Here is a 288,358-nt window from a genome sequence, read left to right as displayed (position 1 = left end):
TAAAATATGTTAATTTATGTGTCTGAATATAAAGTTTATCTGGCTCTGTGCCTTCACCAGATTTCCTTATACACATGTAATCCTTTTTATTACTCAGAGCCAGAAAAATGTGTTGTTTTTTCCCCATTGTCCACCTGTAAGAAAGGAGACTTAATCCTGCTCCATGAAGCACAGCTGGAAGTTTTGGGATGCACTGCAGCCTTCCTTCTGGTCCCTAATGTTAATGCAAGTGTAAGTCCCCTGGCGAAGATTACTATGTTTTTCAACTTGCTGTGAAAATGAACACAAAGAAGACATGTATTAGACTCCGGAGAGTTTGGAAATGAACACTGTTCTGTAAGTCATGATTCGAATAGAGTGCAGAGTGTGAAAATATACAGCTTTAAGAGTAACACTAGACTATTGTCCCGTGTGATTCAAAACATCTTAGTTTTGAGAGGTCATTTATAAATAATAATACGCTTAATCTTAAAGACAGACTGCATAAGGAAGATCTTTGCAAGCATGATGTGCAAAGAAATAAACCTGGCCATAGGAAGCAAGGGTTGCTGAGAGAAGGTATTCCAACCTTTGAAATGACTTTTTTTTTACATTATATTCATGCCACAGGCTGTATTCTGGGTAATTCTGCTAAATGCATGCCTCCCCCACTCCTATTATTTGGAGCAATTCACACAGTGCTTGCTGTCCTGCACTTGGCTGCATTTAGAGTGCTTGTGAAACATTTTCTACTAACAGACACAAGCAAAACTGAACAATCACTGTATACAAGTAGAAAACAAAAAAGTGCAGAAATGCCTTCTTAAAGTACACCTGAACTGAGCGGGATATGGAAGCTTACATATTTTCTTTTAAACAATGCAGATTGCCCGGCTGTCCTGCTGAACCTTTTTTTTCTAATACTCAGCCAGAGAACCTGAACAAGCTTGCAGATCTGATGTTTCTGACTGAATTCTGACTGGATTGGCTGCACGCTTGTTTCAGGTGCATTACTGCAGCCAAACAGATCAGCAGGCCTGCCAGGCAACTGGTATTGTTTAAAATGAAATAAATATGACAGCCACCATATCCCTCTCAGTTTAGGTGTACTTTAAAAGTGAAGGTCAACACTTCCAGCATTCATTCAAATGTGAGACTACATGCAGCACTTCAAGTTAGTGGAAAGAGTTCCTCAAAACCAGGGATGTCAAACCGGTCCTTCGAGGGCCGAGGTCCTCACACATTTTTGACACAGTTCAAATTAATTGATGGGCCGGAATCATGAAAGGTGTGGTCCATCAGGTAGAACACATGCCTCTCTTTCTCAGTCCATCCTAAACACTGGCATGGATCTGGCCCTCCAGGTCTGGAGTTTGACACCTGTGCTCTAAGCAAAGCATGCATCCAGAATTTGAGTTTATAAACCATCTATAGCCATTCATTTTACAGTCAATTGAATTTTAGTCTGCACACATACACTTAATTTTCCCCTGCCAAAACGACCGTTCCGGATCATCTCAACGAGCAATCGAAAATGTGTACATATGTCCAGAGGCATAACTAGGGGGGAGCTGCCCCTGTAACTTCAGGGGGCCTCGGAGGTGGGGGGGAAAGAGACTTCAACTACTAATCTACTCCAGATCAGGTGTTTTTGTGGCTACACATGTTATGGATGGGAAGATCCTAATGGCCACACTTGTCTGATGACCCTTGTATGATGGACCTCCATGTTGTGAGGGTCACCAAGGGGAGGCAAGGGAGGGTTGTGAACATTTGGGGGCCCCATCAAAGTTTTGCTGAGGGGCCCCATGATTTGTAGTTACATCCCTACATACTGCCTACTGCCTACTGATTGCGCTCTAGTGGCTGCCTCGCAAGCGCTTTGAGTCCGACAGGAGAAAGGCGCTATACAAATACTGCCATTATTATTATTATTATTACTGTATATCACTGGCCTCCACCTAGCAATTTTGAGAGACAAATCACTTGAATATATTCATGTATATAAACAGTATACAGAAACAAAATTTTGTACAGAATACCTGTTGGTCCACATAAGTTTCCTAAACTACACAACTGACTTCCTCTACTCTGGATTGCAACTCATGGGGATGTTGATGAGGCGTGACCTTAAACACAAAGTAGGAAGAACATTTCCCAGGGGACCTGCGTTAGAAACATGTCCTCAGTGTGAGGATGCAGACTTCGTTCACAGGAAGGAGGTGCTGAAGAATTGTAAGATTATCATGTTCTAACAGAAAACTACTCCTACTGTATACACCTTAAGTCTGTATGAATGGGTGCACAGTTATGAAATTCTGTCATCCCCTTCCTTCACACACATGCATCCCAGGCCCATTAAAAAACCCATCACCCCAACACATCAAACTCACAAAGTGCATTAATAATATCATGGGAGGAGCTTCTGCTGGACATCCTGATGTCTTCAGAAAAGAAGAGATCTGTGGGGGTAGGGTCTAGAGATGTCGCGAACCTCCGATTTTCGGTTCGCAAACCGGGTTCGCGAACTTCCGCGGAAGGTTCGGTTCGCGGAGAAGTTCGCGAACCGCAATAGACTTCAATGGGGAGGCGAACTGTGAAAAATAGAAAAAATTATGCTGGTCTCAAAAGTGATGGAAAAGATGTTTCAAGGGGTCTAACACCTGGACGGGGGCATGGCGGAGTGGGATACATGCCAAAAGTCCCGGGGAAAAATCTGGATGTGACGCAAAGCAGCGTTTTAAGGTCAGAAATCACATTGAATGCTAAATTGCAGGCCTAACGTGCTTTAACCACTTGCCGACCGCCCACAGCCCATGGGCGGCGGCAAAGTGGATACTTTAAGGACCGCAATACGCCTTAGGGCGTTGCGCCCTTTTCCTATGCCGGGGGAGCGATCGCGTCATTGATGACGCACGCTTCCCCCGGCAACTGGCTCCGCCCACCCGCCGCAACATCCCGCCGGCCATACGGAAGCGCCGGTGGGATGTTAACCCCGCGATCGCCGCTACAAAGTGTATAATACACTTTGTAATGTATACAAAGTGTATTATACAGGCTGCCTCCTGCCCTGGTGGTCCCAGTGTCCGAGGGACCACCAGGGCAGGCTGCAGCCACCCTAGTCTGCACACAAACACACTGATCTGGCCCCCCCCGCCCACTGATCGCCCACAGCACCCCTCAGACCCCCCCCTGCCCACCCCCCAGACCCCTGTTTGCACCCAATCACCCCCCTAATAACCCATCAATCACTCCCTGTCACTATCTGTCAACGCTATTTTTTTTTTATCCCCCCCCCTGCCCCCTGCCCCCTCCTGATCACCCCCCCACCCCTCAGATTCTCCCCAGGACCCTCCCCCCCAGAGTACTGTATGCATCTATCCCCCCTGATAACCTGTCAATCACCTGTCAATCACCCATCAATCACCCCCTGTCACTGCCACCTAACAATCAGCCCCTAACCTGCCCCTTGCGGGCAATCTGATCACCCACCCACACCAATAGATCGCCCGCAGATCCGACATCAGATCACCTCCCAAATCCATTGTTTACATCTATTCTCTCCTCTAAACACCCACTAATTACCCATCAATCACCCCCTATCACCACCTGTCACTGTTACCTATCAGATCAGACCCGAATCTGCCCCTTGCGGGCACCCAATCACCCGCCCACACGCTCAGATTGCCCTCAGACCCCCCCTTATCAATTCGCCAGTGCATTAATTACATCTGTTCTTCCCTGTAATAACCCACTGATCACCTGTCAATCACCTGCCAATCACCTATCACCCATCAATCACCCCCTGTCACTGCCACCCATCAATCAGCCCCTGTCACTGCCACCCATCAATCACCCCCTGTCACTGCCACCCATCAATCAGTCCCTAACCTGCCCCTTGCGGGCAATCTGATCACCCACCCACACCATCCGATCGCCTGCAGACCCGCAGTCAAATCACCTCCCAAGTGCATTGCATCTGTTCTCTCCTCTAAACACCCACTAATTACCCATCAATCACCCCGTCACTGCTACCCATCAGAATAGACCCCCATCTGCCCCTAGGGCACCCAATCACCCGCCCACACCCTCAGACCCCAGCCCTGATCACCTCGCCATTGCATTACTTGCATCTATTCCCCCCACTAATCACACCTTGAGACACCCATCAATCACCTCCTGTCACTACCTGTCACCCCCTAGCACACCTACCCATCAGATCAGGCCCTAATTTGCCCCGTGTGGGCTCCTGATCACTCGGCCAAACCCTCAGATCCCCCTTAGACCCCCTTCCGATCACCTCCCCAGTGCATTGAGTGCATCTATTCCCCCCACTAATCACACCCTGAGACACCCATCAATCACCTCCTGTCACCCCCCTAGCACTCCTATCCATCAGATCAGGCCCAATACAACCTGTCATCTAAAAGGCCAACCTGCTTATGACCGGTTCCACAAAATTCGGCCCCTCATAGACCACCTGTCATCAAAATTTGCAGATGCTTATACCCCTGAACAGTCATTTTGAGACATTTGGTTTCCAGACTACTCACGGTTTTGGGCCCGTAAAATGCCAGGGCGGTATAGGAACCCCACAAGTGACCCCATTTTAGAAAAAGGACACCCCAAGGTATTCTGTTAGGTGTATGACGAGTTCATAGAAGATTTTATTTTTTGTCAAAAGTTAGTGGAAATTGATTTTTATTGGGGGTTTTTCACAAAGTGTCATTTTTCACTAACTTGTGACTAAAAATAAAATCTTCTATGACCTCGCCATACACCTACTGGAATACCTTGGGGTGTCTTCTTTCTAAAATGGGGTCACTTGTGGGGTCCCTATACTGCCCTGGCATTTTAGGGGCCCTAAACCGTGAGGAGTAGTCTAGAAAACAAATGCCTCAAAATGACCTGTGAATAGGACGTTGGGCCCCTTAGCGCACCTAGGCTGCAAAAAAAGTGTCACACATGTGGTATTGCCGTACTCAGGAGAAGTAGTATAATGTGTTTTGGGGTGTATTTTTACAAATACCCATGCTGGGTGGGAGAAATCTCTCTGTAAATGGACAATTGTGTGTAAAAAAAAATCAAACAATTGTCATGTACAGAGATATTTCTACCACCCAGCATGGGTATGTGTAAAAATACACCACAAAACACATTATACTACTTCTCCTGAGTACGGCGGTACCACATGTGTGGCACTTTTTTACACCCTAAGTGCGCTAAGGGGCCCAAAGTCCAATGAGTACCTTTAGGATTTCACAGGTCATTTTGCGATATTTGGTTTCAAGACTACTCCTCACGGTTTAGGGCCCCTAAAATGCCAGGGCAGTATAGGAACCCCACAAATGACCCCATTCTAGAAAGGAGACACCCAAAGGTATTCCGTTAGGAGTATGGTGAGTTCATAGAAGATTTTATTTTTTGTCACAAGTTAGCGGAATATGACACTTTGTGAAGAAAAACAATTCAAATCAATTTCCGCTAACTTGTGGCAAAAATAAAATCTTCAATGAACTCACCATACTCCTAACGGAATACCTTGGGGTGTCTTCTTTGTAAAATGGGGTCATTAGTGGGGTTCCTATACTGCCCTGGCATTTTAGGGGCCCTAAACCGTGAGGAGTAGTCTTGAAACAAAAATGACCCTTGAAATCCTAAAGGTACTCATTGGACTTTGGGCCCCTTAGCGCAGTTAGGGTGCAAAAAAGTGCCACACATGTGGTATCGCCGTACTCAGGAGAAGTAGTATAATGTGTTTTGGGGTGTATTTTTACACATACCCATGCTGAGTGGGAGAAATATCTCTGTAAATGGACAATTGTGTGTAAAAAAAATAAAAAAATTGTCATTTACAGAGATATTTCTCCCACCCAGCATGGGTATGTGTAAAAATACACCCTAAAACACATTACACTACTTCTCCGGAGTACGGCAATACCACATGTGTGGCACTTTTTTGCAGCCTAACTGCGCTAAGAGGCCCAAAGTCCAATGAGCACCTTTAGGCTTTACAGGGGTGCTTACAATTAGGCACCCCCCAAAATGCCAGGACAGTAAACACACCCCACAAATGACCCCATTTTGAAAAGTAGACCCTTCAAGGTATTCAGAGAGGGGCATGGTGAGTCCGTGGCAGATTTCATTTTTTTTTGTCGCAAGTCAGAAGAAATGGAAACTTTTTTTTTTTTTTTGTCACAAAGTGTCATTTTCCGCTAACTTGTGACAAAAAATAAAATCTTCTATGAACTCACCATGCCTCTCAGTGAATACTTTGGGATGTCTTCTTTCCAAAATGGGGTCATTTGGGGGGTATTTATACTATCCTGGAATTTTAGCACCTCATGAAACCTGACAGGGGTTCAGAAAAGTCATAGATGCTTGAAAATGGGAAAATTCACTTTTGGCACCATAGTTTGTAAAAGCTATAACTTTTAGCCAATCCAATAAATATACACTGAATGGTTTTTTTTTATCAAAGACATGTAGCAGAATAACTTTCGCGCTCAAATGTATAGGAAATTTTACTTTATTTGAAAAATGTCAGCACAGAAAGTTAAAAAAGTCATTTTTTTGACAAAATTCATGTCTTTTTTGATGAATATAATAAAAAGTAAAACTCGCAGCAGCAATCAAATAGCGCCAAAAGAAAGCTGTATTAGTGAGAAGAAAAGGAGGTAAAATTCATTTAGGTGGTAGGTTGTATGAGCGAGCAATAAACCGTGAAAGCTGCAGTGGTCTGAATGGAGAAAAAGGCTCTGGTCCTTAAGGGGTAGAAAGACTGTGGTCCTTAAGTGGTTAAAACATCTTGCATGTGTATACATCAATCAGGGAGAGTAATTTGAGTACTGCTTCACACCGACACACCAAACTCACTGTGTAACGCACCGCAAACAGCTCTTTGTGTAGTGACGGCCATGCTGGACTACTGCGCAACATGGCGAGATTGCTCTTCCTCACTCAGTGATGTCAGGTAATGTGTGACTTCCTTCTCAACTTTCCATGGCATTGTTAAAAAGCTTATGTTTTGTTTTTAAATTACATTTTCTACTTGCTGTGTACTTGTTCAGTACCGCTACAATGAGAATCCTGTGGAGGCCGGCAAGTCTGCCATTGTGACCCGGGGTAATGGCCGGGGAATGATGGGTTTGAATCCGGTGTGGAGCCTGAGCAACGGCTACCACTACACATCCAAGGAGGGCAGCGGGCAGGCATGCACGCCCGCCCGCCCCGAGGTAGTAACCAAAAATAACAATACAGGAGGCGGACTTTGAGGCCCTGCTGTGTATTTGAAATGAATGTACTTTAAATCCTTGAACGAGAACCAGTTATGGCGGGCAAAGATGACACCACATTCCTTTCACGAGAATCATATGGAGGTGGGCAAGTCTGCCATTTGTGACCCCGGGTAATGGCCGGGGAATGAGGGATGGAATCCGGTGTGGAGCCTGAGAAACTGCTACCACTACACATCCAAGGAGGGCAGCAGGCAGGCATGCACGCCCGCCCCGAGGTAGTGACCAAAAATAACAATACAGGAGGCGGACTTTCGAGGCCCTGCTGTGTATTTGAAATGAATTAACTTTAAATCCTTTAACGGGAATCCGTTATGGAGGGCAAGTCTGCCATTGTCACCGCGGGGAATGAAGGTTGGATTCCGGCCCGAAGTGGGAGCCTGTTGAGACCCATGCTGTAGCTGCCCTGACCGTGCTTTGCAGACCAGGCATCTGTGGTCAGATGGACCCTTGAGCCAGCGGAAGACAAACCAAGTCGAAAGCATTTGCCAAGAATGTTTTACGGAGGGCAAGTTTTGTTGGCATTTTTGTAAATTGTTTGAAAATGTAGATGGTTGTATTTTTAAATAGTTTGAAAGTTTAGATGGTTGTATTTTTAAATTGTTTGAAAGTTTAGATGGTTGTATTTTTAAATTGGTTGAAAGTTTAGATGGTTGTATTTTTAAATTGTTTAAGTGTAGCCATTCTTCCTCCCCCCAGCCACGAACAATACCATGGGAACGTGGAGCAGCAGAAGCCCCCTGTGACGGCTGCCGCGGTTGTTCTCCACGGCTTGTCTTTTGAGGGGTGCTGCTTTTCCTCAGGTGTTCTTGCCATAGCTGTTTGTGCCTTCTCTCCAGGTGCCTTCGTAATGCACTTGTCCCTACGTGACAGTTGGCCTTTCCACGGCTCAATTTTTGCTGGCAGAGACACTAGATGGCTTTGCTCCGATCTGAGACACACACGTTTAAAAATTTCCAAACCGCTGAGCCCCCCCTGGGCTCATGGCGCTACGGTGGCATCAGCAGCTGACGTTGAAGGACATGTTGGCTGTCTGGCCATAGCGGGCGATACATGGCGCCGGACACTGCCCCCAGCTGTTTCTGAGGACGAGCTCCCTCTTGTATTGCGTTCCGGAGTTGGAGCCTGATCAATGGCTACCACCACACATCCAGGCAAGGAGGGAGGCAGGCAGGCAGGCATGCACGCCCGCCCCGAGGTAGTGACCAAAAATAACAATACAGGACTCAGGAGGACCTTTTGCGGCCCTAATTGAAATGCATTAACTTTAAATCCTTTAACGGGAATCCGTTATGGAGGGCAAGACTGCCATTGTCACCGCGGGGAATGAAGGTTGGATTGCGGCCCGAAGTGGGAGCCTGCTGAGACCCATGCTGTGGCTGCCCTGACCGTGCTTTGCAGACCAGGCATCTGTGGTCAGATGGACCCTTGAGCCAGCGGAAGACAAACCAAGTCGAAAGCATTTGCCAAGAATGTTTTACGGAGGGCACGTTTTTTTGCCCTTTTTTTAAATTGTTTGAAAATGATAGATGGTTGTATTTTTAAATTTTTTGAAAATTTAGATGGTTGTATTTTTAAATTGTTTGCAAGTTTAGATGGTTGTATTTTTAAATTGCTTAAAAGTGTATCCATGCAAGTGCAAGTTATGCACTGACTGCCAGGTATAATGTGCAGTCACAAATGCAGTGAAAGGTATGCAGTGACTGCAAACAGCCGTTTGTGTAGTGACGGCCGTGCTGGACTGGTGCGCACCATGACGAGAGTGCAGGTGATGGTGGCTTTTCAGCCCATATGCTCGCCCGGCTGATGTAGCTGAATGACAGAACAGTGACTGTCCAGCTGATCAAATTTGGTCTGACCACAATGAAGCAACGACCTTATTATCTTTTGTGTGCCACCCCCACCCGAGACACTCAAATAGCCGGCGGTCATTGCTTCATTGTGATGCGCAAGCCCCTTCACCGCGGCAAGGTAATGATCACGAAGGGGGATGGGCACATGTACACGCACCAGAAAAATTAGTGTAGCGGCCGCTGCTAGCAGTGGCCTTAAAAATTCAGGAATCCGCCTAGAGTCCTGGACCCTGGTGGTGGTGGCGGAGAAGGCAGTCAAACGGCCTGCAGGCAGAGATGCTGTGTGTGGGGACTGACTTAGTGTTCGGTCGTGCAGTAGCCCTCCGTGATCCATTCCTCATTCATTTTGATAAAGGTCAGGTACTGAACACTGTCGTGACTTAGGCGACTTCTCTTCTCAGTAACTATGCCTCCAGCTGCACTGAAGGTCCTTTCTGACAGGACGCTTGCGGCAGGGCAAGAGAAGTTGTATGGCAAATTGGGACAGCTCTGGCCACAGGTCAAGCCTGCGCAACCAGTAGTCCAAGGGTTCATCGTCGCTTTTCGCAGAGTCTACATCCACACTCAAGGCCAGGTAGTCGGCTACCTGCCGGTCCAGGCGTTGGTGGAGGGTGGATCCGGAAGGACTATGGCGAGGAGTTGGACTGAAGAACGTCCGCATGTCCGACATCACCCTGAGATCGCTGGAGCGTCCTGTTCTTGCCTGCGTGGACTTGGGAGGAGGAGAGTTACTGCCAGTGGTACCTTGATTGCGTTGTGCAGCCACATCACCCTTAAATGAATTGTAAAGCATCATCGACAGCTTGTTCTGAAAGTGCTGCATCCTTTCCGCCTTTTGTTGAGTTGGTAACAGGTCGGCCACTTTGTGCCTGTACCGAGGGTCTAGTAGCGTGGCCACCCAGTACAGGTCATTCGTCTTGGGTTTTTGATACGGGGATCCCTCAACAGGCTGGACAACATGAAAGAGGACATCTGCACAAAGCTGGATGCAGACGTACTCTCCATCTCCTCTTGCTCTTCCTCAGTGACGGGACGCAACTCCTCTTCCTCCCCCCAGCCACGAACAATACCACGGGAACGTGGAGCAGCAGAAGCCCTGTGATGGCTGCCGCGGTTGTTCTCCTTCCGCCGCCTCTTCCTCCTCCACAGAAACACCTTCCTCATCATCACCATCATCAGAGTCTGACTCCTCTCCTTCCCCACACGACTCCTCTTCTTCCTCCTCTTCCCCCCTCTGTGCTGCCGCCGGTGTTGTGGAAACATCGGGTTCGTGTGTAAATGGCTCCCACGACTCCTGCTGCCCTAACTCTTCTTGTTCACGCTCCTCTACAGCTGTATCCACCACTCTACGCACGGCACGCTCCAGGAAGTAGGCGTAGGGGATCAAGTCGCTGATGGTGCCCTCATCGCGACTCACCAGTTTGGTCACCTCCTCAAAGGGCTCCATGACCCTGCATGCATTTCGCATCAGTGTCCAGTTGTTGGGCCACAACATTCCCATCCTCCCAGATTGTGTCCTTGTACTGTAATGATACAGGTACTGGGTGACGGCTTTCTCCTGGTCTAGCAGGCGAGAGAACATCAGCAGGGTGGAATTCCAGCGAGTCGGGCTATTGCAAATCAGGCGTCTCACCGGCAAGTTGATTCTACGCTGAATCTCCGCAAAGCGTGCCATGGCCTTGTAAGAGTGCCTGAAATGCCCACACAACTTCCTGGCCTGCTTTAGGACGTCCTCTAAGCCTGGGTACTTGGACACAAATCTTTGCACGACCATATTAAGCACGTGCCATGCAGGGTATGTGTGTCAGCTTTCCCAAATTCAACGCAGCAATGAGATTGCTGCCGTTGTCACACACCACGTTGCCGATCTCAAGCTTGTGCGGGGTCAGCCATTGCTTCATCTGTTTGTTAAGAGCAGCCAGGAGAGCTGCTCCAGTGTGACTCTCCGCTTTCAGGCAAGACATGTCTAACACTGCATGACACCGTCGCACCTGGCATGCAGCATAGGCCCTGGGGTGCTGGGGCTGTGTAGCTGGAGAGGAGATGGCGGCACCAGCCAAGGAGGAGGAGGATGACGACAGCGAAGCGGTGATAGCAGGTGGAGAGGAGGCGGCTGGAGGCCTGCCTGCAAGCCGTGGAGGTGTGACAAGTCAGTCCTCTGCGCAGCCACGTACTTCCTGCTTGCTGCCATCGGTCACCAGGTTGACCCAATGGGCTGCGTATGTAATGTAGTTGCCCTGCCCGTGCTTGGCAGACCAGGCATCCGTGGTCAGGTGGACCCTTGACCCAACGCTGTGTGCCAGAGATGACACCACTTGCCTCTCAACTGCACGGAAGAGTTTGGGTATGGCCTTTTGTGAAAAATAATTGCGGCCTGGTATCTTCCACTGCGGTGTACCAATGGCCACAAACTTACGGAAAGCCTCCGAATGCACCAGCTTGTATGGTAATAGCTGGCGAGCTAATAGTTCCGCCACGCCAGCTGTCAGGCGCCGGGCAAGAGGGTGAGTGGCAGACATTTGCTTCTTCCGCTCAAATACTTCCTTCACGGACAGCTGGGTACTGCTGTGGGCAGAGAAGAAGGAACCGCTGAAGGGAAGAGGCGGTGTGGAGGAGGGTGGCTGTGAAGGTGCAAGGGAGAAAGTGGATGAAGACGATGCATCTGAAGGAGGAAGAGGAGAAGGAGGGTGGCTTGTCTTTTGAGGGGTGCTGCTTTTCCTCAGGTGTTCTTGCCATAGCTGTTTGTGCCTTTTCTCCAGGTGCCTTCGTAAGGCACTTGTCCCTACGTGAGAGTTGGCCTTTCCACGGCTCAATTTTTGCTGGCAGAGACAACAGATGGCTTTGCTCCGATCTGAGACACACGTTAAAAAATTTCCAAACCGCTGAGCCCCCCTGGGGTGATGGCGCTACGGTGGCATCAGCAGCTGACGTTGAAGGGCATGTTGGCTGTCTGGCCATAGCTGGCGATACATGGCGCCGGACACTGCCCCCAGCTGTTTCTGAGGACGAGCTCCCTCTGCTTCTATCATGGAGTCGTCTCCTCCTAGTCCTCTCTGACTCCTCCTCTGAACTGTCCCCCTGGTCATCTCCTCTACCGGGAACATATGTGGTATCCGTATAATTGTCATCATAATCCTCCTGGCCAGCTGCACTTTCCTCAGACACCTCCTCAACTGCACCAACTTCAGGTGTTTCATCAGCCCCCTCCACACACGTTACGTCCATACTATCGCCACCAAACTCAGACGTAGGAGGTGGTGTACTTGCGCCGCCTTCTTGTTGTTGCAGTAGTGGCTGTGAATCGGTGATTTCACCACCACCACCAAATAACTCCTGCGAAGTGTCAAATGCAGCGTATGTGGTGCTTGTTGTAGCGCTGGTGGCTGCGGGAGATGATGCGTTCTGTGTTAAATACTCAATCACCTCCTCACGATTTTGGGAAGTGATGGCACGTGCCTTCTTCTGAGCACTGTATTTTGGGGCAGGTCCGCATGAAATCACAGCAACACTACTTCGCACAGACCTGCCGGTGCCTGGTGGCCTTCCTCTGGGTCTGCCTCTACCTCTTCCTCTACCTGGTTTGTCCATTTTGTCCATCTCGGGGGGATGCTAGGTATATGCAGTGAGCTGGGTTCACTGAACAGTAAAGGTACTAGGATGCAGTGAGGTGGGTTCACTCAACACAACAGGTAGTAGGATGCAGTGAGCTGGGTTCACTGAACAGTAAAGGTACTAGGATGCGGTGAGGTGGGTTCACTCAACACAACAGGTAGTAGGTTTATGCAGTGAGCTGGGTTCACTCAACACTACAGGTAGTTATGTGCAGTGATGAGGTGGGTTAAGTAAACACAACAGGTAGTAGTAGGATGCAGTGAGCTGGGTTCACTCAACACAACAGGTAGTAGGTATATGCAGTGAGCTGGGTTCACTCAACACTACAGGTAGGTATGTGCAGTGATGAGGTGGGTTAAGTAAACACAACAGGTAGTAGTAGGATGCAGTGAAATGGGTTCACTCAACACAACAGGTAGTAGTTATATGCAGTGAGCTGGGTTCACTCAACACTACAGGTAGTTATGTGCAGTAATGAGGTGGGTTAAGTAAACACAACAGGTAGTAGTAAGATGCAGTGAGCTGGGTTCACTCAACACAACAGGTTGTAGGTATATGCAGTGAGCTGGGTTCACTCAACACTACAGGTAGTTATGTGCAGTGATGAGGTGGGTTAAGTAAACACAACAGGTATTAGGTGTATGCAGTGAGCTGGGTTCACTCAACACTACAGGTAGTTATGTGCAGTGATGAGGTGGGTTAAGTAAACACAACAGGTACTGGGGGTATATGCGGTACTGGGTAGTACAATGTGCAGCTCCCTGTCACACACACAGGCAGTCAGTCACTGAATGTGCTGGGCTGCTGGCAGTGGCACACACACACTATCAATTAGCAAGGCTGTGCATGCAACAAAAGTGTCAGTTTGACACACAGTAAAAAAAAAAAAAAAAAGTACAGGATGAGCTCTGACAAAAGTTAGGGTGCTATAAAGCAATAACAATCAGCCAAGGAGCAAACTAAGTAGCCAAGAACCTAACTAATCTGTCCCTTTCCTCTCACTAGCAGGCACACGAGTGAGTGTAATGGCCGCCGGAGCCTGCCTTATATAAGGGGGGGTGGGGCTCCAGGGCTTACTGTAGCCTGAATGGCTACAATGTGCCTGCTGACTGTGATGCAGAGGGTCAAAGTTGACCCTCATAGTGCATTATGGGGCGAATCGAACTTCCGTAAAAGTTCGCCTGGCGCAGGCGAACGCGAACCACCAATGTTCGCCTGGAACCGTTCGCCGGCGAACCGTTCGCTACACCTCTAGTAGGGTCATAGCTCACTTCTACTACAGGCTTTCCTGTTGCCTAACCCCACTTTTATTACACTAACCCCTCCTTACTAAGCAAATTGCTTTCCCTGGTGCCTCCATATCAGCATATTCCATGTGTTAGCTCTGCTACTTTAACCCCTATAGGACCCAATCAAAAGTTATAAAAGAAGGTCATGAAACATCCCCCCACCCCCCTTCTCTTTTTCGTCCTCAGACACTATAGGATCCTTCTTTCTTACCATCTATTTTTCAATACATGCTCTATTCCGGCTGTAATGGCAATCACTCTAAACACTCTTGTTTGAGAACGTTAGCCTGGAAAAGGCTTTTCCTTTAAAAAAAAAAATAAAAAAATGTATTTTTCTGCTGCTTATGGGAGTTTCTTCCTGGCTACTAAAGGTGCCCTATAAGGAACTCACCGCCCTACCCGTTCTAGTGATTTTGGGGTAGAGAACTGGGTATGACATATGCTCAGTTTTTTATTATTAGAGATGGCTTGAACGGTTCACCGGCGAACTTCGGTAGTTCATGTTCACGAACAAACGCAAACTTTATAGCGGTTCGACCCGCCCCCTATACTACATCATTAGGGTCAACTTTGACCCTATACATCACAGTCGGCAGGCACAGGGTAGCCAATCAGGCTATACTCCCTCCTGGAGCCTCACCCCCCCCCCCCCCCCTTATAAAAAGCAGGCAGCTTCAGCCATTTCACTCACTCGTGTGGCTGCAGTAATTAGATAAGGGAGATGTGCTGCAGATACATTAGGGAAAGCTTAGTTAGGCTACAGTTAGGTTGCTCTTTCATGCTGATACTTATTGCTAACTCCTCATCCTCAACAGCTCTTTTGAGAGCTAATGTTGTTCTTGTGATCTATTTTTTTTATTTGTGTGTGTGTGTGTGTCCCACAGACACTTGTGTTGCATATACAGCCCCGTCAGTCAGTCTTAGCTGCTGGACCTTGGCCCCTTGGTAATTCCTACTGTGCCACTGCCAGGCCCAGCACATTCAGTGACTACCTGTGTGTGTGACAGCTGCACATTTGTAATACCCATCACTGCATATACCTAGTACCTACCTGTTCAGTGCACACACCTACCTACGTTAGCACACGCAGTTTTAACCCTCCTGGCGGTATAAAAAAATACGCCAGGAGGCAGCGCGGCAGGTTTTTTTTTATTTTTTTTTTCTATATCATGTAGCGAGCCCAGGGCTCGCTACATGATAGCCGCTGCTCAGCGGCATCCCCCCGCCCTCTTCGATCGCCTTCGGCGATCTCCGATCAGGAAATCCCGTTCAAAGAACGGGATTTCCTGGAGGGCTTCCCCCGTCGCCATGGCGACGGGGCGGAATGACGTCACCGACGTCACTGACGTCGGGTCGTCATTGGGAGTCCCGGGCCACCCCTCGGCGCTGCCTGGCACTGATTGGCCAGGCAGCGCACGGGGTCTGGGGGGGGGGGGGGCGCGCGCCGCACCGTATAGCGGCGATCGGGCGCGCGGCAGCGGCGATCAGGGTGCTGGCGCAGCTAGCAAAGTGCTAGCTGCGTCCAGCAAAAAAAAATTAAACAAATCGGCCCAGCAGGGCCTGAGCGGCACCCTCCGGCGGCTTACCCCGAACTACGCCAAGAAGGTTAATACCACCAGTCACTGTACCTGTACCTGTTCACAGTACCTGTGTGTGTGTGCGTGCGTGACAGCTGCACATTTTTAATACCCATCACTGCATATACCTACCTGTTGTTCAGTGCACCCACCTACCTATGTGAGCGCACGCAGTGTGATATTTAAAGGAATACTTAAGTGAAAAAAAAATGACTTTTACTCACCCGGGGCATCCCTCAGCCCCCTGAAGCTGTATTGTGCCCTCGCAGCCCCGCTCTGATCGTCCTGTCCCCGTCGGCGGCTACTTCTGGAGTTCACAGTGTGATATTTAATACCACCAGTCACTGTACCTGTTCACGGTACGTGTGTGTATCTGTGACAGCTGCACATTTGTAATACCAGTCATTGCATAATTGTTTACAGTACCTGTGTGACCGCACACTGTGTAATATACCACTCCGTGCATACCTACCGGTTAACTGCACCTGTGTGACAGCTGCACATCGTCAGGGCCTGAGCTACCATAGGAAAAAATGGGCAATTGCCCCAGAGCCTGTAGGGGCCACCAAGGTGTCCCTCCCCATCTTGACTGTTGCTCCCCAGGGACTCTACAGAGTCTTTGGTAGAGTAGCGTCTCATCTGTGCTGGCAGACAGGTGAGACACTACACTGACATAGATACTGCAGAGGTCCTAGGGAGCACAGTTAAGTCGGGAGGTGATTGGGGGAGGGTCAGCAAACAGCTCAGGGGCCCAGGAGGGAAATTTGGCTGCAACAAAGGGCCCCTAATGCTGCTTTTTGGTCAAGAGGGTGTCTGTTGGGGGGGGCCCAGGCTAATTTAGCCCTAGGGCCCAATTGTTACTTGCACCGGCCCTGCACATTGTATTGTAATACCAGTCACTGCATACCTTTCACTGCACCTGTGTGACTGCACATTGTATTAGTCAAGTAAGTGCATACCTTTCACTTCATACCCCCCCCCCCCCCCCCGATATAGACAAAAGTAGAGGCAGAGGAAGGTCTGTTCGAGGTCGTGCTGATGTGACTTCATGCGGCCCTGGACCAAAGTACAGTGCTCAGAAGAAGGCACGCCCCATCAACTCCCAAGATAGTCAGGACGTGGCTGACTATTTAACACAGAACACCTCATCTTCCGCTGCCACCAGCGCTACTATAAACACCACATCCACTGCATTTGACACTTTGCATGAGTTATTTGGTGGGGAATTAACTGATTCACAGCCACTACTGTTACAACAAGATGAAGGCGCTAAGCAAGTTACACCACCTCATATGTCGGGGTTAGGCGACATTATGGACATAAGGTGTGAGGAGGAGGAGGAGGATGAAGTACCTGCTGTTGGTGCAGTTTATGAGGAGTCTGAGGCAAGCGAAGCTGGGGAGGATGATTATGATGATACGGATATCACGTGGGTTCCTAAGAGACCAGATGACCAAGGAGACAGTTGAGAGGGGGGAGTCAGAGAGGAGTAGGAGAAGACAAGTTCCTGAATGAAGCAGGGGGAGCTCGTCGTCAGAAACAGCTGGTGGCAGTGTCCGGCGCCTTGTATCGCCATCTATGGACAGCCAGCCAGCCCTACCCCAGTGGGGCTCAGCGGTTTGGACATTTTTTTTTTGTGTGTCTGGCTTAGATCTGAGCAATGCCATCTGTTCTCTCTGCCTCCAAAAATTGAGCCGTGGAAAGGCCAACAGCCGCGTAGGGACAACTGCCTTACCAAGGTACATATAATATACATATACAAAGCAGCACACAAAAGCAAAGCCACCCTCCTTCTCCTCTTCCTTCTCCTTCAGGTGAATCATCTTCAGCCACTTTTTCCCATGCACCTTCACAGCCTCCCTCCTCCACTTCGCCTCTCACCTTGAGCAGTTCCTGCTCCTCTGTCCACAGCAGCCAGGTGTCCGTGAAGGAAATCTTTGAGCGGAAGAAGCCAATGTCTGCCAGTCACCCCCTTGCCCGGCGACAGCTGGCTTGGCGGAACTGCTAGCTCGCCAGCTGTTACCATACAAGCTGGTGGACTAGTGGCCTTCCGTAATTTGTGGCCATTGGGACACCACAGTGGAAGATACCAGGCCGCAATTATTTCTCAAAAAAGGCGATACCCAAACTGTACCATGAAGTTGAGAGGCAAGTGGTGTCATCTCTGGCTGGCACACAGCGTTGGGTCAAGGGTTCATCTGACCACGGATGCCTAGTCTGCCAAGCACGGTCAGGGCAGGTACATTACTTACACAGCCCATTGGGTCAACCTGGTGACCGCTGGCAAGCAGGGAGTAGGTGGCTGTGCAGCGGACCAACTTGTGACACCTCCACGGCTTGCAGGCAGGCCTCCTGCCACCTCCTCATTAGTGTTGGGCGAACAGTGTTCGCCACTGTTCGGGTTCTGCAGAACATCACCCTGTTCGGGTGATGTTCGAGTTCGGCCGAACACCTGACGGTGCTCGGCCAAACCGTTCGGCCATATGGCCGAACTAAGAGCGCATGGCCGAACGTTCCCCGAACGTTCGGCTAGCGCTGTGATTGGCCGAACGGGTCACGTGGTTCGGACCCGAACGCGCTCTGATTGGCCGAACTGTCACGTGGTTCGGGTAAATAAATACCCGAACCACGTCATATCTCCGCCATTTGTCTGTGGGTTTAGCTTTGGGTAGGCAGGCAGGGTAGTTCGCGCTCCAGCCACGCTAGCCAGGGTCCCCCCCAGTCATTGTGTGTCGCTGCTGGGAACAGTAGTACACCGCTCGTTCAGCCACACTATATAGCATTCTGTGTACTGTTCTGTGTCTGCTGGGAACAGTAGTACACCGCTCGTTCAGCCACACTATATAGCATTCTGTGTACTGTTCTGTGTCTGCTGGGAACAGTAGTACACCGCTCGTTCAGCCACACTATATAGCATTCTGTGTACTGTTCTGTGTCTGCTGGGAACAGTGGTACACCGCTCGTTCAGCCACACTATATAGCATTCTGTGTACTGTTCTGTGTCTGCTGGGAATAGTGGTACACCGCTCACCCGTCACTGTATAGCATTGTGCTCTGTGTCGCTGCTGGGAATAGTGGTACTGTATAGCATTTCTGTACTGCCACTGTACTGCTGCCAGTCAGCGTGTACTGTAAGGATAAGTGAAATGAGGAAGAAATCCGGTGAAAGAGGGAGGGGCAAGGGAAGAGGTGTTTCCCCTGACGGTTCACGTACAGGCCACAGGGGAGCACCCAAGAAAACCCACTCAATACCGCCCATGTTGTCCAGGACAACAACCCTCACAAATCCAAAAGAACAGGACCAGATAATTACTTGGATGACCTCTCAAGCGTCCAGCAGTGGGTTAAGCAGCACCAGCACATCACGCACGAGGTCCGAGTCCTCAGCCAGTTACAAGGAGCCAGTGGGCACAAAGCTGACACAACCGGCAGCGACACCACGCACACAACTGCCAGATAACCAGTCCGATGAATTACCTCAGGACACAATGGGGTATTCGCAGGAGCTATTCCCAGCCCAACAAACTTCCACCTTTCAAAGGTCAATGGAGGAACAGCCAGAAATGTTGTGCCTGGATTCACAACCGTTAACTGTGGGAAATGCACCGCGCACTGAAATACGAGGCGAGTCCGAAGAGGACTCGGAAACCCAAATCCCAGAGCAATTTGGGCAGGAGGGGTTGCAATTGCAGGAGGTCGGCCGACAAGATCTGGAAGACGACGTTGGAGTGTGCTGCGCAGAGGTTGTTGTGGGGAGCTCTACTCCACGGCGGTGGCCCACAATGACATATGACGAGTTTGAGGAGATGGAAGAGGAGGGTATGGACAATGTGGACAGAGACCCAGATTTTGTTTGTGAACGAGAACATCGCCGTCGTAGCAGCAGCACAGATGAGTCTGTTGAAGAACACACTGCTGCACGAGTTCGCCTTGTGCCACAAGGTAGGCGGCGCGCAATTTCAGGCACCACAAGCGTGGAAGTTCAAGTGAGAGGCAAAAGAGGAGCAAACAGAAATCGCCAGCAAGGAGGCAGGTGCTCCAAAGTCTGGGCTTTCTTTGAAGACTGCACTGAGGATGTTACCATGGCGATTTGCAAGGTGTGCAAGACCCGCCTGAGCAGGGGGAAAAATATTAACAACCTCTCCACCACCAGCATGAGCCGTCACATGCTATCCAAACATCCCACTCTTTGGGCAAACGCGTCAGGACAGGGTACCAGAAACAACACTGCCTCCCTTGGGTTCACCAGACCCGCCTCAGCAGCAGCAGTAGCCCAGCCATTGCGTGGTTCACAACATTCACAAACATCAGACGACGCTGACACTGTCACTTTCCGGAGTAGTGCTCTTGAGGTCTCCCAGTGTTCATCAAACACAACAACCAACAGCCCTTCCGTGTGCAGCGCTACGGTTCAGTTGTCTGTGTCGGAGATGTTTGAGCGCAAGAGGAAATTGCCAGCAAATGACCCCCGGGCCGTGGCAGTAACAGCCAGCATAGCCAAGCTTCTGGCCTGCGAAATGCTGCCATATCGATTGGTGGAGACAAACAGCTTCAAGGGCATGATGTCAGTGGCCATCCCACGTTACGTGGTTCCCAGCCGCTACCACTTTGCACGCTCTGCAGTGCCTGAGTTGCATGAGCACGTGGTCAGCAAAATAACCCGAAGCTTGAAGAATGCCGTTGCCTGCAAGGTTCACCTCACCACTGACACCTGGACGAGTGCGTTCGGCCAGGGTCGATACATCTCCCTTACCGCGCACTGGGTGAACCTTGTGGAGCCTGGCAGCGATTCCTCACCTGCTACGGCACGGGTGTTGCCCACGCCACAAACAGCTGCACCGCCGTCCCTCCCACTGGATAACAGCAGCACCTACCTCTCTGACTCCTTCTCCTCCAACGCATCTCAAAGCTGTACCTCATCCGGAAACGCTAACCCAGCAGCAGTAGGATCGTGGAACGTGGAAGCAGTGCAGCACAGCTGTTGGCATGCGTCAGCAAGCGTTGCTGAAGCTAATCTGCCTTGGGGATAAGCAGCACACAGGGGAGGAAATTTGGAGGGGAATAAAGGAACAGACGGATTTGTGGCTGGCACCGCTGGACCTGAAACCGGGCATGGTTGTGTGTGATAATGGGAGTAATCTCATTCGCGCTTTAAGGTTGGCTAAGCTGACACACATCCCTTGCCTGGCGCACGTGATGAACCTAGTAGTTCAGCGGTTCCTGAGGACATACCCAGGCGTGCCCGATCTGCTGTTGAAGGTGCGTCGAGTGTCCAAACATTGTAGAAATTCCAGTACTGCTTCGGGGGCACTCGCCAAGATGCAGGAGCGCTTCAATCTCCCCCACCATCGCTTGCTGTGTGATGTCCCTACGCGCTGGAATTCTACGCTGCACATGCTAGCCCGCTTTTGCGAGCAGAAGAGTGCAGTGGTCCAGTACATGACGGCGCAGTACCGAGGCGCATCCGGCCAGCTGCCAAGCTTCTGTGGATCCGATTGGGCCAACATGTTGGACCTCTGCCAAGTCCTCCAAAATTTTGAGCAATCCACGTTGCTTGTGAGCAGTGACAACTCTTCAGTCAGCATTACCATACCACTGCTGTGTTTACTGAAGAGGTCGATGTTAAAAATCAAGGAAACAGCTGTCATGATGCAACTGGGGGAATCTGAAGGAGAAAACGATCAGCGTGATGGTACCAACATCAGGCCATCCGCCTCAGGGAACGCTGGCCCCAGCAGCTATGACGAAGAAGAGGAGGAGGAACAGCTGGAGTTGGAGCAGGAATTTCATGCCACCACTGACGAGGGCCAGAGCGGTGCACGTTGGACTTCCACAATTCAACGCGAATGGTCAGCAGAAGCAGACCAGGAGGAAGGTGACGACTATGATGCATCACAACAACTATCACAACGCTCACAAGAGGATGATGAGGATTCTGGTAGGACTCTGGCACACATGGCTCAATTCATGCTAGACTGCATTGAACGTGACCCACGCATTGTGCGCATTCTGGACAACACCAATTACTGGGTTTATACCCTTCTGGATCCACGGTACAAACACAATGTTCCAAAACTGCTTGAAGAAAGAGTCAGACAGGTCAAAATGGAAGAATACCAGCAGGCCCTTGTGGAGACTTTAGAGAGGAGATTGACATCCTCCCCCTCCTCTAGCCAGTTGTACGCAGACAGACTGACTTCCGCAAACCCAGGACGACCAGGAGGGCAGCAAACAACGCAAGCCGCAGCTAGTACCCAAAAGGGAATGGTATCGGCAGTGTCCTTGGAGTGGGAAAATTTTCTGACACCCATGCAGCCGCAGCCCACTGAACAGCAAGCGTGCAGATCCACCTCCAACACCGATCGCCTGGAGAAGATGGTCAAGGACTACATGTCAGATGGCGTAGCTGTGTCGAACCATCCATCTGCACCCTTCAACTATTGGGTATCGAAGCTAGACACCTGGCACGAACTGGCAATGTACGCAATAGAGGTGCTGGCTTGCCCGGCAGCCAGCGTTATGTCGGAACGCTGTTTCAGTGCTGCCGGAGGCATCGTCACAGATCGGCGTATCCGCCTCTCTACAGAAAATGCAGACCGTCTGACTCAAATTAAAATGAATCAATCCTGGATTGGAAATGACTACGCAACACTCCAGGACCCCAACCAAGTAACATGACCAATGAACATCTGGGATGGTGTTGCGTTTCCGGGCCCTGTTTATTGAACCTCTCATCTGTATTACATTTATGACTGCATGGCGGCAAAAAGCATTGCTGCTATATCCGCACGCTTTTTGTCCACATGCAAGGCCTGGGTTGTTGTGTCTCACAAAGCGTGGCCTTCTCCTCCTGCGCCTGCTCCTGTTCCATCACGTCTGCTGCTGCTGGGTTAGCGTTGCCGCGTGGTCCCTGTTTATTGAACCACTTATCTTTATTACATTTATGACTGCATGGCGGTACAAAGCCTGCTATCCGCACGCTTCTTGCCCTCATGCAAGGCCTGGGTTGTTGTGTCTCACAAAGCGTGGCCTTCTCCTCCTGCGCCTGCTCCTGTTCCATCACGTCTGCTGCTGCTGGGTTAGCGTTGCCGCGTGGTCCCTGTTTATTGAACCACTTATCTTTATTACATTTATGACTGCATGGCGGTACAAAGCATGCTATCCGCACGCTTCTTGCCCTCATGCAAGGCCTGGGTTGTTGTGTCTCACAAAGCGTGGCCTTCTCCTCCTGCGCCTCCTCCTGTTCCATCACGTCTGCTGCTGCTGGGTTAGCGTTGCCGCGTGGTCCCTGTTTATTGAACCACTTATCTTTATTACATTTATGACTGCATGGCGGTACAAAGCCTGCTATCCGCACGCTTCTTGCCCTCATGCAAGGCCGGGGTTGTTGTGTCTCACAAAGCGTGGCCTTCTTCTCCTCCTGCGCCACCCTCCTCCTGTTCCATCACGTGTGCTGCTGCTGGGTTAGCGTTACCGGTCCCTTTTCCTGGAACCTCTTATATGTATTACATTTATGACTGCATGCCGACAAAAAACATGTTACCTGTGCAAAGAAAACAGACATTTCCCGCATTTAAAAGACAGTTTTCCCTTTGAAACTTTAAAATCGATTTTCTCAAAAACTATAAGCTCTTTTTGCTAATTTTTTTTTCCTCTTGTACCCACTCCCAAGGTGCACATACCCTGCAAATTTGGGGTATGTAGCATGTAAGGAGGCTTTACAAACCACAAAAGTTCGGGTCCCCATTGACTTCCATTATGTTCGGAGTTCGGGTCGAACACCCGAACATCGCGGCCATGTTCGGCCTGTTCGGCCCGAACCCGAACATCTAGATGTTCGCCCAACACTACTCCTCATCTCCTGCTACATCCTCTTTGCGGTCGTCATCCTCCTCCTCCTCGGCTGAGTGGCAGTTCAACTCTACTGGTGCTGACATCAATGAGGAGGCTCCCCAAAGCATCTAAGACAGGATATGATGGCATGGCACAGTAAATTATCACGTGTCCTGTCATAAGCTAGAAATTCAGGTCCCCACCTTGTCTTTGATCAGTTATTCTTAAAGACATCTGGTAACATAAAAAACCAGCATGTCCACCATCTCACGTTAGCTTCAACCATTGCCTGTATTATCAGATAGGTAGATAGAGAATTTTTATAGAGACAATCCCGCTTTAGATTAGACGATGGAAGCATCGCCTAATTCCATTAACCACCCTGGCGTTTTGATTCCCCCATCCCTGCGCTCTCTCGCCCACCCTTCCGATCGCCGCTGGCGATCATACCTAACAGGAAATCCCACTCTGAACGGGCTTTCCTGTTAGGACTTCCCTCGTCGCCATGGCGTCGATCGGAATGATGTCATCGATGATTGGCCAGGCTGTGCTAAGGGTCTGGAGGGAGCCCTCTTTCGCGGCACGTAGCGGCGATCGTAATAAACACGCAGCTAGTAAAGTGCTAGCTGGATGTTTTTAAAAAAAAATTTTTTGTGAAAAAACGACCCACCAGGGGCTGAGATATCAAGCCTGGTGGTAATGGATGAGCTGAGCTCTTCATTACCGCCAAGGTGGTTAAATTTAACATCTCCCTGGGTGGTAAAGAAGTTACTTGGGGCGATATAATCACCCAGAGTTCTTTACGCACTATATCCAAATGCAGTTGCGATGCTTTCCATCAGACATGAGTGCTAGCTGGTTTAGACCTGTTCTTTGCTAACGCATGGGGGGTATCCTTTAACCCTCTTGGCGTTATGATTCTTTCCGGATTTTAGGGTCTAAAACCAGTGCAATTTTTTTGCACCCTTTGCGACCCTAAAACCTGGAAAAAAAAAATCATCCTTCCAGGGAGACCTGCAGCAGTTACAGAACTCACTCACGTGCCTGGCTCCAGTGCTGCAATTAGGCCTCCATCCTCCAGGTGGCACTGCAACTCTAAAGTCAAAGAGGTTAATAAGAATAAGAGCTCGGGCCATCCATACATTGCCAAAGCTCCCCGTAGCTGAGGTAGGCCCCCTAGCCAATTGACCAGCATCTCAGCCATTCATTGGTCCCGACAGTGGACTAATGGGGAGCCCTAGCGGGAGCTTTTAAGGTGCTTTGCCAGGGCTCTGTGAGAACTACAGCAATGGGACTTGTGGCGAGGAGCGGTGGATGTTCGGTAGATTGGCTGGGGGTACCTGCCTCAGGTACGGGGGGCTTGGGTGATTTGCAGATGGCTCAACAGGGAGCTCTGGGGGTCTACTTATTAAAGGAGACCCCCCACATGCAGCGGCGAATGTTCTGTAGGTGCGTGCACATCTCTTGGGGGAGCGAGTGAGCAGTGCTGTAGGACAGCTCCACAGCACAAAACCACGCTCCCCATCGAAGAGACATGGGAGTCATGCTCCCTAACAAATTGGCCATCGCATAAAGTGAAACCGGAATAGGATTTACCAGTAATCCTTATGAAATGGCAAGGTAACAAGTAGCTAGCATCTGACATGCCTTAGTATAACTTAGGCAGTTTTTATGTAAAAGCTCAATCCACCACTACCCAATTTTTTTTTTTTTAAAAAAGACTCTCTAACAATTTTCTCCAAGGTGATATTATCAAACCTCACCAATAAATTGCCAATGGACATGGCGGCAGCCCCAGAACCGCCTAACGCCAATTGGCGTCAAGTCCTGGGGCTCGGTTTTGCAGGAGATCGTGAGCAGGCTGCGCGCACATCTCCTGCTCGGGGCAGAGCTCCGCCCCACCTTCAGTCTCCGAGCAGCTATTGCGAAACCGCCGTCTTTACATATAGTACATCGCTGCGATTAGCAGCAGCGTTGTACTGGGGAGAGCCGTGTGACACTGCTGTGCCCCTGGGGGACAAGAGAGCAATCGTCTCTCATAGGCAGAAGCCTATGACAGCCGATCGCCGTGATTGGCCAGCTGTGGGGAGGGAGGGGAAATAAATAATAAAAAAAACTATTTTTTATTTAAAAAAAAACAATAATAATTGTTAAGAAAAATAAACACAAGGGGGTAATCAGACCCCACCAACAGAGAGCTGTTGGTGGGGGGGGGGGGGGGGAAATCACTCGTGTGGTGTGTTGTGCGGCCCTGCAGCTTGGCCTTAAAGCTGCAGTGGCCATTTCAAAAAAAGGCCTGGTCTTTAGGGGGGGTTTAACACTGCAGTCCTCAAGAGGTTAACCTCCTTAGCGGTATGCCCGACACTGTGTCGGGCATACTACTCCGGGCCCCATGAGTCCCCCATGCAGTGGAAATTTGATCCAATGGCTGAAAACTCTTTAGCTAGTACTAGGCTAGCTAGCACAAATGCCCGGCACCCTCCGATCTCCGTCGATCACCCTGTTTATACATTATCCCCCTGGATCCAGCGATTGCGCAGCCTCTCTGCATAGCTCCGGTCTCTCTATGGGGAGGATCGGGTTTGCGCATGATGTTGGCGACGTCACGTGCGATCCTCCCCATAGTGAAGACCGGAGCTGTACGGGGAGGCTGCACTGATCGTTGGATCCAGGCTGGGTAATGTATAAACGGGGGAGCGGCGGGGATCGGGGGGTGTCAGGCATTTGTGCTAAAGGGTTTTTAGCCATTGGATCTCTGGAGGGGGGGGGGCGGGGCTAGGGGCAAAACTGGCAAAACCTGCTGAGCAGCGTAATGCTGGAGGAGATTAAACTACCAGCAACCCAGGAAATCTTAATCATTTTGACAGTACTTTTTCCACCTACTTTTTCAACTGCAGAGTGCTAAAAAGTGATTAAACAGAAGATGAATAATTATCTCCTATGAGAAAAGGTGAATTGAATTAGGGGCCTAGGAGTGTAGAAAACCATTGACATATATTGGCATGCAGGTACATTTTTACAATCTCACCCAAGCACTAGGTCACAGGATTAAGAGCCAGGAATAGGAATGAGTCCTGCTCATTTTTCCCATTGGAAGACTAGACCCAGTGGAAAAGTAGTAAGCTGGACTGTATAGAACACACTATACAGATCTCTATACAGGTCTATCTACATTGACACATCTGGATTGAAATATGTTGAGCATAATGGATTAATTGCTATTCAAACTGAACTTTATGCACTTGTGATTAGGGTGCCGTGGTATACCGGTATGATTGTGCATGGTAATCATACCATGCACAATCCCGTTTTACCAATATTAGGGGGCTGCGCGAGAGCGGCGAATCGGCAGGGGGAGAACGGCCGCAACGGCGGGAAAGAGCATGCGGAAACTACTCACCTTCCTTTGGCTACAATCTACTTCCTCCCAGGCATCTTCGTGTTGGTAAAGGCGCCCCTGTGATGATGTAGCCACCCGTCATCACAGGGGTCGCTGTTATTAAAGTGACAATGCCTGGGAGGAACAAGATAGACGCTGTGTGTGGCTGGCCATATCCCACCGCTGCACTGGAGGCACCTATACTGGGGGAACTATACTAGCTACCAACACTGGAGGCACCTATACCCATACTGGGGGAACTAGCTACCTACACTGGTGGCACCTATAACTATACGGGGGGGTATATATACTAGCTACCTACACTGGAGACACCTATAATAGATATATTATATATACACCTATAGATACTGGGGCAACTATATTGGCTACCTATACTGGAGGCACCTACCTTGCTAACCTATACGGGGGGCAACAATAGCTGGCCAGTTTGGGTATTGGCCGGTCAGATCCCGAAGTTTTTGCTTTCTGGCCGTAACAAACTAACTTTAAAGTGTACCAGAGCCAAAGCTCAGGTACAAAATCAGATACTTACCTTAAGAGAGGGAAGCCTCAGGATCCTATTATTATTTTTTTTTATTTATATAGCGCCAACATATTCCGCAGCGCTTCACAAAGCACAATAAAACGACAAGGGGAACATAGATATACTAACAAATTGTAAAAAACAGAGTTCCAAGCAGCACAAATATTGTGACAAAAACAGTAAACATTAGGAGGAGGACCCTGCCCTTGCGAAATTACAATCTAGTGGGTAGTGGGGGACACACTAGGTAAGGGGGTGGAGGATGGATGAGGCAGTGACCCTTTGCCTCTGATTACATTGTGTCAAATAAGTAAATAAGGGCTATAGAATGTTATAAGCTTGTCTGAAAAGGTGTGTTTTAAGAGTGCGTTTGAAGATGTCCAGGTTTGGAGCATGACGTACAGGCTGTGGAAGAGAGTTCCAGATAAGAGATGATGCCCGTGTAAAGTCTTGAATGCGAGCATGAGAGGAGGTGATCAGCTTAGAGGCCAGGAGAATTTCTTGGGAGGAGCGGAGGTTGCGGGAGGGACAATATCTTGAGATATCCTATATCCAATATCCTATTGAGGCTTCCCTCACTACTCAGTTGTCCCCCTGTCGCTGAGCGCAGCCCACCAAAAGATTAGCGACAAGGAAATAATTGTATAATACCGTATACTGTCATACCATGATATTTTTTGAGATGTTATAATACCGTCATATTTCATACCATTGCAACCCTACTTGTGATCTATTTTCTATCTCACTATCATAGGCACTTATTACAACTAGTGTTGAATGTGCCTTTAGACCACTGATCCTCTTGATTCATTGCCCAGTGGATTAGCATCGTATTCAGAGTTTTTTTTTAATTAGCCTTTTGACTTTGTGGTTTATATTTTGCATTTAAAATATTGTAATTTTGTGTCTATCGTCTTTTTGATGCTGAGCATCTAAACCAATGTATTGATATCAATTTTCCACAATAAAATAAGATACTTGTTTATGTTCCTTTGTTAATGAGTGAGAAAAGAGATATACAGTGGGATGCAAAAGTTTGGGCAACCTTGTTAATTGTCATGATTTTCCTGTATAAATAGTTGGTTGTTATGATAAAAAAATGTCAGTTAAATATATCATATAGGAGACACACACAGTGATGTTTGAGAAGTGAAATTAAGTTTATTGGATTTACAGAAAGTGCACAATATTTGTTTAAATAAAATTAGGCAGGTGCATAAGTTTGGGCACCGTTGTCATTTTATGGATTCCAAAATCTTTAGAACTAATTATTGGAACTTAAATTGGTTTGGTAAGCTCAGTGACCCCTGGCCTACATATACAGGTGAATCCAATTATGAGAAAGCGTATTTAAGGGGGTCAATTGCAAGTTTCCCTCCTCTTAATTTTCTCTGAAGAGTAGCAACATGGGGGTCTCAATACAACTCTCAAATGACCTGAAGACAAAGATTGTTCACCATCAAGGTTTAGGGGAAGGATACAGAAGGCTGTCTCAGAGATTTCAGCTGTTTCCAAAGTTAGAAACATATTGAGGAAAGACCACAGGCTCAGTTCAAGTTAAGGCTCGAAGTGGCAGACCAAGAAACATCTCGGATAAACAGAAGCAACAAATGGTGAGAACAGTCAGAGTCAACCCACAGCCCAACACCAAAGACCTACAACATCATCTTGCTGCAGATGGAGTCACTGTGTATAGTTCAACCATTCGGGCACTTTACACAAGTAGATGCTGTATGCGAGAGTGATGCAGAGGAAGCATTTTCTCCGTCCACAGCACAAACAGTGCCACTTAAAGTATGCTAAAGTACATTTGGACAAGCCAGCTTCATTTTGGAATAAGGTGCTGTGGATTGAGTAAACTAAAATCTAGTTATTTGGGCATAACAAGGGGCGTTATGCATAGAGGAAAAACAACACAGCATTCCAAGAAAAACACCTGCTATCTACAGTAAAATATGGTGGTGGTTCCATCATGCTGTGAGGCTGTGTGGCTAGTGCAAGTACTGGGAATATTGTCAAAGTTGAGGGATGCATGGATTCCACTCATTATCAGCAGATTCTGAAGACCAATGTCCAGGAATCATTGACAAAGCTGAAGCTGTACTGGGGCTGGATCTTTCAACAAGACAACGACCCTAAACACTGCTCAAAATCCACTAAGGCATTCATGCAGAAGAAAAAGTACAACATTCTGGAATGGCCATCTCAGTCCCCAGACCTGAATATAATTGAAAAGCTGTGGTGAGAGTTAAAGAGAGCTGTCCATGCTCAGAAGCCATCAAACCTGAATGAACTAGAGATTGTAACGATCGGTGAAGCACAGAGAGGATCTGATTACCGGTGATCTGCAGTATCACTGGGCATACAGATGTATACCAGATTATAAGTGATCTGCAGTATCACCGATAATCCGATATACCAACTAACCTCTGTTCACCTGAGTAGAGTGTAGTGTTTAGGTGTAACTGTAACACTTAGAGCAGTGTTTCTCAACATTTTATTGGTATGTACCCCTTTTAAAACCCTGTACTCACCAAGTACCCCCTAGCATAGTAAACATTATCACAAGTACCCCTTGACAAATATATATTTAATCGTAGTACATGATAATTGGTTCTAAACAATTTCCAAGCATTTACTATTGCTTTTAACTAGCTAAAATACTAATTTGATGTTGTTTAGAATTTTAGAAAATGATAAATCATATTTAAATTGGTTATTTTTGGTGAAGTATATCAAGCCTGAGTACCCCCTGGAACCATCAGAAGTACCCCCTGGGGTACGCGTACCGCACGTTGAGAACCTAGGACTTAGAGGACTAGGCCTCAGCGTAGTAAGGAGTACTACACAGCTTCCTTCCGAAGACCTGAGCTCTCCAAGGCGGGAGGAATCAGGCTGCCAAAAGTAGGAAGGTTTGTCTGAAAGTGACACTCTGGAGGAAGTGTCACTAACAGGACGGGGAACTGCCTCTAACAATAAGGTCGGTTCTCGAGGTCGGGCAAGCTAGGTCGTAACACACGGACAGATAAAGTACAGATACAGTAGGCAGAGGCGGAGTCTAAGGCACAAGCAGGGTTCGGCAACAGGGTATCAGAAATATCGAGGTACAAGATCAGGAGGCAGGAGCAGAGTCAAAGGACGAGCCGGGGTTCGGCAACAGAGTATCAGAAATATCGAGGTACAAGATCAGAGTTCAGGAGGATAGTCAGGCAGGCAAAGAGTCATAACAGATAATCACAATCAAACTAGTACTTTAGCTATCAAACAGAATCTAGCTAAGTGTAGGATTACAGCTCCAGCTGGTCCCGGCACACTTGCGGATCTGACTACGGATCTGGGTGCTTCCACATAAGTGATCGCAACGCCAGACACCAGAGAAGTGACCGGCTAGCAGTATATATACACTGGTATCCTTCCAGCACCACCCTAAGTGCTGGACCAATGAGGAGTGGAGCCAGCCCTGGTCAGCTGACTCACTTCTGCCTGCCATAAAATCCCTGTCTGAGTGCGCGCGCGTCACTCTAAAGCCAGAGGGACTACGAGTCCCAGCCACAGCAGCCCCGCTTTGCGGTGTATCCGCAGCGGGACCATGTGCGCTAACCGCTGCGTCCAACGCGGCGGTTTCTCCGCGCTCCACTGAACTCTGCACGGAGACAGCCGCCTCACACTGAGAGGAGGCGGCTGCCTCTCCGTGTGCATCCCCACTATGCGCGGAAAGAGGCGCCTGCCGCTGGCTCATGGCGGCGGCTCTTCCGTGCTTTCTCACAGAGATGTTTTGTAAAGAGGAATGGTCCGAAAAATACCTTCAACCAAACTCTCATTGGAACCTACAGAAAGCGTTTAGAGGCTGTAATTTCTGCAAAAGGAGGATCTATTAAATATTGATTTTGTTTATTTGTTGTGATGCCCAAATTTATGCACCTGCCTAACTTTGTTTAACCAGCTGGGCGGTATGGACGAGCTCAGCTCGTCCAGTACCGCCGGAGCCTGCCGCTCAGGCCCTGCTGGGCCGATTTGCCCCAAATAAAGTGCAGCACACGCACCCGGCACTTTGCCAGCCGCGTGTGCTGCCCGATCGCCGCCGCTCTGCGGCGATTCGCCGCGAGCAGCGGCGAAAGAGGGTCCCCCCAGCCGCCTGAGCCCTGCGCAGCCGGAACAAAAAAGTTCCGGCCAGCGCTAAGGGCTGGATCGGATGCGTCTGACGTCAGGACGTCCCTCCGCTCGTCGCTATGGCGACGGTGTAAGCAAAACAAGGAAGGCCGCTCATTGCGGCCTTCCTTGTTTATTCTGGGCGCCGGAGGCGATCGGAAGAACGCCTCCGGAGCGCCATCTAGTGGGCTTTCATGCAGCCAACTTTCAGTTGGCTGCATGAAATAGTTTTTTTTTAATTTAAAAAAAACCCTCCCGCAGCCTCCCTGGCGATCTTATCAGAACGCCAGGGTGGTTAAACAACTATTGCACACTCTGTAAATCCAATAAACTTCATTTCACTTCTCAAATATCACTGTGTGTCTCCTATATGATAGATTTAACTGACTTTTTTTATCGTAACAACCAACGATTTATACAGGAAAATCATGACAATTGCCCAAACTTTCGCATCCCACTGTAGAAAACCCAAAAGTTTTGTTACTGTTCTCAGAGGTCATCCTTAATGGTATGTGTATACACATTCACATCAAAATGCTGCTAACATGAGTTCATGTTTTTGAAAATGCCATAATGTGAGATAACAATTTAAAAATAAACATTTAGTCAAATTAACTTCACAGCAAGATTTATTAATACATCCAAAAAGAAAAAAAATCATTTTGTCACACTATATACAGATAATACATAGTTTTATACACATATTACATCAGGGATTTTTTTTTACCCATTTTCTTTTTTCTTACACAAGAAAATATACATAAAAATGTAAACTTCTGTATACAAAACCCTTGAACGAACTAAACAAAGACCAGATAACAAAAGATTTTGCTGCTATTTTTGGAGTTAAAATGGCAAGATGGTACATTCATTGCCAGACTAGTTGAGAATGCTAGCTGACGTGCATTAAAAAGCTCCCTGCAGGAAGAATTACTTCCTTTCTGAACAATTTACCAAGAAGGTGTCTTTTTACATTAACCCCAGTCAATGCCTGTGTCTTTATATTGCAAAGCATTTTTCAGCATACAGCATTTTTTTTCTTTTTGCTGTAGAATAGTTGAACCACTGTGCACCATTTTGACTTTAAGGTGATGTGTTTACATTTATTCAAATGTCAGTCACCTCTTAATTTTGACAACATCTGGAATTACAAGGTTACATTAAAATCGATTGTTATCCATTTCTGAGCAATCTAAGTTGTCCTTCCACGATTTGGATTCTAACCATTCATAGTATGCACACAACCAAGTTTTGACAATATCAAACAAATCAGTTTTAGCACCAATTTTTCTAAACGTGCTACATAGTAACATTACCATACTGAGAAGTGTTGCTTGACAGATATAGCATTTCTCATGCAAGTGAGTGATGCTACATAAAGTACCCCAATGATTTTTGCTGCATTTTTCAAAATCTATGCAATAGGATATATTGAGTAAGAGCAATCACCTGTGAAATGCTGTTTAAGTTTACAATAATGTTCATCTTAACTACTTAACACACACTTAGAAGAAGTCCTTCGCCGTAAAGGCAAACTTACTTCCTTATGGTGACGCATAAATCCCAAGTAAAAAAAAGATTATTTTTTTTAAATGCATCACTCTTATTGGAAATGAAAAAAGTGCAACAGGCAGAAACTATGTGCTAAGTGCAGTTCACGTTTCAGTTTACCACAATAACAATGTAAAATGACTAAGTTGCATGCCATATGTTACTGCACTTTTCTCTATTCTGCTTCTTAAAATAAGTCGGAAAATGTGTGAACTATTGCTAGATAGGTTGCCTGGATGCAGAACAAGCATAGATTTAAAATTTTTAAACTTATTTTTTGCAATTTACTGCGTACTCCATTACCTTTTCTCTTTACCAATATACTATATGTAAATCAATGGATATACTTTGATCTGCACAGTAAACACTTGCAGTGAAGGGGTTAAGTAAAATACTAGGATTCCTGTTGTCAATCTTCACACAGGTTTGTTTTTGTTTTTTGCAAGAGATCAGATTTTAGCATACAAGTCGAAATATCCTAAGCACTTGTTCCCAGAGATCATTTGTACACATCACAGTCCGGTGTGGTGAAGCCTAGATCTTGCAATTGAAGGGCTAACAAACAGCAGAAGTGTAACATGAAACATAAATGCATTTTAAACTGAATAAATACTTGCTACCATGCAGGTACACTGCAAAATAAAATTAATCAAACCAACATATGCTTTTTATTTAATTTTTTTATACAATATTTTTTTATGAAAACTTGTCTAAATTGTTTACCAGACTAAACAGAGCTTCAAAATGTTTGAATTCAAAACGGACCTCCATGCGGAACACTAAAAACACAACTGAATAATTATGAGCCATCATTTGTACAGCTAGCCCTGCAATACTGACAACTGTGTTAAACTGAAAGCACTCTGTACTTGAGTACGATTAGCCCACATTGCAGGCTCTCCCTTCTGCAGTCTAATGCTACTTACACACTTGCGATAACGATCGTTCACTAGGAACGATAATTGAAAGACGAACGATACGGCAATGATAGGAATGCAACGATGGGATGCAGCGATCATCATACACATTTTAACGATCGTTCTCGCAGAAAAGAACGATCATAAGGAAATGTTGCGTACATATTTCTATAAAATTAAATAAAACACACTAACATGGAGTTACAATAGATACAAATATATGATTGTTAACTTGAAAACAAAGTTTAATTGAAATGAGCAATGTAACAATCTTTACCTCCGCGCTACAAAGGAAGTACTGAAGCTGGGCAGAATTCCACGCAGGCGCATTGGCCCTTGTAACGATCGTTCTCGGCCGATGTCTGTACACACTATAGTTTTGTAACGATTGTCGGTAGATACGATCCGTCAGGTCGGATATTTCCATCTTCCCGATGTCGTTCTTTTGTCGTTCGTGTTAATGATCGTTGGGTAAAGTTTTTTCCCCGATTGTCGGCAGAACGATCGTTAATTAGCTGTTTCAAACGACCATAGTCGCCAGTGTGTACGCAGCATTAGTCATAGGCAGGAGGATTATAGGAAAATGTGACCTGGACTACTGGAACAAGGTTGATCAGTTAAAGAACACCTGAGATAAAAAGAATGTTTATGTACCTGGAGCTGCCTCCAGCCCTCTTCAGGTCGATGGCTACCCTATCCATCCTTCCAGGCCGCCTCAATCTTTCTCTTTCTGTCCCGGCAAAGTCTTCAGTCGCTGTGCACCCCATCGCACTTCCATCATCGGGAGAGTTTAGGAACAGAATGCTCCCGTCAATGGGAGTGCAATGGGGACAAGTTCACGTCCGGGCTGCACATACGCTGTACACGCCAACTGGCTGTGATTTCATTGGCCTGAAGTGGACTGAAAGAAGCCCCAGGTGCATACAAATTCTTTTTGTCTCAGGTACTTTAAGATAAAAAAAAATAAAAATACTCCCTTAAAAGAATTTGCTCCATGTGTACTATGCAGATTGTAAATAATGCATTTGTTAAACATAAAACTGAATATTTTTATCGCATGCAAGTAATCTTGGTCATGTAGCCTTCAGCCTAACTGTGTTAAGAAAATTTTTTGCTTAGTATGTAAATCTCGGCTCACACAGAAAAGAAAATCATGGCAGGCAAATTAAAATATACTAACAGCTGATACATTCACACAGCTGCCAACAGAATCAGCTACTGTCTGTTTTGCTTGCTATGGTTTCCTTTTACAATTCATACAATGGAGCAAAGATTCTGCACACAAGATACAATAAGATATCTTCCTTCAGAGGGTACCGGATGCATTTAATAATTTAAATTTAATGAAGTGGCTTTATTTCTATATGCCTGGAGATCCGTTTTAAAGTACCATATTAAAACTAATAATTATGTCTGGGTTGACGGTGAACATTTTCAGGGATGAAAGAAAAAACTTAAGCCATTTAGTAAATGTATACTTTTAGCTAGGTGAATCTCAGTAGGACCAGAGTTAAAACTCCAGCTGAAATAACAAAACCATAAATGGAAAGATACAGAAGATCCATTCTGGAAAACAAAGTGTCTGAAAAAATAGCAGGTTTTGATAATCTGCTTGTTTTATGTTCCTGCTCAAAAGATTGACAATTGTATTTGGGGATAGTTGCATAAGGAGCGATTGAACTCTATCAGCAATTAATTTTAAATATTGGAAGTAGAGTTCATTAGTGAACTACAAATCAAATTCCAATGCTCAGTTTATATGTTAAGAGTGACCTTCAGAATTCCAGTCTATCCCAACACAAGGGGGTATATAGGAATTATTTGACAGCCAAAGATGTTACGGTATTGCATTTGGATTAAGAATAAAATTAATGTAATCTACACGACTATCCCAATGACATACACATCCCTCCTGATAGTAAGGACCTGAGTAGAAATGTGTATTAACATTAGGGGTAATAACTATATTATGCACAAAAGTTCCAAGTGCACCATGTGTGGCACTGTAATATATATCTGCCTATACTTTCCCAGCCAGACTAGCACCTAGACATATTGCAGGTAAAAATAATATCAGGGACTACAATACTTTTACCAGCACACGGCTTTTCTTGCATCACATTTGACTTTTGAGTGGAGGGAAAAACAAGAGACCCAAGAGTAAATTACTTTTAAGTGAATACTGCAGTGTTAATGTGGAATGCATCAGGTTTTGCACATCTATTTAAAAAGGCATCGCAGAAATATTATGTAGAAATATTAACATTAATTCACACAAACTCTTCGCTAAAACATTCACCACTTTACACACTCACTAAAACATCATTTAGCATTTCCAATACCTGTTGCTTTACCAAAACATTTTACATACATGTTTTAAGGATAGGATACATATACCATAATACTAAATTGGGTCCATAAATGAATAAAATTGTTTTTCTTCTGAGAAGTAAACTTTTTAATATTCTCAGATTTCTCATTAATATCAAGGTTTTGTTTTTTACTATAGTTCAACATTTATTTCACACATTTTAATATATTAAACTTTATCTTTGTATACAAACTTACTAAAACTTGCAGATGTGCTAAAACCGATACACACCACATAATGGTTTGCATTTGCATCTGACAGTCATACATTGGGTCTCATTAAAAAAAAAGTGTCTGTAAGACGATAGACTGTTCTGCCCATCAGAACAATTTAAATTGTAATCTTTATCTTCAAATATTTACTGGAAAATAACAGTTGGAAACCATTATGGGCACCACACACACACTGCTATTCTTTCAGACATTTTACAAATAATGGGCAGTGTTACAAGTTCAAATTCCAATATACAACTGCATGGTAGCAAGGAGGAAAGAGTGTTTACACCTTGACACGGTATACCGTAATTCCAGTGTAAAAAAGTATTTTTTTTATATCTCATAGTAAAATAAAAAGCTTGTATATAGATATTTTAATATAGCTATCAAATACACATATGCAACATAATTCAATACACTCAATACAGCTTTAGTATAAAATGTATAATTTAAGAGGCAATGTTAGCATAAATTAATATAACTTTCTCTTAAAATCTAATTTAGGGTTCGGAAAGTGTGAGACAGGGTAAAGGGGAGATCCTTAAATAAAAGATTAAAGCTGAAAAAAATATAGCAAGTTTTGCTTACATATTACCTGGAAAAAGAGCATGGATAAGAACACAGACAATCTTTACAGACACTCATATTAAGGGATTTTAAATATTTTGTTGTTGTAGTAACTGCCCTTGTTTCCACCAAGGGAATCCCTGAGACTTACTATATTGTATGGCAGCTACTGGGCACACAAATTGTACCTTTGACACCCTAGGAAAATGCAGATCACCAGTAAAAACAGAATTAAAAGCACTTCAGCCATATGTAGGCAACGTTTGGCTTGAGAATTGAAAAGAATTGGAACTGTTCTAACAACTTGATATTGAAAATAAAACTGGCATAAACTGAATTTAAAAATAATTTAAGAAGCAGCCTGGGAAAATAAAATTATATTTTAAAGTCCTTGCACATTCTCCAGTTGGCATTTAAACTTCATATTTTAAAAATATTAATCTTAAATCTAGAATATGGCTACGTTAACGTAAGAGTAATGACCATGTTTGTCTCATTTTGCAAAGTTATTAGTATTTGCTCTCATTCTACTCGTTTTATTTTTAATTTTTTTTATTATGGAACGGTCAAATATTCAACAATAGTCATTTCACAAAAATAATGTACTGCAAACAATTCAGAAGTGGAGTTCTTTTTGGACCTTTAAAAACGTGTAAGTTAGGGCAGCAGAATCTGATAAAATATGTAAGAGTTTAAAACGAAAACTGTACTTTGGCTTTAAAAGGGGAGAATAAAAAAAAAAAAAAAAAAAAAAAAAAAAGCTGGCACACAATCCATCATGCGGTAAAATGCTATTACAATTTACCTTTCAATTTCAAACTCAACAAGGCAGTCAAGATTTCCTACAGCTGCCAAATTCAAATGTATTTAATTTGCAATTATTTCAATAGAAGAGTGTAGAACTGAATTTTCCACTATTTGCAACTCCTATTCTGATATTCCCGAAAGTCTACAAAAAAAACCTATAGGTCAAATTTCAGGCAACATGTATCACTGTAGAGGTTTTTGCAGGGGCAATTCTAAACACCCATACACATCTAATAAGATGCTGAGGTTGTCACAAGTCTAATTACTGCAAAGGGATTGATCTGTTGTACTCAGCAGTCACTCTCACCATTCACTTTCAAAAAACACTAGACTGTGTATCTCCCAATCAACAAAATAAAAGTAGATAAGGATTTTATGTATGATCAGAGAGCATGGTAACATGATGATTCTACACTCACCTAAAGGATTATTAGGAACACCTGTTCAATTTCTCATTAATGCAATTATCTAATCAACCAATCACATGTCCGTTGCTTCAATACATTTAGGGGTGTGGTCCTGGTCAAGAAAATCTCCTGAACTCCAAACTGAATGTCAGAATGGGAAAGAAAGGTGATTTAAGCAATTTTGAGCGTGGCATGGTTATACAGTGGATTGCAAAAGTATTCGGCCCCCTTGAAGTTTTCCACATTTTGTCACAGTACTGCCACAAACATGCATCAATTTTATAGGAATTCCACGTGAAAGACCAATACAAAGTGGTGTACATGTGAGAAGTGGATCGAAAATCATACATCATTCCACACATTTTCTACAAATAAATAACTGCAAAGTGGGGTGTGCGTAATTATTCGCCCCCCTGAGTCAATACTTTGTAGAACTAGCTTTTGCTGCAATTACAGCTGCCAGTCTTTTAAGGTATGTCTCTACCAGCTTTGCACATCTAGAGACTGAAATCCTTGCCCATTCTTCTTTGCAAAAGTGCTCCAGCTCAGTTAGATTAGATGGACAGCGTTTGTAAACAGCAGTTTTCAGATCTTGCCACAGATTCTCGATTGGATTTAGATCTGGACTTTGACTGGGCCATTCTTACACATAGATATGTTTTGTTTTAAACCATTCCATTGTTGCCCTGGCTTTATGTTTAGGGCCATTGTCCTGCTGGAAGGTGAACCTCCGCCCCAGTCTCAAGTCTTTTGCAGTCTCCAAGAGGTTTTCTTCCAAGTTTGCCCTGTATTTGGCTCCATCCATCTTCCCATCAACTCTGACCAGCTTCCCTGTCCCTGCGGAAGAGCTGCACCCCCTGAGCATGATGCTGCCACCACCATATTTGACAGTGGGGATGGTGTGTTCAGAGTGATGTGCAGTGTTAGTTTTCCGCCACACATAGCGTTTTGCATTTTGGCCAAAAAGTTCAATTTTTCGTCTCATCTGACCAGAGCACCTTCTTCCACATGGTTGCTGTGTCCCCCACATGGCTTGTGGCAAACTGCAAACAGGACTTCTTATGCTTTCTGTTAACAATGCCTTTCTTCTTGTCACTCTTCCATAAAGGCCAACTTTGTACAGTGCATGACTAATAGTTGTCCTATGGACAGAGTCTCCCACCTGAGCTGTAGATCTCTGCAGCTCATCCAGAGTCACCATGGGCCTCGACTGCATTTCTGATCAGCGTTCTCCTTGTTCGGCCTGTGAGTTTAGGTGGATGGCCTTGTCTTGGTAGGTTTACAGTTGTGCCATACTCCCTCCATTTCTGAATGATCGCTTGAACAGTGCTCTGTGGGATGTTCAAGGCTTTGGAAATCTTTTTATAGCCTAAGCCCGCTTTAAATTTCTCAATAACTTGATCCCTGACCTGTCTTGTGTGTTCTTTGGACTTCACTGTGTTGTTGCTCCCAATATTCTCTTAGACAACCTCTGAGGCCCTCACAGAGCAGCTGTTTTTGTACTGACATCAGATTACACACAGGTGCACGCTATTTAGTCATTAGCACTCATCAGGCAATGTCTATAGGCAACTGACTGCACTCAGATCAAAGGGGGCCGAATAATTATGCACACACCACTTTGCAGTTATTTGTAAAAAATGTTTGGAATTATGTATGATTTTCGTTCCACTTCTCATGTGTACACCACTTTGTGTTGGTCTTTCATGTGGAATTCCAGTAAAATTGATTCATGTTTGTGGCAGTAATATGACAAAATGTGGAAAACTTCAAGGGGGCCGAATACTTTTGCAACCCACTGTAGGTGCCAGATGGGCCGGTCTGAGTATTCCACAATCTGCTCAGTTACTGGGATGTTCACGCACAACCATTTCTAGGGTTTACAAAGAAAGGTGTGAAAAGGGAAAAACATCCAGTATGCGGCAGTCCGGTGGGCAAAAAAAGCCTTGTTGATGCTAGAGGTCAGAGGAGAATGGGCTGACTAATTCAAGCTGATAGAAGAGCAACATTGACGGAAATAACCACTCGTTACAACCAAGGTATGCAGCAAAGCATTTGTGAAGCCACAACACACAACCTTGAGGCGGATGGGCTACAAAATTATTATTTAGTAATTATATAGCGCCGACATCTTGCGCAGCACTGTACAGAGTATATTGCCTTGTCACTAACTGTCCCTCAGTGGAGCTCCCAATCTAATCCCTACTATAGTCATATGTTTATGTATGTATCGTAGTCTAGAGCCAATTTAGGGGGAAGCCAATTAACTTATCAGTATGTTTTTGGGATGTAGGAGGAAACCAGAGTATCCAGAGGAAATCCACGCAGACGCTGGGAGAACATACAAACTCCTTGCAGATATTGACTTTGCTGGGATTCGAACTAGAGACCCAGCGCTGCAAGTCAAGAGCGCTAACCACTACGCCACAACAGCAGAAGACCTCACCAGGTACCACTCATCTCCCCTACAAATAGGAAAAAGAGGCTACAATTTGCACAAGCTTACCAAAATTGGCCAGGTGAAGACTGGAAAAATGTTGCCTGGTCTGAGGAGTCTCAGAGTCAGAATTTGGCGTAAACAGAATGAAAACATGGATCCCTCATGCCTTAGTAGTGGTGGTGTAATGGTGGTGGTTTAATGGTGTGGGAGATATTTTCTTGGCACACTTTAGGCCCCTTAGTGCCAATTGGGCATCATTTAAATGCCACGGGCCACCTGAGCATGGTTTCTGACCATGTCCATCCTTCATGACCACCATGTATCCATCCTCTGATGGCTACTTCCAACAGGAAAATGCACCATGTCACAAAGCTCGAATCATTTCAAATTGGTTTCTTGAACATGACATGGAGTTCACTGTACTAAAATGGCCTCCACACAGTCACCAGATCTCAACCCAATGGAGCATCTTTGGGATGTGATGGAACGGGAGCTTTGTGCCCTGGATGTGCATCCCACAAATCTCCACCAACTGCAAGATGCTAACCTATCAATATGGGCCAACATTTTTAAAGAATGCTTTTAGCATCTTGTTGAATCAATGCCACATACAATTAAGGCAGTTCTGAAGGCGAAAGGGGGTCCAACACTGTATAAGTATGGCATTCCTAATAATCCTTTAGGTGAGTATGGATTTTCTTGATTTTATTTAACCGGCAACCTTCCAGGTGTTTTTGCAGTTAATCAGCAAAAACTTCACAGAATACTACAACCAGAGATTTCACTAGTTTCTGAAATTTAGTGTCATGGTTTGCCTTTCCAGGTGAAACAGCAATTGATGCAGTTTAACCAGAATAAAGTCTGCTAAAATGGTAAGAACGAATGATAACAAAAAGGAAATAGGAAATTTAAATTATAGTTTCATAAGACTTTTTTTTTTAAATGAGTCACTGGTTCTCAAACCAAAATAATTACCCCATGATATCAAAATATTGCATTGGGACTCAACCAAAACTGTACCCTGTAACTACTATGCTATTTAACCCTGTATGCAGCTTACTGGCATAGACAAGTCTATTAAATAAAACTATAAAAAAAATTGCAATGACAGCTGTTATAACATTATGGTATAAGTCCTTGTTAATGAAATGAGTTGAAGATAAAGGTGTTTGTTTTTTTTAATCTTAAGAGAGAACACCAAGTACTTTCAGTGACTTTTACTGCTATCTGTATCCCCACTGGATAGGATTTTGTTAATTTCCTAACGATTCACATATTCCTTGGTGTCATTTTTAAGTATAGTATTTGCAACAACAACTTGTAAATTTCCGTCATGCCTGTTTTAGAGTAGAGAGAGCCCTTCTCAATGGAGATGCATAAAGAAGTCAAATTTCATTTAAATCCTTCATCTGAAACTATGGTTGATATCCTATTAACATTTTTTCCCCAAGTTTTCTCCAAGAAGATATTTTCAAACGTTACCAATAAAACCCCTTTAAAGCGTCACCAAGCTAGAAAATTACTCAGCTTAAGTTTAATATTACTTTTTGTTACTAAGTGCTGAAAAGTTATTTTTTAGATAAGATAAAAAATTATCTCCTGGGAGAAAACCCAGGAGAAAGTTACTTGTAGGACCTATATTTCATACCTAATTGATCTTAAATACAGTCTTGCAACACATACCAACCAGCAGTACTTGGGAAGATTGCAAGAAAATTGAAGAGCAGTCCATACAGTGAGCAAAAGTACAAAATCCCAAAGACAAAAAAACATGCAGTTTCAAAGAAAGAAACTGAACTTTGACTCATTAAGGAAATGTATAGCATTTGGTCCATTTCCATTACCAAGTTAAATCTTAAAAAGTATTTGATGTATCTGCAATCAAAAAATAATTTTACAGCACTGCTTTAGTAAACAAATCTCCAACATTGCAGAAGCAGATTCTCCTGATGACATTTTATATCTATGTGTTGATTTCCAAAATAATATGCTACTACTAAAGAAGTTAGTCTACAGAAATTGCACATAATCCCATTAAAAGTACTCTACATTTAAATGCCTGAATAGCAGTGCCACTGTCTAAGTTATACCGAATGGAAAGGACACCTACTTTCTTTAGCAGTGATTTCTGAACTTAGATAAAACCATAACAAAATCACAGCAAATAAAAAAACAAACACCAAATCTGCCATGACCAAAAAAAAACAAAAAACAACAACAACAAAAAAAACACTGATGGTGTGACTTTTAAATATGTGCCAACAGAATAAAGGTGGGCATACACATACATTTTCTCATTTGATTCATCTGCTAGGGATTGATTCCTCAAAATGTCAGACCGATCGATTTTTGATTGATTCAGACTAAAAATCGACAGGATGAAAAATTTAAAACAATTGGGGGCAGGCAGATCGATGGCTTATAGCTTTGCACTGCACCAAACAGTGCAACTCAGAAGTTTGATCGATATTCAATAGATTTCCTGCGCGAACCTATTGGAAATTAATGTGCAGTGTATGGTAGGAATCTGTTCCTTCTGAATCTATTCTATTGGAATGTTTTGGAACATTAGATGGAAATCTATAAGTGTATGGCCAGCTTAAGGGTAACCTTTTGCAAAGTGGTAAAGATCTACATTATTATTATCAGTTTTTTTTTTTCTTACAAACAAGAGAACATTATATGATTGATACTAATCTGATCAGTAAGCATTCACAGTTACACAGTTACAGTAAGCATACACAGCTTCCTGGTTAGAAATACTGCACATGGATTGTGCATTATAATTTCTGTCTAGGCAACTCTAATCCTCTATATATCCCCTGGGAGAAAACTCAGGAGAAAAAGTTAATTGTAGGACCTATATTTCATAACTAATTGATCTTAAATACAGTCTTGCAACACATGCCAACTAGCAGTACTTGGGAAGATTACAGGAAAAGAAGAGCAGTCCATACAGTGAGCAAAAGTACAGAATCCCAAATACAAAAAAAAAAAGACCCTGCAGTTTCAAATAAGGAAACTAAGCTTCGACTCATTAAGGAAATGTATAGCATTTGGTCGATTTCCTTTACCAAGTTGAATCTTAAAAAGTATTTGATGTATTACAGACATATGAAATATTACAAATTAATTCCTTTTATCCTCTTTACGAAGATCCAGCTGCTCGTATGGCTAGTTCTGCAATCAAAAAATAATTTTACAGCACTGCTTTAGTAAACAAATCTCCAACATTGCAGAAGCGGATTCTCCTGAACTGGTGATTTTTCTTATCGTTTACGATAAAAATATCTTTAGGCCTGGTACAGACCATGCAAATGTTCACTTCAGACCTAATTTGACAGATACAAATCAGTATTAAGGCTCCCTGCACACTGCAAATCCGTATTCCGATTCAGTTTCCGATTCGCAATTCAGATTTTCCCTGAATGCAATTAACAGAAAAACGGAGAAAAAACGCAGCATACAGTAACGATTAAAAATCGGAATCGGATGTAAAAAACGATTAAAAATCGGAATCGCATGCAGTGTGCAGGGAGCCTAAAATCTGATATTGAAAGCCAACATATATACGTATGCTTTTTTTGTTCAAATTGCAATCATTTTTCCAACTGGATATATCAATCGAAAATGAATTGCGGGGAAAAAGGTTACCAAAATCGGACATACACATAAGATAATGATGGTCGGTATGTCAACCAATTTTTTCCAGCCTGCCCGATTTGCCTCCATGGTGAAAGAGATTGATTTTAAGCTTGGGATTAGTTGTTGACTCGATCGGAAGTAAGAATGGAAGCTAAAACTGAATATTATGTACCAGGTCTTACTACACAGCAGTGAAATAAGAACTTTTTGTACCAATTTTGACTATTGATGGCTGCATTAATTGTCAGTATTATTATGTACCTCATGTTTTTTTTTTCTGCACAGCGCGCCATAGAATACGTTGACACTTTATAAAATCAGTAACTTTTCTATACTTAAAATGCCTGCCAGTTAAACGAGCACGTGGAGTTCCAAAACTGAAGGTTAATTCATAATATTTCACTTTCCATAAAGAAATAGGTAAAATAGCTATATGCTATTAAACTCAATTAATACATCAAATATAAATACAAGAAATGCACATTCCTTTTAATTGTAATAGGTTTTTTTATATTGTGACCAATCACATCAGAAATGTCTACTGGAGATCATCAATGAGATGCAAATAATTTTGGCATGTATGCAGATTCCATCTAAAGTGTACGCAGCTTGAAATTGAACCAACCAATATTTACTTGGCTGTCTCTGATGCCTACAAGCTCAAATGCTTTTCGTGCTACTCGACTATTCTGGATTATAGTCGATCTGTGCAATCACGCAAGGGTCACTTATATTAATGGCATTTGAGAATTACAAAATTCGGATAAAGTACAATTTTGCAGATGTGAAATAAAGAAAATATGGTCTTCAGAATTATTTCTGTGCTAATAGTTATATTATCTGATCTCCTGCAATACCCCCCAACTCCGAATATTTAACATTCATCCATAGGTGTTTCATGTCCTATTCTAGTTTTCCTTTATAGACTGTACATTTATAATTAAGTTATCCAAGGAGATATTTACACTAATGCTTAGTGCAAGGAATAATTATTTTAACATAGAATATGTTTATATGCTCAAAAACAAAGAGTAGGCCACTTTGACTTGAATCAAAAACAGATATTTCAATTTCTACAACTGTTGCAGTGACTCACCCATCAACTTCTTACAAGTCAAGAATAACATTTCATTAGACCCATGTGGCTTTTTCTTCCTCAAGAATTAAATGTATGCTCCAAACATTTTAGGAATAGTGTGTTCAGCAGTTAGAGGAGGCATATACTGAGTGTACATCATGGAAAATAGTTGAATAATGGGTATGCATTTGTAAACAATTGCATACAATTGGCATTTCAATGATACCAGAAGGTTTTAAAAAGGTATCCATAAACCAGCATTTTCTGTATAAGAATGTTGGAAAATGCTCAGTATTGGGAAAATAAATAAATAAACCTTCTAAAGATGGTAAAATAGATGCAAGTAACATCTTGTAATCTAATGTATATCAAATTAACTTGCTGCTTGATTGCAAGCTGCATTTAATTTGCATAAAATCTGCAAGCAAAATGAATTTGCATACAATTGACCATCTCTATATAATACCCTATTTTTCAGCTGCTATTACCGGTAATTATATAAACTATAATATTAGGAAGCTGTGAATTTCTCTATAGTGGAAAAGTGTAGTCAAATACAGTCATCTACAGAGGCATAAGTAAAGTAAATGTTGTGAAAGGCTACTAAAAGCAACTAGAAATAAAAAAAATCAATGTAGATATTCCTAGCTGTATGAGGCCTAGTTCAGAGTGCTCAGCTGCGTTGCAGAATAATTATGCATTACAAGTTACTGCCCATACAATTCTATGGGCCTGTTCACAATAATAAGTGGTAACAAATTGAATTATTCTAACTCGCTGCATGCAGAATTTGTATTGAAGTGCCAAGTCTCTATTGCAGTTCACACCAAGCCTTAGGCTACATTCACATTAGCAAACGCAGACGGCCGTGCGTTCGGAACGCAACGCATACGAACGCACGCCATCCGCGTTTGCATGCGTTGCGTGGCTGATCCCATTCACAAAAGTGAATAGGTTAGCCGCGCGTTTCTGCAAAAAATGCGTGCAGCATGCGTTCCCAGACCGCACTGGTCCGGAACGCATGCAGTGTGACCATCAGACAGTGCAGTCTATGCACTGTCTGATGTCGTGCGTGTCTGCCTCCTGCACACATTCCCGAAACGTGGATGGGAACGCATGCAGTGTGAATGGGGCCTTAGAAGTCTTTTCAATAAATTTCCAAAGTAGAAAGTATAGCCCACTTGCAGCTGCATATACATGGTAAACTGTTCTCTATCTTTCACAGCTTGGACTAAATAGGTGGACAGATACTGCTACAAAATGTAATTTATAAACAGTTACAGACTATCAGATGTTTTGAAAATCCCCAATTAAAGTCTATCATGATCTCCTCAGGCTATGGTAAGCCAACTATACACTATTCCAATACTGAAAACATTAATTCTTGAAAATCAGAATCATTTATATAAAAGAGTAAAAGCAGTCATAGCCATAACCGGAATTATCAGCCATTTTGAACAAATCCTCCTGTTCTCTTGCATTAGTCATCCACCCTTGGTGTAGGGTTGTCGCCTTCTTGCCCTACCTGTAAACTTGTTCTACAAATGATATCAACCAGCAATGCCGGATCAGGTTTGAGAAATATATTAAATCTGAATAGTGACTGGAAAATTAGGGTAGTTTTGCATTGCAGCAGGCAGTCACAGCGACAGCATAGAGCAGACATCAGAATGCATGGGGCAAACAAATACATGCGCAGTATAACCTACTTAGAGGAATGTGGTTACAGGAACTTCCTTGGGCTTGTCCTCATTCCATGTAGGCCTATCTTCAGAGTCCTTAACCCAGACTCTGCTTAATTTTCTTCTAGGGGTCACCATGCGTTCTTACATGAGATGAAGGTTTTCTTAAAATTGGCAAGTTACTAAACATTTATGGAGGTTGATAAATCTACAGACCTTTCACCTGGTCTGTGTACATAATAGTTTGGAAATGAACTAGCAATATGTGGATATTCAGGGAAATGGGCACACATAAATTAATGGAATTCTGTTATATATGTCTGAGAAAGAAGATGGTGCTCCTTACTCCGATATGCTTCTTAACTTAAAGGCATTTGTTGTCTTAGATACATTCTCAGAGTCCTATTCAGGGCTACCTGGCAAAAACATACAAAAAAGGTTTTTACACCAAAAACGTCTGCAATTCCAGTTTGTTGGAAACCCTAGTTTCACTCTAAATTCCACACCACTGTACCATTTATTAAATACATTCAAAAAGTTTAAATGGCCTAACCATCAAACAATTCTAGATTTCAAACATATAGCAAGAACTTCATGCAATTTCTAAATCTTTTAGCATACAGAAATGGCCAATTTATTGGCCAAAATGGTGGAACAGGTGTGTTGATTTAACTTTAAAATGTGCATGACACCTCTAAAGCCAAGATTACATTTTATATCTAGTGTTGTAATCAATCAATTGGTGCTAGGTGTTGATTTCCAAAATAATATGCAACTACTAAAGAAGTTAGTCTACAGAAATTGCACATAATCCCATTAAAAGTACTCTACATTTAAATGCCTGAATAGCAGTGCCACTGTATAAGTTATACCGAATGGAAAAGTACACCTACTGTCTTTTAACAGTGATTTCTAAACTTCGATAATACCATACCAAAATCACGCCAAATCAAAAAACAAACATCAAACCTGCCAAGACAAAACAAAAACAAAAAAACACTGATGGTGTGACTTTTAAATATGTGCCAAACAGAATAAAGGTGGTCATACACATACATTTTGTCATTTGATTCATCTGCTAGGAATTGATTCACCAAAATGTCAGACCGATTCGATTTTTGATTGATTCAGACTAAAAATCGACAGGATGAAAAATTTAAAACAATTGGGGCAGGCAGATCGATGGCGTATAGCTTTGCACTGCATCAAACAGTGCAACTCAGTAGTTTGATCAATTTTCAATAGATTCCCTGCTGAAACCTATTGGAAATTAATGTGCAGTGTATGGTAGGAATCTATTCCTTCTGAATCGATTCTTTTGGAATGTTTTGGAACATTAGATAGAAATCTATAAGTGTATGGCCAGCTTAAGTGTAACCCTTTGCAAAGTGGTAAAGATCTACATTATTATTATTATTTTTTTTTTTTTTTACAAACAAGAGCACATTATATGATTTATTCTGATCTGATCAGTAAGCATTCACAGTTACAGTAAGCATACACAGCTTCCTGGTTAGAAATACTGCACATGGACTGTGCATTATAATTCCTCTCTAGGCAAATCTAATCCTCTATATATAAAACTGAGATTTTACCATTTGTGGTAATTAAAGATGGTTTGGTGGCCCTAGTAATAGGAGCTGATTAGAACTGCACTCAATATATGATTGCACTCTCAAACCTTTCAGTGAAATTCCTGCATTAAATAGACCTTGAAACTCGATGGATTGATAAAACCAAGCCCTTTACTGTGCCCAAGAAAGAAAAAAAAAAAACAAAACATTTCCATAGAAAATGTTAAACTAAGTGAAGGAGCACCTATGCAAAAAGGAAAAAAGGTGTGCCCAAGCCTATGATCCCAGTACCGGAGATCCGCTCATGAATAATCCGATGATGCTGGCACCACAATCTATAAAATGTCTCCTTATTTAAACATCATTAAAATTACATTATGTCAAAAATAATGGCCATGGCGACAGCCTGCTGTTTCAAGCTTGTTGCCCTTTATCAAGCCATATAGCAAAGCTAAAGCCATGGCTACATGGCTTGATCTTTGAATATATGGCTTGTCAAGCTTGAAACAGCAGGCTGTCACCATGGCCATTATTTTTCACTTTTATATCTGACATGTTGTCATTTTAATGACGTTTAAAGAGCTATTTTTTACTTATTTGTGGTGCCAGCCTCATTGGATTGTCCATAGAAATGCTCTAGTAAATAAACAGAGCAATTAACCATAAGCCTAGCTTCACAGCAGGAGCTGTTTGCGAAAAAGTTGCACCACACGTTGAGGGATTTTTGCACTGTATCCAGTAAAACACACAGTGAATGAAAAGTATGCTTCACTGCCACTGAAAACACACGTTATGCCGTAACACAATGCATGCACTGTGTTGTTATACTGTTGTCCATTGGAACGTATCACACCGGATGCAACATCCCATAACTTACTATTGCAGTGCGACTTACTGCATTAGGATTACTCCAACGTACCACTATGAACGACACTTAAAACTCATGGCAGCTACCATAATAAACAGTAAATGCTCTATGCAGTACTGTTTATTTAATGCTGCCCAACTGCATCATCACAACACTAGGAGACTCATTGTGGAGATTTTTAATGTTTCATTCAGTTGAAACACCCATTTCCTTTGTATGATTATGACTTTGTTCACTACTCTAAAGTATTGATGGCTAATGAAGTTACTTAGTTTTGCACTGGAAAACAGATTGTTTCATGCCCAAAACTTTAAAGAGAACCCGAGGTGGGATTTTATTATGCTAGTGGGGCACAGAGGCTGGTTGTGTACAGTAACACCAGCCCCTCTGTTGCCCCATGGTGTGCCTCAAAGCCCCCCCCTGCGCGCCGCTATACCCCCGCAGACAAGCTGCGTGTCGCCAGCACAATTCTTATCTAAGCGTTGTCTGTCAGCGCCGCTCCCCCGCCTCCTCCGTATCGGCACTACCCGCCGCGTCACTTCCCTCCAATCAGCGGGAGGGAAGGGACACAGGCGGGTAGCGCCGATAAGGAGGAGGCGGGGGAGCAGCGCTGACAGACATCGCTTAGGTAAACATTGTCGCCAGCACTGTGGGGGTATAGCGGCGCGCAGGGGGGGGGTCTTTGAGGCACACCATGGGGCAACAGAGGCTGGTGATAGTGTGCACAACTAGCCTCTGTGCCCCACTAGCATAATAAAATCCCCTTCCGGGTTCTCTTTAAAGCTAGGTTCACAGTGGAAGCCAGGTTGTGTTCCTCGAGACAGTGGAAACACAACGGAATAGGAAAGCGGCACTATCCACACACAGCATTGCATATAGTAAAGCATATAGTCAATGAAAAGTATGCTTTACTGAACCATTAAAGCAGGCGGTATGCTGGAAATGCACTGCATGCAAAAGGCTGGGATTGTGCAACGTGAAGGCAACCTTCGGAACTACTTGCATCCTCGATTATTTCCAAAGATGAGCACATTTATCCTATGCAAGTCCTGGCTTCTGTATGAACAGATGCACAATACAGATGTGCTTCAAAACTACTCAGGTACTTCCAAAGGCTGCCCGAGGAGTACAGAAGATCTAACAGGTGAAATGACAACCAGGCACAGCTCAGGAAGGGCAGGATGGCCCGAGGACTGGGAAGGCTCTATAGCAGTGATGGCTAACCTTGGGACTCCAGCTGTGGTGGAACTACAAGTCCCATGAGGCATTGCAATACTCTGACAGCTCTAAGCATAACTCAGGGAGGCTGAGGCATGATGGGATTTGTAGTTTTGTCACAGCTGGAGTGCCAAGGTTAGCTATAACTGCTCTATGGTCTCCAGAGCCTCTCTCTACTAAGTATGTATCAAAGTGAGTTTCCACGCTTTAGAGGTTTGCTTCTAAATGCATTTTAAAGGCAGCGTTTTCCTTTTGAATGCGATTCTATGGAACATGGTTTACTTGCATTTAAAATTCATTCACTGCCATGTGGCCTTGGGTGAAGTTGGTTTGTGGTCTGTTGCCGATTACTTTGAGCTCAGTGAGTGGCTGGTGATACCAAATGTGTCCTGAATGTGTGTGCCTTACAATAAATGCTAGAGCAGAAATATTTCAAACAAAAATACAAGATTGAAGTGTTCTGGCTGAAATACAAAAAAAAAAAAAAAAAAAAGTGATGCAGTAAACTAATTAAACTCATATTTTGTCTTTCTCAGAACTGCTCTACAATTTCTTAATGAAGAACTTCCTGAAATTTCATTCAATTAGGATCCAATAAAAATAAGTCAGTTGGCTGATCACCTATTTGAAGGAGACGAGACAAAGGCATAAAAACAAGTTTAGATTATATTTTCAAGGGAAACTGTGAGATCTTAAAACACAATACAATGGCCTCGATTCATAAAGTATATTCGCATGCGGTAATGCAGAAAACAGCTGACTTTACCGAGCACTTAGGAAAACGTCAATTCATAAAGGCTGTTACCGCATGGCAACCTGAAATTACTGAGCACCGAGGTAAATTACCGATTTGTGCGGTAAATACCTCAATTGTCAGAAAATGTCAATTCATAAAGATTAGAAGATGCGGTTAAGCCCAGAAACATGTGCAGTTATTATCGGCCGCTCTGATGTAGCAGAAATTATGTGGGAGCCAGTTACTTACAAAAGCAGAGAGGGATAAACTATGAATGATAGGAGCAGAGAGCCAATAGAAACAGCCCCTGTCTCCTGCAAGTCCAGCTGATAGGCTGCGACACCTCCTTGTGAGGAAGGAGCGTCTTTACAGTCCCCAGGCAAAGAAGAGGAGAGAGCGGAACAAAAGAGGTTTCCCCTGCAGCCCTTCAGACGTTTAACCCTTTAGGTTCCTGTTTGAAGTTGCGGAGGAGCAAGTGGGGAAATCACCTTAGCATGACATGTTTAATGTTTCTAGGACATTCATCTAAACTGTGGAAATAAAATACAATGTTAAGAAAGACTAATGGACAGATTCAGAGGGAGTATAACAAACGTACATTTTAAAGGGATGTCAACTCCACACTCTTCTGATGTTAGGGCTCGCTCAGCCACACTACAAGCGCTTTTCTGAGCGCTTGTGATTGATTAGCGCTCTGAGCGCTTTAAGAAAAAAAAAATCGCTCCCATCCACTTTCATTAAAATTGCGGTAAAAATCACGTAAAAAAAAAAAATTAAATAAATAAATCACAGCAATTTTTCACGTAAGCGAAAGTGCAATCGCAACGATTTTTACCGCGATTTTAATGAAAGTGAATGGGAGTGATTTTTAAAAAGCGCCCAGAAAGTGCTAATCACAAAGCACTCAGAAAAGCGCTTATAGTGTGGCTGAGCCCTAACCGAACCGGTTTTTGTGAATTGAAGTCCATTTTTTTCAAAAACTTAGCAAACTTCTACTGCATCTGTGAAAATCTTTATGAAATAGCAAACAAAAGTCTAAAATACCAAATGCGGTATTTTACCGACATTTTTTTTTCCGTACAGCCCTTTATGAATCAAGGTCAATGCGTGGGAGGATTTAGTCATCACTGTGAAAACAGTAGGGAACATTAAAATTCTGAAAGTCAGTATAAACTAATTACATGAAACAAAGGGGTGTGTTTATAAAGCTACAAATAACAGATCAGCAGTTCTTCCCTCTCTATTTCTGAAAAATGTCGATTTAAGTTTGTGTATAAGACAGCATTCTGATTAAATATGCCTGCAGTTACTACTTTGATCATCTACCATAGTTATCCTAATGCCTTGATTGGAAGCTCTATTCATTTGAATAGAGTAACTGACTGGCAGCCAAATAAGCATCAGTGCATGATCCAAAGCCATGCACTGTACCTGCATACCACTACTTCTCAATTGGCAAAAGCTACAACTGTGTGTGAGTCAAAACCACGATCCTGTGCTTAGGAAGATTGTTTAGAACATCATTCAGTTCTTCTTTAAGGCCAGGATATATTGTATAGACTTCCAAGTTACTAAAAAGCTGAAGTACCCCTCCAGGAGTTGCTAAATAAAAGTCTATCTAGTCATGTCAACCACTGCAAAACATTTTGAATACTGATTTCCCTGGTTTATCATCTGCTTAGAAAGACTGATGTCAATGGCCTATTCTGTACCCCAAAAAAGAAAAAAAAAAAGACTACTGTGGAGTGAACACAAAAGGACTACCAAAAGGTGTTTTATAGGACTATAAACCTTGCTGTTCGTCCCATTTTGAGCTATATCATTTTATAATTATCATCATTATCTTTGGTGTGGTTAACCAAGCAAGGTTTGTCTCTAATGTATTTGTCAAATTCAAATAGTACAAATTAGTTGTCCAGGAGTGTTTGATTAATCTTAAAACTTTTGCAGCCGATATCTACAGAAAGACAAAATAAATAAAAAAAATGTACATTTAAGTTAATCCAGTGAATATTCATAAAGTTCTGTGAGTGGAAAGGACAGAGAAGCTGGCCCCCCAATTCGAATTCCAGCCTGGGCATTATCTGCAAGGGCACTCCGGTTTCATCCCCTATCTATCTGACAAACCTACAAATGAGTTAACTGGCTTCCCCCTAAATTTGCCCTAAACTATGATAGTTATAGTCCAGGGCCAATTTAGGGGGAAGCCAATGGGAGCTCTTCTGTATTCTGCTGTATCCCAAAGATCTTAATTGAACATGGAAAAACGCATGCTGGGAACCGCGAACGCAGAGTGAATGCAAACTGGCAGAAACCCAGGAATCGCTGGGAAAATGAAAATTGTAGGTCATGTTTTGCTTTTATTATTTGCCAAACAAATACTTGATATCAAGCTCGCTTCCAAAGTTTGTTCTACAAATAGGAGTTCACTGAACCAGGTCTTACCTACGAAACTATGTTAATTACTATATAAAATGTGATCAACTGCAGTCTTCAACAACTAAAAGGTGTCCTAAGCAGACTGGCTAATCATGCTGGCAGCGGGTTCCACCAGGCTGGGTTTCCTGTCAAATAATATGCACATGTATTGCAAATTAATGTGGCTAAACAATCTGCTTAGAACATAACTCCAAAGTTCTAAAATACAGTAACTATACTATGTAGGAGACAAACATTAGGAGATATCTTGCTACCAGGGTTTATTTGGCTTTAACATTTTCCACTTACATGGTATGATATAAATACCAGTACTAATTATTAAGAAATGAAGAATACGGCATAGGAGAAAAATTCCTAATACATATATTTTAACTGGTTTGTGAAGCCTTAAAGCCTATATAAACATAATATGTAATGCTAAGTGTTAACACGTAGCAGTGATTATGATTTTAGATACATAGGAGCATTCATGTGAAAGCCAAAAAACAGCAAAGATAGTCTTCTGCTTCTGGACAAGGAATACAAAGGCTAGACATTTATAGTAAGGCTAATGCTGCTGTTGGTGAAATTGCCTAGATCAGTCAAATTTTCAATGCATTTGATGGGAGGAGGAACCTAGAGACAACCACTTTAGATGAAAAGTTCAAACTGACCTTGTTTATATTTAAATAAAAAAAAAAACAAAAAAAAAAAAACTTACTACTGCTGTTGGTACCAAGTGCTTAAACAGATAAAAACCGTTACATTTCAAGCCACCTGAGAAGGCATAGCCAGAGGGATCTTAAATCATTAGAGAAGGCCTGCTTGTATTGGTCTTATGTGACCTGGTAACTGGAAAATCCCAACTTTGTTACTTTTTTCATTAAAAGGGTATCAAAAGCAGACGTGCTGATCAACGAGAACAGTGTCATTGTTCAAGCAATGCAAACATGACTTTTTTTAAGGGTTTTTTTTTGGGGGGGGGGGGGGGGGGGTTATACTTCTCTGTGGATATGGTGTGGTAACACCTCTATGTCTGTCAGGTGACAGTGTTTTAAGACAAGGGCAAAGGTAAAGCTCAAAGAGAGCAAAATATGGGTTCCCTATATATTGTACAGCATTTTACAATATGTTAGCGCTTTAAAAAAATTATAATTATAAAAAGCATTTATTAAAGAATACCTGAGGTGGTTCTTGGGGGGGGGGGGGGGGGGGTTGGGGAAGATGGTGCACAGAGACATGTTCTCTGCCTCATCACATGCCTCTGTGTCCATTCCCCACACCGTGCTATAGCACCCCCTCCCACCCCAGAGATTGGCGACATCATTTGACGCCAGATGTCACCACCTCGGAGGTAAAAACAGGGGAGAGGGATTCCCTGTTCAAAACGCCCGCCAGGGACGTTCCTACAGAGTTTCCAGAGCTGCAATTGGGCAGCTCTCCCTGGCCACACCCCCTGCCACTCCCCCACCTCCCTGCAAGCTGTGAATGAGAATGAATCTCTCATTCCAGCGTCGTGACCCAGAGGTGGGTTCACGAAAGTGAACGTGGGCCATTGAACAAGGCCTAAGTAAGTTTGCTTGTTTAATTACACAAATCCTGGATACCCTTTGGTTATATTCAGTTCTTCAACAGAATAAGTCATATGCTACCCTTCATTACTACCTCTAATAAAGCAATGATCTCTCACAAACCTTACATTAGGTAGTAGTGTTTGAAGTTACTTAACATTTATTTCTTAAGCATTGTATATTTTGTGAATATTCCACCGGCACTATAACAGGTGCATCCACTGATAAGAACTTCACCTAAAAAAAAAAAGTGCACAGTTTTATATGACGACATTTCCCACAGCAGGTGAAGTACAATGACATGCGTTCAAGTGTACAGGTATGGGAGCGGGGACCACCACCTCAACACTCCACACTCTACCCTCCTGTAATCACTCCTCCCTGCTCACCATAAAACTAGCTTGGGGTAGTGTGTGGAGTGTTCAGTTGGTGGTCCCCGCTCCGAAACCCGCACACTTGATCGCATGTCAATGTACTTCACCTGCAGTGGGCAATGTGCATATAAAACAATCTGTACTATTATTGGTTTGTATCTGTTTTTTGAGGTGAAGTTTTTATCAGTGGACTCCTTGAGTTTCAAGAGAATTGCAATCTATATGACCTGTGCGCTACTATTCTTTGAAAATTGTGACTATAACAGGTAAAAGGCACAAAAAATTGCTGCCAAATAGTGCTTTAACCACAGACTAATTCTTGTTGCAACACAATGTATACTCATTTATTAATTATAGTATTTTATTCATTAGGAAAACAAGGATTTTTTTAAGTCTAATTTATAGTGCGAAATTACTACTTTATTTTATATCGGATAACAGGGAAACCACAAGAGTCCATCTTTTTCTCTCGCTGAGGTATCTTCTGGCCCTTGTCTTAATATGGTTTTTGAGTATGTTCTCAAATTATAGTGTAGTCCATCACTCTATTCAGGAGACTTCTCCTGCACTTTGTTCTCGGCGACACCAGTTGACAGGTTGAGAAGATTTGAGATTCAAGTCAGTAATCACAACAGCAGTAAAAGTGTATAAAAAAAACAAAACAAAAAAACAAACAAAAAACACACCTGGCAGATGTTCTAAGCTTCACCCTCTCCACAATTAAAAAATAAAATGGACTGGATTTTCTATATGTGCTCCATGCGATACATGTACAAAAATTTGGTTGGCAAAATCCTGATATTTTAGGAATATCATAGTCTTATTCAAAAGCTTGCTGAAATTCTTAATCTGACTGCAGAAAAATAGACATCAAATGCACTGAAATAGTAGACTTTCTAATTTCAGCATAGTGGTCTTGTTCAAATACACATATATATATATATATATATATATATATATATATATATATATATATATTATATATATATATATATATATATATATATATATATATATATATATATATATATGTGGACTGGAGCCCCCGTTTACATTTCCACATGGGTGATGTAAGCACAGCAACCTAAAGTAAAATGAAATCACTCTAAATTCCTGGGTGAACCAACTGTTCAGTTAAACAGACAAAATGCATTTTTCCAAAGCAAATGGAAACATGCGTCTGATCACCAAATGTACACGGATGTGGCTTATGTGGACCTATGAGACAGAAAAAGGGAAAGCGTCACGTGCACTGGGCCATGGATAGAGCCTATAACAAGCATTTTACCATGCTGCAATAAAAAAGGATTTTTTTTATTCAGTTTGTCCTTAGATGGTTTAGACTATTAAACAAAAAAACTGTTGCAGAGAAAATCTTAAATAGGTTTAAATAAAGCAACAGCTTTGAGCAAAACAGTCCTGGAAAGGGAACGTTAAAGTTCTGTATTTTAAACAGAACCAGTTTTTAACAGGATCAGTATACCAGTTTAAAGTGAACCTGTGATGACAGAAATATGGAAGCTGCCCCCTAAAATAAAAGCGTCAAGCTGATAGGAGGTAATGCTGATACTCATGGGTCACTCACCTGCAGGAAGTATGCAGATCAGGAATTCTGACTATTCTCTCACTTCACTCACCCAGAAGCTTGTTCAAGTTTAGTGACTGTAAATATACAACAGTAGTCCACCCAAACAACTAGCATTTTTAGAAGGCGTTAAAGGGACTCCGAGCAGTGCGGAAACTATGGAAAGATGCATATCATTTTAAAGCTCTCTTTCTCCTCTTTGAAATTGCCGCTGCTAGAGAAAACTAAAAGGCGTAGGGTGACGATTTAAGGGTCGTCAGAAAGAGGAGAAATAGAGCTTTAAAATGATATCCATCTTTCCATAGTTACATTGTATTACACAGGGCGACTTTTTCTGCTGAATGGAGCTGCTGACTTTGAGAAAAAGTCATCCTGTGTAATACAATGTAACTATGGAAAGATGGATATCATTTTAAAGCTCTCTTTCTCCTCTTTCTGACGACCCCTAAATCGTCACCCTACGCCTTTTAGTTTTCTCTATTTTCGCGATTGAAATATTGAAATCGCGGCCGCGGCAATTTCAATCGCGAAAATAGTGAAAACTAAAAGGCGTACGGCGGTGGTTTATATATCATTGGAAAGAGGAGAAAGCTTTAAAATGATATGCATCTTTCCATAGTTTCCGCACTGCTCGGAGTCCCTTTAAGTAGAGCTGTTCAATGAGATGCTAATCATTCTGGCTTACATGCAAATTTAACGCAAGTTGCATGTTGCTTGAAATGGGGCTAATCAAAATTGACAGGAAGTGCATCTGATTGGCTCATTTCCAAGCTGCATGCAATCTGCGTTACATTTGCATGCATGTCCCTCCTTTTGACTATCGCTAGTGGTAGACAATGGCAGCTTTCATATTACACTTAATCAGGTATGCTTAACTATGCAAAACTAGTGCCCTTAACCATTTGAAAGATGGCAACTTTTTCTCTATAATTGTAAAGATTTAGGTGCACGCCAATAAATATGAAACAGACACCCTATAATGATCTACCAGGATGAAGTTCTTGCAAATATGAGGGTGAAACAAAATGTTATTAGCATTTGTTTTGTGTCTTAAAGAACCAAACGACTACAAGTTAGCTCAGTCTACGTGTAAATTTAAATATTCTCTGGCATCTTTTAAGTCATAATTACCCGTTCAAGATTATAGTCCATGCATTCTGTTCAGCAGAACATGAATAGTGGATGCTACTCAAAACAAAAGTGCTAGTTTTTCTCATTCCTAACCCTCCCCCCCCTCCCCCTCTTCAATGTTTGGGACATTGATTTCTAAAGCACACTCACACCATCACACATACAGGGAACATCAGTATAGCTTAGCTTCTATAGAAACGGACATTAGGTTCACACTAGGATTAACACAAAAAAAAAAGTGTGAAAAGGCAGCATTACCCAATTACTGCCCTTTCACATCAAGCTCACTCATTCTGAATAGCTTAAGTTACTTGCTGTCACTGCTTTACAACTCTGCTTTAATTACATATAGGCCAACATCAGGCAGTAAAAGACATGAGGCATGTTTCCTGTAGTCAGGACCAAAGCAGGAAACGAAGACCCCAGAAACAAACATCTGGGAATAAAAATGGAAAAGCAGACAAACAAGGGTAACAGGAGCACCAGTGCTATTACAGCACAAGAAGGATATTGTAATAAATACACTCCTCCTTTGAGTAATGTGAAAAATATGTTCCAGGGGAAATGTGGTAAAAAGGGCTGAAAGCAATAATCACTTCCAATACTACTTGTTCTTTAAGCAGGCAAGAGCTTCAGTTAGATTTTGTGATAGAAGAGGTGGTGTTGTTGGTACTTGTAGCTGTGGCACCTGTTACAGTAAATCCTGTAGGAGGAGCAATGGCGCTATGGCTGGGTTGTAGGTCTTTGGGGATGCCACTATGAGAAGTCAGCTGATGACCAAAGGCTGCAATGAACTGAGGGAGCTGCTGTTTTGAGGATGTGGAATCCATAAGTTCCGTGGGAGGGGGGCTTAGTCCGCTGAAACCTGTTTGCGGTAACCCCGGAAGCAGGTTGGAGCTATTGGGGGTCACAGTGGAGAAAGTAGGCTGTGTAAGCTCTGAATGAGAAACAGCCTGAGGTGTGGACAAAGATGTAGAGAGAAGGTGCCCATCAGAACTGAGAAAGGTGCTGAATGTTGATGGATCACCAAGGTTCACAGGAAGGTTTCCCCAGTGGGTTTGGGCATTTACCACCCCACTTAGAGGCACCTCCATCTGAGTGGTGAGCAAGTGCTGTGTAATAATGGGCACCTCTGAGGAAAATGTATCTGATAAGCCATCACCAGAAAAGGAGGCAGCATGTGGAGATGTAATTTGGTCACTATATGGAGATGGAACAGGCTCACTGTCATAATGACTATCATGCGGAGAAGAATGTGGATGGTTACTGCTGTATTGCTGTTGTGAGGTGATTACATTTTCCGTTTTGCTCAAAATTTCTGTTGGGAGAGGCCTTTGTGAAGAATGGCTACCTGCATGAAGTCCATGGTATGTACCAGTGAAAGACCTCTCTTCAAGTGAGCTGTGGCTGATTAAAGTGGCAGAGCTAAGGCCAACACTGGCAGAAGATGAAAACTGCCCCCGAATATGCCCACTCAGAGGTGTAGAAGGACTAGTCAATGCAGCACGGCTGAGGAGATTTTCATCCAGTTCCAGACTATTAAAATTTTCATGAACCACTCGCCCATTGAGTAATTTTCCAAGGTCTGCATGATGAACTCGACTTAATGAATGCATTTCTGTGGTTCCGGAACTCGAAGAGAATGAGGTCATTCCACGATCAGAAAGCTCCTGGCCAGTAACACCATCAGCCTGGGTCAGCACCGCAATGGAACTAAGACACTCCAGAGACGTAACGGCCTGAAGTGCTCGTTCCAACTCTTCTGCCTCCTCTGTTGTTGGGAGCAGCTCTCCATTCTTACCTGAAATACATATATATTTTAAATCCACTTTAATAGTATGAAAGTCATCAATAAAAATATATTTTATGACCGGTTTTAGTTGTGTTGTTTATCACAAAGAACATCAGGTTGCACTTGAAACAAAAGCAAAAATTACAATGGAAAAAATAAATTAAAACCAAGTTCTATAAATACCCAAATCTAAACTCGTGTAGAAACCAAGGCCCCTATTTCTAGTCGAGAAAACAGATGGGGGGGGGGGGGGGGGGAGGCATGTTCCCTACTCTCTGATCCTGCTGCATTCAGAGTGTACATAGCAAGATAGCATACTGGTTAAGGGTGTTTCCTTTAAAGTAGGTTTTGAGCCTTTGACCAGGGTTGGAATCCCAGCTCAAGCAAGTATGTAAACCAGTAAGGAGTCTTTGAGCAAGGTTTCCTCATTAACCTGGTCGCCCATGGAGTGCACCCAAAGTAGCTACAGCCCTTAAAGCGGAATGAAACCCAGCATTTCTTCTTTGCTCTAATAGATTATTTACAGCATATTATATACAACCAGCTTTATTATTTTTTACTAGAACAGCATTCAAAGGGTTACACACAGGACTTAGGTCCAGTGCACACCAAAAACCTCTAGCAAATCCGCAAAATGCTAGAAGTTTTTGAAGCAGATTTCAGAGTGATTCTAGACATGTTTTCTAAACATGCTTAGCGTTTTCTGGAGCATTTTTGTGTAGCACATTTCAAATATTACAGTAAAGCTGTTACTGAACAGCTTCTGTAACAAAAACGCCTGGAAAACCGCTCTGATCTAGCATTTTTCAGAGCAGTTTTCCACTTTCCTATACTTTAACAATGAGGCAGAAACGCTTCAGAAAACAAAACAAAAAAAACAAACAAAAAAACAAACAAAAAAAAAATGCTGCAGCCCCCAAGTTTGAGATTGTGGAAAAAAAAAAAAAAATGACCCGCTCTGGTGTGCACCAGCCCATTCACTTTCATTAGCCAAGCAGTTTTCCCCCTGTAAGCATTTTAAAAAACGCTCCAGAACCACTCTGGTGTGCACGAGCACTTAGAAGTTCCCTGCCAGCAAAGCTGGACACATCTGAAGTGCAGATAATGTCATCTTGTATTTAATTGTATCAAGTGAGGAATGTAAATAAACACTTCTCTGACACTGCAGGCTCTGCTGAACAAAGTCAGACAATCAGAAAGCATTTCTGCTTACGTTAGAACATGAATAAAGCAGTTATAAATAAAATGCAAAGTCAGCTCTCAGAGAAAAAAAAAAAGTACTTTGGGAACGTATAATTTCTAAATGAATAATAATACTTATGCACAAAAGCAAATATGATAACCGTATGGCATATAAAAAGTAGGAAAACATGTTTTTATTTCAGGGTTTTATACTGGTTTAACATCTTGAGGATCGTGGTCTTAAACCCCCCTAGTGACCAGGCCATTTTTTACAATATAGGCCACTGCAGCTTTAAGGACTTGCTGCAGGGCGCCCACCAACAGAGTTTCTGTTGGTGGGCTATGATCGCTGCCAGGAGGTTTATAAATAATTACCGTATTTTTTCGGACTATAAGACGCTCCGGACCATAAGACGCACCCAAGTTTAGAGGACGAAAACAGGGTAAAAAAAATAATAATACTAAACTTGGTGCATCCATGGTGCAGGGGCATCTAGTGGATCTTCTCTCACCCAAGCTGTCTATCTAAGCTATAGTAACACCCATTTACACTAATCCCACTGCCCCCAAGCTGCAATAACCCCCACTTACACTAATCCCACTGCCCCCCAAGCTGCAATAACCCCCCACTTACACTAATCCCACTGCCCCTAAAATGCAATAATAACCCCCACTTACTCTAATCCCACTGCCCCCAAGCTGCAATAAACCCACCTATACTAATCCCACTGCCCCCCAAGATGCAATTACCCCACCTATACTAATCCCACTGCCCCCCAAGATGCAATAACTCCACCTATGCTAATCCCCAATCCCCCCAACAATCATTTAGCATGCATATACTGTGATGCAAAAGGGCAGAGCAGAGAGTGGAAGCTGCAGCTAGCACTGTGACAGTAGTATGGTCTCTGTTGATCGTCCTGCCAAGCAGATAAGGGACGCAGTGGGAAGTGCCTGCTGTGAACACCCGCCACCTCTTTGTTACTTACTATACATTTACTCTGTACTGGAAGCCGAAATGAGGCATGCCCGCAGTTTCTGGAATCTATACCCACGGCATTCAGGACACAGGATAAAGGCATGCAGCCGGCGCTGACACTAGTTGCTTCGGGGGGACACTGCACCAAAGCCGCCGATCCCCCAATCAAAGGCCGCTCAGCTCCAGTATGTGTGCCGATCCAATTGCCGGTAAACACTTCTGCATATCATTCTTTAAAGGGATACTGTAGGGGGGTCGGGGGAAAATGAGCTGAACTTACCCGGGGCTTCTAATGGTCCCCCGCAGACATCCTGTGTTGGCGCAGCCGCTCACCGATGCTCCGGCCCCGCCTCCGGTTCACTTCTGGAATTTCTGACTTTAAAGTCAGAAAACCACTGCGCCTGCGTTGCCTTGTCCTCGCTCCCGCTGATGTCACCAGGAGTGTACTGCGCAGACACAGACCATACTGGGCCTGCGCTGTGCGCTCTTGATGACATCAGCGGGATCGAGGACACGGCAACGCGGGCGCAGTGGTTTTCTGACTTTAAAGTCAGAAATTCCAGAAGTGAACCGGAGGCGGGGCCGGAGCATCGGTGAGCGGCTGCGCCAACACAGGATGTCTGCGGGGGACCATTAGAAGCCCCGGGTAAGTTCAGCTCATTTTCCCCCGACCCCCCTACAGTATCCCTTTAAGCGGCCGATCCAACGGTACACACTTCCGCATATGCCATTCTCTAAGTGGGCTGGTCAAACCCACGTACAGCAGGGGAGAACGAGAACACGGACCTTCTGCAGACTGGAAGCTGCAGAAGGTCCGTGTTCTCGTTCTCCCCTGCTGTACGTGGGTTTGACCAGCCCGCTTAGAGAATGGCATATGCGGAAGTGTTTACCGGTAATTGGATTGGCCGCTTAGAGAATGATATGCGGAAGTGTTTACCGGTAATTGGATCGGCACACACACACTGGAGCTGAGCGGCGTTTGATTGGGGGATCGGGGGCTTTGGTGCAGTGTCCCCCCGAAGCAACTAGTGTCAGCGCCGGCTGCATGCCTTTATCCTGTGTCCTGAGTGCGGGGAGTCAGACGCGCTGGGCTGCAGTAAGTCCTGAAAGTGTCCTCCATTCAGCTGCAAGAACTTTCAGGCACATGCGCCGGGGTTAAAGAAAGGGGGAGGATTCACTGATTGCTGTTGCCGCGGGGACACATAGGGGGACACTGGCGCCGGTCCAAATGTATTATTCGGACTATAAGACGCAGTGATTTTTTCACCCCACTTTTGGGGGAGAAAAAGTGTGTCTTATAGTCCGAAAAATACGGTAGTTTTATTTTTAAATAAATTTGCTCTTTTTTATTTTTATAGAACTCGCTCCCCCGCCAGCCAATCAGCGTGATTGTCTGTCACAGGCTTCAGCCTATTACAGTGGATCACTTTTCTTTCGCCAAGGGGGACAGCCATGTCACATGGCTGTCCCCAGTACAGCGCTGCCTTACATCACAGCTCTGTACAGTGTAATTAGACGACGGTTTTGCCGTCTAACAGTGCCTAGCAGCGATCGCCGCCGGGAGGCTGATGACGGAGCAGAGCTCCGTCATTCAAGCAGGGATGCGCACGAATTGGAGTGCGCGATCCTTTGCAATCTCCGCCCCTAGCACTTCACTCCAATCAGTGTGGAGTGGTCCTGGGGCTGCCGCTGCGCTCACGCCAAGCATCGTGAAGCGGTCATTTAGCTGTTAAAGAGAACCGAGGTGGGCAGATGAGATACTGAGGAATGTTCTCTGCCTTATGACAGGACTCTGTCCCCCCCACCATCGCGCTATAGCCCCACAGATATTAGTGACAATATTTGTTGCTATCTTGGAGGTAAAACACAGGGAGAGGGATTCCCTGTTTAAAATGCCCGCCAGGGGCGTTCCTGCAGGGTTTCCAGAGCTGCCAGTGGGCAGCTCTCTCTCCCTGGCCGCTTCCCCACCTCCCTGCATGCTGAGAGACGCACACTGTCTTATGGACCTATCTGTAAATGTTATGAGTCTTGTCTATAATACAGAGTCTGCTAGAGAGGGTCTGATATAGCTACCTTTTCCTAATTCCAGCCATTGGGTTGCTGTCTACCCATGTGTCTTCCCCATTCAGCCTCATACTAGGTTCTGCTGTCCACCAACATTAGTCAGCTTCTTTGTGGATCATAGCCCACAATGGCCTCAATTCACTAAGCTTATCTCCTGTCTTTAATAACTCTTCTAGAGTTGTTACCATGGTGATAAGGCATGTAGTATTCAGGAAACATTTTACCTCAGGCAAACCTAAAGTCTTTAAATTAACTCTTTAATCCTTAAAATAACTCCAGAGTTAAAGACAGGCTGTTCATTAACTGCGTGTGAAAATAACTACAGAGGAGGTAACTGAACTACAGAGGAGGTAACGTAAGGAATGAAGAGATAAGATAACTCTCTTACTGTGTGGAGGTAAGTTTGCTCTTGCCTTATCTCCAGCATGATCTTAGTGAATTGAGGCCATTGAGACTAAATGACAGCGGCAAGTAGCAGAACCCAAAACAAAGCTAAAGGATTATGCTGCAGCAAACATGTTCTCCCAGCATCCACACATGCACAGAGGGGGACCACTGACCAGAGTATAAGTTGGGTTTTGGAAATCAATGTCAAAAGCAGAGCTTGCCTAAATGGATCAACACAATATGTTTCCCTTTTATGCTAAACAAAATTAAGACCACTATGACTGTTGGGAGAAAAAAAAAATGTCTTATACAATACAAGGTTACCCTCAAAAAAGTCAAAGTCTTGTAAGTCATCAGGCAAACGTGGTAGAACATCAGAGAAATCTTCCTGATTCAGCTCCAGATCATGAGGAATGTCAGTGATCTCGCTAGTGATGTCATCTGGAAGCTCTTCTGTGCTCAAGTCTGGTGTGGATGGACTTCTACAATAAAGGTAAATACATGATATGTCTTTGTAGTTAAGTATATGTACGTAAGAATGTTACCAAAGCATTGAAAAACTGTAAATTAAGCTTACAAAAGGTCACAGACATCAGGCATCACTTAAACACTTTAAGATGTTGTTACAAGAATATTTAAATCAAATATTAAGGCAGTGTACCAAAAAAAAAAAAAAAAAAAAAAAACAGTCAAAATCCCTCCATTGGATCAGGTGGTATGCTTTTTATAAAATGGTATGCTTTTATAAAATGGTATGCCACTGGCTCGGTTTCTCTTTGAACACTTCTGCACCTTTTGAGCTGGAACACCTTGGCCAGCACTGCCAGATATCAGCAATCGGGATCCTCAGCAGTGTCAGCCATCACCGCAGGTTTCTTTCATGAAGAACTGGGTCATCACTGCTGAACCTTCACCTCCCTCTGTCCCCTTAGGGATGACAGATAATTGCCAAATGCGACTGGTGGCGCCATAGTATAGCAGCCTCGACTCTAGACTTTCGGACATAATCTCTCACCCGCACCCTTCCAGAACCAGTATGAGCCCAAAACCAATTCCGAGTACAACCTCCCATTTGAACTTGGCAAAATAAATTATCCTGATTCCAAATATTTAAAAAGGGTATTCTAATTCAAGCAATATACTTTACTATACAAGAGTGACATATAGAAAAAGTTGGGTTTGAACATATGACGCATCACTGCACCACGGAAGAAGTAGGTATATATATATATATATATATATATATATATATATATATATATATATATATATATATATATATATATATATATATATATATATATACATATATATACATATATACACACATACAGTATATTTATTGGAAGAGGTGATTACATGTACTGTATATGCTCGAGTATAAGCAAAGGTTTTTGTTTCAAAAAAGCAGCCCAAAAGTGGTGGTCTCGGCCCATACTCTAGTCACACACAAAAGCAAACCCCCGCCCCCACGGTTCACCAGTTCCTCCCCGCGGTATGATGCATGTGGGCAATATTTATCCTCCTCAGGACATATGTTCACTAAAAGAAAACACACAAGGCATTCACTAAAATTCCTCCCGAAATTACACCTGCGCTGCAACATGTTCTACTCTCGACTTCTACTCAGTCAAAAAACAAGTTTAGAAATTAACGCCCAGTACTGGAAGGGTTAAGCCCAGAACAGATTAACATGATTCAGCAGGGAGGAGGAGCACTTCCCAAATCATGCCTAGGCTTACGCTGCACAATTTGTAGAAGTGCTATTAAGCACTTCTTAATCTGCACATTTTAGGGATGGATTCACACTTTAACTTTGGTGCAGTACTAGAAATTTACGCTAAACTGCCTCTTAAGTAGGATTTAAAGTGAACAAGAGACGAAGCACCCTCATGTATTTTACCATATATATCAGTGGAAACATTAGAGAAAACACCTACCCTGCTCTCTGCTTCATTCTTCACTGTTCAGCTTGCTTCTTATCAGCCCTGATAAAATCCCTGACTGAGCATTCAGTCTGTCTTTGCTCAGGAATCTTTATAGCTGATTCATTATAGCAGAGCCAGACGGGGGCAGGCTTGGGCTTGAAAACACAGACTCAGCTATAATGATTCCTGAGCAAAGCCAGACTGAATGCTCAGTCAGGGATTTTATCAGGGCTGATAAGAAGCAGGCTAAAAATGAAACAGAGAACAAGGTAGGTATTTTCTCTAATGTTCCCACTGATATATATGGTAAAATACAGGAGGGTGCTTTGTCTCTTGCTCCCTTTAAGAAGTTTCTTATCATCATGCAAAACATATCCCCCTGCAGTTAGAGACACTAAAAAAAATGATATGATTTCTATGTGTAGTACAGCTAAGAAATAAAACATTAGCAGCAGAGACATAAGTTATTATTGTTTCCAGTACAGGAAGAGTTAAACTCCAGTTATCTCTTCAAAAGAGCTATTGAGCTCCACAACTTTCAAAGTCCCAGAGAGCTCTGTCTTCTGAAGCTTATTATGTCAACTGTCAGTCACTGTATTTTCTTTTTCTGTGCAGAAGACAGTTCAATAGTTCACTAGCCTGCTCTGTAAAATCATTTAGAATGCTGAGTAGTGTGTAAACTGCAATTATTAGAGAATGATGCAATGTTATAAAAAACACTATATAACTGAAAATAAAAATGAGAATATTTTCTTTGCTACTAATGTTCTAGTAATTATCCGTACTACACAACCAATTCATTATACCATACATTTTTTTTTTTGCTTCAGTGTCTCTTTAATGTACTGATAAAATAATAATTATCTACCCCAATGAGAGAAGGTGATAATTATCTGCTTTCTAACCACAAACAGGTTTTTTTCTGTTTTGTTTTACAAAATTAAACACGCCTGATTATTACTCACTAATATAGCAGTGACAAGTATAAAAATGTGCATACCATGTTTTGTATTATCAAGCACCCTGGAAAATGTTAGACACTAAATAAGAAATGACTGATGTCTGAAAAGTTAGGGACCTAATCCCTTCCCAAGCTATACGTTGAAACGCCAGAGCCAGAAAAACTCAACACAATGAGAAAAGAGAAATACATTCTGAATACTGGGGCTTCATGTTACTCATAGGGTGGGTTCCAGGACACCTTGGGGCCTCAGAGCTAAGACATTAAGTCATGATTGATACCATTGAAAACAAATATAGGTTTGTCCCAGCACATGTGTGACATCAGGGATACTACCAAAGAATGCTGGCTGAAAACCTCTTTAAAGAACAATTACTATTCCTGTCAACTGGACACATTATTTGATGAACCGGTAATTATTATTGGAGAATGACAATAAAAACAAAAAGAATGTGATGTCAGATAAGGAGCATGCTGAATAGTATAGTCAAACAAAATAAGAACCGAGGAAACGCCAACACAGTCTGGTCCTATTATATATAGTACTTACATCAAAATCGAATACAGACCTTATACTTGATGCTTCAACTGGCAGTGAGAGACTGCTGGGCATACACAGGTTTCCTTGTGGCACTGCAGGTGGAATGGGTTTCTGTGGCCGCTTAGGACCTCGTCTCCTCTTTTTCTTATGTTTTTTGGTTAGTGCAGGGGGCTTGGTCTTTTTCCTAGGTTTCCTTTGTTGCTGGTGTTGAACTTTACGTGAACTGTCTCCTCGCAGAAAATTATCCTGTCAATGACATGTCGAGACAAGTAAGTTAGATGCAAACAGAAACACATACAGAGTGTATGTATGTATGTATGTATGTATGTATGTATGTATGTCAGTCAAACACATACACAATAGGGATGGTCAAGGATATGTCATTTGTTCCGAGCTCATACAGAATCATACAGCTCCTGCATACAGCTTGAAAATGCACCAATCTAATTCTGCCAATGTGGTCCATTTTCATGCTGCATTAATATACATTCAATATTTGCATAGCTATTTATCAACTCAATTTGCATCTCACTGACCATCTTACTAGTGGCTGGATAGTGTAATGGTTAAGGGCTCTGCCTCTGACACAGGAGACCTGGGTTCAAATCTTGTCTCTTCCTGTTCAGTAAGCCGGCACTTTTTCAGTAGGAGAGCTGCCTATAGAGCCTGTCCTAGTTGCTGCAGCTCTGGCGTTTGGAGTCCACCAGGAGAAAAATGCAATGCAAATGTTATTTATCTTGTTGCCTCTACTGAGCAACAAGAACTGAATCTATGATAAAAATGCATTCTTTTCAATACTTCTAGAGATATCAATTGGGCAGCTCTGTTGTTGGAGGGTCTTAAATCTAAGTCCAATTGTTTTTTTTTTTTCTGTAAGGAGATTTTAATTAATAGCCCTCTGACAGTGGCTGTCAGATGGCTATTAATTAAAATCTCCTTATAGAAATAAAAAGCCTTTAGACTTAGATTTAAGACCCTCCAACAACAGATTAGAGATCTAGAAACGCAGCTCGCTAATTCTGGTGGGCAGGAACTTCTGGACCAACTTCTGGTTTTGCGCCAAGAACTGCATGCTGAACACTCCATCAGACTCACAAACCAAACATTTTATAAAGCGGCTAATAAGCCTGATACTTTATTGGCCCGTAAACTACCCCAGAGGCAGGCCCAGAATAGACTCCATCCCATTATGGACAGACATGGGAAAATGTCTTATGATCCCGCCCACATAGTGGACCTTTTTTTCACAATATTATACAAATTTATATAATGGTACCACTACAGACAAGTCCTCGATGACTGCCCCACTTATTCTTCAATACTTAGATAAAATCCAGATACCTACCTTTTCTCAAGAGGATAAATCCAAATTGAATGCCCCTACTTCCCCCAAAGAAGTTAAGTCTATCTCATCTTTAAAGAACGGCAAAGCCCCTGGGCCTGATGGCTATACAGCTCTGTCTTTACAAAACATTTAAACCTCACCTTATACCAGTATTAACTTCCTGGCTTAACAAATTGCTGATGGGTTCGGAAGACCTCGTCTGAATTTCTTCAGGCTTCAGTGGTTGTCATACCCAAACCTGGAAGGGACTGCGCTGAAATACCTAACTACTGGCCAATTTCTCTGATAAACTCAGATATTAAAAAAATGTTTAAAAGATTTTGGCCGATAGATTGAACGCCTTATTGCCAAAGGTCATACATCCGGATCAGACCGGGTTTGCTATGGGAAAACAGACTACTGATAATGTTAGGAGAATGGTGAGCACGATTGAGGTCATGAATCATGCTAGAGGGCCTTCTCTGCTTCTGTAACTGGATGCAGAGAAGGCCTTCAATAGAGTTGATTGTTGATCTTTACGCCTGGTCCTGCAGAAATTTGGGATTGCTGGTGATTTTCTTAATGGAGTCCGTTGCCTGTATACACTCCCGACAGCGTCGGTCTGCAATATGGGTCTGCGTTCAAAGTCATTCCTGATCAAAAATGGCACTGGACAGGGATGCCCTCTCTCCCCTTCTCTTCGCCCTATGCATTGAACCTCTGGCACTTTTGGTTAGGGCTTCTGTTGATATTAGGGGTGTGGGGGTTGGGAAGGAGGGATTCAAAATTGCACTGTTTGCAGATGATACGGTGTTCACCCTTTGCAACCCCCACACCTCCCTTCCAGCTCTGTTCCATTTAAATGACGAGTTCTGCTCAGTATCTGGCTTTAAAATTAACCGCACTAAAATCGGAGGCTCTGACCTTTGGGCTAATGCACACACAGCAGGCAGCACTTGCTGCTACTTTTAAAGCTACTGTAACCCCATTCAAAAAAAAAAAAGTCAGATACTCACCTAAGGAGAGGGAAGGCTCTGAGTCTTAATAAGCCTCCCCTCTCCCGGTGCCCGGTGGATCCTCCGTGCAAATCCGCCGCCGCGGGGACTTCGGAAGTCTTCGGGAGCACTCGGGCTCCCGAAGGCCGGCGGCTCCATACTGCGCACGCGCAAGCGCATCATACACACACGCGAGCGCGTCATAGAGGGTAATCGCGCATGCGAAGTATGCAGCGGCCCGAGTGCTCCCGAAGACTTCAGAAACCTCTCTTCGGCAGCGGAAGTGGAAGTATTTGACAGAAACTGTTGAATACTGCTACGGAGGATCCTGCACGGGACCGGCACCGGGAGAGGCGAGAGAGGGCTCATTAGGACCAAGCCTTCCCTCTCCTTAGGTGAGTATCTGGCTAATTACACACCCACTGTAGCAAAACTACACAGTTTGCTAAGCAACATAAAAGCTCTTTGACTGGTCGTATCAACGCACTTAAGATGACCGCATTGCCAAAGATTCTCTATCTCTTCCGGGCCCTCCCTATTAGGATCTGACTTTCAGATATTAAAAACTTGCAGTCACACTTTATGAAATTCCTTTTGGCTGGTAAAGTCCCTAGGATAAGTTATCAATATCTAGCTAGAAACAAAGCTCAGGGTGGATTGGGAGCCCCTAAGTTACTTAAATATTTTTATGCCTCTCGACTAGTGCAAATAGCTTAATGGTCTGCTGCACCAGGCACAATTAGATGGATTGATCTTGAGGCCCCTTACCTTTGCCGTCTCTACTTTGAACTAGTCACCCTCTATTAAATAAATACAGGCCTTTGGCAATTTTTATGGAATCTTTATTTGGAAAACACAACAACCCAGGCTGGGACTTCTTAATAGATGCTCTCAGGAGGAATCTATCCTCATGAACTCAGACTTTCCACCTGGAGTTGAGATCCAGCTTTGGTCGAATTGGTTGCGTTTGGGTCCCTTTACACTTAAAGACATTGCTCCTGGGGGTAATATTTTATAATGGTCAAAATTACAGTCCAAATATAATCTTCAAACACAAGATTTCTTTAGATATCTGCAGGTCAGGCATTTTCCCCAGAGTTGCGCAGTGGAGGGCTTTGAGACTTCCCAACCATCTATTGCTAGGGAATTCCACTCTTACAGACATACCCAAGGTACGATATCACTGTTCTATCATGAGATATGGTACCAACACCTTGAAGAAATCTCCCCTACTATGATTAAGAGGCAAGAGAGATTACAGAAGGTATGGTCTTTGGAAGATTGGGAAGCTTTATTCTTGGATCTTGCAAAATCTTCTAGAAACAGTCTAATCAGGAAAAGAGGATACAAAATTCTTTATGACTGGCACAGGTCCCCCTTATTCCTCTTTAAAAGTGGCCTCTCTTCCACGCACCTTTGCTTCAGGGGTTGTAACATGCGGGCTGACCAAGCCCACTTCTTGTGGTTCAGTACTGTGGTCCTCGATTTTTGGAAAGTATGATTCCGTTTGGCTTCTTCAGTCCTGGGTACAGAGGTTGTTCTTGACCCATGGGTCACCCTGTTTGCTAAATCTGATTCTCTCCACTCTAAATTCAACAATAAATTACTTGTACATTTTTAAGGCTATTAAAGTAAAGGAGTGGAAATCTCCCACTATACCAAAAGCCGCATTGAAGCATAAAATTAATGATTATTATTGGATGGAGAAGATTACGGCCTCTCTATATGACGACGATCAGTTTGACAAGATATGGTCAACCTGGGCCAACAGATTCCCCCCAGATATGACTTCCTTCTTCTGTTGGTATAACTTACCGGCTCATTCTTTCCCTTCCCTTGCTCTCATGGGCTGTTAGATGGTCCTTTTCTCCTGATTTAGCATATTATGTTCTGTTAAACTTCTGAGACACCATGGAATTTAGAATTCAAGATTTAAAATTTAAATTTTATCTCTTTACCTGTCATTGATGACGGATACCAATGACTCTGTATATTACTATATTTTGTATGTACACTTTGTTCTTTAACCACTTCGCATCCCACATACAGTATAATCACGTCATTGTAAGTGGCTCTTGAAAGCCACATGACGTCAGTTCCCTTTAAGGAGCACAGTACACGTGCTAGCATGCGTCTGAGCTCATTAACCCCCCTCCCTCTAACTACACTAATTAAGGGTGCCCACCCAGGGGTCCGATCCTCCAACCCCCTGCCCGATCCCCTGTAATTTTTCTAACAACCTGCCCCCCCCCCCTTCTCCTCCCACGCTGCGATCGGGCAAGCAGCATGGAGGATTAGCATGTAAACATACCTCACCTCGTTCCAGCGCGATCAGCCTCCCCTCCATGCATCACCGCTGCCTGTGTCTTAATGCCGAACGGATCGGGTCCCGGCTTGATGACGTCATCAAGCCGTGACCCGATCCGTTCGGCATAATGACACAGGCAGCGGTGATGCACGGAGGGGAGGCTGATCGCGCTGGAACGAGGTGAGGTATGTTTACATGCTAATCCTCCATGCTGCTTGCCCGATCGCAGCATGGAGGTGAGAGGGGCATAATTGCTATCTGGGGACTATCTAAGGGGGAGAGGGGGCAGTACACACCTGGCCATCTATGGGGAGGTGGGCAAAGGGGCACACTCTGCTATCTATGGGGGCAAAGAGGCTATATATACAGTGGCTGGATAGTGTACTGGTTAAGGGCTCTGCCTTTGACATGGGAGGCCAGGGTTCGAATCCTGGCTAGGTCAAGTACCTATTCAGTAAGGAGTTCAAGGCAAGACTCCCTAATACTGCAGGGTGGCCTCTTGAGCGCGTCCCAGTGGCTGCAGCTCTTGAGCGCTTTGAGTCCGACAGGAGAAAAGCGCTATACAAATGTTTGCATTGCATTATATATATGGGGGGGGGGGGGGCAATGACAAAACGACAGATCTAATTATCTATGGGGAGGGGGGGGAGAATACAGCAGCACACGTGGCAATCTATGGGGGGGTCAAGGGGGCACATCTATATTTTTTATACTGGGGGAGGAGCTGATAAGGGGCACATCTGGCTATACTGGGGGGATAAAGGGGGGCACCTGGCTATCCATGGGGGGGGGGGGTGGAATAGAGGGTACATCTGATTACCTATTGGAGGAGAAGAACAAAGGGGCAAACCTGGCTATCAATGGGGATAGGGGGACAAAGGGGCGAATCTGGCTAATAAAGGGTCACATCTGGTATTTTTATGGTGGAGGGGCTAATAAGGGGCACATCTGGCAATCTATAATGGGGGAAGATAAAGGGGCACACCGGGCTATCTATGAGGGGTGGGGGGGAATAAAGGTGCACACCTGGCTATCTATAAGGGGGGTGGAGGGTAATAAAGGGGCACATCTTGCTAACTACGGGGGTGGGGCTAATAAATGGACTTAGCAGTTTAGATATGTATGCCGTGAGGGTATATTACTGTTATTTTGGCGAATACGGCTTGTAATTGCTTGTAAAGTACAAAGCAAAAAAATGGGAAAAATACACCTTTATTGACAAATATTATATTGTCGCCATACATTGTACTAGGAAGATAATTTAAATGTTGAAATAAACAGGACATATGGACTAATAAAATATGTGGGCTTGATCTACAGTAATACTTTTTATTTTTAAACGGTAATGCCTGAAAACTGAGAAATAATGACTTTTTCTCTTTTTTCTCCTTATTCCCTTTAAAATGCATTAAAAGTAAAATAATACTTAGCAAAAAGTACCACCCAGAGAAAGCCTAATTGGTGGCAAAAAAAACAAGGTATAGATCATTTATTTGTGATAAGTACTGCTAAAGTTATTGGCTAATAAATGGGAGACCTGTGAAATGTAGAAAATTGCTTGGGTTTTTTAGGGGTAAAACCCCAGGGTAGGGAACTGGTTAATAAAAGTTCTAATGTTGAAAAAAATGCATTCTTTTCATTGAGAACTAAATGAAAAAACTAAAGCTGCAGTATGAGGTGAAAGTGAACAGAGAACTTCTTTCGTAGAAATGGAGACGCTACTAAATCTAACTTGATGCTAATTTTATGTACATTTATGCAGCCAGGAAATGGGCCAACCAAATGCGGCAGAAGCATGCAAGAGTATCCAAAAACAACTGCTGATGTGCTAAAAACAAAGGGTGGTCACACTATATAATATTTTTGTTTGTTTTAATTCTCCTTACTGCACTTTCTAAATTCAATGAACTATTTACAAGCATTTTTTTTAATGATTATCTATCTCTATTTAATCTGTTGTGAACCGAGCCAAAGACTCTTCCCGTTTCAATTACTCACCATCTTCTTAGCATGTTCTTCACATAGAGGTGTCTGATGGGTGATGTCAAACACAGGAACAGAACACTGCTGTCCATCAGCAAATTTTGCAGTGCAGCTACTAAAAAGCTGCTGAGAACTGTTTGAAAGGATATCTACCATGCTGTTAAGAAAAAGCAGAGAAAGGATGGACAAAGGCCTTCATCATTAAAGGGGAACTGAAGTAAGAGGTATACAGAGGCTGCCATATTTATTTCCTTTTAATCAATACCAGTTGCCTGGCAGCCCTGCTGGTCTATTTCTCTGCAGTAGTATCTGAATAACACCAGAAACAAGCATGCAGCTAGTCTTGTCAGATCTGACTTTAACCACTTTCCCCTCCACTACAGTATATCTACGTCAGCTGTGGCACCCTCCAAGCCACAGCGACGTAGATATACTGACCTGGCTGCAGCCCTGCTGTGCACGGTCGGGTGCTCTTTAGAGTGCACCCTCCGGCACTGTCAGCTGCAATACTAATTGGTGGAAGGGAACATGTTCCCTTTTGGCCAATTAGTATACCCTCCTCCCATGAACAATCGCTGCAGTAGTGAACTGCAGCGATCCTTCACTTGTCCCCCTCGGCGCACAAATAGTTTAAAAAATGCACAAGCAAGCAGCCACACTCACCTACCTCGGTCCTGCGACTATCCTGAAGCCTGATCCTCCGATCACCGCTCTGCAGTCAGCCGCATATTGCCGGAAACCCGGGTCCCGGCTTGATGACGTCATCAAGCCGGGATCCGGGTTACCGGCAATATGTGGCTGACTGCAGAGCGGTGACCGGAGGATCAGGCTTCAGGATAGTCGCAGGACCGAGGTAGGTGAGTGTGGCTGCTTGCTTGTGCATTTTTTTAAAACTATCTCTGCATGGAGGGGGCTGCCTGATGGGGGGGGACGGACATCTTGCTATAGATTCTTGGGGGGAGGGGGATATGCAAAGGGGGGCATACATGTTTACTGGGGAACATATGAGTAACCAAGGGGAGGGGGGGGGGTTTACAAATTTTGCGCATCTGGGCACCTGGGGGGGCATGCCTTAATACTGGGGCACATTTGGCTATAATGGAGGGGCAGCGCTAATTCTGGGGGTACATCTGGCCATAATGGGGGTAATCCTGATCTGGGGACACATCTGGCTATAAAGAGGGGCACTATTCCTGGGGGTGCATCTGTCAATCTATTCTGGGGGTGGCAAACACAGGGCACTCATCTGGCTATGCTGGGGGGCTGATATTGGGGACACATCTGGATATCTATACTGGGGCGAATAACTGGTGGCACAGTTTTTATGTCAATCGCACTTTTAATTTTTAAACAGAAATTGGTCAAAATTGAGAAATAGTGAATTTTTTTTATTTTCCCCTCCTTTTCCCCATTAACATGCATAGAGAGGAACATTTTACTTGGGACCAAATACCCCCCAATGAAAGCTTAGTTTGTCTTGAAAAAAAAAGATATATAGATCATTTATGTGGCACGAGTACAAATGAAGTTATTGGTGATTAAATAGGGACACCGCTAACGTGCCAAAACTGCTCTGGTCAATAAGGGGAAAACAAGGTCTGGATGCGAAGTGGTTAAAGTCAGGAACACCTGATCTGCTGCATGCTTGTTCAGGGGCTATGGATAATAGTATTAGAGGCAGAGGATCAGTAGGGCTGCCAGGCAACTGGTATTGGTTAAAAGGAAATAAACATGGCAGCCTCCATATACCTCTCTCTTCAGTTCCCCTTTAAGGATTCCCCAACAGCAGCAAATTAAAATAGTTTCTTTTCTGAAAGCAGGAAAAAAAAAAAAAAAAAAACACACATTCCAGCATATAGCAACATCACAATGGAACAAGCTTTAGGTCGCCAGGATGGGGACAAGTCCTAGCAGATCTAGTATGGTTCTGCATTAAAGGGACTCAGAGCTGGGAAAAATAAAAAGGATTTTATACATACCAGGGGCTTCCTCCAGCCCTATCCGCCTGAATCGCTCCCACGCCGACGTCCTCTGCTTCCCGCGGCTACGAGAACAGGGTCCCCGCACTTGCGTCAGTCTGAGCCAGTCTAGCGTAAGAGAAGTGCGCTGTTGGCGAATCTCTCCAGCAGCCGCTGGAGAGATACATGGAGGGCGCACTTCTCCTGTGTAGGCTGGCTCTGATGACGTCAGTGACGGGACCCAGTTCTCGTAGCTGCGGGCAGCGGCGTGGGAGCGATCCAGGCGGATGGGGCTTGGGGAAGCTTCAGGTATGTATAAAATCTTTATTTTCCCCAGCTCTGAGTCCCTTTAATGCAGAACTATACTAGATCTGCTAGGACTTGTCCCCATCCTGCCGACCTAAAGCTAGTTGTTCCATTGTGATGTTGCTATATTCTGGAATGTGTTTTTTTTTTTTTCCTACTTTCAGAAAAGAAACTGTATTTTAATTTGCTGCTGTTATGGAATCCTTAAAGGGATACTTAAGTCAAAAATAAAAAATTATTTTTACTCACCTGGGGCAACCCTTAGCCCCCTGAAGCTGTATGGTGCCCTCGCAGTCTCGCACCGATCCTCCTGTCCCCGCCGGCGGCTACTTCCGGCTTCGGCGACAGCCGCCGACAGGCTGGGAACGCAAGTGATTCTCCGCGTTCCCAGCCGCTGCTATCACCCTCTATGCTGCTATAGTGTATAACATATACGCTATAGCAGCATAGAGGGTGATATAGCGGCTGGGAGCGCAGAGAATCACTCGCGTTCCCAGCCTGTCGGCGGCTGTCGCCGAAGCCGGAAGTAGCCGCCGGCGGGGACAGGAGGATCGGAGCGGGGCTGCGAGGGCACCATCCAGCTTCAGGGGGCTGAGGGATGCCCCAGGTAAGTAAATATTTTTTATTATTGACTTAAGTATCCATTTAATGATGAAGGCCTCTGTCCATCCTTTCTCTGCTTTTTCTTAACAGCATGGTAGATATCCTTTCAGAGGCCTTCATCATTAAGGATTCCCCAACAACAGCAAATTAAAATAGTTATTTTTCTGAAAGCAGGAAAAAAAAAAAAAAAAAAAAAAAAACACATTCTAGCATATAGCAACATCACAATGGAACAACTAGCTTTAGGTCGGCAGGAGGGGGACAAGTTCTAGCAGATCTAGTATGGTTCTGCATTAAAGGAACTCAGAGCTGGGGAAAATAAAAAGACATACCTGGGGCTTCCCGCCTGGATCGCTCCCACGCCGACGTCCTCTGCTTCCCGCAGCTACGAGAACCGGGTTCCATCACCGACGTCATCAGAGCCAGCCTACACAGGAGAAGTGAGCTCTCTACGTATCTCTCCAGCAGCTGCTGGAGAGATTCGCCAACAGCGTCACTTCTCTTACTCTAGACTGGCTCCGACTGACGCAAGTGCAGGGACCCGGTTCTCGTACCCGCGGGAAGCAGAGGACGACGGCATGGGAGCGATCCAGGCGGATAGGGCTGGAGGAAGCCCCAGGTATGTATAAAATCTTGTTAATTTTCAGCTCTGGTACACTTTAAGCATGGCTACTCCCTGAGGGAATAAGCTGTACTTGTGCCTAGGAGTACATGAAATGGGCAGGGTGAGAGGGGTCTGAGGCAATATTGGTAGCTCTCTTTCTGCACCTGCCAGAGTAAAGATCCTGCAGGGAAGGTAAGCTACAGCCAATAATCCTTTCCGTTGTTCGGATTATGCGCTGCAGTTTCACCTTTTCTGGTACTGAACAGGAGCTGAACCGCATACAGGATGTCATGATGGATTCAATGATCGCAGTGAAGAACTGCACCATTAATTTTTGTGGTAAGCCAAATCTTTTCAGCTGCTGTAGGTGGTACATCCTCTATTGTGCTTTCTTGATGATAGTGATAGTATTGCTGTCCCATTTTAGGTTAATGGAGATTGTGGACCCAAGAAATTTAAATGACTTCTTAGGTCACTGTAGATCCATTAATCGTCAAGGGGAGGTACTGGAAGGAGGGGGGAGAAGAGATCTCCCTCCTAAAGTCTATTGTCTCCATGGTCTTAAAGCGGACCCAAACCAAACATTTTCGTAACAATTTCATTGCACCACTCTGACACATACAAAGAAATAAAACACTCCTTCAGGCCTATGAGCATTCCAGTGCATGCTTTTCACCCTTCTCTTTTCATAACTAGGTGGCAGCCATTACTTCTGAGCTTAGTATCAGGTTTTGTATCAGTTTTAGATCATGGGTTTGTTTGTCATCAGAGGCTGGGTCTGCATGTAATGCCCAGCCTCTGTTGGTATACGGTTTCCCCCAGTCTCCCCCTTGCGCTCTGCTGCCATGAATCAAACGCCTTGCTAGCGACACGCAGCTTGTCGTCAGCAGGCTATTTGCCTCTGAAGTGACACTCTCACCGCTCCCCCGCCTCCTCCATAGCGCCGCTCGCGTCCCTTCCGTCTAATCAGCGGGGAGGGAAAGGATGCAGCGCTATGGAGGAGGCAGGGAGCGACGAGAGTGTCACTTCAGAGGTAAATAGCCTGCTGGCGACAAGCTGCGTGTCGCTAGCAAGGCATTTGAATTATGGGGGCACAGCAGAGCGCAGGGGGGAGACTGGGGGAAACAGTATAGCAACAGAGGCTGGGTATTATATGCAGACCCAGCCTCTGTGTGCTAATTGGATTCTTAGAAACCACCTCGGGTTCTCTTTAATAAACTTAGCAAAAATTACTAGACATTTGCCTTACTAAAGGATAGAAATGGCTGATTGGAAGGATACGCTGAAAACAATGCCTTGTGTATGGGAGGGCCCGATTTGAGCAAGCTTGACTCTTCACAGTTACACTGCACAATGAAGGTTCTGTTCCTCTGAGTTCCGGTTGAACAGGTCTAGAACAAAAAAACAAAAACAAAACCCGCAAGTATACATTAAAAAAGCATTATTTATAAAATGCTAATGTGTTACACAGCAATGTAAAGAAAACAACTGTAAACATGAAGCAATTTGCACAGAACTTACAATGAAATAGTAAATGTTTCAGTGACTTTCCATATTTACCAATTTACAAACGGTACTGCACAAAACTGTACCCTCTTCAGTGGAGGGTTTGTGTGCATCTGGTAGTGTTAAGAATCTCCCAAGAATTTGGCAGGATTTTTCAATGTATCTAAAGTTGTTTTATGTAAAGTATCAATTAAATAGAAAAACAAAACACAAAACTACATAGGCAGTCAAATCCCTACCTAAACATTCAAAAGGCAAAAATAAATAAATAAATAAAAAATCTTTATTTCAACTCAAGTTATCAAGGGTGCCAAGCCAATACAGTAAGGTCTTAAAGTATACCAAATCTGAGGCAAAGCTACTAAAGGTAAGCACAGAGTGAGACAGGGAAGTGCTAGCACTATTGTTTTATTGTAACACTGAGTGAATAAATCTTAAATTTACAAACAAGAAAAAAAAGGTTTACACCATCTGTGCTCCTTTGGGAGTTTTTGTAGGCATCAAAAACGGTACTTTGAGGAGACGATACTCAGGGCTGTGGAGTCGGTCCACAAATCCACCCACCGACTCAGACTCCAATTTGATTATTACAATTTTGTTGATTAACAGTATGTAACGTGAAATTCGTCTCTTAACTGCCAACGCTTAGGAATTTTACAAGACAACTGAAGTGAGAAGGATATGTAGACTACTATATTTATTCCCTTTAGACTAAAACTAGTCCTTGGTAAGAGTACTTGTAGAAGGTACAAACCGGAACAAAGAACATCTATCAGGCCCTAGGCAATGTAACTCTGGGTACATGTAAGAATGATGTGCAGGTACTCTGCAGGGAAATGAGGAGATTCTTCCTCTATTACACATTCTTCATGCACAATCTGAACCAGGTTTATGGGTGATAGACAACACCTCTGTTCAATGTTCACAACATTCTCAGTGGATTCCCTGCAGCTCTGTGGGGAGTGCATATGTAGAGTATAGTACTACTGTGTAACAAAGTAAACCTGAGACAGATGAAATTAAAGTTTTATACATACCTGGGGCTTCCTCCAGCCCCCTTCAGGCTAATCAGTCCCTCGCTGTCCTCCTCCTCCGCCACCTGGATCTTCTGCTATGAGTCCAGGTACTGGAGCCAGTCTGGTGTAGTGTGCATGCACACACTCCGCCGCCGGGAGCGTACTACACCTGCGCAGCACTGTTGCTCAAGTGCAGAATGCTCCTGGCTGTGGAAGCGGCACGTAGCCAGACTGTGCTGACTGGCTGAATTACCAGGACTCATAGCAGAAGATCCAGTTGGTGGAGGTGGACAGCGAGGGACTGAGTAGCCTGAAGGGGGCTGGAAAAAGCCCCAGGTATGTATAACTTTTCTTTTCATCCGTCTCAGGTACCCTTTAATTTGTAGTCACCAAGGCAAATTTTAACAACATATCAAATTATTTGATTTCATGAGCAAAGAGAGTGCATACATTTGCATAAACCAGCATCAATGCAGAATTATTTCCATCTCATTGACCATCTCTATTAGTGACACGGCTACACATCAGGCTTTATTCTTACAGCATAGACGTTATTTAGTATATATTAGAGATTCCGGTGTACACATCATATATACTGTACAGTCACAATCAGATATGTATATCTGACTTTAAAAATACGGGACTGCTTTATTGAAGCAGCACAAGTAACTAATTTTGATTGGTTTATTTAATTTTTGTGGACTGAGCACAGCTATCACTGTATATATACTGTATGCATACATTATTTTTAATGACTATTATCTGAGAAATAGAACATTTTATTATATTTTCTATTTTAATTACAGTTACAAATTCATTAGGAGTCGGAGCATTTTTTCCCAACTCCGACTCCAGGCACCCAAAATTGCCCGACTCCGACTCCACAGCCCTGACGATACTACTGATCTTCAGATTGGAATACATTTATGCAAAGTAGGACATGCTATGTGCATTACAGGTTTCTCTTTTTGAAGTAAAGTCAAGATTGTCCTTCTGAGGGTACAAGGCTTTGCTATGTTGAAACTGCCAGCAACAAGACTGTTAAAGAGAAATCGTGATCAAGAATTGCACTTCATCCCAATCATTAGCTGATACCCCCTTTCCCATGAGAAATCTTTACCTCTTCACAAACGGATCATCAGGGTGCTCTGTACGGCTGATATTGTGGTAAAACCCCTCCCACAAAAAACTCTGAGGACCGTGGTACTCCTGGCAGTTTCCTGTCTGTGAACCTTGTACACTGTGAGAAATAGCTGTTTACAGCCGTTTCCAACTGCCAAAAAAGCAAGCAACAGCTACATCACCTGCCAGCAGTAAAAATGTCACCATGTGATTAATGTCAGAATGTAAACCAGGGACTTAAAATTTTTTACAATGGGAAAACACTGACAAAATCATTTATACATAATTATTGTAAAAATGAAGCACTTTTTTAATGGTACATTATTTTCACTGGAGTTCTACTTTAAGCACCTCATATATTATGCTTTCCGGCAATCTAAAGAGGGAAATATAACTCCTGTGGAGTGCAACAGTCTATGTTGACTATTGTTCTATCCAATTAATATTTTGTTTCATAGCATTTTTCCTCCTATTTTTAAACAGGTAAGTAGTGGGGAAGCACAGAGAACAATGACTACTGTAGCATCCTTTCTCTAATTAAGTGGCACAAGGTGGACTGCAGGCAGGAGTAATATGCAGTGGAGAGTTGCATAGCTTTGTACTGTGTCAGGCAGTGCACACCTACTGGCAGCAATGGTGATCTGATTCCTGATGGGATTTGATCCAATATCAAATGGTGCAATGCGGTAAGCAGGTAAACCATCAAAATCAGGTAGTAATTCATTGTTCCCCTGACAATGGCGTTAGGGTTGCAACGGTATGAAATTCCATGGTATTCCATGCACAATGAAGGTTGCAACGGTCTTAAAAAAAAAAAAAAAAAAAACAGACAGTATACGGTATTATACAATTATTTGGGCCCGCCACCCCTCCCCCCCTTACATTAAATAATGTGCCCACCCCAGTGTGGGCTGCCTCACTCCCTCAGCATACATATGATTAAGAAGCCAAGAGATTTGGGGTGCTGGGTAAAGCATTAAAAAGGCTCACCCTGCTCCTGCAAAAGTCCTGGTGACGTTAGAGATAGATGTAGTAGATCGTAGTAGGTGGCCGCAGCATAGGTAGCCAGGGATAGGTGTAGCCAGCAGTAGGTGGCCGCAGCATAGGTAGCCAGGGATAGGTGTAGCGAGCAGTAGGTGGCCGCAGCATAGGTAGCCAGGGATAGGTGTAGCGAGCAGTAGGTGGCCGCAGGATAGGTAGCCAGGAATATGTGTAGCCAGCAGTAGGTGGCCGCAGCATAGGTAGCCAGGGATGGGCGTAGGTGGCCGCAGCATAGGTAGCCAGGGATAGGTGTAGCCAGTGGTAGGTGGCCGCAGCATAAGTAGCCAGGGATAGGTGTAGCCAGTAGTAAATGGCTGCAGGATAGGTAGCCAGGGATATATGTAGCCAGTAGTAGGTGGCCGCAGCATAGGTAGCCAGGGATAGGTGTAACCAGTAGTAGGTGGCCGCAGCATAGGTAGCCAGGGATAGGTTTAGCCAGTAGTAGGTGGCCGCAGAACTGGTAGCCAGGGATAGGTGTAGCCAGTAGTAGGTGGCCGCAGGATAGGTAGCCAGGGATATATGTAGCCAGTAGTACAGGGGTCTCAAACTCGCGGCCCGCGGACCATTTGCAGCCCTCGATACAATATTTTGTGGCCCTCACCGGCAAAAGCTTCCTTATAGTTCGCTTCAGTGCTCCCAAGTAATCCGATGCATCCCCGCCGCTAAACGAGGGCTGCAGAGCCCCCAAATCGCCCGGGGGGCAATATGCCGGCATTTCCTGGAAGGGGCAGAGCTGACGTCAATCGCCGCCTCTCCCCACCCCTCTCTGTGAAGAAAGAGTGAGAGGGGCGGGCAGAGGCGGCGATGCGCCGCGATTGTGAAATTCCTTATGCGGCCATGCCTCATCCTGACTTTGCCTCCTGCGGGCCCCCAGATAAATTGAGTTTGAGACCCCTGCAGTAGTAGGTGGCCGCAGCATAGGTAGCCAGGGATAGGTGTAGCCAGTAGTAAATTGCTGCAGGATAGGTAGCCAGGGATATATGTAGCCAGTAGTAGGTTGCCGCAGCATAGGTAGCCAAGGATAGGTGTAGCTAGTAGTAGGTGGCCACAGCATAGGTAGCCAGGGATAGGTGTAGCCAGTAGTAGGTGGCTGCAGCATGTGTAGCTAGGATAGGTGCCCACAGTATAGACAGCCAGGGGGGATGCAGCGGCGGGGGTACATATACAGGAAGTAGAATGGAGCCAGTAAAGCGTGCAGGACCTGCCGGCGAGTATTTATTTATCCCCGCTGTTTAAAGGACCAGTACCGCAAAAAAAAAAAATGTAAAATACATGTAAACATGTACAGATAAGAAGTAAGTTTCTTCCAGAGGAAAATAAGGTCTAAATTACTTCTCTCCTATGTTGCTGTCACCTACAGTAGGTAATCTGACAGAACCGACAGGTTTTGGGCTAGTAGTCTATCTCTTGATAGGGGATTCTCAGCATGACCTTTATTCTTTATAAACATACTATAAACTATATACTATAAACTTGGGTGAGAGATACTCTTGCTCCTTTTCGGATATCCATCTGCTTGGGATCACCAGATTAAGCAAGCTGCGTAGTTTCCTCAGAGTGCCTGGAGTTGGGTCAGACTGTATATGTGTATAGCTTGTGCTGTCAGCAAGCATAGTTCTAATTCCTGTACTGTAATCCTGGTAATTCATGATCACCACTGCTCCGCCTTTGTTTTTGTGTTTTTTTTTTCCCCTTTCTCCTTATTTCTCCTCTCCTCTTGCCTATGCCCATTGTAGTGCACTTGTTTGTAGGGACTTTTGGCATTGTCCAGATTTATATGCTAGTTTAGCTGAGCTCAAGTATGCTTAGACCAGAATTGTATGTTAGTTGTGCTTCAGTGTACTTATGCTGTTTCGATTAGTGCCTATGGGGTAGTGTTCTCCCTTTTTTACATGTGCCGGGGCAATGTCGGCGCATTTTGTGCGCTGTATTGGTCCAGGCACTTAGATGCCAGCACTGCGCCAATGTGTGTAGCACTTTGCCAATTTTTTGCGGCCGCATCGTATGTTGTTTTTGCTGGGAGCATCACACACGGTTGCTAGGACAACCGTGTGATGCGACAGCATTAACGGCGCAGGAGAGCCATGATTAGCCAGTGGTGCCTTAGCCCATGCCCACTGCATGATGTCGTTATGACAGTGGGATGGACCAGGCAGTTCACAATTACGTCACAGGTGACGTATACGGCGCAACCACGCATGTTGAATGGTTGGCATGGCGACGCTTGAGGGAAGCACCCGGTGGATAGCGGAAGTGACGTTACGGGACCCTCCATGTGGCGGAAGTGATGTGGTTGCTGTGACAACCTGGACACAAAGCGCACGGCAACGGCTGGATTAGCCGTGGCGCGAATTCACAGACCTATCAGGTTTGAACAGGGCGGTTCTCCGCCCCCGCCAGCATTGACTGACATAGGAAGTAAGCAAGCACTACCTGGATGGGCACCACTGATCGGCATTACTGACGTAAGTGGCACAGACGCCAAGCAGATATGATACTAAGGGTTGCATGTGTTATAAACTGTTCTAATCACCTTTTTCCGGCACCAGCAACTCATCAGCAAGAGTTGCACACACGACTCATCACAGCAAGCAGGAGATAGACTTTCTCAGGCTTCTTCAATATTCATGTTATTTATTCAGGAAACAGAAATACAGATAGATACAGTTCATCATATCCTAGCCACGCCAATCTTCATGTTGCGTTACAAGCTTCTTGATTAAACTTCCTGCTGAAGTCAATCAGGTACCTTCTTTCTAAACTACGTTACACTAGACTACCTATGTACAGCATACATTATGACAGATTACATATAGAATGAAAATACTTAGAGGTTCCAGTCAGCATTAAAGTAGGAAGCATAGCAGGAATCAGAGAGAGAGAGAGAGAGAGAGCCCTCTGTCCGCCCGTCCCGCATCTTTAATAGCGGATAGGAAAGAGTTAAATGTGACATCATCTTCGCCACGACTATTGGCTTAGCCCCTTGTGGTGTCATAATACACACCTACTCGATTAATATCCAATGTCACATTTCCTTTACTTACTGGAATTTGGTATTTTGGTAAACACGGCCTGTGTTTACTGTTCCTGTGGTGTACGTGTTGAGGTCAGTGTAGGCCTGTGACCTTCTTTCAGGAACATGTTCTCCGATGTTCTCAGTATCTGCTTGTTTATTCAAGCAGACACTGAGATGCCTCTGTCTGCATCACAAGACACTCTATTTATGTTAAAGACATACTCTGCGGACAAGCCTTTTATCTAAACTCAGGCCAAGTAACTGAGGCCTACTTAAATTCTAACAGCATGCACATCCATGAAGTGCAGTATGGTATGCATGATGGCTTGTACTATTAAGTCCAGCAGCAATGTTGGCACATGGAGCAGGGGGCGGTGGGGGGAGTTTCCTTTTTGATTGTCATGGGTGGCTTCCCACCCCATAGAGTATAAAGTTATTGTGCACTAGTAGGTGTGTTTGTTTGCACTATCTGAGGAAGGGGACCCGCTGTGGCCCCGAAACAATTGTCATGTTCATTGTGCTGATGAAGCAATAAAGTGAAGTATCCTGCATTTGAATCGGTGTGCCAACCTGGACTCTCTGCTTTATTATTTATAAAAGGCACTCCCTAAAAATGATTTATGCAGATACTGGCTAGCCTCCCTGCTTGCTGCACGCTGTTTTGGCAGTTGGCCTGAGCAACAGCCATTTATTAAAGGATACCCGAAGTGACATGTGACATGTGACATGATGAGATAGACATGTGTATGTACAGTGCCAAATGCACAAATAACTAGGTTGTGTTCCTTTTTTTCCTTTCGCTTTCTGAAATAATTAAATATCAGGTATGTAAGTGGCTGACTCAGTCCTGACTCAGACAGGAAGTGACTACAGTGTGACCCTCACTGATAAGAAATTACAACTATAAAACCCTTTCCTAGCAGAAAATGGCTTCTGAGAGCAAGAAAGAGATAAAAAGGGGATTATTTTTTTTATTAGTGAGGGTCACACTGTAGTCACTTCCTGTCTGAGTCAGGACTGAGTCAGCCACTTACATACCTGATATTTAACTACTTCAGGCAGAGAGAAAAAAAAAAAAAAAGGAACACAGCATAGTTATTTGTGTGCTAGGCACGGTACATACACATGTCTATCTTATGTCACTTCGGGTATCCTTTAAGTTCTTTTAAAAATAATGAAAACCCTGAGAATCCCCCATGAAGAAATGGACTAGTCCAAAACCTGTTGGTTCTGTCAGATTTCTGTTACCTACTGTAAGTGACAGCAACATAGGAGAAGGTCGGAGTATAAGACGCTCCGGAATAGAAGTCGCTCCGGCATATAAGACCCACCTCGATTTATAGGGCAAAAATTGGGGGGGGGGGGGGGCTGGGGACTAAACCTAGGTGCGTCTATGGTGCAGGGGCGTCTTATGGACCTCTAACCCACCCAAAAACGGTCATTAAGCTACACTACCCATCTATACTAACTACTGCTACACTACACTTCACTTACCCCTGCTGCCCCCACCAACTACACCTTACTTCACTATCCCCTACTATCACCACCAACTAAACTACACTACACTACCCTCACTAACACCTGCAGCCAACTCAAACTACACTACGCTTCACCCCTGCTGCATCTCACCTGATCCTTACACTGTGATCCACCCCTCCTCCATCTGACTGTCATCATCCGAGGGTCGCAGCAGCTATCATCTGAGGGTCCCATTAGCTGTCATCAGAGGTTCCAGCAATCCCATCCAGTATCCCCGCTCTCAACCACTTAAGGACCGGGCTTGTTTGAGCTGATCTGTGCAGCGGGGGGTGGGGGGGGGCTCCTCAAAGCCCCCCTCCGCAGTGATTTTCTGCCTCCTTCCCCTTCCCTCCCTCTCCTATTTCACCTGGGCGGTGCAGGATGGAGATCCGTCCTACACCGCCTCGAATAGGCTTCAGCCTATCAGCTGCCGGTGATCCCCTTTATGGCGATGCTGCGCAACAGCGCCGTATGATGTAAACAGCGGGGATAACTTCCCCGCGTGTTTACATTTCGCCTGCGAGCTGCGATCGGCTGCTCGCAGGTTGTTCACTGAGACACCCTCCGTGAACTGACATGGAAAGCCCATGTAAAACCACTTAACACCTAGGTCCGCCGATCGGCTGACGGTGGTCGTTAAGTGTCACAGCCGCCGGCTCCTCTTCACTGCAGTCTTGTATGCAGACTGCAGCCTCGCTGTGATCACGCGCTGCCACCCCGCCGACTTCCTCCATAGTTACGGCGTCCTCTTCTTAGTTACATTGCCCCCTTCTGTATGACGAGCGGCGCACGTGCGCTGGGGTCACGCATGAAGTCAGACGCACGTGCGCTGCTCATAACACAGAAGGGGGCACTGAAACTAAGAAGAGGACGCCGTAACTATGGAAGAAGTCAGCGGGGCGGCAGCGCGTGATCACCACGAGGCTGCAGTCTGCAAACAAGAATGCAGTGAAGAGGAGCCGGCGGCTGGGACACTTAACGACCACCGTCAGCCGATCGGTGGACCTAGGTGTTAAGTGGTTTTACATGGGCTTTCCATGTCAGTTCACGGAGGGTGTCTCAGTGAACAACCTGCGAGCAGCCGATCGCGGCTCGCAGGCGAAATGTAAACACGCGGGGAAGATATCCCCGCTGTTTACATCATACGGCACTGTTGCGCAGCATCGCCATAAAGGGGATCGCCGGCAGCTGATAGGCTGAAGCCTATAAGAGGCGGTGTAGGACGGATCTCCGTCCTGCGCCGCCCAGGTGAAATAGGAGAGGGAGGGAAGGAGGCAGAAAATCGCTGCGGAGGGGGGCTTTGAGGAGCCCCTCTCCCCCCCCCCCGCTGCACAGATCAGCTCAAACAAGCCCGGTCCTTAAGTGGTTAAGAGCGGGGATACTGGATGGAATTGCTGGATCCTCTCATGACAGCTAATGGGAGCCTCAGATGAGAGTTGCTGCGACCGTTGGATGATGGCAGTCAGGCGAAGGAGGAGAGGATCGCGGCGGCAGGATCCGGTAAGTATGTTTTGGGGCCTAAAATACTGTACCTTCAGAATATAAGACGCACCCACTCCCTCCCCCCCCCCCCCAGTTTTGGGAAAGAAAAAGTGCATCTTATATTCCGAAAAATACGGTAATTCAGGTATCAGTTTACTCTGGAACAAAAGTACTTCGTATTTATGTGTTTACATGTATCTAAAGTTTTATGATTTTCGCTATGGTGGTCCTTCTTGCAAAGGAAGAATGCATGAAGTGTGAATTAGCCCATTGATTAACAGGAGTTCTCCATTTAAATCAGTTTTTCTGCATGCATGTATGAGAACATTCAAGCGTGTCCCCTGCTTAAATGAACTTGACCAACTACTGGGGCCCATTTATGATTGATATTACCGTATATACTCGAATACAAGTCGTGTATAAGTCGACTCCAATATCTGACACTCAAGCTGGATTTTTTTTTATTGATTCAAGTACAAGTCTACCCAGCAAAGTTAATGGCTGCACTGCTGGACCAGGAGGGGTTATTGACTGCACTGCATACAGTATTGCAGCCATTAACTGCTCCTGTCCCCCAATTGCAGCAATTAACTCCCCCTCCTGCAGCCCAGTATTTTTCCTCGCCCCTTTCCTTGTTAATTGTTGTGGCCAGGACTTGTGCTTTCTTGGCATTTCCTTTCCTCAAAGTGTCACTTGCCACTTGGCAAATTGCTACAAATAGGAATGACACTAATAGTACACACATTACTCAGTGTGCTCAGTGTTGCCTGTGACTCGTGTATAAGTCGACCCTTATACTTTTTTTTAGTGAATCGAACCTAAATTTCTATACTTATACTTGAGTATATAGGGTATTATAAATGTGACAATCAAATAAAAGTGTTATTACTGCATCAATAACAGCTGCTTGCAACACGACAGATAATTTGTGTCTCTCACTTATTTTACCTGCAATTAAGTGTACACATGAGGTAGGCTCTATTGAAAGGTTTTGCAAGAAGTAGGTTTTATGCAAATAGTCAATGTAAAAATATGCTGGCGTTAGAGAGATCTGCAGACAAACCATAAAGTGTTAATCTACAATCAACTACAATTACTTTTTGAACTTGCCCAAATTAGTGCAGTGTGATTAAGGCTGGGTAAGAAATATTCTCACAAGCCGCAATGTATTCTGGGTACTACAATGGTGAATTGAGTGTTCCTTTTGTCTAACTCTAGGTGCCCAGAACATGAAAAAAATTCTCCTGATTTAACTCCACATTTAATTTTGATACTGGTAAAAGCTGTGTCATAACTTCAGAAGACCTATTTACAAAGGTTTATAATTGTTTTAACAGCTGAAAAACGATCTATGTTGGAAAAAGGGTGTAGGTCAGTCCACAGTGATTCCTTTCCTTACCTGGCTCTCAAGCGTGCAGCCCTGCGCAGTTCTTGCATTAGCTGCCCCGCTGACTCAGGATCTGTCATGGCCGCTTTCTGCAAAGCTTTCTGGAATGTGTGGCGATATCTCTTCTGACACGATTCTGCTCGCTCCAGGCGACAGAGGTGCTTGTATTTTTGTTGAAAATAAGTGCAAAGTTGGGCAACCCTGGAGCTCCTGCTGTGTGCTTCTTCCATGACAAGCCTACATTTATAACATGACAAATAGGAAAAATTAACACAGAGCCTTAAATTAATTTTGAAAGATTAATATATTGATACTCTACCAAATGTATGCTGCTAGAGAAAAAATACAGGTCAGAAATAATTAGTGAGAAAAGTACAGAGAAGACTTAGGAAAAACAGCAGTGAAGTACAGAAAAACACTGTGGTAGACTGAGACATGGCAATTGTATAGCTATGCAAAAAGCATAAAAAGTATGCTTATTAAAACCTATTTACTCCATGGCTCATCAATTCCTTTGGCACACCCTAGTGCAGCACACATTGCGCTGCTTGAGCAGCCATGACGATCTGCCACTTCCACTTTCCTCACAAACAAATGAAAAGCAGAGTCATTGCATTGCTAGGGTCCAGACGTATGTCAGTAAAGATGGAAAAAGTTACAGGCGCATGCCAAGAACTTCTATCATAGTGGCTATGAAGAAGAGAGGCTTAAGTCTACAAGAAATGGTTTTGGCAGATAAGTATGCATTTTCTTTTTAATCCAAACAATGTAATTTACTGTTGTAGCTGTTTCTGTTATTACTGCAATGCGGTGTGCATTCTTTGTGGTAAAAGAAGCCCTTTTGTTGTATTACTTTATACCGTAAAATAATTCACTAGTAACCAGTGTACAGCTTTTCAGAACCAGCATATATAACGGTGACAAACCCAGTCTTATTATGCCACAGTTGCCATACAGGCCTCATCCACTAGAGGCAAATCCACTGTAAGCACAGCTAATGTTTAAGATTGGCCGGTGTATCCAAACATGATACAATCTGGATTGTATGTACAACTGGTAAAATAAAGTTATCAATTTCACACTGGAAATTTTGCTACCACCACTCTACGGATTGAAACAAGGTGAAAAGAACTCTGGCAGCTATTCCTAAAAAGAAGAACTGGTTATTTGCAATGTAACTAATAAATCAACAATTTATAAAAATAATGCGGTAGTGTCTCTCGAGTACAGAGAGTTTTAGCTTGGATCAAAATAGTCAGGTACCATGGGCAAAACTGGGACGATGAAATCATTTGTTTTATTATAAATATATACACATAAATACACATTGAAGCCGGCAAATAAATATATCTGAAAGCTGAAACAGGATTATTAGACTGCAGTGTTACGGAGAACCTGTATTTCCCAGGTTCTGGAGGTCCAATCTTCCTGGGAACTTACCAGAAGGTTTGTCAGATTGGCCTTACTCTACTTGTTAAAAAAGGATTTCATGGGGTATGGCCAAGATGGCGACAGGATAACACGCTTGTGAAGGAGCTCCGCCGCCTCGCACTAAGATATAAGGCTTCTGTTGCAGAGCTGCTCAAACTATCAGCAAACAGGTGATATACTGCTGCAGACACCCAGGACGTCAATCTCGAGTGGTACAATCCTCCCTTCGTTGACAACCCTGAGCTCAGTGCCCCGCTGCAGAGTGCATTAGAGGCGGGAGGCCCTGCTAAAGGCCAATGAACAACTAATCGCTTTGCCCCCTATTCCACTGCAAGCATGTCGAAGAGGGCAAATAAAGCTGACAAGCTGGAGAAAACTCGCCCTACAGACAAACAGATGACCCCTGTTTCACAACGCGGGCAGCCCAAAAATAAAACACAGACTGAGCCTGACATTGAAGTGGAACCAGAGGAGGATCAACCCCAGCCACCAAGCCCATTTGAAATAATGGATGCCATAAAGCTATGTCAAACAACGCTTACTATCAAGATGGATAGCTACGAAGCTGGTCTAAGTCTATTAAGACAAGATGTCTCTAACCTGAGAGACCGCACGAGTGAGTCTGAAAGAAGGCTTTCAGATGTGGAAGATACAAGTAACTGCTCCTCCCGTGCCATTCCAGCCATGGAGAAACGGATTTCAGCCTTAAGAGACACGTGTCATTGATGGTAGGTGTAATTTACGTCTGCTGACATTGCCTGAGGAGGGTGTGGAGGGAGATAAAATCCCAGAATTTATGGAGTCTCTACTTAAAAAGCTCCTGCCAGATGCCGACTTCTCTCCTCACTTAGTCATTGAAAGGGTCCATAGAATTCCGGCTAAAAGGGGCCCCCCTGGATCGCTCCCCCGTCCGCTCATCTTAAAGCTATTGAATTATAGGGACAGGGACACAATTCTTTCAGCAGCCAGAACGACCAGAGAGCTTCACTACGGAAATGCTCGCTTGATGTTTTTTGCTGATTTTACTACAGAACCTCTCAAACAACGCAAGTCTTTTATTCAGGTAAAAGCAAATTTGAGAGAAAAGAAAATTCCATACGCAATGCTCTTTCCGGGCCAAACTACGTGTTCAAGATGGTGAGTCCTTTCAATTTGATAGTGCGGAGGACGCAATGACTTGGTTCGAGACTTTGAAGTAACGTGCTCTTTCTTCTTGCTCGGTTTATGATAGCACATTAACTCTCAATATGGCATCCCTTTTTGCTCTTAATACTACTTGCTGCTTCCCTAATTTGAGCAACTTTTATGCTTCACCTGCAAACTGACCGTTAATGGTGTCTCAGCCTGCCCTGCATTGCGGCCACCATTTTGGCCTTCACCACATGTTGTGCTATGTCGTCCTTTACTGTAGTATATATGCATACCTAAAAACTATATTTTTTAGTGTGTGCGTGCGTGCGTCAAAAGTATTCGCCCCCCTTGAAGTTTTCCACATTTTGTCACATTACTGCCACAAACATGCATCAGTTTTATTGGAATTCCACATGAAAAACCAATACAAAGTGGTGTACATGTGAGAAGTGGATAGAAAGTCATAAATCATTCCAAACATTTTTACAAATAAATAACTACAAAGTGGGGTGTGCGTAATTATTTGGCCCCATGAGTCAATACTTTGTAGAACCACCTTTTGCTGCAATTACAGCTGCCAGTCTTTTAGGGTATGTATCTACCAGCTTTGCACATCTAGAGACTGAAATCCTTGCCCATTCTTCTTTGCAAAACAGCTCAAGCTCAGCCAGATTAGATGGACAGCGTTTGTGAACAGCAGTTTTCAGATCTTGCCACAGATTCTCAATTGTATTTAGATCTGGACTTTGACTGGGCCATTCTAACACTTAGATATTTTTTGTTTTTAAACCATTCCATTGTTGCTCTGGCTTTATGTTTAGGGTCATTGTCCTGCTGGAAGGTGAACCTCCGCCCCAGTCTCATGTCTTTTGCAGTCTCCAAGAGGTTTTCTTCCAAGTTTGCCCTGTATTTGGCTCCATCCATCTTACCATCAATTTTGACCAGCTTCCCTGTCCCTGCTGAAGAGATGCACCCCCCGAGCATGATGCTGCCACCACCATATTTGACAGTGGGGATGGTGTGTTCAGAGTGATGTGCAGTGTTAGTTTTGTGCCACACATAGCGTTTTGCATTTTGGCCAAAAAGTTCCATTTTGGTCTCATCTGACCAGAGCACCTTCTTCCACATGGTTGCTGTGTCCCCCACATGGCTTGTGGCAAACTGCAAACGGGACTTCTTATGCTTTCTGTTAACAATGGATTTCTTCTTGCCACTCTTCCATAAAGGCCAACTTTGTACAATGCATGACTAATAGTTGTCCTATGGACAGAGTCTTCCACCTGAGCTGTAGATCTCTGCAGCTCGTCCAGAGTCACCATGGGCCTCTTGACTGCATTTCTGATCAGTGCTCTCCTTGTTCGGCCTGTGAGTTTAGGTGGATGGCCTTGACTTGGTAGGTTTACAGTTGTGCCATACTCCTTCCATTTCTGAATGATCGCTTGAACAGTGCTCTGTGGGATGTTCAAGGCTTTGGAAATATTTTGTAGCCTAAGCCCGCTTTAAAATTTCTCAATAACTTGATCCCTGACCTGTCTTGTGTGTTCTTTGGACTTCACGGTGTTGTTGCTCCCAATATTCTCTTAGACAACCTCTGAGGCCCTCACAGAGCAGCTGTATTTGTACTGACATTAGATTACACACAGGTGCACTCCATTTAGTCATTAGCACTCATCAGGCAATGTCTATAGGCAACTGACTGCACTCAGATCAAAGGGGGCCGAATAATTATGCACACACCACTTTGCAGTTATTTGTAAAAAATGTTCGGAATCATGTATGATTTTTGTTCCACTTCTCATGTGTATACCACTTTGTGTTGGTCTTTCATGTGGAATTCCAATAAAATTGATTCATGTTTGTGGCAGTAATATGACAAAATGTGGAAACCGTCAAGGGGGCCGAATACTTTTGCAACCCACTGTATAGTTTAATATATATATATATATATATATATATTTAACATATATATATATATATATATTTAACATATATATATATATATATATATTTAACATATATATATATATATATATTTAACATATATATATATATATATTTAACATATATATATATATATATATATTTAACATATATATATATATATATATATATATTTAACATATATATATATATATATTTAACATATATATATATATATATATTTAACATATATATATATATATTTAACATATATATATATATATTTAACATATATATATATATTTAACATATATATATATATTTAACATATATATATATATATATATATATATATATATAAGTTTAATACACGTATACATACATACATACATACATACATATGTTTCTTAATTACAGGCATGTACAAGACACAGAACTTGAACGCAGCCCCATTATCATCATAACTTAGATTCAATCAGTTTGTTGCTCTATTATCTGGGTGTTCGTATATAGTTTGTGTTGTGAACCTTTTGCTTGGATGCAAATAGTCTATATCCGTTGAGGTTTTATGCTGATTGGGTATGATACTGTACTGTCTTAAATGTCAATGGCTAATGTAATACGCTTTATTATCTTGGGCATTGTGAACCTGGTGCTCGCTGACGTCCTGACGCTGACGTCCTGTACGGGTTAAACATATCTTACGGTTCGCGATATGCGAGGGAGGGCATGCCCGTTACTAGAGATTCGCGGGTTTCCTACCAGTGAATTCAAATTCAAACTTTCAATTTTGGCGCCCTGGCTGACGTGGCTGCGGTGGGATTCTGTGGACGCTAGTGAGCACTGGGTTTACTGTTTGGGGTCGTTGTGCAAGTGCTGGGTGTGTGGCGCACATGTGATAATACAGATTTGCTGTCCGGTGTGGCCTTATATGCTACAGATTTTACAACCAGAATACGCCAGCTTTATGATAAAGAAGTTTATTGTCCATTGCTCTTACATGTGACTATACTATGAAAATGTAACCTCTTGATGATTACAGTTAGCTTGTCTCTTGCAGTATAAATGGTATTTGCTCTGGGCCGCTCCGGACATTGGATCCGGAGGTTTATTTATCTATATTAGATACTTCAACTTACACTCTATGAGGGGTACTTTATAAATTCACTGGATGGATGTACCAATCTTGTTTGGTTACCACAATCTAAACCTGTACACATTGACTCAGTGCCACATTTATATACCGTTCATAATAAGATTACGTAGTGCACCTTGTTTCAGGTAAAATGTCCAGAGTCTCCTGTTATATATGGTAAATAAAATATTTTGGGACTACCCTTACATACTGCTTAGCTTAAAGTACTCATATGTAATAATTCAATCCTACACTAGATGGCAATGTCCCCCTATAAGGATATGGTTATCATCTGCCTTCAGTAACCATTGCTCTACACGTATGTAACAAAATACTAGCAATGCATGCTTTTCTGCTATAGACCAACTCTGTACCTTGCCATCTAGGTCGAAGATTGTTATCCATAGAGGATACGGACTAAAGGAACCTAATCTATAGTGACAGGAAATAGGCCCCCCCCCCCCCCCCCATTCAGCACATGATTAAATTATCTTTTTGTGCCTTGGCATACCCATTATTAGCATACACCATAACAGAATTTATCAGCAGGATGAGGATACAGGGGAAGTAGCTAGCACAATGCTTACTGTTTATTGTTCAATTAGTCAGGACTTTAACGATAAATTGTAAATTGTACCCCCCGTTTATCTGGGAGATGCTGAGCGGCGGACCTAGTTCTTGGTCTGCACTCCTTTTGGTAATCAAGGATCTGCCGTTAACAAGTTGTGCAGGTCATTGGTTACGTTTCACTTCAATCCGGGTGTTTGGGGGACTAATTTTTGTTTTTCTTGTTAGGGATAAAGCTGTGGTATTGTGGTTTTGTTTATGCTACAGAAGGGTATTATGTTAATTTGGTTCTCCTTACTAAGTAATCTATCTGGATTATTATGGCTCCTGGTTCAAGTTTGCTCTGTGGTCCTGGCCGCCCTCTGTCTCTCCCCCCCCCCTCCCCCCCCCCTTTAACAATGGAGATAAAGATATCTTAGGTGATGCCAACAGGTTTCCAGCTTTCTCAAATATGCAATGGAAACCCCCTTAAAGAAAACCTGAACTGAAAATTAAAAGTCAAAATAAGCATACACAAGTCATACTTACCTTCCATGTAGTCTACTCCTCGGTGTCTTTCTCCTGTCCCGCGTCCTGTTTGTTCACTGTCATCAAGGGAATTTTCCGTCCTCCATTTTGAAAATGGCCATTACCCATAACAGCTTCCTGGTCAGCACACAGTTAAACTGTAACATCGCCCACTTGAGCCATAGGGAAACATGGACATTTCCTAGTACATCAGTTTTCCTCTCAGCTATAACTGACAGCAACTGATATTTTACTGACAGCAACTGATATATTTCAGATATGACAAAATATTGTCAGAACTGGAAGGGATTATTGTCAGAAGAAAATGGTGAGCTTCTGAAAGGAACTGATGGCAAGGTAACTATGTAATGTTCATTTGAAGTTACCTCATGTGTTTATTTTAAATATTTTTACTCAGTACAGGTTCTCTTTAAGGATAATTTCTTGGAATATTAGAGGACTAGGCTCACCCTTTAAGAGGTCTCTTATGTTCCAATATATACAAAAGGTACAAACCTCATATACTTATTTAACAGGAAACACATGTAGATGGTTCTACAGTTAAAGTGCTTAAAAAGCCATGGGTGCAGAGAGCGTTTCACTCGACATACTCTTCCTTCTCACGAGATGTCTCAATCCTAATCAAAAAATAACTTACATATAAATATCTTAACTCCTATATAGACAGCGAAGGTAGATGCATCATATTGCATTGTTCTACTGTATTTTGCAGGGCTGTGGAGTCGGTACAAATATCCACCGACTCCGACTCCTCAGTTTAGGATTCCACCGACTCCGACTCCTCCTCCTCTAATTTGCATATTACAATCTTGTTGATTAAAAGTATGTAACATGAAATTTGGCTCTTGACTGCCAACGCTTAGGAAATTTAAAAGACGACTGAAGTGAGAAGGATATGGAGACTGCCAAATTTATTCCCTTTAGTCATAGACTAAAACTAGTCCTTGGTAAGAGTACTTGTGAAAGGTACAGACCGGAACAAAGAACATCTATCAGGCCCTAGGCAATGTAACTGTGGGTACATGCAAGAGTGATGTGCAGGTACTCTCCAGGGGAATAAGAGATTCTTCCTCTATTACACATTCTTCATGTACAATCTTAACCAGGTTTATGGGTGATAGACAAAACCGCTGTGTTCAATGTGCACAACATTCTCAGTGGATTCCCTGCAGCTCTGTGGAGAGTGCATATGTAGAGTATAGTACTACTGTGTAACAAAGCAAACCTGAGACAGATGAAATTAAAGTTTTATACATACCTGGGGCTTCCTCCAGCCCCCTTCAGGCTAATCAGTCCCTCGCTGTCCTCCTCCGCCACCTGGATCTTGTGCTATGAGTCCAGGTACTTGAGCCAGTCTGGCGTAGTGCGGATGCACACACTCCGCCGCCGGGAGCGTACTACACCTGCGCAGCACTATTGCGCAGGTGCACAACGCTCCTGGCTGTGGAAGTGGCATGCGGCCAGACTGCGCTGACTGGCTGAATTACCAGGACTCAGGAGAAGATCCAGGTGGTGGAGGTGGACAGCGAGGGACTGATTAGCCTGAAGGGGGCTGGAAGAAGCCCCAGGTATGTATAAAACTTTTCTTTTCATCCTTTCCAGGTACCATTTAAGTCGTAGTCACCAAACCAAATTTTAACAACATATCAAATTATTTGATTTCATGAGCAAAGAGAGTGCATACATTTGCATAAATCAGAATCAAAGCAGAATTATTTCCCATCTCATTGACCATCTCTATTAGTGACACGGCTACACATCAGGCTTTATTCTTACAGCATAGATGTTATTTAGTATATATAAGAAATTCCTGTGTACACATCATATATACAGTCACAATCAGAGGTGTATATCTGACTTTAAAAATACGGGGACTGCTTTATTGAAGCAGCACAAGTAACTAATTTTGATTGGTTTATTTCATTTTTGTGGACTAAGCACAGCTATTACTGTATGTATACATGATTTATGATGACTATTATCTGAGAAATAGAACATTTTATCATATTTTCTATTTTACAGTTTAAATTCATTAGGAGTCGGAGTCGGTGCATTTTTTCCCCGACTCCGAGCACCCAAAATTGCCCCGACTCCGACTCCACAGCCCTGGTATTTTGCATTGTTGGCATATGCACCTCCCCCTCTGCAACAATCTCTTCTTCTTAGCCTGTCTCAAAAACTACAAAACTTCCTTCCAGCAAAATTACAAATTATTGGGGACTTTAACGACATACTAGAGGTCAAAAGAGACTCCACAAATCCTTCCCGTGCTTCGAACATTGACCTCTGTAACTGGGCTGACATATATTCTTTAACCGAGCTGTGGAGATGGAAAAACTCCCATAAATTGGCCTACTCCCACTTCTCAGCTGTTCATAAAACTGCCGCTAGAATTGATTTGGCCTTTGCCAACAATGACTTATTAAACATACTACAAGCTATACATCTCCCTAGTGGACTATCAGATCACGCTCCACTTGAAATCACATGTAAAAAAGGCTTACAGACAAGTAAAGAACTATGGAAGTTGAATCCTAAATGGATACACGATACTAAAATAGCAGGAAAAATCACATTAGCTATACAACAATATTGGGAACTCAATACTGGGTCAGCTTCAGAGGCAATTGTATGGGATGCATTCAAAGCCACTATCAGGGAGGGACTATATTTCCCAAATTAGCGCACTTAAAAAAAGAATTTAATATCAAACTTGAATCCCTTGTCTCTGATGAGGCAGATGCGTCTGATACCTTCGATAATTCACCAGATGCGAATACATACGATTCCTTAATGCAATGTAAACATTTGTTAAACCCCCATATGACTGATATAACTAAAACTTCACTCCTAGAATGGCAACAAACAATATTTGAACAAGGAGACAAAAATGGTAAGTTGTTGGAAAACATTTCTCGCTGCTCCAACTCCAATATTCCTGAAATTAGACTTGAAAATGGTACGCTAACGTCTTCTGCATCAGAAATACTTAACAGATTCTATGAATACTACATTAATATATACAAATCCAAGTTTAATGGAAATAAGCTTGATATGTTAAATAGCCTGATGGAGCTTGATTTACCGGTCCTAGATGTTGACACTGCTACTGCACTTGAAACCGACATTACTGAGGAAGAGATTCTTGACGCAATTGCCTCATTTCCCCCTAATAAGTCACCAGGCCCAGATGGGATCCCTATTGAATTTTATAAACGATACTCACAAATAATTGCCCCCCATTTGAAACTTATATTCAATCATGGTTTGGTGGTCGGAATGCTGCCCGATTCCTTCTATCAAGCACATGTAATTTTAATTCCCAAACCTGACAAAGACCCCCTTGATTGTCAGTCATACAGACCAATTTCATTACTAAATAACGACCTCAAAATTTTAAACTAACATAACTACTACAATAAATACTTGTATTACAGAAAATATAGATCCTGATCAGACTGGCTTTATGCCTCTAAAAACCACAGATATCAATCTATGACGTATCTTTACTCATATACAACTAACAGCTGACATGCAAGATCCAAGAGCATTGTCATTCCTTGATATTCAGAGGGCATTTGACTCTGGAGTGGGAGTATTTATGGGCTAGCCTTACTAGGTTCGGCTATGGTAATAAACTGATCACATGGCTTAAAACAATCTAAGTTCCCTATCACTCGAATTAAGATAGGCTCCTCCTTATCCGCCTCTGTTGCTTTACACAGAGGTACCAGGGAGAGATGCCCTTTGTCAACTGCCCTAATTGCGATAGCAATGGAACCAATTGCAGCTGCACTTAGACAATCTAAAGAGAGATAATGGGTTTCCAGGTACATGAGCTGGAAGAAAGTTTCCCTCTATGCAGACGATTTAGTTATATACCGTAGAGATCCAAATAATTCTATTAAGGGAGTACTAAAATAGCTCTTTATTCAAACGTCATTAAAATGACATTCAGTCAATGATCAAAAATGTAGCAATGGCGACAGCCCGCTGTTTCGAACTTGACGTCCTTTGTCAAGCCATACTGCTATCACTAAACATAAAACACACCTCCTTTAAATAGTGGTCAGTTACACAATCAACCAATGAGTTTGAAATCGCAACATCCAATGAGAATGCCTGACAGGGGGTGAGGACCTGATGGGGAACTGCTCTAAATCATGTGATCCATGGTAGACCAATAGGAACGCTGGTCGCGTAACCGAAATACGCATGCGGACAAAAATACGCATGAAAATACGCATAAAAGCTTCCGGAACGCAAAAATGACGTCAACGCGTGTCGTACGCGTAAAAATTTACGCATGCGTCACCGGATGCGTAAATTTACCAAAAAAGTATCCTAGGCCTCTCCCCAGTGTGGCCAGCTTAAAAAGTCCTAAAGCCTCACAAAGGAAGCATGTGATTAATCATAAAGACAAGCCCAGTTAAGGCCACATCAAAGAGGAAACAGTCGGCCCACACTGTGGAGAGCACCAAATTTGGTGCTCTCCACAGTGTGGGCCGACTGTTTCCTCTTTGATGTGGCCTTAACTGGGCTTGTCTTTATGATTAATCACATGCTTCCTTTGTGAGGCTTTAGGACTTTTTAAGCTGGCCACACTGGGGAGAGGCCTAGGATACTTTTTTGGTAAATTTACGCATCCGGTGACGCATGCGTAAATTTTTACGCGTACGACACGCGTTGACGTCATTTTTGCGTTCCGGAAGCTTTTATGCGTATTTTCATGCGTATTTTTGTCCGCATGCGTATTTCGGTTACGCGACCAGCGTTCCTATTGGTCTACCATGGATCACATGATTTAGAGCAGTTCCCCATCAGGTCCTCACCCCCTGTCAGGCATTCTCATTGGATGTTGCGATTTCAAACTCATTGGTTGATTGTGTAACTGACCACTATTTAAAGGAGGTGTGTTTTATGTTTAGTGATAGCAGTATGGCTTGACAAAGGACGTCAAGTTCGAAACAGCGGGCTGTCGCCATTGCTACATTTTTGATCATTGACTGAATGTCATTTTAATGACGTTTGAATAAAGAGCTATTTTACTACATTTGGTGGTGCCAGCTTCGTGGAATTTTTTGTTACTGGGTCACCTGGTACTGTGACCATGAGCTAAGGCACACAGAGGTCTTCTTGCATGGGTGCTTCTCCATTTTTGTGAATTGTGCATCTAAAGTACCGTGGAAGTGACTGCACCATGGAAGACAATTTTAATGAGACTGTCTCTGCGACTTTCTCTTATACTGTTGAACAAGCCAGCAGGATCTTTGCCAACTCAGACGGTGGAGCAACTTTTTTACAAGAACCTGATGTGAAGTCGGTTAAACGTGAATTGGAAGCCTTACGTAAACGGCGAGTAGACCTGGATCTACATGCCAAAACCCTGGTTGAGTATTGTCGCAATAAGAAGATCCCTCGAGCTGTACGCTCTCCAATCTATCCGATGTTGTTTCCTAATGATGCGGACTTTTGTTCCACGTGGGAGCGCATATGGAATAAAGCATCTTTTGATGCCATGACGTGTACAGTAGCTCGGATACAGAAAGAATTGCCTTCTATTGACGACAAGATTAACATCACTGGTGAGCAATTGAGAAACATCTTACCCCCTGATGAATTTCAGGCTTACGTTGGTGACCTAAATAAGAGGATGGAGACCTACAGAAAAACCGGTGAAGACCTTAAGAGATCCAAATTTCATAGGGATCTGGCTGATTATGCCACAGGATATGTGTATGCCTGGCAGAGACCGGTGGTTCCAGTTAGGAACAGACGTCCTGGTAAACCCTTAAAACCTAGACCTAAGGGTTCTCGCCCAGTCACCTCTGAAGTTAACTCCTCCTCTAGTGATTTTTTACAGTCATCCCGGGAGGCGTCTCCGATGGCCCGGGAGGGCGGAGACGCAGGGGCGGCAGAAGGTACCAGCGTAGGAAGCGCCAGAGGACAAATGACTTTACGGCAGAGGAGAGATCCGAAGGTCCGACATTAGTCGTTAATATCTCAAGTCATCCTTTGACGGCTGTGGAAGAACGGGTCCTTAATTATGGACTATCCTTCAGCCCAACCAACTCACCTGATTTTTTTCTGATCGATCAGGAACTGTTTCGTTTTTTTAGGAACATCAAGCTTAAGTATTTTTTCGATTCTAACCCCTTTATAGGTGTAAACTCAGGGACTACTGAAGATACTAATACACTTTCTCTTTCAGGGACTGGCTTACGTAATAAGAGTAGTTTCTTACCCCCGAGTCATCCTGTCATTGACACCTTTATTGACAGGGTTAAGGAAGAAGTGAATCTTATTGAATCTCAATATGACTCTAGAACGGTTAATTTCAATCTAACTAAAGTTGAACATCAGGCGTTGCTCCAATTAGGACAACGCACAGAAATAACCATCCGCCCCGCTGATAAAGGCGGGGCAGTTGTCGTATTGGACACTGAATATTACGAACAAGAGATACTTTCACAGTTATCCCAGCAGGATGTTTATAGGCGAATTGATGAGGATCCATTGAGTCAGATACAGTCTCGTATTAAATGCATATTAGAAAAAGCTAAAACTAATGGTCTTATTGATGATGCTTTATATGCTTTTCTCCAACAGGACAGGCCAAAGACTCCCTCATTTTATACCCTTCCCAAGATACATAAGAACCCACGCCGGCCACCGGGGCGACCCATTGTGGCCGGCGTGGGTTCTGTGTTTGTGCCGTTAGCACAATATGTTGATCGTATCCTGCAGCCTATTGTGGTTTCTGTTGATTCATACATCAGGGACACCAGCATGTTCCTCGACAGGCTTCACTCTATTGGTGAGCTTGGTGAGGGAGCATTGCTTGTCACCCTGGATGTGGAGAGCCTCTACACCTCCATCCCCCATGATGGAGGTGTAGAGGCGGTCGATTGGTACTTGATGCAACAGTCAGATTTATCCAGTGCACAACGTAATTTCATTATTGAATTATTGAATGTTATTTTGAGATTTAACTATTTTTCCTTTCAGGGTTCCTTCTACATACAACAACGGGGGACAGCCATGGGGTCGAATGTGGCCCCTTCCTATGCTGGTTTATTTATGGGTTTATACGAAGTAAGTTTTGTTTATACCCACCCACTCTTCCACCAGCACGCTAAGTGCTGGTGGCGTTATATAGATGATATTTTTTGTTTGTGGGAGGGGCCACATTCGACCCTAATTGAATTTATTGGTTCTCTTCATTCTAAATGTCCAACCATTAAATTTACTGAGCATAGCAGTAAGGAGGAGGCTGTGTTCCTTGATACCCGGATTACCTGTACATCGGGTAAGGTAGAGTCAACACTTTATGTAAAACCTACTGATAGAAACTCTCTTTTACACTTTAATAGCTTTCATCCAATTGGCATCAAGAATGCTATTCCTTCTGGCCAGATGACCCGTGTTTCGAGGATTGTATCCGACCCTATCAAACGAGAGGAACAACAAGAGGCCCTTAGATCTAAATTTAGAGCAAGAGGATACCCCTCCAGTGTTCTCCCTAGGATCAATCAGCCGGGCGGAGCGCCCGGGTAAATGTAATTACCGCCCGGCTGGTGAGATTGCTTGCCCCGCTGTCACCATGCTGAAGTAAAATAAATTACTCCTGCGCGGCTGATGATGCTGTGTCACCGTGAGCAGTGCTCGTCTCTAACGAGTGCTCGGCTGTCAGGATGCGCTGCTTCTCCCCTGCTTACGAGATCTCGCGCTTCCCGGTGAGCTGGTGCTTTGATTGGCTCAGCGCATAAGAGGCGTGACGCCTCTTATGCGCTGAGCCAATCAAAGCACTAGCTCGCCGGGAAGCGCGAGATCTCGCGCTGGCCGCCGACTGCAGAGCCGTGTGTCCGTGAGCTGTGTGCAGAGCCGTGTAGGGAGACAGGTATGCACACAACTCACTGACTGCTGAAGCTGAATCAAATTCTGTATGCAGGCTGTTATGTTCAATGACCATGGATATAGGTTGATGTGCGTGATATGGGGGGGGGGGGGGCTGCTGGGAGGGCAAATGGGGCATCCTGTTGTATTGCATTGCATTGCATTATAGTGTGCAAGGGCCACATATGATTATAATATATTAAAGGAAGTGTCCTAGGAGTTAAAAAACAAAGGTTTACCTCCTCCAATCCTTGGCAGCCGTCCTGTGCCCTCGCCTGAGCTCTGGTGTCCCGGGATCCTCCCTGTTGGAGATGCCGACTTTGCCAGGTCGGCATCTACTGCGCCTGGTGTCCGCTTTCTGCGCAGGAGCAGAAGATGCCAGACGGGCAGGGTCGCCATCTGAAACGGAGGAGATACCGGGACACCGGAGTTGCGGCAAGGGCACAGGACGGCTGCTAGGGGCTGGAGAATGCCCGGGTAAGTAGATCTTTGTTTAACTCCTTGGACATTTCCTATAATAAATTGATTATATGTACACTATCTGCAATACCCCACAACCAATGCAACTGGAAACTAAACGGTAAAAGTGGACAGAGATAGAGAGACGGGCGTACGCTAGGCTGCGGTAGTGCAGCCTAGCGTGCTCTGGTAAGTTACGCACGCCACCAAATTTCCCCGTGCCGACCCACCCGGCTACTTTTTCATGCCACCCGGCTGAAAAAAAATTCTGGGGAGAACACTGCCCTCTGATACTCTTTCTGATCAGCGTAGACGTGGTAAGAGACAACTAAAACAACATCGTATGCCATTTGTGTCTACCTTTAATACTTGTAGTGAAGCTATAGGTAAGGCCATTCGTAAACATTGGCATCTCTTACAAGGGGCCTTCCCACGTATTCCCGAGTTCCGTTACCCTCCTCTCTTGTCTTTTAAGAGAGCCCCCACTGTTAGGGATAAGGTTTTTCATCACCGGGTGTCAAGGGACAGGCTTCCTGATAATGCTAAGAAAGGTACCTATCCCTGCCTTAGTTGTCATTTATGCAGTCATATCACTAGAGGTGGTACTTTTACTCACCCTTCTAGAGGTACAAGATTTGTTGTTAGGGGACGGTACTCTTGTGACTCGAGTTATGTAGTTTACTTGATTGTATGCCCATGTGGTCTTGGGTATGTTGGGATGACGACCAAACCTCTTAAAGTTAGGATGTCGGGTCACAAGACTGCCATCCGTAACAAGGATTCTACCCAGACAGTGTCCAGTCATTTTACAGAGGCACGGCATAACATTTCACAAATGAGAGTCCAAGTAATCGATAGTGTTCCCCTGGATTGGCGAGGTAAATTGAGCCGCAAACAAGAACTAGCACGTAGAGAAGCTTGGTGGATTAAACGCCTGGGGCTCATGGGTCGAGGGGGTTTGAATCGAGATTATGATTTGAGTTTTTGTGTTTAATTTTTGTGTTTAATTTTGATGCTTCAAGGGTGTTGGCCGTGATCTTGTTAGCCTATGCTTCTGTCTTTGTAAACCATTGGCGATGCCGTCAGGGGTTGTTATTTTTACCTGATGTTTTTATTTATTTTGGTTTTTTATGATCTATGGTGAGACCAGTTCCTTCCCTTCCCTGCCTTTCCGTCTCCCTCCCTTCTCCTTCCCCTTCCTCTCCTTCCCCCCCCCCCCCCTCCCTCTTCCCCCCCCCTCCCTCCCCCTCCCTCTCCCTTTTTCCTTGCCTTCCATCCTTTTCTTTCCTTCCCCCTCTTTTGCCAAAATTTGGTGCTCTCCACAGTGTGGGCCGACTGTTTCCTCTTTGATGTGGCCTTAACTGGGCTTGTCTTTATGATTAATCACATGCTTCCTTTGTGAGGCTTTAGGACTTTTTAAGCTGGCCACACTGGGGAGAGGCCTAGGATACTTTTTTGGTAAATTTACGCATCCGGTGACGCATGCGTAAATTGTTACGCGTACGACACGCGTTGACGTCGTTTTTGCGTTCCGGAAGCTTTTATGCGTATTTTCATGCGTATTTTTGTCCGCATGCGTATTTCGGTTACGCGACCAGCGTTCCTATTGGTCTACCATGGATCACATGATTTAGAGCAGTTCCCCATCAGGTCCTCACCCCCTGTCAGGCATTCTCATTGGATGTTGCGATTTCAAACTCATTGGTTGATTGTGTAACTGACCACTATTTAAAGGAGGTGTGTTTTATGTTTAGTGATAGCAGTATGGCTTGACAAAGGACGTCAAGTTCGAAACAGCGGGCTGTCGCCATTGCTACATTTTTGATCATTGACTGAATGTCATTTTAATGACGTTTGAATAAAGAGCTATTTTACTACATTTGGTGGTGCCAGCTTCGTGGAATTTTTTGTTACTGGGTCACCTGGTACTGTGACCATGAGCTAAGGCACACAGAGGTCTTCTTGCATGGGTGCTTCTCCATTTTTGTGAATTATTAAGGGAGTACTACATATCTTCGAAAGCTACGCACAATTTACTGGTCTGGAGATCAACTGGGGGAAATCTAAAATATTACCTTTAAATAATATGCTTGTCTTGAATACCCCTCTTGAATCAGTATTCAAGGTTAAAGAGTAACTGTCAGGCTGCAGAAGCTAATTTAAACCTCTATTCTCCTGTGTTAAACAGTTTAGAAGGAAGCCCAAAAGCCATTAGTGAAGATAAAAATCTCAGTTACCTTTGATGTGTGCTTATCAGTAAGGCTGTTAAAACCCAAGAGGACGCAAGCCGCATACTATACTGCAAAGCATTCTGGGGCCCTCCCCTCGGCTGCTAATGAGACGTTACAGCAGCTTGTAATCAGTCCAGCGCGTAGCACTGATAAATCTCCGGGCAGAGTACACTGCAGGAGTCAGCTATTGTTCCTAGCCACATGGCTCATTAATATTCACTGCACACTGTGTTGTTCAAGTACGAGCTTATCTGTGATCAGGAAGCAGGCAGGACATGACGACACATTTGACAGAAAAACATGGAGCCTGCCATGAGCTGTCAGGAGCATCTATCTCTGCATATACTATATACATATTCTGTGAAATCCAAACGTGGACAGTGAAATGCATATGTAATGTAAGTACAGCCAATCTTTAGCTACTGATATATGTGTTTATTTTCTCTGAGACCTTATACCTAACAGCTCCTCTTTAAGAACCTTGGAATTTTGAATTCTAGTAATGTGGCTGATTTCCTAGACAATAACTTGCAACCTCTGCTCCAATTTACTAAAAACAAACTAGCTGCTTGGCAGAACTTACCTCTTTCCCTTGCTGGACGTATCAATCTAGTCAAGATCAAACTACTTCACAAATATTAATATACTTTCAGGAACTGCCCAGTATGGGTCCATAAATGATTCTTTACACAATTAAACTCTATACGGTTAACCTTTGTATGGTATAATAAAACACTGAGACTTAATTTTAAAACACTGCAAAGACCATGGACAGAAGGTGGACTAGCCATTCCACATGTATTTAAATATTACCTAGCAAGTCAACTGGTCACAGCCCATTGGTGGCTGAGACAGGATAAATCCAATGCTGCTATGATGTTGGAGGCGGCTCATCTTGGCTCTTTTGAGCCACTATCCCAGTTATTGTACAGAGGAAGTAAAGCCCCATACCCGTTAACTATCTCAATGAAGGTTGTAGTTAAGGCCTGAGAAACAGTGCAAAACTGGAACTCCCCTCCCAAAAGAAACTATCTCCACATACCCCTCACTGGAACAACCCAATACTTAGGGAATTCTACACTATACCAGACCCAATTATTTGGATCTCCAAGGGTATTACAAACATTACCCATATAGTACAAGCTGGTTCCCTTGTTACTTTTGACTATCTCAAAAAAAAAAAAAAAACTCCTGATACCAAACCATTATTTCTTTAGAGATCTTCAATTATGACATGCATTCAGGGCCGGCCTTTAGGATTCACAGTGCCCTGAGCGTAACCAGATTTTGGAGATTTTGGAGCCCCCCCCCCCCCCCATTCATCCTCTTCGCACGCACACCCCTTTGTGTATAGGCAGATTCCCCCCTTTAGTGTATATAGGCAAACCCCTCCCCCTGCCCTTTGGTGTATATAGGCAGAACCCTTCCTTAAGTGTATATAGGCAGATTACCTCCCCCCCCCCTTAGTGTATTATAGGCAGATCCCCCCTTTAGTTTATATAAACAGATCCCCCTTTAGTGTATATAGGCACCCCGCCACTCCACTTCCCCAACCAGGAGGCAGTTGGGGAATCTTACTTTTCTGCTTGTAGCTGGGGACAGAAGATTGCCAGGAGTCAGGAGTGACGGGCAGGTCTCTTTCAGAATAGTGCGCAGCGCAGACAGCGCCTGTGAGCGAGGGGCGGGGCTACTGGCACGTACGGCTCACGCAGACTCAGCAAGAGGCAGCAGCAGGTTCCTGGAGTCTACGGCCCCATCACACCTAGCGGCACCAGGGGGTAGAGCTACCACTCGCAACAGCCACAGACGGGCCCGCAGGCAGAAATGAGGCCAGTGGCCCTGGCCTCATTTCTGCCTGCGGGCCCGTCTGTGCGGGCCCATCTGTGGGGGGGGGTATTACACCTCCAGCAAACATTGGTTTTAGAAGGATCCATCTTTGACAACCTAACTAATATCAAATAGGCTTTATGCATAATCTTAAATTGGATTAAGCTATCTCGCGTTGCAATAAGATATGCAAATGGTTTAATCCACATATCCTCCCATTTCTCATCGTCTAGATCTGGAAGGAGCGCAAGCCACTTATTTTTAAATACAGTTACACGTGGTTCCGTGACCAGAATAATATCTTGGTATATAGCAGAGAGGGCTTTGACCAAATCGTCTTTATTCAAAATATTTTCAGTTTCAGAGGACATTATTCGAACCGGATCCTTCTCAAATTGTGTTTTGAATGCATGCATGGCCGGCCTTTGACCGGAGTGGTCGCTCAGGGTGCCGGCTTCAAGGGGGGGCGCACATGATGTGTATTCAACTGGCCGTTGAATGCACATCACGTGTGCCCCCCCCCCCCCCCCCCCTGGAAGCCGGCGCCCTGAGCGACCGCTCCGGTCGCTCAGGTCAAAGGCTGGCCATGGTTGTGAGCTCTTCTAAGGGACAGCCAGCGATTTAACTACATACACGTGTTCATAATTATTATTGAGTTGTAAAGCGCCAACATATTCCATGGCATATAATAGTGATAATGAACAACCTCCTCTTCTTTTGATACCTTTAATACATCTACCCATCATGCACTTCCCTATATAAATCATAAAGTGGCATTGAGCAAGACAGTGAATAAGAATATGTCATTTATACTTTTTTTTTTTTTCCTTTAAAGCTTGCATGAGAACTTCCACAGTTGAGCCTTAATGCTCATTTTTAATATTATTTCAATTGATGAACCTTTTACTTCACCCAGGAAAAGTTTGAGCCCGTTAAACACAAAATTGTATGGTTTCTAAATGATAATGACAGTCATTGAGCAGATTTTAGAACATGTGGAAGAGATGATAAGATCTCCAGATATGATGACAGATATCCCAGCATGGATCTGCACAGATGATCCGGCAGATAACCAGGAGCCCCGCTTGAATATTTTATTATTATTTTTTTTTTTTAGCAATATATATCCACTTGAACATGGTTAATTGCACTGTAAATGTAGTTACCCTTTGACGATCTTTAGCAAAGGTAAGTCATACATGCACTGTTTTATCAAAAAATGGTAAGCCATTAACTTGTGTTTATAACCGACCAAGGGTCAAAGATACTCAAGTACAAAAGCATACCAAAAAAAAAAAAAAGTTGATTCTGCTTTGCTATTGGTTATCGAACACTGTACACCAGTATTCTCTGATTAAATTAACAAGCACCACAAATTTCTCTGCAATTTTCAAAAAAACAACATACTTTTTGCAGTCATGTTGGAGACTCTCTTGGAATGACCATGCAACCTGGTATGGAGACCCTCGATCTAAATCATCTTGTTCCTCTCCACTATCTTCTGACCAATCCAGTCCTGTAGAGTAAAATAGGACACAAAGAATGCTGAAATTATGTAGTGAAAAGATTTTTCCAACAAACTGGAAGTCTCATTCTAAAAAAGTTGCAGACTAGCCTATGAGCTTGGTTTGGGCATTTTCTAATCTCCAAGAAGCCAATCTGTATGGCATTATAAACATATGCCTTACGTACCAAGATGTACCCTCTTCAATGGGATCTTTCAGTCAAAGACTTTTTAACCCAGGCTGCGCCACTGAAGAACCACACAGGCACAGTTCTCGAATTGGGAGAGCGCTATGGGAGAAAGCACTTTCTTTCCCTACGCAGGCGCAGAACTGAACTCACATCTGTGCAATTCAGAATTGCTCTGCACCGCTCAGAGTAACTTAAAATCCTGACATCTCCTCCCTTACTCTGTCTTTGTATCATTGCCCGTCGTCCTCCCAGTCTTCAGACACTCCCACCCAGGCTCTGCAGTAGAAAGTGCATTGACTTAGCATGAGAAATATTGGCCAATCAGAGAGGAACAGAGGTGTGGAAGGGGAAAAACCGAGAGCCGCTACTGCGCCTGCGCTGGAGCAGGGGGAAGGTAAATATTTACATAGCCGCCGTTCGGAGGGGTCCAGCGAGACCACTGTGGGACAGAGAACGATGGGGGAAGCCTTGATAGGATTCATAGGCTTCCCCCTCCCGAGGTAAGTACCACCCAGGGGTACTGGTTTCTGTTACATGCTTTCTTTATGCTTTAGTTGCACAGTCCTAACAATGCCCACTCCTACTACCCCTTTTTGACAATTATTTTTCTGCCATTTGCCCTGAACCGTGCCAATTCTATAGCAATTTTCCAACTTCTGGGTCCTACTGCAGTCAGATACAGCTTAATATATGCAAACCACGTGAGTGATACAGAGATTCCATGTGCTCACCTTGTCTGACTGTGAATTCATCATCATACAGTTGTTTCTCATAAAAATATATATTATTTACAGCTCAAAAAAAAAAATGCTGCCGACACAAAAACTTGTTTCAGCATTTCCTGGTATTTTCCCATTATATTATAGCTAACCCAGTAATCACTTGTAAGCAACATATGGTGTGAGCAGTAAATAATTTCACTTATTTACAATTTTACTGGGTACCATTAATACTGACAATTTTATTTTCATGCCCACAGTCCATGGCTTCCTAAGTTTTAGGTTTTTCCCCTACTGGAATATTGTTTGGGTGCATATAGTGGCACCTCGCCTCAGGTAGCTGAGGTGACTTGTGGACACAAGTCTTATAAAAAAGATTTTTTAATTGTACAAATGTAAGTGCATTGCTTTTAATTCTGTTACATTATTTTACACAATGTTGAAGTTTTTAGAGAGGAGAGTGTGACAAGAGACATTTAGGAGGCAACATCGAGAGTACAGAGTTACCCCACTGGGATAGGCTGGCATTGCTGGTCTGTGGCAGTCTGACTACATAGGATGGTCAGCACATTGTGCATGCTGTTGGTGATGGAAGCACAGTGTGGTTCATGCTGTGAAATGAGGACATGTGTTTCCAGCCAGATGTCTGCTTTTTTTAAATTGGATTATGCTAGGTTGTCTAAAGCCCAATCTACACGATACGATTCTTTGTATGATTCGATTATGATTCTATTTACGATCTGATTAAATCCGACATGTCCGATAGGGATTCGATTTGCCATTGTTTTGCAATGGCAAATCGAATCCTGATCGGACGTGTTGGATTTAATCGGATCTTAAATAGAATCATAATCGAATCGTACAAAGAATATCGTGTAGATTGGGCTTTAGGGGTCTCCTTCTCTGAGGTGATTTGAACTTCGATTGGATGTACTGGATTTGGAGGCAAGTAGAGAGTGACCTAATCAAGAAGCTGTTAAGTGCCATACTGAATCATACTATAGGCCACTATACTGTATAAAGGTATTGTGTTACCACTGTAGTGGCCAAATCAGCCTAGGACAACTTTTTGGTATACAGATTCATGCTGACACATAAACTGGGAACACACTGTGTAATACCATAAGAAGATAAAATCTTATTTTTTTACTCAATTCTAATTAGCTTGGAATTTTTAGATGGCAGTCACTTCCACACTATTTGTAAATCTAGCGCGAGGGAAAATAGTAACTGTTGATTACATTACAGCACATAGTACATGTGCCGTCTTAGTTTTTAAAAAAGTTGAAAATAAAGATCTTGAGTACAAAAATGTTGATTTAAAAAAAAAAATTATATTACCGATATCTCATTATATGCATACTTCTCTAATTCCAGAAGCACTCTCGTGTGCACAGAGAATGAGCAACATTGCTTCATCTACAAGATAAAATTGATACCACATATCTCCAGTTTTGATTTATCATAAGGAGTCTCATATTTTAGGAAATATGTTTTTTGTGGTCATGGATGAAATCTCAAAAAATATATTTTTTATTTTCTGTTTTAGCCCATGCTAAAAATAGTTACATCCTGGCTCTCTGGTGAAAACTAGAACTTTGACATCACATTTAAATAATACCAAACAAACAGATTTGGTCTGTCTACCATTCTCAATTTAACAGAACTTACCTGGGTAACAAAAGGAGTTCAAAGAAAGATGGCAAAAAATATTATGAAAACTATGATTCTGTACATCCATACAGCAAATAGGTCTGCCCTTATTTTGACATATGCCCTGTTAGTTAATAGATTTCATAGTTTTCAATGTACTATCAAATTACACTTTACACTAACTATCAAGGGTCAGGTTGATAATGTTGAAACTCTAAACAGCATCACCATAATTAGGAAATATACAGTATATTACCGTGGACTGCGGGATTATTAAAATACCAATAAGAAAGCCTACAAAGATCAGAATACAAAATTATGTGCAAATTTACCCAAATGCGGGAACAAATCGGTGTCTAGCTGCTGCTTCTGTGTACAGAGTTTCATCAGCCTCTGTAACCGACTGACACAGGAGGAATACGTTGTTAAGGCTGTGGCAGTCACCTGAATCCTATCAGATTGTGGTGGATCAACGGGAACTAGTGGGGTAGGAGGAGGTCTCTTGATAGACAAATTCCTTGTTTGTGCTAATGTGTGTGTTACGGGTGATGTTCCCTGTACTGGTAAGCTGGTATTCTGAGGTTGAGGAGATGTACAAGCCATGCTTTGCGTTTGCCCAGTGGATTTCAGGGATGTTGGTACTGGCTGTACCAATGTCTGCTGCTCTTGAAGAGGCAGAGGTTGCAGCTGTGAAGGTGCAGGGTGAGGGTTAAAGTGCTCTTGATGAACTCTTAAAATTTCAGTTTCTTTCTGTCTCTGTCGATTCAGTGCCAACTTGCTCTGCAGCTTCTTCTTTACGGATGTTCCTTTCCTTAGCTCCTCTTCCTCCTCCTCCAAAGGGAAAGAGTCATCCAAATCTGTTTCCAGGTAGTGGAGGGGAAGTCTGGCCCCAGGAGGTGAAAGGGTCATTCCATCCAGTCCATTGGGCATCTTCAAGGCCAGGGTGGGCACTGTTAAGCTGAAGGCCACGGTTTCCATTTGAGTCCTAGCCTTTACTTCTTCCAGTGCTTCATTCTTTTTCTTCCTTTCTTTTTTGGGAATAAAGCCAAGTACCTGTAGGTGACTGTTGCAGTACCTTGTAAATAATAACAGAATAACCAACATTACCAACAAAGAAGCCAAATTTTGACCTAAGAACAGGAAAAAAAATTATCGTATATACCAAGCATAAACCAAGATTTTTTTTTCTCTCCTAAAATGCCCCTTCCCCAGCAAAATCTCTGTTCATTCGAGTATGTTCCCTGGTAGACACCCATCCACCCTCCCTCCTCACATCTTTCGGCAGAGTAATGGCAGCAGTAGTGTTGAAAGAGCATGGGACCAGACACACTGAACTGGACCTCCATATCTTAAGTTGCATCGTATTAAGGCTCATGCTCTACTTCCTGGTAACCCGGGAAGTAAAACATGAGCTACAAACACTAGAGGGAATCTGAAGCGCCGGAAGACACAAAGACTTGCAGTGCAGTGTGTAAGGTCCGGGATCAGGTAAAATGCTCTTCCACGCCTCCACTGCCATTGCTCTGCAAAAGGGCACAAGGAGGGAGTGCAGACAGGCAACTACTAGACTAGATTAATAGACACTGAGGGACACTGTGTTGGGGACAGACCACTAGATACCTGGTAACACTGTATGGGGGAGGGAAGGGAAACCGCCAGACATGAGGTAAGCAGGAGGGAGAGGAGAGACTTCAGTACAAAGTATGGGGAGGGGGAAACCATTAGACATCAGGTACACTGTATGCCAGGGTTTCCATCAGGGTCAAACAATTTTTCTAGAGTCTACAGGGTTTATAATCAAATAACGTTTGCATCCCAAATATAAAACGTTAGTGGTTTCAGCATCTGTTGAACACTGGGCAAGCATACATCTATCACTGGCATTCAATGTCTGATAATAAAATAAAAGGTGTTTAAAAATAAATAAATAATGTGTGGTGATAACTATGCATCACAAATGAAGTAGAGTGGGTCTAATTTTCAAAGGTTGTCTTTGGCTGGAAAACAATAGATCATATAAGTGTTCCTGGCAACCTGACTATCAAAAATAGCCACGAGGTGGCAAAGCTTTTACATCCCTCACCTGGGTCACCTCTGACGATATCCAGTGTTACTAAAAAAGCTGAAGAATTAGCAGAGATGTCCATGAGATACAAATAATTCTTGCTTGCATGTAAATTTTATGCAAACTGAAAACTGATCAAATGTACATCAAAATACTAACAGTATGTATAACCAAGCCAAAGCACAAATTTACACAAAAAAAAGCACTCAAAAAAGCATAGTGTTCAAAGGATAAGATCTCTACCCGCTTTCATGTGCCTGACAGAGTTACCCGATCCGTATTACAATTGTACGATTGACATCCACTTAAAAGGGAAGGTCGGAGGTGAATAAAAATCAAAAATCTACCGTACTTACCTGGGGCTTTCTCTATCCCCTGGCAGCCGTCCTGTGACCTCGACGCAGCTCCGGTGGTTAATGGTCTCCTCTGGTGTAGATGCCAACCTCGCCAGATCGGCATCTTACTGCAATCCAGCGCGCGGCTTACGGAGTCACACTGACGTCATCCGGATTGTACTGCGCTGGCGCAGTAGTTATGGGCCTGTGCAGTACAGTCCGGACGACGTCAGTGCGACTCCGTGAGCTGCACGCTGTAGTGCAGTAAAATGCCAACCTGGCGAGGTTGGCATCTGCAACGGAAGGGACCGGGAGCCACCGGAGCTGCGGCGAGAACACAGGACAGCAGCCAGGGGTTGGAGGAAGCGCTAGGTAAGTAAATTTTTTATTTCTATTCACCTTGGACCTTCCCTTTAAGTTACCGATAAAGCTAGAGATTTTGGCAGCAGATCAACCAAGACAGATCTCTCTCTGAAGAGGCAATGTATGGGCACCTTTAAATTAGCATGACATTAAAGGACACCTGAAGCGAGAGGGATATAAAGGCTGCCATATTCATTTTCTATTAAACAATGTAGATTACCTGGCTGTCTTGCTGATACTCAAGCTCTAATTCTTTTAGACATAGACCCTGAAAAAGCATGTCTGACCAGATTTTCTGCATGCTTGATTTCAGGTGTGCGAGTCAGACAATACTGATGCATGAAAAATCAGCAAGAAGCCAGGCAACCAGTATTTTTTTAAAAGGAAATAAATACGACAGCCTCAATATCCCTCTTGCACCAGGTGTCCATTAAGCAATCACCCCAAAAGCAGGGGGCATAAAGCTGTACTCACAAAATATAAACTTGGCATGCTCTGTCTGCACACATTAAAGCTGATCCGAGATGAAAAAGTAACTATAACAAGTAACTTGTCTATATATATCTGATCTAAAGTTTAGATAGTTTACACAGAAAATCTAGCTGCAAACAGCTTAAACCGTTTATGATTATTTATTGCTGTGATACAATGAGGGCAGCCATGTTCTGTTTGTCACACTACACTGAGGCAAGCTGATAAAATCTCCAGCCCTCAGCTCAACCCCCTCTCCTCCCCTCTGCCTCTGAAATCTCTGGCTAGTAACCTCCTCCTCCTGCCCAGACTGAGCTCCCATAAGCCCTTGCTACCTGGGACAGAGTGCCAAGGCTCTCTGAAAAGCTGTGGGCTAAGCTTGTTTAGTTTATAGGGAATTAAGAGTATTAAAACAAACAAACAAAAAAGTATCTGGCTTGAGGAATGCCCTATAAACTATATGAAAGGAACACAATTATGCAATGAGTAAAAGTTTATCTCGGATCCACTTTAAGTTTTTGCAATCTACGCATATAGCGCAACTCACTTAATACATGTAACACTTATTTTGCTTATAACAAGCTCAGCAGGTACTGTTTTCACAAGTACCTCAAACCAGTTAAACAAATCCCGATACAGTAATAATTTTTAACTTTATAGCTGTGGAAAATAAACAGATGTTCCCAGGCTGCATTCTCACTATTCAGTTCTGGTCATCATTTATATGGTACCTACTGCACCGCCATCTTGTGGATGGCTTGTAGGCGTTTACAAACTGAGGTACTTCATGAAGTATGTCTGAGGTACGTCATGAAAAAAGCCCCCCCCCCCCCCCCCCCCCATCTATTAGGTTATATTCTCACTTGACTTCAACGGCCAGCGTGAATCCGCTTCCAGAAAAAAAAAAATAATTTGCAGACAGCACAAGAATGCGTTCCACCTCCGCAACAGATCCAACAGTAAAATAGGGATCCACACAGTACAAGTGAGAATTTTGGAGTACATCCTAAAGAGCACCTCCAGCCAAAAAAAAAGGTTTCAATGGCAATACATACATTTAGTCTATGCACTGTATACAGTCAGATGAACAGATAAAGTTTACATATGGTACATCGTAGTGGATAGAACCAACTCAAATTTATATCTGTAGTAGCACTTCCTTATTTCTAAAGTACAGAATCAATTTTTTATTTTTATCTGGTAAACAAGTAATAAGGATGCTAACCAGGCAATCCAAAAGTTAAAATCACTATTAATTTTCTTGTTGATAAATTATCATTCCCCAGTTTACATGACTCTAATTTGGTACACAGAAAATTTGGTATACAAAAGAGAAGTTGCAGGGCATGCTGGGTTGTCTTTTTTTTGCTTCTCTACTTCCCCTCAGACTTAACTAATGCAGCCTGATTGGCTGAAGCCTCTTTCCCTCCTGTTTTCCCCTCCCACACCTCTGTTCCTCTCTGATTGGCCAAAATTTCTCAGGCTGAAACAATGCACTTTCTATAGTGAAGGGCAGGCAAATCAGGCAGAGGAGACTAAGGGCGGATATTACATCAGGGATGGCTTCAAAATAGCCACAGTAAATATGGAAACTGTCTAGAATAGGATTCTCTACTTTTCCTTTATAAAATTTACAGGAATCACGTGGACAGTACAATACATGTGTTATATAAGTAGAGCAAGTATTTATCTACTTATATATTTGTTTTTATTCCCTGAGATAGTATGGCTGACAGCTCCTCTTTAACTATACTTGGAGTTATCTTTAAAGGGAACCTAAACTGAGAAGGATGTGGATTTTTCCTTTTAAAATAATGCCAGTTGCCTGACTCACCTGCTGATCCTGTGTTTCTAATACTTTCAGCCACAGCCCCTGAACAAGCATGCAGATCAGGTGCTCCGACTGAAGTCAGACTGGATTCGCTGCATGCTTGTTTCAGGTCTGTGATTCAGCCACTACTGCATCCAAAGAGATTGGCAGGACTGCCAGGCAACTGGTATTGTTTAAAAGGAAACATCCATATCACTCTCAGTTTAGGATCCCTTTAAGTTAACTTACAATTTGTGAATATAGCTGATAAGGAGAGGCTTTAGGCCCCGTTCACATTACAAACGCGGACGGGCACGCACGCGAAACGCAACGCGTACGAACGCACGCCATCCGCGTTTGTATGCATTGCATGGCTGATCCCATCACTGAAAAGTGAATGGGACAGCCACGCGTTTTTGCAAAAAATGCGTGCAGCATGCGTTCCCGGACCGCACAGGTCCGGAACGCATGCAGTGTGAACATCAGACATTGCACTCTATGCAATGTCTGATGTCGTGCGTATCGGCCACCTGCACGCGTTTCCAAAACGCGGCTGGAAACGCGTGCAGTGTGAACGGGGCCTAAATGTTGAAGAAATAACTGCACACTGCACTAAAACAATCTGCTTGAGGGCTCTTTTACACTACATGCCGTTACGATTTTTTATGCGATTTTACATGCGCTTCCGATTACTGATGCAATAATAAAAAATTTAAAAAGTCCTGCATGCTGCCTTTTTCTTCATGTGTTGCTAGCATCCAGTAAAAATCTGAATTGCAGATCAAAAATCGCAAATCGGAATCATACTGTGGTTTGCAGGGTAATCCTTATAAGGAACTGAAAAGGGGGAAACATGAGAGCAGAAGATTACAAGTCTCTAGGTTGTGCCTCTCAGTTTTATTGTACAGACAACTTCAGAGTATATACACGGTTTATGTTAGGGCCTGTTTACACTACACGCAGATTGGATGCAGAAAAACTGACTCCAATGAGTGCCTATGGGCCCGTTTCCACTAAACGCAATTTTTCTGATGCAGATTTTCCAATAGGATTTGGAGTCAGTTTTTCTGCATCCATTGTGCACATAATCTGCATGTAGTGGAAGCAGGCCCTTATGCAGGTGATTGATCAGAGCAAAATATCTCTTCTTTCCAAAGCAGTTGAGTAATGACAAAGCAACGGAAAGTTACACAATGTGCAACTTTGCATATCTGTACTTCATTTTCTACAATTGAGCTCAAACTATCCCAGTGGGTACCAAAAATATGGCTACAACAAGCATTTGACTGCCTGGCTCATCCTGCCCCTAACAGGCCAATGATCCACCTGTGCACAAGGCAGAAAGCTGACTGGATGAAGTGTGAACCCACTGGAACCCTAGAAAAGCAGGTAGAGCTGCACATAACAAAACCTTACAGTGAAATTGTATTTCATACCTAATCAGGCTGCAGGTTAACTCATACATTTCCACGAATGCTGGAATTTCAGTTAAAGTTATGATGTAATTTCTCGGTTGCTAGCCAGTACAAGGCTTTTTAGGGCGTTCATTTGGTGCAGTTTTATAGAAGAAGTTTTGTACAAGAATTTCAGTGCAATAGGTTTATTTTGTAGAAAAAGCAATGGGCTATTTATCAAGGATTTACTAATAAATACTATATTTTTCGGAATACAACGACACTCCAGACTATAAGCCACTCCCAAGTTTAGAGGACAAAAGCAAGGGGGAACTATACTAAATCTGGTCTATACTGCAGGAGCTTATGTCACTGTTTTTGTCCCCTGTGTGTCAGCCTCTGTCCCTGTATCTTCCTTGTCCACATTTGCTCCCACGTGTCTCCAGTTTGACCTCCAGTGTCTTCCGCTCCCCCGTGCAATGTAATTACAAGCAGCACGTCTCTCACTTGATTAGAGGGAGTCCATGGGAATCTGCTGCACACAGGGGAGCAAACAAGAGACATTACAGGGAGAACAAGTGCATATATTCTATTCTGAAAAATATGATATTTCAAAACAGAGACCCTTTTTTTCATAAGCCAGACTTAACATTTTAGAAAATGGGTCCTTTCAAACAACCAGCATCTCTTTTTGAAATCAAGACAAATCATAGCCAATGAATTCCATATTAGCCAAATAAGGAGGCTTACCTACGGTCTTCTGATTTGGGGATAGGGTTGGTGCAGCGTTGGCTGTTGTACTTGGCCACATATTCACATTGTTTGAAGGGGGCTGTCTTGTCTTCTAGAACGTGGCGGATACAGAAGGCATACCCGTTGAGTCTTCTCTGCTTGCAGAGTTTGGGACTGTAGGAGCATAGAGGCTTATTGTCAACTTCAGAAAAGTGTATGTGTTTGCCTTCATACATCACGTGACTCTGTTCCTTGTGAACATCAGCTGGAGGAACAAGAAGGGAAAAAAAATCAAGGTTCTAAGTAACACTATTCTTACTGTCAGGCAGGAGAATGGAAGTTTATATAAAGCAAACCTGTGTCTAAAGTTAACTTAGCAAGCTGAATGTATGTACAGATATAATGGTAAAGACATGCTGCTTTCTTATCTGTGGTCAGAAGCTTTACATATTTGTTTTCAATCTCAAAAAACAGAAGTTTACATGTACTCGAGATGAATTCTTCAAACTGACTTTATGATCCCTTCACAGATTGTATATTAAAACTATGAATTTGGAATATTGATTCAGATATCTACTTTTTAAGGGCTAAAACTGGCATATGTACCATAGATTGCTTTTAATACACCTACTACTTTGGATAAGTCAGATCAGAAACCAAATTTACCGTACATACTTAATGGATCAGAGAGATTGTCTTATTCCCTTTTGTGTGCTTCATTTTTGTGTCACTTTGACCATGGTTGGTCCTTTTATGAGACCAAGATTGCAAGTGTAGTACAGTATTTTCTTATTTCAGCATATTGTTTATGAACTTTTTTTTTTAGCCCACTTGTTCATTGTTTAATTTAGGTTTCCAATTGTTTCTTACTCCGGTTTTATTGTATACATGTGCCTCGTTCTCCACTGCATTGTGGCACAATAGGCTCTGCCTGGCTCTATGATTGACCTACAGTATTCTGTTTACTATTCTTTTTTCAAACAATCCGTTTTTGGTATCAAAAGAGCATAGATAATAACAGGGGTCCAGAACAGAACATTTTTCAAAAAGCTGGCAAGATAATTATAATCTGCACAAATGTGAAACCACAGTTCTAAAGCATCCCATTAAAAAAGTCGCCAGGACTACTGTTGCTTATCAATTCAGTATAAAAATTATACTCTATTCCGAATAGTCTATATAAGATAAAGTAATATATCAACATGCATAACTATTCATTGCTGCCTCATACACAGCTCAGTTCTCAGATTTTGGATACCCAGTGTATGACCAACATTGCTTCTATCAGCTAAATGCAAAGATCAACCATTGCTTATGCAAAACCTACTATTAAATTATACAGGAGGTTTACGTGCAAGTTACACCAAACATATTGAGGCTGTTAAGAAGCAACATATCAAGCCCATAAGCCACCAGTTCAACCTCACATTTCATGCAATATCCACTTCCTGAGAGGGACATATACATTGATAAGATGACTGAGCCAGGGGAACTCGAGGCAGGGAGATTATGGAACGATGGCTATCACTCTCCTTAAAGGACGTACCGCTTGAAGAAAATATGTAACAAAAAAAAAAAAAAAAAAACCCTTACCTAGGGAAGGGGAAGCCTCTCGTTCCTAACGAGGAATCCCCAGTCCACTTCACCACCCGGGATCCAGCGCTGGCAGCCTTCCCCCCCCCCCCCCCCCCCCCCCAAAAAAAAAAAAAAAAAAAAAAAGAAAAACAGCTGTGCTGGAGCTGGGAAGGCAAATATTGCAGGCGCAACAGCAGCAGACAGGCAGAAAGCAATGGATCTTGGGAGGTGAAGAGGACGCGAGAAGCCTCATTAGAATCCAGAGGGTTCCCCTTCCCCAGGTAAGTATCCCATTACAGATTATCTTTAAGCCTAGTACACACTTTTAATTATTAGCCAATCATTGACCAATGTACCAGTCAACAGATATTGAATACTATGAGCAGATTGTGTAGGTAAGTTCTTGCTACATGGAAGTGGTAAAATTGGCCAGTGATAGGGCAATCATAATTGAAAGTGTGTACCAGGCTTCAGAGTGAAATAGCACTTCTATTCAAGCTATCTGTTCTATCTTTTAGAACCATAAACTTAAAATAGGGGGGTTTGGAAAATTTTACTTCAGTGGGATACGTTTTTGCAATGTTCAAAAGATGTTTTACCAATGATTTCTTGTAGGATCGGATGTTATCTTTAGTTAAGTGCAGGAGAAGAAGCCCAGGCTTTGTCTCCAGTAGGGTATTATTTTAATACAGTGCCACCAGATATGGAGTTGGTCACCTCACTCCAACCCACATCTACAGCATACGTCAGGGACAGAGTGAAATAACCTGTGAAGCCGCGTCAGGGCTCTATACCAATGATAAACCAATTTGAAGTTCATCTCCAGCACCAAAACACTGAGTGAACTCTTATGCATCAGAATACAAACTTTATCCAGTTCCTCCTACTCAAACGGTTTTTGCAAGCGTCCCTTCCAAGCTTCCTTAAAAAATAGTTGGTTTCTGGGCTAAGCCCAGTTGCAATTGATGCAGCCTTAATGTGAACCTCCAGACTAAAAAATCTACTCAGCAGCACTGAAAAGGCTTGGTGTTTCTTTAATAGTTTCACAGCATCAGAACTTTGTTTTTCTTACCCAAACCTCATTTTTAGCTGCAGAGAAAAAAACTGCCCGGGCATTTTTCTTCTGATGCTGTGCAAAGCATTATGGGATTTCTGATGATGCTCTCATTCTGCTGTTTTGGTGCAATTTTTTTATTTTTAAATTTTGAATTTGAGATTTGAAGCCTAGCGCGTGCAGCTGGGAGGGGTGATCAGGACACAGGACAATTGGAACGGTGTCTCATGTTCCCTGTCACCTCCTTTTAACCAAAAAGATGGCTGCCCCCACGTAATCACAAACATTTGCCTGTTCTTTTAAAACAGGGTGGATAAGAGATTACCCATCAATTTTAGTCAACATAACTAATGTAACTTAATGACAGTATGTTTGTTTAGGCTGAAGTTCCCCTTTAAAACAAAATTTATCAGAGATGATGTCTGTAACATCAGATTTTCAAAATCAGTGTGCTCCCTACATGCTTACAGTGAGCTCCCTTCATGCTTCCTAAGCAGAACTCTATGCAAGGATAAAGCTCCTCATTTGCAGGTATAGCCAGAAGGGAGGCTTAACTACAGAATCAGTTGTTACAGACACTAAGGGTATGACCATTCCATGGCGAAATAGGACTTTTACCAGCAAATGTTTAATGGGAACCTAAACTGATGAAAAAGAGTTTAACTTACCTGGGACTTCTACCAGCCCCCCTGCAGACACCCCGTCACCAACAATCCTTCAGTCCCCCCCTGCAGCGACCCTCTTCCAGCTGGCTGACTCGACAGCCACTGTGTATGCGCGGCCTCAATCACACACCCACTGCCTAGAGCGTTCTGCCCAGACAAGATTTTTTTTTTCCGGGAACGTGATCAGGAGGAGCGTGGACCAGGGCTGCACATCAAAACTAAAACAAGTTGCTGCAGGGGAACCGGAGGATCGCTTTGTGACGTTGCGGGCAGGGGGCTGGTAGAAGCTTTCAGGCAAGTTAAAACTTGTTTTTAAAATTCAATTTAGGCTCACTTTAAGGCCTGTAAGAATGGGGAGTAAATTGAGTCCATGCCCAGGTTAAAAATGTTTACATTACCTCAATGAGGTCAAGGGGCCAGGAATGGAAGAAAATGTTTCTTTACAACACTTCTGAATCCTGAAATCATAAGAGGGCGAAAAAATAATTCCTTCAGGAGGTGACCAAGTCTGCTCAATCTCGTGATTCCATGGTAACCATGCTAAAGCTACATCATAAAACTGTCTCTCTAATCAACCCAGCCTTAGAGTTGGGCCGAACCTCCGATTTTAGGTTCGCGAACAGGGTTCGCGAACTTCCGCGGAAGGTTCGGTTCGCGTTAAAGTTCGCGAACCGCAATAGACTTCAATGGGGATGCGAACTTTGAAAAAAAAAAAAAAAAATTATGCTGGCCACAAAAGTGATGGAAAAGATGTTTCAAGGGGTCTAACACCTGGAGGGGGGCATGGCGGAGTGGGATACACGCCAAAAGTCCCCGGGAAAAATCTGGATTTGACGCAAAGCAGCGTTTTAAGGGCAGAAATCACATTGAATGCTAAATGACAGGCCTAAAGTGCTTTAAAACATCTTGCATGTGTATACATCAATCAGGTAGTGTAATTAAGGTACTGCTTCACACTGACACACCAAACTCACCGTGTAACGCACCGCAAACAGCTGTTTGTGTAGTGACGGCCGTGCTGGACTGGTGCGCACCATGGCGAGAGTGCAGGTTTTGGTGGCTTTACAGCCCATATGGTCGCCTGGCTGATGTAGCTGAATGACAGAACAGTGACTGTCCAGCTGATCAAATTTGGTCTGACCACAATGAAGCAACGACCTTATTATCTTTTGTGTGCCCCCCGAGACACTCATCTAGGCGCCGGTCATTGCTTCATTGTGATACGCAAGCCCCTTCACCACGGCAAGGTAATGATCACGAAGGGGAATGGGCGCATGTACATGCCTTTTCTTTTGTTGTTGCAGCTGCCCGCAGTGCAGCCAGAAAAATTAGGCAGTCATGTACACGCACCAGAAAAATTATTACAGCGGCCGCTGCTAGCAGCAGCCTAAAAAATTCAGCAATCCGCCTGGAGTCCCGGACCCTGTTGGTGGTGGCGGAGAAGGTAGTCAAGCGGCCTGCAGGCAGACATGCTGTGTGGAGGGACTGGGAGCGACTTAGTCTTCTTGGGGCAGGCCAGGCAGCCAGTCACACGGCGTGCAGGCAGAGATGCTGTGTGTGCGGGGACTGACTTAGTCTTGGGGCGAGCAGCAGCCCTCCGGGATCCATGCCTCATTCACTTTGATAAAGGTGAGGTACTTAACACTTTTGTGACTTAGGCGACTTCTCTTCTCAGTGACAATGCCTCCAGCTGCGCTGAAGGTCCTTTCTGACAGGACGCTTGCGGCAGGGCAGGAGAGAAGTTGGATGGCAAATTGGGACAGCTCTGGCCACAGGTCAAGCCTGCGCACCCAGTAGTTCAAGGGTTCCTCATCACTGTTCACAGCAGTGTCTACATCCACACTTAAGGCCAGGTAGTCGGCTACCTGCCGTTCCAGGCGTTGGTGGAGGGTGGATCCGGAAGGGCTACGGCGAGGCGTTGGACTAAGGAACGTCCGCATGTCCGACATCACCATGAGATCGCTGGAGCGTCCTGTCTTTGACTGCGTGGACACGGGAGGAGGATTAGTGGCAGTGGTACCTTGCTGGCGTTGTGCTGTCACATCACCCTTAAAGGCATTGTAAAGCATAGTTGACAGCTGGTTCTGCATGTGCTGCATCCTTTCCACCTTCAGGTGAGTTGGTAACAGGTCCGCCACTTTGTGCCTGTACTGAGGGTCTAGTAGTGTGGCCACCCAGTACAGCTCATTCCCCTTGAGGTTTTTTATACGGGGGTCCCTCAACAGGCAGGACAGCATAAAAGACGACATCTGCACAAAGTCGGATCCAGTACCCCCCATCACCTCTTGCTCTTCCTCAGTGACGTCACGCAAGTCAACCTCCTCCCCCCAGCCGCGAACAATACCACGGCAAGGTTGAGCAGCACAAGCCCCCGGCAACGCCTGCTGCGGGTGTTCTCCTGCCGCCGTCCCTTCCTCCTCCTCCTCCCCCAAAGAAACACCTTGCTCATCATCCTCTGAGTCTGACTCATCTTCTGCACACGACTTCTCTTCTTCCTCCTCCTCCCCCCTCTGTGCTGCCGCAGGTGTTGAGGAATCAGCTGGGTCTGATGAAAATTGGTCCCATGCCTGTTCCTGCCGTAGCGGTTCCTGGTCACGCTCATTCGCAGCTTCATCCGCCACTCTACGCACAGCACGGTCCAAGAAGTAAGCGTAGGGAATTAAGTCGCTGATGGTGCCCTCACTGCGGCTCACCAGGTTGGTCACCTCCTCAAACGGCCGCATGAGCCTGCATGCATTTTTCATCAGTGTCCAGTTGTCGGGCCAGAACATCCCCATCTTCCCAGACTGTTTCATTCTACTGTAGTTGTAGAGGTAGTGGGTGACGGCTTTCTTCTGTTCTAGCAGGCGGGAGAACATGAGCAGGGTCGAATTCCAGCGAGTCGGGCTATCGCAAATGAGGCGTCTCACCGGCATGTTGTTTTTCCCGCTGAATTTCCGCAAAGCGTGCCATGGCTGTGTAAGACCGCCTCAAATGCCCACAGACCTTCCTGGCCTGCTTCAGGACATCCGCTAAGCCAGGGTACTTTGCCACAAATCTTTGAACAACTAGATTCATGACATGTGCCATGCAGGGTATGTGTGTCAGCTTCCCCATATGCAAAGCGGCAAGCAGATTGCTGCCGTTGTCGCACACCACGTTGCCTATCTCCAGGTGGTACGGGGTCAGCCACTCATCCACCTGTTTCTTAAGAGCAGCCAGGAGAGCTGCTCCAGTGTGACTCTCCGCTTTGAGACAAAACATGTCTAAGATGGCGTGACACTGTCGTACCTGGCATGCAGCATAGGCCCTGCGGAGCTGGGGCTGTGTAGCTGGAGAGGAGAACTGCCACTCAGCCAAGGAGGAGGAGGACAGCGAAGAGCATGTAGCAGGAGGAGAGGAGGTGGCAGGAGGCCTGCCTGCAAGCCGTGGAGGTGTTACAATTTGGTCCGCTGCCCCCTGCTTGCCATCGTTCACCACCAGGTTGACCCAATGGGCTGTGTACGTAATGTAGCGGCCCTGCCCGTGCTTGGCAGACCAGGCATCCGTGGTCAGGTGTACCCTTGACCCAACGCTCTTCGCAAGAGATGACACCACTTGCCTCTCAACTTCACGGTGCAGTTGGGGTATGGCCTTTCTCGAAAAATAAGTGCGGCCTGGCATCTTCCACTGCGGTGTTCCGATGGCCACAAATTTACGGAAGGCCTCAGAGTCCACCAGCCGGTATGGTAACAGCTGGCGAGCTAACAGTTCCGCCACGCCAGCTGTCAGACGCCGGGCAAGGGGGTGACTGGCCGAAATTGGCTTCTTCCGCTCAAACATTTCCTTCACGGACACCTGACTGCTGCTGTGGGCAGAGGAGTAGGAAGCGCTCAAGGGCAGAGGCGGAGTGGAGGAGGGTGCCTGTGAAGGTGCAAGGGAGAAAGCGGCAGAAGCAGATGATGCACCTGAAGGAGGAAGAGGAGAAGGAGGGTGACTTTTCTTTTGTGTGCTGCTGCTGCTTTTGCTCAGGTGGCCATCCCATTGCTGTTTGTGCCTTTTCTCCAGGTGCCTTCGTAAGGCACTTGTCCCTACGTGAGTGTTGGCCTTTCCACGGCTCAATTTTTGTTGGCAGAGCGAACAGATGGCTTTGGTCCGATCTGAGGCACACACATTAAAAAATTTCCACACCGCTGAGCCACCCTGGGATGTGGGCACTATGGGGACCTCAGCAGCTGATGCTGAAGGGCAAGTTGGCTGGCTGTACATAGGTGGCGATACATGGTGCCGGTAACTGCCACCAGCTGTTTCTGACGAAGAGCTGCCCCAGCTTCTTTCAGCAACTTCTCTCCTCCTACTACTCTCTGACTCCCCCTCTGAACTGTCCCCCTCTTCATCTCCTCTATTGGGAACATACAGAGGATCCCTATCATCGTTATCGTAATCATCCTGCCCAGCTTCACTTGCCTCAGACAAATCCAAACATGCACCATCAGTAGGTCCTTCATCCTCCTTACACGTTACATCCATAGTGTTGCCGCGTAACTCAGACATATGAGCTGGTGAAAATTCATCTGGCTGTAACAACAATGGCTGTGCATCAGTGATTTCAACACTAAATAATTCTTGCGAAGTATCAAATGCAGCGGAAGTGGTGCTAGTAGTAGCGCTGGTGGCTGAGCAAGATGAGGTGTTCTGTGTCGCTAAATACTCAACCACGTCCTGACAATCTTGGGAGGTGATGGGACGTGCCTTCTTCCGAGCACTGTACTGTGGGCCAGGTCCACACGAAATTACATTTACACGACCTCGCGCAGACCTGCCGGGTGGCCTTCCTCTGGCTCTGGCACTACCTCTTCCTCTACCTGTTTTGTCCATATCGGGTATGCACAGAGTGGTATATCACACTGCGTGCACTCACGTAGGTAGGTGGGTTCACTTAACTGCACAGGTATGCGCACTGATGTGGTGGGTTCACTGAACAGAACAGGTATAAAGTGGCAGGTTCACAGAACAGGTATGCAGTGGCAGGTTCACTGAACACAACAGGTACGCAGTGGCGGGTTCACTGAACAGAACAGGTATACAGTAGCGGGTCCACTGAACAGAACAGGTATACAGTGGCGGGTTCACTGAACAGAACAGGTATACAGTGGCAGGTTCACTGAACAGAACAGGTATGCAGTGGCGGGTTCACTGAACAGTACAGGTATACAGTGGCGGGTCCACTGAACACAACAGGTATGCAGTGGCGGGTCCACTGAACAGAACAGGTATACAGTAGCGGGTCCACTGAACAGAACAGGTATACAGTGGCGGGTCCACTGAACAGAACAGGTATGCAGTGGCAGGTTCACTGAACAGGTATACAGTGGCGGGTTCACTGAACAGAACAGGTATACAGTGGCGGGTTCACTGAACAGAACAGGTATACAGTGGCGGGTCCACTGAACAGAACAGGTATGCAGTGGCGGGTTCACAGAACAGGTATGCAGTGGCAGGTTCACTGAACACAACAGGTATGCAGTGGTGGGTTCACTGAACAGGTATGCAGTGGTGGGTTCACAGAACAGGTATGCAGTGGTGGGTTCACTGAACAGGTATGCAGTGGTGGGTTCACAGAACAGGTATGCAGTGGTGGGTTCACAGAACAGGTATGCAGTGGTGGGTTCACAGAACAGGTATGCAGTGGCGGGTTCACAGAACAGGTATGCAGTGGTGGGTTCACTGAACAGGTATGCAGTGGTGGGTTCACTGAACAGGTATGCAGTGGTGGGTTCACTGAACAGGTATGCAGTGGTGGGTTCACTGAACAGGTATGCAGTGGTGGGTTCACTGAACAGGTATGCAGTGGTGGGTTCACATTACAGGTATGCAGTGGTGGGTTCACAGAACAGGTATGCAGCCAGGAACAAGCTAAGCCTAACTAATCTTTCCCTATGAGAGACAGTCTGCAGCAGCTCGCCCTACTCTCACTAATGCAGGCACACGAGTGACCGTAATGGCCGCCGCTGCCTGCCTTATATAAGGGGGGTGGGGCTCCAGGGGCTAGTGTAGCCTAATTGGCTACACTGGGCCTGCTGACTGATGTAGAGGGTTAAAGTTGACCCTCCATGTGCATTATGGGGCGAACCGAACTTCCGCAAAGGTTCGCCTGCGGGACGCGAACGCGAACCACGGAAGTTCGCATGGAACCGTTCGCAGGCGAACCGTTCGGCCCAACTCTACCCAGCCTTAAGCTAGCCCATCGCAATGCCAGTCTATCACCCTGTCGATAATAACCACTTGATAATATCTCCAAGTATCAGGAAGCCCTAACACGGGGGTGTTAGGGCTTCCATCCTTCCTTAGGGTACAACCCCCCATCCTTAGGGTACATTAGGCTCTCTATCTTAATTCAGAAATGTCTTGCAGCTTATATACTGTATCTTAGTTTGATCTTTCCTCCAAATAAAAGTCATCTGCTATTCCGTTCTCCTATTCCTCAATAGTCTTGCTAGCAATCTGCCTGGCTTATAGTCCTCCTTGTACAGCTTTTTCTTACAAAACTGAAATACCGGTTGTGTCCTATTATACTGCAGTTTCAAGAGTTGCTCTCCTTCTTTCCTGAGCTTGTCTAGGTCTCCCTGCTGTAATGATCTTTTATGTGCAGTTTCTAAATCTTTTACTTTACCCGCTTGAAAATCAATTGCCTCATCTCTATCTTTTTTTCAATTTTGCACCCAACTTCCCCAAGACACCTCTTACTACTGGTTTATGTGCCTCTAGGGGTTTATTTTTACCAAAATAATGCAGTATAATATCCCAGATCAGCTGAATCAGTTTTTTTTTGGTCAGTAGGCCAGAATTCAGTTTCCTCAGCGACGGTTTGGTAGAAGTCCTCCCCTATGTAAGCCTGGAGTGCACAGGAGCATGATCCAATATCGACACCATCCCAATCTCAAAATCAGTTAGCCTACTTAAATCCTTCTGTATAATAATTACTTAATTCTAGTATATTTTTAATGTAACCCTGAATAAAAAGGTATAGTATCTGCCTGATGGTTTAGCCAACCTCCACATGGCTCAACTGAAGGGATTGTAATTGTTGCCAAATGAGCCTCAGCATCTGAAAGGGAAGAAATTAGTTCCGATTGGAAGAGTCAATTTTCGGTTCTAGCAGGACATTAAGATTCCCCCCATCCTCCTGTGTCCCTCGGTTCCAATGCTGGCAGCTCCCGAACAGCAGAGAGGTAAATATTTACCTACCGCGAACCAGCGCAGTTGCAGTAGCAGCTTTCCGCTCGGGCACAGGCGGAAATAGCTGCTAATCGGGTCCACTCTACTACGTAGGCAAAGAAATATGTTCAAGATAAACTTAACCTAACATACTGATAATAAACGAATAAGCCTCAACTAACTTTAATTTGGCTAGGTCTTCCTAAAACACTGGCCCCTGCCTATCAGGCTACATTTCCACCATATCAAGAATGTACATATTTTTATTTTATATACTAATAGGCAGATTTAATATGCACAGTGTGGATGCAGTTCTGCTACATATATAGGGGATTACCGGTTTTATATAAAATCCCCTGCCTGTCCAGGTCCCCATAGAATCACTTTTCTATGCCTGCTACTACCCTTCGTTCCTCCTCAGTTCCCTATTGTAGAGTTGACAGATCCAGGAGTTCGGCTGCACACTGCCCAAGTATGGGTGCAAGACAAATGGTGCCAAAACCATACAAGTACAAAGTCTAATTATTGCCAGCACACCAATTTTCAAAACACCCCTTTTTATTGTGCCTTCCATATGAAAACTACCGACAATTGTTTCAGGGACCTCGCAGTGTCCCCCTTTAACTAGGCATGTAGTAATCTACTTACCTTGATAGAGGAGGACCCTGCAAGGTCCCCAAAACAACTGCTTGTACTTTTCATGTGCATGGCACAATAAAAAGGTGTGCTTTGAAAATTGGTGTACTGGCAATACTTGGACTATTGCAGAGTGCATAGGCAGTCCTCAGACTTTGCCTCTGATATGTCTTTTATTCTGGGCTGGTTCCACACTTATCTGCATCTCTTTCTCATTGGTGACACTTTGAATTCACATCAATGTTGACAGGAAACACCATACATGCAAGGAGAGCCAGCTAGACAGAAAAAGTAACAGAGGCAAATGAGTAGTGCTGCCAACCCTGGGAATGGTAAAATGTTAAGAATAATTGGCCTATTTTTATATCACTCTGCAGTCAAGGAAATAAAGTCCTTTTTAACCACACATTTTGTTTGTCTTTTCAACAATTTTGGAGGGATGTCCAGTGGTTGACAAAGTCATTGTTATTCTATATTTCCTCCATGTATTGAAGACTGTCTTCCATGGTATATCCAATTTGCTGCAAATGTTTTGTGCCCTTTTCCTGACTGATATTTTTAAACAATAAGATCCCTTTAATGCTTTGTAAGTTCTCTGTGAACCATGGCTTTATTTGGGGGTTTATTAGAAAATGAAATGATAATGTACATTAGTTCCACAGTAAAATACACTATAAATTAACTTTTTTCCTATGTCCCTGTCACAGTGGATCGTAAAAATCTGACAGATCTGGCTAGTCCATCTCCTCATAGGGAATTTGCCATGTTTCCTTTGTTTTCAAAAGCACTTACTGAATGGCAGTTTGCCAAGTTCAAAATAGTGTGCAAACGAGTAGGGAGACTGGTCAGCATCTTTGTATAGATCCTTTCCAGAGTGGCTTTGCAAAGAATAAAAGCAATACTGGACAATCTCAAATGAGGAGATGGACTAGTCCAAAACCTGTCAGATCTGTCCGACTTTTCCTGACTACTATAATCGACAGCAAAACAGGAGAAACTGAATTCATGGTGTGGTGCATCTTACTCTAGGAGAAATGTACTTTAATAAGTATGTGTAAACACGAATTTTAAATTATACACTTTTTCATAATAGCGACCCTTTAATTAAAAGAAGCTTCAACAAAAATTTGTGCTTTCTAAAATAAAACGTTAATTGTAGATAGAAGAAAATGTTGCCACTTGACAACACCATGAGCTTAAAGTAAAACGGAAGCGACCTTAAAAAAAGATCTTCTGATTTCCTCTCCGTGCCCTCAATCCACCACTATAACACCACCCCAAACAGCCCCCTTCCCGGCTCCCGGGCAAAGATTCCTTCAGGAGTTCTCATGTAGAATTATTTGCGTCCTTGAGTACCTCCAAACACAAGCAGATCCATACTGCACACATTCAAGTTCTGGATCGCCCATGCGCAGTGTGGACGTACCCGTGCTTCCACAGAGTCTTGAAGAAACAAAATGACAATGGGGACAGCGGTGGATCAAAGACACAGAGTATTGGGAAGACTTTTTTTTTTTTTTAAGTCTCTTTACATTTGCTTTAACTGGTGCAGATTAATATATGTGTCAAGGGGCAGAATTAATTTCAATATTTTTATATCATTATGACCGATGTACAGTATTTATATAGAAGCAAAATCTAACTCAGCACTTTGTACATCAAACAAGTCACCACCTGTGTTTCAGATAAGCATACAATCTAATCTCTACCAGAGTAATACTGATAGTTTAATGTACCTACCATGGGCTTGGCAAATTTTCATAACTATTGATAACCATTTATAATAATGTGTGAAGCTTTGATCCAGGAAATTCATCAGACTCTGCGGCATCTGGAAGGAATGTATTTGTCCTGTGAACCACAAAGGGAGTAGTTTTGCCTTTCTCTGGATAAAAACTATGGTGCCTATGGACTGAGGTTCAACTTGATGGACATGTAACCCATTTAACTATGAGGTTTCATTTAACCCCATGAGTTGTAAAATCCAATTAAAATAGACTAGTTGCAAACTTTTGCTTACCCGTTTTAAGCACTAAACATTTTATCAATGTTACTGGTGATGCATTCCCCTAGGACACCTTCACAAATGTATATGGCAAGAAGTCCCCTGTCAAAACATAAAAAGATTTGATGCTAAATTAGGTTATGCTTACAGGAGATACCATTATTCATGAATACTGCTTGAAGTAAACTGCATTTTTGTTGAGGGCGAAAAAAAATAATTCTCTACAGATTAACTTTATACATTACAAGGATTTCTACAGACAATATTTCAAACTCCTTATCTTCTTTTTAGGTGGACAACTGCACATACCAGCATAAATGTTGGTAATGTCTTTTCAATATGAAATGCTACTGTCAATTTTCTATGAAATCGGCATCAGGGGTGCAAAAAGAGGGGAAAAAAGCATGTCTTTATCCACTTTTAGCTGTTTGTAGCTTTCGTGCTGATGGAGTCAATATAAACAGGATGCAAATGAATGTTAAGAATGTACTTTCTATTCTGTGCAGATAATTGCTGATCCCAGAAAATGTAAAGATGGGACTGTTTGCACACCAAAAGGAGCCATCACTGCATCAGTAGTGTTCTGTTGCTGTAAATGTCTAGTAGTGAAACCTGAACTTTCTGGTAATTTCAGAAAAACTGAGCTTGTTTAAAATGTTAAACTGCCATTGATTTATTTAATGACAGTATGTAAGACGCTAATCAGAAACCTAAACACCTATCATCAGTTAAACATAAAACAAGAAAAGAGGTTGGTCAAGGTAGGTTACACCATAACCTCAAAATTAAAATTTGGCTGAGGCCTCAGAGTGTGCATGTATGTGATCAAATCCCAAACCATCTAATAAAAATACTTCTACAGGTTACCATAGCTGAGAAATACCTATACATGTGATATTAATATTGGTTAACATAATAACCAATATATATTTAAAAAACTCTTTAACATAAAAGCCATATTGTTTCAAGATTCCACGCCAAATTCCAGACAGTATGCACCATTTAAGCATCTGTGGAATCTTGAAATGTACTGTTTCAGTAGCCCAGTATACTGAAGTTTGTCTATTGCTGGATTGGCTAGAATCCACATAAAATAATTTGCTCCCAATTATGTAAAATAACTACGGTACATAAGGCTTCAAAAATTGAGGGAAGGGGAGCCAATGGTACTTCCCAAGTTCTTCCAAACAAGGCTGCCAAATTTGTAATTTGCATCATCAATCTAGTAGTAAAAAAAACAAACAAAAAAAAAAAAAAACCTCCATACAAGGAATAAAGACATGTCCCGAAACCTTAGATAGGCTTAGATAAAATCTGCACATGACTAATTATTTATAAAACTCAAGTGTGCGATATACACCTGTAAGAGTCCATTGGGTCTAAGGGACTCCATAATGCTTGTAAAAAATCCTTAGGAGCAAAGTAGCGAGCAGTTAGTAGTGATGGTCTAAAACAGTACTTGTCAACATTATGGAATGAAATTGTAGCCATTTGCAAAAGTAGGCATTTGCCAAGTCAAGAATAAGCAGACAAACCGCTTGTATAAAAATATAGGTTTACGAAAGTCCATCTCCATGCACAGATATAATAATAATATTATGTATTTATATAGTGCCGACATCTTCCGCAGCGCTGTACAGAGTATATATAGCCTTGTCACTAACTGTCCCTCGGAGGAGCTCACAATCTAGTCCCTACCATAGTCATATGTCTATATTGTGTAGTGTATGTATAGTAGTCTAGGGCCAATTTTAGGGGGAAGACAATTAACTTATCTTATAATTGTCATCTAACAACTTCACAGTGCCAAAACATCGTGATAAGATGAAAGAAAAACAGCACACCAAAAGGAAACACATTATAGGCCATTTTGCAAGATTAAAAATCAGATTCAACATAAATATTGAATCTAACAACAATCTATCAAAAACAGGCTCCTTTCAATTTCTATTATATTGTTTTGTTGAGGCCTATTTCACAGTAGGATATTGTGGTTTGATGCGTCGTTAAAGTGGCAACACAAATTTCAACGCAACGCCCCAAAAAAGTCGCAACACAACTTCATGCCCCGTTATCGCCGCATACAGTAGAGCATACAGGCAATGAAAAGTATGCTTCCAAGTCATTACTGAGCATGTGCAAACAGTCCAATGCAGCTAATAACATGTATAACACACAGCATGCAGCACTTTCTAATAACGCTACACACAAACGGAATGTGTGCACTCTGAATGTCACACAGACTTCGTATTGCCGTGTGACGAAATAGTATTGCTCGGCGTTGAAATATTTTCTAACGTGCGACTTTAACGTCACACTGTGAAAGAGGCCTGAATGACAGGATGGCATAAACAGCATAGTGCCTGCTCCAACCTCTGATCTGCTTGCATCTTCCAGGTCACTTTACACTCCTCTCCCACTCATTAAACTTTCCAATGGCTGATGCAAAGGGCCAGCTGATGAATCTGTTTTTTGTTGGAGTGAATCAATGGTTTGAGAAGGTGTGGGCTTCTCACCATAAGCTTGACTGAGGTCTTTTCACTGTGAGAAGCCAATTTAAAGCGTGAGTGGTGTGGACAGAGTAGGGTCGCAAACATGGTGGAGAAGGTGCCTGATTGGCCGTGTGTGTGTGTGAACACGCATCTCTGATATCTCATGGTGGAAAATCTAATTTTGGAGCAGAAGTGTTGCACTATGATCACTTTTTGTTTTTTTCGAGGAGCATAAGTTGGAGGCGCTTTAACCACTTACCGTCCCGCGGGATGAGTATCTACCTCCCTTTAAATCTCACTTGAGCACCCTGGGGTGTAGATACTTGTCAGTTTGTGTGCACACAAACCTGCGGTTGCACAAGAACATATTTTCCTAAACCCAATCTAAGGGCCATATGCAATTCACTTTTTCACCTGAGTTTTCCCCTAGGTGATAATTTTCATCTTTTTAAAATTATATTTTCAGCATTTTGGAATTGAAAAAGTACCTAAAAGTTGTTGAAAAAGCAATATCAAATTTATTTTGGTTATTTTCTTGCTTGCTGGTGGCCTAAAACGCATGTTATGACAAGTTGTGAAAATATCACCTAGGAGAAAACTTGGGAGAAAAAGTGAATTGCATATGGGCCTAAAGGCTCATACACACAGACCATAGTCTTTGGAAAATGAAAGATCACAGACCAATTTTACCCCCTTCCATGTAGTATTAGAGCCATACCTACACAGTGTATTCTATGGAGCTGAACTGCACACAAAGATGCTGTAGCCATTCAACAGATCAGTATCTGCAAAAGATCTGTTCTTGAAAAAGATCCGTTCCTGCAAAATGCATTCATAGTCTATGATATCTGCAGATCATCATACACACCTTGTTTAACAGACATTCATCTTCAGATCAGATCCACCAGGATGGATTTTCAGATCTGCAGATGAACGTCAGTTAAACAAGGTGTGTATGATGATCTGCAGATCTCATAGACTATGAATGCAATATGCAGAAACGGATCTTTGGCAGGAACAGATCTTTTGCAGATACTAATCTTTTGTGTCTGTACAGCATCTGTGTGTGCAGCATCTTGCAAAGATTTTTTTCTGATGGGGAGTTCAGCTCCATAGAATAGACTGTGTAGGTATGGCTCTCATACTACATGGAAGAGGGTAAAATTGGTCTGTGATCTTTCATTTTCAAAAGACTATGGTCTGATGTGTGTATGTGGCCTAAGTGTTTAAATTGAAATGATTGCCTTGCAACGAGCAACAGTATTCATTTCATTGTGAAAATGACAGTCACTGGTAATTCTGGTTGGCAGGAACACAGCTTGAGCTGTGTTCTAACCAAACAGGAAAATGTATGACCAAAAAAGTATATTACGATAAAAAAAATTATTTATATTACCTATTGCTCTGGTGTTTAAGGGGAAAAACCCTTAGGCTAGATTCACAGTGGGACGTTGCGTTTTGATGCCACGTTAAAGTCGCACCGCAAACTTACAACGCAACGCGCCCAAAAAGTGGCAACGCAGCGTTAAAGCAGATACAGTAAAAAATACAGGCAATGAAAACTATGCTTCCAAGTCATTACTGAGCATGTGCAAACAGTCCAACGCAGCTAATAACGTACTGCATGCAGTACTTTTACTTAACGTGCAGCGTTAGACACCAACGCAACGTGTGCACTATGAATGGGGCAATCGATTTTTTATTGCAATTAGTTATTCTGCGTTAAATGCTGTTTTAACGTGCGACTTTAACGTCCCACTGTGAACTTAGCCTAAGAGGTGAAGTGGTTAAAGGGGAACCCTGTGCAATTATTTGTTGACCTCAATGCTTTTACAAGAAAAATTACACTAAAAAGATACTTTATGATGAAAGATCTAAAAAAATCCAATTCTGCTAATCCCTCCAATCAATATTCACAAACGAACCCACTGATTGCCCCGATGCAATTCTGAATCTGGATACCTTTTACATGGAAAAATACATTCACACAGAATTTAAGAAAAAATCCTAATTTTATCCTACATCATAGGGCCTGTTTCCACTACACGCAGATTGGATGCAGAATGGATGCAGAAAAACTGACTCCAATGAATGCCTATGGGAAAATCTGCATCAGAATAATCGCGTTTAGTGGAAACAGGCCCATAGGAATTCATTACAGTCAGTTTTTCTGCATCCAATCTGCATCAAATCTGCGTGTAGTGGAAACAGGCCCTTACAGAGGCCCACATGTAGAAACCTTCTACCTTTCCGGATTGTCATTATGAACACTGTGGACTATGTGACAGAGGCCCACCGATTGCTACACGATCCAGAATATTATACCACATTATCCTAGGATCCATCACAACAATATAAAAAATATGATAATTTAATATCCACAGCACTAAAAGATGGCATAATTTCAAAGGAAGAGAAAGATTTTCTCACCATTACAAACCCTACAATACCATTTTTTAATTTTCTTCCAAAAATCCATAAATCATTAATAAACCCCCCTGGCCGTCCCATTATTGCTGGCATTGGATCCCTAACCTCTCCCTTATCTGAATACATAGATCATTTTCTGCAAAAATATGTAATCACACTTCCCTCCTATCTAAAAGATTCCAGTCAACTCATTCAAGCATTTACTTCATTCAGATGGTCACCAAATTACCACTGGGTGACACTAGATGTCACTGCTCTTTATACTAATATTAGACACGAAGTGGGTCTACGATCCATAGCCCATTTTCTATATTCTGACACTACTATGCCTATCCCTAAAAAAAAAAAAAAAAAAAGCTTTCTCCTTCAAGCAACTCCGTTCATACTCACAACATCTTCACATTTCAGGAAACAACATATTTACAAACCAGGAGTACAGCAATGGGGGCCAATCTAGCTCAGTCCTTCGCAAATCTTACGATGGGTCTCTTTGTACAATTATTTTTGAGCCAAACTCCATATCGCAATAATATTATAAAGTACTATAGATATCATCATCCTCATGTGGGAAGGAGAGACCATCACCATAGAGAACTTTGTAGAATCCATCAATAACAATGATTGGGGACTAAAATTCTCCATGGACACAAACCCACTTACCATCGACTATCTAGATGTGACACTGTACATTGTAGATGGGGTGGTCAAATCAAAAACCTTTTTCAACAGGGTTGATGCGAACTCCTATGTACATTATGGGAGTTCACATCATAAGCCTTGGAAGACCAATATACCTTTCGGGCAGTTTAGACGTATACGCAAGAACTGCTCCAATTTATCTATATATGACACCCAAGCAGACAATCTGAAAAATCAGTTCTTAGAGCGATCATTTCCAAAACAACTTATGCAATCCGCTAGACATAGAGGTAGACAACTTGACCAGGAGACCCTCCTAAAGACAAAAACTAAAAAAGACGAAACCCCAGACTCTCAACCCACCTTCATTACTCGCTTTAGCTCTAACCACAAAAATATTAGATCTATAATCAACAAACATTGGCCAACCCTATTAAAGGATCCCTACCTCTGCCCCAAACTAGAGGCTAAACCCTAGCTGGTCTTCAGAAGAGCAAAAACCCTCAAAAACATTGTAGCCCCTACCAGACCACGAGCACTAGTATCCCATGCACCTAGTTCAAATACCACTCCAAATATACAAAAATACAAGTGATCTAAATGTCTGGCCTGTGATTATCTGCATCCAGGGCAACTTTCCTTCATTTGTGAAATCACACAAGACTCATATGAAATCACCCATTCATTCCACTGCAGCACCACCCATGTTATTTACCTCATCACTTGCCCCTGTAAAAAAAACAGTACGTTGGATGTACCACTCAGCAAATAAAAGCCAGACTCTGCCAACATAGAAGGAACATCACCAAAGCATATACCAAACACAGTCTCTCAAGGCACTTCGCGGAGTGCCACAACTCGGATCCAAAAACACTATTCTTCATGCCCATAGAACATATACCCGACAATCCCTCCTGCTCCGATCGAATTGCTCGGTTGCGGGCAAGAGAGATGTTCTGGATCTTCAGATTGAGAACCCTCAAACCAGAGGGTTTAAATGAATGTTTAGAGCACAATTTTTAACTCAGAAGTCCAGCTCACTATACGTATCCCCATAAGATATACTATCTACCAACTCTGTCCATACATAATTTCCCATTGGACCAGATACTTACACTTCCTAGTCTCCAACTGTCTCCTCCACCTCTCCAGTTCCTTTTCCCCAATAGTAACCCTTATGAGCTAGTAGCTATAAAATGACAAGCACAACACACACTATGCATATATGACGGCACTATAATGATGTCTCTGAAACATATTTATTTATTTATTATATATTTAATTTTTTATTTATTTATATTTTTATTATCATTTTTCATAAAAAAAATATTTCATGCACATTTGTTAATAAATCTATGAGCAAATTATGATACCCCACCTGATACCAACAATATGCACTTATAGCATTTTGTAATAATTTAGCATAATCATTATTATTCACTATTTTAGTATTAATATAATGTAATTAGTAAAATTGGTTCCAAATGAGATAGTGAAGTTCAGACCAACCTTGAGAATTCACTATAAGCCACCTATTACTAACACCTAATCGCCTATGTTTAAAGAATTTATAACAAGCACAAATACCAAATATTTCTCCATCTATACTGAAGAATTGTTAACACTGCTGCCATCTAGTGTCCATTTACTAAACCCTTTTCCCCCAGCATCTGGATGTTCTCTATTAGAACAGCAAAGTGCTGGCATTCAATAGCCTTTCCCTATACATCGCCCAGAACCAAAATGGTGCCGCCAGTACTTCCGGTGGGCGGCCCTTTGTGTGATGAAGTCATCAATAACTTCCGGTACCACCCCTTTTTCGGCGAGCACGCTGTTCAGACACTACAGAAGTTATTTAACACAGCTCTGCAGAGCCCCCTACAGAGGCTCCCTATGCTAGATGATCTTTTCTATTTGGTAAGTGCTCTGACTCTCATTCCATCAGACCACCTAACGCTCCCCCTGCTGTTCACCCACCATACTCAAACTTAGCACAATGAAATGCTGTGTCTTTTCTTTTAGCCTATTTGTGACCAGTCTATTTTTTAAAGAGCAACTAGCGCTGTGATCGAATAGCTTATGTAGCTATGAGATATCACCTTAGTCTAACTTATGTGTATATTTATATTCAATAGCTGGCCAAATCTTAATTATTATTTGTGTTTATATAAATTCATAATAGATTTATTATGATTTTATGAGCGATATACTTTTAATATGGATTATTAATGTTACCAACAATGTTGATACTTATTTATTTTTATAAAGCAGCGACTATTATTATAATTATTATTTTTATTCAAATTACTCCCCCTTTTTTCCTTTTTTTAAAGACATTAAGTTTTCCTCCTTTATTGCGATTAGTTTCTTTACTGCTAACGATTATCATCAGTATTACTCTTTCTTACATAATAATAATTTATAAAAAAAACATTATGTACAAAAACGCATCTAAAAATTTGATCAATATGATATGACGCAGTGTTTATGATTTTGGTAGAACATTTTTTCCTATTATGTTTGATATACATGTACAAGTATATTGAGGCGTTCTTGTTGCTATTGTAGGCACTTTTACTGGCCTGATGAAGACCCGCGAAACGCGTTGTCTGTGCTAATAAAAATCTTGTATTAACTACAGAGGTTTCGTCATTGAGGTAAGCTACCTCATATCACTTTTCGATTTTAAGCTGATTTTAGATGCTTTTATTACACCAGGGCGCCTCTTTCCCTTTTACGTGCTGTGCAAGTGCTGGTTTACTAGTTCTGATGTGGAGGACACAAAGATATCTCGTTTCCAGTAAGAATAACTTTGAGCTTTCATTTCATCCTCCATGACATGGATCACTAAAATTCTTCATATACAATTACTTAGGCCAAGCCCACTGGTGACAGCACCTACTGGTTAAAGAACAGGTCTTAAGTAGGCAGAATATCCAAAAAGTACTGCTTTATAAATGTATAGAAACTGATCAGTGGTAGGTCTAAAAAAACAAACAAAAAAAACTGTTCCATGGCCATTAATGCTTCATACACACTTGAGATAAAAGTCTTTGGAAAATGCAAGATCACAGACCAATTTTACCCCCTTCCATGTAGTATGAGAGCCATACTCTACACAGTCTATTCTATGGAGCTGCACTCCCCATCAAATAAAATCTTTGCAAGATGCTGCACACAAAGATGCCCGTACACACTCAAAAGATCATTATCTGCAAAAGATCTGTTCCTGCAAAATATCCATTCCTGCAAAATGCATTCATAGTCTATGAGATCTGCAGATCATCATACACACTTGGTTTAACAGACAATCATCTGCAGATCATCTGCAGATCAGATCCACCAGGATGGATTTTCAGATCTGCAGATGATTGCCAGATATGCAGATGAAGTCTGTTAAACCAAGTGTGTATGATGATCTGCAGATCTCATAGACTATGAATGCATTTTGCAGGAATGGATATTTTGCAGGAACAGATCTTTTGCAGATAATGATCTTTTGAGTGTGTACGGGCATCTTTGTGTGCAGCATCTTGCAAAGATTTTATCTGATGGGGAGTTCAGCTCCATAGAAAAGACTGTGTAGAGTATGGCTCTTATACTACAGGAAGGGTGGTAAGATTGGTCTGTGATCTTTCATTTTCCAAAGACTATGGTCTGATGTCTGTATGTGGCCTAAGGCTCTCGCCAGGCATGAAAAGGATACCAACCTTGTGTAATGTGCTTTTCATCCTCATGGAGGAAGTCAACCTAAGGCCACATAGGATTAACCAATTACTCACATAACCCACCTGGCTAGTGAGCTATTTAAGGCCTTGCATCCCTTCCTAGGTTAGTGGAATTGAGCAGATAGACTATAGTGTTTTCTACAGAACCTGTACATAAAATATACTGAATGACCGTCCTAATATCTGAAGTATGAAACCTCTCTTTTTAGAATGTTAGCATAAAGGAATGTGATATCTATTTTGTGAAGAATTTTAGAAAAAGAAAAAAAGAAAAAGATGGGGCAAAACAATACACTTGAGCTGAGGAGGATACAGAGGATGGCATATGCATTTCTTTTTAAACAATGCAGATTACCTGGCTTTCCTGCAAACCTATGTTTTTAATACTCTAAAGGTGGCCATACACTGGCCCGATTTGTGCCCGTTTCGACAGCAGATTCGATCACTGGGATTGAATCTGCTGCCAACCGTTAACGCTACACGCCGAATTTCGATCCATTCCGTCCGATCCCGTCAATCGCGCCGTGCGGAAAATAACCGTCGATCGCCCGCGGGTAAAGAGCGCATCGCTAGCGGCGTTCGAGTGCCCGACGACCGACGCAATAGAGCCGCATAAATTACCTGCTCCGTCGGCGCGACTCCCGGGTCTCCGCTCTTCTCCGTCTCCGCTCTGGTCTCCGGCATGCTTCCCTTCTTCCTGTCCCGGCAGGAAGTTTAAACAGTAGAGGGCGCTCTACTGTTTAAACTTCCCCCAGACAGGAAGAAGGGAAGCATGCCGGAGACCAGAGCGGAGACGGAGAAGAAGAGCGGTGACCGGGGGCAGTCGCACCAGCGGAGCAGGTAATGTATGCGGGCGGGAGGAGCGGCAGCAGCACCACCACAACAGATTGTGATCGGTTTCAGGCTGAAATTGGTTCACAATCTGTTTGCAGTAAAGGTAGCCATACGATCCCTCTCTGATCAGATTCGATCAGATAGGGATCTGTCTGTTGGTCGAATCTGATGGCAAATCGACCAGTGTATGGCTACCTTTAGCCATAGACCATGAACAAATGTTTCTGACTGAAGACTGACTAGATTAGCCACATGCTTGTTTCAGGTATGTGATTCAGAGACATTTTTTGAAGGGAAATAAATATGGCAGCCACCATATTCCTCTCATTTCAAGCAAATCAGAAATGTATTTTCCTTTGTAATATGAAAAGTTAAGGCCTCAATATCTCGTGTATGTAGGCTGCCAAAAGCACACTTTCCAGGACAGGAAGCTTGAAGGACTTTCAATGTGAGAAATACACCACAGATTTTATTCACTTGGGGCTTCTTCCAGCCCCTAGCAGCAGTCTCAGCCCCTCGCCACAGCCCCTGTTCTCCGCATTGTCCCGCTGGCCACCGGTAAAGATCGCGACCCCGCTAGAGGGTCGCCTCTCCTGCGCCTGCCCAGGCATTCGTGCCGGCCTCTCCACGTCATCTGCCGATAAGATTCAATTCTCACTAAATTTCAAGAAACTTTGCAAAACCTAAAATATAAAGGGAGGAGTCACCTGCCGTCTAGAATAGTACAGCAGTGGCCACACTGGGAGGCAGCCCCTTTTTAAGAAAAACCTGCCACTCAGCCACCAAGTAAAAATGACTTGAGGGTGGCAAAGGCTTGTGATATAGAAGCTCTTCCAGATGAAAGAGCATTGAAGATCTTCCACAGAAAACTGCATTGCTGGGCCAATATGAGGTTATCAAAACTCTTGCAATTAGACTCGAAGGCATACACAATTCGTTTTTTTTTCTAATTCTAATTATTTTCTAATTTCATCTAATATTAGAGGGTTATTTAAAAATTGTGCAATTGAGAATTCCTTTAAATGGCAGACAGATCCACTCAAATGAACCAGTGCTGAGATACACTCAAAGAAACCAATGTTGAGATTTGGGAGATGTAAGCCAGTGAAGACGGTACAAAAGATTTAGTCATTATAATCAACTTAGAACAGATGTATCCTGAAACACTGCAAAAATTGCTATGATATTTAAAGTGAAACCGAGGTGAGAAGTAAATGAAGGCTGCAATATTTAATTTTCTAAACAATACCAATTGCCTTGCAGTCCTGTTGATCTTCTGGCATCAGCAGTGTCTGAGTCACAAATCTGAAAGTATGCGACTAATCCAGTCAGACTTGAGTCAAAGCACCTGATGTTCAGGGTCTATGGCTTATGGCGTAATAGAGACACAGGATCAGGAGGGCAGCAAGGTAACTTTCAATGTTTAAAAGCAAGTAAATATGGCAGCCTTCATATCCCTCTCATCTTCTTTCAAAGTTTTTGGGCCAATTAATGACCAATTTTACCATCACCTTGTAGCAGAAGGACCAACCCATTTTGAATACTAGAACAGATTGTATAGGCAAGCTCTCATTCTGCATGGGCGTGGTAAAATTATCCAATCATTGGCCGATCAAAACTGGATGTGTGCATACACGCCAAGTCCCAAGCATTCACTTGCTGCATCACTAACGGGACAGTTAATGATAGTGAAACTCATTAGAGAATAACACAACCACTCAAGGAAAAAAAAAATCTGTTTCCACATTCAAGTATAACAGACAAGTCAAAAGAGGAATCAAAGAGAGGATCCAGAGTTTCCTCAAATGAGTCACTGATGTCATGTGTACTAGCAAACATCAGTACATACTCTCCCAATAAAAGAGGTCCTGTGATCCAAACAGCCTTCCAAACTGCTTCCCAAGGGTGTCCAATTCCATGATATGCTTGGTCTACATTAGAATACAAATGTCACAGCCTCTGATCCAGTCATTCTTGATTAGATGGACAAGGTCTGTGGTGTCTAAAGGACATACCTAATTTCCACTGGGACCCAGACCCGTGCTGCTGCCAAGCCGCAGCTGAATCGCAACAGCTGTATCATGCATGACTATAGGGATTCGGAAAGAAACTGCTGCTTGCTGCCCAGAAACACACCAGCATGCAATTCGGACAGCATGTTATTGCCAGAATAGGCAAGGTTTCCTCATACGGCTTGAAAGTGAAGGAACACTGCATATTCCGCAGTAGTGGACACAGGCCCATATTACCATTGGCTTGCAAGATTCCCAAGCAGTAAATCGATTATCTGATCATTATATTGATTTGCCTCTTGACCCAAAACAGTCTTTTCCTGCAAGTCTAATTTTTTTTTGTTAAAACAAAGGACATATGGAAGTCAAGTCCACGTCCATCTAAGGTCTGGGAAAAAATATTTTATCTCACTTTATTAACGTTGAAATACCACTGAAGTGGGATTATACTCCCAAAAGTAACATTTTAGTAATACTCTTAGTTACATGAAAACATTTGAAAGCAATCTCACACATTCTCTGTGGGTAAAAATGTGTACTTTCACTGCAGAGCGCAGTACAAGATACATTATTCTCTGTCTCACTGGCATAGGCAGAAGGCACTCTCTGCCTGTTCTGATTTTGTTCCCTCCCCTGCTGAACAGACATCGCCCAGGCAACAGCTGAGTCACTTCAGCAAAAAAGCAGGGGGCAGCCAGCAATTATTACATTTGCCATTAGCCAGAGAATCTATCTTGTACTGCTCTCTGCAGTGAAAATATTAATTTTTACACTGAGAATGTGTGGGATTGCTTTCAACTGCTCTTTTACATAACTAACAGTAGTAACTGAAATTTGCGTTTTGGGAGTATAATCCCACTTTAAGGATTAGGAACACTCCTCAAACTATTATACTGGTATTAAAAAAGGCATAATCGCTTTAAATAGGAGGGAGAAATCATCTTACCATACATACCACATAATCTATAGCCCCTTTTCTCTGCAGCCGTTTTTGATTTGGTATCCTAAAAATAAACAGAGAAACAAACTTGTAGCAGCAAAACAGGAAAAAAAAGAAAAACCAGACTACCAGGCATGCAAACCACCTACCCCTTAGGTTTCCTTAGCAAGTTTAATGGCTTAATTAGGCAGCACAGCTAACAGGGAAGACCAATTTAATCAGGTCCTCCAGTCATCGAAGGCCATATCCACGTTAGTGTTTAGGATGCACATCGAAATGTGTTCGACTTAATGAACCACATCCTTCCTGATTCAGTCCCTTTATTAGGGCTGTGCCAAAAAATGTGTGAGGATCTTGGCACTTGAGGACTGGAATTGGATATCCCTGACAAAGAGAAACTTTATCGTAGCAGAACCTCAAAAAAAACAATGTTTTGGAATAGACACAGAGGAGGTCTAGGTCTCCCAGATCTATATAACTATTACCAAACTGCAAGGATAGCTGAATTTGCCCCGATTTTCTCTAAATACAACCCTTCACTCTGGGCCCAAATTGAAAATGACCTACTAGCGCCCCTTAGCTTATCCTCTCTTCTATGGTCCACTAATATGAAAATAGCAACTCTCAAGTCAATTTCACCAGTCTCATATCATGCCCTCTCTCTATGGTATAGAACAGGTATGTCAAACCGGTCCTACGGGGGCCGAGATCCTCCCACATTTTTGATACAGCTCAAATGAATTGATGGGTCTGAATCAGGAAAGGTGTGGTCCATCGGGTAGAACACATTGCCTTCTTTCTCAGTCCATCCTAAACACTGGCATAGATCTGGCCCTCCAGGCCTGGAGTTTGACAGATGTGGTATAGAATAAGATTCCCCAAGAGACTCCAATCCACTTATCTCCTCTTACCCAGATTTTCAATAACCCAGCTTTTCCCCCTGGGATGGAGCAGAACTCCTTCCAATGGCGAAAACGCAATAACCTCACTGAGTTTTTAATAAGAGATAATCTTCCTACTTGGGACAAATTTAAAAATACTCTTACATTTCCTCCAACTGAATTTTTTTTCTGCCTTACAGATTTACCACTTCCTTAAGTCTATTCCGATAGCTGCCAAGGGGCCTGCTTCTGTCACGCACTTTGAAAAGTGGTGCGAACACTCTCCTTTGACTCTCCGTCTTATCTCTCATCTGTACTCTGTACTGTCCCAACCCCTAGATCCACGTAAACTTTAACCAATGCTACAGTGGAAAGCTGACTTCAATTCTACTCTGACCATTTCACAATGGTCCAAATATTGTCTAACCATCAATAAAGGCAGTAGCTACTATTCCCACATGGAAACCACCTTAAAAGTTCTACATCACTCCAACTATGCTGCATGGGATTGACAGCAGCAGGCCCAAATCTTGCTTTAGAAATTGCGGTAGAGATGGTAATCATTCACATATTTGGTTGTTTTGCCCGAAAGTTAAAGCCTATTGGTCCTCAATCTCATCTCTTATAAGCTCTGTACTGGAAAGAGACCTTTCACCAGACCCATTTATGTTACTGCTAGGTGATAAACCTAAAGGGTGGAAATACCCATCACACCGCCTAGCCCAACACATTGCTAAGGCGGGCAAGCTTCATATAGCTAGAATGTGGCAAAAACCAACTCTCTCTCTCTCTCTCGACAGGACAATACCTATTATCACAGATATCCTAACTTCTGAAAGACTAATTGCAATAGTTAAATGATACAATGGATGTATTCACTAAAACTTGGCAGCCTTGGCTGGATTATACTGACAATCCTGGTCTCCGCTCACTGATTTTGTCTCCCTGACCTCTCTTTATATATATATATATGGATATGTTAGCAACTAAGACTTCTTGTTGGTGCCTTGTATATGCCTCCTGTACCAAATGCACGGTTTATGCTTTTGTATCCATGTGTGGAACGACATGCTGTATGTTATACTTTTTTATGATGAAATCTCCTGTTTCCTCACCAATTGGGGAACATTTGTTTAACTGGTATTGTACTAATGAGCATAATTTTTCAATAAAAACCCTTTTGAAATTAAAGGAGGAACTTTATAATAAAAAAAAAAAAAAAAAAAAAAAAAAAAAAAATTAGTACGGGGGTAGAATCAATACACTACAATGTGCGAAGTTAAAAAAATACCGTAGAAGGGCCCTGTTGTCACAAAAAATAGCATTTTTGAGGGCATTTTCTTTTTTTAAAAAAACGGCTCCATTAACACTAACCACCACCTACTCCTAACACTAAACCCATTAATAAATCAGCCAAACCAGTGATTAAAAAGCATGGAGTTTGTCACCTGCTCCCAGCCAGCAGCTTTTTGTAGCTGCAAATTTTGCACCTCTGCCAGCAGTTACTTTTTTTGGGGGGGGGGGGGGATCAATGGTGCCTGCTATTTGTAGTTCCAATGTTTATCTAGCTGTTATTTGTAGTGGCTACATTTTTATAATGACTATACGTAGCCACCATTTTCTTTTTCCTGCTACAGCTGCTAGTCGTGGCTCTCTTTTATTTTTTAACATGGGTGCCTATAGCATCCCCTACGTTTTCCGACGCTCTTCATACTGGTCACTCAACAAGGATACTGATGAAGAAGCAGACAACAGCCATTTGAATGTCTGGGCCTTCAACTGTATCTTCCCTAAAAGGAGGTAGAGAGAGAGGGAGAGTGTGAGTGTTCTAAGGTAAGTATCTGATTTTGTACCCAAGCTTTGGCTCGGGTACACTTTAACTTTAAAGTATGTTACTGTTAAAACCCAAAAACTTAGGGATCTGGCCCCTTATTGGTGCCCCCAGCATAGGTTAGCCAGGTAGTTGCCTCCAGTACTGGTAGCCAGTATAGTTGCCCCCAGGATAGGTTAGCCAGGTATGTGCCCCCAGTATAGGTACAGTTGCCCCATGTATAGATGGGTAGCTAGTATTGTTGCCCCAGTATAGGTACCTCCAGTGCAGCGGCGGGGGAGAGCAGGCAGAAACTACTCACCTTCCTTCATCCAGTGACACGCAGCGTCTATTTTGTTCCTCCAAGGCATCGTCACTTTAATAACAGTGCCCCCCCCCTCCCCCCCCCCCCGTAATGACATGTGGCTATGTCATCCCACGGGGAGCTGTTACCGACACCCCTGAGAAGAAGTAGATAGTAGACGCGTGTGGCTGAAGGAAGGCGAGTAGTTTCTGGCCGCTCTCCATCGATGAGGCCGTTCTCTCCTCCCCCCCCCCCACATCCGCATTCCTCCCGCCAATGCACCACTCTTGTCCCTCCCCCTAAAACCGGGATTGTGCATGGTAGGTTTACCATGCACAATCAAACCGCAGCATACCGCATCAACCCTAGTGTGGTCACAAGGTCAGGTAGCTCAAAATACAGTGGTTTGCAAAAGAATTTTGCGCCCTTGAAGTTTTCCACATTGTCATATTACTGCCACAAACATGAATCAATTTTATTGGAATTCCACGTGAACGACCAATACAAAGTGGTGTGCACGTGAGAAGTGGAACGAAAATCATACATGATTCTAAACTTCTTCTAAAATAACTGCAAAGTGGGGTGTGCGTAATTATTCGGCCCCCCTTTGGTCTGAGTGCAGTCAGTTGCCCATAGGCATTGCCTGATGAGTGCTAATGACTAAATAGAGTGCACCTGTGTGTAATCCAATGTCAGTACAAATACAGCTGCTCTGTGATGGCCTCAGAGGTTGTCTAAGAGAATATTGGGAGCAACAACACCATGAAGCAGTGGTGCTCATCCGGATTCCGGATATCCGAACTTTTTTCAGCTATCCAATTCGGATGTATGATGTTTTTTAAAATCCGGATAGCTATCTGCGGATATTTGGCCGCATAACGCGGATATCCAGATCCAAAATACTGTAACTAAGGAGATGACATCCTGGAGCCAATCAGGGGGCTCCCAGCAGAAGCCCTAGCAACCAATCACAGAGGGGAACCCTGGCCAGCCCCACCTGACCTCATTGAGCCAATCAGAGGGCTCCCAGCCTAAACCCTGGCACCCAATCACAGAAAGGAACACTGGCCAGCCCCCCTGTAAAATAAGGAGGGCTGCCATGATGAGACATATCGTCTTAGCTTGCTGAATGCTCACTTAGAGACATGCTCCAGTGCTGGTGGCCTAGCAAGGGGGCTGTACACAGTTATATACCTAAAGCTGTTCAGTGATGAACCCCTTCATTACTATCACTACACTATTGTTAAATCATTAATTAGCTTGATTGATGTCATTGTATGACAGTCAGAGTGTGTGCTGCAGGCAGCTGCTATGTGTCTGTGCTGTGCAAAGACCAGCTGCTGCCTGCTGACCAGCTATTAGCCTTAGGTACAGGTTAGGTTAGGGATTGGGGGATAGGATGACTGTGTTATTGTGTAGTTAGTACTGTAGTACTGCAGTCAGTGTGCTAGTAGTTGTTATAGTAGTACTACTGTGTTAGCTTTCTACAGAGCTGCTGTGCTGTGAGCAGTGCCAGTGTGACAGTGTGCACTAGTGTCTTCTCCTCTCCTGTCTGTCACTCGGCACGTGCCACTCGGCACGCGCCACTCGGCCAGTGCCACGTCCGGCATGCGTTACACCTGCTGCTGCAATGCCCTGCTCCTGCTGCCTGTGCAGCTCCCACCGCCAGGCAGGGCCGGTTCTAGGTGATATGGGGTGAAAAAAAAAAACAAGGGGCCCCCAAAACAAACTACAGGGTCACTATCTTTTAGGGCTTAGATGGCAGACTTCAAGTCCATCTTGCATGCATATCCCCAGTGTGCCCCCCCCCCCCAATTACAAGGTCACTTTAATTTAGGGTTTAGGCTAAACCCTACATTAAAATGAAACTGTAATGGGGATGGGGGGGAGAGAACTGCGATTATGTATGCAAGATGAAGCCTACCACCTAAACCATACGCGCGGGGGGACGACAGACTGATGCACATGAAGCCCGCTATATAATGTAAGAGGGGGGGGGGGGTTGGGACAAACTTGCAGCTTGCTATCTAAACCCTAAAAGTGACCCTGTATTTGGAGCAACTTTGGGTACCTGGAGTTGGAGTTCACAGCCCTGGAGTTAGGCCTTGTTTCCATCTGCTTGCTTCTGTCCGCTTTTCAGCAACATGTATCAATCTAACATTGATGTGCTGATAAAAAGCGGACAGTGGCAGATAGAAGCGCACAGATGGAAACAAGGCCTTGAGTGACAATAAGGAGATTTCAAGTTTAACTGTAGAGAGAGGTATGTGGAAGCTGCCATATTTCCTATTAAGCAATACCAGTTGCCTAGCAGTCCCGCTGATTCTCTGCCTCTAATACTTTTAGCCATAGACCCTGAACAAGCATGCAGCAGATGAGGTGTTTCTGACATTGTCTGACAATATTAGCTGCATGCTTGTTAGAGGTGTGTGATTCAGACACTACTGCAGCCAAATAGTTCAGCAGGGCTGCCAGGCAAATGGTATTATTTAAAAGGTAATGAAAATGGCAGCCTCTACATACCTCTCGCCATAGTTATCCTTCAAGAAAACAAAGAAGCACTGAAGCTTCTGATGAAAATACAGGCCAACAGAGCATTAGTATTTGCATTTTACGGATACTTCACTATTGCTTCTTCCTTATGCCAAACGTGTGTTATATACCATATAAATACCAGCAGTAGGGGAACATTGCTGCAATAAATAATTCAAACTGCTTAAAAAAAAAAAAAAAAGTTTAAAATACTGTAATTTCAATAGGATTTGATTAGTATAAAAGCTTGGAGACAAGAAGGCGTCATTTATGCTGCATACACACTTGAGATAAAAGTCTTTGGAAAAGGCAAGATCGCAGACCAATTATACCCCATTCCATGTAGTATGAGAGCCATACTCTACACATTCTATTCTATGGAGCTGCACTCCCCATTAGATAAAATCTTTGCAAGATGCTGCACACAAAGATGCCCGTACACACTCAAAAGATCATTATCTGCAAAAGATCTCTTCCTGCAATAGATCCATTCCTGCAAAATGCATTCATAGTCTATGAGATCTGCAGATCATCATACACACCTTAACAGGCAATCATCTGCAGATCAGATCCACCAGGATGGATTTTCAGATCTGCAGATGATTGCCAGATATGCAGATGAAGTCTGTTAAACAAGGTGTGTATGAGAATCTGCGGATCTCATAGACTATGAATGCATTTTGCAGGAATGGATCTATTGCAGGAAGAGATCTTTTGCAGATAATGATCTTTTGAATGTGTACGGGCATCTTTGTGTGCAGCATCTTGCAAAGATTTTATCTGATGGGGAGTGCAGCTCCATAGAATAGACTGTGTAGAGTATGGCTCTCATACTACATGGAATGGGGTAAAATTGGTCTATGATCTTGCCTTTTCCAAAGACTTTTATCTCAAGTGTGTATGCAGCATAAGGCTGGGAGCACACTAAGCAGAATTGCATGCATTTTTCAGGAGTGCACTATTGAAAAACACATGCAATCCTGCTTAGTGTGCTCCCAGCCTAAAAGTATTTACCTTTAAACAAATACTGTAGGGGGGTTGGGGAAAATTAGTTAAACTTACCTGGGGCTTCTAATGGTCACCCGCAGACATCCTGTGCAGCCACTCGCCGATGCTCCGGCCCCGCCTCCGGTTCACTTCTGGAATTCACTGCGCCTGCGTTGCCGTGTCCTCGCTCTCGCTGATGTCACCAGGAGCATACTGCACAGGCCCAGTATGGTCTGTTCCTGCGCAGTCCGCTCCTGGTGACATCATCGGGAGTGAGGACACGGCAATGCAGGCAAAGTGGTTTTCAGACTTTAAAGTCTGAAATTCCAGAAGTGAACTAGAGGTAGGGCTGGAGCATCAGTGAGCAGCTGTGCGGGACCATTAGAAGCACCAAAGGGGCCCCTTACATACTTTATACCGCACTCCTCAAGCCAAATACCAGTACTTTTTTTTTTGTTTTAATGCCCTAATTCCCTATAAACTGAACAAGCGGCGCCCACAGCTCCTCCAGCGCCTAGGCATTCTGAGTCCCATGTAGCAAGTGCTTATGGGAGCTCAGTCTGTGGAGGAGGAGGCTTTTCCCGAAGGAGAAGACGGCGACGTTACCAGCCAGGAGCTACTGAGATTTCAAAGGCAAGGGGGTGGAGAGGGGAGTGGCGTTTTCACAGGCTGAGGGGTGGAGATGCAGAGCAGCTTGCCTGTGTAATGATTACAAGCAGAATATGGCTGCTCTCATTTGATCACAGGAGGAAATAAATCATATATGTTGAAGCTGTTAGCAGCAAGATTTACTGTGTAAACCATCTAAACTTTATATAAGATATATAGACAAGTTACTTGCTATAGATAGCTTTTCATCTTGACCCGCCCCCCCCCCCTTTTCCCCACTAGGGGGATGACCTGCTGGGGGGGGTGGGGGTGATCTGATCGCCGCTGCTCCGTGCGGCCGAGCGGGGGGTGGGGCAGGGGGGTGCTCCTCGAAGCCCCTTTCTGCAGCGGAGATTTGTCCTGTGCCGCCTCTGATTGGCTTCAGCCTATCACGCGGCGGCGATCCCTGGCAGCGCTGTAATGATGTAAACAGCGAGGATTTCTTCCCCTGCGAGCCGCGATCGAAGGCTCGCAGGCTATTCACGGAGACACCCTCCGTGAGCTCTGACATGGAACGTTTCCATGTAAAACCACAAACGCCCAGCGGCAGCCTATTGGCGTTAGCTGGTCGTTAAGTGGTTAAGGAATGGCGGTTGCTCCATCCAACTGCCAAAAAAGTGTGAAGCCAGCAGCCAGGCTGGCTAGCATCTTTGTATAAATCCTTTTCAGGGAGTGTCTTTACAAAGAATAAAGGCCATGGTGAGAATCCCCCATGAAGAGATGGACAAGCCCAAAACCTGTCAGTTCTGTCAGATTTTTACTACCTACTGTGACAGCAACATAGGAGAAAAGTAATTTATGGCTCAGTTTATACTGAAAAAAAAAAAATGTACTTCTTATTTGAATATGTTAACATTAATATTATTATTAAGTATTTATATAAGCGCTGACATATTACGCAGCGCTGTACAGTATATATATATATATATATATATATATATATATATATATATATATATATATATATATATATATATATATATATATATATATATATATATATATAGTCTTGTCACTAACTGTCCCTCAAAGGAGCTCACAATCTAATCCCTACCATTGCCATATGTCTATATTAAGTACTGTAATCTAGGGCCAAATTTTTAGGGGGAGCCAATTAACTTATCTGTATGTTTTTGGACTGTGGGAGGAAACCGGAGTGTCCGGAGGAAACCGACACAGACACGGAGAGAACATACAAACTCTTTGCAGATAGTGCCCTGGCTGGGATTCGAACCAGGGACCCAGCGCTGCAAGGCAAGAGAGCTAACCACTACGCCACCGTGCTGCTTTATGATTTTCGCGATAGTGGTCCGGCATGTAACATGCCTTTTTTGCCTTCATGTTCCATTAGCGTTTTTTTCCCCACAACACTGGTTTTCAATCACAATTAATTTCAGCACAATCCAGAAAATTATAACTGTGTTGAAAACTGCAATCGAAAACATGATTGGAGAGCTTTGGCAAAGACTGAATAATTAAAAAAAAAAAAAAAAAAACGAGCAGCTTTGGGGGAGGGTACCAAGACGCATGGCGATGCATGTAGTTTGAAAGTAACCTTAGACTGCCCTATACGGAAACAAATATTTACCCCTTAGTTACATATATTGCCATCACTCACTAGTTGGTCTAGCCGTTTGTTTATGAACCAGCAACCTGATTAAGCCGTCTATGGGTAGGTCTTCTCCCAGAATGTCAAGACAAGACAAGACAAATAACATTTATATTGCGCTTTTCTCCTTGCGGACTCAAAGCGCCAGAGCAGAGCAGCAGCCACTAGGGCGCGCTCTATTGGCAGTAGCAGTGTAAGGGAGACTTGCCAAAGGTCTCCTACTGAATTAGTGCTGGCTTACTGAACAGGCAGAGCCGAGATTCGAACCCTGGTCTCCTGTGTCAGAGGCAGAGCCCTTAACCATTACACCATCAGCCAACTGCTTGAATGTGAAGCTTCGTGTCAAGCGACATATCGCCTGGACTGAAAGTAATCATACTGACAGCAGATACAGAACATTGCTGAACCTAGACCTGATCACAACCTATTTTCTTACCCAAAATCCAGTTGATAAGCTTTTATTTTTTTTAAAGCAGCATATATTAAATTTGTCATGGTCCTCAAAATCCTTATAATATTTCACAATTAAAGATAAAGCTGTACTGACAATGCATTGAAAAAAAAACATAATTGCAGTTACTGTAATGCAGCATCTTGAAGTTGACACTATTCTAGCAAAGTGGCAAGATGCATTTTGCCGCTTTTTAAATAGCATTTCCCATTTATTCTATACAACCTCGCCTTATCAAATCTGTGACCCAAATAAAAATGTTAAACATGAATGCGAATTCCATGTACACAACAAAAATAATCTTATGGCTAAAAATCACTTTAGCTTTGTAAAACCAAGTAGAGTGTATTGGTATTTAAGCCATAAACTATACAGTTTGTGGTAGATCAGGCAAATCATCAAAGTCTTCTAGGTGGTGGGTCAGTTCAAACGATAATCGTTGTTAATCATAGGAAACCAAATGATAACGAATGATTGCTCCATTCATCTATGCCCGTGAGGCGAATTACACTCCTTCGGGTCCTCATTTTCAAACATAACGAAACAGTGATCTGACTGTAAATTGCTTGGTGTGTACCTAGCATAAGGTAAATAATAGGTGTACAAATTGATACATGGAGGAGTCTTATGGTGGCCACTAATGATCCAATTTTTTTCATCCAATCATACCATTGCTATGTAATATAATGCCCAATACATGGTCAGATAATTCTTATCAATCGAGCCACTGAAGAGCCAGATCGATACCGGTGGGGAGAACAATGGGAAGAAATGAGCGGCTGATTAGCAGCGCCCGCGGGGACGAGCGGGAATCGATATACACGGACGAGCGGTGACGCGCTGGCTCGATACCAACGCAAAAAATAACAGTGTATGCCCAGCATAAGGGACTGCTTATAGCATCCATTCATTATATTCACTCAGTTTACTCTTCTACTACATAGATTTGGTAAGATTAGATGAAAAAGATTGGATTAGTGGCCACCTTAAGCACGGCAGCAGCCCGTGAGCCAGGCTGCAGAGGTCAGGAGTGAGGACAACAGCACTAAAGCTCCAAACATGGCGTGGTCAAACCAACCACCAACAACAACCAACATTTGTAAAGCACTTGTCACCCATAAAACTAAAAGCACATAAGCATGGCTCAGACCAGTAATTGGTTGATTGGTATATATTGATACAGAGGAAGAATTCTATAAGTCTACAAATGCCACGCAACAGGTGACTTTTCAGTCTGGATTTGAACAGCTATAGCCTTCAGGGATAGGGCTATATTAGACAAGATTTCAGCAGATATTTTATCGAATATTAATCTTACTGTCACATCTGCTAACTTTAAAGTACCTGATCCAGGACAAAGCTATGGAAAGATTTCTTCTTGCCTGTAGTCCCTTCATGCTCCCACTGGCATCAGCCAGGCAAAAAACTGGCAAGTCTTATCAATATATGAATCATAAATTATGGTATGTAATAATTTTACAAGATCTTGACTAGATTCAATGTTTATATTGAATATATCATCAAATCTTAAGTAAATGTGAAGTGGAAAAAAAAAAAAAAAGTTTGATATTCGCCAGCGGAGAGTATAGGTTCTGAATCCTATAGAGCCTTACCGGTCCTCTCTGCTTCCCATAGTTCAGTCTCTGAACTATGGGACGCAGAGGTGCTTCACTTGTGGACTGCAAAACAAATCAAGGCACCAGACTTACAACAAGGCCACAGTTGATTTCAAAGCTCCCTAAAATGTAAGGCAGTTAAGAGTATCAGGAAACCACACATCGCCATTTCTTAAAGTGAAGGTTCGCCGCAAAAGTAGTGAATGAGTGTTGGAAAATCGACAATGCTATTTATTCACGGTTACAAAAGTGGTGAACTATATTTTCTTTTTCTTTCAAAAGTGTAGAAAACCATTTAGCATCTATTAAACAGCTGTTCAACACTGTATAAATAAGACAATGGACACTTATTGCAAATAATTATCAGCAAAAGTGGAGACAGGCAAATAATTTCTTCTGATCGCCTGTTTTATAAATACGGTGGTAAAGTGCTGTTATTCCTGAATTTTTTCCTGAAATGGGAGGTCTTTGCTGCCAGAGACATGGAGACAGCTGCACCCCTGTGGGACATGGTCTGTGCCCACCTCAACCACCTCACCAGTACCACCAAGCGGGCTCCAGACAAACGCTGCTACAGAGGCTGCAGGTCAGGTACACTTGTGAGACTCAAAAGGAGAGGTCTGCGCACTCCCCTCCCTGCCATTCTACTAGCAAATCTCCGATCCCTCCCAAACAAGCTGGACGAACTGCTTATTCTGCTCGGCAGCAAACATGCTCTTGCAGGGTGCACACCTATCCTCTGCTTCACAGAGACCTGGCTGAAGGACAACATCCCGGACAACTCTGTGCTCCTACCAGGATACAACCTTATCCGAGCGGACCGCGATCTGTCCCTATCCGGAAAAAGCAAAGGGGGTGGCATCTGCCTCTACATCAACACCGCTTGCTGCTCCAACACCACCACCCTGTTCAAGTGCTGCACTCCAGACATCGAGCTCCTTATCTCAAACTGTAGGCCTGTGTACTCCCCCAGAGAGTTCTCCTCCTTTGTCCTTGTCACAGTATACATCCCACCGAATGCTGACACCGCAGCTGCCATCCGCAAGCTAGGTGACTCCATCACACGGTGGGAGACATCCCTCCCGGACTCCCTCTTCATCATCCTCGGGGACTTCAACAAAGCCAACCTCCGCCAGGAGCTGCCCCGCTACAGACAGCACATAACGTGCCCCACCAGGCAGGAGAACACCCTGGATCACTGTTACACTGTGCTTAAGGACGCATACAAGGCTACTCCTTGGGCTGCCCTCGGCAACTCTGACCACTGCCTCATCCACCTGCTTCCCACCTACAGAAGGCAGCTTGCGGCCACAAAACCAACCCTGAGGACTGTAAAGAAATGGTCAGAGGAGGCGAAGCAGCAACTTCAGGCCTGTTTCGAATGTACCGACTGGTCAGCCCTGGAGTCACCTTGTCTGGAGGAATGGGCTGGTAATGTTACATCCTACATCAGCTTCTGCGAGGAGACATGTATCCCGACGAAGACATTCAAAGTCTTCCCCAACAGTAAGCCGTGGTTCAACGGCAAGCTACACCGGCTCCGGAAACTCAAGGTGGTAGCTCACAAATCCGGCACCCCTGAAGAGTTCAGAGAGGCCAGGAACGCCCTTAACCGTGAACTCAAGACAGCGAGGAGGAACTACTCGGACAAGCTGCGTCTGAACCTCCAGTCTAACAATCCACGCGATGTCTGGAGAGGCTTAAGGGCAGCCACAAACCTAAAACCTCCCCCTCAGCATGCACCACCTAGCACAGACCTTGTTGAGGAACTCAATGAGTTCTATTGCAGATTCGAGAAGGAACCCTCCGCACTCGGAACACAAGCAACCCCACCAGAGGGACCACCAGCCTCAGCTCCGGTACCAGTCCTGGAAGCTGACGTCCTGAAACACCTCCGGCAGCTCAACCCCAGGAAGGCCTCGGGCCCGGACGGTGTATCATCAATGTGCCTGAGAACCTGCACAACCGAGCTTGCCCCTGTCCTCTCCTCTCTTTTCAGCAAATCACTAACGCTGGGTAAAGTACCTGCCGGTTTCAAAAAAATCCACGATCATCCCAGTCCCCAAGAAGCAGGGGATCTCTGATCTCAACAACTACAGGCCCGTAGCCCTCACTCCCACCATCATGAAGATCCTGGAAAGACTGGTCCTCTCTCACCTTAAGCGATTCACTGACCCCCTCCTGGACCCACTTCAATTTGCATACAGGGCAAACAGGTCCATCGAGGATGCCATTAACCTTCCTGGCGGTAAGCCCGAGCTGAGCTCGGGCTATGCCGCCGGAAGGCACCGCTCAGGCCCCGCTGGGCCGATTTGCATAATTTTTTTTTTTTTTGCTGCACGCAGCTAGCACTTTGCTAGCTGCGTGCAGTGCCCGATCGCCGCCGCTACCCGCCGATCCGCCGCTATCCGTCGCGCCGCAGTCGGAGGGGCTGGGGGGATGCCGCTGAGCAGCGGCTATCATGTAGCGAGACTTTGTCTCGCTACATGAAAAAAAAAAAAAATATTTAAAAAAAAAAAGATTTGCTGCCCCCTGACGATTTTTTAGCAAACCGCCAGAAGGGTTAACATTGTTCTGTCATACATCACAGAACACCTCGATGGTCCCGACACCTATGCCAGGATCCTCCTCCTTGATTTTAGCTCGGCCTTCAATACAATCTGCCCAAACATCCTATACGACAATCTGGTACAACTTGGCCTCGACCTCACTCTGTGCTCCTGGATCAAGGACTTCCTCACAAACAGGACGCAACTAGTGAAGCTGGGCAGCTCCTCCTCACAGGAAAGAACCACAAACACAGGTGCCCCGCAAGGATGTGTACTGTCCCCAATCCTTTTTTCCCTTTACACAAACAGGTGCACATCAACTGACAACTCTGTCAAGGTTATAAAATTTGCAGATGACACCACCATCCTTGGCCTCATCGGCAGGGACGGTGAACTCGCATACCGGAACGAGATTGAACGCATCTGCAGGTGGTGCAAGGATAACCAGCTGGTACTGAACACAGCAAAGACAGTTGAACTGATAGTGGATTTCAGAAGGCGTCCTCCCACACTCGACTCAGTCTCCATTGAAGGCACCAACGTCTCCTGGGAGTCGAGTGTCCGGTTTCTAGGCGCCAACATCACCAAGGACTTAAAGTGGGCAGAGAGCACCTCCAAGGTCCAGAAGAAGGCCCAGCAGAGGCTGTTCTTCCTGAGGCAGCTGAGGAAATTTGGGATGCCGCGGGAACTGAGGACAACATTGTATACTGCCACCATCGAGTCAATTCTTTGCTCCTCCATAGTCGTCTGGTACACAGGCGCTACTGCGAGCGACAGACTCAAGCTTCAGAGAGTTATCGATACCGCTGAGAGAATCATTGGGTCACCCCTTCCACCTCTTGACCTCTTACACACCTCCAGACTGTGGTCAAGAGCAAATAAAATACGAAATGAACCCTCTCACCCCGGCAGTCGGTACTTTGTCTGCCTGCCTTTGGGTCGCCGCTACAGATCCATCCCCACCAAGACCACCAGACATCTAAATACTTTCTTTCCCCAAGCCATCCGCTTGCTAAACTCGAGCCACCACCCTCGCAAAGCACGGTAGACTTGCACTGCTGCCCATATCATGTTGTAACCCTGTAGTAAATGCTTGTTAGATGTAATGCCTCTGTCGCCAAAAAGTAGATTGTATCTATCGCACTGTCTTTTGATCTGTTTGTACTTTCTTCTGATCTGTGTGTATAACGAACTTTTCAGGCCGTGTGTTCCACAAAAAATTCCGGGTGCGATGTTTGTCGCACTCGGCGAATAAACTGATTCTGATTATTTCCAGGGCTATGGAGTCGGCATCAATGAGTTGGAACAATTTTGGGTACCTTGAGCCGGAGGTTTTATAAACTGAGAAGTCAGAGTTGGAGGATTTTTGTACTGACTCCACAGCCCAGGTAATTTCTGGCCAATTTCGGCCCGTTTACAGGATCAAGAAGAAGCGACCAGCGCACGGACCAAACAGCCACGGCTAAGGCGACTTCCCCCCTTGGGTGAATTCGGCACACCGGCTCCTGCTGTTGTCCATGAAACCGAGGTACTCCGGCTCCTCCGTAAGCTAAATCCCAGGAAGTCTTCTGGCCCGGACGGAGTGTCGTCGATCTGCCTGAGAACTTGTGCCGATCAGTTAGCCCCTGTGCTCTCATTCAACCAGTCACTATCTGAGGGCACAGTCCCCTCTCCTGTTTTAAGCGGTCCACAATTGTACCAGTCCCCAAAAAAACAGGCAGCACTGAGCACAACAACTTCCGACCGGTGGCCCTGACCTCTAACATCATGAAGCTCCTCGAGCGGCTGGTTCTTGCCCATCTGAAGAGGTTCACGGACGCCAACCTTGAGCCACTCCAATTTGCATATAGGGCAAACAGATCCGTGGAGGACGCCATCAATGCCAGCATGGCATACGTCTCGGAGCACCTAGACAACCCTGCCTCCTACGCTAGGATCCTGTTCCTGGACTTTAGCTCAGCGTTCAACACAATCCTGCTCACTAATCTGACGCAGCTCGAAGTAGATCCCACCCTTCGGGCATGGATCAAACACTTCCTGACTAATAGAACACAACAGGTGAGGCAGGAAAACTGCTACTCCAGCGTCAGAATCACCAATACAGGGGGCTCCACAAGGCTGCGATTTGTCACCTCTACTGTTCTCCCTCTATACCAACAATTGCATCTCATCCGCTGACTCTGTGAAGGTCATCAAATTTGCGGACGACACCACCACCATCATCATCGGCCTAATTGGCAGAAACTGGGAGCATGAATACCGCAGTGAAGTCGAGAGCATCTGCAGCTGGTGCAGAGACAACAACCTTGTACTCAACACAGCTAACACGGTGGAATTAGTCGTAGACTTCAGGAGGAACCCCTCCCCCAACCTGTCCTCATTGGGGGAACCGAAGTCTCTAGGGTGTCATCTGTACGGTTCCTCGGCACGGCCCACACAAACAACCTGAAATGGGGGCAAAACACCATCAGAGTTCAGAAGAAATCTCAGCAGAGGTTATTCTTTCTGCGCCAACTGAAGCGATTCGGCATGCCCCGGAAACTGCTAACCAGCTTCTATACTGCCACCATAGAATCCATCCTCTGCTCCTGTCATTGTCTGGTACGTGGGCGCAACGGCCAGCGACAAACACAAACTGCAGAGAGTCATAACTGACGCAGAGAAGATCCCCGGGTCTCCTTTTCCACCTCTTGATCTCCTCCACTCCGCTAGGATGATGAAGAGAGCCACCATGATCTCCCGGGACCCCTCCCACCCAGGCAGCCGCTACTTCGAGCTCCTCCCTTTGGGCCGCCGCTACAGGACCTTAACATCCAAAACCACCAGGCAGGAGAACTCCTCCTTCCCCCAAGCGGTTCAGCTGCTTAACTCCAACCTTCCCCCGTCAAGGCCCGCCTACTAGCATGCCATAGTGGCGTCGTTCAGCCAGCACTCGCCGTTTGCCTGCCCTGGTCCCCAATGCCCAGGGTCCGGATGGGGGGTCACTGTCATCGTTTTCATCACCATTACTATCATTATCCTACTATCATCAGCAGTAGTACTATTGGACTAACTGATGCCTTGGGACTGTTATATGAGAAGGACATATCTATACCACTACTAGTTTGTAACCTGTATAAATTGTTAATTGTATGTGCTGTGTGTCTGTCCTCTTATACTAGGTCTATGCCATGTGTACCATAAGCAATTCAGAGTATGGCTCTGCTGTACTTGGTGAAATAAAGGGATTCTGATTTTACTTACCTGGGCTTCTTCCAGCCCCTGTAAGCTTGTATGTCCCTTGCTAGCCTTCTGTTTGTTCACATGTTTGGCCCACTTCAGCACCCAAGTTGCGCAGTACTGCACATGCACTGGCCCAGTGGCATGTGTCTTTGATGGCACTACTGTGGCTGGGAGCACTCTACGTCAACCCTTCAGTTTGCCCCCCTCCCTCTGCTGAACAGTAACATTGCCCTAACAGCAGAGTCACTTCAGCAGAAAAGGAGGATTGCAGGATGAATACACAAGACAATAATTACATTTGCCCATAACTGGAGATAAGAAAGCTTCTCCTGCTCTCTACTCTGGAAAATAAAAGATTTTTACACACAGGGAAATCGCGATGTGGGGCACGAAAATTTTAAAATCATGAAAGCAACATTTTTTTGTGTACATTTTTCCCGCGTCCCACCGCGTAAAACTACAGCGCAACTCTCTTTCCAGTCCGATTCCCCTGCAGCCTCTTCCTACTTCCTCTCCAAGGCATCATCGCATTGGTAACAGCGTCCCCTGAGATGACGTAACTGCATGTCACCACAGGGGGTGCTGGTACTAACGCGAGGGACAGCTGGGAGAGGAAGAAGAAGGAGGTTGCCAGTGTCATCCCAGAAGGTAAGTTGTTACTATACCAGCTCTCCCCCGGTTGCTACACCTACACTACCTGGCTACCTACAATGGAAGCACCTACCTAGCCATTATTAGAGGCAACGATACTGGCTACCATTCTGGAGCCACCTACCTAGCTAACCTATTAGGCAACTATACCTGGTGGCATCTACCTAGCTAACCTTTACCAGTGGCAACTATACCGGCTACCTATACTGGAGGCACCTACCTAGCAAACCTATACTGGGTGCAATGTGAATTTAGTGCTAAATCTTGATTTGAAGAAATTTGTGAAAAAAAAAAATCAAAATCACAATTTTTGACAGAAAATAAAATAGATAAATCACAATTCAATTTTTTTTTTCTAAAATTCTGCAGGCCTAGTGAGAATGCTTTCAAATGTTCATTTATGTAACTAATAGAGTAGTTACTGAAATTATAATCCCACTTTAAATGTGACACCAGACCTGTATAGGTTCTAAAGTGTACCTGGGGCTTCCTTAAGTACTTTAAGCAGACCTGAACTCAAAATGTGCTCTCTGCTCTAAAAGAATACCATTTAAACAAAAACATTTTTTGTTACAAGGTTGATACAAATCTTAAAATGAATCTGCAGTGTTTCTACTTCCTGATCCATGGAAGCAGACATACAGTATTGTTAACATTCTGTGCTTTTAAAATGAGCTTATCTGCCATCTCTGCCATGGCAGTCATGTGACACAGGGGAGAGATCAAATTATAACTTGTGATTAGACCCAAATGAGGGGGAATTAAATAGGCTAAACTCTAAATACATACAGGGTGCATTTCTCTATGGTTTCCTTATGTCTTGTGCAAGAGATCAGGGCCACTTTAAGGCCACTTGTCCTTCGCCGTCTCCCCAGGTGGCTCCGGTAACTTGCTATTCAGTCCGAAAGCCTGGCCGAGTCATGCAATGGGGGAAAAGCGCCTGGCCAGGCATGCGCGATGAAGCACGAGTCAGCCAGGCTTTCGGACTCTACTGCAAGTGACAGGAGCTACCCGGAAGGAGGGCGAGGGACGAGCGGCCTCCAGCTGCTTAACCTCCCTGGCGGTAAGCCCGTGCTGAACACGGGCTATGCCGCGCAGGAGGATTTCTCAGGCCCTGCTGGGGCGAGTTGCATACTTTTTTTTTGCAACACACAGCTAGCACCTTGCTAGCTGCGTGTGCACTCTGATCGCCGCCACGCCGATTAGCCACTGCCGCTCGCCCCCCCCCCCCCCCCGACCCCGTGCGCTGCCTGGCCAATCAGTGCCAGGCAGCGCTGAGGGGTAGATCGGGACTCCCAATGACGTCACGACCTCATGCCGCCCGTCGCCATTGGGGGAAGCCACCCAGGAAATCCCGTTCTTTGAACGGAGGCGATCATGTAGCGAGCCCTGGGCTCGCTACAGGATTTAAAAAAAAAAAATTTGAAAAAAAAAAAACTGCTCTGCTGCCCCCTGGCGGTTTTTAATAGACCGCCAGGGGGGTTAAGGAAGCCCCAGGTAAGTATGGAACCTGAGACTCTTCTGGTCTCAGGTTCCCCTTAAAGGACAATTGAAGTGAGAAGAATATGGAGGCTGCCATATTTACTTACGGTACTTCTAAACAATACCAGTTGCCCGGCAGTCATGCTGATGTATTTGGTTGCAACACCATCATCAAGCATGCAGCTAATATTTTCAGATCTAACAATGTCAGAAACAACTAATCTGCATATGCCTTTTTTAGGGTCTATGGCTAAATGTATTAGAAACCAAGAATCAGCAGGACAGCCAAGCAACTGGTATTGTTTAAAAGGAAATAAATATGGGAGCTTCCATATCCCACTTGCTTTAGTTGTCCTTTTAATAAAATTTGAAGCACCAGATTAGCACAGCCATACATTTACAGCACAGCTACCTCAGGAAATGCGCCGTTAATATTGGTCAACCCCTCCTGATGCCGTATTACCATGAAGAGTGGTATACTGGGAGGCATCAACCAACCATCTCTGGTACAAGATTATAGCAAAGCAAACCAGCACCTGCTCAATCATACTGGAAATATCAATACCATGGAATGTTTCTTCCGTATTTGTATAAATATACGACTGCAATAGTATTGTTGGCGCAAACAGTCCTATTATGAGTTGCTTTTTTCTAGCCATCCTTGCAGAGAAATAATTCTCCATAAGGAGGCTATATACAGAGATCTAATGATTAGGGAAGCCACTGAGATGAAAATAATTCTGAGTTGCTGCAAATATTTATGCTAACTTTATGTAAATGTAGCAACTTAAAAATGAACCAATCAAATGCTGCTGCTGCATTTAGCCCATTTTCACGCTGCTTATATTTGTACAAAAATTAGCAACAGTGTTTGTTGTATTTGCATCTAACTGACCATCCGGACTAAGTAAAGTGGTCTGCAGTCCAACTGGACTGGAGGAAAGAATTTCTAATAAACTGATGCTCCAGGTTCCTGAAACTTAAGGTAGGTACACACATCAGATAAAAGTCTTTGGAAAATGAAAGATCACAGACCAATTTTACCCCCTTCCATGTAGTATGAGAGCATAAACCAACAGTATATTCTATTGAGCTGAACTCCCCACAAGATAAAAATCTTTGCAAGAACATGTACACAAAGATGCTGTACACATGCAAAAGATCAGCATCTGCAAAATGCATTCATAGTCTATGATATCTGCAGATCTCATACACACCTTGTTTAACAGACATTTATCTGCAGATCAATCATCTGCAGATCTGAAGATCCATCCAGGTGGGGATGTTATCTGCAGATAAATATCTGTTAAACAAGGTGTGAGGTATGAGATCTGCAGATATCAGACTATGAATGCATTTTGCAGGAACTGATCTTTTGCAGATACTGATCTTTTGCATGTTTACAGCATCTTGTGTACAGCATCCTGCAAAGATTTGTATCTGAATGGGAGTTCAGCTCAATAGAATAGACTGTAGGTACAGGTAGTCCCCGACTTACGAACGACCCTCCGATACGAACGGCATGGATTCTCTGTTTCCATGGGAACAAGTCAAACATTTTTTTTTCCAAATTGGACTTGTAGTGTTTGAGAAAATCGATTTAAAAAAACAAACAAAAAAAACCCCAAAGAAAACATGGCTTTTAAAGTTGTTTAAACAGGTACACATAGCTGAGGTGACACAGAGGGATACACTGGAGGCACAGAGGAGGTACAGGGGACAGAGATGGCACAATGTTCCGACTTTAGAACAGATTCAGGTTAAGAATGAACCTACAGTCCCTATCTCGTTCGTTAACCGGGGACTACCTGTATATGCTCTCATACTATATTGAAGGGGGTAAAATTGGTCTGTGATCTTTCTTTTTCCAAAGACTTATCTGATCTGTGTACCCACCTTCAGGCTAGGTAAAAAAAAAAAAAAAAGAAAAAAAAAGGAGTTTCCAATTTTATTGTAGAAAAGGTAAAGATCAAGTGATAATTTAACACTTTCCATGTGGAATTTATCATACATTGCAGCAGCATTTATAAAGGTACATTATGTTACAATAAATCAGAGCAAATTTGGGTACCTGGAATCGGAGTCTATGGTTTCATCAACTTGAGGAGTTGATTTTTGTACCAACTCCACAGTGACAGCAGGGCTGTGGAGTCGGAGCAATTTTGGGTACCTGGAGTCAGAGGTTTCATAAACTGAGGAGTTGAGTCGGATGATTTTTGTACCAAATTCACAGCCCTGGTAAGTATTAGACTAAGGAGTCGGAGTCTAGGAGTCTGAGCCATTTTGGGTACCTGGAGTCGGATGATTTTTGTACAGACTCCACAGCCCTGCCCACAAGTAATGCCTTGCTCAACACTGCAGTTCTATCAATTCTCATTACTGTATATACTCTCGTACAAGTCGAGTTTTTGGGACCAAAAATGTGTCCCAAAAGTGGGGGTCTTGGCTTACACTCGCGTCACTAACTCGAGTAGTACTGGGGATGTGCCACCCCTGGAGCTGCATGTGGTGTGTTACCCTGTGCGCGGTGTTAACTTTTGCACCCCCCTACCGCCCGCCCGCTGGAACGGTGCTGTCTCTCCCTCCCCACCCCCAGCGTCTTGTGGTGTGTGCCATCCCCCGCTGTAGCTGTGCGCGGTGCTGTCCGTGCCGGCATGTGATTTCCTCCTTCCATGCTAAAGCCACGTGAGCCGCTGTCACCCGTAGAACCTGTGTGCGGTGTGTAAGCTGTACGCGCCGGCATGTATTATCCTCCCCCCAGCTACGTGTTCAGCTGTCCCCCGCCAGAGCACTGTATTAATCTCTGCACTGCTGCTGGCATGTGGCCCCCCTGTACGCCAGAGTGGTGTGAAATTGTATTACTGTATTGGCTTTTAATGTATTACTGCAAATTGTATTGAGAAAAGATGCCTTGGAGGGGATCTAATTAACATGTACAAATACATCAGAGAGCAATATAAAAGCTTGGCGGATGAGCCTTTTGTCCCTAGGCCTTCTCAAAGGACTAGAGGACATGATCTGCGCCTGGAGGAAAACAGTTTTAGCCATTTATTTAGGAAAGGGTTCTTTACAGTAAGAGGTATTAAGATGTGGAATGGAAGTACCGGTAGTTATGGCAAATTCTATACCTGCATTTAAAGGGGGCTTAGATGCTTTCTTTGCGTTGAAAGACATCCATGGCTACAATTACTAGGTAATGCCCAGTGATGTTGATCCAGGGATTTTATCTGATTACCATCTGGAGTCGGGAAGGAATTTTTTTCCCTTTTGGGGCTAATTGGACCATGACTTGCTTAGGGCTCTTTCACATCACAGGGTGCGTTGGAGAACGCTCAAAGCATACGTTTTGTTGTATGCTTTTTAATGCGTTTTGATATGCGTTGCACTGCAGTGAGTGTGCGTTTTTATTCCCGTTTTCAATGCGTTACAGCACATAGAAAAACGCAGGTAATTTTTTTTCTTTTAGTTTTCAACTTTCTACATTGTTCCTCTGTTGCATTCTGGGACTGATTGCCTGCGTTAACGGATTAAAAACGCGCATAGTGTGCGTTTTACATTGACTAACATTGTAACGCATAAAGCTAGCGTCGGCCGAAAAACTGCGCCTGGGTGCAGTGTAACGCAACGCACAAAAAGGCTGCGTTATATGTGAAAGCAAAAATGAAAGTCTATGGACTTTCATTTCACCTTGGGTAACGCAAACTTTACCCTTTGCGTTGAAACGCAGAAAATCTGCCCTAATGTGAAAGAGCCCTAAGGGTTTTTCGCCTTCCTCTGGATCAACAGGGATATGTGAGGGAGCAGGCTGGTGTTGTACTTTGTTCTCTGGTTGAACTAGATGGATATATATCTTTTTTCAACCCAAATAACTATGTATTATTGTATTTGCAGAGTCCTCACTCCATCTTTGCCTCGTCTGTCCGTCCGGGGTCTCTATGATCCCCTGCAGTGGCGCATAAAATGTGACAAGCCACCAGAGGGCGTCATACAGATGGAGTGAAGAGTCTGCAAATGCCGGGTAATTCAATTTCACACCGCTCTGGCGTACAGGGGGGGGTGGGGATATCACATGCCAGCATCAGCGCACAGATGAATACATCGCTCCGGCAGGGGACAGCTGAACATGTGGCTGGGGGGGATAAATGCCGGCACAGACATCTTTACACAGGTCCGGTCTGCTGATGAAACTACATGCAGCTCCGGGGGGGGGGGGGGGGGGGGGGGTTTGGGGGAGACTGCACAGCCTAAAATGCAATGCATGCAGCTCCAGCAGGGATACTGAATTCAAATATAAGGCTTAAACCAATCAACAAGCTTTACTGTAAAACTTCCTGCAGACCTGTCACCTATTGGGTCACTAGTAATGACCAGAGATGGATTAAGATGTAATGGGGCCTTAACCTCCTTGGCGGTTCAATTTTTCCGCCAAGGAGGCTGCATTGCACTTTTTTGAAATTTTTTTGTTTTGTTTCATGTAGCTACCTGAGTGGTAGCTACATGAACCACCACTAGAGGGCGCATGTGTCCCTCTAGTCCGATCGCCGCCGGCAACAAAAGTAAACAGAAGATTGCGTATAGATTGCGATCTCCTGTTTGGCTTCTCCTGTCGCCATGGATACGATCGGAATGACGTCACGTTTTTGGTATAAGGGGGGGGGGGGGGGGGGTCGGCTTATACTTGAGTATATACGGTAGATTGCATGCTAACCATGACTGACTATTGATGTGTTGTGTGCATAAGGAACTGATCAGTGATCAGAATCTTAGATTATAAATGATTGGTTAGCCACATCGGTGGAAAATTTTTAATTCTATGACCAATTTAAAGCAAACCTGTAAGGTTTGCTACTGTCAATTTGGAATACTTACCTTGGGAGGGGCAAACCTCTGGATCCAGTCCTCCTCAGCCAAGCCAATCCAACAATGAGAACCCCCGAAGCAGTACCACAGACCCACTCATTTTTCAATGGAAAAAGCCATACCTAATCTGGTCAATGGTACTGCACAGGCCACTCGCGCTTGCTCAGTAGCATAGACTTAATCAAGCTCAGCTTTTTCCACTGAAACCCAAGTAGCCCCCAAGCAATTTTTCAGGGGTCTCAGCACTGGAACAGGCGAAGCCTCTCCAGGATCCAGAGGCAAGTACCCAATGAAGGCACTTTTTTACCTACAGATACACTTTAACCTCCCTAGCGGTATGGACAGAAATGTCCGTTCAAAAAAAACATGCTGTGAACAGTATAAACATGCATACACATCAATACTCTCCTGCACTGTATACTAGACCCTTGCTTGACACATTTTGGCAAGTTACAGAGAAAAAAAAGTTTTAAAAATACATTTTATCACTGTTTGCACAGAAATCCTGGGGAAATTGAACGCTGGGTAGGCCTCCCTGGTGTTTTGATTATTTCCAGATTTAGGGTCTAACAGCCATGCAATTTTTTCACAAGCTTTTATGCTAGGTACACTATGAGATTTTTTTGGCAGATTTACTGTCAGATTGATACTTCCAACCCGCCCAATCTGATTTCCGATCAACTTCCAAAAGAAGTAAACGCAAAACAGTCGGAAATCGTTGGGAACTCAGATCGGACATGTTGGAAATAATCGATCTGTCAGTAAATTTGCCAGAAAATCTCAGTGTGTACCTAGATTTAGACCCTAAAGACCAAGAAAAAAAAAAAACACCACAGAAAGATCTGCAGCAGCTCCTGCACATAACGCACTCAGGCACAGGATTACCGTTCTGAGCTGCGGATTTCCATCCCGAGCCTGACTCGGGATTACCGCTAAGGAGATGAAGTGCGATTTACTACCATGGTCTTGTTAGAAATGTAGCCAACCACTGCTCCATTGCTAGCAAATCAAATTTCAACAGCACTGACTAGCAGCAGATCAACACAATGTTCCACTACTACTACTTGCTTGAAAAATAGAATGTAAATTTGGCAATTTCCACCCACTGATCATGTTGATAGTGTGGGAATCATCCATGACTGTGGCCTTAGTTCAGATCACACAATCTCTTTTTGCAATATCTACTGAAAAGCCAGAATTGCCTTTGAGCAGTCAATTTAACAAGGTTTACATTCTAAAAATGTATATTGGAGGCCAATCCTGATATCAATGTTAATGAACGCACATAAAATACTTCATCTCAGCTTGTCATAAACTTTCTATTATACTGGAGAATGTTTAACAGTCATTCAACATGGTTAGCATTATGTCGCAGGTTCAAGTCATGGCAAGGACACCATCTGTGTAACTGCATCTGTCACATCCCAAAAACTTACAAAAGATTAAAGGCCTTCTTCTTCTACCCTGACCCAGAAAAAAAAGCACACATTTCATCATTTTCCAGACAGCAACCCCTCTTGGATATATGGACATTAACTGACATTTCACAAAAAAAAGTAGCTGTAACGTATAGAAAGGTAGCGCTTCACACTGTTTTTTTTAACTACCCTAAGGCTAAATTCACACTATACACATTGCAAAACACCAGGCGTAACAAAATCGCACACTCTGCTATGGTAACATGTTGCAGTAAATGAACTGCAGTAAGTGAATTTGGATAACATGGACCATCACTGCACAGAGTTGGGAACATGCTCATACAATTCTACATAAACACGCAACACAGCAACGCACATGCAGTGAATGTAGCCTTAGGACACTTACTGGTGGTTTAATGTACTTTGCAAACTGCAATAATAAATGTCATTGCTAGATAATTCTATGGCCCTGAAATTCTGGAAGCATTCACCAGGGAGTTCTGACACCCAAACATTACATATTTTTACCCACATTTCAAACTTATCTACAAGGCTACATTTATGCCAATTCTGCAGGATTTAAAATAACATAATCAACATTTGTCACCTATTTATGTCTCCTATCTTACATGTCCTTCCACAACGTTACAATAGACCAAGTTCAGTTCATTCGGTCACGCATAGATCTTAAATAATTAATTTATAGCACATGACCACTTCTTACCAGAAAAAACCTCTTCACCGGCGAGCAGATCATCATCTATTGGACTAATATGGTTGAAGGGCTTCAATGACAATCGACAGCCAATAGAAAACAGGGACACCAACACACAGAATGCTAAAGTTACATTTATAATCCAGAGCCGCAGGACGTGAGCAACTCTCCCCGGAATTAAAACAAAATAAATCGTTTGCTATTCTCCTGTATTGATTTGGACTGGGAAAAAGCAGGCTTCCGGATCCGGTATGTCAAAGATCCGGTATGTGAGGGCTCCACAAGCTCCGCCCACACTTTCTGTGTAGTAGCGATTTGTTCGGTGCAGAGGATGGGATAGTGCAGGGGGCGGGTCAAGCTCACCAAACATGGCGGTGCTTTGCGTCAGGTGAGCGCGAGGTCAATTCGCTGCGCAAGCGTAAACAGCGTTGAGAGCCTCAACAAATATGGCTACAGGTGACGTCATGAGAGTCACACTGGCTGCACATCTGCCTATTTAAAGTGCACGGCATCACGTTACGTGCAGTTCTCGAATGGCTGGAGAATGGGAGAAGCAGGAATCTACTGCATATACTCTGCTACCTCTCGATTGATTCATCGAGAAGCAGCAGAGTGTCTGCAGTAGATGCCTACTTCCCCCATTCCAGGTACACACCATACAATTTTCTGTTAGATTCTTCTGTTAGATACACCTGCAGCATGGAAAAAAGGTATCTGGCAGGTAAATCTAAGAGAAAATCTAACAGAAAATTGTATGGTGTGTACCTAAGCAGGTGTAACTAATGAAAATCCGTGTTATTGTAATGTGCAGAGAGCATCCCCACAGATTTCTATATATTTGTTTTTTTTCCCCCACTGCAAAAGGAAAATAGAACAAACCTGAGAAACTGGGTTCAATGTGTTGTCCGTTCAACTAGAGTGACCAGATTTTTGTGGGTCCAACCTGGGACGGGGAGGGGGGGCGTGGGGGGGGGGGGCGGCACGCGTAGCGCTCTGCGGCGAAAAGTGGGGAGGACTGAGGAGCGCGCAGCAACGAAGACTGGGGGGGCGCCGCGGTGAAAAATGGGCGTGGCCATGACATTGTATGGGCGGAGCTAACGTAATGACGTAACAGCGAGGCATAAGACAAACGAGACTTTGCATCATGGATGTGCAGAAACTGTGTGATGCTAATAGTATACCGTAACCACAAAGCAGCAAACATAGCCATCTCTGACCAATAAATAATAAATGCAGTAACGGTTACCCCGGACACTAGAAAATAAACGCAATGTGGGCAACATCAGTATAAAATAGATGCAATGCGGGCAACATGTCAGTACAAAATAAACGCAATGCGGGCAACATGTCAGTACAAAATAAACGCAATGCGGGCAACATGTCAGTACAAAATAAACGCAATGCGGGCAAACATTTCACCAGAAAAGAAACGCAATGCGGGCAAACATTTCACCAGAAAAGAAACGCAATGCGGGCAAACATTTCACCAGATAAGAAACGCAATGCGGGCAAACATTTCACCAGAAAAGAAACGCAATGCGGGCAAACATTTCACCAGAAAATAAACGCAAAACGGGCAAACATTTCACCAGAAAAGAAACGCAATGCGGGCAAACATTTCACCATAAAAGAAACGCAATGCGGGCAAACATTTCACCAGAAAAGAAACGCAATGCGGGCAAACATTTCACCTGGAAAAAAAATGCAATGCGGGCAAACATTTCACCAGAAAAGAATCGCAATGCGGGCAAACATTTCACCAGAAAATAAACGCAATGCGGGCAAACATTTCACCAGAAAAGAAACGCAATGCGGGCAAACATTTCACCTGGAAAAAAAATGCAATGCGGGCAAACATTTCACCAGAAAAGAATCGCAATGCGGGCAAACATTTCACCTGGAAAAAAAAACGCAATGCGGGCAAACATTTCACCTGGAAAAGAAACGCAATGCGGGCAAACATTTCACCTGAAAAAGAAACGCAATGCGGGCAAACATTTCACCAGAAAATAAACGCAAAGCGGGCAAACATTTCACCAGAAAAGAAACGCAATGCGGGCAAACATTTCACCAGAAAAGAAACGCAATGCGGGCAAACATTTCACCTGGAAAAAAAATGCAATGCGGGCAAACATTTCACCAGAAAAGAATCGCAATGCGGGCAAACATTTCACCAGAAAATAAACGCAATGCGGGCAAACATTTCACCAGAAAAGAAACGCAATGCGGGCAAACATTTCACCATAAAAGAAACGCAATGCGGGCAAACATTTCACCAGAAAAGAAACGCAATGCGGGCAAACATTTCACCTGGAAAAAAATGCAATGCGGGCAAACATTTCACCAGAAAAGAATCGCAATGCGGGCAAACATTTCACCTGGAAAAAAAACCGCAATGCGGGCAAACATTTCACCTGGAAAAGAAACGCAATGCGGGCAAACATTTCACCTGAAAAAGAAACGCAATGCGGGCAAACATTTCACCAGAAAAGAAACGCAATGCGGGCAAACATTTCACCTGGAAAAAAAAACGCAATGCGGGCAAACATTTCACCTGGAAAAAAAACACAATGCGGGCAAACATTTCACCTGGAAAAGAAACGCAATGCGGGCAAACATTTCACCTGGAAAAAAAACCGCAATGCGGGCAAACATTTCACCTGGCAGAAGTCTCCGGCCTCTGGCGCGCTGCTCCCGGGACCATCTTGCTGCTGAGCTTCTCTCCCGCGCTGACAGGGCTACGGCAAGATGGCGCCCGAAGCCCTGTACTGGAGACACAAATAGTCTCCAGTACAGGGCTCCGGCAGCCATCTTGCCGTAGCCCTGCTCGCCTGCCAGTGTCGGAACAGACACCGGAAGACGAGGCTGGAGCGGGGCTGCGGGCAATGAACTGGCATGGCGTCTATAGACGCCGCTGCCAGTTCATGAGTATAGAGTGGCCAGAGTCCCGAGGCCGGGACGTCCCGCTGCTGAAAGCGGGACGTTTCCCGGGACCTCATGCTGCCTGGGACAGCGGACCCCGAATCCGGGACGCGTCCCGGGTAATCCGGGACGTCTGGTCACTCTAGCTCAACCCTGCTGTCAGGAACAGAGCTGAAAACCAGGCAACTCCTGCCCCAAACCATGGATAGTTGAAGGATGTGAAGTTCCGCTCGATGTTTTAGAACACTTATAGTGCCCATACATGGTACGGTAAAAGTTTGCTGCAAAAAATCCCATGTATACCATGTATGGGCACTATAAGTGTTCTAAAATGATAATGTACAAATAATATCTAAGTAGCTATGTAAACATTTTCCTACTTTTCATGTTGAATACAGGCAAAAGCTGTAATTCATTGTGTGTAGATTTTAGTTGCGTTTGGAATGTCTTGTTTCCAAAGATGAATTTCTGCAGTCTGACATGCTAAGAACAGTGTAATATTGAAGTAGAATTATATGAAATACTTCTGGTGTCAGGTTTCACACAGTATTACAAATGTTTATGTTGCACATAAGATACATTTCCTCTGCTCTCTGCGAGCTTTCTCACTCACAGGTTTAACAGATGTATTATGAGGGAATCCCCCTCCCTCAAAGGCTCACTCAAAAAAAAATAGATTAGATATTTCTCCTCGGAAGTCCTTTAAAGAAAAATAGGAGTGCAATTTAAAGTGGCCAGTTACTTATCTGGGGCTTCTTCCAGCCCTCTGAAGTTTTCTGGTCCCTCTCCATTATTCTGCGCAGCTCCAGTACTCCACTGTCCCCCTCGAGGCTGCATGCGTGGACCCGTGCCACGCACCTCCTCCATTGTGCTCTTGTGGCCGGGAGTGTTTTGCCCTTGTGCAGTAAGTAAAAATTGCTACAGCGTATGTGCAGAATGTTCCCAGCTATGGGAGTGTGAACGAGGAGGCATGTGGCCACACATGCACAAGTGGATGGTGACTCATCAAGTCATCCAAAATACTGAGGGGGAGCAGAATGTCAGCGATGGACCAGAAAGGACTTCAGGGGGCTGGAAGAAGCCCCAGGTAAGTAACTGGCCACTTTAAATTTTGCTAAACATTTCCTTTAAGGTTAAAATGAATTACAACACTAGCTCAGGCTTGGTTCACATTGGAGCCAGATCTCCGATGACCAACTGGAGCAGAGAGTGCAGCATCCACCATAGGTTTCTGTGAGAAACACATCCACTTCTCCGGAAAAATCGTGCAGGTCAGGACTTTGCATTGCACTGACAAATATGAACGGATAACAACATAGGATCTATAGAATGTCAGTTTTAGGACCCAGAAAAACATACTAAAAAATCTTAGGTTTGTGGGTTTTTTTCAGTTTGAATCAAGCATAATATTTTTTTTGTAGTTTTCATGGTTGTAGAAGGTCTGGTAGATTCTTTATTTTTGTCTTTATGTTAGATACATCCCAGATTCTTGCTATCTCAATGACACCTGCCTTTTGAAAAAGCAATAATAAAAATAGGTTTATTCCCTTTTCTATGTGAAGTCTATGTTTTAAAAAAAACTTGAAGCATTAAAAAAATATCCAAAGAGGAAAAAAACACCTCCCCAGAAAGCATACATTCTAAATCACCGCAGACAAATTTCAGTACAGGGTAAGCTGAAAGATGGCTCACCCTGCCCCTGCTGAAACTCCCGGGTGGCGGTAATGGTATTCCCCCTCCAAGTTGTCACAACTCGTGGTGGGGGACATAATTGGGACCCTGGCTATTGCTATTGGACATGGTGCAAAGGGATGCATGTGAATCTGCCATTTGGGTTCAAGGTGCGTTTGTAGTTCCTGGGGGGGCTCAGCGCATCTCTGATTGGAGGCCATTCGGTGGCGGCCTGGTGTTGCGCTGATCCACCTTTTGCGCAATTTTCAATTTTACTTGATTAGCCGCACCCAGGCTATGCATATACATAGGTTAGGATTTAGTTAGTGTTAGGCCCTTCCCATGGAGGATTGACTTCTTCGCAGTGGGAGGGACGAGTACTTAATAGGTTGCATGCAAGCTGTTACAGGAAACCAACATCCTCCAGTGGTAGACAGGTCATGTGTATGCTCGGTGTCTATTATATCCCACAAGTGGGGCTTGCACTCTTTTGCAGGTAGGCACTTGCCTGTTTTTAAGTAGCGCTGTTCATTTCCTTGCTATGTACTAATTTAATTTGTTTTTGGTCAGCTGCTCCCACTTAACAGCCATGCTTTTGGTGTATATGCAGAGCTTCTGTTTGGGTTCAAGGTGCATTTGTAGTTCCTGGGGGGGCTCAGCGCATCTCTGATTGGAGGCCATTCGGAGGCGGCCTAGTGTTGCGCTGATCCACCTTTTGCGCAATTAGAAAATCATTGCTGGCTTTTAACCCATCTCTTTTAAAGAGTACACAAGGCAAACAAAAAGCAGATACTAAACTAAGAAAAAGGATGCCTCCGTTTCCTGTAGAGGCTTCTCACGCCATCCTCCAGACTACCGTTGCCTCCACTTGTTGGATTTTAGATCCAGGCCACACTTTTCTTCATGACCGTACTGCACTTGCGCCACTTTTAGACTTGGAGATGTTCTGAATGTGAGGGGCGAAGGAGAGTGCCAAGTTAAGGGGGAAATCCAGGCAATGGGTTTGAGGGACTGGGTAGATGAATGTGTTGTTAATAGATATGTCAGGGAGAGGGCTTGCAAATTTTTGTGAAGATAATGAGTTCAATCTTTTCCAGTTTGAGTTTAAAAAAATCTGTCGGATATCCAAGTGGAAATGGCGGACACACAAGTGGAGATTTTATCCAAAGTGCGGGGCAGGAGAGTAGAGATAGATTCAGAACTTTTGTACTTTTTACCGCACAAGGCCCACTAACTCCAGCTGCCCCAAGACAACAGTGGGATTCGATAGGGTTATCAGGCATAGGAAAGAGGGTAGGTAAGAAATACTGATAGATCAGTATATATCGCATCCAGGACTTTACACGAGCATCAGCCCTTATCTGGAACTCTCTTCCACAGCCTGTACGTCATGCTCCAAACCTGGACATCTTCAAACGCACTCTTAAAACACACCTTTTCAGACAAGCTTATAACATTCTATAGCCCTTTATTTACTTATTTGTCACAATGTAATCAGAGGCAAAGAATCACTGCCTCATCCATCCTCCACCCCCTTACCTAGTGTGTCCCCCACTACCCATTAGATTGTAAGCTCGCAAGGGCAGGGTCATCCTCCTAATGTTTACTGTTTTTGTAACAATATTTGTGCTGCTTGGAACTCTGCTGTATATTTGTTAGTTGTATCTATGTTCCCCTTGTCGTCTTATTGTGCTTTGTAAAGCGCTGCGGAATATGTTGGCGCTATATAAATAAAAAATAATAATAATAATAATAATTAGGGTTAGGTATTTACAAAAAAAAAAAAAATATGGATAGTGGTGCCCATACATGGTACAATTTTTTTTTTTTAATCAGATAATTTCTTTCAGTTGTTTCGTGACCAAATATAAAGATTTTTTCAACCTGTCCGATCGGATTTTTATAAAAAAAAAAAGGGGGGGGGGGGGGATAATCATTTGTTTCTCTTGATCGAAAAAAATTTATTCTTTTTGACTTTGATTTGATTCGATTGTTTTGGTCGAATAAACTGGAAAATCAAATGTTTTGTATTGTACCGTGTATGGGCACCATAGGGGAGGTTAAAGGTGAGGCCTTTTAGCAATTTAGGTTGAGGCTAGGAAGTGAGACTAGGATTATGGGAAAAGAGTTAAAATTAAGTATCAAGTTAGAGTTAAGCTGGCCAATCAGTTATAGATTTCCACCCAATATCCCAAAATGATCAATTCCTTTCAGAAAGGGATTGATTCAGAAGGAGCTGATTCCTGCCACGCACAGCACATTCATTTTTAAGAGATTCCAGTAGTGGCATAACTATGTACTCTGTAAAGTGCTGCAGAAGATACCAGTGCTATATAAAAAACATAATAATAATAATATGATAGTACATTACACTATGACCGAACATGCTGAAACCAGCGCAGGAGATTTGGGCGCCGCCGGCGCCACCATAGGCCGTAATAGGAATTACGGCTATAGCAGGCACAGGGAGTAACTTCTGCGCCTTCAGAAGATGGAGCTGAAGTTACTTAAAACATAATAATTCGGCTTCCAGCAATTGCTGGAAGCCGAATTATTTCATTCCCCACTATCAATGGTTGCCTGGAGGGGGAATAGTATTTAACACAGCCGGGACTTGTGCGGCAGCAGGATCAGCCATATACCGGCTGAATCCTGCGCCCAAGTCTCCAGCGCCGTTATCTCTCATATGCACTATGACTGTGGTAGGGATTAGAGTGTGAGCTCCTCTGAGGGCAGTCAGTGGCATGACTATGTACTCTGTAAAGTGCTGCAGAAGATGTCAGTAGTATGTAACCCTAAAGGCAAGCTGGAATGTTTAAACCACGTTTTGTCATTGGGATAGAGTTTGAAGGTTTTTGTCGGTATACGGTGGACCTCACAGAAATTGATGAACGACATTACATTGTCCGCCCACTTGTCCAGGTTTGGTGCTTTAAGGACCTCCCAGTCTATACAGTCGAAGCAGGCCTAAAGTTGTAGCTTAGCCTCACTTGCCCATGCTTTGGTGGACTTAAGGACTGATTTTGCAGGTGGATGAAGCAGTGATCAGATCACCTTAGTGCAGCCCACGGGATGGCTTTGTATGCATCTTTCAGAACCATGTAGCAGTGGTCGAGGGTATTAGCATCCCTGGTGGGGCAAGAGACGTGCTGATGGAAGCATGGCAGCTCTTGGCGGAGGTTGGCCCTGTTGAAGTCCCCAATGATAATGAACAGTGAGTCTGGGGGGGATGTCTCCCACTGCGTGATGGTGTAGTTGAGCGAGCACAGGGGAGTTTTGACTTCATCATCGGGTGGAATGTACGCCCCAGCATGGACGTAGGAGAACTCCCTGGGCGAGTATGCCAGCCTGCAGTTGACAAGCAGGCGTTCTAGTTCAGGGGAGCATATCCTGGCAAGTATGGAGGTGTTGAGACACCAAGTGGAGCTGATATAGAGACAGATGCCCGTTTCCTTTTCCCAGAGAGGGAAATCAAACCGGGAAAAGGATAAAGCCCATCTAGCTTAGCGGGGTCTCAGACTCTTTACAGTATGCAGTATGAAGATACTCCAAATTGTTATGATCGGTAATGATGGGTTTTGTGTTTCTCCCTCTAATGGATAGCGCCACTCCTCCAAAGCGGGCCTTGATAGCCAATAACTCACGATCCCTGTCATAATTCAATAATAGAGTTTGTGAGAGAAAAAGGCTCTAGGATGAGGCAGAGACTGAGGCCCAACTTTCTGAGATAGTTTTGTCCCGGTCGCCTTTTCAGAAGCATCTTTCTCCAGGACAAGGTGTAATACAGGATGTATTCACATGTCTAAGTACTAGAGTGGAAACAATTGCTCAGTTTATCAAAGGCTAATTGACCCTCTTTAGTCCATTTAAAGAGAAACTCCAACCAAGAATTTAACTTTATCCCAATCAGTAGCTGATACCCCCTTATACATGAGAAATCTATTGCTTTTCACAAACAAACCATCAGGGGGCGCTGTATGACTGATATTGTGGTGAAACCCCTCCCACAAGAAGCTCTGAGGACCGTGGTACTTTTGTCACTTTGCCACAATGTAACAAGCTTCACAGACAGGAAATAGCTGTTTACAGCTGTCTCCAACAGCCAAAACAGCTAGCAGCAGCTACATAACCTGCCCACAGTAAAAATGTCACCATGTAATAAATGTCAGAATGTAAATCGGGGAGAGGAAAGATTTTACAATGTGCAAACACTGACTAAATCATTTATACATAATTATTGTAAAAATGAAGCACTTTTTTTTACTACACTATTTTCACTGGAGTTCTTCTTTAAATGACAGACTTTTCTTGGTAAGTTGAATGATGGGAGCCACAATTGATGAGTTTTTGATAAAAATTGGTGAAGCCAATGACGTTTTGAACGCCCTGCTAAACTCCAGTCCTCCTGTCAGAAATTCCCTCTGGGCGGGACTCTAGCCCTTGGAAGCTCAACATTATAGCTATCCAGCGTAACACCCCAGCCTGTGGCACCATAGTCCCTTGCACAGCTAATTCCAGCAGCCCGATTGGTTCCTCCTAGCACCTCGGAGACATACACTAATGTATGCTTGCATAGTTTTTCTTTGCCTGTCTCATTGTTTTTCTTTGCCTGTCTCATTGTATTTGTTTATCTCTCTTGCTGGCCTCATTATGTATGTTACCTGCTTATAGTCATAGATACTTCTGTCTTGCTCTATTGCAATGTGAACCACAAATAATTCCAGGTACAATACTGTCGTACTTGGTGAATAAAGGTGATTCTTCTTCCTTTTTACCTGAAGGGGCTGGCCAGTCCAACACTGTAGACACCTGCTGAAGATCCATAGCCAGGCCCTCTGGGGAAATGCAAAATCCAAGGTACTAAATCTTCTTCTTAAACTCACATTTCTCTGCGTTAAAGTTCAACCCACGTGTCCTGAGTCAGCCGAACACCTTACTGACATGATCTCTATGTTCATTAAGAGTTAACAAGAACATTAAACTATTGTCTAAACAGACCACCAAGAAGTCGTCAAAGTCCTGGAAAATATAATTCACAAAATGCTGAAATGTGGCGGGAGCATTGCAGAGACCAAAAGGTATTACCCTGTGTTCAAAATGACCAAAGCGGGGACGCAAAGAGCCATCCTTTTTCCCTACAAAGGAAATTCCCACTCCAGCAGGAGAGGTGGCGTGTTTATTTATTTATTATTATTGATTTAGAAAGCGCCAACATATTCCATGGCGCTGTACAAAGTAAGTAACATGGGGTACAAAATAATACAGACAGACAATTATATACACCAATATACAGAGTAGGTACAAAATACAGAATCAGTACAAAGTACAGAATCGGTAATAACAGTGACAGAATTAATATGATTAAAATGTGTAACAAAATACAAAAGGGTGAGAGCCCTGTCCTTGCGAGCTTACAATCTAAAGGAATGGGGGGAATCAAGAGGTGGAGTAGTATACAATATTCATAACTAGAGGCAGTGTGTTTTAGGTTATCTGGTAGGAAGTACAACTTGGTGAACTGGCCTTAGGTAGAGCGTATGCTTGATGGAAAAAGTGAGTTTTGAGGGCATGTTTAAAGATATCAAAAGTTGGGGAGCGATGGATGTGTTGTGGCAAAGGATTCCAGAGGAGGGGTGAAGCACGTGTGAAATCTTGTACGCATAAATGCAAGGAGGTGATTCTAGAGGAGGACAATAGAAGGTCGTTTTAAGAACTGAGATTGTGGTTGGGTTGGTATCCGGAAACTAGCGAGGAGATGTACACAGGAGAGATATTGTGGAGAGCTTTGTAAGTTAGAGTTCAGAGTTTGAACTGGAGCCTCTTTAAATTCTGGTTCGGATGATGGATAAGTGCTTCTATAGGAAATCTTGGTTTCAGGCAAGGGTTCAATGGGACAATCATATTTATGATGAGGTGGAAATGTATCAGCTACCCTCTCATTGAACAGGTCTAAGAACTCATGATATGCAGATGGAACCACTGCTGCCTTATCAGAATTGGTACTTAACATTACACTATCTTCAGGAAAACAGAAAGCAAAGTGGGGTTTTAAACCCCAATGGGCAGAAATCACATTATGCACAGCTCTGGGTGTCAGTGGGCTGTGGAGTGTCTGACACAGAGAGATACAATAGTACTATCAGAATACAGTGAAATAATAATGCATTGGAGTGGTTCTGTACCTGCAACTTAATGAGGAAACAGCAGTGGTGTGCACACAGCTCTGGGTGTCAGTGGGCTGTGAAGTGGTACACACAGAAAAAACACAGGAGACCGATGTGCTTGCCCTCAAAAGGCCTGTTTGGAGTGCTTTTAAAGCAAATAAGGAACAAGAACACAGGCCTAGCTAATACTTTCCCTACCTATCTGCAGAAAGTCTGACCCTGCTCTCACTGTTAGCAGCCAGCAGAGAATTGATATAATATGGCCTCCGCAACTGCTTTTTGATAGGGTGGATGGGGGGTCCAGGAAGGGGAGCTAGCCGATTGGCTGCCATGTGTCAGCTGACTGTGAGGTAGGGGGTCAAAGTTTAGGTCAATGATGATGTATAGGTGGCGAATCAAACACGCCAAATTTGCAGAATACTACTCGCTGGCGAACTGTTCAGGTCATCTCTAGTTATAAGTCCCTGTAAAGTAAACATGAGGTAGACATATGTTGCTGCCGAGGATACTTCCTTACCCTCCGTTATTCCTGGTGTCAGTAACTTACCTCCCTATGGGATTGGACAGGCAACAATGAAATGTCCAGACTCTCCACAGTAAAAGCACAAATTGGCCGTGCGGTGTCTCAGATGTTCCTTATCGGACAAGCAAGGTTTGGCTGCTTGGATTTAGGCTCACCATCTGTTCCTATAGTAGTGGAGGGGACAGGGGCAATAGACAGACAGATTCAATTGTCGCAGGACCGTATTCCCTTTCTCTCCCGAGTCCTCTACTGGAAATGATGATCAGATTGAATTACCAATTGCTTGAGATCTTTCAAATATTCTGGACTCCAACTCCAGCTAACTCATACTTAAAGAGACGCTGTAATTTAAAAAAAAAACCCTCTGAGGGATACTTACCTCAGGAGCGGAAAGCTTCAGGGTCCCAATGAGGCTTCTCCGACCTCTGAAGCCTACAGGAACCCAGCGCTGGCTCCCCGAGACCTCCCCCGAGAAGCTTGACAAGGCTTGATATATTTACCTCACCGGGATCCAGCGCAGGCGCAGTAGCAGCGCTTCTTTCGGGCTAGGCAGAAATAGCCAAGCCCGATTGTATCTGCTCAACTGCGCAGGCGCAAAGGTATCACGCCTGCGTAATATTGCGTATCGATCATTTTAGCATACTTTGCTTTAGAAAATGTATACACCACTGGTAGTTTGATAGGTGATGATTTTTAACACTTGAATAGGCACTGTTGTTTAGCATAACTAAGGAGATCAGAATAGCAGAACAATGAAATGGCAGATACTATTAAGATACACACCCTGTATAACAATTATAAGAGGTGTTTGTTATGTGTCATAATTGACAGGCGCTCTTCAAAAGCTTGAACTTGCAGCTATCCCCGGAAAATCATCTTGGGAGTGGCACCTGAGGATCAGGAACTGTAACGGGTCCCAGGGCTGGAGGCACGACTGGAGCAGAGATCAGAGTCGGCTCTAGATTTTTTGCTGCCTGGGGCAAACTTGTGGGGTCTGGCCCACCTCCCTGCCACTGGGTGCCCGCTTCTCCTCCTTCCTGTGCTGCTACCCCCTCCTGCTCACAGCAGGGCCCCCTTCAGTGCGAGGAGTGGGGCAATCGGGACGCCACACTGATGTATAAAGCCGTCTGAATAAGCGTCTGGCAGGGCCGGACAGGGAACCTAAATCAGCGGAATTGGACATTCTGTGAATACGTTCCCCCAACAGCAGAATCTGCTGCTGCTGATTCTGAATAGTCAACTTATAAGTATCCGCAAACTCCGACAGGTGAAGTCCAAAAGTTTTATCAGGCAACAAGACGAGATAAAATGGCCCGACATGTTTCAGACAGCAATGTCCTTACACATAGCCCATTACAGACATCTGCTCACACTTTTATACGCTAAGACACTCCCATCACCGGTGTGTCTTTCAAAAAGCTTTTTATGCTCTTTAAAAGACATCATGTAGCTTGAAAAAAGCCAATCAACATTAAAACAATTTATTACAATACATTAAAGTGATCCCAAGCCGATGCTCAGGAACAAAATCGCATACATACCTTAAATAAAGATAAAAAGAGAGCATGATCAGTAGATCAAGTTCAGATCCCACCTAGTATTCAAACCATCTGTGTTTCTAACTGCATGATCCAGTACACTTCCCTGAGACGCAACTTGTGATACAAAACGCCCCCCCTTAGGGGGGCATGCCACCCTCTCTCTATCTTGAAAAGCAAAACTGCGCATGTCACCTCCATGCACGCTTCGAAAGTGCTTGGTAACACTTAGAGATGTTGTCAGTATTCCAGGAAGCCCCTCTATAATTTTCCGTTATCCTTTATTATTTATTGATTGTATTTGTAAAGCGCCAACATATTACATAGTGCTGGACATTAGTTAAAGAGAACCCGAGGTGGGTTTGAAGAATATTATCTGCATACAGAGGCTGGATCTGCCTATACAGCCCAGCCTCTGTTGCTATCCCAAACCCCCCTAAGGTCCCCCTGCACTCTGCAATCCCTCATAAATCACAGCCACGCTGCTGACAAACAGCTTGTCAGAGCTGGCTGTGTTTATCTCTATAGTGTCAGTCTGCTGCTCTCCCCGCCTCCTGCAGAACTCCGGTCCCCGCCTGCATCCCTTCCCTCCCTGCTGATTGGAGGGAAGGGACGGGGCAGGGACCGGAGCTATGCAGGAGGCGGGGGAGCAGCTGAGACTGACACTACAGATGTAAACACAGCCTCACAGCACGGCTGTGATTTATGAGGGATTGCAGAGTGCAGGGGGACCTTAGTGGGGTTTGGGATAGCAACAGAGGCTGGGCTGTATAGGCAGATCCAGCCTCTGTATGCAGATAACATTCTTTAAACACACCACGGAGTCTCTTTAAGGTTACAGACAATATAAACAAATGTTGCAGGAGCCTTTATGGGGAAAAAACCGGCACCACCATAAGGTCCATTATAAAAGCTGCAATTTGCGTCAAAGAATAGAAATTTGACTTTCTTTGCCTCAAATCGCAGCTGTTATAATGGCCTCAATATGCATTAAAGAAAGTAAATTTCAGCGCCCAACAGTGCACAATCAGCAAACTAAAATTTGGCGGCTGGAGGTGCCCAATAGAATCGTGGGTTTGCCGATATACAAATTGCGGCATTGCATAGTGAGCCCAGAGTAATATGATCACAGCTATGGGGGGGTGGCACCTAAATTGACTATCTTGCCAAAAATCTGCGGCTTTGGTGGGGGAGGGTTTAGGCGCTGGGGAAGGATATGGATAGTCACCACCAGGGGGTTCTTAGGGCTAGGCATTGGTAGAGGGAGAGTTCTGTGTGAGAGTAGGTTTATCCATATTAAAATATTGGTTAACATTACTGATATTTTACTATCCGAAACTAGCAGTAGAATATTGCTAATTCTAATAGCGGCAATCTCCTGCACCTTTTTTTTCTAGGCGCCTTTTTTTCCATGTATGCTTGAAATTGGCGTCTGAGCCAATGTTTCTCTCTTATGAACACATAGGCCTCGATTCACTAAAGGGTGCTAAGTGTTAGCACACCAGTGAAAAGGCACTTAGGACGCGAAAATGAATATGTGCTCAAGCATTTGCGTGCGCAAAGGTTACCGTTGCGCGGTGCGTGCGGAACGTCGTACCGTTCGCACACAAAATAGCCTGAAAAGCTATTTTACACGCAAACGGTGCGATGTTTGGCACGCACCAACTTAACACACGATCAGTAACAGCTTTGGACGTGCAAACTACTTAGCACCCTAGTTTTCACGTTCAAAGCTTTTAGGCGTGCTAACTGTGCACCCTTTTGTGAATCAAGCCCATAGGCTTCTTTCACTTGCCAGTGAAATTTGGGTGCAATTTAAATGCAGCTGAATGGCAGAGGTTGTAACACCAGGCATGTCTAGTGCCTGTACCGAGCACTACCAAGTGCCCAGCCGATGCAGGAGAGCAGCTGACAGGAGTCAAAGTTAAAATGAACTTACGCGCACTCATGCAAATCCATTCACAAAAATCATGCAGCAATCAATGCTGTCCCTACAGCTAAGTTAAAAGCTGGGATCTTCGTTACAAGAATAAAGTCTCTTGCATAGTCACATACACCACGCACAGGTATCCCAGTGTCTTATGTGTCCTAACTCTGGCCCTGTAACATGCATAGCACAAACAGGCACACATTCAGCGCATCAACGCCTATCTAAGAAATAGAAGCACATATCCTTACCGTCCTCCCTGGGACAGATAGTGCATGTAACTAATCCTGCAAAGGAGCTGCTAATACCTACACATGTACCATGCAAACACACCAGCAAGCTGTCTGTGCTAAGATCACTAAGGGCCCGTTTCCACTATCGCGAATCTGCATGCGTTTCCTGCATGCAGATTCGCACAGCCAATACAAGTGGATGGGCCTGTTTCCAATTGTCAGTTTTCCTGAGCGTTTCTCTGTGCAGGATTTTTCTGCACGGCAGAGCTCTCAGGGCTCATTTCCACTATCACGAATCCGCATGCGTCCAATGCATGCGGATTCGCACATGGTATGTAAGTGAATGGGCCTGTATCCACTGTTGTTGGTGATGTGCGTTTTTTTGAGCGATGAAAAACCGCACAAAAGAGCCAACGAATTCGCCTGAGAGTGGAATGCATGCGAATCGCATGCAATGTATTTAATAGGGAAATCGCATGCGTTTTCCCCATGCGTTTTTTGCCGCGATTTCGCATAGGTACCGATGTAAATTCACACAGGCAGTGACATGGTTAAAATCGCATATACCCTCACCTATGCGAATTCGCGGCAAAAAGCGCATGGGGAATCGCATCCGCATGCGATTTCATCAGCGGTGGAATCCAGGCGATTCCGCACCGCAATAGTGGAAACGAGCCCTCAGAATTCGCCTGCGTGTGGAATGCATGCGAATTGCCGCTAATGTATTTAATAGGGAAATCGCCTGCGGCTTTGGTATGCGAATTTTCATGCGAATTTGCATGGAAATCAGTGGAAAAGCACACCGGCACTGCCATGGTTAAATTCGCATACAGCGTCATCCATGCAAATTTTCATGCCAATTCGCACGAAAATTCGCATACAACCGCATGCGAAATTCGCATCCGCATGCTATATGTGTGCTTATTAACCCTCCCCCATGGATCCGCTGTATGGTTTCTACCAGCTGCTGCCTCGCTTCTATCTTCCACCAGCTTCTGCCTCACTTCATCTATCTGGGCTGCTACGTAGCCAATGTACCCACTGTTATGAATATGCCATCTTGGCATTTGCTCCTGCTCTTTGGTCAAATTTACTTATTTGGAATTAAATCACTGCGTCCGACTTGCTGGGATTACTGGTAGTAAAGCAAGCCCTAAGTAGAATCACTAAAGGGGGAGAACACCAGTGCACCGGTCTTGAACAATCATCCAGTGGAGTGCAGCCTCCTAAATTGCAGTCACTCACAATGTATAGAGTAGTGGGAGCATAGACACATGAATTGAATAAAGCCTTTTGCATATTGGATGAGCCCCTAAGTCTATACCCTGAGTAGTATCACGTGAGCTGTATGCCGTGATGTCAGCTCTTCTATGCTGCATATTCCATATGTAAGGAACGAGAAGACCATGAGATGGGTCTTGTTCTGTAAGGCTGGAAGCTGGTCTTTTAAGGAGGGCCAATATCTTTGTTAATGCCTGTGTAATCCAGGTGATACATAAGGACTAATGCTGAGCATACACGGTTCATTTTTTACACTCGATTCTCCGCTCAATCGATTTTGCCACTCAATTCTCTGCTCGATTCTCTTATCTTCCGTTCGTTTTTCTTATCTTTTTCCATTCACTTCTATCAGGAATCGAGCGGCAAAACAATCGAACGGGAGATCGGGCATGTCGGAATTTATCTAACCATCTAATCACCTCAAAAGCAAACCGTGTATTCCCAGCATAAGGAATGTGGACAGTGTTTGCAGATTTGGATGGATACTTGGACGTTCGTTGAGTCTGTGACATTGCTGTCTGCTGTTACTATGAAGTCCATGATAGAAGTAACTAGCTCTTCTAGCATATCCATGTAATAAAGGAGCCTGGAAAAAACAGGCGTAGGGGATTGCCGCTAGCCGAAGATCTGAAACATTACAGCTATTCTCCTCCTTAATTCCTATAGTAAAATATCGGTAATCTTTACCGATATTTTGCTATGACTTAAACTACCCCTACTCTCACACAGGACCCTCCCTCTACCAATGCCTAAACCTTAACCCCTCCCCCGCTGCAAAGCCTTGATTTTCGGCAATATGCAGAAATTTGGTTGCTCAAAAGGTAATATAATAGCAGGGGGAGTCTTGTATGTAAAGCAGTAATTTGCATAGCGTAAAGACTTGCCGCCGGCTATTTTATCAGGTGTCTCCAGGTGCCCAAACTTCTGCAGCTTTTATAATGGGTGAAACGCTTCTTCAGATTAGAAGTCAGTGATAGGGTCAATAAATACTTTATGATTAGCTCCAATTTTTTCTTGGCATTTCCATTCCCTATTTCTTCAAATAGACCTAATCTTTAAGCCACATTTGGATATGACTTGCATGCCTAATATTGTGTAGGTCCCTCAATGCCATCTAAACTGTTCTGACTTGTTGAGGCATATACTCTACATGTCCTTTGAAGGTGTTCTGTGATATCTGGCACAAAGACATTTGCAGAACACTAAAGGTAGCCATACACTGGTCGATTTGCTATTAGATCGACCAGCTGACAGATCCCTATCTGATCGAATCTGATCAGAGAGGGATCGTATGGCTGCCTTTACTGCAAACAGATTGTGAATCGATTTCAGCCTGAAACCGATCACAATCTGTGGAGCCGCCGCTGCCGCCTGTCCCCCCCCCCCCCCCCCCCCCGAGCATACATTACCTGACGCTGGCTCCCGGGCGTCTTCTCCGCATCTTCTCCACGCTGCACCCGCTCCATCCCGGCGCTTCCTGTGTCACTCCGTGACCAGGAAGTTCAAATAGAGCGCCCTCTATTTGAACTTCCTGGTCACTGCAGTGACAGGAAGCGCCGGGATGGAGCGGGTGCAGTGCGGAGAAGACGCCCGGGAGCCAGCGTCAGGTAATGTATACCTGATCGGATCGGCCGCCGCTAGCGACGCGCTCCCTACCCCGCGGGCGATCGAGGGTAATTTCCCGCACGGCGCGATCGACGTACCGATCCGATTTCGGGAGGAAATCGGATCGGCGGGTGCGTTTAGCGCGAACGATTGGCAGCAGATTCGATCCCAGGATCGAATCTGCTGTCGAAACGGCCGCGAATCGGGCCAGTGTATGGCCACCTTAAGGTTAAACATTGCACCTCCATGTATCAGACTTGGTTTTCCAGCTCCATCCCCAGATGTTTTATTGGAGTGACAAATTAGGAATCTTGAGATCAAAGAACATGTAATTCATCATACCACCTACCTTCTTCCATTGTCCAGTTCTGACACACCTGTGTCTACTGTAGGCACTGTAGGTAATGGGCAGGAGTCCGTGTGGACACATTCTTCCATTGCTCTATGGTCCAGTTCTGAAACTCCTGTGTCTACTTTAGGCACTTCTGGCAATGGGCAGGAGTCAGCATAGGTACTTTTTCAGTTCTGCCTTATACACACAACATTAAGGGCTGGTTCATACGAGCTTTTTTAAAAGCTAGATATTTTAAAAGCTCTTGCTAATGCATTGTTATGGGGGATTTTTGCAAAATCACATTGCTCCAGTGTGAACACTCACAGAGGATAACATTAACAAGGGCTTTTCAAATCACAAAGCACTTAGAAAAGCTCTAGTAGTGTAAACTAGCTCTAATGCCTTGTTTCAACCTCTGCAGCAATGCAGTCAGCACTCATACGTCTACTTACAAGTTACCCTCTGGATATGACGCTGAGCATGTGCACTCAACTTCTTTGGTTGAGCATGCCGAAGCCTGTTCTGAGTGAAACCTGTCCTGTTAAACCATTGTATGGTCTTGGCCACTGTGCTGCAGCTCAGTTTCTGGGTGCTGGCAATATTCTTAAGCTCGGTTCTCACTGGATGGATCAAAAACTGATCCGTGTAAAAACTGATCTGCAAAACGCATCAGTTTTTGATCCGCACTATTAGGATCCAGTCAAGTTAGCTCCGCTAAACTGACCGTCCTTAAAACCAATGTAAACCGTGCCCAATAGGCTAGGCAATATTTATGTAGAGATAAAAAAAATAAAAAAAACACCAGCGTTGGAACTATCAGATGGGCACTATGTTACTCCATGATGCAAACAAACACACAATATCTGTTGTCTGCCACAAAGTTAACTCAAAATCTGTGTGCAAAAATCCTTATAATTAATCAAGCATCAATCCATAAGCAGTGGATGTAGATCAGAAATCCTGTGAAAACAAGAAAGACAACTACGTGCCTCCTGGCGTGAGAATGTTTAATAAAAAAAAATAACACATTACAGTTGCACCCAGAGCCGGGACAAAGTCCTCCAGCACCCTAAGCTGAGACACCAAAGTGCGCCCCCCCATCCCTCCCACCCGTCACACACTGTTTGCTATTAGAGTAAGGGGCACCCCAGGGCCTCCAACACCTTAATCTCTACTTATCTGTCTTGCAGTCACTGCTGTGTATCCACTTTTCTTATTTCTCTTTGCCTCAAACACAATAGGGGAATGATAGAGGAGTGAGTTGTGAGCCCCGAGGCTGAAGCTTCTCCAGGCTCTGCCTCGGCCCGGGTTGCATTTACCGTATGAACATTGGAGTGATGCGCGGGCTTACGAAAAACAAACCAGAAGCTCTTGCCGTTGGCAGCAGGAAGAGTCAACCCGCGGTCGTAAAAAATCTTTGAAAACAAATATATGTAGCTATGTACAGATTTTGATAAAAACATATTTTTATACATTTTATATTACCCTTTCCTCTATTAGAGGTGTTTCCATAACGGTTAGTGAAACAGTAGGCACAAAATTGATGGTTCTAAAATAATATGGGATTGAGCGCCAATTTATTTACATATACAAAATATATGTTTTTATCAAAATTTGTACATAGATGCATATATTTATTAGTTTTTTTTAAAAAAAATTAACATTTATTCTTCATAACATAATAATTGTAAATTAAAATTGTAGTTGTCATTACGTTTCTCCTTTTCTTATGGGATTAGGCATTTATCAAATTTGGCCACAAAATGGCAGTACCTCAAGCCACAGTATTGGAGCAACGCAAACTGAGCTCCATATGAATTGATTTATTGCATAAGGGATATGTCACCTGATGATGGGGGCGGCCCCCAAAACACATAGTGACACGTGGTCCCGTTTGTAGTGGTGGGACACGCTGCTGCAAGCTTACAGACCGGGATACGACCCAGGGTTGACTCTTCCTGCTGGTCACAGTGAGCACTCCTGGTTTGTCTTTCTTAACCACATACCGTGCGGCGGCAAAGTGGTAGCTGGAGGACCAGCGTCGCACATCTGCGTCGCCAGGTGCCTCCCTAATTAATCAGGAAAGGTTTCCTGTTAGATCACGGAGCGGGTCTCCGTGAATAGCCTGCGAGCCGCTGATCGCGGCTCGCAGACTAAATGTAAATGCAGGAGACATTTGTCTCCTTTGTTTACATTGAACGGCGCTGCTGCGCAGCAGCGCCGTAAGGCAGATCGGCGATCCCCGGCCAATCAGCGGCCGGGGATCGCCGCCATGTGACAGAGGACATTCTGTCACAGGCTGCACAGGACAGATAGCGTCCTGTGCAGCCCCGATCACCAAGGGGGACAGGTAGGAGAGGGAGGGGGGGATTTCGCTGCGGAGGGGGGCTTTGAGGTGCCCCCCCCCTGCCCCTCCCGCAAACCTCAGGCAGGCAGGAGCGATCAGACCCCCCCTGCACATCATCCCCATAGGGGGGAAAAAAGGGGGGCGATCTGATCGCTCTGCATGCACCCTGATCTGTGCTGGGGGCTGCAGAGCCCACCCAGCACAGATCACAAAAAACAGCGCTGGTCCTTAAGGGGGGGGTAAAGGCGGGGTCATCTAGTGGTTAAGCCTGCGAATCACTCCAATTTTCATAAGCGCAACTGTAATGTGTGTTTTTTTTTTCAAATGCACGATATCACGCCATGAGGTGTGTACTTGTCTTTCTTGTTCTCATCTTTTTGTAGAGCAACAATTTTTTTAAGATCCTCAGAGAGTTCTCTGCTATGATGAACTTCCAGTGACTAGAGTAATTTGCCTACTTAAAGAGACTCTTTATTTCAAAAACCTCTAACATGATAGCCCTAACTAAAACGCCAGATCCCCGCAGCTGAACACTAACTAAATCCCCCCAAACTCCCCGGGGCACACTGCGGGGAGCGCTTCCGTGAGAGGCAGAGCTTTCAGCTGCAGCTCTGCCTCTCCACACGTCTATCAGTGCGGATCGCCGTCTCCGCCCGCCCCTCTGTCTTTCTTCACTGAGAGGGGCGGGGGAGAGGCAGAGATACGCGCTGATTGACGCATAAGGAGGCAGAGCTGCGGCTGAAAGCTCGGCCTCCTCCAGCAGCAAAATTCACAACCAAGAAAGTCGTGGATTTTGCGGGGGAGAGGTAGGGGGGAGTTGAGGGGGATTTAGTTAGATTTCAGCCGCGGGAATGCGGCGTTTTCGTTAGGGCAATAACGTTACAGAGGCTTTAACAATAAAAAGCTGATTTTTAGGAGACTTCAGGGTCTCTTTAAAACAGAAGGTATTTGTAATCATTTAGCTTAAAGTGAGCAACTTTGGTTTCCCACAATACAGCGTTGCCTTTTAGTAGGAGGACTTTTCGGTCCCCTTTAGTCCCCTATACTTTCCTAGTGGTTCTGGGTCACCCCAAGCTGCATATGTAATCCAGTGACCAATATAAGGTGAGTGTGAGCACGATAACACAAACACCTGCTTCCCATGCATACCTGAAACCTCGTAACACTAATGAGAAACATGGCCCTGGGGAGGGAAAATGTCTAATTGGGCAGAATTTCGACATTCATCAAATTGGGGTATAGTCTGTTTTGTTGGCAGTTGTTTAGACATTAACGGCTGTTTGCTCAGTTCAATTGATGTGTCAATCAATTACACGGTTATCAAAGCTGTACACAAATTACTTTACATTGCATCAAAGTTATTACCCCAGTGTTTCCTCAGTGTTGAACCATGAAAAGATATCGTATCGTATATCACTGTGGATAGGCCAACTTTTTGACTGACAAATTTTGAGTATAAAGTTGGGGGACAGTCTATCCACAAGGGATATACCGCAGGGTGATGTGCATGGGACCCCCCATATGCAAAGTGCGCTGCCACTAGAGCTCCTTGCTCACTCCAGTCACATGACAGTGAGCCTGAAACTCTAGTGGCCAGGTCAGCAGCTGCATAAGACACTAAAGAAAGCAAGCCAGAGGGAGGACAGGTAGCTTTAGATACTAAAGGATGCTTGTACGCGCACTCGGCACCCATCAGCACCCTACAAATCGGCACTCGGCATGGGGGGGGGGGGGGGGCACAGTTGCAATTAGTTTTCACCTGTGAGACACTAGGGACTATTTGCTCACTAGTGTAACTAATTTTGCCACTATGTGTAATGTTTACAATTAACACAAATTACAGCAATTTTGTGTTCCAGTGGTGCACACTCAGGAACAGGCCCATAGCTGTTTGGAGTTCATACAAATGCAAGGAAAAGCACATAAACGCTGCATACTGTCACATCACGCTAGGTGTTATGACAGGTCTGCGAGTGCACCACTCCACTATCATCTGCGTGAATATGGCTTAGACAAGACACTGAACATTTATAGTGCACTTTTCTCCTGGCGGACTCAAAGCGCCAAATTAGGCACATAGCATTTAAGGAATGGTAAAGCAGGCAAACCACCTGATACTACAAACACCTCAGTGGTCAAGTGCAGAACTAGCATAATGTAAAGAAAGCAGCCAAACATATCAGATGCATGGTGATAAGGTTTGAAGTCCTACATTTTTACATTGCTAGAGTATGTCAATATTTTAAGCACATCCTTGCTTTTTCATTTCACAAATTTCAACTGAGGCAAAATTAAAAAAAAATAAGTACAATGACAATCGTGGGTTTAAGAATAGCCTTGACAATGCACTACACCAAACAGATATCATTCACAAGTGTATGATCATGTAATAGGTAGGTTTCTATAAAACCACATCACTTTTTACGTTGTTACAACAGCTGTATGTTGTTCTGCTTTCTTAAAGAGACACTTAAGCCAGAAAAAAAAATGAGTTTTACTCACCTGGGGCTTCTACCAGCCCCCTGCAGCAGTCCTGTGCCCTCGCAGCCACTCACTAATGCTCTGGTCCCCCGCTGCTATCTAGTTTCGTTTTTGCCGACAGGCCCGTCAGGACTGGCCACGCGTAGCTTTTTCCGCATTCCCGACTGTAATTAGTGCTATTGCGGGCCGCAACGCGTACAAAAATACGTGTTGCCGCATTACGCACGCATAGATATGCTGCAACGCGTACTTTTGTACGCGTTGCGGCCCGCAATATCGCTAATTACAGTCGGGAATGCGGAAAAAGCTACGCGTGGCCAGTCCTGACGGGCCTGTCGGCAAAAACTAAACTAGCTGGCAGCGGGGGACCAGAGGATTAGTGAGTGACTGCGAGGGCACAGGACTGCTGCAGGGGGCTGGTAGAAGCCCCAGGTGAGTAAAACTCTTTTTTTTCTGGCTTAAGGTTCACTTTAATGTGATTTCAGTTTGGCTTTATAATTCAGGACTATACACCTTTCCATCATAAATTGAAAGTCAAACTGCTAATAGCTTTGTTTAACAAACTTGTTTACTATGTTCTTAATATCATTAGAACTCAGAATCTCCCAAATAATTGCTTTTTTGGCAGATTTCTGAAGCAGGACATGAAGTCTGAAGTAGACTGGCCATTATTTGCTGTGAAGCCTACTACAGGTCCTGCCTAACCCTACTACAGCTCAGGACAGGCAACTCTCTGTATAGAGAAGGAAAAAGGGTTAACGCTTGTAGACACAATGACCCAGTCATGGATGTTTCTGATAGAAAAAAAAATAATTATATGATCTTTGGTCCTGTGCTACAAAGCCAAGGATAAGTGCAGAAAAAGAATTAGATTTTGCAAGATACATTTCTCACTGGAACCAACTGCAGTCAGTTACAATGCAAAGTTTATAAAGGAGTCACAATAACCAATGTAATAAACCATTTAATATGATTAGTTTTTACACGCGTGAGCTCTGATCTCTAGGGTGGCTTTAAGTACAGTAATGAAATAATGATCGTAGATGTTTCCAAGTCAGCTGAAATAAAAGGCCAAAGTTCTTCCAAAACTGACGGCGGAATAATGCAAGCCACACACAACAATGTAACTGAGCAATTTTACAAGCATCTGTGAAGTGTGAGGGCCTACCTAAGAAATCAATTTAAATTATATTCAACCTGGTTAACCCTCACATTATACAGTTGTTGGTAAAATAGTCCAAAAGACAGTTTAAATAAGGACTCCAGCAATGTCATATAATGGTCCAAGTGGGTTTTATGTTTTATATTTACCCCGACTGAGCCATTTGTCAGAACTCTACACATCCAGGTATCTGGCATGGTTCTACCACACTTACTCTTGCATGAAGTTTGTATTGTACATAGACATTTACCTTAGATTTCTACATTATAAGAGTCTATATACATATTTAATTAATGGCAGCATGCAAAAGGAAGCGCAGCAGGAGTTCCTACACCTTCCTGGTGTTTGCAAGTGGCCCAAAGTGCCAAATTTTAGTGAAGCATGCTGATAGCCATGCCCACCTGGGTAAACTAAGATGGAAGCCTCCCTCCTCCATTTTCTGCTCAGGTCACATTTCCTACAATCATATTGCAGTTGCAGTGTTTGGCCAGCATTAGAATATATCTTTTCACAAAGAGCACTGGTAGCAAACAAAACACAGAAGTCTGAGGTTTGTTTTAACTGTTTCAGCATATCGATGGTTCGTCAACTGCTTGTGCACCTTCAGTTACAGCTTTAACACACTTGGCCATGGTCTGAGATGCCCGGGTTATTGGATCTATAAAAAGGAATTTTAGAAAAAAACCACAAATATTTATGTTGATACAGCTAACAAATACAAAAATATAGAAGTGTAATGTAAGTTCATTATTCCCATTGTGGAGACTTCTTTTTACAATTGGCACTGGCAACGGAAATATCTGTTGGCTGTCAGAGGAAATGTCCCCAAATGGAGGAGAAATACCAAATGTAACATTATGCCCTGTGTATGGTACAGTAAAGGAAAGGGGATCTTCCTATTAAGTACACAGCCAACAGAGAAAACTGACGTAGAAAGTAGATAGAACGCTTCCAACTCCCTCACATACGAGAGGCGCCTGGCGATTCTTACACAGGGCAATAACACAGGAAGAGCACAAGACACTGCAGTACACCAAGATAAAGTAAAATCCAGATACTTTTATTGGTACATCGAAAAAGACAGATAGGGCAGATAATGCTTTTCAGACTGGTCATAGCTCAAGATTTTGTCTGAAACACATCAAATGACTTATCTGTCTTCTGATGTACTAATAAAAGTATCTGGATTTTACTTACCCGTATATACTCGCAAGCAAGCCGACCCGCATATAAGCCAACCCCCCAACTTTTGCCTGAAAAACCAGGAAAAAAAATGATTGACCCTCATATAAGCCGGGGGTAGGAAATGCTGGCCGCATGACCCCCCCCCCCCCCCCCAGTCTGTTCCAGTATAGCTAATATAGTGCCCAGTATGGGAAGGTAGTGCCTCAGTATAGTTAGTAAAGTGCCCAGGATAGCTAGTATAGTGACCAGGATAGCTAGTATCATGCCCAGTATAGCTTGTAAAGTGCCCAGGATAGCTAGTATAGTGCCCAGGATAGCTAGTATCGTGCCCAGGATAGTGCCCAGTATAGCTAGTATAGTGCCCAGGATAGCTAGTATCGTGCATTAGTAAACAAACACACTACCAGTATATGCCGTTCAACCACCTGATATTTATTGAGAATCAAAGGGTTTCTTTTAAAAACCTTGATTGATAATAGTTAAGCTTGTAAAGTGCCCAGGATAGCTAGTATCGTGCCCAGGATAGCTAGTATCGTGCCCAGGCTAGTGCCCAGTATAGTGCCCAGGATAGCTAGTATCGTGCCCAGGATAGCTACTATCGTGCCCAGGATAGTGCCCAGTATAGCTAGTATAGTGCCCAGGATAGCTAGCATCGTGCCCAGGATAGCGAGTGTAGCGCCTCCCCCCGCTCTCCCCGTGGCTATTACCTTAGCTCCGCGGCTTCCTATTCCCCTGTCCTGCTCTTAAACAGCAGCTCGCCCCACGGTGGCTGCTGCGTGATGACGGAGGAAGTCGCAGAGAGCGGCTTCCTGGTTACTATGGGAACCTCTCTCTGCACTTCCTCCGTCATCACGCAGCAGCCACCGTAGGGCGAGCTGCTGTTTAATTAAGAGCAGGACAGGGGAATAGGAAGCCACGGACCTAAGGTAATAGCAGCGGCCGCGGGGGGAGCGGGTGGGAGAGGGCGGGGGGACGACCCTCAGGCACATCACTCGCAAGCAAGCCGATCCCCCAACTTTTGACCCACTTTTTGTGGGTCCAAAATTCGGCTTGCTTGCGAGTATATACGGTAATCACAATGTGTTGCAGGCCCTTGTGCTTTTCCATAGAAAACTGACACATATATAGAATATATAACACATTTTTACTATGTTCATAAAATTTGTGCATTGATTTCCAGCTAGTATACAATGTTCATGAAGTTTGCGCATTAATTCCCTGCTAGTATACTATGTTCAAGAAGTTTGCGCATTCTCCCACTTCTTTCCTCTACATTTTTCAATCCATAATCAACAGATTACAGTGATGTGAAAAACTATTTGCCCCCCTTCCTGATTTCTTATTCTTTTGCATAATTGTCACACTTAAATGTTTCTGCTCATCAAAAACTGTTAACTATTAGTCAAAGATAACATAATTGAACACAAAATGCAGTTTAAAATCATGGTTTTTATTATTTAGTGAGAAAAAAAACCTCAAAACCTACATGGCCCCGTGTGAAAAAGTGATTGCCCCCCTTGTTAAAAAAAAATAACTTAAAGTGGATCTGAGGTGAAGATTTGCACCTTTCATTAATGTGACTCTTAAAGATAATTTTTAGGGCAATCTTCTCCTCAAAAAGTTTTATTTTTTTGTTTTCTTACTTAATTGCCTCATAAATTAATAATGCCACTCCCCCAGCCCTTCCAACGCCTCGGCGTTCTCAGTCCCATGACCCACATGCTTATGGGAGCTCAGTCTCGGCAGGAGGAGTCTTTCGCTGAAGTAGGAGAAGGGGGCGTTCCTAGCCAGGAGCAGCTGAACTCACGCGATGCTTGTGTGAGTTCAGCACTTGTCAGCGAGTCAGCCTGGTTTCTTGTTTATTTATATTTTTAATTGAAGTCTGTGAGTAATTGGAGTCTGTGAGCTGTGTGTAACAGCTCAATACAAGATCCCCTCCTCTAAACTCCACTGACAGTCGGCACTGTCTGCAAGTAACTCGATACCTCCCCCTGCACTCACATCCACACTTCCTCTGCATTACGTCCCTTATTACATCTCTTCACCTGCTGGGCTCCAGAAACAAAACGGGGAGTAATGAGCTGGAACGTGATGTGCAGTTTCACTTTCTTGTGGTCACTTCCTCTCTGCACAATGATTGAAGTTTTGTTTATCTGTGCCTGCATTCCATCAGACCAGCTAATGTCCACACGCAGTGCAACACTAAGTTACGATGTGTAACTGAGCAGTGAGCACAAGATGTACTCCTGTTGTGTGATCTTATGATGAATGAGGATTTGTCAGCTGGCTGCAGTGAAGATGGCTGTAGCTGGCTATAAAACGCCTGTGGCACTACAAATGACAGCATGCCCCATCAGTAATTATTAGCAACAAAGGTTTAGTAATATCTGGTTTCCACAGCTCAGTTCAGCATTCCCTGAATTACAGTTCAGCATTCACTCAAATTACACCCCAGCACACACTGAGCATGCACGAGATTTCATGGGCAAGGGGGCGGAGAGGGGAGGAGGGAGGAGATGGGACAGGCTGAGGGCTGGAGATGCAAAGCAGATTTGCTTGTGTGTAATGTGAACATGGCCGCTCTCATTGTATCACAGGAAGAAATTATAGTTTACTTTTGAAGCTGTTTGCTGCTAGATGGCCTGAGTAAACTATCTAAACTTAAGATAAGATATATAGATAATTTACTTGCTATAGTTAGTTTTTCATCTCAGATCCGCTTTAACTGTGGTTTATCACACCTGAGTTCAATTTCTGTAGTCACCCCCAGGCCTGATTACTGCCACACCTGTTTCAACCAAGAAATCACTTAAATAGGAGCTATCTGACACAGAGAAGTAGACCAAAAGCACCTCAAAAGCTAGACATCATGCCAAGATCCAAAGAAATTCAGGAACAAATGAGAACAAAAGTAATTGAGATCTATCAGTCTGGTAAAGGTTATAAAGCCATTTCTAAAGCTTTGGGACTCCAGCTAACCACAGTGAGAGCCATTATCCACAAAAAGCAAAAACATGGAACAGTGATGAACCTTCCCAGGAGTGGCCAGCCGACCAAAATGACCCCAAGAGCGCAGAGAAAACTCATCCGAGAGGCCACAAAGGACCCCAGGACAACATCTAAAGAACTGCAGGCCTCACTTGCCTCAATTAAGGTCAGTGTTCACGACTCCACCATAAGAAAGAGATTGGGCAAAAACGGCCTGCATGGCAGATATCCAAGGCGCAAACCACTTTTAAGCAAAAAGAACATTAAGGCTCGTCTCAATTTTGCTAAAAAAAAACATCTCAATGATTGCCAAGACTTTTGGGAAAATACTTTGTGGACCGACGAGACAAAAGTTGAACTTTTTGGAAGGTGCGTGTCCCGTTACATCTGGCGTAGAAGTAACACAGCATTTCAGCAAAAGAACATCATACCAACAGTAAAAGATTGTGGTGGTAGTGTGATGGTCTGGGGTTGTTTTCCTGCTTTAGGACCTGGAAGGCTTGCTGTGATAGATGGAACTATGAATTCTACTGTCTACCAAAAAATCCTGAAGCAGAATCTCTGGCCATCTGTTCGTCAACTCAAGTTGAAGCGATCTTGGGTGCTGCAGCAGGACAATGACCCAAAACACACCAGCAAATCCACCTCTGAATGGCTGAAGAAAAACAAAATGAAGACTTTGGAGTGGCCTAGTCAAAGTCCTGACCTGAATCCTATTGAGAGGTTGTGGCATGACCTTAAAAAGGCGGTTCATGCTAGAATTCAGCTTTATTTGAGGGTTTCAAATAAAGCTGAATTACAACAATTCTGCAAAGATGAGTGGGCCAAAATTCCTCCAGAGAGCTGTAAAAGATTCGTTGCAAGTTATCGCAAACGCTTGATTGCAGTTATTGCTGCTAAGGGTGGCCCAACCAGTTATTAGGTTCAGGGGGCAATTTCTTTTTCACACAGGGCCATGTAGGTTTTGAGTTTTTCTTCTCACTTAATAATAAAAACCATTGTTTAAAACTGCATTTTGTGCTCAATTATGTTATCTTTGACTAATAGTTAACAGTTTTTGATGAGCAGAATCATTTAAGTGTGACAAACATGCAAAAGAATAAGAAATCAGGAAGGGGGCAATTAGTTTTTCACATCACTGTAACTGGCTTTCCCCAAATCTAGGGCTAGAGTCAGACTGTAATAGGGACATTAGCATGTTAACCACATTGGAAAAAAAGGTACCGTAAGTCTTCCACATCTCTGTAAAGCACTGTGGAACTGTGTCACAACATACGTATAAAATAAATGAACTCCACTGCTGACCTGTCATGTAGAAATCCTTAATGCTGAGTTGGAGTGGAACCAATGGATCAGGAAGCAACTGTTGATTAGCAAGCTGAAAATTAAACAAAGTTTATGTCATTATCCATCCATATATACAGAAAACATTACTACTACAGGCCCTTATCAACATACCTTTGAAAGCTCAGCTGCTTGCTTGAAATAATTTGCTTCTTCCACGTCATCATATCGTACTAGATTTGGAGAAACCTCATGCAGTCTTGCTCTCACAGCATCTTGGTCATCATATGGGAGTGTAACACCTGCCAGCTATAAGCAGCATTGTATCATTAATACAGCTCTTACATGAACATAGCTAGCATCATTCCAGCCAAAGCAAGCAAGATAGGAGATTTCATTCTTGCCATTTATGTACATCAAAACCACATTACGAAAAGCTGTCAAAAAGCTGTGCTCTGCATCACATTTCTAAGTCCATGGAAACTACTGTATATGATCCTGCTAGTTAAAATGTAGATGTACAGTACACAATAATTAAAAAAACCACAGTACCTCCGATATGGCTCGGATGATTTTCCAATCTTCCCTTGCCAGTCCAGGTGGATTCACTGCTGTGAGTGTTCTTTGAGCTCTGCCTTCCGTGTTGACAAAAGTGGCAGACTTCTCTGTGTAAGCAGCTCCTGGAAGGATCACATCTGCAATGGGTGCTCCTACATCTCCATGATGGCCTAAATGCAAAATGCAACAACAAGATTATGTAATTCCCCGCTGCATCTCAAATAAATTAGAATAAAGCTAGACAAACACCTCACTCATAATTTCTGTTTTAAAGGTAATGTCCGAGCTGCAAAGAAAAAAAAAAAAAAAAAGACATCTACATACCCGGGGCTTCCTCCAGCCCCTAGAAGCTGATCTGGTCCTCATATGCTGCTCCGGTGTCCTGGGATCCCCTGGCGAGGTCATAATCGTGAACGGAGGGGATCCAAAAACGCCGGAGCAGTGAAGAATACCAGATCAGCTGCTAGAGGCTGGAGGAAGCCCCAAGTAAGTAGATGTCTTTTTTTTTATTTTTATTTTTTTATTTTACAGCTCGGACATTTCCTTTAAGGAGCATATACCATTATTATTACATAGTTCAACAGCTAGACTAAAATCTGAAACTTTGTAGCAATGTTACAACAACGTTACCCAAATGCACACCTCAGCAGGAAAACAAAAAGGTAAAAAATAGGTAGCTAGAACTACTGACATTCCAGGTGTCACTCCTGCTTGTGGTAACACAAATCTGAATAATTCAGATGCAGTTAGGGACTAGCTAGTACTGAGAAATATTACTTTATGTTAGTACCCAACAATTATTACCAGTTTAAAAATAGAAAATGTATTCTGACTTTATGGGTAATCAGCCAGGAAAAGGGGAAGGCAATCAATGTGAACGCAGAGATGGTTGTATGCCAAGAACAATTATGACTTCTTAAAAGAGTATGTGCAAATTTATCTTTCACATGGCCTAGAACCAACACCCTTAATTGTTTTCATTTATACTGTTTGACTGGAGTGATCAAATACCTCATATTGGCGTTGAATCAGAACCTGAACATAGAGCAAGAAAACACAAGCTGGACCATCTCTGACCAGAATCTAGCACAAGTACAGCTGCCCTGATGCATCGGCAAAAAATTTGGAAAGGCGGATAATGTCCACTCAGTGCATAGTTTTCTCCCTTATCTCACTTACCAGAAGTCACTCTGTTATACCCTAAAAGTTATTCCTCCTCCCCTCTCAGTAGCAACAGAAGGTGTCACCAGGCTGTAGCCCAGTCATTCCCAACCCGTGTGCCGGGACACATTCATGTGTTGCAGCCGCATCGGATATGTGTCCCCACTGTCCGCCCCGCTATGTCTCTCCCCGTCTTTGCTCGGTCTGTAGTTAGAGCAGGGTTACAAGAAAATCGCCATTTTTTGTTGCCCTGCTCTAATTGCAGACGGAGCGGAAGCAGTGAGAGAAGACTGACGTCAGCACTGGAAAGCGTGGAGCTGGTGAGTGACCCACTTCCCGCACATGGCACTGGGGGCACCTATAGATGACTACCTATACTGGAGGCACCTACACTTGGCTACCTATATGGGTTGCACCTACATTTTACTTCCTATACTGGGGGCACCTATGCCTGACTACCTATACTGAGACACCTACACCTGACTTTCTATACTGGGGGCACCTAGGATTGGCTACCCATACTGAGGGCATCTACACTTGACTTCCTATACTGGGGGCACCTATGCCTGTTACCTATACTGAGGGCACCTGCACCTGACTTCCTATACTGGGATCACCTATAGCTGGCTACCTATACTGAGGGCACCTATACACTTGGCTACCTATACAGAGGGTACCAACACCTGGCTACCTAGACTGGGTGCGCCTACACCTGGCTACCTAAACAGAGGGCACCTAAACCAGACTTCCTATACTGGGGGCACCTATACCTGGCTACCTACCTATACAGAGTCTAAGGGGTTTTTTGTTGGGAAGGGGGGACACGCACTGCGGCTATAACGCGCAGTGCAAATTGTCGGTGATGTGTGATCATTTGAAACTGGGGAGGGAAGGGGGCCCCAACTGTCCCACTGATCGTTTTTATTAATATTCCTGAAAGGTTCTAACCTTCATTTTAAGTGTATTTAGGATAATGCACTCTTTCCATCCATTTCATGGTTATTATTAGTATTTTTCTATTACGCATATGTGATGTGTCACGGAGATCTGAGAGTTTGGGGTGATGTGTCGAGACTTCAAAAAGGATGGGGACCACTACTGCAGCCTCACAACAATCAAGAATGATTGTTGCGGCTGAGGAAAATCTATTCTCTTTTACCATGCTTCACAATAATCGTATCTCATTCCTTGCCATACACTACTTGACTGTTTCAATAACAATGATAATTATAATGATAGATGCAATGCATACATATTTTCAACAAACTCGACAATGGATTTAACATAAGCATGCCCAGAACGCTCATAGCCGCGGCGGCTGTGCACAGCTGTTCAGGAGCATGACCAAAGATGGAATGTATGCATTTTGTACTTGCGATGATAGATGCTCTGATTGATTGTGCAGCGGGTAGCAGCGGTGATCGGGCACTGCACGCAGCTAGCAAAGTGCTAGTTGCGTGTAATAAAAAAAAAAAATTGTGCAAATCGGCCCAGCAGGGCCTGAAAAATCATCCTGCGCTGCATAGCCCGAGCTAAGCTCGGGCTTACCGCCAGGAGGGTTAATACTATTCTCCCCTTTTCCGCTCCTATTAAGTTTTCTATACAAGGAATCTGTTACACTATCTACTGCACTATATCAATGTAGTACAGATTCACCAAACCCCTAAAATAATACACATATGGCAAAGTAACTAATAACTAATACTGGCTTCTTGAAGTTCCATCTTTAACCACCTCAGTACCAACAAACTAAACCCATTCTTGTAAAACAAAAAACAAAAAAAAGAGAGATCCCAAAGCACGTACACAGGAAATCGGGGCAGAGAAGTTGTTAAGACAAAATATAACACTTAAGAGGTGCAATCCTTTGACCAAATCTTTCCTAACACAGAAAACCAAAATTATCTTACCTGGTAATGCTGTTTTTAATAACCCTCCAGGACAGGTGCTACATATGAGATATGGGCCCGCCCCCAACAGGAAACACTTAGAACTAGCTCTCTATAACTTCCACCTCTAGCCTCTACCTGCCAGTATGTTCCAATTAACTGTTCCGATAGAATGCCTCACATATTACATAAATACATGCTTACAACTTAACTTTACATAATACATGTTTATAACATATAGTTATTCGTATGCACATAAGTCTTAGGGTGGGTCACCTGTCCTGGAGGGTTATTAAAAACAGCATTACCAGGTAAGCTAATTTTGTTTTTTTCAAATAACCCTCCAGGACAGGTGCTACATATGAGATGATATGCAATAAGCAGCACTAACCTTAGGGAGGGATCACAGCTTGAAGAACTTTCCTTCCAAAAGTCTGTTCTTCCGCTGATAGTAGATCCAGCCTGTAGTGTCTAATGAAGGTGTTCGCCGTCTTCCAGGTTGCCGCTTTGCAGATGTCGGATGCCGTAGCTCCAGCTCTGTAAGCCCAGGAAGTTGCAACTGACCTAGTTGAGTGTGCTGTTATCTCTTTTGGACAGGGAACTCCTTTAAGTCTTTATGCTTCATTAATGCAGGCTTTAATCCATCTTGCTATAGAGGCTTTAGACATGCTCTTCCCTTTTGTAGCACCCGAAAAATTAACAAATAATGTTGTAGATTTTCTAAACTCCCTTACTCTATCCAAATAAAATAGTAAACATCTTCTGACGTCTAATTTATGCCATCTAATTTCTCTAGAATCCGTTGCATTTTTACAAAAGGATGGCAAAACAATTTCCTGTATCCTATTGGATAGGGTAGCAACTTTTGGCAAGAACTCACTTGCCGTCTTCAGGACTACTCTATCATGAAAAATGGAACAAAATGGTTCAACAGAACTTAGCGCTTCCAGCTCACTTATCCTCCTTGCTGAGGTAATAGCTACTAAAAAAATGGTCTTCATTGTCAATAATCGTAATGGAATTTCGTTCAATGGTTCAAAATCATCACTCATCAAACTGTTTAAAACTAAAGTCAAATCCCAACTTGGATATGAACGTTTCATTACCGGCCGAGACCGTTCTACTGATTTCAAAAATCTAATAACTAAGGGTTCCAAGGCTAACCGCCTATTAAGAAAGACTGAAAGGGCTGCAACCTGCACTTTCAATGTACTCAATGCCAGTTTCTTGTCAATTCCATCTTGCAAGAATTCTAGTACTGTAGCCAGTCTATTTGATTTCAGCCCTGATTCTTTTTTCCATTCACAAAAGGTTTTCCAGTATTTTAGGTAGATTGCTCTCGGAACACTCTTCCTACTGTTTAATATCGTGTTTGTCACTCTGTCAGATAGTCCTCTTCTCTTCAGGATTTGCCCCTCAGAAACCACGCTGTCAGCTGAAGATTGGGAATCTGAATCCATTCGCCTTCTTTTCTGAGAAGGTTGTGCCCGTCTCTCAACTGGATCGGTTTGTCCACTAACATTGATTTTAACATTGGGAACCAGAGTCGTTTTGGCCAATTGGGTGCAATCAGTATCAGATACATTGCAGTTGATCTTAGCTTCTGCATTACTATTGATAATAGAGGGATTGGAGGGAATGCATAGGCGATCTGAAAGTCCCATGTCTGGGCCAACGCATCTACCCCTAAAGCTCCTCTTGGGTCTAATGAGAAGAAATGGTTGCAGTGCGTGTTCTCCCAATTGGCGAACAGATCTATCTGCGGATGGCCTCATTTTTGTGTCAATTCCTTGAATATCTTTGGATTCAAACTTAGTTCCGAATTGGACAACTTTTCCCTGCTCAAAAGATCCGCCATGGTATTTAGGGATCCCTTGAGGTGCACTGCTGAAATTGACTGAAGATTTCGCTCTCCCCAATCTAATATCTCCAGCACTAGTCTCAACAGCTGCTCCGACCTTGTTCCACCTTGCTTGTTCAGATACATAACCACTGTAATGTTGTCTGACCGGACCTGGATATGGTGGCCCCTTATCCTGTCTGCTGCTTGAGTTAATGCTTCCTTTACAGCCAGTAATTCTCGATAGTTTGAAGACTGAACTATCACTTCCCTTGGCCAAGTGCCCTGTAAATAAATGCCTTCTATGTGAGCCCCCCATCCTGTGAGGCTGGCATCTATCGTCAGGACCTTTGTTACTGGACACCTCCATAAGCGACCCTGTATTAGATTGGGTTCTTGAATCCACCAATCCAAAGATTGCTTTATGTTTTCTGGTATGCGTAGGGTCTGATCTAGGGCTGACTGATCTCCCTTCCAATTCTGTAGAAGCCACTGCTGTAGAGGTCTTATATGCTTTAGTGCCCAATATACTGCCGGGGCTGTGGAGGTTAAGAACCCCAACAGTCTCATGACTTGTCTGGTTGTCGTAGTTGCTCCCCCATTAAGCAGACCTCATGGATCAGAATGCGGCCAAAAACAGATTTCAGACCTCGCAGATCAGACGGGCGATTGTCCTCCGACACTGCCCCACTTACCTGATCTGCCGTCTTCTGCTTTGCGTCCATCTCCTTCACCATCCCCAACGCGTGTGAAGGATTGAACGCTGCGGCATCTAAAGAGGCGCTCGAACCGGAACTGGAAATGACGTCACCAGACATGACGTCATACTCAGGGCGGAAGTACTGTACGGAGAGCGCCAATGCCCCAGCCTCCGCTTGGACCTGCTGCCCCGCACTCCGCTTCCTCCAAGAGACCACCATTACGCCTCCGCTTGGTGCTGTCCCCTCCGTCGCGCGTATAGCCTCCGCCTTAGCTGCCTCCAATGCCGCTCCTCTGGATACCGCTGCACCTGCCGGACTCAGCCAAAGGAATCCACCAGCCTGTGGATACAAGGTAACCTCCAGAACCCAACCGGATAGGGCTACCAAACTAGTTCTCCATGGCCTCAGCACTGCCTGGCTGCTGACCACTTCACTAGCTAAGAGAGCTAGGTGTTCCCCGGAACAGGAAACACAAAGAACTGGCAGGTAGAGGCTAGAGGTGGAAGTTATAGAGAGCTAGTTCTAGGTGTTTCTTGTTGGGGGCGGGCCCATATCTCATATGTAGCACCTGTCCTGGAGGGTTATTTGAAAAAACACTGATCCCTCAACATGGGAAAGCCAAGGGCTTTCCCATATTGGAGGTTCAGTGTTTATAGTTTATTGATTAGTTGCCCTTTCCATAAAACCTTTTCACTGCACTTTGCTAAGGCAGCAAAGGCAGTAAGTAGTGTTAGGAAACAGCAGACAGGATAACTATACAGCAATATGAGAAAGAAAATTTCAAGATTAAGCAGAAAACCATCAATAACTATAATAGGCTAGAAGATGGCCTTCGCACTCAAAAGCTATACTGTTCTGATTATTTGACTAGAGATACTCTGAAATTCAACAAATGGGATCCTGAATTTATGACATCTGACACAAGGCACAGAGCAATCACACTGCATTATACATACCATATAAAATGATTTACCTTGATATATAATAAAGCAATCCTTTGGTAAGTCCTGCCGTGTGATGCACCCTGCATCTGCACCAAGGAGAAATAGCACTTTTGGAGGATTTTTTCGTATGGCCTCCACCCCAGGTTTATAGCCTAAGTCCAGTGCAGCAACCTGACTTGCAACTCTGTTAAAAATTAACAAGTTTTATTATGTACATACTCAAGGCAAACAATCTAACCAAAGAAGACTTCTGACAAGTCATTAATGATCGTTTGGTAAATTGTATCATTGGTGGCCATCTTTAAATATTTAACTTTTTTGGACAGATGGCAATGGTGAAACTGAAAATGATCAAGCAAAAAAGTGTGTTATTGGTATAAAGCACCACAAGCTATACTGTCCACAAACAGCACAAATGCTGGACACAAAAATTGAAGTGCAACAGCACAATGCATAATCACACATTAAAGTGGGATAAAACTCTGACATAACATTTAGGCTGCTTACACACTAAGACGTTACAGGCGCACGTTCGTGCGCCTGTAACGCTCCCCCAACGCACAGCAATGTAACACAAGTGGGCTGTTCACTCAGCCCACGTTGCGTTACATGTAACGCTGCACGTTCTCCGGAAAGTGCAGCATGCTACGGCGTTAGAGCGGCTATAGCCGCGTTAGACTGTTTGCACATGCGCAGTGGGGGGCGGAGAGGAGGCGGGGAGAGCCAGCTACAGTAGCCGCGCACATGGCTACTTAATATTCCCTGCACTGGCGGCCGCTGATTGGCCGGCGGGACCACGTGATGCGGAGTGTCTCGCTCCGCATCACGTGGTCCCGCTGGCCCATCAGCGCCACTCTGGGAGACCTTATAGGAATCGAGCCGCCTAACGCGGCTCACTCTACCGTCCTCACTTGCAGCACCATACGTTGTGTTAGGTGCACGTTATGCGACCTTAACGTAGCACCTAACGCAACGTCTTGGTGTGCAAGTAGCCTTAATAAAAATGTGTTTTCTTACTTTTTATTACACATAAAGTTACCATATTTGCTTTTGTGCACAAATAATATTGTCGGTTTACAAATTACAAGTTCCTAAAGAACAGTTTATCTGCTCCGAAAGCTGCCGTTGTATTTTATTGCATGGCTGCTGTATTTATATATTAATATCTATCTAGTGATCACTTCTCAGCTCTCTGCTTCTACAGCAGAGAAAGCTCATTTACAGCACAGCTAGGGATGTGTATTAATTGTAGCAGGCAAAGGAAGGTAAACAAAAGATAATGCCATCACCTCTTCGGATGTGGCAGCAGACCTTTTTTTGTGATGGTAGTAGATTTTATGATGTAAATAATCTTTTAGAGCAAAGAAGAAATGCTGAGTTTCATACTACTTTAAAAACCTGTGAGGTACATTTAAAACTCAGAGTCAACGGGTGGCTACGAACAGAGTTTTAACACTAGTGATATATCTATCATAGCTGTAACCAACACCTCCAATCTCATCTCATTGATTGACTTTAACTGGCTAACACCTCACTCCAATTAGCTCTTGGAGATGTCATTAGTCTAGTGGTTCACATACCTTTTCCACCTTTCCACCTGCACTGTGAATGTTTGCATGGTGTGTTCAATAAAAACATGGAAACATTTCATCATTTGTGTGGTGTTAAGTTAATCAGACTGTGATTGTCTATTGTTGTGACTTAGATCAAGATCTGCTTATATTTTATGATCAATTTATGCAGAAATCCATATAATTCCAAAGGGTTCACATACTTTGTATTGCTAACGTATACTAGTCAAAAGGCCCGCCCATTGGAAAACGGCACTAGGCCTTAGCTGCGCCCCCACACCCGGCAACGCGTGCACAGTCGCAACACCCATTCTCCTACGCACAGCTGCAATGCATGTGCACACGCCCGCCATGATGGCAGGAGCACTAAACAGAACAGGTATTCCAGTGCAATTCTCTGTATGGAAGAAGGATGGTGGCATGAAATGCTCTAGTGCAAACACTACATGGGGTAAAGGCTGGAAGGAGATAACAGCAGGGGTTCTGGATATCGGTTATACCAAACCATGTTTGCTGAGCGCCAATTTCTGGTGTCAATTGTTTTTACTTTTAGTAATTGTGCAGTTAACATTATCTATTATACAGAAAGTCTAATTTTAAGACAATAATCACCTGTGTAAAATATTTAGTACTTTCCAATCCTCTGGCACTCCACTGGTGCTCCTGGCGTTTTGTGCGATGGTAGACACAGCGGCATGAATTGCAGCCCCATCTTTGCGTTGTAAAGTACTGCTACCAACCACAACCATGGGTTTCTTGGCTTCACTTAGAACCTTAACAAAAAAACTTGACATTACAGATGGTTTGAAATACATTAAATGTCACAGTACAGTTTCTACACCTTTTCACTTACTGTATACCATAATTATAAAGGAAACAGAAAAGTAGCGCTCTGGGGTTTTCTGTAAAATGTCAGGCCAGTTGAAATTTTAGTACACCAGTAAAGAGAGTATTAAGCCGGGCACCAGTGCTGATTTTTCTTCAATGCTTTTTATTCCATTAGGTACATACAGTATCGCCTATCTTTGGCCTCTGATGGGAGACCCGTGAAAAGGCCATCAGGCCGCTTTTTCACTTCCTGTATTCCTTATTCTGTATGTACCTAATAGATTTAAAGTGTACCAGAGATGGTACACTATCGCTAATTTATACTTACCTGGGGCTTCCACCAGCCCCATAAGCACCGTGGCTTCTTTCACTGTCCTCTTCAGGACCTCCGTTCTAGCGCTACAACTCCCGGTAATCCGGTCAATCGCCACCAGTTGAGGCCTTCTGTGCATGTGCAGCTCGGCCACGTGCATGTCCCTGCCGTGCTCTTGTCCCCTGGGTACGTGCAGAACGCTCCAGGGGACGGGAGAGCGATGAGAGGTCCGTGCGCGGCCGAGCCGCGCATGCGCAGGAGGCTACGACTGCCTGTGCTTACTGAGTGTCATAATGGCATAACAGAGAGGCGGAGGAGGATGGTGAGGGAGGCCACAGTACTTATGGGGCTGGAGGAAGCCCCAGTTAAGTATAAATTAGTGCGAGTGAACCCTCTCTGGTTCACTTTAAAAGCAATGAAGAAAAATCAGCACTGGTGCCCAGCTTTTTACTCTCTTTACTGCTGCACTGGAATTGTTGTTGTAGAGCACAGTGCAACTTCACATTCATTGTGAGTCTGACCGGTCCGCATTAACTGCCAGCCACTTCTGCATTTCTTCACTAAGGGTTAGTCAAAATTTAATGTTGTAAACATTGCCGTTCCATGCCAGTCTGCAAGCATCACTTTCTACATCTGCTACAATCTACCTATGGGAGTGGTGCAGTGTAACAGACTTGAAAATCTTTCTGCAATTCAATTAGAAATTCAAATTAAATGCTACTACAAATTAGACAAAGAAGGGGACGAAACAGATGTTTCCCGTTCCTGTGACGTTAGCCCACAACATTTCAGTAAGACACAGATTTTTATCAATACAAAATCTGGTTGATATATAGTGATTTTTAGTCAGCTTTGAACTTGAAATGTCACTTTCAATAAAGTACATAAGTCAGAGGCAGCCCTCTATAACCGTTATGGACCACAAATGTCTCTCCTGTCCACTGGAATGAGCCTTAAGTTATTATGGTTATACTGCCAAAAGACCTGCTCACTGGCTTGCAGAAGTCTCTTCCTTGATCCCTCTACCCAGCTTGTCAAATGGATGGAAGGTGACATCTGTTTAACATTAGATGATAATGTATTTTTGTGGTAGGGCACTAGGTTATACTTGCCAGATCGCTGCACTGGAAAAACCTACATAGGAGGGCCCAATTTCCTTTTTTATGCATTGTGGTGAGCAAATAACTGTATTTATATGTATAATGTCCTTTGAAGCCCACCTTCATAACCAGACAGTATAAAAAAAATCTCATGGCTTAGAAAAGTAAACATGCCCAAATTTGACTGACTTGTTTCAAAAGAGGATTGTGCAGTTAAAAAACCCTATTTTATAAATTTGGCCATGTGACCTGAAGCTTTCTAGGTGAACTTTCTAGTAGAATTTCTCTACACTAGTTAACAGAAGGCTCTGAGCATGTTGTCATGGAATGTTATTAATTTAATTGCTTGCACTTTGTTAGACATGTATACATTTTAGTCATCATGTTAAATTTGCAATTGTAATCAGCAGTTTTGTATTTTGTATCAGTGCTCATATTTGATGTACCGTATATTCCGGCGTATAAGACGACTGGGCGTATAAGACGACCCCCCCAACTTTTCCAGTTAAAATATAGAGTTTGGGATATACTCCCCATATAAGACTACCCCTCTTCCAGTGCACACCAAATGAAAATTAAAAAAAACATATAGTGGTGCTATGTATGAACAGATACCGGTGCTGTACTGTATGTGGTACCCAGTATATAACAGTATTTAGGTGAGTGTCTGGTTGGATTGGTCAACTCTCCCTCTCCCTAAGTGGATTGGTCAGCTCTCCTTGTCTACCTGTTTATCAGAGTGGTATGGAATAGATTGTGATGTGCACATAAAACACACCTCTTTCACCCGTCTGGCCCGCCCTTGTATCCTATTTACCTCCTTCTCTGCCTCTCAGCTCTCGCACATGTGCGCCTGCGCCGCTTCACTACAGTCCTCAGCAGCGAGGTCTGAGAGGTGGTAACAGGATAGGGCGTATCACCCGGCATCAATGACACCTGGCATATAAAAATGACCCCTGACTTTTCAGAGGATTTTAAGGGTTAAAAAGTAGTCTTATACGCCAGAATATACAGTATATCATTGTCTGTATCATTATGTATCCCTGGTTTGTTTTCTTACACTGTACAGCGCCACGGAATATGTTGGCGCTTTATAAATAAATAATAATAATGTTGATATTGCTGCTGCTCTGCATCATCATGCAGTGTTGAGACATGAAGAGAATTTATAGAATATACAAGGCAAAACAACCTTTTTAGTCCTTAGATAAAGTAGACCTAAAATCCTCAGTAAGTATGATTTGTTTGATTAAACTGTCTGAGAGTCAATAAAATAAGAGATTCTACAGAATATTATATATCCTCTATAATAAAACCCCAGTGTCCGTGCGCTGTCCCTGTGTAGCGTTGTCCGTGCTGAACCGTTGTGCGCATGTGCGCACTGCGCAGCATGGACAACGCTACACAGGGATAGCGTGGGACCAGGGAGCCGAGCGGGCGGCGTGCGCGCGAGGTGACACTGAGGCGGAGAGTGGGAGGGGAGGTGGGAGTAGAGTGGAGTGGAGTGGAGGAGAGGGGATGGGGATTCCACACGGACCTAGAACCCATTTTTAAACGGGCTTAGGTCACCTAGTGTATGTATGTATGTATGTATGTATGTATGTATGTATATCAGCAAATGTCAGCAGAGACAACAAACATGACTTCAGAGACACATAGGTTTCAGCATTTAAGTTTTGGAATATTGTAATATTTAGGTGTTAAACTTTTTAAGACATGAGATTAGAGATACATTCATTCAGCTGCTCACCTTACTAAATGGATGTTTCCCAGATGCAATGTCCTTAATTATTTGAGGTGAATCTCCCAAATGATCGTAAGTGTAAGACAGGTCAACAGGAGTTCCTACCACAGCAACTTGGAGATCATTCTGAAGCCAGCTAAATGTAACAGGGAACAGGTAATACCATGTAACAGGGAATAGGTAATGAGTTAACAAAATTACAGATTTTTTTCCAGCAACGGCGGTAAGCCCTTAAAAATGTAGGATTTTTCCTTAAAGAAATTGAAAATAAAACCAATATGTCAGCAAATAGTTACATACACCATCTTGGAATGTGAAGGAACGTCTGATAGGAACAGGTCGGATACATTTGAAAAAGCTGCACGTTAATTTAGGCGAATCGTTAAATAACATTAATTGCGGTAGTAGAATATCAGTAGATTTACAAATATTCTACACCCAGACTGATATAGTGAAATAACGGCAATATTTGCTGATATTTCACTATAACCTAATCTCTCCCTACACTCACACAGTACCCCTCCCACCTTGAGCAACTAATAAGCCTCCCTCCGCGACAACTAATAACCCACCCTCCCCAGACGATTAATAACCCTCCCTCCCGGTAACGAATAACCCTCCCCAGCAACTAATAACCCACGCTCCCCGGGCAACTAATAACCCTCCCTCCTCAGGCGATTAATAACCCTCCCCCGGGCAACTGATTACCCTCCCCCGGGCAACTAATTACCATCCCCTGGGCAACTAATTACCCTCCCCCGGGCAACTAATAACTCCCCCTCCATAAGCAACTAATAACCCCCCTCCCTAGGGAACTAGTAACCCCCCCAGCAACTAATAACCCCACCCCCCTCCTGGGCAACTAACAACCCTCCCTCCTCGGCAACTAATAACCCTCCCTCTCCAGATGATTAATAACCCTCCCTCCCTGGGCAATTAATAACCCCCCTCGGGCAACTAATTACCATTCCCCAGGCAACTAATAACTCACCCTCCCCAGGCAACTAATAACCCCCCCCCCCCCCCCGGGCAACTAATAATCTTACCCTCCTCTGGCAACTATTAATCCTCCCTTTCCAGGCAACTAATAACCCTCCCTCCCCTGGCAACTAATAACCAAAATCGCCTGATAAAGAAAAAAAGAAAAGAAAAAGAGGTAAATAATTTTACCAGAGCCGCTGGCTAAATAGAAGTAGTGGTTAGCCCCGGTGCCCACTTTCTAGCGGGCGCTCATGTCTGGCCGTACTTTTATTATCAGCTTCTGAACAAGTCTGGCAGCCTCAATGCAACAACAGAACCAAAGCAAAAAGATGCATACACATGCATAATGCTGAATCTCGAAGGAAAAGGTTAAATTTCCCAGTTTCAAATTTCAGTATCTATTCTTAGAGATACAATAAAGTTAATTTTAAACGGTTTGAAATCCAAATCGCGATGTGGGGCATGACGATTACTTAATCGTCAAAGCAGCGATTTTTAACGTGTATATTTTTCTGCGTCCCACACCATCTCAATTATAGCGCAACTCACCTTCCGGGATCCTCCGCAGCCTCTTTCTACTTCCTCTCCCAGGCGTCAATCGCATTGGTAACAGCACCCCCTGTGATGACGTAACTGCATGTCATCACAAGGGGCACTGGTACCAACGCGATGGACGGCTGAGAGAGGAAGAAGATAGAGGCTGCCGGTGTCATCCCAGAAGGAAAGTTGTTACTACGCTATGCCCGCTCTCCCCTGCGGCTACACCTATGCTGCCTGGCTACCTATACTGGAGGCACCTACCTAGCTAACCTATACTGGGGGCAACTAAACTGTTAACTATACTCAAGGCACCTACCTGGCTAGCCTATACATACTGGGGCAACTATACTGGCTGTGGCAGCCTACACTGGAGGCACCTACTTCCCTAACCTATACTGGGGGCAACTATACTGGTTACCTATACTGGATGCCCCTACCTGGCTAACCTATACTGGGACAACTATACTGGGAGCATTGTAAATTTAGTGCTACGGCTTGTTTAGAAGAAAATCTGGAATAAAATCGAAATCACAATTTTTGAGAGAAAAGCATGGCACGTCTAATGTCTCCTAGAAGTTCTTCTTAACTGTGGCAGTTAAATAAAATGTTAAGAAAGACTAATGGATAGATTCAGATCGAGCAGAGTCAGTAAAATAAACATGTACATTCTATGTCGGCATGCCTCTTACTATTATGCTGTCATGGAGAACAGCATGTAACAATACAGACAACTCCACATTTCTTCTGTTGCCGCACGTTTTTTGTCATTGGGCTTTGGTAAACTACTGAACTTCTACCGCAACTGTGAACATTTTTTTGAATTAGCACACAAAAGTCTAAAATACCGAATGCAGCGATTTACCGAGCATTTTACATTTACCGCACTCTGGTCTTTGAATCGAGGCAATGTAAAATGCTCGGTAAATCACTGCATTCGATATTTTAGACTTTATGAATTGACATTTACTGAGGTATTTACCGCACAAGTCTGTAATTTACCTCACTGCTTGGTAATTTCAGCTTTTCATGCGGTAACACCCACTATGAATTGATATTTTCCTAAGTGCTCGGTAAAGGCAACTGTTTTCTGCATTCCTGTATGCGGTAATGGTCTATGAATCGAGGCCATTGTGTCTGCTCAGCAGAGGAGGTGGAAGAGCACAGTGCAGAGACAAGGCAGAGTGCTTCTCCTGCCCGGGAATGACTTGTATTGGCATGGCTGAACTGCTCTCAGGATAAAAACACAATTGCATTTTGTGATTTTCACTATGTTGGGCTCAATCGAAACACAGGAAAAATGCATCAGATCTATGACTGCCTTTTCGAAAATTGTAAATGCATTCAGTATGAATGCATTCCCATGATTCTAATTGAAACTTTACTGTACTTGCATTTGGGAAATTGCAAGTGTCCAACATAAAATGGAACACAGACTGAGTAAAAGGGCCCTAATGCCAATTTAAAGCTCCTTTAGCATTACAGCCATTGCGTCATGGTGCAATATAATCACATCAAAACACGATGCAGCTATATTTTAATGTGGGCTTTCACATTGTTACTTTTTTTGGTGCGATGCAACGATTTCTGGCAGGATAAAGCACAGCACGCTGTGCGTTACCGAGCAACATGCGGTGCATAATGTTTATGAACTGTATGCTCCAGTGCAGTGTATAGGTCCCACAGAAGCAGTAGGCTGTGATGCAACTTTATATCACCGTTGCAGTCCTATTTTTCAATTGTTTATAAATAAACTCCTTATTGTGTGGCACACACTGTCAAACATGGCATTGTGATGGCCTTGTCTCTTTCGCCTGATCAACAGTAAGACACTTGCACACTTGCATAGTGTGACTGGTACCCTGACCCTAAAGGCTAATTATATTTAGCAGCTCCGTGCAATACCATCTGCTGGATGCCTAGGTTGTGAAGGGCTCATCCTACAACAAAAAAATTCTGTATGTTCTCTTTAAAAAAACAACAAAAAAAACGCTAGAACAGCATTTATCCCAGGCAAGGGATCAAACTTTGCCACCTAATAGCAGACAATATTTACAGACGTGGGCCTGGTTTGCAGGATTCCTCCTGTTTCTTAGCTCAGGAAACCTTAGTAAATCAAAGCCTTGATGTTGCTAAACAGGTGACAGAATACTACTCGACATACCTCTTCCGAATTCTTGCATTAAATAGTGGTGCTTCATAACGAGGATTAGTGCCGATCAACAATAAAACATCAGCTTCTTCTGCTCCCCCAATTCGAGAATTCAAAAGATAATTTGACCTCAAGTCAGTGCTGCAATTGTGAAAATAAATCAATTAATATCCCGAACTAGGTTTTATTAGACATATACACCACCCAATTTCATAGTCAATATTTGCCATGGAGTGTTCTGTACCGTACATGTTCTATGAAAATCATTTTGGGCAGGGTTTTCCTACTTTTAAGAAAATGTTTGGTTACAGGGCTAAAGCCGTTTACAGATAGAAGAAAAAACTACAACTACAACCAAGCATTTCAGTATACCATGAAGCTTGAAAACCACAAGTCCAATACTGTACATTCAAATTTTAGTTTAGGTAGTTTCAAAAACGAAAATATACTTACACAGGGCTTCCTCCACACACATACATGTACACACATACATATACATATATTTTAATTGCCGGAAAAGAACAGTCATTTCTGCGGAAAAAAGGCACTTTTCAGGTCATATGATTTATAAAAGTGGCAATCAACTGAAAAGGTCACCACTTTTATTTGATCACCTATTTCAGTAGAAATCTGCAATGGCTGTATTTATAAGGTCACCTTACAGATTGGTCAAACAGAATTCTCAATTTAGAGGGTGAAGAACACCAAATCCTACAATGAAGAACAAAGGTGTACACCATCTTGCCGCAAACTGCCTCTTTAAAGAGACACTGAAGCGAAAAAAAAAATGATATTATGATTTGTATGTGTAGTACAGCTAAGAAATTAAACATTAAGATCAGATACATCAGTCTAATTGTTTCCAGTACAGGAAGAGTTGAGAAACTCCAGTTGTTATCTCTATGCAAAAAAGCTATTAAGCTCTCCGACTAAGTTAGTCGTGGAGAGGGCTGTTATCTGACTTTTATTATCTCAACTGTAATTGAACTGTTTACTTTTCCTCTGCCAGAGGAGATGTCATTACTTCACAGACTGCTCTGAAAGACTCATTTTGAATGCTGAGTGTTGTGTAATCTGCACATATTATAGGATAATGCAATGTTAGAAAAAACACTATATACCTGAAAATAAAAGTATGAGAATATTTTCTTTGCTGCTAATCTTCTAGTAATTATTCATAGTACACAACCAATTCATTATATCATATTTTTTTTTCGCTTCAGTGTCTCTTTAAGTAGGAGAGGAACATTCAATTGCCCACTTCACTCAAGTGAAAGGAGCTTATGATTATCAATAAGGTATGATAATAAGCACTGATCATCATCATATTAAAGGGGAACTGAAGAGAGAGGTATATGGAGGCTGCAATGTTTATTTCCTTTTAAGCAATACCAGTTGCCTGGCAGCCCTGCTGATCGTCTGCCTCTAATACTATTAGCCATAGCCCCTAAACAAGCATGCAGCAGATCAGGTGTTTCAGACTTTAAAGTCAGATCTGACAAGACTAGCTGCATGCTTGTTTCTGGTGTTATTCAGATACTACTGCAGACAAATAGACCAACAGGGCTGCCAGGAAACTGGTATTGATTAAAAGAAAATAAATATGGCATCCTCTGTATACCTCTTACTTCAGTTCCCCTTTAAATCTGATTGCCCTTTTATAAATTTTGTGTTGTAAAAAACTGCCAATACCTTTTCAAAAGGCATTTTTTATCAATAGAGTTATAGATCTCTTACAGGGCATGAATAAGAAAGGTCTGTATAATATTTTAACTTTTTTAAATGCAACAGTAAAGTGTTTTTTAAATAAAAACAATGGATTGGTACCCATTTGGACAAGGCAGGTCATGCTAGGTAAAGGAAGAGAGAAAGCAAAATTAGAAAAAATGGTCTTTATGAAGTGTGGCTCAGTTCAAAAATTATTTTGGTGGTGTCGCATTCCACACACTTCCTTTCCTGTTGAAAATACATTGTGAGGGCCCTTCCCCCTTCCCCCTTCCCCCCCCCCCCCCCCACCCCCAGATGACTTCTCCAGAAAGGAGCGAAATCGAAAAATCATATCTGTAGGAATAGTAAGGTTTAGATGAATCCTATGAAGCGCTGGTTACAGACAGTCTATACAGCAAGTTTTTTTTACACCTCTATGACCAAAAATGTAAAAATAATGGTTTCTCAGTAATGCAGCATGATAGAATAGTCATGTTTAGTACATGCACAAATGGCAGAACTAAAGAGGTCTCATTTGAATGCTGGTATTCACCCAGAAGGACATGTCCCCAGTGGTAAGGAAATGATTAGATTTAATGCTGTTCATCAAGTCCTGTCAGTCAGGTAACTATGCAAGCTAGCCAGAATGCAAATGCCAGATTAACCTTAACCTCACTTTTCTCCAGCAAATGTAGACTACCAGGTCAGGCCTCCTAACTGGGCAGTGTAGTGTCATAGCACAATGAGGATGTCAGTTCTGTGCTCCTTCTTTCTGTTAGGAAGCTCACAGACCGGCAGCACTGCGATACTCCTCCACTTCCTAGAGGCCTGCTATACAGTGGATTACTGGGGAGTCTGAGATACCCATTTTAGCTGTACATAAAAATACATTTTACTTAAAGGACACCTAAAGTGAGAGAGATATGGAGGCAGCCATATTTATTTCATTTTAAGCAATACCAATTGCTTGGCTATCCTGCTGATCCTCTGCCTCTAATACTTTTAGCTATAGACCCTGAACAATCATGCAGCAGATCAGGTGTTTGACATTTTTGTTCAATCTGACAAGAGTAGCTGCATGCTTGTTTCTGGTGTGATTATTATTATTTAGTATTTATATAGCGCCGACATATTCCGCAACGCTGTACAGAGTATATATAGTCTTGTCATTAACTGTCCTTCGGAGGAGCGCACAATCTAGTCCCTACCATAGTTATATGTCTATATCGTGTAGTGTATGTATTGTAGTCTAGGGCCATTTTTAGGGGGAAGCCAATTAACTTATCTGTATGTTTTTTGGGATGTGGGAGGAAACCGGAGTACCCGGAGGAAACCCAGGGAGAACATACAAACTCCTTGCAGATGTTGACCTGGCAGGGATTTGAACCGGGGACCCAGCGCTGCAAGGCGAGAGCGCTAACCACTACGCCACCGTGCTGCCCACTGATTCAGACACTACTGCAGCCAATTAGATTTGCAGGGCTGCCAGGCAAGTGCTATTGTTTAAAAGGAAATAAATACAAAAAAGTGGTCTTTGTGTGTTTTTTTCAGGTTTAGATATAATTCAGAATGTTATTTTTAAATCCTTCTTCATAAAAAACTTCAAGTAAACCAAATTTATTTGCTTTACTAATGTTGATATAAGGAAATAAGGCAATGGCAGGGAAATCCCTTCTTGCATCAAAGGAATGATTGATTGCTCCCCCATGGCCCACAATAAAGAATTGCAAAAGCTGTTGGTAAGAGCATCCAAAGGCAGACTGTCCTGTTAATATAAACAACTGCAGTGATTTTTTTTTTTACCACTTGAGGACCACAGTCTTTCTACCCCTTAAGGACCAGAGCCTTTTTTTTCCCCATTCAGACCACTGCAGCTTTCACGGTTTATTGCTTGGTCATACAACCTACCATCTAAATGAATTTTACCTCCTTTTCTTGTCACTAATACAGCTTTCTTTTGGTGCTATTTGATTGCTGCTGTGATTTTTAGTTTTTATTATATTCATTAAAAAAGACATGAATTTTGTCAAAAAAAAATGATTTTTTTTTAACTTTCTATGCTGACATTTTTCAAATAAAGTAAAATTTCTATATACATTTTTGTCCAAATTTATTCTGCTACGTCTGATTTAAAAAAATCCAATAAGTGTATATTTATTGGTTTAGGTAAAAGTTATAGCGTTTACAAACTATGGTGCCAAAGGTGAATTTTCCCATTTTGAAGCATCTCTGACTTTTCTGACCACCTGTCAGGTTTCATGAGGTGCTAAAATTCCAGGATAGGACCCCATTTTGGAAAGAAGACATCCCAAAGTATTCAGTGAGAGGCATGGTGAGTTCATAGAAGATTTTATTTTTTGTCACAAGTTAGCGGAGAATGACACTTTGAAATAAAAAATAATAATAAAAAAAAAAAGTTTCCATTTCAGCTAACTTGTGACAAAAATAAAATAAAAATAAAAGAAAGAAATCTGCCACGGACTCACCATGCCCCTCTCTGAATACCTTGAAGTGTCTACTTTCCAAAATGGGGTCATTTGTGGGGTGTGTTTACTGTCCTGGCATTTTGGGGGGTGCTAAATTGTAAGCACCCCTGTAAAGCCTAAAGGTGCTCATAGGACGTTGGGCCCCTTAGCGCACCTAGACTGCAAAAAGGGGTCACACGTGGTATTGCCGTTCTCGGAGTAGTAGTATAATGTGTTTTGGGGTGTATTTTTACACATACCCATGCTGGGTGGGAGAAATATCACTGTAAATGAGATTTTTTTTTTTATTTTGTTTACACACAATTGTCCATTTACAGAGAGATTTCTCCCACCCAGCATGGGCATGTGTAAAAATACACCCCAAAACACATTATACTACTACTCCTGAGTACGGCAATACCACATGTGTGACCCCTTTTTGCAGCCTAGGTGCGCTAAGGGGCCCAACGTCCTATGAGTTACCTTTAGGATTCCACAGGTCATTTTGAGGCATTTGGTTTCTAGATTACTCCTCACGCTTTAGGGCCCCTAAAATGCCAGGGCAGTATAGGAACCCCACAAATGACCCCATTTTAGAAAGAAGACACCCCAAGGTATTCTGTTAGGAGTATGGTGAGTTTATAGAAGATTTTATTTTTTGTCACAAGTTAGCGGAAATAGATTTTTACTGTTTTTTTTTTTTCACCAAGTGTCATTTTCCACTAACTTGTGACAAAAAACAAAATCTTCTATAAACTCACCATACTACTAATGGAATACCTTGGGGTGTCTTCTTTCTAAAATGGGGTCACTTGTGGGGTTCCTATACTGCCCTGGCATTTTAGGGGCCCTAAAGCGTGAGTAGTCGTCTAGAAACCAAATGCCTCAAAATGACCTGTGAATAGGACGTTGGGCCCCTTAGCGCACCTAGGCTGCAAAAAAGTGTTACATATGTGGTATCGCCGTACTCAGGAGAAGTAGTATAATGTGTTTTGGGATGTATTTTTACACATACCCATGCTGGGTGGGAGAAATATCTCTGTAAATGGACAATTGTGTGTAAAAAAACAAAAAATTGTCATTTACAGAGATATTTCTCCCACCCAGCATGGGTATGTGTAAAAATACACTCCAAAACACATTATACTACTTCTCCTGAGTACAGCGATACCACATGTGACACTTTTTTGCAGCTTAGGTGCGCTAAGGGCCCAACGTCCTATTCACAGTCATTTTGAGGCATTTGGTTTCTAGACTACTAACGGTTTAGGGTCCCTAAAATGCTAGGGCAGTATAGGAACCCCACAAGTGACCCCATTTTAGAAAGAAGATACACCAAGGTATTCTGTTAGGAGTATGGTGAGTTCATAGAAGATTTTTTTTTTTGTCACAAGTTAGCGGAAATTGATTTTTATTGTTGTTGTTTTTTTACAAAGTGTCATTTTACACTAACTTGTGACAAAAAAATAAAATCTTCTATGAACTCATCATACACCTAACGGAATACCTTGGGGTGTCTTCTTTCTAAAATGGGGCAGATTAGGGCCTGATCTGATGGATAGGAGTGCTAGGGGGGTGACAGGAGGTGATTGATGGGTGTCTCAAGGTGTGATTAGAGGGGGGAATATTTGCAAGCAATGCACTGGTGAGTTGATCAGAGGGGGTCTGGGGGGGTTATCTGAGGGTGTGGGCGGGTGATTGGTTGCCCGCAAGGGGCAGATTAGAATCTGATCTGATGGGTAGCAGTAACAGGTGGTGACAAGGGGTGACGGGGTGATTGATAGGTGATCAATAGATGATTACATGGGAGAATATATGCAAGCAATGCACTGGCGAGTTGATCAGAGGGGGTCTGGGGGGCTGAAGGTGTGGGCGGGTGATTGGGTGCCCGCAAGGGGCAGATTGGGGTCGGATCTGATGGGTAGCAGTGACAGGTGGTGACAGGAGGTGATTGATGGGTGAAAAGTGGGTGATTAGAGGGAAGAACAGATGTAAACAATGCACTTTGGTGGTGATATGACGGTGGGTCTGCGGATGATCTGATGGTGTTGGGTTGATCAGATGCCCGCAAGAGGCAGGTCAGGTTCTGATCAGATGGGTGGCAGTGAAAGGTGGTGACGGGATTATTGATGGGTGATTGACAGGGGAGATTAGATGTATACAGTACACGGGGGGTTTTCTGGGGTGGATCTGAGGGTAGGGGGGGTGATCAGGAGCCCCCAGAGGGCATTTAGGGACCTAATCTACAAAATAGCGCTGACAGATATTGACAGGGAGCGATTGATGGGTAATTAGGGGGTGATTAGAGGGAAGAACAGATGTAAACAATGCACTTTGGTGGTGATATGACGGTGGGTCTGCGGGCGATCTGATGGTGTGGGGGTGATCAGATGCCCGCAAGATGCAGGTTAGGGTCTGATCAGATGGGCGGCAGTGAAAGGTGGTGACGGGATGATTGATGGGTGATTGAAAGGTGAGAATAGATGTATACAGCACACGGAGGGGGGGTCTGGGGTGGATCTGAGGGTGGGGGGGGTGATCAGGAGCCCCCAGAGGGCAGTTAGGGACCTAATCTATAAAATAGCACTGACAGATATTGACAGGGAGTGATTGATGGGTAATTAGGGGGTGATTAGAGGGAAGAAAAGATGTAAACAATGCACTTTGGTGGTGATATGACGGTGGGTCTGCGGGCGATCTGAGGGTGTGGGCGGGTGCCCCCGCAGGGGGCAGTTTAGGATCTGATGGGTGGCAGTGACAGGTGGTGACAGAGGGTAATTGATGGGCGATTGACAGGTGACCATTGGGTGATTATAGGGGAGGATAGATGTATACAGTACACGGGGGGGGGGGTCTAAGGAGGATCTAAGTAGTAGAGGGTGATCAGGAACCCCCAGGGGCAGATTAGGACCTAATTAGAAAAATAGCATTGACAGATAGTGACAGGGAGTGATTGATGGGAGATTAGGTGCAAACAGGGGTCTGGGGGGTGTTCAGGGGAGGGGGGGTCTGAGGGGTGCTGTGGGCGATCAGGGGGCAGATCAGTGTGTTTGGGTGCAGACATGGAGGGCTGCAGCCTGCCCTGGTGGTCCCTCGATCACTTAGACCACTAGGGCAGGAGGCAGCCTGTATAATACACTTTGTATACACTACAAAGTGTATTATACACTTTGTATGCGGCAATCGAGCGGTTAACATCCCGCCGGCGCTTACGAACGGCCAGCGGGATGATGTCGCGGATGGGCGAAGCCTGTTGCCAGGGACAGCGCGCGTCACCAGTGACGCGATCGCTGCCCCGACACGCCCAAAGGAGCCGCCGCCGAATGGCGTATTGTGGTCCTTTTGGCGTCCAATTTGCCGCCGGCTGTGAGCGGTCGGCAAGTGGTTAAACTATTAACCCTGTACTCTTCCAACTACTTGCTTTTACTTCAGTATTAGTATTTTTTTTGTTTTATTTTTTATACATTTCGCAATAGTGGTCCTTTAACTCAGGGCTGTGGAGTCGGAGCAATTTTGGGTGCCTGGAGTCGGAGTCGGGAAAAAAATGCACCGACTCCGACTCCTAATGAATTAGTAATAGCTGTGCTTAGTGGTGTGCTAGTAGAAGAAAAAACAGGAATTGCTGGCACTGCAGGAACCGTTGTGTATCCAAGGGAGGAGGGGAGGGGGGAGGAGGGAGGGAAGCTGCACAGCCCCAAGTCAGGTGTGTGTGGATTATATCTTCAGCGTGCTCAGGCCAAAGTCACATCATGTTATGGAAGAGGAGAAGAAAGCGCCGGCACTGCTGTCATATACTTTATTCTGACATCTTTAAAATCATATAATGATCAGAGACATTATCCTTATAAATAGAGGGTACACATACCGTGGGTGGCTGTGGAAGGTGCGGTGGGTGCAGAGCCTGACGGCCATTTCGTGCGTTATGCGCTTCTATGGAGGCTTACAAGGGCAACACAGGCGCAGTGGTTTTCAGACGTTAAAGTCTGAAATTCCAGAAGTGAACCGGAGGCGGGGCCGGAGCATCAGTGAGTGGCTGCGCGGGCACAGGATGTCTGCGGGGGATCATTGGAAGCTCCGGGTAAGTTCAACTCATTTTCCCCTGACCCCCCTACAATATTCCTTTAAGGCAGTGTTAGAAAATAGTGGTGGGCACACAAAATATTGACATGAAAAATTGTGGCATTTTTCACTTATGGGGTGTACTCACTTGTGCCAGCGGTTTAAATATTAATGGCTGTGTATTGAGTTATTTTGATGGGACAGCAAATTTACACTGTTACACAAGCTGTACACTGACTACTTTACATTGTATCAAACTGTTATATTATCAGTTTTGAACCATGAAAGATTCAAGAAAATAGTTACATAACCTAGAAAGAAGGTAGGACAGCACTCTAATGATTCAGGGGTCAGGCGTGCAACGGATCCACCCGTGTACCATCCGGGTAAACAATCCAAAATCCCCAAGACGATCCAGCACCGCTCTTTTATCAGAAAATTGCTTTATTGGATCTTACAAAACATGCATAAAAAGCTGTATAGTGGCTACGGTCCACCGTTTCAGACCTCAATAGTTCTTGTTCACACCACACAGCCACGCTGTGTGGCGTGAACAAGGACTATGGAGGTCTGAAACGGTGGATCGTAGCCACTATACAGCTTTTTATGCATGTTTTGTAAGATCCAATAAAGCAATTTTCTAATAAAAGAGCGGTGCTGGATCGTCTTGGGGATTTAAGAAAATAGTTACAAAAAGGTGAGGAGGTGTAATCACTTTTGTGAGATACTGTATCTCTTGTATTACTAAACCTATGCCTCTTCGAATCTTGTCTGATCTATGCCTGTAAAATTGTACTACTGCCAATGCCCATTTACTATGCAGCCCCAAAGTTTTTGCCACGTATAAGGTGGTAAACCTATTCTAGTTTATATATATCATGTTTTTCATTCTCAGGGTCATAACAAACTGATGGTGTAGCTTGCGGGTGGAACACTTGCACATAGCAAGGATGATTAATTTATACAAGTATGTATTACATTTTTCATGTAGAGAAAAGGTAGTATGAAACAGGTTACCCAGCTCCGTAATTGGGAAAGATTTCTTCGGTACAAAGAGTGTCAGAATTAAACCGATTAAGCAGATCTTTAAGGGCAACAAGTGCTTCTGCATCCACCAAGCCACCAGCAATAGCTGCTAGATCCTTTCCTTGGGCACTTTGTAACTATAAAAACAACACAAGTTAAGAAATAAGTAACAATTTGAAACATGATTTCAGAAAATAAAATGGCTTGTTAATTATTTTCTGGCAATATTATAAATAAACTATCAAAAATTGAAAAACAAGGTTTCATTATTTTGTTTTATACATAAGAAAATGATGCCCCAAAGTAATTCAATAGGAGATCTACAAGCATTTTAAACAAACCAAAAGACAAGTAGCGGTAATGTTGTTCACAAAATACTGGGCAAGTACTTTTTTTTTTTTTACAATGAATATACAGATTACATAATGCTGCTCTTCATTCTTCCGCCTGCCAGTATAAAATAGAGTCCTGCCACTATATTATTTCAGGGAGCACCTCCTTCAGTGCTGAATGAAAAGGGGCATGGACCTGGCAGCCCATGATCAAGGTATTGGTATACTAAACACTCCAAAATAAACAAACTTACAAACTTGGGAACACATATTGATAGATCCATTAACCACAGTATGTGTCATGGGACACAGAACAAGACTTCACAGCACATCTACTGGGTGTTTCAACAAGAGGCCTTCCAGCTGAAGGATGACACCTCCTAGTGGTGATGGAAAACTGCGAGTCACCTTTTAGGAGATGGATGTGGCCCACATACAAAAACAGACCTTTCATTTATTCAACTTCAGAGCTTCTGCTGCATATGCCAACAAGACAGACTTCTTTTAACACTTCATATCTATTTTAATAAAAAGTATCGATTTATAAACCCTTTTCCTTTCTTTGAAGAAATACAAAGATATGTATCATCATACGCCATCTATCTATGCAGTTTATTAAAACAACATCACATTGTTGCATTAGTCAAAGTAAGTAAAATGGAAGGTTCGAGAGAGGCATCATATGTCAGTATGGTAATAAGCTCACAATTTTAGTGCAGATATACTTTATTTGGTCATTCTACATTGGTCAAACTACAAAGATTACAGGATATGTAAGAAATAGCCAATATAATAACAGGCACTAGGTTACAGCCACCGTGCCCACAACTCCACATACATGCTTCGTGGCCCTGTGCAGTTCGCCGGCGGCACACACAGACGCAGGTGGACGCAGACATCTGCGACTTTATTAGGTAGGATATTTTCTTGTGGGCTTTGTTCAAGGAATGATCAAAATAGACAAGTTACGTATAAAATCATCATGGTTTGAAGTCCCCTTGCACTCTGTAATTGTATGACCAAACAGAAAAGATCATCTGCATGAGGAGTGAATCAATGTACACAAAACCAGATGAAAACTTCATAAGCAAGATCTTTATTCAAAACACCAAGACCAAAAATTACAATAAAAACACTTAACAAATGGGTCATAGACACTGGGGACTCTGATACAATAATATCAAAATGCAATAACATTACTTCCAAAAAAGGAATTTATAGTGTGGCACAAGACAGTAATAAAACCTACATGCGGATATATACAGTCACAAAACTTAGGTGACTGACAGCACTGAATCTGAGTCTAGTAAATGACAAGCTCAGCAGCGTGTATAGCTGAAAAACTCTCTAGTCAGCAAGAAATGGCAAAGTACACTGAACAATAAAAGAAGACCTCTTGCACAACATGAACAATATTCCTATCCTCATGGAGATAGCAAATGCCAACCAGCGCAACCAGTACAAAGGGAGGGAAAAAGTATCAGAAAAATAAAAAAGGGTATAAAAAGATATTTATAATACAAAATATGAGAGCACATATGGAAAATGTGTAACAAAACTCCATCTTGTGGTCACAATGAGAAGTACAATGAAAAATAATGAAAGTCAATTATAAATACAAAAAACACATACATGGTAAGTATATAGTACATGTAAATGAGTGAAAAATATATGTGTGCACGATGTGCATGTAAACATGATCAATAAATATAAACATAAATAAAAATATATGAAAAAGAATGTAATAGCAAGTAAATGGTGAACTCTTTCCGTGAGGTCCCGGATCAATTCATAATGGAAGAATTTCTTCCTATTCTTGTGCACAAAAGTGCCTGTGCTTGAAGTGCTAGTGCAATGCAAGAAATACACTGAAAAGTGAAAAAAACATGATGGTACTCTGTTCTATAACAATGTGGTCAACAAACAATAACTCATGGAAAAGTGAAAAACCCGAGTTGTGGTTAAACTCGACAATCAAACAAACCCTTGTTGCGGAACTGTACTTACTCAGTCCACACAACGTCATAAAGTGCTGTCAGTGCAAAGGTGTGTGCAATACAAACTGGTCCACTCACCAGGGACCACTCAAAACAAAATGACAATGCAAAAGCGCATATGTGCAAAGCGCACTGCATGTTGCAGTGCCCTTGCCAAAAAAATGTACTAAAAATACAGTTGCAAATGCATGTTTCTACAATTAAACTCGCAAAGAGAGATTTTGAAGACGGGAAACGGTTAATACCAGTGGCAGCACATGCCCTCCACAGCCATAACGCCTCCTTAAAAGACTGGAGATTTATGGGCTTGCAGCAGGTGAAGTTGGGAATAAGAGGGGGAGATCTGATAATGAGGTTATTGAAATGTGAATTGAGATGGATACATGACATGGGAACCCTGAGCCCCAATGGATTGAATGAGTTGTTTTCCTTGGGTTGTTTTCTATCACAATAAGGGCAGAAAGTGAGACTAGGACTCTTTCTTTGCACAGTTTAAATAAAGTTTTTTATAAATAGTTCCATACTCTTGCCTTTTGTATGGGGTATTTTTTCCTGAGTTCTCTACTCCATGCACTTTGACAACGCAGTGCGGTTGGCTACAATCTAGGCAATATCTACTGATATAACACACTAATGTTGATTTTTCTTTATATTTATTTTCATTTGTCTAGATCATAAGGACATATGTAGTTACAATTATATAACACATGAATTTTGATGTTTCCTTTGTACATGGTAAGTTACTTACACACAATTGTGTGTCCTTTTTATATCTTGACACTGCAGTTGGACACTTTGGACTTTTGATTCTGCACTATTTTTGCACATATGCACTTTTGAATTGTCACTTTGTTTTAAATGGTCCCTGGTGAGTGGACCAGTTTGTATTGCACACACCTTTGCACTGACAGCACTTTATGACATTGTTGTGTGGACTGAGTAAGTACAGTTCCGCAACAAGGGTTTGTTTGATTGTCGAGTTTAACCACAACTCGGGTTATTCACTTTTCCATGAGTTATTGTTTGTTAACCACATTGTTATAGAACAGAGTACCATCATGTTTTTTCACTTTTCAGTGTATTTCTTGCATTGCACTAGCACTTCAAGCACAGGCACTTTTGTGCACAAGAATAGGAAGAAATTCTACCATTATGAATTGATCCGGGACCTCACGGAAAGAGTTCACCATTTACTTGCTATTACATTCTTTTTCAGATATTTTTATTTATGTTTATATTTATTGATCATGCTTACATGCACATCGTGCACACATATTTTTAACTCATTTGCATGTACTATATACTTACCATGTATGTGTTTTTTGTATTTATAATTGACTTTCATTATTTTTCATTGTACTTCTCATTGTGACCACAAGATGGAGTTTTGATACACATTTTCCATATGTGCTCTCATATTTTGTATTATAAATATCTTTTTATACCCTTTTTTATTTTTCTGATACTTTTTCCATCCCTTTGTACTGTTGCCATTTTATTATAAATTAAAAATTATTGTATTTGTATTTAAAAGTATCTACAACATTTTATGCTAGCAGCGCTTCTATCTCTGACTATTTCCGCCCCGCTCTATGGCTTATTACCGCTATGCGCAGGCGCACCACTCGCTCTGAGTGAGACGAGCGGCGTCATTGCGCACATGCGTGGCTACGCATGTGAGACCCGGAAATGACCTTCCCCTGAGGTGTACGGCGGCACTATTTAAATGCGCATTGGAGACTAGACCTGCACCTCTTGATAAAGCGGCACTGCCACGATACGCGTGTGTAGGGGGCACTGTGGGACGTCCACACTTTTTATTGTAATTTTTGGTCTTGGTGTTTTGAATAAAGATATTGCTTATGAAGTTTTCATCTGGTTTTGTGTACATTGATTCACTCCTCATGCAGATAATTTTTTCTGTTTGGTCATACATGTATAGTTTACATCTGCTGAGGCACTTATTATGGTGCCAATTGTTGATTTTAGACTCAGTTGTGTCTGTTACCCTTGCACTCTGTAAATCTGTGTCAGTGAATCATGAAAATGTGCATTTCTTTGCCTTCTTATTGTTATAGATATTATTAGTGCCAACACTACATCTCGTCAAAAAAACCAAAGCTTTGAAATGAACTATGAATTGCATGTCCAAATACTATTCATGATTTTTCTCACACTTAGGGTAGCTAAGGTAGCCTTACATAAATCAGTATCTGGGCCGAAAGGTAAAAGTTAAGCTTTACTTACCTGAGGCTTCTTCCGGTCCTTACCAGTCTATGTGGTAGAAGCCCACGACAACAGCTGTGGTCGGTGATCTTTTAAAGGGTCTAGCAGGGCTGTGGAGTCGGTCCAAAAATCCACCGACTCCGACTCCTCAGTTTAGGATTCCACCGACTCCGACTCCTCGACTCCGACTCCTCTAATTTGCATATTACAATTTTGTTGATTAAAAGTATGTAACATGAAATTCGTCTCTTAACTGCCAACGCTTAGGAATTTTACAATACAACTGAAGTGAGAAGGATATGTAGACTACTATATTTATTCCCTTTAGACTAAAACTAGTCCTTGGCAAGAGTACTTGTAAAAGGTACAAACCGGAACAAAGAACATCTATCAGGCCCTAGGCAATTTAAGTGTGGGTACATGTAAGAATGATGTGCAGGTACTCTGCAGGGGAATGAGGAGATTGTAAACAGACAACAACTCTGTGTTCAATGTGCACAGCATTCTCAGTGGATTCCCTGCAGCTCTGTGGGGAGTGCATATGTAGAGTATAGTACTACTGTGTAACAAAGTAAACCTGAGACAGATGAAATTAAAGTTTTATACATACCTGGGGCTTCCTCCAGCCGCCTTCAGGATAATCAGTCCCTCGTTGTCCTCCTCCACCACCTGGATCTTCTGCTATGAGTCCAGGTACTTGAGCCAGTCGGGCGTAGTACGCATGCACACACTCCGCCGCCAGGAGCATACTACACCTGTGCAGCACTATTGCGCAGGTGCAGAATGTTCCTGGCTGTGGGAGCGGCATGCGGCCGGACATCGCTGACTGGCTGAATTACCAGGACTCATAGCAGAAGATCCGGGTGGTGGAGGACAGCGAGGGACTGATTAGCCTGAAGGGGGCTGGAGGAAGCCCCAGGTATGTATAAAACTTTACTTTTCATCCGTCTCAGTTACCCTTTAACTTGTAGTCACCAAACCAAATTTTAACAACATATCAAATTATTTGATTTCATCATTTGCATAAATCAGCATCAATGCAGAATTATTTCCATCTCATTGACCATCTCTATTAGTGACACAGCTACACATCAGGCTTTATTCTTACAGCATAGATGTTATTTAGTATATATAAGAGATACCTGTGTACACATATTTACAGTCACAATCAGATATGTATATCTGACCTTAAAAATACGGGGACTGCTTTATTGAAGCAGCACAAGTAACTAATTTTGATTGGTTTATTTCATTTTTGTGGACTAAGCACAGCTATTACTGTATATATACTGTATATATACATTATTTTTAATGACTATTATCTGAGAAATAGAAAATGTTATCATATTTTATTTTAATTACAGTTACAAATTCATTAGGAGTCGGAGTCGGTGCATTTTTTCCCGACTCCGACTCCAGGCACCCAAAATTGCCCGACTCCACGACTCCGACTCCACAGCCCTGGGGTCTAGAGAGACACACTGGAGGACCCCCCCCCCCCAAACATGCTATAGATAACAATGAATGCAACACAACAAAAACAATCAAGGACAACCACAGTGTCAGAGGTGCAAGAAGGGAATGGGAAACTGTGTTAATGATTACTACCATTCAAATCAACTATAAAAGTGATCATCAGCACAGGACCAATAAAGAGCGAATACTGTGTTTGAGGGGTGGGCCCCTCTAGCCCAAGGTCCCCGATGCGGTCGCTACCTCTGCACCCCCCTACTGCTACGCCACTGATTAAACTCCAATACACGGCATAAAGACCACTTAGGATTTTTTTTTTTATCACAAGAAAACAACTACTGGAACCTAGATAAAGTAATGTACCTTCCTCGCAACCCTGTCCCAAATTTTCCATGCTTTCACAAAATATATGTTGTGAAAATTGCACCACAAAAGCTTCTCTCCCCATCATGCCAGAAGTTTCATTTGTATGGTAAATTTCTCTGCACATGAATGGCTGTCTGAAGTACACATTATCATTACAGAGTATTGCAGTTAAGATATGCCAGTTGATCTCGGTTTGGTATTAATTAGGCTCAAAACAATAAAGTGGAAGGAACTATAACAATAATGAGCGCACCTTAATCATTGAACACAACATAGAGATAAAATATAGCCATTGTGAGTTTCAGGCTTTCTAGTTTATGAATACAGGCATAACATACATAAGATGTGTTCAACTTCTCATGTGTTCAGAACGCCTGGAAAAACTCAAGCGTGCATGAAAATGAACCCTGTATTTGAAGTTAAAGTGCAGAAGACTAGTGTCCAGAGAAAAAAAAAAAAAAATCTTACCACGCCAGCCACCCGAGTTAGTACATCTTCCCAAGAAGCATGAACTAAGAAGCCTTTATCATCCCTGATCATTGGATGAGTCAGTCTCTGGCGTTTTAGTCCATCATATGCAAATCTGTATAAATGTAAACATTAATTTAAAAGGTTTATATTAATTTTATGCACAAGATGCCAATTCAAAAATATTTAGCGTTTTTGATAATGCAAGAACATATAAAAATGTTATCAAACAAAAGAGGAGAAGACCTGTATAAGGCCTCCCATCCATTGGGCATGTTCCAATCCCATTTTTGGATTGCAAGCGATTTGCCAATTGCAAGGGCACCAGGGTTAACATGGTAATCACAATGCATTTTATTCACTGGTGCAATTTGATTTGGACAAACAAAAATGCAGCATTTTTTTATGAATTTACAAAGTTTCAAACTTTTTTTTTTTCCTGTCGGAAATCATCAATGCAATCCCGCAGTGTAAATGTCGGAAATGCATGATAATAGTACAAAGACACAAAATCGTGACTGCAGTGTGTTTGTGATGTCAATTTCAATTACCAATGGAAAAGGGACCGGAGAGATGCTGTACCTGGTTTTATCAGAGATCCACTCTTCATTGATATCCTCGTGCATTTTTGGCAAGATTCTCATCACCTCTCCTCCTCTTGTACTGACCACAATGTTACTACCCAGGGCATCGAGAACATCAACAGATTCTGTCTTCCTATAAGCAAAGCAATGTAGAACACAGAAATGATTTTCTTTGCTTAAAAAGAGAATTCCAGCAAAAAAAGTAGGCAGTTAAAATCTGACAGAAACCGTCCAAGTCCATCTCCTCATGGGGGATTTTCAGGGTTTACTTTGATTTCAAAAGCATTTCCTGAATGGCAGTTTAACTGCCAAAATAGTAAGATACCGGCCAGCCTCCCTACTCATTTGCACATTTTTTTTATCAGTTAAGCTTAGCAAATGCCATTCAGGAAATGCTTTAGAAAAAGAAAACCACGAGATCCCCATAAGCAGATTGACTAGTCTAAAACCTGTCAGTTCTGTCAGATTTTAAAGTGCTTACTTGTTTTTCGCTGGAGTGGTCCTTTAAACACTGGACTAGGTTACTAAAATTGTCTGCAACATGAAATGATAAATAAGCACACTAATAATATATGGTAAACACACTAATTATATATGGTAAAATGAACATAAAATTATTTGAAGCAACTACTCTTTCATACAAAAAGTAATGAGCAGTATGTAGCATATATCATTGCTACATAACCCATTTTGTAAGTGACTTTTATTAATTTAGTCTCCAAGAAGCTATAACTTTATAAACTAAAAAGATAACACTACACTTTTTTCAACTACTGTTAGGGATCATTTGCGCAATACACAAGACAATAACATTTATATTGTGCATTTCTACCAGTAGATTCAAAGTGCCAGAGCTGCAGCCACTTAAGGCACTCTCCAAGGGTGACCTGGATCATTAGGGAGCCTTGCCCAAAGACTTCTAACCGTTTTACGTACTGGCTTGAGCTGGGATTCGAACCCTTTTCAAAGGCTCAAAGCCTTGACGGTACGCTATCCAGCTGATCCTGAATAGGAAACAGTTCTGCAGTCCATTGTGATGCTGACCCCATTTATTACATCAATCAGGGCAGTGGAAAAAAAATGTGTGCAGCGGTTTGATCTTACATTGTACAGTAACAGTACATTACTGAAAACAGGTCTGCTTTACTTGGGGAATATCCAAGTTTGCTTCTGAGAAATGAACCATGAACTATAAACCTAACAGAAAATAAGCAGAGGGTCAAGCTGGTTTTCAAATGACAATCCTTCATCCTATAGCTAGAAGTTATCTCTTCCCTGATTATGCTTTCATAAAGCAAAAAAAAATAAAAAAAAATCCTTTTATTCTAAACTTGTGCCAGAAGTTGGCAGTGCTTTACGCAACAGGAGGCTAATGTCTGCCAAATATTATCAATTTAATTTTGAGTATGAATGTTTTCCTGAGAAAATGAAACAAAACATAAGGCTTTGTCTTCTTTATACTTTATCCAGTTATCATTCAGCAGCTAATGGAATAAAATAGTTGAAAGCTGTGAGATGTTTCATACCGAGTTTCCCAGGGCCGGGCAGTGAATGCATAAGGCTTAGATGTTAAAGCACCAACTGGACACAGGTCTATGATGTTTCCCGACAGCTCGGACATGAACATTTTCTCTATGTAAGTGCCAACTTGCATTTCATTTCCTCTGCCAGTTGTCCCCAGATCATCAACACCAGCAACTTCACTAGCAAACCTGGTACAAACAAATACATCAGGTTACATTCAGTACATAATTACATGATAACGACAGGTAATCAAGGAGATGCAAATACTGTATATGCATGTACAGTGGGTTGCAAAAGTATTCAACCCCCTTGAAGTTTTCCACATTTTGTCACATTACTGCCACAAACATGCATCAATTTTATTGGAATTCCACGTGAAAGACCAATACAAAGTGGTGTACATGTGAGAAGTGGAATTAATATCATACATGATTCCAAACATTTTTTACAAATAAATAACTGCAAAGTGGGTTGTGCGTAATTATTCGGCCCTGAGTCAATAATTTGTAGAACCACCTTTTGCTGCAATTACAGCTTTCTTTAGGGTATGTCTCTACCAGCTTTGCACATCTAGAGACTGAAATCCTTGCCCATTCTTCTTTGCAAACCAGCTCCAGCTCAGTCAGATTAGATGGACAGCGTTTGTGAACAGCAGTTTTCAGATCTTGCCACAGATTCTCGATTAGATTTAGATCTGGACTTTGACTGGGCCATTCTAACACATAGATAGGTTTTGTTTTAAACCATTCCATTGTTGCCCTGGCTTTATGTTTAGAGTCATTGTCCTGCTGGAAGGTGAACCTCCGCCCCAGTCTCAAGTCTTTTGCAGTCTCCAAGAGGTTTTCTTCCAAGTTTGCCCTGTATTTGGCTCCATCCATCTTACCATCAACTCTGACCAGCTTCCCTGTCTTTACTGAAGAGATGCACCCCCCGAGCATGATGCTGCCACCACCATATTTGACAGTGAGGATGGTGTGTTCTGAGTGATGTGCAGTGTTAGTTTACCGCCACACATAGCGCTTTGCATTTTGGCCAAAAAGTTCCATTTTGCTCTCATCTGACCAGAGCACCTTCTTCCACATGGTTGCTGTGTCCCCCAAATGGCTTGTGGCAAACTGCAAACGGGACTTCTTATGCTTTCTGTTAACAATGCCTTTCTTCTTGCCACTCTTCCATAAAGAATGTAAATCTGTATTCCTCAGCGCTGAGACATCACCCTCCTCTGTTGTTGTAACCTGTAGTCACCCAGTGTCACCCAGGGATATCCCCTGATGACGGCATAACGCCGAAACCTGGTAGGGAAGGAGAGACAGGCTATCTCTGTGAACGACCATTGAATGGTGTGATAAGGTGCACTTTGACACTAGTCAGTGCAGATACCTTATATGCTTTATTATGCAGTTCGGGTCCAGTTTGCATGGACCCACAATGTAAGTAATGTTTTTATGAAAATTGCCGAATAAAGATTGTAACCCCCTGTTGCTGAAAACTACTGAGCCTGGCTTGTGGTTTGTCCCTTGGTGGTGGACACTGTGTATTTAACAAGCACTGGGTGACTACAGGCTACAACAACAGAGGAGGGTGATGTCTCAGCGCTGAGGAATACAGATTTACATTCTTTTTGTTCCACTGTGGATTGGAGTTTACCTCTGGCAGCGAGCTGTATTGGTGTGGAGCGCTTGATAATCTTTACAACATAGACTCTTCCATAAAGACCACCTTTGTACAGTGCATGACTAATAGTTGTCCTATGGACAGAGTCTCCCACCTGAGCTGTAGATTTCTGCAGCTCGTCCAGAGTCACCATGGGCCTCTTGACTGCATTTCTGATCAGCGCTCTCCTTGTTCAGCCTGTGAGTTTAGGTGGATGGCCTTGTCTTGGTAGGTTTACAGTTGTTCCATACTCCTTCCATTTCTGAATGATCACTTGAACAGTGCTCCGTGGGATGTTCAAGGCTTTGGAAATCTTTTTGTAGCCTAAGCCTGCTTTAAATTTCTCAATAACTTGATCCCTGACCTGTCTGGTGTGTTCTTTGGACTTCACTGTGTTGTTTCTCCCAATATTCTCTTAGGCCTGGAACCCACTGAAAACCGCAAACGCAAAACGCAACCGCTAGCGTTTTGTCTGAGCGGTTTGCAAGCGGATTCATGCGCGTTTTTGGTCGTGTTTTGCAACATTGTATTTTTTTCCCCAGCGGGTGCCTAGCGTTTTGCGTTTTTATCCTGATTGGTCCTGTGAATTATTTTTCATTTTGTTACAGTGTGCTTAACCGCAAAACGCTAGCAAAACCGCTCAGTTTAGGTTTTGCTGAGCGTTTCTGCTAGCGTTTCAATACTTTACATTGAAGCGCTAACGCTCCCAAAATGCTGCAGGTCCTGCGTTTGCGTTTCTGGGAAACGCAAACGCTCCTGTGGAAGTTGCCCCATCCATTAACATTAGCCCAGCGTTTTGGCAAACTGCTAGCGTATCGCAGTGCTGCCAAAACGCTGCCAAAAGCGCTCCTGTGGGTTCCAGCCCTTAGACAACTTCTGAGGCCCTCACAGAGCAGCTGTATTTGTACTGACATTAGATTACACACAGGTGCACTCTATTTCGTCATTAGCACTCATCAGGCAATGTCTATAGGCAACTGACTGCACTCAGATCAAAGGGGGCTAAATAATTATGCACACACCACTTTGCAGTTATTTATTTGTAAAAAATGTTTGGAATCCTGAATGATTTTCGTTCCACTTCTCACGTGTACACCACTTTGTGTTGGTCTTTCATGTGGAATTCCAATAAAAATTGATTCATGTTTGTGGCAGGAATATGACAAAATGTGTAAAACTTCAAGGGGGCCGAATACTTTTGCAACCCACTGTATGTAGCATCCAACTTGGAAATGAGACAAAAAACGCTCCAGCTGCATGTAAAACATATATGCTCTCATTAAAGGAATACTATCGATGTATGCATTTATTTTTAAATGCTGTATGTTGTAGCACACATTAGGGCAAGTACTAGGAGCAATTTGATTCCTCACACAGCTGTTCCTCTCAGCTGTAAAATCCTCCCTCAGTTTTGGCGTCAGTGTTGGATACAAAATGTATCTAATACTGAGCTCCCAGAGGGCTAGACCATGTGTCTGCACAGGGGAGTTGCTATCAACTCCTCAGTTTATAGTTTAACCAGTTCGGCCTTTCTGGACGAGCTTTCTCGTCCAGAAAGGCACTGCTACTTTCCCTGCGTGGTGCGCGCGATCGGGCCCGCGCGCGCACCCGCAGCCCGCCGATCAGTGAATGGGAATATAATTCCCATTCACCGATCTAACTTCCCCGCAGAAATACCGACGCTTTCTATCCAGAGAGTGTGGTATTTCTGCCCCCCAGGAAACAACTCCCCTGCATTTAAGTTCCTGGATGTGACATCGCTCGCATCCAGGACTTTTCTCACTGTAAAACTGCACCCACACACAGTTTTAATTAAAGAATTACATTATCTTACATTTAAAATTAGCAATTTCCCTCCCACACCAAAAATTACCCACATACACTTTTCATTTAAAAAAAAATAAAAAAAAAATACAATAAAAAAAAAAACACATCATAAATAGTTACCCAAGGGTCTGAACTTTTTAAATATGCATGTCAAGAAAGTATGTTATTATATTATTTAAAATTATAAGCTTATAAATAGTGATGGACGCAAATTGAAAAAATGCACCTTTATTTCTAAATGAAATATCGGCACCATAAATTGTGATAGGGACATCGTTTAAAGGAGTACTATCGATTGAAACGACTTTTTTTTTTAATACTGTATATTAGTGTACACATTACCACTAGTGCTAGGGGCACTTTATTTATTCACCCAGGTCTCTCTCTCACTATCCCTGCTTAAAAATTCATTTCTCACACAGCTCATAGTAGTTTGGGTCACCCTGAGCTGCTTGGTTACTCTGTCACACAGCTCACAAATATATTTCACTGTGTCACTCACAGCATGCAGGAGACATGAGGAGAAATAGGCTGATCTGAGGTGGTAACAGGTAACTAAATGAGCTGTAATATTGCTGGAATATAACTAGCTATAATACACTAGTCTGTGTTTACACTCAGTCTGGCTGCTGCTTGAGGTGATTCACTCCAGGCTGCATCCACTTTACAAGCTGCTGAGAGGGGCAGACCACTGTTTACAATTAGCATTATTAGTATCTTTATCAGTCAAGAGAAGCAAAGATAATAAACACACATTGCTAGAATCTTTAACCCCTTACCACCATATCAATAAGATTCTTTCAGCAAGGTGATAATTAAACTAGAAACTGAGGAGTTGATAGCAACTCCCCTGTGCAGACATGGGCTTAGCCCTCTGGGAGCAGTCAGCATATAGATACATTTGTATCAAACACTGACGGCCAAAACTGACGGAGGATTTTACAGCTGAGAGGAACAGCTGTGTGAGGAATCAAATTGCTCCTAGTACTTGTCCTAATGTGTGCTACAACATACAGCATTTAAAAATAAATGCATACATCGATAGTATTCCTTTAAACGGTGTAATAACCGGGACAGATGGGCAAATAAAATACATGAGTTTTAATTACGGTAGCGTATATTAATTTCAAACTATAATGGCCAAAAACTGAGAAATAATGAATTTTTTTCATTTCTTTCTTAATCTTCCTGTTAAAATGGATTTAGAAAAAAATAATTCTTAGCAAAATGTACTACCCAAAGAAAGCCTAATTAGTGGCGGAAAAAACAAGATATAGATCAATTCATTGTGATAAGTAGCAATAAAGTTATAGGCGAATGAATGGGAGGTGAACGTTGCTCGGATGCATGAGATTTTTGGCACTGCGGCGCTGAACCGGTTAATTATCACCTTGCTGAAAGAATCTTATTTATATGGTGGTAAGGGGTTAAAGATTCTAGCAATGTGTGTTTATTATCTTTGCTTCTCTTGACTGATAAAGATACTAATAATGCTAATTGTAGACAGTGGTCTGCCCCTCTCAGCAGCTTGTAAAGTGGATGCAGCCTGGAGTGAATCACCTCAAGCAGGCAGTCTGAGTGTAAACACAGACTCCTGGTATAGCTAGTTATATTCCAGCAATATTCCAGCTCATTTAGTTACCTGTTACCACCTCAGATCAGCCTATTTCTCCTCATGTCTGCTGCATGCTGTGAGTGACACAGTGAAATATATTTGTGAGCTGTGTGACAGAGTAACCAAGCAGCTCAGGGTGACCCAAACTACTATGAGCTGTGTGAGAAATTAATTTTTAAGCAGGGATAGCGAGAGAGAGACCTGGGTGAATAAATAAAGTGCCCCTAGCACTCGTGGTAATGTGTACACTAATATAGAGTATTAAAAAAAAAAGTCAATTTCAATCGATAGTATTCCTTTAATCATCTCTAACGATAACCTATCTTAGAAAATGATTCAGAGCGTTCTCATATCTTCTCACCTTCATAATACACAATTAAAAGATAACTGAGCTGAAAGGTTCTACCAGCCCCTAGCAGTCTATGCGGTCCCTCACTGCGGCACCCTTCAGAGCGCTGCTATACCCAGCGTAAAATCACCAACCACAGCTGTGGTCCACTTGCCTCTCTCAATTGCGCACTTGTGACCAGGAGCGTTCTGTGCTTGCGCAGTTTAAGTATTTGCGAACTATGCAAGACCAGAATGATTCCGAAGACCAGAGCGCGATCGAGAGAGGCGCGCAAACATGCTTACGCATGCCCAGAAGCTGGCAAGCACCGTTGTGGTCGGTGATCTTACGGAGGAGATAGCGGCACAATGAAGGGCAGTGGAAACTGCAGTGTGGAATCACAGACTTCTAGGGGCTGGAATAAGCACCAGGTAAGTAAAGATTAACTCTTACCTTTCAGCTCGGTTATCCTTTAAAGGAAACCTGTAGGGGTAAAAAGTGCCTGATCCTCCTGAGGCTTCCCTGTCCTCCTCTGTTGGGCTATTTCAGTGCTGTACCATCAACAAAGCCGTTGACAAGGGCTTATCCATAGCTTGCGCATGCCAAGTAGCATGGGCCTAATTGCACCTGCACAGTAGCACAGATCTGACTGGGCTAATGCACAGTGCGGCAGCTCTTCAGGGGTCTCGGTGTTGGAAAAAACTGATGGAGGAGGAGAGAGGCTTTCCTCTCCCGAGGCAAATATGCATTTTTTGCATTTTCCATCTTCACAGGTTTACTTTAACCACTTCGGTCTATCTGGACGGATATATCCGTCCAGACAGCCTGCACCGCTGCTGCGGCACCGCGCGTGCGCTCCTGCAGTCTTTCACTGCCCCTGAGATCAATGAGTGGGAATATAGATCCCATTCATTGATCATGTCCCACGTCGCCCCTTCTGTTTCTGTAAGCGAGAGCTCTCGCTTGCAGGACGAAAAATCAAAAACTCACTGCGGCCATCTTGTGGCCAAATAGTAATACAACATCTACACAATTAAAAAAAAATACATACACAATCAATTTCATTTAAAATGACCTGTTTACCTTCCCCTCCTGAAAAAACCCAAATACAATTTTTAATAAAATAAATACATTAAAAAATTACAATAAACAAAAAAAACCATCATAAATAGTTATGCAAGGGTCTGAACTTTTTTAATACGCAAGTCAAGCGAGTATATTACTATACTTTTTTAAATTTTAAGCTCGTCAATAGTGATGAACGCAAATTGAAAAAATGCACCTTTATTTCCAAATAAAATATTGGCGCTATACATTGTGACAGGGACGTAATTTAAATGGTAAAATAACCAGGACAAACGGGCAAATAAAATACGTGGGTTTTAATTATGGTAGCATGTATTATTTTAGAGCTATAATGGCTGAAAACTGAGAGATAATGCATTTTTCCAATTTTTTCTTAATATTCCTGTTAAAATGCATTTACAAAAAAATAATTCTTAGCAAAATGTACCCCAAAAACAAAGCCTAATTGGTGGCGGAAAAAACAAGATAGAGATCAATTAATTGTGATAAAGTTATTGGCGAATGAATGGGAGATGAATGTTGCTTGGATGCATAAGGTGAAATGACACTGTAGGCTGAAGTGGTCAAGTTTATGCACAGCTTGCTTCTTTGGACTGCCAACTGTTTCTTGAAAGCTCTTAAGTTGGGTACGCATTTTCCAATCATCTTGCTGCCAGTGTTTCTACTGAAAGATCTATGTGGTTTGTATGCAAAAATCTAAAATAACCAATTGCTTTTTCACCTGAGCAAGGTCAGGGCTGGGGAGCTGGCCAGACTGTTCAGGCATTTAATCATCTCCTAATACAACCGCACATGGTCAAGTCAGGTGACAATCGTGATATCTATAGCTTAACCACTTTACCCCCGCCCGTACGAATTTCTCCGTCCCTTTTTCCATCCTTTAACCCCCAGGGACGGAGAAATTCGTACTTTGCGCACTCCCGCCGCTGCCCGCGCTCCCGCTCGTAAACACGCCACCCGCCGCTAGTAAACACGCCGCTGCCCGCTCGCCCGGAGATCAATGAACGGGAAAATCCATTCCCGTTCGTTGATCTAAGCCCCGCAATGATCCGCTGCTCTCCGATGAGCAGCGCGATCATTGTGAAAAGTAAGCACTTACCCAGCCTCCAAGTACTGCCTCCAAGCTTCCGGAAGGACGCTTGGAGGTCGCATTAAAACAAAAAGTTACTGTGGCCATCTTGTGGCCAAATAGTAAAACTACACCCTACACATTTTTTTACATACATATAAATTACTTTTACACAAAAAATTAACTCATTACCTCCCACACTCCCAATTTTTTTTTTTAATTAAAAAAAAATTAAAAAATATACAATAAAAAAAAATACATAAATAGTTACCTTAGGGACTGAACTTTTTAAATATTTATGTCAGGAGGGTACAACACTGTTACTTTATAAACTATGGGCTTGTAATTAGGGATGGACGCAAAACTGAAAAAAATGCACCTTTATTTCCAAATAAAATATTGGCGCCAAACATTGTGATAGGGACATAATTTAAACGGTTTTATAACCGGGACAAAAGGGCAAATACATTTCATGGGTTTTAATTACGTAGCATGCATTATTTAAAAACTATAATGGCCGAAAACTGAAAAATAACTAATTTTTTTCCCACATTTTTCCTATTTTCCCATTAAAACACATTTAGAATAAAATAATTCTTGGCATAATGTCCCACCTAAAGAAAGCCTAATTGGTGGTGGAAAAAACAAGATATAGATCGTTTAATTGTGATAAATAATGATAAAGTTATAGACAAATGAATGGAAGGAGCGCTGAAAGGTGAAAATTGCTCTGGTGGTCAGGGGGTAAACCCCCTCAGTGGTAAAGTAACTGTAAATACAAGTCTGCCCTGTTTAAGAGGGTACTGTTGCTCATTTTTCTTCTACAGAATCCACAACATGATGGTCTGGTGCTGTCACCTTCATCCACCCAAATATTGGGGCATGATCAGGGCTTAAAGACATGTTTTAGTGGCAATAACACCAGAAGTACGGCCCTCAACTTTAACAGGAAATTCCACTTTTGGACCAATATTGTTACAAACGTACTGTATAGCTGTACATTTCGACTCCACAAGTCTTTGTAGTTTAATGTTATTAAGGTTAGTAAAAGGTATTGTTCATATTATGCATCTTTGCAACAGTACTCTCTTTACAGTACAAGTTGGACAGAAGCTCCCACCTAACTGCAAGACTTATTAGTTACACACTGAAGAAACCTTTATGACATTTTCAAATCCTGCGCAAATACATTGACTGGCAACAAACTTTGACACCCCCATCTGCCAGTTGCTATTAGGAACACTATAGAATGGCTGTGTGGTGTTCCTACATTAACTGGTTCGTGGTCCACGATTTTTACCCCTTAAAGGAAATGACCGAGCTGCATAAAAAAAAAAAAAAAAAAAAAAAAAAAAAAGGGACATTTACTTACCCCGGGCTTCCTCAAGCCCCTAGCAGCAGCTATGTCCCTTGCCGCAGCTCTGCTCTCAGCCGCCGGCTCCCGGTCCTCGGCGGTGCAGAGGCCGACCTCGCCAGGTCGTCCTCTAATGCGCCTAAGCAAGCTTCGTTCACTCGCACGTAGTGTGGAGTGTACTGCGCAGGGGACCGGGAGCAAGAAGCTGAGAGCGGAGCTGCAGGGAGGGACATAGCGGCTGCTAGGGGATGGAGGAAGCCACGGGTAAGTAGATGTTCTTTTTTTTTATGCAGCTCAAAATCTGAACTTACCTGGGGCTTCCTCCAGTCCACCGTAGGTCGGGAGGTCCCTCGACGTCCATCTGGCTCGTCTCCCAGGGCCTGTCAGAAATGGCTCCCCGCCGGCTCCCGGCAACACTGGGCCCGAGTGTCAGGCTCCTCTTCCTGAAAGGTGACGTCAGTCGTCACCACGCCGGCCGCCTCGCGTCATCACATCGGCCGGCGTGACAGTACGGCGCATACGCGATTAAACTGCACATGCGCCGTACTATCACGCTGGCTGCCGTGACGACGACTGACGTCACCTTTCAGGAAGAGGAGCCCGACACTCGGGCCCAGTGTCGCCGGGAGCCACTTCTGACGAGGCCCTGGGAGAAGAGCCAGATGGACGTCAAGGGACCTCCCGACCTACGGTGCGATGGAGAAAGCCCCAGGTAAGTTCAGATTTTGATTTTAATTTGAGCTCGGAGTCCCTTTAAGGCTCCTGACATTTTTGACACTTTGCTGTGTTGTTTTTAAACAGCTGTAACTTTTTAATTATGCCAAATTAGTGATACAGTATATAACTTGTTTTTTTTTCAGTACAATATAGACTGTAGGTAATATTTTTCTCCCAAATCTATTTTATTTTATAGTCATTTTATGGGGAAAAATTAGGTGTAGATGCAGAAAATACCCATTTTCTTATTTTTGACATGACCCGTTCCACAATTATAAAGCACATAAAAATGAATTATTTGACCCTTCCCGAATAAAACAATACCCCATATGCCATGTTTTACTTCTAGCTGAGCATGGCGTGGACCATCATTCCCAGCCTGCGCGTCTGTGATGATCAAAAGTGTTCGCTAAGGCAACAGTTCAGAGGGGCATCTCTAGGCAACCACAGAGCGTTACATCTGTAGAGCATTGGGGGCTCAAACTTTCACCCTAGCGATCGCATCTGATCGCTACAGGTGGCAGTCATTAAAAAGTTTATAAACAGGTATAGGGGTTAATAAGCTATGCTGGGGTTAAATATTAAATGGGGATTAACCCCCCCCAACCCCCCCCCCCCCCCCCCCCCCCCCCCCCCAAAAAAAAAAGAACCCACTATTTTATTGGGACCATCTCACCTAAAAAAAAAATTCAACTTTACAATATTTTTTTCCCCTAACTTGATTGATTGTTCCTATTAGCTAGCAAAAATCATTCACAAGACTGTGCAAGTGCATGGTCACGTGCGGGAGCATGCATGGTCACGACAGGTGGCTGTTTTTAATGCAGCTTGTAGATTCTACATCCTGGAACATACAGCAGCACTAATTAGGACGCAGAATCTACGCTACTGAACAACAACAGGTTAAACAATGATGACAAAGAAAATGTTTTCCATTAACCTGTTTGGGACCACTTGAGGTGAAATCTATGGCGTGTTTGTTCACACCATTCTCTGATGGGACTTGCATTACACCTCATCGCGTCCACACGCTCCTGCCATGATCCCCGCTAGTCTCAGCTGTCTGATGACAGACAATTTCTTTGGCTCCTGACCCTGTAAGCTAATCACAGTGATCACAAAGTAAAAATGGAAAAAGGGCCCTAGTTCTTAAAGTGAATCTGAAGCGTAATTAAAAAACAAAAACCAGATACTTACCTAAGAAAAGAGAAAGCTCTGGGTCCTATAGAGCCTTTCAGTTCCTCATTATTCCCCAGCAGGCTCCTCTGTTTAAATCTCCTGCCGCGGAAGGCATACGGAAGTTTTCTGGAGCCTGATCGCTCCCGAAGATTGATGGCTCTGTACTGTTCAGTACGGAGCGGCCCTCTTTCGGGAACCCGAGTGCTTCCAGACACTATTGAAGCCCGCAAGCAGCGGAAGAGAGCAGTCTGCGACCCATCTGTCGGAGACTGCTAATGGAGGAGCATGTGGGGGAATGACAAGCCGGAGAGAGACAGGGGAAAGGCTCTATAGGACCTATACTCTATAAGACCCAGAGACTTTCTCAGCCTTAGGTAAAGTATCTGTTTTGTTTTTTTTAAATTACACTACAGACTCCCTTTAAGGCACCAAAGCAGAATAATCCCCACGAGGTTAATTTAGAGCAGAGTTGAATGGATTGTATTTTTCCCAAACATACAGTCAGGTCCATAAATATTGGGATATTGACACAATTCTAATGTTTTTGCCTCTATACACCACCACAGCTATTCTCTGCCAGGCCTCTACTACAACTGTGTTCAGTTCCTGCTTATTCTTGGGGCATTTTCCCTTCAGTTTTGTCTTCAGCAAGTGAAATGCTTGCTCAATCGGATTCAGTTCAGGTGATTGCCTTGGCCATTGCATAACATTCCATATCTTTCCCTTCAAAAAAACTCTTTCGTTGCTTTTGCAGTACGCTTTGTGTCATTGTCCATCTGCACTGTGAAGTGCATTCTAATGAGTTCTGAAGCATTTGGCTGAATATGAGCAGATAATATTGCCCCAAACACTTCTGAATTCATCCTGCTGCTTTTGTCAGCAGTCACTGACAATCATTTATAAATACAAGAGAACCAGTTCCATTGGCAGCCATACAAACCATGGCACTACCACAACCATGCTTTACTGATGAGGTGATATGCTTAGGATGACGAGCAGTTCCTTTCCTTCTCCTTACTCTTCTCATCACTCTGGTACAAGTTCTTGGTCTCATCTGTCCATAGGATGTTGTTCCAGAACTGTGAAGGCTTTTTCTAGATGTCATTTGGCAAACTCTAATCTGGTCTCCTGTTTTTGAGACTCACCAATGGTTTATATCTTGTGGTGAACCCTCTGTATTCACTCTGGTGAAGTCTTCTCTTGATAACTTTGACACAGGCACACCTACATCCTGGAGAGTGTTTTTGATCTGGCCAACTGTTGTGAAGGGTGTTTTCTTCACCAGGGAAAGAATTCTTCAGTCATCCACCACAGTTGTTTTCCGTGGTCTTCCAGGTCTTTTGGTGTTGCTGAGCTCACCGGTGCTTGCCTTCTTTTTAAGAATGTTCCGAACAGTTGTTTTGGCCAGGCTTAACATTTTTGTGCTCTTTCTGATGGGTATGTTTTGTTTTTTCAGCCTAATGATGGCTTGCTTCACTGATAGTGACAGCTCTTTGGATTTCATCTTGAGAGTTAACAGCAGCAGATTCAAAATGCAAATAGCACACTTAAAATGAACTCTGGACCTTCTATCTGCTCATTGTAATAGTGATAATGAGGGAATAACTCACACCTGCCCATGGAACAGCTGAGAAGCCAATTGTCCCATTTCGTTTGCTCCCTTAACAAGTGGGAGGCACATATGCAAACTGTTGTAATTCCTACACTGTTCACCTGCTTTGGATGTAAAGCCCCTCAAATTAAAGCTGACAGTCTGTAGTTAAAGTACTTTGTGTTTGTTTCATTTCAAATCCATTGTGGTTGTGCATAGAGCCAATAATGTTAGAATTGTGTTGATGTCCCAATATTTATGGACCTGACTGTAGTTAAACTGTTTAAACTCTATGCATATATGATATAATAGAGCATAGACAGGAATATTTTTTTACTGGATTTCTCTCAGGATCACCTCCCTCCCCCCCAAAAAATTAATAAAATATTCATAGAATCTGCTTGTTCTACATAAATATTTAATAATAACGTTATCTAAATCCAGACAAAGCTACTGCTTTGACATGACGCATGTATGTATCAGGACATAAGTAGGAATAGGTACCTAATGCATCGAGTACACTGAATGCAACGAGTCATAATAGTTTTCACCAAGGGTCCAATGTTCTTGTCTTCCACTGCACGCTTTCCCTCTGTAAACCTGCTCCTGTCACTTCCAAACATCATTGACTGATCCTGGAGGATTTAAACACACAAGAAAATCAAGAGAATGGGAATAACCTCCACTCTGTCTCACTTCATAAATGACATCTTATTTAAAGCTGAATGACAGTCAACATTTCCCTTCTGCTCCAATAGTTTAACAAGCTCACCACACCATAATGTATAAAGGAAAAAAAACATCTTTTTAAAATATCTGACAGGGTTAATGGGTTTACTTTAATTTTTTCCTAATAGCCTTGTCACTGCACTATACTCCACTGAGCTCTTTAGACTCTTTAGTTTGATTTTTGAGAAGGAAGCAGATAAAACTGTAGCTTTATAGCAGGGAGCTCCTGTGTGTGAGGTACACTAATTGTAAGAAGCACCCTTCTATTTTTCTGACTGACGAGCTTACTGAACAAACAAGATATGAAATTATTATGCAAGATGGCTGCTTCCAGGGGGAACTGTGATTGCTGCTACACAAATTACATTAATCATTAAAGGACTTACGAGGCCAAGTTATGGAAAAAAAGTTAATTACCTGCTTCACCTTTTACGGCACGGAGGACGCCGTCCGCGCCCTTCCGTGCCGATCCGCCGGGTCCCCCCGCTCGTCAGCCCCCCGGGGATGGCTCCCGACCCCACGGCCGGGTCGGCTCCCCTGCCTCTCCCAAAATGGCCGCTCGCTCTGGCCGCGGCTGCGCAGTCCGCATAGCCGCGAGTGCGGCTGCGCAGCTCTAGGGCCAACCTCCCCGATCCACGCTACGTAGCGTGGATCGGGGAGGTTGGCCCTAGAGCTGCGCAGCCGCACTCGCGGCTATGCGGACTGCGCAGCCGCGGCCAGAGCGAGCGGCCATTTTGGGAGAGGCAGGGGAGCCGACCCGGCCGTGGGGTCGGGAGCCATCCCCGGGGGGCTGACGAGCGGGGGGACCCGGCGGATCGGCACGGAGGGCGCGGACGGCGTCCTCCGTGCCGTATAAGGTGAAGCAGGTAATTAACTTTTTTATCATTACTTGGCCTCGTAAGTCCTTTAAGCAGAGAACTGCATCTGGCATGTATGGAGAGAGTTTAGCCTGCCTAATCCCCCCCCCCTCTCCCATCTGGACCAAACCCACATGCGCTGCACAGAAGGTAAACATAGAGAAATGCTGTTTGAGATGGCAGATAAGCTTATTTGAAAGCACAGGATGTTAACAATATAGCCATTTGGTTCCCAACTGGTTCTGAGCTAAGTGCTTCTGTTGATCTGCCTTACTGTTACCTATTTTTGCCTGGATTTTTAATACTCTCTGCCTGGATTTTGACTACTCTGCCTGCCACCTGTACCGACCTCTGCCTGGATTTTGACTACTCTGCCTGCCGCCTGCACCGACCTCTGCCTGGATTTTGATGACTCTCTGCCGGCCACCTGCACTGACTTCTGCCTGGATTTTAACTACTCTCTGCCCGCCACCTAAGACCAATAGCAAAGGGAAAAAAAAGTCTGAAAGGATCACGCTTCTACTGCTCCGACTGTAATGTCACCCTCTGAGCCATTCCCTGTTTCAAAATATTTCACACACGGGAGGTGCATTAGGTATATATATGTACATACTGTATAGTCTGATGCCTTATTTGTACAGTTTCACTACTTTTTAAGTTTATTCATAACTTTAATTATTTCAACAATTTTGTGTTCTACTCTTATTATATGCGGGATGTCTACAAGACTGTTCTGACATATTTTGGTGGGTTATTACTTAATTGGATGCTTAAAATTCTTGAAAAAAAATGTACTGCTTTTAGACCCATAAATCCAGACAGAAACGCACTGCCAGGGAGGTTAATAAAGTAAAGTATACACATGTTCAATAGGATTATTATTATAAAGCATGCAGTTGCAGCTAGGATACCGAATTTCAAATATTTCACATGCTCGGATGAAAGAATTCATAGGACTTTTGATGTCCTAACCAAGAAAAAAAAAAGAAAAAGAAAAAAAAGAATTGGTACTCACCTGGGGCTTCCTCCAGCTCCCTTTAGGCAACTTGCTGCCACGCCATCCTCCGAGGCAGCTCCAATCCCCTGCTGGATGGCCCGGTACATGTGAGAAGTCACGATTCACCACACATGCAGGGTTCGGGAGTGTTCTTGGCCTGCTCAGTAAGCTGACTTGTGGATTTACTGGGCCGGCTAGCGGAGGATCGAGGCAGCCAGGGAGGGCAGCAAGGGAGCCAACGGCGTAAAGGGGGCTGGAGGAAGCTTCAAGTACATATACATTTTTTTAATCTCAAGTTTCCTTTAGGCAAGCAACATCTGACATTGCCAGAGGAAAACAGCATTATTGTTTTCCCCATTTCAGGTACACTTTAACCATTACTGCTGCACAGACCTGCGGGCCTGTGCGTGCGAATGTGCAGACAGAAGCCAGTGATCGCGATAGTACTGGCAACAGGGGGGATTGGTGGCAGGGGACGGAAGTCCCCTGCGCCAATCCGTGTTTGTCCGGCTAGAATGATCACGGTTTTTGTTCAAAAACAGTGATCATTCTTAAATGGTGCTGCCCCGCTCCCTCCCACTAGCTCGTTTCCACCACTCCCACAGCCAATTGTGAGATTAATGAATGGGAACTTTGTTCCCATTCATTCATCTCCCCTCTAGGCTCCCGTGATCGGCGGCATTAATATGTACTTACTTATAATGCTTACTTCAAATTAATATGACAAGAGAAATGTTTATGACAGTATACTACAAGTGATTGTATTACCCAAAGCTTATTTCTGCCATGTTCCTAAAAGGGACAACTGCAATTTGGCTTGTGCTGTCAGCACTTTGAACAGAGAACTGGATAGTCTTGTTAATTATTTCTGTCTTTATGAACAGTTAACAGACCCAGTCGTCTGCAGCAACTGCCAGTCACAGAAAAGCAGCTTCTTAAAGAGAACCCGAGGTGGGGTTCTTCCATCGCAATCCATATACAGAGGCTGGGTCTGTCTATAGAGCCCAGCCTCTGTTGCTAGTTAGTTTCTTTCAAAGCCCCCCCTGCGCGCTGTCAGACCCCATAAAACACAGCCGCCCTGGCGACACGCAGCGTGTCGCAACCGGCTGTGTTTAGCTCACTACTGTCAGTCTCGCCGCTCCCCCGCCTCCTGAATCGCTCTGGTCCCCGCCCACGTCTTTTCCCTCCCCGCTGATTGGAGGGAAGGGACGCGGGCGGGGACCAGAGCGATTCAGCAGGCGGAAGAGCAGCCGAGACTGACAGTAGTGAGGTAGTTTTATGGGGTCTGACAGCGCGCAGGGGGTGCTTTGGAGGGAAATAATTAGCAACAGAGGCTGGGCTCTATAGACAGACCCAGCCTTTGTATATGGATTGCGATGGAATTACCCCACCTCAGGCTCTCTTTAACAGTTCTTTATAAAATCTTTTTTTACAACAGGTTAGAACTAGTGAAAGCAGAAAGTGGCTATAATTCTTCATCAACTATTGGATCGTGCACAGGACCTTAAAGAGGAACTGCAACCAAGGAATAAACTTCATCCCAATCAGTAGCTGATACCCCTTTTCCAATGAGAAATCTTTACCTATTCTCAAAGAGATCATCAGAGGGGTCTGTATGGTTGATACTGTGGTAAAACCCCTCCCATAGTGTGATGTTAGCACCTAGGCCCTGACAGTTTGCGGTCTGTGAACCTCATTGCATTGTGGGAAATAACAGCTGTTTCTAACTGCCAAGCAACCAGTATCTCTATATAAAAAAAAAAACAAAAAAAAACAGCAACAACCCTTTAGCCTATCGCATTGTGAGGGGGTGTGGTTATAGATAATGGCAGTTGGTGCAGCCTGTTTTTTTTCCATGTCTGCCAGTAGTAAAGATGATGACAAATTACATGGCGCATAATCTCTCTTCTATTTTTTAACTTCTCACTTTGCAATTAATTCTTTACTCCCTTTTTTGCTACAGTTCCTCTTTAAGGAATGCTAATCTGAGGGTTTTTTTTCAATCAGTTTTGTCTGAATTTAAGTCTTGTTTCTGGTAAAAATGTATTAAAAAAAAAAAAACCTCTCAAATCCCGGGCAGGTCCCATTGCTCCCTGAAAATTCTGTGTAGAGGAATAGAAGGCATATCCCTCTCTAATGTTATGCACCTGGCTCAGTGCAGAATTTAGGGTATGTTCATGTTGGGGGAAGAAAATAGAGCCGGGCTAGGGATATACCCACTCATCTGACTCTGCTACTTCAGGGTACTAATGCAGTTATTGTCACCCGCAGGGACTTAGGCCTCTTGCACACTGCAAGCAATTCAGATTCAGATTCCGCTTTTTAATCAGTTTTTACCTCCGATTCAGATTCAGATTTGCAGTGTGCAGGGAGCAAACTGCAAATCTGAATCTGAATCGGAAGTAAAAACAGATTAAAAAGCGGAATCTGAATCTGAATTGCTTGCAGTGTGCAAGAGGCCTAAAACGCAACCCGTGGGGTATAATTGTGCTGAACTGGTGTGTACGGCATTATTCAAACAAAACACTACTTAAAACTGTGTCTAATGAGGTAAGGTATGATTAAAAATTAAGAAACAAAATGTTTGTATAGTGGGACTTAAATCAAAAATAACAAAATTATTTACCTGCAGGTCACATTCTCCACCTTGATCACAGATGGGACAGTCCAGTGGGTGGTTTGCCAGCAAGAATTCCATGACGCCTTCCCTAGGTAAAGGAAATAAAAAAAAAATAGAATTGGATATTTTTAGATATTTTAGAATTAAATTTTGAAACCCTCAAATATTATTTAGAAATATCTGTTTGCCTATTATAAATGTAAACTATGTGGTTTCAATAATGGTAAACTAAAATCTCCATACACAAGAACAATATTGGCAGCGTATCCCAGAATTTCTGCTTTGATGGCATTCCAGTAATAGTCATCTGAATACTAATCAAACATAATTCAAACTCTGTGCCTATCCAAGTGACAACCAAAATGTCAATGCTTACTCTGACTGCCTTTGGTAATACCCAACCTTCTTAAACATTCTAAAGCCCCATCTACACGATACGATTCTTTGTACGATTTGATTACGATTCTATTTACGATCTGATTAAATCAGACATGTCCGATTGGGATTCGATTCGATTTGCCTTGGGCGGAGAGGAGCCTTCAGTCTCCGAGTGGCGATCGCCGCTCGGGAGACTGTTAGACGGCGTATAATTACCCGTACAGCGCTGCGATCTACAGCAGCGATGTACTGGGGGTATCTGTGTGGCACGGCTGTCCCCTCCATTGGCTCCGAGGTGGTCCGCTGTCATAGGCTGAAGCCTATGACAGCCGATCACACTGATAGGCTGGCGGGGGGAACTGTAAAAATAATTAAAAAATATATATATAATATATATATATCTATATATCTATATCTATCTATCTATATATATATATATACACACACACACACACACACACACACACACACACACACACACACACACACACACACACACACACATTTATATATATATACACATATACACACACAAATATATACATATATGAGGTGCAATCAGACCCCACCACCAGAAAGATCTGTTGGTGGGGAGAAAGGGGGGGGGGAGGTAATCACTTGTGTGCTGTGTTGTGCGGCCCTGCAGCTTAGCCTTAAAGCTGCAGTGGCCTATTTGACAAAAAAAGGCCTGGTCTTTAGGGGGTTTAACACTGTGGTCCTCAAGTGGTTAAACTAGCTACTGGCATTAAATAAAACCATATATCATAGTAATAACTTTATATCATGACCAAAAACGATATTTGATATTAAAATAGAAATGACAATACTCACATTTAATGACCTTGCATTTCCTTAAAAGTTTGATAATGATTACACCCAAAGTTATTGACACATCCTTGCATTAAATAATGATTAGCCCCCACATTGACACAACCTTTCATTAATAATGGCGGGTGACATTGGGCCGGCTCACAGGTTGATATTGGGCTAACTTTAGATCTTTCAGCAGTGTACTAGTTATAACTAGTACAGTACTGAACGGTGAAAAGTTGACCAGTCTACATTATTCAGCCTGTTTGGGACTACATGCACCAGCAGAGACCAATATGGTTTATTATACAGTTCCTATCTGTTCCTATTATATAAGTTGAAGGTACACCAAAATAAACCATGTAGATCCCTGTTGCTTCTTGTAGTCCCATGCAAGCTGAATAATTTAGACTGGACAACTTTAGACATTTCAGCACTGTACTAGTTATGGAACATGAGGACCTCTAGTAGTGCCTGGCCCGTCCGTTCACATCCAGCACATTAAGAGCTTTAATTACAAGAAGCAGCATGGGTAGCTTACCGTTAGATCTCCCTGCTGCCAATTCTGCCTGGGACTAGTTTGGTGGAGGCTCTGAACAAAGCTGTGCACTGCAAAGTCCGCGCAGTGCAGTAGAGCCAGGGTTGCACACACAGTCACATGGCAATGCTGTAGAGTGGGGGGCGCGATAGAGGGTCTTGCAGGGCTCGGCGGCTGGGTTGCACTAACTGGCAACTACACAAAGGGGAGGTAGTGCATAATGGCAGGTTAACCCCAGCCGCCATGAGAGCCGCACTCAAATGGTTAACGAGCCACATACGGCTCTAAAGCCACAGATTCAGACCCCTGCTCCAGGAAGGTAGGTAGGATACCTACAGTGAGGAGTTGGGAGTTTTTAAACTCTGTTATGCTAGACTGTTGTTCTGCCTTAAACTCCATCTCCATTCCAAGTCTTTACAGGTTTAGTGTTGTTCTGCTTTAAAGCCCATCTCCATTCCAAATCTTTACAGGTTTAGTGTTGTTCTGCTTTAAAGCCCATCTCCATTCCAAATCTTTACAGGTTTAGTCATCTGATTGCTGGCCCTCTGTTTATGCTGGCAGACAAATGACAAATCACTAGCTAAGCTATAAATGGCTAAAATCTTTTTTTTTTTTTTTTTTTTTTATGAAAAATAGGCTGCGTTGTTCCTTTTTTTTGGATGCCAGCTTTTCATACATGACTGGAAACATTATATAACCTAACCATCCTATGAAAGAGCACAATATCCCATCTTATTACTAGAAGAAGTACAGTAGCTGCAATTGGCGGCCAGATATTTACTAAAGGTCAACCTTGAATGAAAGGGGTTTAAGTGTTTACTGGTGATTGCAAGCTCCTATGCAGTCCCATAGGTTTGCCACCTTAAAGGTGGTGAACCTATTCTTGTGACTTGTGATGTAGCACTAGTAATATGCATCATCACATCTCTATAAATAGAATGTACAACTTTTTTGCAACATAATGCGAATAGTGCACATTTTAGTAAATCTTTATTCATGTATTTACCAGTATTTATATAGGGCCAACACATTATGCAGCGCTGTACAGAGTATATTGTCTTGTCCCTCAGAAGGGCTCACAATCTAATCCCTACCATAGTCCTATGTCTATGTATGTATCGTGTAGTGTATGCATCACAGTCTAGGGCAGTGAGACTGCAAACTTGGCTCTCCAGCTGTTAAGGAACTACAAGTCCCACAATGCATTTGCCTTTAAGAATCATGACTGTGGCTGTCAGACTCCCGCAATGCATTGTGGGACTTGTAGTTCCTTAACAGCTGAGAGCCAAGTTTGCAGATCACTGGTCTAGGGCCAATTTAGGGGAAGCCAATTAACTTATCCATATGTTTTGGGGATGTGGGGGGAAACCAGAGTGCCTGGAGGAAACCAGCGAAGACACGGGAAGAACATACTAACTCCTTGCAGCTGTTGACCTGGCTGGGATGTGAACCAGAAAGATGGCTCTGCAAGGCAAGAGCGCTAACCACTACGCCACCGTGCTGCCCCAAACCCCTTTATATTAAGTACATAGAAAAACGAACAAACAACGGACCAGACGTGTCTTTCATGAAGTGACACTAGTGGCTTGATTTAAGCCTGTCAAATATTTAACGTTGTATTCCTTTTATATATCATGAATTTATATCTTTTGATTTATTTCTAGCTCATAGTCTCAAAATTACTGTTGAAATGAGTAATAATCAGCATTTTTCACCGGCTGGTGAAAAACCAATTATAATAGCTGCAGTCTCACTGCCCACATGTCCTGGCACTGACTGGCCCTAAATTGGTGTGGAAAACTATGTAAGATACTGCTGGGGGGGGGGGGGGGGGGAGAAGGGCGCAGGAGGTGTGGTTGGATTTCCCACTGTTTATGACAAGATGATAATAGAGACTAAAGAACTAAACGTTAACTGAAAAAAGAAAGTACACTGGCATGCAGCAATGGCATAATCATAATTTTAGGAATACTACCTTTTTAAAAACAATGTTTTGAACAAAACTTCTAGAATTGCCTCAGAGCATACTATTGATAAAGCTCTTAGAATTTAGCTGTTAAAGATTTAGAAATAATTCAGAGCCTTTTAAGTTTTTATTGATGGTTTGATCAATTTTTAGTCACAAAGATTTACTTAAAGGGACTCCGAGCAGTGCAGAAACTATGGAAAGATGCATATCATTTTAAAGCTCTCTTTCTCCTTTTTCCAATGATATATAAATCACCTCCCTACGCCTTGTAGTTTTCGCTATATTCACGATTGAAATTGCCGCGGCTGCGATTTCGATCGCGAAAATAGAGAAAACTAAAAGGCGTAGGGCGACGATTTAGAGGTCGTCAGAAAGAGGATAAAGAGAGCTTTAAAATGATATCCATCTTTCCATAGTTACATTGTAATACACAGGGCGACTTTTTCTGCTGAATGGAGCTGCTGACACTGGGGAAAGTGTCGTCCTGTGTAATACAAGTAACTATGGAAAGATGGATATCATTTTAGAGCTCTCTTTCTCCTCTTTCTGGCGACACCTAAATTGTCACCCTACGCCTTTTAGTTTTCTCTATTTTTGCGATTGAAATTGCGGCCGCTGCAATTTCAATCGCGAAAATAGCGAAAACTACAAGGCGTAGGGCGGTGATTTATATATCATTGGAAAGAGGAGAAAGAGAGCTTTAAAATGATATGCATCTTTCCATAGTTTTTGCACTGCTCGGAGTCCCTTTAACTTCCTGTCGTCAGATCTATCCAATGGAGCAGAGAAAGACATAAACCTGACTTAGGTTGAGCCATTTCTCACTCTATTCAAAATACTACTGATCATTCACAGATGGATTGTGATGCATTGTAGATGAATCTTTTGCTATCGGTTACAGCAACCATTGTAGAAAAGTGTAGACAAGGTCTGTCTGCTGTGGGCTGGTATAAGCTACATAGCACCATGTGAGAGATATTGATCGACCCTATATTTATTTGCATACCTTGCTTTCCTGCTTTTCTCAGAGTTTGTAAGTATATTCCAGCCTTTCATCACCGGCATTGCACAGGCAGCTACAGGCTGCGAAAACAAAATTTGACACAGTACTTGGTGTGAAGAGGATAATGATTATTATTATTATTTTTTTTTTCCTTCCTGACGCCAAATGGCAGTAAGATAAATACCTGGATCAACTCTTCCACAAATTAACTAATAATTATAGTCATGGGTGCCCTTCAATGCAAGGAAGGAATGATGATGCGTCTTAATATTCTGTGAGAACTGTTGGCCTGGGAGGTTTTTGTAATACAATATTAAATTACAACAAACATGAAAAGTTACACAACATACAAGTAAAGTAATACAGACCTTTGGGGCTTTTTCAATCTCCACCAGACACATGCGACAGTTTCCAGCTACTGACAATCGCTCATGGTAGCAGAAGCGAGGTATCTGTACACCCACTTTTTCACATGCCTATGTGCAAGAAACAGATTGTATTAAAGATGTGTTATTTTTGCACTATTTGAACTCTCCGGTATTATATTATTAGTATTATTTATGATACTATAATTAAATTATTATTATATAGTACTGGTGCATAACTTCAATTTTGTAAGACAGCTTATAAATAACTTATAGTGAATCGACTTCTGTTGAAAAATAAAAAAAATGTGCGTACACACCTTTGACTGATGTCACCAGTCGAGGATCTGGACCCAATACCCTTGGGTGAAATTGATGGGCCGACTTGTACAGACACGGAGTCAGCTGTGTTGCTGAAAACATGTTCTGTTGCTACGCAGGGGCGGAATGAAGACAGAGTGGTCACGCGGCAAGCAGGCAAGCAGCGTGTACAAAGGAGTTGGCCGTCACTCGGCCAAGTTGATGCCTCCCAACCCCCACCCTCGTTTCTGACTCCATTTTACAATAAACTGATATTCTTTACTTTTATATCCATATTAATTGTCCAATTCCTTTTCCTGAAGAGGTAAACCTTGGTTCATGAAACATGTTGAGCATTTCTGGAATTGTCAATGTATTTTTCCATGATTGTACCATCCACTGTACAGTGTCATATTTTGTACAGCTAGTGTGCAGCATAGTTGCAATTATTTGCTGCTCCACAGTTCACATCTTGGGCAGCACAGGTGGCGTAGTAGTTAGCACTCTCGCCTTGCTGCGCTGGGTCCCTGGTTAAAATCCTAGCCAGGTCAACATCTGCAAGGAGTTTGTATGTTCTCCCCGGGTCTGTGTGGGTTTCCTCCGGGCACTCCGGTTTCCTCCCACAACCCCAAAACATACAGATAAGTTAATTGGCTTCCCCCTAAATTGGCCCTAGACTTCAATAAATACACTACACGTTACATACAACTATGGTAGGGATTAGACTGTGAGCTCCTCTGAGGGACAGTTAGTGACAAGACTATATTCTCTGTACAGCGCTGCGTAAGATGTTGGCGCTATATAAATACTAAATAATATTAATTTATATTAATCCCTGAGATGACCAATTTATAAGTGTATTACAATTATCATGGTTCATTACTTAGTAATTGTTTAGGACACACAACAACTATCTTTTTAGAATGTATTTGTGTGGCTCCAATTTACGGTATATAGATTATTGTTTTATTTTCCCCTGAAAAGTACCACTGCAGCTTTTTTTATGCATTTTAAAGAATTTTAGCAATTTGGGAATTCATTTGATTTTGATACATTGCATGTTTTGTAACTATTAACAATATCGGGCATATATTTGCAGCAATTAAAACTGTTTGGTCAATAAATGAGCAAGACGTTTTGAATCAGAATGATACCATTTATTGGCTTACTTAGAAGAAAAGGAGTAAGCTTTCAGCTAATAAGCCTTCTTCAGACTCGATACTCTACTCCTACTACTGCTGTATCACTAAATGATAAATAAAGACTAGATTTTTGGAGAAGAGTTTGATGCTTGGACAAATTTAGGAAAAAAATGAGAAGTAGACAGCAGAGGTTAAAGGCTCATACACACATCAGATCATAGTCTTTGGAAAATGAAAGATCACAGACCAATTTTACCCCCTTCCATGTAGTATGAGAGCCATACCTACACAGTCTATTCTATGGAGCTGAACTCTCCATCAGACAGAAATCTTTGCAAGATGCTGCACACAAAGATGCTGTAGACATTCTAAAGATCAGTATCTGCAAAAGATCTGTTCCTGCAAAAGATCCGTTCCTGCAAAATGCATTCATAGTCTATATCTGCAGATCATCATACACACCTTGTTTAACAGACATTCATCTGCAGATCAGATCCACCAGGATGGATTTTCAGATCTGCAGATGATTGATCTGCAGATGAATGTCAGTTAAACAAGGTGTGTATGAGAATCTGCAGATCTCATAGACTATGAATGCAATTTGTAGGAACGGATCTTTGGCAGGAACAGATCTTTTGCAGATACTGATCTTTTGTGTCTGTACAGCATCTGTGTGTGCAGCATCTTGCAAAGATTTTTTTCTGATGGGGAGTTCAGCTCCATAGAAAAGACTGTGTAGGTATGGCTCTCCTACTACATGGAGCGGGGTAAAATTGGTCTGTGATCTTTCATTTTCAAAAGACTATGGTCTGATGTGTGTATGTGGCCTAAGTCGGATATGTAGTATATGAGGGTGATAAAAATGACCTTGCAACAGCTGAAATAAGCATTGACTGACAGGTGCATCTGGAGTGCAAATGTACACATTGTCATAAACAAATAAGGAGGAGAAAGTCAGTGTGCATTGTGGGAAATGGACCTTTCCTTGAGGCTAATTGTACACATGGTGCAGAGTGATTGTCCTGCAGCTGGAGAGCCTGCCGCAGGATAATCACACCGCACCCCTACCTATTTCACACACCCTGTGGCAGAGATTGTTGCAGTGCCATTAACTCCAATGCAATTATGTGTTGAGCGGTACTGCACTGCAGAGTCTGTGCCGCCTGTGCGTCATCAGAAGCACTTCCATCGCAGCCAGTCGCATCGTGGGTAGTGTGGCCAGTATCGTAGAAATGAATGGCCACTGCGACAGGGGAGCGTTGAAGGAGAGCAACGCAGTGTGAAAGGGACCTAAAGAAATACTGAGGTGAAAATAAACTGAAGAGATAAACAATTGCATCTATCCTCCAACTCCTAAAAATTAATTTATGAATTTTTGAGAAATACTACAGTTGTATCTTATGTTTAAATCTCCTTTTTTTTTTATTTTTATTGTTTCATTGCCTCAGCTCAATGACACAGCCTTTCAGTGACCCAGAGCTAAAATCTATGAACTATTGACCCTTTTTATCTCTTCCCTGTTATCAGATGCTGTTCTCTGTGAGTGAATAGTTTCACACCTTTAATTCCTTATCAGTGAGGGTAACAACATGCGGTAGTCAGACATAGTTCGAACTGGAGAGAAACTTGCATACCTACATGTTAACTCTTTCAGACACAGAAAGAAAAACAAACTAACAGCCTAGTTATTTGTATGCTTGCCACTTTAAAGATGTAGATATCACATAAATTAACACTTTTGACTTTGCTAAATCTATTATTATTTATATAGTGCTAACATTTTCCACGGCACACAATGCAACATCCAGCAACACAAATACAAACGCGTACATACTTGATCTGTGATTTAAAAATCAACCAGCTAAACCAGTGCTTGTTCATTTTATAGATTAATTACAGCAGGAACCAGAAACACTAGGGGAAGACCCTGCCCTTGTAAATGTACAATCTATATAAAATAAATCTATATCAGGGGTGCCCAATAGGACGCTCGTGATCTACCGGTAGATTGCAACCGCCTGCTGAGTAAATCACGGCCGCAACCTGTCAAATTCTGCTGTGTGGCTGTTAGAATTTGCTGCCACGCAGGTGCCGCTATCCGATTTTGCTGCCATAGGCACAGCAGCATCAGGGAAGAGAATGGACAGGCATGGCTGAAGGGGAAGCGCGGCTGAAGGGGAGAGGAGCAAATGATGAGACAGCGTCTCCTCCCTTTCAGGCTGTGACAAGTGCACAGCAATGTGGCCAAATAGCTTCAGAAGGATTATGTTTGAAGAGGGGCGGGCAGACTGCCTAACTATGCTGGGATGGGGGGGGGCTTCATAAAACAGTGTGGGGGAGAAGGATTCTGAAGCTATTTGCTATGCTTGGGAAGGGGGAGAAGGATTTTGTGAATGTGTGACTGCCTAACTATGCTGGGATTAGGGGGGGCGTTCCTGAAACTGTGTGGGGGAGAAGGGTTGGTAGATCTCTTGGACTCAAAAGAGTGTAAGCACCCCTGATCTTCTATATAAACAATATATTTATATATACATACATACATACACACACTTTAATTTTTAGAATGGAAAACACAAGCAAACTGAATATGCATGTGTTACCTGTAGGACTGTGGTGCCCGGCTCAACCATTATGGGTTTTCCATCCACAAAAACCTCCAACAGGTTGCTGGCAGCTGTGGCGGTTGTTCGTACTGCAACATTGAGGTATACATGTTAAGTATGGCAGAGCATGAATTGAAACAAACATTAACAGAACAAGTCTAAAAATGTCAACTCATGAATTTTAACACTACAAATTAAGGGCAAATGTCATTTTGTATTATAAGGTTACGAAGCGTGCCTGAAAAATATGCCAGTGTACTCACTATCCTAATATGAAGCCTAATGCGACAAAAGCATTGACTTCTCTCAACAGACACTCTCCACTCTCACCCTGCCCTCTTTTCACAAATGTAAACAGAAAAGCTACTGTACTGTACTGGTAAGAAGTTTGAATGGGACTTTACCAGTCAATTAAAAGAAGGCTGAAGTGTCAGAAATATGGTAGGTTTCCATACATAACTGTGGATGTTGTTTCCTAAATGACAATTGCACATCGCTTCAGGTGGCATTTTAGGAGTGAACATTTTTGCACGCGTTTCCAGCCGCGTTTTGGAAACGCATGCCGGAGGTAGACACGCACGACATCAGACAGTGCATAGAGTGCACTGTCTGATGTTCACACCTGTGCGGTCCGGGAACGCATGCTGCATGCATTTTTGCAAAAACGCGTGGCTGTCCCATTCACAGTGATGGGATCAGCCACGCAACGCACACAAACGCGGATGGCGTGCCTTCGCATGCGTTGCGTTCCACACGCATGACCATCCACGTTTGTGATGTAAACAGGGCCTAAGCATGCTGCTCAGCTATTTCCCAAGCAGCCTATTCTGTTATATGAACAAGGGAAGGACAAGGATGAGTGAGAGGCAATGGGGGGAATAACTAACAGTGTCGGCCAATGATGTTCTGGCTTGTCCCATTACAGAAGAGGGGGCCTCCTATAGCAGAGGAAACCTGTGCACTTTAGATTATTATCTGCCATTTTGGACAATGAAAATCTAAGGTGTGCATGTAGTTCAAGTTGTACACACTTGCAAAAGCCATGTAGCCAGCTGTTTCCTGAATAGAGTCAGAACACCTGATTTCTCCGGCAGGGAACACACTTGTCTTTCAGTTTTCTGCGCGCGTTTTCCTGCATACTTTTTCTGCACACCAAGTGTGTCTCTATGCAGGAAAACGCGCGCGTTTGTTTCATAGCAGCTGATGTAATTGATACAAAAAAACTGACAAAATGTGCAGTCATGATGCAGAATGTCAGTTTTTTTTCTGCGTGCAAACAATACAGTAAGTGTGTACTAGCCCATTGATTAACATGAGTTCTCAGTTTTTCTGTGCAGAAAACGCGTACGAAAACAGTCAAGTGTGTTCCCTGCCGGATACATATTCTGTTTCAGAAGCATAACAGCCAGAAAACAGAATGTTAGCATTGGCACCTACATGTTCCTTTCACTTCAATTTTCCTTTAATGCTGAACTAAAATCATGAATAAAAATAACTAAAGCTACGAGACATCTATGGAACAGGTCTGAATGACCTACAAACAACTGCTCTGTTTATATAATAATTAGAAAATGGTCAATGGTTTACATATTTGAAACCTCTCTATTCTTGACAACCACCGAGAAATTACTAAAGATTTGTACACACAGAAAATGAATATCGGCATTAAAGCAAATCTGTAGTGAGTGAAACAAAAAAGAAAGAAAAAAAATCACCTATGGAGAGGGGAGGCTCTGGATCCTATTGAGCCTCCTCTGGTGAAGTTACGCCGCCTCCATGAGCCATTGGACAGCTTTTGGAGCACTCATGTTCCTGAAGACGGACAGCTCCAGACTGTGCCTGTGCAGTCTGGATCTGCCTGTCTTCAGGAGCACTCCAGGTCACGAGTGCTTCTGAAACCTTCCAAGGGCACACAGAGGTGTATTGGACCAATTGGTCAAATACCTGTAACTTGGATGACAATGCTGGAATGAGGGGACAGGGAAGGCTCAATAGGATCCAGAGCGTTCTTTCTCCATAGGCAAGAATCTGACCTTTTTTTTCCCTCCCGTCAGTCATACTTTAGCGATTCTTAGGGCAACATTTTGGGTAACGGGCACTTTACAAACACACGATTCTCAGCTATAGCCAAACACCATGTACTGCTAAATAGAAAAGGGAGGAAGAGGCCACATGTGGAACATGATCGAGCAGCATGGGAACAAAAACTGGTAATGCTCTAGCTTGTCATTTAGCAATCTAGTGGGATGGATGGCAATACGACATTGGACATCTACACAGACAATAGATTTGAGACTGCATCAAACAATTGTTTTGGCCACATTTTCTAACTACATATGTACTTTACTCGGTCTTGAGAGCTGCATACCTAAGACAGAACATACTGCCCTACCCTTCCACCTCTACCAAATAATAGCTGATATAGCAAAGGTTGGGAAGAACCATCCCAAAGACACTACATGTCGCATTTGTCATGTGACAAATGTTTTCAAAAGCAGACACAGCATTTGTAAAACTGCTAAAGGGGCTGAAAGGTATGGTTTATAAATAAAAAAGTAAACGTTCTCAAACCCAGTCAGGCAGGTCTTAAAGTACCAATGAGTTAGTGAAGGAAATCTTACATTATTCACTCAAAACGAAAAGTCAATGTGAACCTGACTGGCCACTGAACATAGCCAATGAATGAAACCAGAACTATAGAAGATGAAAAAAAATCCCAAAGCTGCTTCTTCATTTAAAACATGTTACTATATACATGTTACTATATTTTGAAACACAGAAGATTTTATACATTACATAACTATGAGCAAATGGACTGGGTGTGTGCATTAACTAGAATATATATGCAGGATTGACAGTGATACTAAAAAGCCAATAAAGAAAGGCATTAGCTATTTTGCTGCTTATTAGCACATCCTGCTGTTAAGGAGGATCTAGTACAGAAAATAATGCACTGTACACTAGAACCACAACATACAAAACTAGTATTACAATGTCCTACCTAGACACTAAAACATAGCTATGGCGTTATTTTCAGTAGTACAAACTCTCCCAGAAAAGCTATAAATCATGCAGATTCTGATGTGCATAAATAAAATGAAAATAACAAAAAAAATATATAAACTCACCATTATTTACTGTCAGTTGGGCAGTGCTTGCCAGAGCCCTGTGGATCGCAGGTAGTCGCAACATGGTGCTAAAGACATAAAAGATATAAACAATAGCATTGTCATTGTGACTTTTTTGCACTAATTTTCACATAAGAAATAAACGATGCATGTTATATACATAAATTGCGCAGGTATTATCACAGATGAGGGACTGGCGGACAGGACTGGCTAGCTGAACTGGTGAGCAGAACTGCCGGATGGGGCTGACAGGACTGAATGACTGAACTTGTGGGCAGAACAGGCATTCGGGACTGACACAACAAACTGACTGATGGGCAGACAGAATGACTAGCAGGCTGAATGACAGACAGGCTAATGGCAGGGACTAAAGGTGCATCCACACATCAGACTATAGTCTTTGGAAAATGAAAGATCACAGACCAATCTTACCACCCTTCATGTAGTATGAGAGCCATACCTTCACAGTATTTTCTATGGAGCTGAACTCCCCATCAGAAAAAAATCTTTGCAAGATGCTGCACACACAGATGCTGTACAGACACAAAAGATCAGTATCTGCAAAAGATCTGTTCCTGCCAAAAATCCATTCCTGCAAATTGCAATGATAGTCTATGAGATCTGCAGATCATCATACACACATGATTTAACTGACATTCATCTGCAGATCAGATCCACCAGGATGGATTTTCAGATCTGCGGATGGTTGCTTGATCTGCAGATGAATGTCAGTTAAATCATGTGTGTATGATGATCTGCAGATCTCATAGACTATCATTGCAATTTGCAGGAATGGATTTTTGGCAGGAACAGATCTTTTGCAGATACTGATATTTTGTGTCTGTACAGCATCTGTGTGTGCAGCATCTTGCAAAGATTTTTTTCTGATGGGGAGTTCAGCTCCATAGAAAAGACTGTGAAGGTATGGGTCTCATACTACATGAAGGGTGGTAAGATTGGTCTGTGATCTTTCATTTTCCAAAGACTATAGTCTGATGTGTGTATGCACCTTAACAGTGCGGAGTCACCAGAGCTATGGAGTTGGAGTCAGAATTGGAGTCAGGGTCAAGGAAATTTTTGGGTACCTGGAGTCGGGTCATAAAAAAATCACTGTCTCCTAATAAATTTAAAGAGGAACTCCACTGAAAATAATGTAATAAAAAAAGTGCTTCATTTTTACAATAATTATGTTTAAATGATTTAGTCAGTGTTTACCCATTGTAAAATCTTTTTAATCCCTGACTTATATTCTGACATTTATCACATGGTGACATTTTTACTGCTGGCAAGTGATGTAGCTGCTGTATGCTGTTTTGGCAGTTGGAAACAGCTGTAAACAGCTATTTCCCACAATGGGCTCTATTCTCAAAGACCAAACTTTTCCGCAAAATTTTACCGCTATATTTCCGTCAGCGGTAAACTCCGCATTTTTTCAGCATTCTTTAACATTTTCTGCATGTTTGCCGCATGCGGAAAAAAAGATGCGGAAACAGCCATTATTCATGCGGGAATCATGCGGTAAAAAGGTCGCATGAAAAAGTGTTTAAAAAAAAAAAATAAAGTCCAGCAAGCACAGCCCTTAAGCCCCCAGACATCATTAATGTCAATGGGATGCGGAATATATCACCTACTACTTGTAGGTGATAAAAAAAAAAAAACGGTAATTAACGTCGAAATGATGCGCCTGAACATTTTGGAGAATTGATCTTTTAATGCGGAAAATACCGACTTTTGCGGACATTTTTCCGCATGAATCCCGCACTTTTACCACACTTTTTCCGCATGCGGAAAAAACATGCGGAACATTTTGAGAATTTCAATGTGGAGGTGTTTTGGTCGGTAACTTCCCGCATGCACTTTACCGCATGCGGGAAGTCTTTGTGAATAGAGCCCATTGTAACAAGACAGGAAACTGCCAGAAGTACCTCGGTACTCAGAGCTTCTTGTGGGAGGGGTTTCACCACAATATCAGTCATACAGTGCCCCCTGATGGTCTGTTTGTGAAAAGGAAAAGATTTCTCATGTAAAAGGGGGTATCAGCTACTGATTGGGATTAAGTTCAATTCTTGGTCGGAGTTTCTCTTTAAACAGTCATAAATAATAATACATACATACATACATATATATTTATTTATTAATTAATAACAAGGCTTAGTCCACAGAAATGAAATAATAAACCAATCAAAAGCATGTTAGTTGTGCTGCTGCATGAAAGCAGTCACCGTATTTTTCAAATCAGCTATACATATCTGATTGTGACAGTATCTCTGATGTGTAGCATGGTGGCATAGTGGATAGCACTCCTGCCTTGCAGTGATGGGTCCCAATCACAACCAGGGCACAATCTGTATGTTCTCCCCGTGTCTGCATGCAATGTTAATTGGCTTCCCACTAAATTGACCCTAGACTACAATGAACTTATGACCATGGTAGGGATTAGATTGCGAGCTCCTCTGAGGGACAGTTAGTGACAAGACTATGTACTCTATAAAGCATTGCTGAAGATGCCAGCGCTGTATAAATACTAAATAATAATACAGTAGTAGTAATAAAAATGAGTACCCCCCCCCCCCCCCTCGCTTCAGAGCACCTGCCATGCGCCCTCTCCTTCCACCCCTGCCACAAGCTCAGTAGGCAGCAGCTGTATAATGCATGCGCAGCACTGAGTCCAAGTCGTGTGCGTAATATTAATCACACACACAGCTTGACAATGTACCGTAATCTGGCTTGATAAAGGTGGATAAGCAAGTTGTACAATAATCACACAACCAAAAGTCTAGTTCAGGCTCTCTCAATCAGGGTTCCATGAGTACTCTGCAGGGGTTACTTGACATTTTCCCCCATCATGGGGGAAGTATAAGGGCCGGCTCACATTGGGCGCTTGCCCGCAGATCCCGACGATTGCGTTCGGGTCCACAAATTGTGATACGGAGGCAAAATCTCCCAATTTCAGCACAATTTGCGCTCGTGATTCCCGTCAATAGAACAAGAACCACAGAGCAATCGCCCCAAAGAGGCTGCATGCAGCGCACTTGCGATTGACTGAAATCGCAAACGCCGCAGTGTAAATGTATTCATAGTGATACATTAGCAGCAGCGTTTTGCCGATCGCCAGTGATCAGCAAACGCGGAAAAATCACCAAGTGTGAACCAGCCCTAATAGAGCACATTGCAATAGGGGGTACCGTAAAAAGAAGCACTACATTGGGGGTCAGAACAATAATAAGCACATTAATAAAAAAACACTACTGTAAGATAAGGAGACCGCATAATGAGTGGCAGTGTAATGGGGGTAGTGAAATAAACAGCCTCACCTACTTTTAAAGCAGTAGGATCAGCCATACTATGCCAGGGAAAAAAACACATATATAAGTAGATAAATACTTGATCTACTTACATAACACATGTATTATACTGTCCACATTTTGATTTCAGTGAATGCTATATAGTAAATGACGAGAATTCTGTTCCTGGTGGGGGCCATGTCTTTTGCCCAAAGTTAAGGCTAACTCGTGATGTCATTTCTGCCCTTTACTTTTTTTCTTGTCTCCTCCAATCGCTGAGTCACCTCAGCCTTGCTTGTAAACACAAGTGAGTAGGGGATTAGGTTTCAGATAAGCAGCTGGCAGGGAAATAAAGGGAAGAGGAGGAATAGATTATAGATAAAAAGAACCCCCAGCATGCAATTCTTTGGCACTGACTACTAAAGGGCCAGTGCTCCTTAAAGGGATACTGTAGGGGGGTCAGGGGAAAATGAGTTGAACTTACCCAGGGCTTCTAACGGTCCCCCGCAGACATGCTGTGTTGGCGCAGCCACTCACCGATGCTCCGGCCCCGCCTCCGGTTCACTTCTGGAATTTCAGACTTTAAAGTCTGAAAACCACTGCGCCTGCGTTGCCGTGTCCTCGATTCCGATGATGTCATCAAGAGCACACAGTGCAGGCCCAGTATGGTCTTTGTCTGCGCAGTACACTCCTGGTGACATCAGCGGGAGCGAGGACACGGGCTTGCAGGCACAGTGGTTCTCTGACTTTAAAGTCAGAAATTCCAGAAGTGAACTGGAGGCGGGGCCAGAGCATCGGGGAGTGGCTGCGCCAACACAGGATGTCTGTGGGGGACCATTAGAAGCCCCGGGTAAGTTCAGCTCATTTTCCCCCGACCCCCCTACAGTATCCCTTTAAGTATGTGATAACTCCAAATCATAACAGCAGAAAAAGTTTTGAAAGTTTTGAATGCAGGCTTACCATCTTTATCACTTAATACACTCAGACCAGTTGCTGTTGAAATTTGATTTTTATGGTGGCGATACCGCTTTAAAGAGCATGCCTCCTGCAAAATAAATGCAGGGGTTCCTCGAGATCAAAAAATAGTTTGCAGACGGACCAAGTCCAACACTTTGGTCTACTCTGTTGCATAATGGCATATTACCTAAACGTATGTGCATTGCAGTCCAGCACTAAAGGTACAGTCCGCAGTGATCATCAAAGTCCCTCCCTACCCCCTGAACAGCGGATGGAAATGCTTGGAGGGATGTGGATGATAATTTAAAAAAGACTGCAAGTAGTTAAATCTCCTGTGCTTTCTTTCTGTTCCTATTAGGAAAATAGAGCAATTTTTAATTGATCTCAGTAATGCAAGATAAAGTGGAAAACTGTGGTTTACATGATGTGACTCAGGCCTGGAACCCATTACAAATCGCTAGCGTTTTTAATTAGCGATTTGTAAGAGATTTCATGAGCGTTTTCCGGCGATTTTGGTAGGTTTTAAAAAGTGTAAGCTTTTTGCCAGCGATTGTGATAGCGGTTTAAAAGTGTAAGCTTTTTGCCATCGATTGTGATAGCGGTTTGTGGTTTTAATTCTGATTTTTCCTTTCAAATTATAATTTTTTTTAATAGTTTGTAGTAATTTAAAATCACACACAAATCGCTATGTGTAGCGTCATGAGCGATTTACCAGTGCTTACATATACTTTATATTGAAGCGCAAACGCTCCCAAAATGCGGGCATGTCCTGCAATTGCAATTTTGCTAATCGCAATCGCTACTGTGGAATTTGTTTCATTGGCAGAGAGTTTAGGAAAAGCACTAGCGATTCCCTAAATGCTCAAAAAAGTGGTCTAGTGGGTTCCAGCCCATAGGCCTGGAACCCACTGAAATCCGCAAATGCAAAACGCAACCGCTAGTGCTTTGTCTGAGCGGTTTGCAAGCGGATTCATGCGTGTTTTCGGTCGCGTTTTGCAACAGTGTATTTTTTTCCTCAGCGGTTGTCTAGCGTTTTGCGTTTTTATCCTGATTGGTCCTGTGAATTATTTTTAAATTTGTTACAGTGTGCTGAACCGCAAAACGCTAGCAAAACCGCTCAGTTTAGGTTTTGCTGAGCGTTTCTGCTAGCGTTTCAATACTTTACATTGAAGCGCTAACGCTCCCAAAATGCTGCAGGTCCTGCGTTTGCGTTTCTGGGAAACGCAAACGCTCCTGTGGAAGTTGCCCCATCCATTAACATCAGCTGAGCGTTTTGGCAAAACGCTAGTGTATCGCAGCGCTGCCAAAATGCTCAAAAAACGCTCTTGTGGGTTCCAGCCCTAACAGAGTTTGCTCAATGAGAAGCTTATTGTTCTGGTTTGCATGCAATTTTAACCATACCTCCCAACTTTTTGAGATGAGAAAAAGGGGCACTTAAGCCACGCCCCTGCCACACCCCCGGCCACACCCTCACCACACCTCTAGTCACGCACACCATAAATATTTCATAAGAAAAATATGTTGTTTTATAATTCAAACCACACTGATCCTTCCTATCCTGGTTCATTTTCCTTCATAGTAACATTTTAAAATTAGTAATATATCAATGTAAAGGTTGGGAATAAAGTTTAGAGTCAATCAAACACATTTTTACTATAGAAATATATGTATTTACATAGAAAGAGGGACAAAGTCCTGAAAGAGGGACAAATAAGGGTGAAAGAGGGACAGGGCTCCCAAAAAGGGACTGTCCCTCCGAAAAAGGGACAGTTGGGAGCTATGTAATACACCTTTGGACTGGGTCTATCCAAGTCCACAGCAAGGGTATTCAACTGGCCTAATACCAAGCTGCCAACAGTTTACATGCTAAACAAAATGATAATTATCTTATTGATTATCTCTAGTGAGCAAGTTGGAACAAACTATAATCCGGGCAACTGTTAAAAGCCGAGTGTGGCATATCGACAGGTGTACGGGCAATGTGGGCACCTTTTGAAAAAAAAAAACTTTCAATGCTAAATGCCAGCAGCCAGCGATGTTTGTTTTATTTGCATAATTAAAACTTGTACCCCAGAACACACTGGGTGATAGTGGAGGTCTCTCATTATACGTGATCTATTTATACAAATGATATTATATTTATAAAAACAAGGTGGCTTGCTGGAGAGTAATATGTCACACAGGTTACATACATCGTGTGAAAGGGCCAGTGGCAGGGCAGCATAGTGTTTTCCCAGTAAGAGCTAGCTGTCAAGGACTTGAAGGACATGAGAGTCACCCTGCATTGCACACACAGCGAACACCCCCAGCATGGCCTGCTCTCTCTGCCTCTTCACACACTATATGTGTACACAGGAGACCCCGCACTCTCCACTCACCCCAAAGGCGAACCTCACGGGCTCCCCTGCTAGCTGGCCTTCAAGACCACAAAGCGCTGCCTTCCCACCAGAGAGCAATATGGCGGACTCGGCAATTTCCGCAAAGGAGGTTTGGAACGCTCGTATAGAATACAACTATTTCGAGTACTTCCGGAAACGTTCGGCAATTTCCGTTAAACTTCTCAAAAGCGTTCATATATTTACAGAAAATATGGCATGATAGTGACGCTTTCAGTAATAAAAATAAAATAGGAGCATACAGTAATAAAAATAAATAAAGGCAACTTTATAACTACCCGGACGTGTGACTAGCATACAGCCCGCATCCACTGCAACGTGGCGAATCAGCGTTAGCTCTGCCCCTGATTACGCGCTGACGGAAGACGTTGCTCGTATAAAATCTATTGTATGCCAGCGAAGGTTCTTTTCCTTCCACGCGTCTCTCTTGTTCTCGTTCAGTGGCAGCCATGGGCTTCGGGGATCTCAAATCCAGCGCCGGCCTGAAGGTTCTCAATGAGTTCCTGGCTGACAAGAGCTACATGGAGGGGTCAGTGGCTGCAGCATCCATCACTCTTCCTGAACACCCGGCTGGCTGTAGGCGCTGGGGTCCGGCCAGATAATGCGGCCGGTGTTGGGCTTGGTAGGTGAGGGCGCCTGTTTTCTGTAGGCAGGGAGGCCTCCAGGTCTAGTGTGTCTATAGTACTGTACCAGCTTTCATGACTTCTCATCTTAACTAAATGTCTACCTATAAGCTATTAGTAGTTTCAGCTGACTTAAAAAAAATGATTGAATCTCTTCACATCGATTTCTGACTAAAATTATTTAATCAGTGTGTGGCTAGTTTTGTGTAAGGTTTATTGGATAGGGTAGATTTCAACCAATCCATGAGCCTAGAGAGGCATAAATGGAGTTGATGTCGAAAATACTTGATTGCTATATAGTGAATAGTCGTGAAATCTTGATTGCTGTGGTCAGAAACACATTTTCAGTTGCCCAGGGAAGTACAGCTGCGTGGTGTTTTCAAACGATGGAGAACAGAGCAAGTGCCCGTATAACTTCTTAAGGCCCCAGGCTAGCTATGAGTGGTTTTGTGAGACTGCTTGTGTCTTCTGAATTGCAAAGTATGGTGATTTTTAAATGTGCATATTGGACCTATGGATATTTGGTCCTGCAGCCATTGAATGTGATCCCTCTAGAAATGCTGCATGAAGCTCTTTCATGTTGGGGTGACTGAAGTGTATTTTTCTTAATTTAGTGCTAGAATGTGTATGGTATTTTTCCACAAGTGAAAGGCTTTGATTATTTAGGTTTGTAGTTATGTGCTGCGAAATCATTTTGTACAGTGATTTTGAAAATGCTGCAGAAAATGCTCTAGTCATCCCCTGGTCTTATCTGTCAACACAAGTCAGCTGAATTTTTCCCATTTTTGTCAGCACATATTTTAGGAACACTGGATTGCTTGGTAGGAAGATTCAAGCTGACAGTTTAAATATTCAGCATTTCCACACCAAGTAATTTAAAATTTAGCCACTACCAGCTGATCGATTAAATATTTTCTATATGTATTTGTCCCCTTGTGTGTGGAGTAGGGAATTATCCATGAGATGCAAAAAATTGATTCTGGATTATGTGACATTTTGCATGCTACTTGAAAATGGACTTTCACATTAGGGCAGATTTTCTGCGTTTCAACGCAAAGGGTAAAGTTTGCGTTACCCAAGGTGAAACGAAAGACCATAGACTTTCATTTTAGCTTTCACATATAATGCAGCCTTTTTGTGCGTTGCGTTACACTGCACCCAGGCGCAGTTTTTCGGTCGACGCTAGCTTTATGCGTTACAATGTTAGTCAATGTAAAACGCACACTATGCATGTTTTTAATCCGTTAACGCAGGAAATCAGTCCCAGAATGCAACAGAGGAACAATGTAGAAAGTTGAAAACTAAAAGAAAAAATTACCTGCGTTTTTCTGTGCTGTAACTCATTGAAAACGGATTAAAAACACACTCACTCACTGCAGTGCAACGCATACAACAAAACGTATGCTTTGAGCGTTCTCCAACGCAAGCTCTGATGTGAAAGAGCCCTAAGCAAGTCCCATAAAGGTTGACTTCGATTGGTCTATTTTTAAAATGGCATAAACTTGCACACTAAATTTGTACTAGCCCAAATAAAGCAAAATACTCACCTAAAGATGTATTAGGGATCTGCAACAAACTGGCATCTCTCCAATCCATCTTCTAGAATTGGGTACCATGGGAGCGAATCAGACTTCAAACAATCGCGGTTATTAGCGTGCGGGTCTTCAGAGTATCGGAAGATAGTCTGCAGTGGGATCCACCATGACAGTCATGACACTGAACATAGTTTAACTGCCTTTAATTACTCGGTATTAAGAAAAATGATTGTTGTGGAGAATCACCACTGCAGAAATCATGTTGTGGGTACGGGTCTTTTCAGTAACTAAGAAACATTTGCATATTACTGACTATATATTAAGCTGAGAATTTGCCCAATGTGCAGTTTTTTTTTTGTGTTTTTTTTCAGATGTTAACAGTGTGCGCACCAGACTTTGGGGTCAGGTTGAACTGACTTGGATTGTGTTCGGTTTCTCTTCTCCCCCCCACCCCGTTTTTGCCTTTAAATTCTTGCTCAGAATTTTCAGTCTAGTCTAAAATGTAACTTCCATTTCTGTACAGTGTACGATATTTTATATATGCTTTGCAGATATGTTCCCTCCCAGGCTGATGTTGCTGTTTTTGAGGCCCTCTCCGGTGCTCCCCCTGCTGAGCTGTGCCATGCCTTACGTTGGTACAACCATATCAAATCCTATGAAAAGCAAAAAAACTCGTAAGTATGTAAGACTTTCTAGAGCTTTTTATTTTACTGGGGTCGCTTAAGGTGCGTAGACACATGAGACTATAGTCGTTTGAAACTATCGGTCCCCGATCATTTCAAATGTACGATCGTTTAAAAAAAAGCCAATGATCATTAAGTCAAACGATGGACGAGCTAAATCATTAAAAACAAAAGATCTGTCCTGGCGGATTTTTTTTTTTTTTTTTTTCAAACGACGTTGGTAAAAGTAGTACATTGTTAAACGGTCGTTCGTAGTAGGCATGACAAGCGCACTTAGTTTTATAGTAACAGCACATTAAATTTTCCCCTCATGATGTAACGTTCATTCTATGATTGTGCCCAATGATGCGTTGTATACTACATGATTATACCATAATTTTGATTTTAACAGGACAACGTATTTTTGTATGTTTTGTCAACACTATATTATCTAGATGCTCAACTACATACCGACAGTATGAAATAGAAATGTAGTTATGTCATATGCATAACGTTAGTTTTACAACGTAACATACGTTTTGAACCATTTACGTGCAGGCGGAATTTGCTATGATGTAACTTCCAGGAACAGTATGTAATGTTTCGGATTGTTCATTAACAAACGATCAGATCGTTGCACACATTTTAAAGCTAGGTTGTTCTTTCGTCAATTAAAAGATCGTTCGTTGTTCACAACGAACGATCGTTGTCGTATGTGTACGTAGCTTTAGATGTGGGACATCCAGTGTACAGTATATGGTAGAATTCGTCTCTTCCTCTTGCTTTATTGGTTAAAGTATGCCTTATATGGATGGACAATAAAATGCTAAACAAATTCTAAATCGATGCAGAATTACAATATTTCCATGCAAACGTATCCAACCTAAAAATGGACCAATTGAATGGGGTAATTTGGTTGTCAGTTTTCATGCTGCATACATTGGCATTAGAATTTGTGATTCTGCAGATGTTAATGAGTACTGCTGAATAGAATTAGATTCTACTAGATTAGAATTAGGTTCTATTTATCATTAGAAATGAGCAGCAACCTATCCTGTAGACCCATGCTAACAGTGGCAGTAAAGCATACTTTTCATTGACTATGCAACAGTCGCATAACTTGTAGTGTGACTTTACCATTGGGTTTCTGTTTTTATAGGGAACACAATACAGCTCTCACTGTGAACTGTAATAGAACACAACAGTGAACCATGTAGTCCGTAGAAGGGCTTCACTGCCGCTGTAAACATGCATGCGGTCTTGTAAAATATACCTTTTCTGCAGGAACCGCACGACAGAACACAACGGTTGCCGTGTGACTGGAACTTTTTTATACTGGTCAATGACTATGCAGAGGTACAGACAAACGCTTACATCACGCTTTTGTCCTGGTGGACTCAAAGCACCAGAGCTGCAGCCACTAGGACACACTCTATAGGCAGTAGCAGTGTTAGGGAGACTTGCCTAAGGCCTCCTACTGAATAGGTGCTGGCTTACTGAACAGGAAGAGCAGAGATTCGAACCCTCTGAAATTTTGCCCTAAATCAAGTGACTTGTAAACTGTGCGAGATATTAAGGTTGCATATTCCCAACTGGCTGTTAAGGCTAATTTATAAATATGTTGCAGTATTGTACATATAGAGTGCTATTTTGCAATAGCTACAAAAATTTACTTAAAATATCTGCTTGCAGTTTGCCTGGAGTGAAGAAACCCTTAGGAAAATATGGCCCTGTGAATATCGAAGACACAACGGGCAGTGCTCCCAAGGATTCCAAAGAGGATGACGATGATGACATTGACCTGTTTGGCTCAGATGAAGAAGAGGTACCGTATGTTAAAGAGACTCTGAAGTCTTTTAGGGCCTGTTTTCGCCTGAGCGGGAATCGCACGATTCCTGCTCACAAACCGCTACACAATGTAGCGAGTGACAGTGTTCTCACTGCCGCGGTTAGCGCTAACCGAAACCGCTCTGCATGTAACCTTTTGCCGGCTATGAGCGTTCCACGATTAGCGATCGCTCCAAAACCGCTGCAGTGATTTTTCCGCGTTAATCGCTGGAAAATCACTCCCGCAAGACGGGTTTTGCGATTATGTGTGAATGGGCCCTTAATTTTTTTTTTATTTTTTTTTAACAAAATCCTTTAACATTTTTCTCTACCTATACCGCTGTAATCTAACTAAATTCCCCCAGCCCCAAGACAAACCCACACAGTGGGGTCTGTCCTGATTTGAAAGGACAGATTATGGCCCAAAATGCCTGTGCGTCGTCTTTTGACTTTCCTACAGATGAACTTTTAAGATGCTGTAACTTTTCAAAGAGCCTAATAAAGAACCAATTTTAGATGGTGCGAATCGTATGGAGTAATTTAGTGTCTTGTGACTCCAAAGGGGATTCCTTGCACATTCTACAACCATTGGTGCGGTGGCAATTGCGTTATATACTCCAAAATAGACCTGTCAATTGCTTTTTAAGCTGCATAATTGTGTAAAATTTGCATAATGATGCATCTCATTATCTGCCTGTCCCTGCATCCACCTGTCCATGTGTCTAAAGTGAACCTGGAGTTTTGCACAGGACAGAAGGAAAACAAAGAAATGCACCCTGTATGTAGTTCGTTCAGTCGAAGTCCCCCCTCATCTGACTAATAACTGTAATTTGATCTCTCAGCTGGCTGCCTAAGCAGAACAGCTTATTTGTAAACACCGGATGTTAACCCTATGTCTGCTTCCATATAAGCAGGAAGTAAGCCCACTGCAGATTTATTGCAGAATTTGTATTGGCTGTAACCTTTCTTTAGGTTGCATTCACAGTGGGACGTTATTGTCGCACGTTATCTAGTCTTATAACGCAGCTTGCCGCACTGCAATGCTAATCCTATCTGCCGTTCACAGTGCGATGTTAAAGATATTGCATTGTGGTAACTTGCTGCTTGTAGTGTTACCTCTTAACACGTTGCTACTTTGTCTCATTAAAACGCAACGTCCGACCGTGAATTCGACCTTAAAGGTTATGGTGTTGCTTATCACTTTTTTTTTTTTTTTTTTTTTTTTTTTGAGCAGAGAGAAAGTTCTGAGTTCAGGTCTGCTTTAAGCCTGTTGTGGACTGGCTTCAGGCAAGGATTGGGATGGGTGTGAGCCACACACAGCAGTGGACAGCACATGCCAGCCTGTTATTAAACAGGCTTTGTGGCTAGTTAGATACAAAGGCTGTCATTACTAATGTTTTCTCAGCTATAGAGTTGCTTAACTGTAACAGGCGTGCAATTCTGGATAGCCAAACCTGTGTGCTTCTTTCAGGTGTGGCCAGTAAACCTTGTGGGAAGTCATAATTACAGCCAGTTCTAGCATCATTTTTTTGTAAACATGACAATGGCCTCCATATTTCTGTTGAGTGGTACTTTAGGTTTCCCTGGGTTGCTATAGCTCAGATTTTTTTTTTTTTTTCATTAAGTCCTAATTTATTACTTTCAGGTTTCAGGCTGGTGTTGTGATGATTAATCTTAATCACCATCTTTCGACTGACGTGTGATGCACACATAACATTCTGATCGCACCAGTTTTGTATAATGGAAGCCATGGATTTATGCAATTACATATGCTAAATTGCGTTTTTGTTTCGTTCCTCCCCCGCACAGGAAAGTGAGGACGCTAAAAGAATCAGAGAAGAGCGTTTGGCGCAATATGAGTCAAAGAAATCCAAAAGTAAGTTTGGTTTCCTGTAAATGTATTGCCCCCCCCCAGCAGGCCCATGTCCACAGATACTGGTCTGGAACTGTGTCCATGTCGCAGTTCCAGTATTCCTACTGTGGCAGAGCAACTTGTTCTACAGATATTCTCTCTCAGTTTTCTGAAGTGGGTGATTTGTGGCACAAACAATAACTAGAGATTTAGTTTTTAAGTCTTGTTAATCAAATTTTACAGGCATGATGGTGTGACATAAACACCTATTCACGCTATGGCTGCACTCCGTTTTAGCCACTCCAGATTGAATGAATCCCTTTTAAAGTGTACCTGAGACGACGTAAAGAAAAAAGTATGCATACCTGCGGCTTCCTCCCCACCCCCCTTGCAGGTTGATTGGTCCCTTGCAGTTCTCTTCTGCTGCTTTGATCCTTTGCTACGGTCCAAGTAAGTGAGCCATTTGGTGCATTCCAGCACTGTGCACTAAACTGTCCCAACGTCGTGGCTTGGAGCGTTCTACATTCAGGTGCAGAACACTCCTGTCATTTAATTTATTAGGACCCATAGTAGAGGATGACGAAGGACCGATCAGCCTGCAAGGGGGCTGGAGGAAGCCCCTGGTAAAATGTATACTTTGATCCTTAAAAAAAAAAAGACTGCTGGCACAAAGGGGCTTAGCGACGTCCCATCGCTCTCGACGCTCGTTCTGCACACCACTCTGCTCGCGCTGAGATTGTGCTCAGTCAGGAGCTAATGAAATTGGCTCATGAGTGGCTCACTGAGCTTTGCGGTCATAGTGGCAGCCAGGGATGGGCTCACGAGTAGTTCACTACTCAAATTCGAGGTTAAAATGAGGCTTACTTCCTCAGCTGTGTGGCTAGGAGAGGGGGTTACTTGCCCATAAGTCCACTATCTTCTATGCGTTCCAAACATCTTGCACTCACTACCGCACACTTCCATCTTGAAGTGGGAAGTGCGTGTATTGAGTCTTGCAATGTGTCCCAATAGGATGCGTGCAAAACATTTAGAACACAGTGGACTTATGGGTGAGTAACTCCCTCCCAGCTACACAGCTGAGGCAGTTAAGCCTCATTTTAATCACAAATTGGAGTACTAAACTACTCGTGAGCCCATCCCTGGTGATGTGTGAGCAAGTGGCCTGCAGCGACTGAGCATGCGGTGCTTAAATTGAATTCTGCGCCAGAGAGAGATCCCAAACGGGTCGTAGTTTTCAATTAGCCCGGTTTCAGAAGTGTTTAAAAACTGTCCTGTACCATTGCTTGATTCTTGGCAGAGGCATTTATCGGTTGCCTTGACCAAGTTTCATCTTTACGCTTCCTCCAAAACTTGGTGTTTATTCAAAAAGCTGAATCTTCCGATAGAAGTTAAAACAATATTTTAAACTGAGCTTTTCTCTTTAAAGAGGAGCTGTTAGGTATAGGGTCTCAGAGAAAATAAACACATATATCAGTAGCTAAATACTGGCTGTACTTACATTACATATGCATTTCACTGTCCACGTTTGGATTTCACAGAATTTGTATATAGTATATGCAGAGAATGATGCTCCTGACAGCTCATGGCAGGTTCCATGTTTGTCTGTCTCCTATGAAGCCAAATGTGTCGTCATGTCCTGCCTGCTTCCTGATCACAGAAAAGCTCGTACTGAATAACACTAGTGTGCAGTGAATATTAGCCATGTGGCTAGGAACAATAGCGGACTCCTGCAGTGTACTCTGCCAGGAGATTTATGATCCTGTAACTTCTCATTAGCAGCCGAGGGGAGGGCCCCAGAATGCTTTGCAGTATGGTATGGGGCTTGCTTCCTCTTAAGAGCTTGGGTCTAACAGCTTTGCTGATAAGCACACATCAAATGCAAGATTTTTAACTACAGTATTGCCTTTTTGGCTTCCTTCTAAACTGTTTAACACAGGAGAATAGAGGTTTAAATTAGCTTCTGCAGCCTGACAGTTACTCTTTAAAGAGACACTGAAGCGAAAAAAAATATGATATAATGAATTGGTTGTGTACTATGAATAATTACTAGAAGATTAGCAGCAAAGAAAATATTCTCATATTTTTCTTTTTAGGTATATAGTGTTTTTTCTAACATTGCATCACTCTATAATATGTCCAGATTACACAACACTCAGCATTCAAAATGAGTCTTTCAGAGCAGTCTGTGAAGTAATAAACTCTCCTCTGCTAGAGGAAAAGTAAACAGTTTAATTACAGTTGCGATAATAAAAGTCAGATAACAGCCCTCTCCACGTAGGAGAGCTTAATAGCTTTTTTGCATAGAGATAACTGGAGTTTCTCAACTCTTCCTGCACTGGAAACAATTAGACTGATGTATCTGATCTTAATGTTTTTTTTCTTAGCTGTAGTACACATACAAATCATAATATCATCATTTTTTTTTTCGCTTCAGTGTCTCTTTAAAGATGGACAACCTTCAGATATCTTTCACTCTTTAAACCAATATCCACCTTCTTTACAGAACCAGCACTTATTGCAAAGTCTTCCATCTTGCTTGATGTGAAACCCTGGGATGACGAAACTGATATGGGGAAACTAGAAGAATGTGTTAGGAGTATTCAGATGGACGGCTTAATATGGGGAGCATGTAAGTATTTGCCTGTCTTTACATTGGACGCATAAAGCACATGTGGCTTACATGATGAATACTTATCACCATCTTTCGGCTGATAGAAATGATGTATCTTTATTTTACTCTGATCTGCCACAATGTGACTAATTTGTTCTTGTCCACCTAATCCAATGACACTAATCTAGGTGAGTTCTATGTATACCTACAAAAACTACGGAAGGGTGGTAAATTATCGCCTGTGCCAATCTTCAGCCCCATCTACACGATACGATTCTTTGTACGATTCGATTATGATTCTATTTATGATCCGATTAAATCCGACATGTCCGATCAGGATTCAGTTCTATTTGCCATTTTGCAATGGCAAATCGAATCTCGGTCAGACATGTAGGATTTAATCGGATCGTAAATCTAATCTTATCGTGTAGATTGGGCTTTAGAACCTGTACATTCTATATATAGAAAGTATGGGTGTTTCTATGTGCTTTTGTATTCTAAAAGCTTACTCCAGTAGCCACTTAATCTACTTTGGTCCATTTGCAAGCTACATAAATCAAATGCAGCAATTATTGCAAGCTCAGGATTATTAGAAAATTGTGAACTATCCCTAATCATAATGTCACATTTCAGCAGTGGTGTTTAATTACTGCAGAACCTTTACTGGATGGTCATTCCTTAAAGAGTCTGAAGCGAGAATAAATCTCGCTTCAGACCTCATAGATAGCAGGAGCATGTGTGCCCCTGCTAAAACGCCGCTATCCTGCGGCTTAATGGGGGTCCCTTCACCACCAAATCCCCCTCGGTGCAGCGGGGGGAGTGCTTCCGCATTGGGGCAGGGCTAACCGCCGCAGCCCTGCCCCACGCGCATCTGTCAGTGCGTATCTCCACCTCTCCCCCGCACCTCTCAATCTTCCTTCACTAGGAGAGGCAGCGATGCGCCGCTGATAGACACACTGTAAGGCAGGGCTGCAGCTGTTAGCCCTGCCTTCAGCAGCAGCAAAATCTACGACCAATTTGGTCGTTGATTTTGCGGGGGGGGGGGGTGAAGGGACCCTCGTTTAGCCGCGGGATGGGATAGCGGCGTTTTAGCAGGGGCACACATGCCCCTGCTAACTATGAGCTCTGAAGCGAGAGTTATTCTCGCTTCAGTGTCTCTTTAAAGGGAACCTTAACTGAAAGGGATATGGATGTTTCCTTTTTAAATACCAGTTGCTGATCTCTGCATGCAGCAGTGGCAGAATCACACGCCTGAAACAAGCATGCAGCTAATCCAGTCTGACTTCAGAGTACCTGATCTGCATGCTTGTTGAGGGGCTGTGGCTAAACATTTTAGAGACACAGGATCAGCAAAAGTCAGGCAACTAGTATTTTAAAAGGAAAAATCCATATCCTTCTCAGTTTAGGTTCCCTTTAACCTCGAGCATTATGCTGCTCAGGAGTTTTTTCAGCCACCAAGTCCCCAGTCTAAATTTTATTGATCGCATTGTTTTAATAGCTTCAGCTAACACTAGGCTAGCTAGCAGTGGTGGCCGCATCACCTGATTACTTTTGATTCCCCCCGATCGCCACTAAATAAATTACCCAGCCTGGATCCAGCCTTCGGCGCAGCCTCCCCAGACAGCTCTGCTCTTCTCTATGGGGAGGATCGAACATAACGTTGGCGACGTCATGCGCAGACCCGATCCTCCCCATAGAGAGGTGTGCAGGGAGGATCTCTTAAAATTATACTGGGGTACTCCTGGGGACAGCCGGCGGTATGCAGTGTCGGGCATACCGCTAAGGAGGTACCCTTCCTTATTTATTCAGTTACCATATAGCCTTTGGGTAACGTGTCTTATAATATTTTTTTTTTGCGCATGCAAAATGCCTTCCACGTTTTTGATCTGAACCATACTAACCAATTTTAATCGGGTGTGCTGAAGGCAGATGAGCTATAGATGGGAACCTACACTTTATGCATCAGCATTTATCAGAGCAAGTTCTATAGTGTTTTTTTTTGTTTGTTTGTTTTTTTTTTTTTAGCACAAGTCTCAAATCAATCAGCTTTACAGAATTGTTTGCAAACCCATATTATACCACTTAACCCAAAGTTGAGGACACTAAAACTAGTTTACCTTACAATTAACTAAACATATTAAAATAGTTTGACCAGCATGCTGTACATAGCACATGCATGAGCAATACATTTATGCTATTTTCTCCCACCTGATTTTTTTTTTTTTTTGTTTCCTCCCCCCAGCTAAGCTTGTTCCGGTTGGATATGGAATAAAGAAGCTGCAAATACAGTGTGTTGTGGAAGATGACAAAGTTGGCACAGATTTCCTGGAGGAGAAAATCACCGCATTTGAAGACTTTGTGCAGTCCATGGATGTTGCTGCTTTCAACAAGATCTGATTTTGCTTTTCAGTTTAGTTAAGGCACTTAAATAAAGAACTTAATGAGATTTCAGTGTTGTGTGCTCAATTTGTTTTATGCAGGTCTTAAAGCGGTATTGTCACCATAAATATCAAATTTCAACAGCAACTGGTCTGAGTGTATTAAGTGATAAAGATGCTAAGCCTGCATTCAAAACTGTTTCTGCTGTTATGATTTTGAGTTATCACATACTTAAAGTGGATCCGAGGTGAACTTTTACTCATTGCATAATTGTGTTCCTTTCCTATTGTTTATAGGGCATTCCTCAAGCCAAATACTTTTCTGTTATTGTTTTAATACTCAAATTCCCTATAAACTAAATAAACCACGCCCACAGGTTTTCAGAGAGCCTTGGCAGTAGCAAGGGCTCATGGGAGCTCTGTCTGGGCAGGAGGAGGTGTTAATAGCCATTGATTTCAGAGGCCGTGGGGAGGAGGGGGGTTAGGTTTTTTTTTCACAGGCTTAGTGATCAAGATACAGATAAGACTGCCTTTGTGTAATGTTCATAAACAACGTGGCTGCTGTCATTTGTATTACAGGAAGAAATAATCATTTTCTATTAAAGGTGTTTGCAGCTAGGTTTGCTGTGTAAGCTATCTAAACTTTAGATAAGATATATAGACAAGTTACTTGTTAGTTTTTCATCTCGGATCCGCTTTAAGGAACACTGGCCCTTTAGTAGTTGTGCCAAAGAATTGCATGCTGGGGGTTCTTATCTATAATTTATTCCTTCTCTTCCCTTTATTTCCCTGCCAGCTTCTTATCTGAAACCTAATCCCCTACTCGTGTTTACAAGCAAGGCTGAGGCGACTCAGCGATTTGGAGGAGACAAGAAAAAAAGTAAAGGGCAGAAATGACATCACGAGTTAGCCTTAACTGTGGGCAAAAGACATGGCCCCCACCAGGAACAGAATTCTCGTAATTTACTATATAACATTCACTGAAATCAAAACGTGGACAGTATAATACATGTTATGTAAGTAGATCAAGTAGTTATCTACTTATGTTTCTCTAGCCGTCATACGGGACACTGGAGATGTGGCTCCGCCCATCCAATTAGTGGAAACCACCTGAAAGAGTAAAAAGAGTATTAATAGCCCCCACCCTCCCCTGGCTCCTCAGTTTAATTTGGTTTCCGTCCCGGAAACACCGAAGAGTAGCTCCCCTAATTTTTATTATTTTTTTAGCTTCACTAGGTGGTGAGGCCAAGAGAAGACCGGGTGGCTTGGGTGATCGTTGTGAACGCTAAGTGGCGTCTCTTTATGCACCCGGTTTTCTGCCGAACGCGGTGTTCGGATGTCGATCCCTCTGCCCTCCGTATGCATTTGTGCGGGCAAGGATCGTGGGACTCTCCCCCAGCTGCTTGGCATGGCAGCACTGCGCATGCATGAAATCCCTGGGCCACAAGCGATGGTTGGGAAGCTGGCGCTGGTGGGGGAGTCTAATATAGGAGAACTAGGCAGCATAAGAAATGGAACTGCTCCTGTTCTCCCCCATGCTGGAAAGATGGGATCACAGGCAAGAGGCTTCCCAGTCTGTTCCAGCAGCAGAGGTGACTGCATTGACCATACTGGAGAGATGGGATCACAGGCAAGAGGCTTCCCAGTCTTTTCCAGCAGCAGAGGTGAGTGCATTAACCATGCTGGAGAGATGGGATATCAGGCATGAGGCTTCCTAGTCTGTTCCAGCAGATAAGGTGTGTGCACTGATAGTGTTTTTTTGCAGGGATATACACTCATATTATGCAGTTTAGAGTGTTTCACCTGTGTTTTATCCTTTCCCGCTATCTATATCATAGCAAGCTGAAAGTAAAAGCGGGGGAGGTATAGGATAATGTGTGGAGAAGCCAAGGACTAAAAAGGTTGCTATTGCAACATTAAGCTTCCCCAGTATTATATCGAGATAATTTGTCAAGCCTGCACTAGATCTATGAGAGCTGTAGTGATTGACAATTTATTCAAAGAGGTAATGGAGTCTTTCAGGGTAAGGAAAGCCCTGAGCAGTCTTAAGGAGTCATTTGTTTCCTATGCTAGATGCAGAAACTAACATTTTGCAGGGATGTGCACGCATATGTTTAAGATTAGAGAGTTTTTCCCTGTATCTATTTTTTTCTTTTCTCCTATCCTCTGTGTCCATGTGATCTAGCTGTGAATATTAAGCAGCAGGTGGGGTGAAGGTGAATTGTTGCCATTGCAGCAATTGGCTTCCCCAATATTAGAACATGATGATTTGTCAAACCTGCACTGAAGCGATGGTGATTGACAATTAAGGGGTAATGGAAACTTTCAAGAAATGAATCTCTGGTTAGTTTTCAGGGAGTCCCTTGTTTCGAATTTGACTTCGAATCTGTTTCGATTACGACTTTCAGTCGGTTTCGATTATGACTTCGAGTCTTTCGCAGTATGTTGCGATTATGACTGTCTGTTGCGATTATGACTTTCTGTTGCGATTATGACTTTGTCTGTTGCGATTATGACTTTGTCTGTTGCGATTATGACTTTGTCTGTTGCGATTATGACTTTGTCTGTTGCGATTATGACTTTGTCTGTTGCGATTATGACTTTGTCTGTTGCGATTATGACTTCGAGTCTTTCGATTATGACTTCGAGTCTTTCGATTATGACTTCGAGTCTTTCGATTATGACTTCGAGTCTTTCGATTATGACTTCGAGTCTTTTGATTATGACTTCGAGTCTTTTGATTATGACTTCGAGTCTTTTGATTATGACTTCGAGTCTTTTGATTATGACTTCGAGTCTTTTGATTATGACTTCGAGTCTTTTGATTATGACTTCGAGTCTTTTGATTATGACTTCGAGTCTTTTGATTATGACTTCGAGTCTTTTGATTATGACTTCGAGTCTTTTGATTATGACTTTCAGTCTTTCGATTTTGACTTTCAGTCTTTCGATTTTGACTTTCAGTCTTTCGATTTTGACTTTCAGTCTTTCGATTTTGACTTTCAGTCTTTCGATTTTGACTTTCAGTCTTTCGATTTTGACTTTCAGTCTTTCGATTTTGACTTTCAGTCTTTCGATTTTGACTTTCAGTCTTTTGATTATGACTTCGAGTCTTTTGATTATGACTTCGAGTCTTTTGATTATGACTTCGAGTCTTTTGATTATGACTTCGAGTCTTTTGATTATGACTTCGAGTCTTTTGATTATGACTTCGAGTCTTTTGATTATGACTT

At 43.3% G+C, this 288,358-nt stretch overlaps 3 protein-coding genes and 1 long non-coding RNA gene across 8 annotated transcripts; 2 read left to right on the top strand and 2 right to left on the bottom strand.

Moving 5' to 3' along the window:
• Positions 1 to 58,792: 58,792 nt before the first annotated feature.
• On the bottom strand, positions 58,793 to 173,333 carry INO80D (INO80 complex subunit D). Of its 4 annotated transcripts, none has more exons than XM_068244997.1 (12): positions 172,961 to 173,333; positions 147,223 to 147,280; positions 134,157 to 134,243; positions 121,049 to 121,295; positions 114,193 to 114,935; positions 111,201 to 111,309; positions 90,681 to 90,905; positions 79,862 to 79,971; positions 75,125 to 75,258; positions 68,528 to 68,745; positions 65,394 to 65,551; positions 58,793 to 60,466 (listed from the first exon to the last, which is right to left on the bottom strand). In XM_068244997.1, exons 4-12 carry the CDS (start codon positions 121,264 to 121,266, stop codon positions 59,298 to 59,300), a joined length of 3,084 nt encoding a protein of 1,027 aa, XP_068101098.1. In that variant the 5' UTR covers positions 121,267 to 121,295; positions 134,157 to 134,243; positions 147,223 to 147,280; positions 172,961 to 173,333; the 3' UTR covers positions 58,793 to 59,297. The 4 variants fall into 4 exon arrangements, with proteins under 4 accessions (XP_068101098.1, XP_068101099.1, XP_068101097.1 ...); XM_068244998.1 differs by having other exon boundaries at positions 147,232 to 147,280; XM_068244996.1 differs by lacking the exon at positions 147,223 to 147,280.
• LOC137524767 (uncharacterized) lies at positions 173,213 to 196,940 on the top strand. Its single transcript, XR_011022776.1, has 3 exons — positions 173,213 to 173,339; positions 182,326 to 182,401; positions 196,606 to 196,940. It is a non-coding gene; the product is annotated as an uncharacterized lncRNA (long non-coding RNA).
• NDUFS1 (NADH:ubiquinone oxidoreductase core subunit S1) lies at positions 196,924 to 273,744 on the bottom strand. Of its 2 annotated transcripts, XM_068245001.1 has the most exons (20): positions 273,620 to 273,744; positions 271,245 to 271,329; positions 267,001 to 267,068; positions 263,870 to 263,961; positions 259,831 to 259,938; positions 259,466 to 259,542; positions 254,771 to 254,852; positions 250,066 to 250,196; positions 237,145 to 237,330; positions 235,617 to 235,751; positions 235,035 to 235,149; positions 228,164 to 228,309; positions 218,928 to 219,056; positions 215,252 to 215,381; positions 211,873 to 212,033; positions 209,719 to 209,873; positions 203,149 to 203,324; positions 202,771 to 202,905; positions 202,618 to 202,690; positions 196,924 to 197,797 (listed from the first exon to the last, which is right to left on the bottom strand). In XM_068245001.1, exons 3-20 carry the CDS (start codon positions 267,062 to 267,064, stop codon positions 197,706 to 197,708), a joined length of 2,187 nt encoding a protein of 728 aa, XP_068101102.1. In that variant the 5' UTR covers positions 267,065 to 267,068; positions 271,245 to 271,329; positions 273,620 to 273,744; the 3' UTR covers positions 196,924 to 197,705. The 2 variants fall into 2 exon arrangements, with proteins under 2 accessions (XP_068101102.1, XP_068101101.1); XM_068245000.1 differs by lacking the exon at positions 271,245 to 271,329.
• A 293-nt stretch (positions 273,745 to 274,037) lies between these two features.
• Positions 274,038 to 285,193, top strand: EEF1B2 (eukaryotic translation elongation factor 1 beta 2). The gene is made up of 6 exons (XM_068245002.1): positions 274,038 to 274,166; positions 276,347 to 276,469; positions 278,150 to 278,282; positions 280,094 to 280,160; positions 282,640 to 282,765; positions 284,990 to 285,193. The coding sequence occupies exons 1-6, from the start codon at positions 274,087 to 274,089 to the stop codon at positions 285,142 to 285,144; spliced, it is 684 nt and encodes a 227-aa protein (XP_068101103.1). The 5' UTR covers positions 274,038 to 274,086; the 3' UTR covers positions 285,145 to 285,193.
• The last annotated feature ends 3,165 nt before the right edge of the window (positions 285,194 to 288,358 follow it).

The sequence above is a fragment of the Hyperolius riggenbachi genome, chromosome 7 (genome assembly GCF_040937935.1).
Source record: "Hyperolius riggenbachi isolate aHypRig1 chromosome 7, aHypRig1.pri, whole genome shotgun sequence".
NCBI lineage: Eukaryota > Metazoa > Chordata > Amphibia > Anura > Hyperoliidae > Hyperolius > Hyperolius riggenbachi.
Note: the sequence above shows the minus strand (reverse complement) of the source record. Positions and strands in the feature narration are given on the sequence as shown.

Bases quoted from the DNA above. Each gene is read 5' to 3' on its own strand.
- NDUFS1 (XM_068245001.1), bottom strand. From the start codon at position 267,064: ATGTTGCGACTACCTGCGATCCACAGGGCTCTGGCAAGCACTGCCCAA. The intron at 263,962-267,000 runs GTGAGTTTATAT...TCAATGTTGCAG, and splicing joins CCAACTGACAGTAAATAATG to TACGAACAACCGCCACAGCT. The intron at 235,150-235,616 runs GTACAGCATCTC...ACATTTATACAG, and splicing joins TGGATCTCTGATAAAACCAG to ATTTGCATATGATGGACTAA.
- INO80D (XM_068244997.1), bottom strand. From the start codon at position 121,266: ATGTATGAAGGCAAACACATACACTTTTCTGAAGTTGACAATAAGCCT. The intron at 90,906-111,200 runs GTATGTTGTTTT...TTATAAATGTAG, and splicing joins CTCCAACATGACTGCAAAAA to GCTTGTCATGGAAGAAGCAC. The intron at 68,746-75,124 runs GTGAGTAATTGA...TGTCATTGACAG, and splicing joins AAGAACATGCTAAGAAGATG to GATAATTTTCTGCGAGGAGA.
- EEF1B2 (XM_068245002.1), top strand. From the start codon at position 274,087: ATGGGCTTCGGGGATCTCAAATCCAGCGCCGGCCTGAAGGTTCTCAAT. The intron at 274,167-276,346 runs GTCAGTGGCTGC...TATGCTTTGCAG, and splicing joins GACAAGAGCTACATGGAGGG to ATATGTTCCCTCCCAGGCTG. The intron at 282,766-284,989 runs GTAAGTATTTGC...TCCTCCCCCCAG, and splicing joins CGGCTTAATATGGGGAGCAT to CTAAGCTTGTTCCGGTTGGA.